Source organism: Pinus tabuliformis, chromosome 1_1 (genome assembly GCF_031772625.1).
Source record: "Pinus tabuliformis cultivar Carrire ecotype Pingquan chromosome 1_1, CPIR1, whole genome shotgun sequence".
In the NCBI taxonomy this organism is placed as follows: Eukaryota; Viridiplantae; Streptophyta; class Pinopsida; order Pinales; family Pinaceae; genus Pinus; species Pinus tabuliformis.
In genome coordinates, this window is record NC_142297.1 from 948764913 (window position 1) to 949053270 (window position 288358).

General features: G+C 37.9%; 2 protein-coding genes and 2 pseudogenes across 2 annotated transcripts; 3 read left to right on the plus strand and 1 right to left on the minus strand.

Moving 5' to 3' along the window:
- The first annotated feature begins 19784 nt into the window (after positions 1 to 19784).
- On the plus strand, positions 19785 to 21951 carry LOC149217630 (pentatricopeptide repeat-containing protein At4g02750 pseudogene; annotated as a pseudogene).
- Positions 21952 to 25526: 3575 nt separating this feature from the next.
- Positions 25527 to 30259, minus strand: LOC149217631 (uncharacterized). The gene is made up of 14 exons (XM_089390310.1): positions 29936 to 30259; positions 29395 to 29764; positions 29189 to 29254; positions 28966 to 29063; positions 28761 to 28798; positions 28353 to 28440; positions 27776 to 28138; positions 27663 to 27687; positions 27390 to 27583; positions 27185 to 27228; positions 26777 to 26864; positions 26338 to 26562; positions 26200 to 26265; positions 25527 to 25868 (listed from the first exon to the last, which is right to left on the minus strand). Exons 2-14 carry the CDS (start codon positions 29441 to 29443, stop codon positions 25686 to 25688), a joined length of 1527 nt encoding a protein of 508 aa, XP_089246436.1. The 5' UTR covers positions 29444 to 29764; positions 29936 to 30259; the 3' UTR covers positions 25527 to 25685.
- Positions 30260 to 33095: 2836 nt separating this feature from the next.
- On the plus strand, positions 33096 to 128054 carry LOC149217632 (GTP binding Elongation factor Tu family protein). The gene is made up of 12 exons (XM_089393014.1): positions 33096 to 33600; positions 78793 to 78868; positions 79163 to 79255; positions 79662 to 79736; positions 104785 to 104889; positions 105121 to 105211; positions 105343 to 105548; positions 126802 to 126885; positions 126968 to 127033; positions 127115 to 127177; positions 127267 to 127507; positions 127602 to 128054. The coding sequence occupies exons 1-12, from the start codon at positions 33434 to 33436 to the stop codon at positions 127670 to 127672; spliced, it is 1338 nt and encodes a 445-aa protein (XP_089249140.1). The 5' UTR covers positions 33096 to 33433; the 3' UTR covers positions 127673 to 128054.
- LOC149217633 (4-hydroxy-3-methylbut-2-en-1-yl diphosphate synthase (ferredoxin), chloroplastic pseudogene) lies at positions 122788 to 126860 on the plus strand (annotated as a pseudogene).
- Positions 128055 to 288358: the final 160304 nt, after the last annotated feature.

The window sequence follows — 288358 nt, forward strand, 5'->3', positions numbered from 1 at the left end:
CTTGAAGAGATTGATGGTGTTCCAAAGGGAGCCACTTCTTCATTTGCTTCACCTCCTCATGAAGGCAATAAAGGTGAAAGAGGCAGGTATAAATCTGATTTTAATCATATTCCTCTTGATTTTGTAAAGCATGGTAAATTTCCACATAAGCATGGGAAAATAGTTTCATGTTCCTTTTGTGGTTTGGATAACCATCATGTTTCTAGATGTTGGAAGAGAATGGCCACATACAGGAAACTTTTGAAGGAAAAGAAGCAAGCATCCAAAGGTCCATTGGACAAGGTAGATCATGTTGTCAAGAAGATGCACATGCAGTGCACTTATTGCCATAAGCAAGGACATCTTGCTGCAAAATGTTGGACACTGAATCCAATAATGCTTGCACCAAAGCTGAATAAAGTGGAAAGAGAATATGGCAGAAATGGAAAGTAAGTTTCCATAAATAAGGTGTTTCAAAATGATTCACATATTGATACTGATGTGCAAACAAAGGCAAGTCCTTTGAAATGGATTGGTAAGAAATGTTTAGAGTTCTTTTCCAATTAAGGATTGCATGTCTATTGATGCATCTATTTGAATTTCTTATTGATGAGATGCAAGTTGCAGGTTTCCACCAAGATGGTGAATGGAAAAGATTGAGTGGGAGACTCACTTTGTTGCTGCAACATTATAATTCATTTCAGCTTCGAAAGTACAATGTGCTTAAGCGAAAGTTGAAGGATGAAATGCATGCATGAGCATGAGATGCATGAACACAGGGTTGTTGATGTTTTCCTTGTATTTGAACATGTGTGTGTAATTAACTTGAAAGGCTGATTGCTTTAAACATACATGTAATGTTGACTTGAAAGAAGTTAACTTGGTCTCCAAGATGGAGATGGTGATGAAATGTTCATCTTTTGAAAAGAGTTCAAATGGTCTTTTTCTACATGTTTGACTTGAAGGGTCATTTGTTTTAAAGGCATGTTTTGTGGGCTTGTTACCTAGTCCATCATTTGTATACAGATGTAAGGCATGGAGGTGTTCACAAGTGCGAAATCTATTTCTTTTGTTGAAGCAGGAGTTTAGGCCATCCAGCTGTTGTCTGTACTTTTGTTGTTGTTGACAGTTTGTCAAACAAGTGCAAATGAAAGTTTTGTGAAGCAAGTGTACTTCACATTTGTTTGAGCCACCTTAGATCAATGATCAAGGCAGAGAAGTTCAAACTACCTTCTATGACCATTTCAGTAGAAGTTCTGCAGGAAGGCAAGGAGGAAGACAGTTCTTCCCAAGAAGACCAGCCCATCCAAGAAGGGAAGTGGTCAGAAACTTTGGTTCAGAGGCACTATGAAAAGGTAAGTAGGGAGGCTTAAAGAAGAGGGTGAGTCACTCTCATTTACTGTTCAGATCAGTATATTAGTCTTTTGGAGACCAAAAGCTCTTTTAGTAGGAAGGCGTGATCCAAATTGGATTTTGGATAGACTCCTAAGTCTAAGTGTTCATCACTGAGGAAAATGAAAGTCCAAGGAAGTTCCTGGAACTAGCCCCATTGCAGAGATAGTCTCATTCTGAATCTACTGCAAATTGAATGGGAAAAAATTGACTTAGGATGCAGAAGTTATTATAAAATGAAGTTGCCTATATCCTTTGGAAAAAGGAGCAAAATCCCCTAAAAACCCTCTAAGTCTTCAAAATCTCCTAAAAGGTCAAAACCATCGCAAAAGAAGAAGTTTTGGAAAAGGCAGATAACACTATCGGGCCTTAAAAACATGAGAAAACAGCGAAGATTGAGCCCATCAAAGGTCAAAGGGAAAATGAACAGGAACGGTCCAGATTCGGCCGATCAACGGTCCAGATCTTATCAACAATCATAATCGGCAGTAGCTATTGGAGGATATTGGAGCATAATATATGATTATTGTGATCGCAACACCGCAATCGGCGATTGCAATGGAGCGATATTGCAATTGGCGACCACAGTAGAGTGCTACACCGGCTCGGGGCATGAGCGATATGCGATTATGATCAATCGCATCGCGATATCGCAATTGGAGTTACACAGAGGAGAGGTCATACAAACACACACACACACACACACATATACATATATGATGCGATCAGCCGGACCCGATAACAAATATAAACGCTATTTGATATGATTTGAGATCCGTCAAACGACGGATTTCTGTGTATTTCGTTTATTAAACGAATTACAGACAAAATGCGCCAATGCGATATTACAGATCCGAAAGGGTTTATTAATATTGTTACATGATTTCAAGTCCGATAAGCGGGATTTTTAATGTTTTTAATGTATTTTATAAATACAAAGGGAAAGCCACGGAACGAGCAATTGCGACTTGCGACAACGACTAAGGGTGGACCCGATAATGTTATAAAGTGCATTTATGAAAATTTGAAGTCCAGTGAATAGTGTTTTCTACAGATTTTTCCCGTGTTTGGTATATTTTCCTGGGTAAGCCGAGAATGGCTATATTGGGGGATTTCAAGCGCCGATGCACTCATCCATTGCAGCATAGGTGGCCATTATCCCCGAGGGCATTTAGCAATGATTGCTAATGCTCATAGAGGGGATTTGAGCGGACCAAAACAGGAAGAGAGAGTCGAAGAGGGAAAATGAACCAATAGCATCAATTTGGCTTAAAAGCCACAGAACGATGGAGACAAGAGTTGTTGTTGGTTGCTGAGGTTGTCGTTGGGTTTTGTTGCTGAAAGTGAAGCCAAAGCAGGAAGCTGAGCCTAAGGAAGCAGCGCAGAAGCAAAAAGAGCAGCTGAGGGAGTCACTTGGAAGTCAAGTGAAAAGCCAAGAGGGTTGTAAACTGATAGAGAGCAGAAAGGAGCCAGAGCCAGAGCTGAAGAGCCAGAGTCAAAGCCAAGAGCCAAGAGCCAGAGCTTCAAGAGCCAGGGGATAACATGGTGTATGAACCCACTGTTTATATGTAAAACAACAGGAGTTGAGCCAAGAGCTTGTAAAAAGGACTTATACCATAATCCCAGAGAGCCTAGTTGAGTTGACTAGAGCTCATGGAGATGTAGCCCAAGAGTTGTGGGTGAACTCCTAATTAAATTGTTGTTTCTGTGTGATTGTTTATTGCTGCTTTATTTTCTGTTACATGTATTTATACATCAGTGTGAGAACATTTACATATCAGCACAAATAGTAGATTTTAAAGCATATAATCAGTTAAAAATCAATACAAGCCTACACCCATATTTTCAAGCACAGATTTAATTCCACATTGGTTAATCATTAAGACTTGGGAAAATTTAAGCTTTGGAAGTGGGAGAGGTTCTTGGAAGTTAGACAATAAGCCTAAGTGCCCCATTTTTAGATCACATCAAGTGATGAATTTCTCCAATAATAGTTGTGGAATTGGTGATAGGTTCAAGGGAGAATCATTAAGGGATCTTTAAAAAAAAAAAAAAAAACCTCTATCACACTTATCTAGGAGACTGAGTTAGAGGCTAAAGAAATTATTATAATATGCAAGCATCAATGGAAGATAAGCAAGGGACAAGCAATAAATTCAAGGGGCATTTTTCGTGGCATTTGCACAACTTATAACAACTAGATATTGTGCTTAAAAATCATTTTTTGGACTCAACTTTGGATATTGGCAACCCTATACCATATATAAATAGGTTTGGAGATAAATGTGTTTAATGTGTATGTTCCAATCTTGTATGAAGAAAAAGTTGACTTCTAGAACTCTTGGTTGCAATGAAAGATACATAATATCATCATAAAAACATAATAAGAGGGGGTTTTATTGTAACTTCAATTCATGGGGAGATGAAAGGCAACATTGTGGTCCAAGATCCCTTTAGAGAATGAATGAAAGATTATTATTTTTGAATGGGAGATGGTAGATATAAAACTTTCTAAATGAGGGCTTACTTGGTTGATTGACTGAGATAATGATAAGGTCGTTAAGCACCTCGCTTGGATAATTTCTTAGTCCATATTGACTAACTCTTGATTAATATCATGGTCTCCTTAAGGATCCTCCCTTGGGAAGCTTTAGGTCATATACTCATAGTCTTGGTGATTCAAGATGCTTCAAATTTTGGCCATTTCCTTTTAGATTTAATCCACTATGGCTCTAAGATGAGATAGTTATGGGTGTTATTCAAAGCAAGTGGAGGAAGTGGATTGTTGGTTCCCATGTCTATATTTGGGGACGTAAATTAAAGGTTGTGGAGATGATCCTAAAGGATTTGGTAAAAATGGTGTATTCTCCTTTTGAAAAAGAGAAAGAAGAGTTCAAATCTCAATTGGTCAACAATCAAAATAGACTGGAGTCTATAGAATTAACCAATGATTTGCTCAAAGAAGAGAGCATCGTATTTTATAAATACCATGAAGCATTAAGATAGGAGGAAGGATGATGGAGGTTAGGCTGCATAGCATTTGGTTAAGATCAAGAGACAACAACTCAAAATTTTTCCATGAGCAAGGCAAAGACATGACCTTGAGAAACTCTATTAAAGAGATCACTATGGAGGATGGCACATCTCTTAACTAATTCATAGAGATCAAAGAGGCGAATCATTCCCATTTTGAGTCATTATACATCAAATACTGGTTGACTTAGAAGACACAACAATCATGTTAGAGATTATCCCATTGATCATTTCTTCCAATGAGAATTTAGACTTGATGAAGGAAATGACTAAGAAGGAAATTCACAAGTAGTTTGGGGTCTCACCCCACACAAAGCTTTAGGGCCTAATGGTTTGCAATAAATGTTTTTCAGAGAATATCAGGATATCAGTAAAACATATGTCAAACGAATATTACAATACTTTTAGAAGTGTTATAGGATTGGAGGATGTACCACTTATTCTTTCCTAGCTCTCATTCCAAGAGAAGTCAACCCCTATCCATTTTCAAGGGTCCATCCAATCACTTTGTAATGCCTCATTCAAAGTGTTGACTATGATGCCTTGTAGATTAAAGCAACCTTTTGCCCAAAATCATCTCCAAGAACCAAGGCAATTTCATGTCAAAGAGACAATAATGGACAACATTATTTTGATTCAAGAAGTGGTGCATTCCAACAAAGGCAAAGGTATGATCCTGAAAATAGAATGATTAAAGCCTTTAATATAGTCTGTCATTACTTTCTTTTGTATATTCTCTTTCAAAATAGTTTTTTCCTACTTTATTGCTTTCATCTACAACTCATAGATTTACCATTGGAAAACGAAAGGTCCACTGCCTTCTTTAAATAAAACATAGGGCTACACCTAGGCTACCCCTTGTCTCTTCTCATTTATATTGTAACGGTGAAACCTTTGAGTAGGAAATTGGAATCTAAAATATGATTAGGCAATCTTCTAGGGATTAAAGTGGTAAGAGGTGTCAAAAGCATTAACCATTTGCAATTTTCTAAACACCCTTTTATTGGGTGGAGCTTTGATCATTATTGCAACTAGGATTAAAAAGGTTCTTTATCTCTTTACCCTGATATCAAAAGGAAGATAAATCACAACAAGAATCAAATTTTTGGACGGGATGTGAGCAAGGGATGCTTGTAGGCAATTTCCAAATATTGAGAAGTATAACACAAGATTGGATATAAGAACTTAGTGGAAAACACCTTAAGTTGCATCTTTTTTAATTCACAATATTCATTCCAATGATATAATTTTATAGCACATGAATGAAACTACCTCATAGACTATATTTACTTTCACATTGACACCTCGTGAAGAAAAAAGGCAGGGAGGACATAAAATAGGATCTAATACACACCTAGGATAAAAATGATATCACATAATGTGAAATACCATAAGGTGGTGTAAGGATTCATAATTGTATAGGGAGCCACATGCTAACAATCCCCCATCAATCATAAGTTTGGAGAATGGTATTAGCAAGGAAACATAAATGGGTATCATCTCGTAGTATTCATTCTAGAATTCTTGAGCTAAACATAGATGAATGACTACTTAAAAAACTGCCAAATATGGATGTTGAAAATTATATAATCTAGAAAGTACCACTATATGAGCACATGAGAAAAAATGTTTGTAATTTGTTCATTGAGGTGAACTCCCATATCTAATAAGAATGAATAATAAGAAGTACATAAACCATAAGTTTGACACATTCGTAAAAATGAATGATAGTTCAATCAAATGCCAAACAACAATATAGATGAATCTAGTTGACCTCTAGTATGTCAAATGACTATCTAAGTGAACAAAATGTTCAAAAACCAATCTAAAAAATTGAGACACAAATAACATAAATCAACATCCCAAATCTCATATCATGTGTATGATTTAATTGCAAGATATTGGACCATGATTCTACCAAATAACTAGGGAGTTGTAAACCAAGTGTCCAGATGGAACTACTCAAATTATGAATCAATCATGTTGAGGAAAACTCAATCACATCAATACATGTCACATAAAAATATGATAAGTGGTAACAACCTCAAAGTGCCCGAATTGGCAATTTATCACAAGTGATGAAATCTTTGCAATGCTCTTATTGTTGTTGTTGTCATCCATTTGACATTTTTTTGTTTTAAGTATATCATCTATAGACTTTCGTTGCGCATTTGGCATATTTTTTGTTGTTGTCAATAGTTTAATTATAACACCATTATTAATATTACCCCCTTTGTCACCTAAAAGTTGATACATCATGGGTTTTCATGTGAGTTACCCTTAACCAATTGATCATTGTACCTTGTGGCTCTGGTTGATCATTAACCATTTTCACTTCATTGGTGATTTTAGTTTACCACAAACTATCTTCTATCATTAGTGTACCCACCTTAAAGTTGTAAAAGAGTGCCATACGAGAGTGATTGACTTGATTTTCATTTGTGTACATACACCCATTTAAGGTGCAAGGAGATTGAATGGCTAGCTATTGCAAAACATGTCTTTACTTGAGAGAAAATGTTGTGGTGAGATTAAATTAGCTACTTCATTGGCAATGGACATTACAAAGGATTGATCCACCCATCATGATTCTTTAATCTTGTAGATTATTTAGTATGGAGCATCTGTTTGTTGAAAGATTATGCTTGTTTCAACACTGACAAAGATGGAGATCAAAACATTGATTCCCTGCGTGACCAATTTTATGACAACGATGACACTCAATCTTTTCTTCAATATATTCATCATCCATTTTATTGTTAACCTCATTGAATTTTGATGTCCTTTTATCAAGAAACCCTCCATTGACAAATTGTTGGAGTAATATGGGATATGAAAATGTTGACTTTGTCATATCCTAAACCATATCAATTTTTGTTAGATTGTAGTTCTTCGGAAGGCCTGACAACACTATTAGAAAAATCATTCTTTTTATATATGTTGTCTTTCATGTATTTAAACCATGTGTAATTCTTCCAAAGGCTTGACAACACCATTAGAGAGACCATTTTTTTTCCATCTGTTGTCTTTCGTATGTTCGCTAATGTTTACTTTTGTAATCTCGACAAAGAAAGATTCAATGTCACTAACACTCAAACTCTATGCTTTGGTGTCTTGTAATTTTTCGTCTACTATTTGACTTCCTCGAACTGCATGTTAAGGAGAATTACTCTGATTTTGAAGTTCTTTATCTCATTATTTAGGAGTTGTGATTGCATTTGTAGCAAATGGACATTTGTTTGCAAGATTTGCAAACATGTAAGAAAAATTTCCAATGTTCTATTAGTTATTGTGAATGAATTGTTGAAACCACTCAGCCATATTAAACATGCACAACAAATTAACACACAATAATCAAACCAGCAACACACAAAAGACAAACTGGTGGAAAAGGCAGAGAGCGATCATGTGGTCTCTCATGCTCATGTAATTCTCTCGTATTCAAATAATTTAGTAATACATTTAAATACATGAGCAAGTGGTCTTAAGATAGTGCATCTATCTTAGACTCACTTGGTTGAGACATTTTCTCAACTTACACACCAATTTAGGAGAACTAGTTGGAGAGAATCTCTCCTCCTAACTAAACTCCTTGGTTTGAGAAACTAACTCTCATGATTTAATTTAATTAATTATTTTATTTGGATTTATAATTTTTTTAAAGCGAGTGAGGCTAACATTCTCCCCCCAATGATAAATCCAAAAAGAACAAGGAAACATCTTCCAAGTTCTCAAGTTGCTCCTCAAAAATCATTTACCTGAAAAAACCGCCAAATCTGGATGCTGAAGAAACTGCAATATGAAGAGACTATGAGTCAGCTGCATGACTAATTCATCTCTAAATGACGCTTGACAACTCCATCATGTGCCAAGCCGCAAAAGGATCCAATTGTCCTTTGCTTGGAAACAACATCCGGTGTCCACTAACACAATTTAATGAACGCCCACTGGCGTATTTGCTGATGATGATCGCCCACTGGCTGATGAAAAATTCCCACTGGCTGATGAAGATGCCCACTGGCTGCTTTATTGATGTTGTCGAGACTTTCAGTCTAACAACCACTTGTCAATTTCATTGACATTTTCCCCCCTTTATCAGCTGAAAGGAGAGGTAATCTTCTCCAAAATATATCTAAACTCCCCCCTATAGGTGTAGGAGTGTTTCACTGGTGTACTCCCCCATTCAACGGCACGAGAGTACCATCTTCATTTGATTGTTGGCTGCAATATGTGTGAGTGAATCCGATTGTAAAACTTGTACAATATTTTGGCTGTGGATGACCATTCCCAGGGATCAATCCATGAATCATTTATCTTCAATTGGCCTGACTGTCGTTGGTTGCAACATTTCTCTGATGTATGATTGGACTTGCCACAATAGCTACAAGGATGGAGATCAAAACATTGATCTTCCAAATGACCGGTTCTTTGACAATGAGAAATTTTGGTTTGTCTGCAACTTGAGTTTGCATGCATTTCTATTTGTCTGCACTTTCAGTTTGTGTGCGTTGATGTCTCTCTGCAACTTGCGGAGAACTTGTTGAGGTGATATGTTCAAGTAATCCGGCACTGATGAATTGAATGGGCTTTGAATAATCAGGGATATGTAAGTTGTCATCATCTTCGACATATCCTAAGTTGCATCGATTTCGATTACTTTGGATTTCATCCCATGGCTTGATGATGGGTTTGGAAGAAAGTTGCACTGGAACAACTTCAACACTTGAAGCTGGTTGGATGAATGAAGTCGAATGATCAGTTGTATCTGGAAAAGACTTGGAAGTAACACACTTCTCTTACAACTCAATTCTCTGTAGTTGTGATTCTAGTTGAAGGAACTCAATCGTTTCATGTGCATGTTGAAGATACACTTGAATGTCAGCAGAGTGGTTTTGCTGATGTGCACCATGTTATTGGCTGATGATAACATTAAATTGTGAAGAATTTGGGACAACTGAATGTGTGTTGCCATGTTGTCTTGCTTACTTTGAAGGCAGGCTCGCTTGGTGTAGAAGTCATGCTTGAAAATTGTGCACTTGAGTTGATCATTGAAATGACAGGCTCGCTTGTACTGTTCGCTGATTGCTGATGCTTTAAACACTTGCTTGAATTGTTGACTTGACGCTCGCTTGATGACGATCACTTTGCTTGAAAGGAACTTTATGAATGCTGTAATGAACTTTACACAGGCTCGCTTGTTGTGCGTTGAACTATCATACTTGATTTGGTTACTTGACACGCTCGCTTGATCTTAGTACTTGCTAGATTTGTAGAACTTGCTTGCTTGATGTTTGTTTTATTGTTGCACTCTCGCTTGAACTTGTTTTAACAATTGATTGTTTGAACTCACAGTCTTGATTGATCAAAAGAAGGGTGTCGAACATTGCCAAAAATGCACCCAAGAGAAATGCTTACAATGATTTGAATGACTTGGTTAAAAAAATGGATTCACGGGGTTTAATTGATTCCCTATCAGTTCAAAGCTCGGGTGTCGGTTTCAACCGAGAATGCACCTGTACAGTTCAGTTAAAAAATGTTTATCTATAAGTGATATAAAAAGTGTTGATGTCGTCTTGCCTTGAAACACTTGATTTTGTAGCATCCTTAACTTGATGGCGTGAATTAGTTGTTGTGAAATGTTGTTGCAGAATATTACTTTTGTCAAGTAGATGATGTGACGTTTTGTGCTTATGAACGTAATTGATTATGGGAGCTTTGATTCAGGAGCTTGATGGATGAATTGTATATGTAAACTTTTCTTATGTGCATGTAGTTGTTTTGTTGAAGCATAAGAAAAAGAGCGTTTTACAAACTCGACACAAGTCATGCAAACACATCCACGACACAGTGTGTACCTATGATCTCCTTATTCAATTTCAGGTGGATCTAGGACACGATCACATCAAAAAGATATGTTTTTATTAATCTTCAAGATACATCATCATGACAATGGCTTCAGTGAGGCTTCTCAAGCATAGACTGAGAACTCTTTGGCGTCAATTTGTCTTCAAAAACTGACTCGACCGCTTTCTTCAACAAAATATGAAAATGACCTCCTTAACAAATACACCTTATCACTCCATTACAAAGTATGCATCTTATGACTCCAATAACTTTATCATGATTACAAAAAAAAAAACTTTCATAACCTTATCTCTCCAAAATGTACAAAATTCACTTCTCACTCCAAAATAAACTTATCACTCCATTAAAAATAAATAAAAAAATTTACTATTTTCTTCTCATACAAAATGGTAGCAAACCTTATCTCTTCCAACAATTTACCCTTTCACCCTTATAACTCCAAATATAAAAATAAATTTACCTTATTGTTTTACTGTCATTCAGGTTACAGTAAATACCTCTCTAAATCATTTGAAACCCTTCATTCATTTATTTTAACTCGATTTGGTATCAAGAACTGGGAACAATCATGCGCCTGTAGCACCTCTGGGTGGAACAAAATCTAGAAACTTCTGCAAATTAGATCTAATGCTCATAGAGCACAAAAAATACAAGAAAACCATAGCACAGTCTGTTGCATCATCTCCACTGGGCATCTCCTCCCTCTCTTCAACGACTGCACAAACTATTGGCGACAAGCAATTCGGTGTTTTTCTCCATGCAGATTTAGGACCAGAAACAAAAAGAAAATAGTGAGCAAACGAATTACACTTGTGGACAACAATTTCCCCACTAGAGAAGACAGTTACTCTCTCATGCACGGGCTATCATGCGGTCTCTCATGCTCATGTAATTCTCTCTTATTCAAATAATTTAATAATACATTTAAATACATGAGCAAGTGGTCTTAAGATAGTGTGTCTATCTTAGACTCACTTGGTTGAGACATTTTCTCAACTTACACACTAATTTAGGAGAACTAGTTGGAGAGAATCTCTCCTCCTAACTAAACTCCTTAGTTTGAGAAACTAACTCTCATGATTTAATTTAATTAATTATTTTATTTGGATTTATAATTGTGTTTAAGAGAGTGAGGCTAACATGAATTACTTTTTGTTGTTTCAAGAAAAGTTTCTAATAAGAAAACCAATTCTGTGATTCTAGTTGTTAATGTTGTCATGCTCGATTGTATTCACTCACTTGAATTGAATATTAATTAGGGTGTTAGTTTTAATCAAGAATGCACCCCTTATTTCTACAATTATTTGATTTTAACGATAACAAAGGAGATTGATAATAACGTTAGCAATAGGAATGATGAGGTTATTAAGAATTTTAAGGATTATAATAGTAATTATAATATTAAGAATAATAAATATAATAAGATTTACAATAATAATAATAATATCGTTAATAATAATATTAATAAAGATTATTATGATAATAACATTAACATGTATAATATGAATGGTATTAGCAATGGTAATAATAAGGACTATATTAATATTGTCATTAATAATGATATTAATAATAAAACTAATTTCTTTATTGATAAGGAAATTATTAACACTACTAACATTGCTAATATTGATAATAATGATTTTAACATTGGAAATAATAATGGGATAGTAAATAAACATTGTTCTAGGATGTTAATGAATAATGATAATAGGTTAGCTGGGCTTAACTTACTTAGAGACATTAACTCTGAATCGAGGAAGAGTTCAAATGGTGTTAAACCTCACCCTCCCTCTCAGAATAATAATAATAAAGTGGTGAATTTATCTAGCTTTTCTTTTCCTCCTTCTGTTTTTAGTGTTTTAAGCAAAGGTCTAAACTTTGCCTTGGCCCCTAAGAAGATCCCTGTCGAAGATATTATCTGTGACGTGGAATTTGGGATTCAGGGTTTACCTGATAGTATTAAGGATACTATTCGGCAAGATTGTGCTGTTATCCTAAGGAAGGCTAAGCCTCCCAGGAGCAACCTTAGCAGGGATGAATTTGAAGCCCTTAAATCGTTAAATCAGAACAAAGATATTATTGTTCTGAAAGCTGACAAGGGTGGGGCTGCGGTCATTCTTAATAAGGTAGACTACCGCAATAAAATGCTAGATCATCTTCATAATAGCGGTAGTTATAAGAAGCTTCCCAAAAACCCGTTAAAAAGGATCTCCAGGATTGTGGCCCATGCCATTAAAACCTGTGACTCAGTGAGTCCCCTTCACCATAAACTCATTGAGAGCAATCCTATCACGCCTAGAATCTATGGGCTCCCTAAAATCCATAAGGAAGGAGCTCCCCTTAGGCCTATCGTCAACACCATTGGTGGTCCTACCTATCTTCTTGCTAAGTTTCTTGCCTTGAAGCTTAAGCCCTTAGTTGGTCATACTTCGTCCTTCGTTAAAGACTCAGCTTCCTTTATTGAGGAGCTCAAGGACATCAAGCTTGACTCTTGTGACATTCTGGTCAGTTTTGATGTTGTTTCCCTCTATACGTGCATCCCCATTAATGAGGCCATGGACGTGATCTACCATCTAACTAATCCTGATACCGCTCGGTTAGTTGAGATCTGCCTCACCTCAACCTTTTTCAGTTTTGAAGGAGAGTTCTTTGAGCAAACTTGTGGGGTTGCCATGGGCTCACCCCTATCCCCTATTGTTGCTAATCTTTTTATGGAGGATTTTGAACATAAGGCTCTGAACTCAGCCCGTCTCCTACCCAAGCTCTGGAAAAGGTATGTAGACGACACGAATGTCATCTGGCCTCATGGCCAAGAGGAGTTAGATCTCTTCTTCGATCATCTCAATAGTCAATCCTCGGCTATTAAGTTCACTAAGGAACAAGAAGTCGATGGTTGCCTCCCTTTCCTTGATATCCTTATCTCTAAGAATGAAGATGGTTCCCTCTCCCACCGAGTGTTTCGCAAGAAAACTCATACGGAGCAGTATCTTCATGCTAGTTCCCATCATTTCCCGGCCCAGAAGTTGGGGGTTCTCAACACCCTTGCAACTCGTGCCTTAAGGATCTCTGACAAAAATAGCTTCGATGAGGAAAAATCCCATCTCCTTAAGGTCTTTGTCGAGAATGGTTATAGCAGACACTTGGGACAAAAGGCTTTCCTCAAAGCAGCTAAGAATTCATTTACCAGGAAGGAGCCCAAAGAGCGAATTCCTGGTGTCCATCTTCCGTATGTTCAGGGGACCACGGATAAGATTGCGAGGGTTCTTAAGAAGCATAATATCCCCGCAACGTTTAGACCTCTTAACACCATTCGTAAATCCCTAAAATCTGTAAAGGATCCCATCGACCCCAAAGACATGAAAGGGGTTTATATTATTCCTTGTTCTTGTGGAACCCCCTATATTGGTGAGACTGGTCGCTCCATTAATCAAAGGATTAGTGAGCACGCGGCTGACCTAAAGCATATGAGAACTAAATCCTCCGCGTTAGCAGAACATGTAGAGAAAACCAATCATCATGTCTGCATCGAGGAGGCTAGCGTGATTGCTAGAGTGTCTCAATTCCATCACCGGAAATTTAGGGAAGCCCTTGAGATTGAAAAAAGGCCGATCAATCTGAATAGAGAGGATGGCTGGAAGATTAGTAGTTGCTGGGTCCCAGCCCTCTCCTCCTAATTGTTTGCCTTCTTTCTCTCTCTGCTTTAAATTATTATTATTATTTTTTATTTTATTTTATTTATTATTATGTTGTGATTTCTATCAATTTATTTATTATTATTATTACTATTATATATATATATATATATATATATATATATATTAGTATTACTTTATCTATTATTAATATTATTATTTATTTTAAACCTTGTGTTTTAATTATAATATTAATTTCATATTAGTTATTTAATTTAAACTATTAATGGTTCTTAATATATTTAGTTTTATTTATAATTATGTATTTTACTTATTAATTTTTGTAGTCTCTTTGTGTATTAATTTTATTTTATTTTATAAAAATTAATTTTAAATTAATCTAATTAAAACTAATATACTTTTGGGTTCCTTAAATTAATTGTTTTTATTGTAATATCTTTCTTTTTTGACGAACATTTACTCTATGTTCAACGTTTATAACTAAAAAAATATTTAAAGTAATTCATTTTATATAATTTTTTAATTTAATTCATTTTAATTTTTCAACATATTATTATTATTATTATTTATTATCTATTTATTTATTTATTGATTTTCTTATTATTAATTTTAGGTTTAAAAGTAAATATTATTAATAATAACAATATGTTTGACGTTTATAACTAACTATTAAAATTTTAAAAGTAATTCATTTTATATAATTTTTAATTTTATTCATTTTAATTTTTCAACATACTTGAAATTATTAGTTTTTGATTTACTTAAAAAAAAGAAAATATTATTAATAATAATAAATTTCCCTTTTTCTTGGTCAAACTAGCCGTTATCATAGCTGTTATTTTTAGCCGTTGAGTCATGGATTCTCTGCCAAGTCTATTTAATGTGCTAAATGTGATCTGCTCATTTAACTTGTCCTGACGATGAACCACACTGGATGGTTCAAAACGCGTCGACATAAGTTTTTCTATGTGATTTTCGCCGAAGATTCTTCAATAAAATTGATAACAACTTCCTTATTCCATTTTAGGCATGTCTCTTTTGGTGACATTACAACAAATTCAAAGACTTCTTATTTGATTTTGTAAATTATTCAACCTTATCAATTTTGACGCAATGGTTTAAACAAATCTTAATTCAAAGACATCCTTTTGTTTACAATTTTCCACTTAAGCAAATGTCATTGAATTGTTTCAAATCTACAAAGAGTGTAAATTTGGAAGAATTTCAAGATTTTTAATTGTTGCATGCAACATTGTTGTGTATACATCTCATGAGAACATACTTTTTTTAGTTGGCATGCTTGTTTTGTTTTCCAATGCAAATGTTAGTGTCGAGTATTAGACACAATGCACCATCAAACATAGAAATTCATCCATCATCTCACAAGCACAATGTACCTTAAACCCCCTTATTTAGATTTCAAGATAGGTCTAGAGGAAGTGTCACCACAAAAAACAAAACAAGTTTATTATGATTCTTACAACTTGCTTTTTTGCATTGAAGAACATAGTAAATGATTTTCTTTACCAACAAGAATTCTACCTTTATCTTTAAATCTCATTGCAAACTTGGAAAACATTTTTTACATAAACAGTAAAAGAGATGCCTCAAAAGCAAAAACACAAATAATCTTTTTATAAATTTGAACTATATTTCCAAAAAGAATTTAGGGTATATCCATGCTATTCTTTGTCAATGAATGACATCCCATTAACAAAGAATGCTCCCATCTAATACAACTTCCACTTATTCTTTTGTTGCATAAACTATATGCACACTTAGCGAGTAAAGAACACTCATTAATCCATGCTTTATATTTATACAACATTACTTATATTGAAATATATGAAATTAGAAAACTAATCAAAAGATACATTTTTAAATTGTGTGTGGGTTGTCTAAGATATTCCATAGGGCAATTGTAGAATAAAACATCAAATTGCTAATTTGACGGCAGTGCACAAAATTTGTGCCAATTGGTAAATTTAAATGCCAATCCAATTTGAAAGTTATTTTGTTGTCGTCCTTCGATTTTTTGGTTTACTTTCATTGAAGTAGGGCTCCACATTCACTAATTTAATTTTATTGGACAAACACAAAACCAAATTTCTATAACTCCAACTGATTTCAAACCAATAATTTTCTCCTTCAAAGTGTTGAATATCTCTGATGGACACATGGGCATTGGTTCTCTTTTTTTGCATTGTATACATGGTGCTAATGCACTGCTCATTTAAGCTAGTGAATTTTCTCAAGTGAGGCATAAACAATCTCTCAAATATTTTTGACTGTAGTCTAAATGTTTCATGTTTTTGGCATTTTTTTGCTATTTTTCCTAATCAACTTACTAAAAATCTAGCTGAAATTTGTTGGAATTGTAGATTCAAGTTGTTGGCTCTATACGATTTGAGTGCATGAAGAGTTATTCATGGTGCCAAATCCATTTATACGTTAAAAAGGGAAATTTAAACAATGATGAATTACAATCTCACGAAAAATTGTGTCACCAGAGTGTGATGAAAAAAATCAAAACGTAGAAAATTTAGACTTCGCCATATTTGTTTAACTGTCCATTAGTTTTTATTTTAAAATAGGACCACTTGAATTATATTGCTCATTGTCATCACTAATTCAATTATGTAGCTTATCCTTCTAATCAATGCGTGCATTTGGATTGATGAGAACCAAGAGGACTATGGTTCCCAAAATAGCTACGATTTTGGAGCTAATTTATGATGTGGACATAAATGACTATGGATTTAGATTTGACTTATGTTTTGGACATAAATGACTGTGGATCCATAGTCAAATTATAATTTGGGTGTCAATATATATCTATTATGCAAACCTTGTTCATTGTTCCTTACCTTGTTACACTAATAGATAATTGGGAAATGAGGTTTTTGAAATGGAGTAGCAAGGACTTGTTGAAGGTTTGGGCAACAACAGATTGCCTTACCCATGACAAAAGTTTAAGGAGTTGTTGTAGCTTGAGTATAATTATCAATCCATGTTGATATACATATAACCAAATACTCATTATTTAGAGGGGTTTTATGTTGGGCGATAACATTTTCTTTGGCAACATAAAGGTTTTCAGCAACCAATTCAAACCAACATATATTTTCTGCTATCTCATTTGGATAAAATCCTAAATCTATCAACATGACATGTATTTAGTGGAGCAAATCCATGGAAGGGAGGAGTTGAGAGCGAGAAATCATTCAACTGTGCAAACCAAAAACAAAATAGACTCTTCAAAGGGCATGGTGATCAAACATAATTGAGTGTTGAGCATATTTTATGTGCTCTGATATAAGCAACATTTTCAACTATATTTTAATTAGTAGGATCTAAACCAGATCTATGCCATTCATAACCAGGTCTACTATGATCACTATTAAATATGCAGTTTGTGTGTCCCCTTGCAACAAATCAAGATTTTTAAATAATGTCTTGCATTTTCATAATACCAACAAGAAATGGGACATGACATAAATATACAAAACTACATATATAACAATAAGCATGAAATATTATTGCAGAGAGCTACCACAATTTGGCCATTGTTCATCCAAATGGATTACAATGGTTGTGCATGCCACTACCATGGAAGCATGTTGTTAACAAAGGTGCTCTTCCAAGGTGAACTTTTAAGTTGCAAACTTTCCATGGAGAAATATTATGGTGCTATCATGCCCTTAAAGCCATAAGAACTTTGATACCAATAAAACACAAGACATGACATAATAACTTGACAGAAAAGACCTTAAGCCATATTTTTTCTATTCAAAATATTCATTCCAATGAAACAATTTTATAGTGCATGAATGAAACCACCTCATAAACTAGATTTGCTTTCACATCAACACCTTGTTAAAAGATAACGCAGGGATGAGGTAATAGAGGATATAGTACACACTCATGATAAAATTATATCCCATATTGAGAAATATAATAAGATGGTATAAAACTTCACGATTGCATAGGGGGTCACAAACTAATTTTCTCAACAAGAAACTTGGACTTCTTTTAGATATCTAAGGATGCAAGTCAATTTTTCTATTCCAATAACTCAATCATGGCAAGGTGTGCTCAGTTAATTCAATTCAAAGTTTCAGCAATAGGGTTGCGGGGGGGTGGGGGTGTGGGGGCACATTTGTTGAACTTGACAAGTTAAGTGGTCCTTATTAAATCTGTCCTCCCAACATTGCCAATATTTCAGTGCTCCCCTCTATTAGTTTTGATAGGTGTCACGTAACAAAATGACCCAAGAACTGAGGAAATTTTTATAGCAAGGAAGAAAGGCTAATACCAAGAAATTTGAAACAATTGTAAGGGATCCCAAAGAACACATAGGATTATGTATCAAGGACCCTTCATTAGGGAACCTAGCGTTAGGTGCAAAATTTCTCTGGAGATTCATCTTTGGTTAACACACTTGGTGTAAAACAATTATAGATAAAAAATACTTTATATGTGAACTAAAGAGGTACTTATATTCTTCTTAAGAAAACAAAATCTATCTCAGGACTAATAAAAGCATCAATCCCACTCATGACATCTATATTATTGTAATTCCTAAGAAATGGGCAAAATATTATCATATGTATAGACAAAACCATGGGCAAGGAAATATTGGAAAGTCATAAAAAACTCATTCCTTTAAAAGATTGGATGGATAGATATAATATAAAAAAATTAGTAGATGTTTCCTCACGGGATGATGAATTGGGACACGAGATAGATTAGAAAAGAGAGTTTCCTCCTCATCACGTGCAACATTTAAAGACTTTGTTCTTTTTTGTTTTGAAAGGTTGTGCACCCAAAGAGGAAACCATTCAAGATCAAAGAGCTTGGGAAATGCTGATTATAGTGTTAAACAAGGAAATACCTTTCAAATGGAAAATCTAGTGTTGCCTTTGAAGTTAGTAATTTAGAAGACGATTTGGTAGACATAACCTACAAGTCTTCATTCACTTTTGTCTTCAAAGGTTGTGTACCTAAAGAGAAAATCATTCCAGATCAAAGAGTTTGGGGAAATGTTGATTATAATGCTAAGCAGGGAAATACCTTTTCAACTGCATAATTTGGTGTTGCCTCCAAAGTCAACAATTTAGAACACAGTTTGGTACACAAATGACGTACAAAAGGTAAATATTTTTTGTTGGAATTTAGTCCACAAATAAATATTAACCACTAAAAATATACAAAAGCATGGCATCTAGGGTTCCACAAGGTATGTATTGCATCATCCAAACCTGTAATTGATTCATCATGTATTTTTCAAGTGTAAGCACTAAGAAGTGTTTCTAATTCCTCATTTTGAGACAAAGGAGATTAGGAAGTGCTCAAGGTTTGAGGAGTGAGGTGGTTTCTGTTAGTGTGTACACTCTACTTGTAAAATACATAATTTTTTTCCAGGCAACTGATGCATTCAAGAAATTTATAGACTTTCAAGAAATCATACAAAGCACATTCATTATAACATGTATTCTATATTTAATCTTACTTTAAAATTTCATAAAATCGAAAGTGAAATTACAACACAAGTAGCATAAATGTGGAGTCTCTATTAATGCTAAATGCAACAACATTTGAAATTTGAAACTTGCCTTGAATCAAAGACCTTCAAATAACTTATTTAAAAAATTAAAAAAAAAAAAAAAACTACATTAATAAGAAAATGATACTTATATTAAGAAATTGAACTTAACTACAAATATGATGAATGCTACTAACCACTATATTTATTGTTAATTTAAATGATTTTCATCGTCTAAAAACGCAGACATATTTCATAAAATATAAACTAGCATTTGCACCAGATGTTGCAAAGAAAACGCCGTAAGGCATGTGCGGAAATCCATTATCCATGTAGTGTGTGCATTATTCAACAAGGTGGATCTCTTTAAATTTGTTGCAAACATTTATGTTATTGCATTGCTAATTTATTTAGAATCTACTACTACCTCCTCTTCTTGGAATATTAAATTTCTTATCACCCCATGATGACAATTCCTCTAATTATTGGAATCACAATTTTTTCCACTTTAGTGGGTTTACCGTCAACCTAAAGAAACATGAATTTGAGTCACTCAACTAAAAAGAAATTGCTAAATTGCTATTTATCATGTTTTGAGTAAAAACAATTAATAACTCATATTTACAACCCTTGAAATATTTACAACCTTTTAAGTCTTGTATTTATAACTCATATTTATAACCCTTTAAAATGAAACTAACTATCTATATTTTTATTAATAATAAAAAGAAACTCCTTTATAAAACTGATACTCACATGCTACTCCTATTGAAAAGAATCAATACTCTTTGATAAGCAAGGAAAGCATTATACTCGACCTCAGGGAATTCAGTGGGCAAAATTATCAATAACTAGTTAATATTGATTTGCATCAATTTCTTTTGGTCCAACCAACAATTAAAATCCATCCCCTGCCACTACAACAATAATACACCATATATCACCTTCCCATTAAAACTGAGAATGAGTTGCAAGTAACTGTGAGAACGCGGATGCCTCATAAGCATGGAGTTAAGTTTGATCCCTGAGCTTTGCTACAATCCTCAACTGTAGAAATATTGAAATTTTTAAGAAGACTCTGGCCATTTCATAAGCTGCTGAGTTGACAGCAGAGTTTGTCTGTTGCTGAGTCCCAATCATAGAGATGTCTATATGAGTTATGTCAATGTCTAAGTAGAGCTGTTGAATATGGAATGTCGGTGTAAGTCCTCATCTATGTCCAACTTATGTCAAAGTATGCTACATAGGAACAAAGAATTGGTTAATTGGTTGTGTTAAGTTCATGTGCTGGCCTAGCAACCCTGGAACAGGGCAAACAGGTTCATGCTCAAATAATCAAAGTGGGATTGAGTCAGATGTTTTTGTGAGAAGTGCCATAGTTGATATGTATGCTAAATGTGGGAACCTAGATGATGCACGGCTATCATTTGGTAAAATTTACAAACCTGACACGGTCTTATGGACCACAATTATATCAGCATATGCTCAGCATGGACATGGCAGGGAGGCATTACTACTCTTTGAAGAAATGCAACAAGCAGGCTTGACTCCAAATCACGTTACATTTCTTGGTGTTCTGGCTGCATGTAGTCATACAGGCCTAGTGGACAAAGGCTGGCACTATTTCTTATCCATGAGTCAGCATCATGGTATTAGACCAAGAGTGGAGCACTATGTCTGCATGGTAGATATTCTTGGTCGTTCAGGGCACTTGGATGAAGCAGAGGACCTTATCAACTCCATCCCTTATGAGCCTGATGCTATTCTGTGGAAAGCCTTGCTTGGTGCTTGCAGAGTCCATGGAAACCTTGATATAGGTAGACGTGCAGCAGAACACCTTTTTGATTTGGAACCTCAAAATGCAGCTTCCTATGTCTTGCTGTCAAATATTTATGCTGCTGCAGGCAAGTGGGATGATGTTGCAAAGGTGAGAAGAATGATGAAAGATAGGGAGGTAAAGAAGAATCCTGGATGTAGTTGGATTGAAATCAAGAATGTGGTGCACAAATTTATTGTAGGAGATAGATCACACCCACAGTCAGAGAGAATTTATGCAATGCTGGATCACTTGTCTAAGCGGATGAAGGAGGCAGGATATATGCCTGACATGTTGTCCGCCCTGAAAGCAGGGAAAAGTCTAGCTAAGGTTCAGCTAATGCGACACCTTCTGAAGCAAAGAACGATCCATTACCCAGCTTCTGGAGTGAGGATACCAATCCTCGACCTCTCCCTTGGCTTACAGGAGCGGAAACCTTGCTCATTTCTTGTCTCTGCAATAATCCTCGTCTGGCGGGTAATTGACTCCACGAGGGTTCATCATCTCATCTTCCTCTTGCGATTGCTCTCTTGGTTGAAAGTGGTTCTTCTCCCCTTTTTGCTATGAGTTATCTAGGTCTTATGAGACCCGTCTTGTTTTCTTGTTCACAGGTGAGTGAATGGTTCTCAATCACAGTTCGAAGGTGGTTTGAAATTATTTTCCCCTAAATAACCAAGTGCTTCCTTTCTTTTTCCAGGTTGACAAATGTTCCACCAAGTCTGCGGCTTATTTATTTTTTTGTTATTAATGCATGGACCCTATTTAATTTCTACGGAAGAGTTTCTCGGAGGAGGGTTTCAGATTTAGCTATGGCTACTTCAACGACGTTTAGGTAGTTTTAACTGCTCTAATTTCTTCTTAATAGTCTAGTCAAGGAGAATGATTACTACAGTTTCCTAGCTTTTTTAGTTTAGACAATGTGATTGATATTTTCATATTGTTTTTCAATTTTCTGGATGTAATGGAACTTAGTTCTTCTTCTGCTTATACCCATACCATGACTATAAGGATTTATTTTAAATTCAGTGTGTAATGAATGACGATTTTTCTTGTTATGTTGTTATTCTATATTTTCAGAATGTCTTTCAATTTTATGTATGTAATGGAACTTAGTTCTCCTTCTACTTATATCCATACCGTGATTTCTGTGTGTAATGGAACTTAGTTCTCCTTATGCTTATACCCATACCGTGACCATAAGGATTTATTTTAAATTCAGTGTGTAGTGAATGACGATTTTCTTGCTATGTTGTTATTCTATGTTAATTATCTTGACAACCACCATGGATTTGGTTCCCTTAAACTTGCTATTTACAAGAATATGGTTTGTGATCTTTCCCGGGTAAGCAAGGGTCTGGCCTGCCTGAACTCGGTTTAACCCACAGGTATAATGTTCTACACTTTTCTTAAATGCACAGTCAGGGATTACTCTTACCGATGGCTCTTGACGGTTATCAAGTGTGAAACTGTGCAATGCCCTGTTTGGAAACAACATGAACATGGAGTATGGGATGTTAGCCACCCCATCTCAAAGCAATTCAACAATTCAAATGTTGAAGTGTTTCATGTTGCCCATTTTCTCAGAGCATGCTTTCTTTGCAACCGACAATTGAACCATTGGAAGGACATCTACATGTATAGGTTTGTTATAATGATCACAACATGGTTTTTATGTTAGAATTTTCTTTAATCTTTGAAATTCACCTTGAATTGATTATAATTTCCAATTCTCAAGAGCTAATCTCATTCTCTGTTTGCTGATTAATGCAGAGGTGACAAAGCATTCTGCAACGTGGAATGTCATTACAAACTGATTTTGATGGGTGAACAAATGAAAAAATTAATTGCTTCTCCACCATATTCATGGAGTGATACTTGTTACGGTAGAAATATTTTCTTAAGATTAGAGGCATGAGAACTGTCCATCTGTTATATTCTATGTATTGTTTGCATCAGAGAAGCTGTTGAAAAATGCAAGGCCACAGATGATATAAAAATATATCTTTGTTTTGCTCGGAGGGAAAGGGAAGGAATGGGATGGTGTGCCCTTTTTTGAACCATATCAATTTGGAATGAGCTTTCTTGTGGTAAAAAATGCATGGCCACAGATGATATAAAAATATATCTTTGTTTTGCTCAGAGGGAAAGGGAAGGGATGGGATGGCGTGCCCTTTTCTGAACCATATCAATTTGGAATGAGCTCTCTTGTGGTAAAATTTGTTCTATTTTGAAATTTGATAAGAAAACTAGAACTATTGATGCTTGACATATTCTCTGAGTTTTGTTTGAGTGAATCTTATTGGTTTTAAATGCAACCCCTGTTGTACTTGTTTCAATGTGATTCAGATCCAATTCACAGGAAAGATTAAAAAACACGAAGTGTGACTGCAATGCAAAATTTGCACATTATGTAATACTCCTAAAAATTCATCTGAACGATGTTTCATAAACTCATAAAATCGGTCTTAACTATGACTGATAACTGATAAGCCAGGCAGGATAAGTTATTTATTGGGGAAAGGTCATATGTTCGATCCCACAAATAAATAAAGAATGGCTCCTCTTGACACGATATAAATTGAGTACCTTGTTCAGTTTAGTGACACCCCTGCAATTAGAGAAGAGAAATGGATGAAAGGGAAAACAAAATTTGGAGATAAGCCCCCTATTTGGGAACAAGCAGCTGCAGTGTTGTTGAGTCTTTTTGGTTTCTGGATTGATCCTTTTCTGCTCCTTTTCTGCTGCATCACAGAAACAAGAACACCCACCTCGGAAGTTATATAGCTTTCTTCAACTTTCATAGTTTGTGCATGTCCATTGAAGTTGGTATTCTGCAGTGTTGTTGAGTCTTTTTGGTTTCTGGATTGATCCTTTTCTGCTCCTTTTCTGCTGCATCACAAAAACAAGAACACCCACCTCGGAAGTTATATCGCTTTCTTCAACTTTCATAGTTTGTGCATGTCCATTGAAGTTGGTATTAGAAGTGCCGACTTGGCTCCTGATTCCAAATTCAAAATAGAATAGATTGAGCTTTCATATAACACAGAAACGTAACCATGAATTTGTGCAAATTACACTTATTTATGAAGAAACCATGAAAACTTAGTATTTTCATTCAAAACAACATTAAAAAACTATATAAGTGTGAATGCAATTGTTGAATTTTGATTAATATCATGTGCTACTACTTTAAATGTTAATGAAATAACCTTTCCTATGTAGAAGGCAGAGTGATTACTATCTACTCTTAGGGCTACCGCTTGTTGACTACCTGGCCCTGCTGCATTTTCGAATGTTATATCCCGTGCTAAGAAGCCATCAGCATTTACAGCTGCAATTGTGAAAACAAATAAATTAGCAATCCTCAACATCTAAAACAAGATTTAGTGGGATCGAGGAATATGGATTGATTGAATTTTCCTTTGATAAGAGTTCAAAACCAAAGAACGATGGTAATTGTAAGTATTAAATTCCGTCTTTGTTTAGAAATAGCATACACATATTTATCTAGTTATCAGAATAAACAGAGGATCTGATTTTAGCATATGCCCATTGAAATTTCTCAAACTTACAAACCCCAATGCATGTTGAAAGACATTACACCTATCATATGAAAGGGTTCCAAATATCTTATTCTTAAAATGTAAAATGATAATTAATTTTTTTGCTGCTTTAATAGGATGAAAGAAGTGCAGAATCTGCAAAAATAAATGTTATTGCTCTCTTCTTCTCAGCGACCTACAATCTGAAGAAAAGCATTATTGCTTCCCTTGCAAATGACGGATTGCATTCCAAGCACTGCTGGATTTTGATTGTTTCCTTCTCCTCTCATTTGTATTTTGTTGATGCTTTCTAGATCAGCATTCCTTGGCAAGGGAAAGGGAATTAATCTGGGTTGAACTCAAGTAGAAAATTTCTCTCTCATTAATTGGATGGTCATTTTCACAATTGATTGTCTCCAAAGAAGTCTTGTCAGCCAAATCTCTACCTTTCCTCAGGCTTTTAAGTTTAACCAGCATGCAGGCCCTCAGTGTTGTGGTTTGGCATTTTTATCCAGTAGTTCTTAGCAACATGGCAGAAAGGGCACACTTTATGTCCATGCAGAAGGAATTGGAAGCAATGGTAGTGGATTCCTTGGCCACAGAATTGAACAAGCGTTTAAAGCCCTTTGGGTTCTGCAAGAAGACCCATAAAAATCTGCAAATGTATCAAGAGAATTGCTTCCTAGATCATACTTGTACAATAAGTGATCATAGTAGAAGGTCATTTGATTGTGAAACCGTTGTGGGATTCAATCCAAGTGACCTGAATGTAGAAATTAACAAACTCTACAAGCTTATTTAAATGTGAATATTTTATCATTTTCCATTCAATGATAAATTTTTTCAGAATGTTTGGCTAGTTAACCCTCAATAGGAGTTTCTTCAATGGAATTCACATTAACAATTGAAAAGTCAAAGTTGTCATCTCTATCATGGCCCATGTATTTGGTTGTCTCCTTCCAAATTTCAGGAATTGCCTCCCTCACATTATGAATACTTTCTAGGGAATAATCAGCTTCCTCAGATTTTACAGAGCTGCCCACCTTCCCAAACAACATACCAAATTAAGTAAGAAACCAATAAATATCAAGCCACCAAGAATGATAATCTAGACTTTCAAGTAATCTTTTTACTTCTCTCAGATTCAAAAGAAATTTGACTACGAACAGGAGTTTTCGAGTCCAATGGTCAAAACTATTAAAACAATTTTCACAATTTACAACACAGAACTCTCTTTCCCCCACTATTTTTCTGTAACGAATAAATTCCATCTTAAACCTTTCCCACTATGTCACAAAGAATTATAAAGTTTCCTGCAATTTGATAAAATTATGACATGTACTAGTAATTTCTGAGGGTCATTTGAGGGCTTACCAGAACTGTATTAAGGCCTGTTGCTTTTGCTCCTGCTATGTTTCGGACATTGTCATCAAAGAAGAGCTGCAGAAGAGTTCGAAGAAGGATCACTGTAAAAATATGTAAACAAATTAAAGACAAACGCTGGAAACTTACTGTTCTTGGTGGATCTGCATTTGCAATTGTGAGTGCACGCTTCATGGCTTCAATTGAGGGCTTGATAAAAACAGGAGAAGTATTGGGTTTGCATTCATCAGTTTGTTGATTAAAAGGATAAGCCATATTAAGGCTCTCAAAACATATGACATCCTCAAAACAGTCTTCCAAGCCTAGTCTTTTTAGGACTTTACATGCATGAGTCTTATCTGAATTTGTAAATATCTGCACATAAGATATCTCCAAACAATAGTTATGGTTGCATTCATTTCATTTAATTCTTAGAGAAATAATGCCAACTATTGTATTTTTCATGATCTCTTTCAACTATCCACAGGGGAAGCAACCTTATAGAATTGTGTTTGTGCTTGTAAGGCTTTAAATTCTATTGAAGTTGACCTAAAAATTGAATTTATGCAACTCATTACCAAATACTTACCAATTTCCTTTGAGGCATGCTCATCAAAACGCTTCTCAGTGCAGGGTCTGGTTCAATGACTTCATATGGCAAGTTCCCATGCACAAATCTAGAAATTATGAAAATTACACATGTATAAGATTTTCCTTTTGATAAAATGCCAATAAAGCATATGCACCTAGCCAGATAAATTTCAATTATCTCAGGGGAGAAATAGAGGTGAATCTCCTCACTAAGCCATGATGCTTAGTGATACAATTTAAGCATGAATGTCATGGAAAATTAAATACAAAAGCTGAAAAGCTATTTCTATTTTTCTGAAATAGGTCTCTCACAGCACTCTATATTGATTTTCTTTTTTGCTCATTGTAGGAAAGGAAAAATGTGACAGAAACAATCAGTCACAGCACAAACAAAATAGAATTGCACCTGTGATATTCATCTGCATCAACCTCATAACCCAGTTTCTGCAACTATAAACAACAGTTATTAGTCACAGTCAAACAGCCTAAATCCTCCAAGCAATGATACCTCTGTTCTGCTCTATGAAGTTGTCACATGGTGATGCTTAAAGGGGAGTGAATAAGAATTGATTTTTTCTTGCAGATTGAATATGGAAGGCGGGAAATCTTACTCTCAGCCCAGCCAGAGTGCTCCCATTGGTTTTATAAAATTCTGTACGGAGGCTGGAAACAATTTCTCTGCTGAATCCGAAAACTTGTGCAAGAAACTCTGGAACAACATTAATCAAATCCATGAAACAACACCCAGGGAGAAAAAAGTAATTGAATTCTAATAGAGGAAGGAAAAAATAATCTGTATGTAAAACTTAATACGGGACATAATTCACAGCACACCATCAATATTCTTGCGGCAGGCTGTGGCAATGCCTGTACTGGAAGGATACAGAATTCCATCTTAAACCTTTCCCACTATGTCACAAAGAATTATAAAGTTTCCTGCAATTTGATAAAATTATGACATGTACTAGTAATTTCTGAGGGTCATTTGAGGGCTTACCAGAACTGTATTAAGGCCTGTTGCTTTTGCTCCTGCTATGTTTCGGAGATTGTCATCAAAGAAGAGCTGCAGAAGAGTTCGAAGAAGGATCACTGTAAAAATATGTAAACAAATTAAAGACAAACGCTGGAAACTTACTGTTCTTGGTGGATCTGCATTTGCAATTGTGAGTGCACGCTTCATGGCTTCAATTGAGGGCTTGATAAAAACAGGAGAAGTATTGGGTTTGCATTCATCAGTTTGTTGATTAAAAGGATAAGCCATATTAAGGCTCTCAAAACATATGACATCCTCAAAACAGTCTTCCAAGCCTAGTCTTTTTAGGACTTTACATGCATGAGTCTTATCTGAATTTGTAAATATCTGCACATAAGATATCTCCAAACAATAGTTATGGTTGCATTCATTTCATTTAATTCTTAGAGAAATAATGCCAACTATTGTATTTTTCATGATCTCTTTCAACTATCCACAGGGGAAGCAACCTTATAGAATTGTGTTTGTGCTTGTAAGGCTTTAAATTCTATTGAAGTTGACCTAAAAATTGAATTTATGCAACTCATTACCAAATACTTACCAATTTCCTTTGAGGCATGCTCATCAAAACGCTTCTCAGTGCAGGGTCTGGTTCAATGACTTCATATGGCAAGTTCCCATGCACAAATCTAGAAATTATGAAAATTACACATGTATAAGATTTTCCTTTTGATAAAATGCCAATAAAGCATATGCACCTAGCCAGATAAATTTCAATTATCTCAGGGGAGAAATAGAGGTGAATCTCCTCACTAAGCCATGATGCTTAGTGATACAATTTAAGCATGAATGTCATGGAAAATTAAATACAAAAGCTGAAAAGCTATTTCTATTTGTCTGAAATAGGTCTCTCACAGCACTCTATATTGATTTTCTTTTTTGCTCATTGTAGGAAAGGAAAAATGTGACAGAAACAATCATTCACAGCACAAACAAAATAGAATTGCACCTGTGATATTCATCTGCATCAACCTCATAACCCAGTTTCTGCAACTTTAAACAACAGTTATTAGTCACAGTCAAACAGCCTAAATCCTCCAAGCAATGATACCTCTGTTCTGCTCTATGAAGTTGTCACATGGTGATGCTTAAAGGGGAGTGAATAAGAATTGATTTTTTCTTGCAGATTGAATATGGAAGGCGGGAAATCTTACTCTCAGCCCAGCCAGAGTGCTCCCATTGGTTTTATAAAATTCTGTACGGAGGCTGGAAACAATTTCTCTGCTGAATCCGAAAACTTGTGCAAGAAACTCTGGAACAACATTAATCAAATCCATGAAACAACACCCAGGGAGAAAAAAGTAATTGAATTCTAATAGAGGAAGGAAAAAATAATCTGTATGTAAAACTTAATACGGGACATAATTCACAGCACACCATCAATATTCTTGCGGCAGGCTGTGGCAATGCCTGTACTGGAAGGATACAGAGTATCATCCAAATCTGTGACAAAAATAAAACAGAGCGTCAAAATAACTTTGGAATTTCTGGCAAAATGTTCATGATAAATGCAATTAAAGATATGCGAAAAGTTCAAATTGAAACAGAGTCCAGGATTTCTTCTGAATTCATGCCAAAAGTACCGAAGAGCAGACAATCGAATTGAGTTGTTGATTGTTCCATCATATTCATATCACAGAATTCGCAATTACAGAGGCAATGGATATTTGCACTGAGCGTACGAAAACCACATTGAATATGCAAAGAAGTTATAGATATATATATAGAGAGAATTCAAGTTGCAGGCATGGTTGGTCGGAGGCTACGCGGTGAAGGAATCGACGTGGAATCCTGCAACTAGATTCATGTGAAATGAAGGTGTCACACTGAAATACAAACGCATTTACCATTTGGAGATTTTCAGTAGGATTGTGTACAGGGTTTTGTTCTTCAAGCAGCATTAGAAGCTTCTCTATTTCGTTCCTTTTAGCCACTGGAACGCCGAAAACACCCCTGTTCAGGCCTTGCATTGACATTCACAAAACCCAAACGGGCAATCAGCAATTTACTTTCAGAAAAGGCTTAAATCCTTCAGCTCCGAATTACTGTTATCATCCAAAATGCAATAAGGACCCCAAATTCAATAACAAAAAGCATAACATACCCATGTAAGAATAAGCTAACCTTGTAAGGAATTTTTTAGGGCTATTTTTAGTTGATCAGTGCTCCCAACCTCTGGAGTCTCCCTGGAAAGCTCTGTTCCTGCACTCGCATTCAGAGACCTGATCTGCTGCACATCGCATCTGATGGCGCCGCCTTTGATGGCATGATCCAGCAGCCTATGATCCAGTGGAATAATTACCCAGAGGAAAAATACGAAGACCGGCAAGAACAGGGAGCCTGAAACCAAATCCAGAGCGAGGGCAAGCGTTTGATCTGAGGTACAAACCCTGCTGCCCGGATGAAACTATTCGATGAAACGCCCAAACCGTTTGGGCAACCCCGATCAACGGCTGAAATGATTGCAATCGTCTAACATATAATACTGTGGATTACAAGATGACAGGTAGGAAGAGAGGGGAGTTGATCTCAGAGGGAAACGCCTTACGGCGTAAACATATAATCCTGTGGATTACAAGATGACAGGTAGGCAGAGAGGGGAGTTGATCTCAGAGGGAAACGCCTTACGGCGTAATTATATAACATAAATAAACACCAAGTAAGTTGAATAAAGAGTGCTCATATTTGTTTTGGACTAGTGATAAGAATTTTTATGAACTATGTAATTGCTATTTTGAAACATACATTGATGCAAGATTTACTATACTCTTTGTTACAATAATTTTATGTGACTTAAAAATAATTTTATGTTACTTGGAAAAAAGTAAACTAAAAATAATATTTAATATTTAAATAACTTTTTTCACGGTTATTTTGTTATCGTTAATTTCAATCAAAATCTGATAAAGATTTTTAAAAATTTGAGTTTAAATTGTTTAATCTGCATAATTAGAGTGCTCTAGGGGTTTTGCAAGGTGCGAAATCCATTTATATATTCAAAAATGTATTTTAGAAAACAAAAATCTTGAAAGTGTATTGCTGTATTTTGGTGAATTTCGGTGAAAAGGCTATTTCGTCTACAAGTTAGACAATGCTTAGCTGCTATAAGTGAATGTAGGTTGACTCATCACTGTATCTGCTATAAGTGAATGCATGTCTACTAATCATTGTTATTCAAGGTTGACTCATCACTGTATCTGCTATAAGTGAATGCATGTCTACTAATCATTGTTATTCAAGGAAAACCACGCCCCCTGGAATTACTTACTCGTAGTTCCTAATGGGGTGAACTTTCACTTGTGCCAAATGTATCTGGGTCATGCACTATTAACTTGTTTCCTTATATTTGAAAAAAAGAACTCCTGCCAAATGTATCTGGGTCATGTGCTATTAACTTATCTCCTTATATTAAAAAAAGAACTTTTAGCAATAAAAAAACAATTTAAAGAAACAATTTTAAAACATACTTCACGCCAACTTATTCCTTATCAAAAACTTCCTTTCAAATAAAATTTATTTTTTAATAGCCCTTTTCAACAACAAACTCAATTGGGAGGACTATAGAAAGAAGAGAATTTTAGGAGGGTGGAAAGCATTATATGCTCTTCAAAACAGATGTAGAGAGGCAGAGTTATGGGATTGGAAAACGATTAAAGTGCTTTTTGGACTCCTAGTTTGTCCAGTGATGCTATATGGGTGTGAATTGTGGGCTACTAGCACCCTCGTCTCAAAATGGAAACAAATTGAGAAAATCCAAAAATGCTTGATCATGTGCAAGTTCAAAATAAAAAATTCAGTACCTTATGAGATGATGCTGAGTGAAACAGGAGCAACTCCATTGAAGCAATTGTTATGGTGCGGCTCATAAGATATCTAAAAAGAATTGAGCAAATGAGAGTAGGTAGATGGCCTAATGTTATCTTCAATGAAGGCATGAGTGAAAGAAAGAAAACATGGATGAAACAAAACTACACATGGATGCAAAAATGGAATATCTACCTCAATGCGTGTCCCACAAATAGCAAGGAGCTAAAGGATTTTGTTATGGAGAAGTTTCGTAAAAAGGTATGGGGAAAAGAGTTGGGTAGAAAGAAGAAGTACTACATTGAGGAATTCAACCATGTGTGTGATCTACAACAAAAAGAGTTCATTGTAGCTAGCATTTCGTGGAGGGCAAAGGTTCTTATTGCTCAATTAAGGACCAACTCGCATCAACTTCGGTGTGAAACATGATGGTGGAAAAGGCCTAAAGAAGTTTGGGAAGAACGAGTGTGTACATTTTGCATGTCTGGTGCTGTGGAATCATAAAAACATTTCATTTTGGAATGTGATGCATTCAAAGACATTAGAGAAAGTTACGAGAACTTGTTAGCATAAGTTTCTTGGCATTGTCTTTTTAGCGAGGGGATTGTTGGAAAGTTGGGCCAGCTCATCATCAATTTGAATCGGAAAATGATTGAATTGCAAAAACCAAAAAACAAGAAACTAATGATCTCATAAGCTATTTCTGATCTGGTAAACCTTAAAATATAATTTCTTATTTATTTCTAATTTGGTTTTGATAAATGTATGATAAACCATAATAATTGATAATGTATCATATAAATTACCAAGAACTTTTTGCTTGGCCTTTTAAAGTTCGTTTTGAGAAACCACTGCTATGGTGGTAGTTAATGTGTGCCTTGATTTTATAATCAATAATTACTTATTTTTAATAATTCACAACAGTGATCTCAAGTCTGAATCACAACAGTGATCTCAAGTCTGAATTTGATTTATAGACTATTTTTAATCTCGTAAACATTAAAATATTATTTCTAATAAATCAATAATTACTTATTTTTAATAACTCACCATAGTTATCTCAAGTCTGACTTTGGTTACTATTTTTTAATCTCGTAAACATTAAAATATTATTTCTTATTTATTTCTAATTTGATTTTGATAATTGATAATGTGTCATATAAATTACCAAGAACTTTTTGCTTCGCCTTTTAAAGTTCGTTTTAAGAAAACCACTGCTATGGTGGTTAATGTGTGCCTTTATTTTGTAAACAATAATTATTTATTTTTGTGCCTTTATTTTGTAAACAATAATTATTTATTTTTATTAAATCACTGCAGTACCCTCGAGTCTGACTTTGATAAACCTCTGATAAACCTCATGAAGATTTGATAAACCTAGGGCAGTTAAAGAAGAGCAGCGGCTCTGCCCACTAGATAGATTCATACGCAGAGTTACAACGTAGTCTTGTCCCATTAGAGGGAGGTTCAAGCGCGTTTGGGAAGGGAAAAAATTGTTTTGGAGATGCAGGGTAGCCCTGTGTTAGGCCACTCGCGCTGATTCCGACAGCCACAGTCGCTGGAGTAGAAAACCAGACCTGATTGGGCAGCTGCTTCTCAGAACCCTAAGTCGAGTTTTCACTGAGACACGAAGCAGCCCATCACAATCCATGCAGACACGGTTCCCCTGAAAAGGAGTAAAAATAAAGGCAGAACGAATGCGTGTAAACTACTCAGGACTAGAAGAAGTTTTGGGTCACAATTATTAAAACACAACATTGATCGTGTATTCATTCCTTTGACGCGATTCCGGGTGCTGCCTTATAGGTTTTTAAACAGATGGCGGCGGCTGCTGCATTAAGAGCTAAGTCTTCCAAGTCCCTCTTTCGAATTTCGACGCCTCTGTCGTATGCTTGCAGAAGTGGAGCAGATGCTCCTGTTTCTGTTCGCCCGCTCCAGAATGAGACTGGAACATGGTCAAGGTCCATGGCAACCTTCAGTCGCACGTAAGTTATTTTGAGGTCACTTTCTATATTATGGCCCAAACACTATTTTCTGTGATACGAATGGAAAGTATATTATGGGAGTTATTTTTTTTTTAGACACGAACAATTTATAATATATGCACAAGCGAACTTTGCATGCCAGACAATGACCTCTGTCTTTTGAAGTCACAGGCTTTCCCAGACTGAAATACATTTGCAAAAACTTTAGTATATCGGGTATCAAGAAGACGCCATAATGCTTCCATTTTGAGACAGATTAGACTAGAACAAAGCCAAAGAGCCATATCTCTTTACAAATTTGCAATTTTTGGTTTATGGCATCCCTTTTATTTTTATTACATTTTTAATTTCCACATAATACATTTCCTGGGAAACAAACTGAGCATCAAAGCTTTGTCATGTTACTTAAACAAACAAGAACAGAATCTGCTTGGGAAGGATAACATTTTCTAGATCCAATTGACACGTTACATCTCATTGCCCAGGCTATCAAATTTGGCTGTTTAGTATTTTCAGCTCATTTCGTAATCGAACAGAAGTGGCACCAGAGATAAGATAGATAACTTTTATTAACTGTCCACATTTCAGTGCTACAATTTCATGAGATCGAAGGCAGAAAATTACATTGAAAGAAGAAAGCACAATACAGGCAAGAGCCAGATCACAGTACAAAGAAGTTTTGGACTTCTTATTGGGACTCGGCCATTTCGCTCCATGTTGAGAGCTGACTACCCTTCTGTGGCCGATCTTGGAAATCTGTCTCTTGTGCACATCATTCTTGCAACCTGTTGCCATATCTCCCACTTGATCCCCCCTCAAATGCTGTCTTCCGTTAATAATTTGTAGATACGACCTCTCTCTGATTCGGGCATATGCTATGCAGCACATCAAGAAATGTTGTTCAGTCTCGCAGGGGTACAGGCACTAACAGATGGGGGCCTAACAATCAACAAATGGGTGCCTGCCTTTTTTTCCCACACACTAGGCATGCTCTTCCTTCCCATTTCTCCATGGATAATTTCTTGGAAACGCTCACCATCATTTTTCTGATTTGCAGTCATTAGTTGACAACACATAGGAATCCTTTGGTGGGACAGAGTCTCACTATGCAGAATTGATGCCGTTGCATTTTTTGTAGTTTGAGCGCGTCATTAATTATCACAACCTTAAGTAGAATATAAAGTTAATGGGTTGTTCTATTGTTCAACATCAATCAGGTTTATCTTTTACAAAGTCTCATCCGTTAGAGGTATGCTTCTGTTTGTTTTCTGTACCTGACTGCTGGGCAGTTGGTTCTCCTTCTGTACAATGCACTTGACAGTTCCAGCACAGCTGATTGGACAGTGATTAGAGGGTGCAGTTTCGTGGGGCAGCAGTGTAAAGGAGGCACAGGAGCAGTGGGTATATAGGCTGAAGTAGAGGGTGCATGCTTGCCTAGGTGTGCTAGTTTTAGTCCCCTTTCAGTTTTAGTATGCTGTTATATTTGGATAGCACCTGCCTTTCTTATTTAGATAAGGTTCTGATTCTGTCTATAGTTAGCTGTTTTCCAGAATTAGCACAGGCAATTTCTTTAGTTGAGTTAGCTGCTGTTATTCTAGGACTCAGTGATTTTCTGCATTAGCATTTTCCAGATTATGTAGGGCACAGCTTTCAAAGAGGCATGCATGTGTGAGCCTCTCTCTCCTTGAGGCACTCTATGCTAGGCAATTTCCACTTGCAGAACTGGGTACTTTTCTCTAGGCCAGAATTAGGTTAGGGTTTCTCTTCTCCTAGCATAGGCGACCCATTGGGATGGAGATTCATCATTGTAAATCATAGAGTTGTCTTAGTCTTAGTCTATAAAAGAGTGTCAGGGTCATCCACTGAATTGGTGTGTGAGACAGTATTGAGCTATAACATGTAATTCTTTGCTAGTACATAGAATACAGATGCAGTATTGAGAGTTCAGTTTTGTGTACTTGTTGTCCTGTTTTTAGATTATTATATTCAGATTCTACTGTTATGATTGGCGTTACATTTTCAGTTTCCTAGAGAGGGTTTTAGTTTCTGAGTGCAGAATATGCTTGCTATCATCTGAAAAATTCAACATGGCATCAGAGCATCTTTTATGAGGTTTTCCAAAACTGTACATGGAGTGGGCTGCCTCTGAGAAGGAGCTGTTGGAGGATCTCAGCAGGTGTGATGCTTGAGTTTCTGTGTTTGAAGCTGATCTGTGCTTGAGATAGGCACCAAGACCTGTGATAGGTTGTCGGGTGTGATGCCCTAGTTGCCCTAGTGGTTGGAGTTAATTTGTTGCATGAGATAGGCACAAAGAACTTGAGATAGGTGGCCAATTTATTTCAGTGGGTACGATGCCTAGAGACCTTCAGTAACCGAAGCAGTTTTACGCCTATGATTAGTGATTTGCACTGGGGATAGGTTACAGATTTAATTTCTTTAGTGGTTGATTTATATGTTGAATGTGATTTTAGGAGTTGCAGAGATGACTAGTCTTAGTTTTAGAGAGTGTGATCGTTGAGGAGGTGCTTCCAACTTTACACCAACTTGAGGAGGTGCTATTGGAGAAGGTTGACCTTTGGAGTCTTGTGGAGATAAATGTTGCAGCACCCACTGACACTGCCCATTTGGCCGAACAAAATTAGAAGATGGCCAAGTGAGTCATCCTTGATTTCGTGAAGGACCATTTGATCTTTCACATCGGAGAGAAGAAGGCATTGAAGGAGATGTATGATGCCTTCATTACTCTATACTAGAGTGAACATCTCTCGCAAGATGCTACTAAAGAACAAACCCATTGCTACATACATGAGCAATACAGAGATTGTGGCCACTTCCTTGATGGAGATTATTGAGCTTTGAGATTAACTTGCTACCATTGAGGTGAAGGTGGAAGATGAAGAGTTGGTGCTTATAGCAGTAAATAGGTTCTCTTCACCTTCGAAATTATGTTTGGGGTGTCTATGCATGTGAAAAGATTCCTAACTTTCAGAAACATTGAGATGATTTCATCTAGGTGGTGACCCTTAGGGTTTGCTTCAACCAAAAAGTCAATAACCTAGCCCTCATCAAGAAGATGAAGAAAGGAGGCATGAAAGGACCTGGGAGGGTTAGAAGTGTTATTTTTTCTAACCCTAGAAATTGACAAATTATTACCTTGTGATTCCTTCCTGAAAATTACATTTAATATAGCTCACAGAATAAAATTCACACATTGGGATTTTAACTGGAAAAATAAAAATTATAGGGGAAGCAAATGAAACCAATTTCCACAAAATACAGCAAAATATTTCTGCCCCTCAAATCAGCTTCTCATTAAAAATAATATCAAAACTTACAGGAGCTCCCTTACTGGGAAAATGGCTTACTGAAAACAAATGCAAGCTACAGGAAAAATTTCAGAATTTATTGGGTGCCTGTATGGCCTGTACTGGCCTCCCAAATTAGCCTGTATCAAACCCCCAACCTGCTGGCCTGTTGTACAAACCTGCGGGCTCCTGTACGGCTGTATCACACATCTGTTCATGTTGTACATCCCCCATGTACAGCTGCTGTATGGCCCCGTCATGTGTGGACTGCTGCGGCTGCTGTATTGCCCACATGTACGGTCCTCAACCTGCAACTCAGCTTCCAGCTATGGCCTGCTGTGTGAGCTGATCACTCTGCTGCATTTTTCTGCTTGTTGTCTTCCTGGACCTGATCATTGGATGAAATTCCTTTATTACCTTGCTGAGATTACTCAATGTCTATCTTTTGTGCCTTTCTCCTTCACTTAGCCTTGGTTTTATAATCTTGAGTTATTAACCAAATGAATTGACCATTGATGTATAAAACGGAGTTAGAGGAGGAAGGGTTCAGCTAAATTTAAGAGGTGCACTAAATTTGGCAGAGGGACCCACAAGTGGGACCAAGGATCAGATTTACTTTTTTTATTATTACTTGACATAGGAACATTTAAATTTTCCTATAGTCAAGAATTGGAGCGATCTCAGCCATCCAGGGAGACTTAATCTTAGCCCTTCGTGGGACTGGCGGGTCCAGGTCAATTTCTAAGAGGGGAAAAGGGTGCAGACTTGGTCTTAAGGCATCAGATTGGTGTGTTCTCTTTTCAGCAATAGAGCATAGTGAATTCCAGCATTGGGGTTTTCCACACAGCACAGACCAGCAAGAGAAAGGAGGCCATACATCCATCAAAACTTCCAGAATTGTGTTTCCAGCAGCAGTGCATGTGTGCTTGCGTATAGCTGCCGCGCAGAAGGCCGTATGAGACTGTATGGAACTCATGCTGCGCATAAGAGGGAGGCCAAGTGGGGTAGATAGAGTCTAACTGGTGCATAGAAGTGTGCTGGTCGATTTCTGAGCAAAGGGAAGTCTTTTCCCTCTTCATGTAATTTTCTGAATTTGCTATTGCTGAAGAAAAATAAAGAGAACACACAGTTGCAGGTTTTCCCCAGTTGGGGTTTTATGGGTAAAATTTGTTGTGTTCAGTTTTATGGTGTGTTTGTCTTTAGTTGTTCCTTATTTTCCGCTGCATGCAAGTTAGTAGACTCAGTATATTTGTGGATTGAAGTTAAAAGTTCAGCTTTCAGCTCTTTGCTTAGCATGGTTCACAGATTAGTTGCTGAGTTTTAAAGAAAACTAACATGTTATCAGAGCAACGTCTCTGAGTGAAGACCAACACCTGTGTTTCGACCTCAGGAACAGGCGAAGGCGCAGAAGGAGAGGCACATTACAGTTGAAGGGTTGTGCCAGGATTTCTAGTAGTGTGACCTAGGGTTTTGACCCTTAGAGCACAGATTTTCCAGTCAGTCTAGTGCGCTACGGTTTTTGAAAAATTTGACCAACAAAATGTCTTACCAGGGTTTGAGACCAGAGCACAGTTTGGAGGGAGCAACAAATTTCTGCTCATGGAAGGAGAGGATTACTGTGGTGCTAGAGGAGCAAGGTGTGAAGGAGTTTGTGGAGAACCCACCAACCACACCAACTGACCCCCAACAGTTGGCTCAACATAACAAGAATGATGCCAGAGTGAGAAGGATCATTCTTGAGGGAGTCAAAGACCACATTGTACCACATCTTTCTGGCAAGAAGATTGCCAAAGAAATGTGGACAACCATTTTGAACTTATACCAAGGCTCAAGTGAGGCTAGAAAACTTGTGCTAAAGGAAAAACTCAGAAATATCTGGATGGGCAAGTTTGAGCCCATAATTTCTTATCTCACCAGGTTCACCCAGGTGAAGGATGAGTTGGCCAATGTGGGGGAGACAGTACTTGAAGTAGACATGGTGAGTCTTGCACTATTAGGGCTTCACAAATCATGGGATAACTTCCAGGGCATAGTGAGTGGCAGAGAAAAGCTTCCAGACTGGGAGCGGTTGTGGGGTGATTGTGTCCAAGTGGAGATTTGGAGGCAAGCTAGATTTGGAACTCATGTTAAGCATGAGGACGAGGAGAACTTTACACTAGTTGGCAAAGGGGACAAGGCCAAACACAAGAAGAGTGTAGGATGGGCTGAGTCCAATTCCAAAGGCAAGAAAGAAAAGAAGGATCTCAACAAGATAAAATGCTTCTAGTGCCATCAGTTTGGACACTACGCCACCAAGTGTCCTTAGAGGAAGAAGGGGTCCAAGAAGGACCAAGTGGCAGCATTCGCAAAGGTGTACGAGTTTAGTTCCAAATTTGAAAATGAGTTCTCGTTTATAGCTTGCATGGCAAGCTGAGTAGCCAACAACATATGGTGCATTGATAGTGGAGCATGCAACCTTATGACTGGGAATAACAAATATTTCAACCAGTTGACGGAGAAGGACATGCAGTTTCATATTGAGCTAGGAGATGATGGCAGGAACTTGACCGACGACGTAGGTATTGTCAAGTTTGAGAGGAAGTCCGGTAACCCTCTTCATCTCAAGGATTTCATCTACGTTCCAGGTCTTAAGAAGAACCTTGTTTTAGTTCAACCCTAGAGGACAAGGGTTATGAGGTTATCTTCAACAGAGGAAAGACATACCTCAAGCTCTTAAATTCTGGAGCCATGAAGTAGATTGGGGTGTGTGAAGAACCTCTGCAGGCTAAAGTTTGAGACAACCACGACCTTGAGTAGCAAAGAGGGCCATGAGCAGGTCTGAGACCTTGGGGAGCTATGGCACAGGCGTATGGGCCATTTACACCATGGAGCGCTGAAAATCCTCAAGGAGATAGCCACAGGGTTGCCACAGTGCAACACAGACCAACATGATGTGTGCAAGGGTTGCACACTTGGCAAGTATGCCAAGACGTCCTTTCCCAACAGTGAAAATCGAGCCAAGGGCATCTTAGACTTCGTTCATTCAGACGTTTGTGGTCCATTCTCTTCTCCATCCCTCATGGGATACAGGTACTATGTCACCTTCATTGATGATCATTCGAGGAAGACATGAATCTTCTTCATGAAGAAGAAAGATGAGGTTTTCTCAAAGTTCCTAGAGTTCAAAGCATTGTTGGAGAACCAAACAGGAAAGAATGTCAAAGCACTGAGATAAGATAACGGTGGGGAGTACATCTCCAATGCCTTCAAGGATATGTGTGCCAAGGGGGCATTAGGAGGGATCTCACCACACCCTATAACCCTCAACATAACGGGGTGGTAGAGCGCAAGAGCAGGTCTGAGACCCTAGTATGGCATAGGTGTATGGGCCATTTACACCATGGAGTGCTGAAAATCCTCAAGGAGATAGCCACAGGGTTGCCACAGTGCAACACAAACCAACATGATGTGTGCAAGGGTTGCACACTTGGCAAGTATGCCAAGACGTCCTTTCCCAATAGTGAAAACCGAGCCAAGGGCATCTTGGACTTGGTTCATTCAGACGTTTGTGGTCCATTCTCTTCTCCATCCCTCATGGGATACAGGTACTATGTCACCTTCATTGATGACCATTCGAGGAAGACATGGATCTTCTTCATGAAGAAGAAAGACAAGGTGTTCTCGAAGTTCCTGGAGTTCAAAGCATTGGTGGAGAACCAAACAGGAAAGAAGGTCAAAGCACTGAGATCAGATAACGGTGGGGAGTACATCTCCAATGCCTTCAAGGATTTGTGTGCCAAGGAGGGCATTAGGAGGGATCTCACCACACCCTATAACCCTCAACAGAACAGGGTGGCAGAGCGCAAGAACAAGATTATTGTTGGAGCGACCAAGGCCATGTTGCATGACCAGGGATTACCATTATTTATTTGGGTAGGCATGTAACACTACAGTCTTTCAAGTTTTTGCAGAACATGAGTCCACATAAGGTGCTTGGACGAGTTACACCAGAGGAGGCATTCACTGACAAGAAGGCAAATTTTTCTCACTTCTGGATTTTTGGTAGTTTAGTTTCTTGCCACATACCTTCAGAGAGTCAGAAGAAGTTGGAGCCTACAATAGAAAAATGCATTTTCGTGGGCTATAGTGAGACATCCAAGGCGCATAGGCGTACGTACTAGCACTGAGGAAGATAGTTATCAAGCGTGATATCAAGTTTGAGGAGCCATTGAGGAGGAAATGGCTCCTCAGACCACGTCACAGATAGTTATTGGGTAGGTCGTACAACAATTAGTTGAGGAGGCAGTGTAGGAGCATGAGGGGAGAGAGGAGTGAGTAGGGCCCACTTCAGCAGTGACACCTAGCACAGGCAGAAGAAAGCCGAGGTGGATTGATTAGTTGATTCCGAAGGCTTAGGAAAGGGTTGGGGTACCTAGCTCTACATTCAGGCAGAGCAAACAACCACAAAGATACACAGGTTATATGGCATTGATGATTGAGGCTTTAGACTCAGAACCCTCTAGTTACAAGGTTTGGCATGATGCTATGGTGGAGTGCACTTCCATCGTGCAAAATGATGTCTGGGAGATTGTGCTAAGGCCAGAGGGCAAATCTGTGATTGGATCTCGATGGCTCTACAAGATTAAGCATGGAGCTGACGGGAGTGTGGAGAAGTACAAGGCTAGATTCGTAGCCAAAGGGTTCTCTCAGGTGGAGGGCATTGACTACGACGAGACTTTTCCACCCGAGTGCCCTGCTATTCGTCCATTAGGACCATTATAACACTTGTAGTGCAGATGGGGTGGAAGATCCACCAAATGGACATGAAGATTGCCTTCCTTAACAGTGTGGTTGAGGAAGAGATTTACATTGAGCAGCTAGAGGGGTTTGAGGCACATAGTAGGGAGATGCATGTGTGCAAGCTCAAGAGAGCTCTATATGGGCTCAAACAACCCTCGTGAGCATGGTACTCTTGTATTGACATCTATCTTATCGGACTGGGCTTCACCAAGAGTGAAGCTGACCCTAACCTATACTACATTATGGTTGGGGGGTAGCCTCTCATTCTTATGTTGTACGTAGATTACCTCATATTGATAGGGGACGAGAAGCTCATCAGTGACTGTAAGAAGGATCTTGCAGCAGAGTTTGACATGAAGGATATAGGGCTTATGCACTATTTCCTTGGGTTGGAGGTTTGGCAGGGTGATGGACAAATTTTCATGGGATAGGGCAAGTACGCTCCAGAGATTCTCAAGAGGTTTTGTATGTAGGATTGTAGGCCCATGGCCACACCTCTAGTGACAAACTGGAGGAAGGTAGGTGCTAGTAGAGCAAAGCAAGTTGATGCCGTGCTCTACAAACAATTGATTGGGTCATTGATGTATTTTGTGAACACGCAACCTGACATTTGCTATGCAGTGAATAAGTTGAGCTAGTTCATGGTTGAACCTACTAGAGTGGACTGGGTTGCTGCCAAACATATCCTTAGGTACCTCAGGTACCTCAGAGGCAAAGTAGATTATGGTTTTTGTACAAACAGGTTGATGGAGTGAAGTTGAAAGGCTTCACAGATGCAGATTGGGCAGGAGGTTCCATAGACAGGAAGAGTACTTCAGGTTGCACCTTTAGTGCTGGTTCAACAACTGTTTCTTGGTTCGGCAGGAAGCAAAGATCAATGGCACTGAGCTTAGCTGAGGCCAAATACATGTCTGCCAGCCTGGCTACTTGTGAGGCCATCTAGTTGAGAAAGCTGCTTGTTGGGTTTTTCAGTCAGACGTTGGAGCCTACAGTCATATACTGTGACAATCAGAGCTGCATTAAGGTCTCTGACAATCCATCCATTACTACTCCAAGAACATCGAGATCCAGCACCACCATATCAAAGATTGTGTTCAAAGGGGCAAGATCAGATTTCAGTACATTCCTACAACAAAGCAGACAACAGATATATTGACCAAGGCTTTGCCAAGAGGGAGCTTTGTCCATTTTAGGGACAAACTGTGTGTACTTCAGAACACCTTCCTCCCTAAGAGGGAGTGTTAAATGGAGTTAGAGGAGGAAGGATTTAGCTAAATTTAGCAGGTGCACTAAATTTGGCAGAGGAACCCACAAGTGGGATCAAGGTGCAGATATGCTTTTTTATTATTATTCCTTGACTTTGGAAAATTTAAATTTTCCTGTAGTCAAGAATTGGAGTGATCTCTGCCGTCCAGGGAGACTTAAATCTCAGCCCTTTGTGGGACTGGTGGGCCCAGGTCGATTTCTAAGAGGGAAAAAGGGCATAAACTTGGTCGTTTATGCATCAGATTGGTGTTTTCTCTCTTCAGCAATAGAGCATAGCGAATTCCAGCACTAAGGTTTTCCACACAGCGCAGACCAGCAAGAGAAAGGAGGCCGTACAGCCATCAAAACTTCTAGAATCGTGTTTCCAGCAGCAGTGCTTGCGCAGAGCAGCTGTGTAAAAGGCCGTATGAGGCTGTACGGAACTCGTGCTGCACAAAAGAGGGAGTTTAAGTGGGGTAGATAGAGTCTAACTGGTGAGCAAAGTGTGTTGGTCGATTTCTAAGTGAAGGGAAGTCTTTTCCCTCTTCATGCAATTTTCTGAATTTGCTATTGTTGAAGAAAAATAAAGAGAACACACAGTTGTAGGCTTTCCCCAGTTGGGGCTTCCTGGGTAAAATTTGTTGTGTTTAGTTTTATGGTGTGTTTGTCTTCATTTGTTCCTTATTTCTGCTGCATGCTAGTTAGTAAACTCAGTATATTTGTGGATTGAAGTTAAAGTTCAGTTTTCAGTTCTTTGCTTAGCATTCACAGATTAGTTGCTTAGTTTTAAATAAAACTAGCTTGATGACTATGTCTCCATAACCCTAATCTCTTAATGAGATTGACGGTTGTGATTATGTCCAAATCAAAGATCAAGATTGATATAATTCACTAATGTAAAAACCTTTAGATTTCATTTGATTAAACTCACTTTTATAAAAGGACAATTTCACTTATTCCTTTAATTAAAATGAATTACTAAGGTGAGGACTTCGGATGAAATCCACCTGTCATGACACATAGATCTGCGTGGAGTACCTGTCTGAGCTACAAACATCAACAAGAAGGGAAAGTTCGAAGAATTAGATTCTTTGAACCAAGGGAGGAAAGACTTGAGTCATGTGAAGTGATTCAGGTGCCACATGATGGTTCACTGGCCCACTACACATCTCAGTGTCCTGAGAGGATGAATGCCAAGCAACAACAGCAGGTGTTTGTAGGGAGTGCATAAACTTTAGTCAGAGCAGATGAGTTAACATCTTAGGACAACTTTCTCCATAGTATTATGTCTTTCACTAACACTGTTTCTAGTGTAGTGGGTATGTGGACAATGGAGTATCCAGACATATGAGCTTCAACAAGAAGGCATTCAACAGACTACAAGAACATGGTGATGGCATGCAGCTGGAGTTATGCAATGATGCCAGTTGTCTAGTTATTGGGTTGGGCTCAGTCTCTTTTTGCATGCCTTTAGGTGATGCCTTGTATGTTTCTGGTTTAACAAAGAGTCTTCTTTTAGTTTCTTGCATGACATATCTACAGTGTATGGCCAGGTTTGATGGCCAACAGGTGATTATTAGAAAATGCAGCCCTGATGCTGGTTGAGTTTTGGCTAGAGAAGTTTGAGATGGTGGCCTTTACAGCCTACTTACCGATCCAATAGAGGAGGTATCACAGGATATGGAGGAGTGTCTTTCGAGCTTTCTGGAAACAGTTTCGAAACTCACCATAGAATATATTATTAATTCCATGCATGTAGCTAATGGGAGTATCAAAAAGGTGTCGAGACAGGGTCATTGCCAAAGGATTCTCTGAAAAAGAGGGAGTTGACCTTGATGACACTCTTACTCCAGTTACCAAAGAATTCTACTAGAAAGATGGAGTTGATCTTGTTAAGGTTTTTCTTTAATTAGTGAAGGCTTTGAAGTGCATGGGCAAGATACTCATGAATTCAAATTGAAGAAGGCCCTGCATGCACCACAAGTCTGGTATTTTAGGATCGATGTGTTTTTACTCATGTTGGTCCTTTCCAAGTTTAATGCATATTTTAATTCTTGATCCACTTATCTTGGTCTTGTATGTAGATGAGTTTATCATTTCAGGAAGTTCCGAGCAGTTCGTGTTGTGGTATATTAATATTCTGATTAGTGAAGTTGACATAAGGATGTAGGAGGTTGGCAGGTTGCTGATGAAGTTTTCCTTGTGTAAGTGATTTACACCTTGAAGATTTTGAAGAGACTTCTGAGTACAAAAGGGAGCAGTGATCTAGAGTTATGTTTCTTTAAGTTCATAGGTGGTCAACAGTTTGTCCAAGCCCCTAGCTGAGGGGAGGTTCAAGATATTGAGAGAGTGTCTTGGTTGTTGGAGAACATGTTCCTCACAAATGGAGTGTTGGTTTTCTGTACCTGATTGCATGGTAGTTGGTTCTCCTTATGTATGACACACTTGACAATTCCAACACAATGTATTGTACAATGATTAGAGAAGGTGCAGTTGTGTTGTGGGCAACAACAATATGAGGAGGTGCAGGAGCATTGGGTGCATACACCAAAGCCAAGGGCACATGCTTGCCTAGATATGCATGTGCTAGCTTTAGTTCCCTTTCAGTTTATAGTATGTTGTTATATTTTGAACAACACTTGCCTTTTCTTATTTTAGATTGGGTTGTCGTTCTGTCAATAGTTAGCTGTTTTTCCAGAACTATTATAGATGCTCTCTTTTGCTGAGATACCGGCTGTTGTTATAGAACTCAACACTTCTGTGCATTCGCATTTTCCAGATTAGGTAAGGTGCAACTTTTATGGAGACATGCATGTTTGCATGTGTGATCCTCTCTCCTTGAAGTGCTTTATCCTAGGCAGTTTCATCTTGCAGATCTGGGTGCTTTTCTGTAGGCCAGAATTAGGTTAGGGTTTCTCTTCTCCTAGCCCAGGTGCTCCACTGGGTGGGTGATTCATCATTGAAAAAGCTAGAGTCCTTTTGGTCTTTAAATGAGTGACAGGGTCTTCCACTATGTCGGTTTGTGAGATAGTGGTTTGAGCAATAACATGTAATTCTTCTCTAGTACATAGAATACGGATGCAGTTTTGAGAGTTCAGTTTTGTGTAGTTTCTGTCCCGTTTTTAGAATGTCATGTTTGTAGGTTAACATATTCAGATTCAACTGTTTTGACTGGCGTTAAGTTTGCAGTTTCCTAGATATTAGGGTTTTAGTTTCTGAGTGCCAAATCTGCTTATCAGGATCCAAAAATTTCAACAGCTTCAACAAAATGTTAGTCTTAGGATGCACATCAGGATGTTTCTTGGCACATTTTTTGCATATGCCACCAATAAATCATAGTTGAGAGCAGTGGCTGTAGCAACTCGTGTATGTCTCTTTGGTAGGCATCAGTATAAGATAACAATTGTAGATAATTTACTATTGGTTTTTTCTTTCTAATCCTATGCACTACTTCAAAGCAGATACAGGGGGACACAGTGTAAATGTTGATATATATATATATATATATATATTCCTCTATCCATGGCTAGTGGTCAAGTCATGCTAAATGGAAGGAACGTGTATAATCATGTCTCGCTATTCTAGAATTATTGTAATGAACCAAATTAATTAAGATTGATTAACTATGATGAAGGGTCATATCTTTTGGTATAATCTTGTCCTTTATGTCAAATAAATATGACAGTCTTTTTGACTGTATATCATATCTTATATCTTTCAAATTTATTCTGTCTTCAGACACTATGGGTTTATCCCTTTTTTGGTGATGGCTCTGCTATTGAGCCAGTGGGTTCATTATGGGTGGTATTAGAGTGAGTTCGAACCTTGCTGTCCTCTGGCCAAATTCTTCTTAAATCCCCTTTGGCTGGTTACCATTCACTTCTCACTCCTCAGGTTCTACCCACTCTTCAGCTTTTGTTTCCACCTATTCTGCTTTGCACATTCTGCTTTGATGCCATATATGGGATTAAAAAAAAAATTCATTGTGCGAGCCTCTGCTGAAGAAGGAAGCATGTTGCTGTGTAATAATTCTGTTGCACAGTGGAAATAAACTGGAGGAAACCACCTCTCTCACAATGGTAAAAAACCTAACTGTTCAGAAAGGGTAACTGGTTTGTTGCTAACTGTCGGAAACTAGCACCAATTGGCAGTGACAAATGGCATTAAATTTGTGAAGAAGTGAGAGACTGTTGAATGTCAAAACTGCTACCACTATAGACATGAAAAAAAACACAATAAAATGATTAAGAGCAAAGACATTTGAAATATAATTGAAGTAAAGCAGTATTGAAGTACAAAAATTACTCAAAACAAACATTACCAGAGGCTGTTTAAACAATTTGCAGCTTGAATAGATATTGTTATGTAAAGTGTGCAAAGCTGTTAAGTTCTTGTTTCGACATTAACTGCCAGTCTAGTGTCCCAAAATCAGTGCACATAATAAGTATGGTACTACAACAAGGAATTGAGTGATAGAAACCCTCGTTTGAAAGTAAACATTGTGCTCCGTCATACACTGTCATTTAACAATTAGGTATTTTTCCTGTTATCTGCTGAAGTGAACATTGACTGTCCACTGTGCTGTGTGAGTATCAAAAGGAGCATTGTGGGTGCTAGGTCATGGGTGGAATCATTAAAAAACATCCCATACCGAAGGGTAAAATCAGTTGCCACCTCTTTCATAAAGCATGTCACCACATTAGCCAAAAAACAGAAAAAAGTAGTATAGTATACAACATAACAAATATATTCAGCATGTACTGAAGCACCATAGTCCAAAAATTCTTCCTATCGCACCTAAACTTTCTATTAAACTCCAGTTCAAACCTTACATCAATTAACAGAAAATAAAGGAGGATCTGACGTCCTCAGTAAGCATATAAAAATCACAGAGAATCACCTGCTCTCTAGGAAAACAGAAATTAAAGAACTCTGGGCTTGTAGGCTATCAACACTAAAGGTAGGAGCCTGTACTGCTGTCACAGATCCTTCTACCTGGAGGAAACCAGATTGGCCTGATACAGCTGCTTGTAATAGGTTTTCAGATTTAGAGTTGAATTGCCTGTAGGCATGCTTGAACGTTAGTACCTCAAAAAGCTCAGCAACATTTAGGATCTGGTCCAGCAAGGGCCTAGGAGTGAGGTTCTGTGCTCTAAAAGTTCATGAAAATACATTCAGTAACCAGTTTGGAATCCCATGACTTGTAACTTGGTTGGGATTTTTCCCCAAGGCCAATTTTGTTATGATCCTTAACCCAAGAAATTGAATCAAAAGACAGATATAAAAAATGCTCCATATTTTGTTAATATCAAAATACTCTCAAGGTAGGGCAACACCTTACACTGATCCTTTTATGGAAGATTTCCGCTCCTATTCACTATGCCTCTTAAGGTTGGGTGATGCTTCAATAAGTTAACCTTCAAATACAATATTCTTCCACACATCTCACAAGGAGGACCCCATTCTTATATAGCTAACATGTCAAACCCTAATCATAAAACCCCCTTAACTACCTAGTGGATATCTTTTCATGAGGCCACATTACATTTGTTCAATACTAACCACCACATTGGGCCTTATTTAATAATAACAAACATAGTGGACCTAGCTCACCTTACATTGAATGGCCTCCACTGTTAGACTATTAGTACTCTAATAGGCTCTTCGGCTTCCCTTTACACCCCTGGGAGGATCTTAACAAATTTTATAAGGTTTAGGACTGCATGCAGCTTCAGACAGTTATTAGTACCATGTTCTAGGACTAACTTGAATGAAAAATATGATCAACTAGGTAAATACAAAGGCCCTCCAACATTGCATGGACCTGGATTGCCTTGTTTTGCTCCATCAAAGTAACTCCAAGCAAATGACTTATCTACCACCACAGGATTTGCAATTCTGGGTGTCTTTGGAATAGTAAGCTGTTTCAAGTCCTGATAAATATATTTAATGCTATGAAAAATTTCCAACAGAAAGAAAGATTTGTTGATTTTTCATGATCTTCTAATCTAATAATTACTTTCCAATGATTTCTTATTTAATCCTTTTTGTGTCACATTCATCATTAAGCAATTATACATAGAAAATCTCAACAGTAAACAATAATGACAGTAGGATCATGAAGAGACAGCCAAACACAAGATACACAAATTTTGCCTTAGGAAAACCCTAACTAGGGAAAATCCCAGCAATATTTTATTAGGAGAAATTGTCCAATTCAACAAATGCACAATCTGATTTTCTCAGTCAAACTTGGTCAAACTGACCACAAACTTCACACAGGTCAAACTTGGTCAAAAGAAATTCAGCCTTCTGCAACAGCTAGTCAACTCTGGTCAAACAGGTTGAATTTTGGCCTTCTGCAACTGCCCTGAAGCTTGGTCAACTTGCCTCAGAGCTGCAGTCAAACTGTGTCAGACCCGTGGTCAACCTTCCTCAGAAATTTGGTCAAACAGCTGCCCAGAAACTTAGTCCAACTGCTGGTCAACGCAAGTCAAATCCTGATAAAAGTTCGCTGGTCAGATTTCAGTCTTCTCTCTCCTTCTCACATGTGAATAGAAGATTAGACGAATTGATGAGTTCCGAATTGATGCTCCAAGTGGTGAGGTTGAATGGCAATATATAGTTGGATTAAGGTTGCCCAAGAGGTGTGTCTTTTGGCTAGGCCGACTTGTACTTTTGAAGCCTACATGAAAACTTAAATTTAAAATTAAATTAATTTTTTCCAGCAATTGATTTTCTTTTCAAGGCCGACTTGTGTAGTGAAGAAACTGAGCACAACTACCAAATTCAACAAGATATACCCATAAACAAGATTGCATTTCAAGTGATCCATATTGCCCAAGTAACAACACAAGGGAGGGCTTTATGGTCTGCCAATGCAAGATTACTCATCCAATTCTTTAGATTTTCATCAAGTGTAGTTCTATTCCAATCTCCTTTTCCAAATACCTCATTCCAAGTTTCTTTTCTAAATGGATGGTTGAATGGGATGTGTTGAGTGGTCTCCCCTCCATGAATAATAGATTCCTAGTCCTTGCTAGGTTCCTTTTTGGAAATTTTCCCAAGGTAAAACTTTATTACTCATAGATAGCGAAAGAAAGAGCCTTGATTTTAGTGGAGTTTTCAATTTTCAGAATGGTTTCCACAACCAACATTCATTTAGATACCCATCAATAAAGCATGGCTTTGTAACCCAAATTGGCAGTGTATTCACCTGAAGGATTCCAAGACCAAACCCTTGTTGATTTTTATGTAGCATTGGAAGGTATTCTCGCATGACAAAAGAGGTCTCCTAATCGGCCTAGAAAAATTAAAACAAAGTTTATTTTTGGAGTGACAAGGTGGCCTAGCCTAATGAAAAGGTGTGTCCCTTGGATTATTTTTTCGCATTCGTCAAGTATAAATAGATGTGATACCTCATTTTTCTCCACCAACGAAGAGCAAGTTTCTTCTCTCTCATTAGCATTCTTGGACTGTCGCACATGTGGAGAAAGAGTATCTATTTGACTGAATTTGATTGGATGTTGACCGAGCTTTTGATCTCTGTTTGACTGAGTATTTGACTGGGGGTTGATTGCAGACCACAGGACTGTTGATCACAGGTTGACCGCAGGTTCAAGTTTGACTGCAGGGCCGAAGTTTAACCGCAGGCTGGTTGTTTGACCAGTGTTGACTTCTGTGTATTTTGGCTGGTTTGACCAATGTTGACTTGCTGCTGTTTGACCAAGTTTGATTGGTATTTGGACTTGGATTATTGGCATAGATTTCTAGACAAATTGCTGATTTGTAATCCTAGCTGAAGAATAATTTCTCCTAAAGAAAAGTTGCTGGGTTTTCTCCCAAGGTTGGGTTTCCTAGGGTAAAATTATTGTTTCTATTGTGCATGCCTGTCTTTCTATGATCTTTACTATTTTTGCTACAACTGTTGAGATTTGCTGGAGTGTAATTATTCAATAATAGTAGTGGCATAAAACGCTGGTTGAAGATCATTAGGAAACAATTTTCTGGCAGAAAATTGTATGTATTGTACTTCTTGTAGAAAATTCAACATGGTTTCAGAGCTTTGTTGAAAGATCAACCATTGAAGTCAACCTAAGAGACAATATTCAACAACTTGATTGGTTTTTGGATTTCTTGTCAAAATGGCACCAAGTCTCAGATTAGAAGACAGGTTGCATGGTGCCACCAATTTCAGATCTTGGAAGACCAGGATGCTTCTTACTTTGGAAGAAAATGAGCTTCAGGATCATGTGGAGAAAGTCATTCTAGATCCAGAGGGAGCTGAGGAGAAAGCCAAACATAAGAAGGATGAAACCAAGGCTAACATAGTCTTGATAGATTCCCTAAAGGATCACTTGCTTCCTCATTTTGTTGGTTTGAAGACTGCCAAAGAAGTATATGATACTTTGGTGGGATTGTATGAGAGTAGCAACACTAGCAAGAAGCTAACCTTGAGGCATCAATTTCAGAGTGTTTTGATGTCTAAATCAGATTTTGTTGTTTCTTATCTTATGATAGTCTCTCAGTTGAGAGATGAACTTAGAGCCATTGGAGATTCTATTGATGATACAGAGCTTTTTATAATGACTCTTAATGGATTCCCTTCCTCGTGGGATCCATTTGTTCAAGGAATTTGTGCACGAGAGAATCTACCCAAGTTTGATAATCTGTGGACTGATTGTGTCCAAGAGGAGTTCAAACTGTTGTCCAAAAACAACTTGCAGAATCCATAGGAAGAAACTCAAGCTCTTGTAGCTCATGCAAGAAAAGGAAAAGGAAGAAGAAACTTTGGAAAGTTTGATAAGAAGAATACAGGTAGAAGACCCACTCCAACTCAGGATTAGAAGAAGAAGGATATGTCAAAGATCAAGTGCTTCAATCGCCATGATTTTGGACACTATGCATCTCAGTGCCCCCAAAAGAAAAGGAAGGGAAAGTAGCATGCATATGTAGCTGATGTTGATGATGATAATTATGAGCATCCACCTCAGAAAAAGTCAAAGGATTTTTTCTTTGCCTTCAGTCTTTCAGGGATCATTACCAATAATAGTGGTGTTTGGCTAGTAGACAATGGTGCTTCTAGGCACATGATAGGTTTTCGAGATTCTCTCACTGATTTGATAAAGGAGCATTAGAGTGGTAGTCGAACTTGGAGATAATGCCAAGTGTGTAGTGGAAGGAATTGGATCAACATCGCTTCAGCTAGAGTTTGGAGATTTACTACACATTAGAGATGTATTTTTTGTACTAGGATTGAAGAAGAACCTTCTTTCTATCTTAGTATTGGAGGATAGAGGTTACAAAGTTGCATTTGTAGATGATGGTCAGGGAAGACTCAACAAGAGTGGTTGGTGTTGGAGAGGGAAGACTGTACAAATTATTAACACGTCCAACCCAGGGCATGGCATTGGACAATATAAGCTCATGTGAGTCTCATATGGACATTGATAGTAAGGAGCAGGAGGCTCTAGAGGGTGCAAATACAGGTCCATCTATTCTATATGTTCATCCTTCACAATATCAGGAGGAGCCAACAGTGTGAAAACATTATGCTGCAGTGATTGATTTATTTCTCCTACTTATTTACAATAATAAGTTATCTACCAATGCTTCAGTAAATATCAAAATAAATTCAGCTGCAGACTTCACAAATTATGAACTGAGAAAAGCAAGAGAAACACCAGCACATGAACAATCACATTGACACACTTGTTTTTGGACAATAGTCCCCGGAAAAACCCAATGCGTGAAAACCGGTGCAACAGATATGAGGGTTTCTATTATTGGCAGTAAATTTCTGAATACAATCTTGATGCCCTAGAGAAATCGCAATCCACTCAGAGAAGATAACTGATAGAAAAATAGTGAGAATTTTCTCACACTGAATTTGGAGATTTTGCACTGGCCCCAACTCCTGGATGACCCACTGCGCAGTGTCTATGTGAGCCTACGCAGTCACTGCATGGCTTCTGTGTGGAGACTCCCTCTGATTGCGTCACCCTTGTTGCTACTGCGTCTGTTGCTGAGAAATCGAGATTTCATCTGTTCATCAGCCACAGTGATCCCTGATACTGATCTTTGTTATCCTCCAATAGTTTTGCGTCAACCTCCTCCAGTTGCTGCGCTGTCCCTCCTTGGCACTACGCTGCCTCTCTGATCCTTCACTATCTTCTCTGAAGTATATCCATTGGAACTGGAAATCACTTCCTTCCAGTACTACCTCTGATCCTCACTGCTTGATCACTTGTTCGAATTCCTTAGCCAACCCTGCCCCAGGAATATCAAACTGATTGATAAACCCTCTGTGTGTTTTTAAATGAACCCCAAGCCTTCTTCTTATACTTTTCTCATTGAGACTTCAACAGTCGAGATTAAGTCTCTAATCAACGGCTAAGATTAAAACTTGACTTGATCCGTCTTCTAGAACATTCTCACACATATTTTGATTAATTTTCCTAAGTTTAAACTTAGGAACCCCATTAAAAATATTAATTATTTTAATAAAATACAATCTGGGTGGAATTTCACCAAACAGTTTTTGGGTTCTTTAGAACTCATGTGCCTTAGCCTCTCCACCAATTTTCATGGCTAGAGCACATCCGATGCTACCAAAAACTAACACTCCCTCCTAGCGAGGAATGTGCTTAGCAACAGTTTCGAACTGCATACTGCTATGTCTCTGAAGTATATCTTTTCTGCATTGTTGTTGCTGCTATTGTACTGCTGCCCATGACACTGCCATTGCTACATCTGTACTATAGCTTTCTCTCAAATGCTGCATCACGCTATTGAAAGGGATTTTCCAACAACCCATTTGTTCTCAGAATTGAACAAACTTTGCTCTTCTTAGATTTCATCTGCTACCTGATTTCCTGTGGGAGTATACTCCAATTGTACCGCCCCACGCTGAACACATTCCTTGATAAAGTGACACAGAATATCGATGTGTTTGGAGCGATCATGAAACACTGGATTTTCAGAGAGCTTGATACAACTCTGATTATCACAGAAGATTTTTGTTGCTTCCATCCTCTTCCTGAATAGGTTTACAAGCAATTTCCTGAGCCATATAGCTTCACATGTTGCTGTGCTAGCTGACATATACTCAGCTTCAACCGAGCTCAGTGCTACAAACTTCTGCTTCATACTGCACCAGGAGGTCATCCCAGATCGAACACTGAAGCAATACCCAGTGGGTACTTTTTTTGTCTACTAAACTTCCTGCCCAATCTGCATTAGTGAATCCACTCAATTCGATATCATCGCCTTTGGTGTATCTTAATCCAAAATTGGCTGTTCCCCACACATACCTGAGAATGTGCTTTGCTGCTGCCCAATGCAGCCTTTTTGGTTCCACCATGAACTGACTAAGGGTGTTGACAGCACAACATATGTCTAGCCTAGTGTTGACTAGATACATAAGTGACCCAATGAGCTGTCTGTATAAGGTGGGGTCCACTTCCTTGTCTCCGGATGCATCTATTTCCTTCCAATTGGTGATCATAAGCGTAGCCATAGGTCGACAATCCTGCATTTTGAATCTTTTCAAAATTTCTGACGCATATCTACCTTGGCCAAGGAAGACCTCACCATCATGTTGCCAAACTTCCAATCCCAGAAAGTAGTGCATTAACCCCAAATCCTTCATGTCAAACTCTGTTTCTAGGTTCTTCTTGCAATCCTCTATGAGTCTGGATGATCTTGTAAAAAATAGATCATCCATATATAATACCAGAATTAACAACTCATCTTCTACTAATAGATATTAAAGATTGGTATCGACATTGCTCTTGATGAATCCCAACTGCTATAAGTAGCTGTCATTCGATCATACCAATCTATGGGTGCTTGTTTAAGCCCATATAAGGCTTTCTTCAATCTACACACATGAGTTCTCTTTTCATGTGTTTCAAAACCTTTTGGTTGTTGGATTTATACCTCTTCTTCTATCACCCCATTCAAGAATGATGTCTTGACATCCATTTTGTGAATCTCCCATCCCATCTGTGCTGCAAGGGATATAATGGATCTGATAGAGATATACAGAGCTACTGGGACAAAGGTCTCTTCATAGTCTATTCCTTCCTTTTGAGCATACCCTTTCGCAACGAACCTAGCCTTATACTTGTCTACGCTGCCATCTGCAACATACTTGATCTTGTAGATCCATCTCGAACACACAACTAATCTATTCTTTGGTCTTGGTACAATTTCCCAGACATCATTTGTCATAATGGAACTATACTCTTCTACCATGGCATCCACCCACACCTGGTGCTGTACGACTTCATGAAAACTAGAGGGTTCTTCGACCTCAGCTACCAATGCTTGGTACCCGTCAGGTTTTCTACGTTGCCTTTTCTCGGCTCTAGGAGCTCCAGCAAATTCCTCTGCGTCCCTCAGAGTCTGTTATACCTCTCGGCTAGTCCTTCCACTGGTGGTGGGAGGTTCCATCTGTTCTTCTTCCTATTGTTGTACCTGTTGTGACACTCCTAGCTCCTCCTCTCTTGAGGAGATGCTAGTACTGGTTACAGTGCTCGAATCAGATCCCTGATTTCCTGCTAGATCTGCTCCCTGTTGCTAGACTAGAGGAACATCCTCAGCGTGTTCTTCAAAAGGCATCTCTTGAGATTTCTTGAAAGCTCTATCTTCCATGTACTTTACATCCCGCCTTACTACAATCTTCCTACTGCTCAGAATGTAGATTCAGTATGCCTTTGAAGTCTCACTGTAACCCATGAGATATCCAACTTCGACAGTCTTCTCTAACTTGCTTCACTTCTCATCTGGAATATGACAATAAGCCACACTTCCAAATATCCTAAGGTGACTCACTTCTGGCTTCTTTTTTGTGAAAACACCCTCCGACGTCTTCTTTCCTAAAGCCCTTTGAGGGGTCCTGTTTTGAATGTATACAGTCGTGCTGCACGCTTCTGCCCATAAAAACTTGGGTAGATTCTGATCATATAACATCACCTTTGCCACTCCAACAATAGTTATGTTCTTCCTTTCTGCGACTCCATTCTGTTTTGGATTATAAGGTGCTGTCCATTCTCTTCTGATCCCTTCTCTTGTGCAGAAATCTGTGAAGTTTTTATCTATGTATTCTCCACCATTATCTGAGCGTAATATTTTGATCTTCCTTCCTGTCAGGTTTTCCACTAGAGCCATAAACTCCTCAAATCGATCAAAGACCTCATCCTTGGTTTTTAAGAAATAAATCCAAGTTTTCCTGGAATGGTCATCTATGAAGGTGACAAAATACTCAACACCACTGATAGCTCTTGTAGACATTGGACCGCAGATGTCTGAGTGTATTAAACCCAATACACTTTGAGCTCTATTGTTGCTTCTGGAATAAGCCGCTTTGGTGTACTTGCCTAGTACGCAGCCTCTGCATGTATCATCATGCTTGGTAGTAAGCACTGGAACCCCCGTAACAGTTTCCTTGAGAATCCTTAACGCCCCATGATGTAAGTGTCCCATCCTTCTATGCCACAGTTCATTCAAGTCTTTCTCTCCATTGACATTATTGCTTATTAGTGCCATAGGAGACTCGAGTTGCAACTTATATAACCTGTTGCTTCGAGTTCCAATCTGGGCCCTCTTTTTCCACTTAGGATGCTTGACATATACTCTGTTACCGATGAAGTATACATCATATCCTTTATCTTGTAATTGAGATACTGAAATCAAATTCATTCCCATACTTGGCACATGTAGTACGTTAGTGGCCCGAAGACTATCTCTTGCTACTGTCTGGAATGTAATGGTTCCCTTTCCTACTGGGGTGCATTTCATCCTGTTACCCATTGTGATTTGGAAGTTCATCTGTTCCTCCTGATAGCTCGAGAAATATTCTCGTTCTCCAGTCATATGAGTTGAAGCCCCGCTATCAATGTACCAATCCTCGATTGATGCAAAACTCGATAAGCAAGAAAATTCCTCTTCCAGCCTAGAAGCTAATTCAGAAATATTATGATCCCTACTGTTCTCCATGCTATTTTTCTTTGCTGGTAATTTCTGCGAGGGGCTGCGTGAATATTTTGGAGATTGATTTGCTGCCAATGTGGCACCATCACCCTGTATTGCAGAAATTATTGCCATCTTGCTTGATCTCCGCTCCGATACCATGTGAAAAAATTATGCTGCAATGATTGATTTATTTCTTCTACTTATTTACAATAATAAGTTATTTATCAATGCTTCAGTATATATCAAAATAATTTCAGCTATAGACTTCACAAATTATGAACTGAGAAAAGCAAGAGAAACACCAACACATGAACAATCACATTAACACTTTTGTTTTTGGACAATAGTCCCCAAAAAACCCAATGCAGGAAAACTGGTGCAACAGATCTAAGGGTTTCTATTATTGGCAGTAAATTTCTGAATACAATCTGGATGCCCCAGATAAATGGCAATCCACTCAGAGAAGATGACTGATAGAAAAATAGTGAGAATTTTCTCACATTGAATATGGAGATTTTGCACTGGCCCCAGCTCCTGGATGACCCACTGCGCAATGTCTGCGTGAGTTACGCAATCACTACGTGGCTTCTATGTGGAGACTCCCTTTGACTGTGTCACCCTTGCTGCCACTGCGTCTGTTGCTGACAAATTGAGATTTCATCTGTCAATCACCCACAGTGATTCCTGACACTGATCTCTGCTGTCCCCCAGTAGTTCTGCGTCAACCTCCTCCAGTTGCTGCGCTGCCCCTCCTTGGCACTGCACTGCCTCTCTGATCCTTCACTGTTTTCTTTGAAGTATATTCACTGGAACTGGAAATCACTTCCTTCCAATACTGCCTTTGATCCTCACTGCTTGATCACTTGTTCGAATTCCTTAGCCAACCCTGCCCTAGGAATATCGAACTGACTGATCAACCCTCTGTGTGTTTTCAAATGAACCCCAAGCCTCCTTCTTATACTTTTCTCGTTGAGACTTCAACGACTGAGATTAAGTCTCTAATCAACAGCTAAGATTAAAACTTGACTTGATCCGTCTTTTAGAACATTCTCACCCATATTTTGATTAATGCTCATTAATATTTTAATTTTCCTAAGTTTAGACTTAGGAACCCCATTAAAAATGTTAATTATTTTATTAAAATACAATCTGGGTGGAATTTCACCAAACGATTTTTGGATTCTTTAGAACTTGTGTGCCTTAGCCTCTCCACCAATTTTCATGGCTAGATCACATCTGATGCTACCATAAACTAACCAACAGAGTCTGTGGATCTACCGAGAGATGTTGACGACATTTTGCAGGATGCAGATGGGCATGCATCTCCCAGAGGTACCTTTAGGGAGAGTAAATGACCACAGGGGTTCTCGAGCTATACAACATCGATGAGCAACATCATTGATTTTGAGCCTTTAAGTTATGAGGAGGCAACATGCCAACAATATGCGATGATGGAGGAATATCAGTCCATCATGAAGAATGATGTGTGGGAGATAGTTCTGAGACCAGAATGGATGTTAGTGGTGACTTCCAAGCATATCTATAAGGTAAAGCATGCAACATTGGCAACATCAAGAAGTACAAAGCGAGTTTCATGGCTAGAGGGTTCTCCCGGAAAGAGAGAGTAGACTATGACGAGACATTTGCTCTAGTCATTAGGTACACTTCTATAGGATTGTTGTTTTTCTTACTTTAGTTATGGGTTGGAAGATACATCAGATGGATGTAAAGACTACATTCCTCAATGGTGTGATTGGGGAGGAAGTATACATAGAACAACCTCAGGGCTTCGAGGTACATGGGAAGGAGTCCCATGTTTGCAAATTGAAGAAGGCTTTGTACGGACTCAAGCAAACACCTAGGGCGTGGTATTCTAGGATTGATGGATACTTGATGAGCTTAGGCTTCACAAAGAGTGTTGCAGATCTTAACCTTTACTTCATGATTGTTGATGGCGATCCCTTGACCTTAGTGTTGTATGTGGATGATCTGTTCCTTACAGGGGCAGAGAGGCTCATTGTTGGGTGCAAGAGGGAGTTGGCCTCATAGTTCGAGATGGAGGATCTTGGCTTGATGTACTATTTCTTGGGGTTAGAGGTGTGGTAGGAACCTGATGAGATCTTCCTTGATACAGGGAAGTACATTGTTCAAATATTTGGTATGATGGATTGCAAGTCCATGGCTACACCTCTGGTGACCAATCTGAGGAAGTTTAGTGATCCTGCTTTAGATTCAGATTTAGTGGATCCCATGATGTATAGGCAGTTGATCGAATCCTTGATATACTTAGTTAACATCAGTTTAGATATTTGCTTTGCAGTGAACACCTTGAGCCATTATATGGTCGAGCCGAGGCAGGTACATTGGGTTGCAGCAAAGCATGTCTTCAGGGACCTGTGTGGTACAATTGGATATGGGTTTGAGATATGTCTCAGGTGGTGAAGTAAGGTTGTAGGGATATACTAATTCAAATTGGGTTGAGAGTGTAGAGGACAAAAAGAGCACCTTAGGGTGTTGCATCATCTTGGGATCGACTATGATATTTTGGCTTAGCAGGAAGCAAATTTCTGTCACACTCAATACAACAAAGGCATAGTATATCACAACCAATGCATCAAGTCAGGAAGTAGTTTGGCTTCGGAAGTTACTTGCTAGACTATTTGATCAGGAGCTTGAGCCGATCTTGATATTTTGTGATAATCAAAGATGTGTTGAGCTTTTAGAGAATCTAGTTTTTCATAACAGGTTGAGCCATTTTGAGTTCAAATATCACTTCATCCGAGACATGGTGCAGAAGGGAGCAATGAAGCTCCAATACATATCACGGACGAGCAAATTGTTGACATTCTCTTTAGGCCTCTGTCTTGAGCGAAGTTTGTATACTTCAGAGAAAGCTTGGTGTGATGCACAATGTCTCCTTGGTTGAGAGTGAGTGTTGATGTCTTTGCAGGATCGCGCAAACTGTCTCCTGAGAAACCATATTGATTTGGTTGGGTCATGCTGATTTAACCAGGGGAGATGGATACATTCACCTGAGTAGTCATGCTGATTTGACTAGGCCATGTTGATTTGGCCAGGGGTGAATGACCCAGGGGAAAACCTTCTCCTGAGAAGCCATGCTGATTTGGCTGGATCATGCTGATTCGACCAAGGGAGTTGGATACATTTACCTAAGAAGCAATGCTGATTTGGCCAAGGATAAATGGGCTAGGTTACTCACATTGCCTGCTCTAGGATGGAGTGATCTATATTTATAGACATGCATGTGAGGGGACACTACAAGAACATAACAAACTCATGAATTTTTCTTGAGGAAGGAGAAATTTCAGCTAAGGATAAATCTATTTGCAGGTAAGGAGAATACCTCCTTTGGTAAGTGGGAGTGTTGATTTTTTGTAGCTTCGAGAGCTATGCTAACGGATTCATCAGGCCTAGTGATTGGATCCTCGGATCAAAGATAGATTCAGATACAGATCCTTTTGGAGATCCTCCCAACATCCATTTGTGTGTAAAACCTTTAATGTCAACCCAAAATTTCAAAACAAATGTTAGGGCAAAATTCTAGAACAAAAAATTCAACAAACAAGTTGCCTGAACGAAAAAGTTAACAGGCAAACAATAAGAAGTGGATTACGTCAATGAAAATGGTAAAAATCAGCATTGCAAATAATAAAATGGGAATTGGTGGGTGAAAGTTAATTTTTATCTTAGTTGACTATATTATAAACTTAAACTTTATAACATGTCATATTATAAACTTTAATGCATATGAAGTAAAGATTATCGGCCATCCACATTTATATTATAAACTTTAATGCATATGAAGTAAAGATTATCGACCATCCACATTTATATTATAAAATTTAATGCATATGAAGGAAAGATTATCAGCCATCCACATTTATTGAGGCGTTTTAATTAATTTTAAAGTTTATTTTCAAGTGTAAAACGTAAGTTTTATAAGATAAATTAAATAGTTACTCAATATAAATATAATAACTGATAATTAATGTTTAAAAATTTATAAATGATGCATTAATTCTAATATTATTAAATTAATAATTATTTTTAAAAGTATTATATATTTAAAAATTTACATATTTTATTTTATTTTATATTTTTATATAAATTTAATAATATTTATAAATGATACATTAAGTTTGATATTTTTTATTTAATAATATTTTTATAATTATTATTTATAAAAATTATATATCTGAAAATCAATATATGTTTTTATTTTTATATTTATTTAAATTTAGTTTTTGAAAATTATAAATATTTTATATTTGCTTGTACCTTCCATTTCTTTATCGCATCTGGATCATGGCTTTTCAAAAAACTGGGGGATCCATATCCGTATCTAGATCCGAATCCTGGTAACTTAGATTGGAAGGTATTCCTGCATGACAAAAGGGGTCTCCAAGTCGACCAAGAAAAATTAAAATAAAATTTATTTTTGGAGTGACAAGGCGACCCAGCCTAATGAAAGGGTGCGTCCCTTGGATTATTTTGCCCTATTCATCAAGTATAAATAGAAGATGTGATACCTCATTTTTCTCCAACGGAGAACGGGTTTCTTCTCTCTCATTAGCATTCTTCGACAGCCGCACGTGTGGAGAAAGATTATCAGTTTGGCCGAGTTTGAGTGGATGTTGACTGGGCTTTTGATCTCTGTTTGATTGAGTTTTTGACTGGGGGTTGATTGCAGACTGCAGGCCATTGACCACATGGCCAAAGTTTGACGGTAGGCTGGCTGTTTGACCATCGTTGACTTCTGTGTATTTTGGATGGTTTGACCAGTGCTGACTTGCTGCTGTTTGACCAGGTTTAACTGGTATTTGGACTTGGGTTATTGCACATATTTCTAGACAGTTTGCTAATTTGTAAACTTTGCTGAAGAATAATTTCTCCTAAAGAAAAGTTACTGTGTTTTATCCTAAGGTTGGGTGTCCTAGGGTAAAATTATTGCCTCTATTGTGCATGTCTGTCTTTTTATGATCCTGTTTGTTTTTGCTGCACTTACCATTGAGATTTTTTGAAATGTAATTATTCAATGATAATAGTGGCATAAGTTATTGGTTGATGATTATTAGGAAATAATTATCTAGCAGAAAATTGTATCTAGTGTACTTGTAGAAAATTCAACAACCCTTAGATCATCTTCTTTCAAAGGAATGTAATTTCCAAAGATCGTCCCTATCACTGTGTTCTATTGGTTTGTCTCTTCTCCCTCTAAGCATAAATCCCTTGTTGCCTTTTCCATAGCATCTGCAAGATAAGTAATGCCTTGTTGGCTCAACTTTTATTTGATGGCTTCAGAAAGGATTTGCATGTTTTCACACCTTATATAGGGTTCATCCCCGATCCTAGTGTTTTGACAACTGCCTAATCTTCCAAGCCATTTAATTTGCTAGCAGAGGGAAAGCCTGGAACCTGAACCAAAGGCTTTCACATAATTGAAACTTTTCTTCTCAGGACAATGGACCCATGTATTTTGATCAATGTTATCAGAATGGCACCAGTCATCGAACTGGTAGACCCCTTGGACTGAGAAACGATCAGAACTGGATGGAAACCGGTAAAAAAATTGGACCAAAAAACTGGTCAATCAAAAACACATAAAATATTCAAATTTTAAAGAAAACTACATATATTCATGTGCATCCATATGAATCCAAACCATTTATACACAAATAAGTAAAAGTTCTCATTTTTAGAGCATGTAAGGGTGCACATAACTAAAATAACACCAACTGCAATCCATATTTGAACTTAAAATACATCAAAAAACAAGATCTAGATGACCTGCATACAAAAAAAATCATGCTACAACAAATACCTACATGTCATCAAAATCTTTGCCTATATTGGGATATTTGTCATCAATATCACCCTCTAAGCATTAAAATTAAGATAAAAAATGCTTGGCATGTCAATTCAAGATTTTGTTTGAGTGATGGGTACATTTTTAGTAGGATCATGATGGAGGAGTTCAATAAATAATGCCACTAGCATCAATGTACATAGAGTGATTGGTGCTCTTGATTAAATGCTAGTTCGATATCCTCATACATGACAAAATCTAATGGGAACTTTGCAATCCCCCCAATCTTGAAATCCTGAAAAACTGTTAAGTCTGTTGGATTTTGAGTGAGATCTAAAATTCTAGTTTCCATATGAATTCCAGTGAGATCAGAACCAATTTTAAACATCCTGAGTCATTTCATGGTAATGTTAAAAATTTAAGTAAAAGGATGAAAGTGAAAGATAAAGGAGAATGTCACTTTTACTTTAAGAATTTAACATTACCATGAATTGCATAGCAATAGTAGAGCCATAGGCTTGAATATTATGCACCTATTGTGGGCTAGTGCTTGGCAAAAACAAGAAAAAAGAAGCAAAATCAGCCCCACTTGTGTTCTACATAGATTTACCGAACCAATACTGAACCAGCCAGTTTGGTGAAAATGGTCGATTCAGTACTGAACCGACCGGTTTGGTGAAAATGGTCGGTTTAGTACCGAACCGATCGATTCCATTACGAAAACGATACCAAACCGTCCAAAAACGATTCTTGTCACCGGTTCGAACTAGTTTTTGCCTCAAAACAGTCGGACTGGGCGAATCAAACTAGTTTGGTCTAGTCTTTATAACACTAGGATCAGGTAGAGCAACAAACTCCACAACAAGGAAGTTCACCATAGAGTAGTGGACCATAGGGCTCGTGATTGCAAGGTTCAGGATGATCACGGGTTTCAGGAGTGACTAGTACACAGGTGACTGGGTCACAAAGTATGGGTTCACAGTGCATAGGTCCACAAAGTACAAGTTCACCATCTATCGCAGGTGCATCTCATTCAGGGTCACAGTCTTTAGAGGGGGAGATACCCACACCAGTCGACGAGGCCACTTCAGGGAAGAGGAAGCCAAGATGGCTTCAAGAGACCCTGAAGGAAGCACAAGAGTTAGTGGGACGTCCCAAGAGGATTGTTAGGGAGAGCACCAAAGAGATTTTATAGCTATTTGGCTGTGGTGAGCAACATTGTTAAGTCTGAGCCTTCTGCTTATGAGGAGGCAACAGGTCAATAGGTCTGGAGGGATGCCATGGTGGAAGAATGTGCTTCCATCATGAAGAACAATGTCTAGGAGATTGTACCGAGGCTTGAGGGGAAGACAGTGGTACTTCCATGTGGCTCTACAAGATTAAGTATGCCGTGGATGGCAACATTGAGAAGTACAAAGCTTGGTTTGTGGCTTAAGGGTTCTCAGAGGTAGAGGGAGTGATAATGAGGAGACCTTTGCTCTAGTTGCTTGATATAATTTTATTAGATTAGTGATTTTCATTGTAGTAGAGATGGGTTGGAGGATCCACCAGATGGATGTGAAGATTGCATTTCTGAATGGGATCATCTGGGAGGAGGTTTACATTGACCAACCACAAGGCTTTGGGGTGCGTGGGAGGGAGTCCCATGTATGCAGGTTGAAGAAGGTGTTATATGGATTGAAGCAAGCTCCGAGAGATTGGTATTCTTGGATAGATGAGTAATTGTAACAGTTGGGTTTCTGCAAGAGTGATGTAGATCCAAACCTTTATTGCATTGTGATTGGTGAGGATCCTCTCATTCTTGTACTGTATGTGGATGAATTATGTATTACAGGAGTAGAAAGACTCATAGAATACTGCAAGCGTGATCTTGCTTCAGAGTTTGAGATGACGAACATTGGACTGATGCACTATTTCTTGGGATTAGTGGTTTGGCAGGCGGATGGGCATATATTTCTGGGATAGGGCAAATATGCAACAGACACTTTGAGGAGATTTCATATGGAGGACTGCAAGCCCGTGACCGCACCCATGATTACCAACTGGAAGGAGCTTCGTGCTTTTGAGTCCGAGTTGGTTGATCCCACGATTTATCGTCAGTTGATTGGTTCATTGATGTATCTGATCAACACTAGGGCAGACATGTTGTTTTCCTTATGTCTAATCTTTTTGTAGGGTTTCATTGGGTATTTGAAAATCTCCCACCCCTCTAACAAATGAGCCAAAATGACAAGCCTGGGAACATTCATACTTCACATTCCCATATGCTTTGCACTTAGAGCCTTTGAAAGGGACCCTCACGTAGTCCAACTAAAGATTATAGGATCATTTTTTGGCTCCACCCTCTTTTGTGTCCAGGATTTAGTTCAAGACTTGTATCCACTTTCACACCTAGATGCACCATAGATTTCATGTTACCTTTAAGAGAGAGATATCTTTTGCTTTGTATTTCCACGTAGCTTGACAATATGCCTCAACATTCATTCATTCCATATTCTAAGGGAAGGTTTAGAATTATTACCCATAGAGGTTGGATGTTCTCTTTTTCCTTCTTTGGTAAAAAATTGTTGACCATTTCTTCAGAGAAAACACATGGTTACCCCAAAACCAAAAGCCTTCTCTGATTTCATTTGCATCATTTGCTGTTCTAAAAGAGAAATCTATCCAACACCTTGAAAGAGTGAAGAATACTAGCATGTAGTGGATCATTTCCTTTCGAACTTTAAAATCCGAATTGGATCCCCCCACCAAACTTACGTCTTGGAGCTCAAGGACCTAGCATAGAATAATGTCCTTCCCTAGCATCATTTTAATCTTTTCTTGGTGAAGCTTCAAGCCTTAGGGTCTCTTAAGTGTCTTCCCCTGATTTGATTGCCAAAACACTTGGCCTTGCTTCAGAGAATCATTTTTGAAATTCAATGGATGATTAAGCCTTCCTCCCAATGACTTGGCTTCTTGATCTAGCATATCCTTGTCCATAAAACTATGGGCCCATACCCTAGCAGTTAGCCAAGGATAATCATGACTTCTACGTGATGAATCAAGGAAGTTTTTAGAAGAGAAAGCTTTCGGATCCCTTTCAGTGTTTGTGTGATCCTTAAATGTTCCTTGAAATTGAGTTCCAAGGGATCTTGTTTCACAAACTTTGACCATGTCACTCTAGCAATCCCTTGTATTGACTTTGATTGGGGTCCCTGATCCATGCTTACATCAACTCTTGAATTTGCCAGAGCTAGAACTTTTGACCATCCATTCCATAGTTTAGAATGTTTGGGAATTGTTTAGGGGCCAGTCCAAAAGTTAAAAAGTCTAGCCTCTGGGGCCTGTGCTTGGAGCCACTAAAGAACCATTGGAGATATAAAAGTATAACAAAGGTTTGGAACATTCTTCAGATTCTAATGATTTCACATGCAGTCATTGCTGGAATGTTGAAACCCCTTGACATTCTCCTTCATTCCAACCAAGTTTTCCCTTGCAGAAATGCATGTTGTTTAGTGGGTCTAAAGAGTAGTCCACTACGTCATTGGACATCCCCATTTCATTGTCTTCCTCTTCCTCTTGAGCTTTACTCTCACTCCATATTGAACACATGGAAGAAACTAATAATATTATGTTTCTGCACAAAATAAGAAATATATTATATAAATATACTTTGTAAATAGTACACCTTAATCCACACAAACATATATATCATTACATAGCCATAAAGCGTAAAATTAAAAATGTTATATAACATTTTAAATTAAAATGTCTTGAAGTATCAAGTGGTAAAAAAGTAAGGATTCCTAGTCAAAATTCTAGTGGGAGGATCTCAGTATGTAAGTTGAAGAAAAATGCATTCTTGTCAAAATAAGGAAGATTTCCTAAGATTTTTAAATGGGTCATTTTTGCCACGTTAAAAACGTTTATTTTGAACCTTTATAAGTGTTCTTGTCTAGGGCACAGTTGCAGGTACGTCTAAAGCTGTCCAAGACCTAAGCACATGGAAAGAAGGTATAGTGGCACTTACAACAATCTCTCCAATAGTAGTGGTGCACCAACAGAGTATTCAGCTCAGTTCTTGTGCACAACGAGAGAGATGCCTTGAGTGTGGACAGTGGCAGGTCTTTAGCAAGCAGAGCAATGATAGGTAGATAGAGGATGCATGCATGCCTCTAGAATGCATGTGCCATTCACATATTTCTTCCAGCTGTAACTGCTGTCACGAACTTAGAACAATGCTTATTTCTTATGTTAGTTGCTGTTTTAAACTCAGCAGACTATCTTCAGTTCTATTTTTGAGTTACCTCTCCAGCTCTAGGAGAAGAGCACTAGATAGGTGGACTTCCAGTTTTATAAAGATAGGGCATTGATACCAAGGAGAGGGTGAAGGTGAATTCTTACGGAGGCCAGTGCATGTGTGCATGTATGTTGGACACTCTCACCTAGGCATTTAGGTTTAGGTTATTTTTAGTGTACAACCCTAGCCTTCTCCTCTTTAAAGATTGGTAGGGTCTCTATTGTTATTCATTCAATTCAATATGAGCAATGAGTGATTAGAGTTAGGATTTGAAGCTTCTAGTATTTCCTGTTTACACTGATAAAATAGTGACATGATGTTGTTGTACTTGCTGTTATAATTTTTAGTTTGATGTGTTTCAATCCCTCGTAAAAATCAAATTGTAGTTTTGATAGTTCTTTCAATTATTTGTTGATCCTCAGTAGGTAGGTTAAGTTGGATTGCTATGACTGTTACCATGTGCTGAGAATTTCAACATGGTATCTGAGTGGTGTATCTAAAATCTTCTAGGCTCCATGTATGGACTAGTTGTTTCGTCTAGAAAGTTGACAGAGGAATTTGGAGGGTGTGAAGCGCAACTACTTCAGGGGTTGAAGTAGACGTGTCTAGTGATTGGCACATGTGGACTTGTGTGAGGGTGTTGATGGCAAGGATCTTACAGTGATTGACACGTGTGGACTGGAGAAGTGTTGAGAGGGTGTTGATGTTGAGGATCTTCCAGTGATTGGAAGGCTAAGTTTGATAGAAGATAGGTGGTTTGCAGTTAGGGTAAGTTGCAGATTTGATTTTTGTGTTGACTGATTTTGTTTGCTGAGTATGTTCTTGCAGAGTTGTAGAAATGGTCCTTGCTAGTATGTGTTAGTGTGATCGTATGAAGGGTGCTTCCATCTTAGTACTGTGGAAGTGCAGATTACATAACCTCTTGGAAGCATCAAACTTGTTGTACCTTTTGGAGACGAAGGTCACACTACCTACAAATCCCAAAGATTTGATGGAGTACAACAAGAATACAGTGAATACGAAGTGAGTCCTTTTGGATATGGTGAATGATCATTTTCTCCCTCATATACCTGGGGAGAACATTGCCAAGGAGATGTATGATGCCTTGGGCACTCTGTACCAAAGTGTGAACGGATCTAGGAAGATGTTTGTGAAGAACAAGCTCACCACTACCTGCATGAGCAAGACAGATGCACTAGCAAGCATTTGATGAAAATAGCAAAGTTAAAAGACCAACTTGTGCAACTGTTGTTGTACCAGAGTGTGAATGTACCAGTATTGTCATATCTGTTGTACGTGTTCCTCACATAATTTGAGTTTCATATCTGTTGTACTTGTACTTTCCTGTTATAATTTTCAGTTTGATGTGTACCAGTTTTCAGTAAAAGTTAGATTCAAATTTTGATAGTTTGTTCAGTATTTTGTTGATCCTAAGTAGGTAGATTAAATTGCTAAGACTTTTACGGTGTGCTGAGAATTTTAACAAAAATGTGAAGGGACTAATAAAGGAAAAAATGGTACTGTTGCTAACAGCCCATATCACAACAACAATTACATTAATGTTGAGCTGATCAGTCAATTACAAATTCCCAAGCCATATATTGTTGAAAACCTGTTTTTGGGTGAAAAATAATATGAAATAAAGAATCTACAATTGACAATCGGTGATTATGCTTTCAAATCCTAGTTCGATGTTATGTTTATGTGGGAAGGCATCAACATACCTTTAGGTTTGCCATGGAAGGAAACATTGGGTACTTTCACGGTTCACCTTAAATATGAAGAAGAGATATTTGATGTTTTATTATGTTAAAAAGGAGATAATATAAGACGATCTTACAATAAAATCTTGTGCAAAAGCCACCTCATCAAATGGCATGGATGATTCACCAGATGTTTTCATTCAAAACAGTTATCGATCACAACTTAAGGAGCAAGTTCATAAAGGCAAAATCAATGTTATCAGAACCGAATTGGTGTTCGAACCAGAAAACCCTTTGAACTGGACCGAAACCAGTAAAAAAACGAGACCAAAAAACCGGTCGACCAAAAACACAAAGTATTCAAATTTTAAAGAAAAACATATATATTCATGTGCCAAACCATTTATGCACAAATAAGCAGAAGTTCTCATTTATATAGCATGTAAGGGTGCACATAATCAAAATAGCATAGAGTGCAATCCATCTCTGAATTGAAAATACATCAACAAATAGGCTCTAGGTGGCCTTTAACATTAAAAAAAAATCATGCTACAACAAATACCTACATACCATCAAAATCATTGCCTATATTGGGATCTTAATCATCAATGTCACCCTCTAAGCATTAAAAAATGATATAAAAAACATAGCTCGTCATGTCAAGATTTTGTTCGAGTGACGAGTACATTTTTAGTAGGGTCATGATAGAGGAGTTCGACAACCAATGCCACTAACATTAAAGTACATAGAGGGCTTGGTGTTCTTGATTAAATATTAGTTCCATGCCCTCATACATGACAAAATCCAATGCAAATGATGCAATCCCCTCAATTCGGAAATCTTGAAAACTGTTAAGTTTGTTGGGATTTGAGTGAGATCTAAAATTCTACTTTCTCCATGTGAACTCCAAAGAGGTTGGAACCACTCTTAAACATCCTAAGTCATTTCATTGTAATATTAAAAATTTAAGTAGAAGGATGAAAATGAAAGAGAAAGGAGAATGTCACTTTTACTTCAAGAATTTAACATTACCATGAATTGCATAGCAATACTATGGCCACAGGCTCGAATATTAGGTTTCTCCACTAAAAAATTCTTGTTTTTAATTTAATTTATTTAAATTGCATTACTAACATCTTTGATCAAATTGTATAGAATCGGCTAGTTCGGTACAAAACGTCCGATTCAGTGAGAAAATGTTGTTTTGGCCATTTCCGGTTCTAGACTTGGAATTGGACTGGTTTGAGCCCCAAACCATTCCAATTCCAAGTCTAGAACCGGAAATGGGCAAACCAACATTTCTCACTGAATCGGACAAACTAGTCGGACTGATAGGTTCTAGCCCCATTTTGATAGTACTGAACAAAATTACAAAATATTGGCAAAGTTTTGTCAGAAAAGATAAGGAAATTTCTTGTCTAAACCATCAAAATCAAATTTTACTTACAAAGTTAAATGGTCAAAGAAAAGGAAAGGTCACATTCAAGTGTGTGTGGAGGGGGGGGGGAATTTGTCAATAAAAGAATATTTACAGATCTAATTGTATTAAATGATTGAGCTATTGCTACTAATTAAATTTTATTGAATGTCAATCCATTCCAATATCCATTGAGTATGCATTTGAGTAACCTGTGATGGAATTCAAATGTCCTAGATCCAATTCTCAGATGAAAGAAGATAAGATAAGATAATATTATTAATGCCCAATGAATGACCATAAATAAGTCAATGGGACTGAAGGATACAACATGTACGAGTATAATGGGTGAGTGCAAATGTAACTCCTAGAAAATGCCAAAGCTAAATCTAGGATAAAATGAAGTAAAGAAGAATACAATAATAGGACAACCTCATAAACATGGAGATAATCGGGTCATGTAGAAGGCTAAGTGAATAAGTCCAGGGCTAGAGGTTGATGATGTGAAGAGTGCTCGAATCAAATTAGCCGACGACAAGGACGACGACAGTGGCACTAGCTCGCTATCAGAGTCCTTTGGATCCAACGAGGAGTTTGGCTGCATGATCCTAGGGGGATGTAGGAGTGTGGGATAGTCCTAGAATTAGATGCCAAAGTAAAAAAGCTTTGGATATGTCTTTGGTTGCTTTGCTGGGACTAGGGAGGAGCTTGTTGGGTGGGGGACCCTTGTTCAGGAATCGTCTGGTACTAAACCCTCTGATGCTCTGAATGTGAGTGAAGAAATGCGTTGTTTGTGACCTCCGCAATGGCCTTGAGAGTATCAGTTGACCTGCCAAAGGGGGGGGGTGCTGAGGGGAGACCCGATGTCTCATTGCTCTATTGATGAAATACCTTGGAACTCAGCTCTGGTTGTTGCTCCCTTTAATCGTATCAACCTAAAAGTATGATGTGATCGTCCAGATCATCCCCAAGTGAGGCGGGATATGTAGAGTCTAAGATCAAAAATTAAAATGACCTTTTCATAGTAGTTGTTGTCATAATATATCTCCTTATCAGTATCCACATAGACATCAGCGTGATTACATCCCTGGGAATCAGTGTGTGAGTTCAAAGTCTAATCATTGTCAAGATATAATAACCACAATGAGAGAAGTTTCAGTCAAGAATCTTGTCAACAAGTAATTCCCCAAAAAATGAGCTAGGTGTATTGATCCTTTTACAATGCAACAATATTGCTTGAACCTCAGAAGATTTTTTCATCTCGCTTTTTTAATTGCTTTGAGGAGAAAACATCCTAAGGGGGAGGGGGTGGAGAGTGGGGGTTGCGATATGTAATGAATGTGATTAATTATTATGAAAGGTCATATCTGTTATGATAGTCATGTCCTTTATGTTGTATAAATATGACAATCATCTTGATTGCTTCCCATATAATATGACAATCTTCTCGAATTCGTGCAATATAATATGTATGTAGCAAGGTTGCGGGGGAGCGCCCCCCCCGATCCCGCTCCCAATCCGTGCTCCCTAACAAAAAAATCGCTCCCTGTTTTTCTCCAAGTCGGCTTAGGGAGCGTCGCTCCAAGAGCGATTTTTCCAACCCGGGAGCGGTCCCGACCGCTCTCGGGTTGGAAAAATTGCTCCCCTCCAGCAGTGAGCAATGCCCGCACGACGTGGGAGAGGCAACGACGACGTGGAGAAAGGGAAGGGGAGGGGAGGGAAAAAAGGGAGGGAGGGGAGGCGAGGGGAGTGGGGAAATAAATAAACCCTCTCCCTCTCATTATTCATTTCATTTCTAAGTGTGAGAGAGTGAGAGAGAGCAAGAGAGAATTTGGAGCAAGTGGAGGAGTTTGAAGAGCTTGCAAGGGGAGATTGGAGGCCAAAGAGGTAGGATCTACACTCTAATCTAGCGATTTTTATTTATTTTCTTTTTATTTTTATTTTTTATTCTTTCTTTTATGTTCATTGCTAAATAAATAAATAATTTTTTTTCTCTATTTCCCATTCCCATTCCCATTCCATTTTTTTGCAGATTCAAATCTTCAAATTTCAAACATCGTGGTTATATTTCTTGGCATTTTCTTCTTCTTGGTTCCTTTCTTGGTTATTATGGTTTTGGGGAATAGAAAAAGGAGGGATGAACTTGGAGAAGAAGGGGATGAAGAAGTGGGTTATAGTGGATTTGATGAAAACACCGAAGAGGAGTACCTTGGTGAGGAGAAGTTGGAGGAGAGTGAACATGATTCAACTCAAAAAACTAAACAAGACCTAACCCCATTGTGGAAATATGTTATTAGGCCTGAAGCAGGGAAAGGGGTGGAACCACTAAATTTCACTGCCCCCATTGCAACAATAATTACACGGGTTCAGACACCTGTTCCAGAAAGCACCTTTGTGGGAAAATGCCATGGGATGGAGATAAACAAATAGAAATCAAAACTTGTACAGGTGTGTCAGCAACAGAGAGAGCCAAATACATAAGGGAAGAGGAGGAAGCCCAATACAAATCTAAAAGATCAAAGGGTTTCTTTGAACCAAACTCACAATCACATGCACAAAGAACTCCTTCAACATCCTCCTATGGCAGTGGATATGGAGGCACAGGGTCACCAAACATCTCTTTAAGGCGTAGAAGCATATCAGATTTCCTTGATGAAGGGTGTAGGAATGATGTGGATTCAAAAGTTTACCAGTTTCTCTATGCATGTGGGATACCATTCAATGTTCTTCGATCACCTTATTGGCATGAAACGGTTTCTACCATAAATAATGCCCCTAAAGGATACAAGAGCCCTAGGTATGACAAGGCTAGAACCGTTGGACTTGATCATGAAAAAGTAAAAATATCATATTCTTTGAGTAGAATGACAAATTCATGGACTGAGCATGGGGTCTCCATTGTATCTGATGGATGGAAAAATGTAAAAGGCAAGCCATTGATAAGTGTTCTTGCTGTGTCTGTTAGTGGTGCCATCTTTCTTTCAGCATATGATTACTTAGACAAGTTCAAGACTGGCATCAACATTGCAGAACCACTACTTGAAACAAATGACTGTATTGGGCCATACAATGTCATCCAAGCTAAGTTGCACGAAACGGGGAAACGGGTACGAGTTTCCGAAACGGGAAGCGATACGAAATGCGACCTCCCCAAATTTTAGAAACGGGGAAACGCCAATATATATATATATATATATATATATGTGCAATCATAAAGCATAAATGATACATTATAATTTATTACACTTAAACATTAAGATTTAATTTACATCACATTTACTCATGAATGATCACATAATGAAAATAAAAATATCGGAATATCCAAAAGCAACCTTTATTATATATCCAAATCTCAAAATCAACGTTTATTTATATTAATATATGAGGCTGCAAGTACAATAAAGACTATAAGGCTGCAAGAGAGAGATCCAAATCAGGATTTTCTGCATCCACATCCCATTCTTTGGAAAGACCACTGTTGTATTGGGAGTCTCCTCCTACATAGTCGAACGACCTTAGTGCTCTTGATTAAATACACGTTTCATACCCTAGTACCCTACATGATCTTGATTATTGGGAGTTTCCCCTGCATAGAGGGCTTGGTTCTCTTGATTAAATACAAGTTCCATACCCTAGTACATGATAAAATCCAATGGAAACATTGCAATCCCTCCAATCCTGAAATCCTGAAAAACAAATAAGTCTGCTGGATTTTGAGTGAGATCTAAAATTCTATTTTCTCCATATGAAATCCAATGAGGGCGAAACCACACTCAAACATCCTGAGTCATTTCATGGTAATGTTAAAAATTTAAGTAAAAGGATGAAAATGAAAAATAAAGGAGAATATCACTTTTTCTTTAAGAATTTAACATTACCATGAATTGCATATCCCTCAAACTTCTTGATGAACTGCATATCAACACTAGGGAAAAAATTCACTTTTATAACTTTAGACACGCATCTAGAAGCAACAAGAAGTCACTAACATACCCTAAAAGTAAATTAAAAAACAAATTAAAAAAAAATTAACAAAAACACAAGTTAATGAGGAAACGTGGGTTGTACGGCCCTGAAACGCGTTTCCGGCCGTACTGGCCACGTTTCCGTTTCGGGAAACATGGCAGTACGGCCGGAAACGCGTTTCATGGCCGTACCAAACGCGTTTCCGCATTTCGTACCCGTTTTCGTACGGAAACAGACCTCTATACCACGTTTCCTGCAACATAGCATCCAAGTCATCATTGATAATGCTACTAATTGTAAGGCAGCGGGAGCAATTATTGAGGATAAATACCCCAACATATTTTGGTCTGGGTGTTTGGTTCACACAATGAACCTTTTGATGCATTATATTATTAAGAACAAAAACCAACAATACAAATGGATTGGTGATTTGTACAACAGAGGCCAAAAATGATAAAATTTATCACAAATCATAGCAATACCCATGGGCTTTTCCGCAGTCACTCAAGTTTGGAGCTGTTGAAGATTGCAAAGATTAGATTTGCAGCTTTGCTTGCTATTACCTCACCTTTAGGCGCCTTTTGAAGGTAAGAGAGTCATTGGCTAGCATGGTATCAAGTCCACACTGGCAGATATTAAAGGAAAGGGCTACAAATGCAGCTGATAAGCAAGGTTTTGAAGAGGTGGAGGAGACCGCTCTTGATGGTTAGTTTTGGGCACGTGTGACGCAAGTATTGGAATTCACCAAGACCATTTATCACATGATTTGTTTTGTAGATACAGATAAACCAGTGATTGGGGAGGTGTATGAGCAGATGGATACCATGTTGGGGCAAATAAAAGATGTTGTTCAGAAAGATGACCCCAACTTGTATACACTGATTCACAATTGTGTGTGTACACGGTGGAATAAACTTAATGTTCCACTACATGCCTTGGCGTATATCCTTATGCCAAAATACTACACTCCAACTTGGTTGGGCCAACCTGCACTTGGGGGTGGGGTTAGGGTCAAACCCCATATGGATCTAGAGGTAGCTACAGGATATATGGAAGCATTAGACAAGTTGGTACCTGACAGGGAGGAATGTGCTAATCTGTGTCTTGAATTAGGTAGATACTTCAGTTGCACTGGTTTGTTTGGTTCTTTGCATGCAATGGAAGATAGAGACAGATTTGATGCTCTCACATGGTGGGAAGCATATGGCGGCATGGGACTTTTGCCAAAATTGGCAAAAAAAGTTCTCTCACAGGTTGTAAATACTTCTTCTGCAGAGAGGTGTTGGAGCACCTACAACTTCATACATAATGTGAGAAGAAACAGACTCAATGAAAACTGAGCAGAAAGCTTGGTTTATGTGCACTACAACTTGAGGTTGTTGAGTCATTACTATGATCGGGCTTATGAGGATCCATCATATAAAATTTGGAAGAACCACGCAGAGGACGATAATTTGGAGGATGGCACTATACATCTTGAGGAACTGGAAGTAGAACGTATGAGAGAGTAAGATGAAGCAACAACCATGCCACTCTCACCATCCAGTAGCAGTGTTCGAGTTCCAAGTCTTGCTCCTTTGTTGTCGCCGCCTCCATGTACATCCTCACGTGGAGGGCATGCACTTTCTGGTTCTGGTCGTGGGACTGTGCAGGAGGAGACTCCTAGAAGACCACCACGACTTGCTTAGAAATTAGACATTATTCGTGGTGGCAAGAGGAAGATGTAGATGATAGATTTACTTGTCTTTTCTAGTTTCTAGTAGTTTTTATAACTGTTGACTCTTTCATATTTATTATGATAGTTTTTGTAAACAATATATGACAATTTAAGTTTGAAGTTTGAAGTTGGCAATTATAACTCATTGGTAATGAATTATGAATATGATGCTTTTTGAAAGTTGAAAGTTTTTTCTTTTCATTTCATTTTATAACATGTCATTTCATGTTAGATATTATTTGTTGTAATGGTTACACTTAGCTTACAAGTACAACTTTGGTGATCAATGATGATAAATGTTATATATTGAAATTTGAAAGCTTGAAACTTTAAGATTGATGAATCATAATTCGTGAGACTCAATATGTTGTATGTTACTAACTTGTGGACGTGGTTGATGAAGATTATTACTTCTAGATGATTGTTGTTATATGATTCAATCTATGTTTTTTATGTCTAATTCATCATTCTACATGTTTTTGTTGACATGTATGCATCAAAATATAAAAAATAAAAAATATATATATTATATAAAAAACGCTCTGGGATTCGCTCCCAAACTGGGAGCTTCTGAAAATGTCGCTCCCGCTCCTGTTTTCGCTCCCTCCCTGTTTTCGTTCCCACCCCCAAGTAACCTTGGTATGTAGTCTTCTTGACTACATACCATATCTTCCATCATTCGCATTTATTAGATATATTTTCTGGCTTCAGACATTGGGTTTATTGGATATCCCATTTTTGTGATGTCTCTGATATTTATTGGTTTCATTACAATTATCCACTTTATTTATGTTATCACAAATTCACAATCAATGAAGACTAACCAAGAAAATAAGGTGAAGGGTTCTTTTTGGTTTTAAAATGAAACTCAACTAAAGATAATACTAAAAATACAAATCTTATCTAATCCAAATATCTTCCTCCTTGAACTGGGTAGACCTGAACCTTATGTTAAAAATGTTGTATATGTGTCGTATCGTGTGGCTGCTTAAACAACATGTGCTATCTTATGACTGAAGCAAGGAATGACCAAATTATATTTTGACAATTTTTTTCATATTTGCTGAATTTACGTAGAGCACAAGAAGTACTTATTATACAGAACATTTGTTTCATATTTAAGCATTTTAAATGATTTTCCAACTAATTATATACCAATCAAGTAAATTCACTCTAGTGATGGCATTGATTGTAAACATGATTTTGAAGAGATTATTTGGATTCCTGCATCAAGACCCTTACCAACATAGTTCTTGACATGCCCTTGTGTTTTGCAAACATTCTCCCGCTATATCACTAAACAAAGAGTAAATTTGCATTTCTTTGAAATTACTGACTGTTGTTGCTTTCCAAATGTGTCATCGATAAAGGCATTTGTTATACTCTAGATCATATTGTTTGATGATTTTGTCAAAAAATCAAATATTGTATCTTTTATTAGCAGTGCTGTGAGCCTTTCCTCCTAAGACAGTCATAAAAGAACTTGATTTAGTTTTGGAATACCTCCAAAATTTCTTTAACAGGACATGTTCTGTTTTCACAGTTGATGGAAAAATCAAGTTTAAACTTCATGATAGATGGTTTTGTTGTTGTGTACTATTTGTCTAAAGTTAGTGGCCCTTTTTGTGCATGACGTAGATAGAAACATGACTTGTAGTTGTAGGATTCTCATGCATATAAAGCACATGGAATCAGAAATCAAAGTTATCAGAACCAGAACTGGATTTTTGCTGGTTTGCCCCAAAATTACAAATGAGATTGAATTGGCTAGAGAATCAGTGTAAGAACACATTACATAAAAAAGAAATAACACACACACATTTACATCAATATAAATGCAAACCAGTAGACACTAAATATGCAAAGTTTGTTGATTTATATCACATTTAAGGGTGAAAATAGCACAATAACATCTAGATAAGTTTTGAGATACTTAAAATTAAAATTCTGAGAGAAAAAACATAAACATTGAGGTTCTAAATGTCCTCTAGAGTTCAAAAATCATCATATTGTAATAAAATGAATACATAGCTAATCTTAAGTCTGGCTCATTAGATTGACTCTGTCGAGTCAAGGAATTGGAAGTTTTCTTTCTCTTTCTAAATGACTTCAACAACTGCTGCCATTTGATGTTTGCAATTAGTTGGCATCTTACAGGTTTCAATCACTTGGCACCTTTAGGCAGCCTAGAAGTTTCAATCAGTGGCACCATTGATCAGTGTATTCCCCTTCTAGGTTTCAATCTTAGAATCCCACTAGTCCTAGCTCAAGAGGTGTAGAGGGGGTAGAATGTCTTGTTTTGCATATATGTTGAAACACCAAAAAAAATGCTTAGTGTGTTGAATGGAGAAAAACACCCCAGTGATTATCTTGTCCACGTGAGATCCAATAGGTTTGATTCCATCACCAACCATCTTGAAATGGAGTTCCTGCATTAACTTTGAATGCTAGAATTCAAGTGAATGAAAGTAAAATATAAAATATAAGTAAAAGTAACTGTCAACATTAGATTAAAAGTTAATGCAATTCCAAAACAGAGATCGACTTAATGACATAAGATGAAGGTCATTGACTGGATGACAAAAGGGGGTAAGGTTTCATTCTTGTGGGTTGGGATGGTTTCTTTATTAATTTTTTCTCATTTTGTTGTTTGGGTTGGTCTCTAAATTGGCCAGTTTGTTCCTTAATCTGGTGGGTCAGAGACCAGTTCGTGGTTGAACTAGCTGATTCAGGCTTTGAACCTGCTGTTTCATGCATGAGCCCATCCAGTATTGGATCAGTACACTTGTCTCGATTGGTTTGGGGGAAAATCTGGTCAGAACTGGCTGTTTTACCAGAACAGCTGATTCTGATAATCCTGGAAACAATACAAATGGGCTTACGGATAGTTGAAAAAATTGACCTGCTTTGTTTAAATTGGTGGTGCCTTCCTACAATTCACTGCAATGGTTGTCACTGATTTTTTGTTTTATTTCAGGAAACCGCATGTCAATATTGGGACCATTGGACATGTTGACCATGGGAAAACAACTTTGACAGCTGCAATTACAAAGGTTTAAATTAACTGTTTAATATATGTTATTTCTAAAAGTTCATTTTGCTTTTCAGAACGTTTTATGGGACATCTTCTACTCTTGTGTTAATCATGCTGAATTGTCATTCATTATGGTCCTTGGTGTGTTCCCAATTCCTAGTAAATATAACATTGGGAGATTTGCAAGGCCTATCATTACTCGTGGAATATTTAAAGTTAGGATGGAAGTGTGATTTTAGCCTTCCAGATGAATGAATGGTTGTTTGAAAAGATGGCCGATTTCAACTTCTTGGCACATCTGTTTTGTGACCAGGTATTGGCAGAAGAAGGTAAAGCTAAGGCAATTGCTTTTGATGAGATTGATAAAGCTCCAGAGGAGAAAGCTCGAGGGATTACAATTGCAACAGTTAGTATATTGCTATCTTGTATTCTTTAATTCAAAATAAAATATTGTTTTGATCTCTTACAAGCCATCCAGTTGTTTTATTAGCTTAAGCAGTGTGACAAGATTTCTGTTTTATCTTTGTTGAAGGTTTGCTGTTTTTTGCATGCCTATATTTTTTTCTGGATTTGATTTTTTCTTAATCATGCAGTCTGTACCTGTATGCAAATTTACTCTGTGTCAATTCTTTGCCTTCTGTTCTACTATCTGAGACTACAAATTCATATAGATGATTTCATATACTTCTAGTCTCTAGACAGTGATTTGTTGCTTCTGGAACTTATATGAAGTTTTGGTGAACTGCATTTCAATTGTATTCTATTGAATCTTCCTATAATTTTTACTTAAAATTTTTCTTGATTCCTTTCAGGCACATGTTGAATATGAGACACAGAAGCGACATTATGCTCATGTAGATTGTCCTGGACACGCCGATTATGTGAAAGTAAGTTTCCTGTGTTTAGTTGCTTTCTTCAACTTGACAGTGGGGTTGTCTTAAAACTGAAAAGATAGACTAGCTAGGTTGACCAAGGCTAATGAGCATTGTTTATGACGTGAGGATGCTGCTATATTGGTAAGGATTGCATGTCCTTGAATTTGAAGTTTTTAAAGGTAACATTGTCGTTTTCACTTGCTCAATCCTTTTTGTGTCTAACTTCAAATTTGCTTCATCAAAGCTTGATATGCAAGCATTATGAGCTCTTTCTGTTTGTTAACCAAAGATTGAGTATTATGAAGAAGTGGTACCTTTGCCAGCTGATAGTTGACATGATACTGGTTGTTAGATTGAGTATTATGAAGAAGTGGTACCTTTGCCAGCTGATGTTTGACATGATACTGGTTGTTAGATTGAGTATTATGAAGAAGTGGTACACTGGTAGTTATTTGACCAGCCACAGCACAGTTGAGTTTTTTGTTTGTTTGGGGAGCCACCTGAATTCTTGGATTGCGGGCACAGTACTTTGACCAACTGCTATACAGTTGAGTGCTTTTAGTTTTGGGGAGCCACCTAAACTCTTGGATTTTTTTTACAAATATTGACAATTGATGTTTGAGAGGATACTGGTAGTTAGATTGAGAGTAATATGAAGAAGTAGTACCTTTGACGGTTGATGTTTGAGGGGACTCTTGTAGTTATTTGACCAACCACTGTACAGTTATGTTTTTGTTTTGTTTTGTTTTGTTTGGGGAGCTGCCTGAATTCTTGGATCATGAGGGTAGTTCTTTGACCAACTGCTACAAACTTGAGTGCTTTTTGTTTCAGGGAACCACCTGAACTCTTGGATGTTCTTACAGATGTTTTACTCACTATTATTTGGGAGAGAAACATCTTTAAAAGTACAAAGTCATTTTGTCTCAAAACCTCTGTTTACATATATTCCTGAGTCAACATTAGGTTTTAAGCTCACTTTTATTCATTCAGATGGATGGTTTATTCTTAAATAAATATCCTCATATCATAGATATTACATCACTTCTGAAAATTGTGAACATTTTTTTGTAATGTATTTGGAATTTAAATGCTCTATGGATATTCCATTAGTCTTCTTTTCACTTCCATGATTATGCACCTAAATTGTTTTTGAATGTGTAAAAGTATGAATATTTCCACATTATATAATGATCCTAATAATGTTTTTTTTTGTGGGGTAAATATTTCCTATTGCCTGAAAACATGTACATATTAAATCATGGGGTTCTGGGCTGGTCTGTCTCTGGGAAAACCAGACCAGACCCAGAATCTCAACCTTTTCAAAAGAGAAGAAGACATATTTCTGCTTGTTGATATAAAAACTAAAAACTGGGCCTCATAGGCCAATTACAGACTTAGAGACACAGACAAAGAACATGAAGGAATAAGGTAGAAAGAGACAGGTCTGGGAGATTTGTCCTGTATTGTCCAGCATTGTTGCTTAAGGTGAGAGTCTTCAAAGGATTGCCATGAGGAGGAGATTTGTGAAGCTGATGAGATGCATTCCTGATTGGCTAACTTATCTGCAATTTTATTTCCAGTCCTTCTGATGTGAATAGGTATGATCACCGGAATGGAAGGAAGGAGCGATGATACTCATACGAGTAGGCTTCCAAGTCTCCAATTATGAGATATTTTGCTGGTCTGGGTGCCATGTAGCCTGTAGGATCTTGCAGATCATGTTTATAACGAGTTGAGAATCTCCCCCCCACCATAAGTTTGGTGTAGCCTTGAGTCTGGGCAAACAATAGGGTCTCTCTTCCAGGGCTTTCAATTCTGCTGCATTGTTAATTTTATATCCCATAAAGTTGGAGTAAATTTAGATAGGGGATCCCAAATGATCCCTGAAGATAATGATCCTAATGATGTTATAATTAGTTACAATCTAATTCACCAGACATGTTCCCCCTCGTATCCGACATGGTTCACCGGTGACATGTGTCTAACACGCATTTGACGCATGTCCGAGATGGGAGATTCATGCCCACAACGTGTTGGATTCGAGCACACTCCGTGTCCTGATTTTCGGACACGTGTCTGCCAAAAAATGACATGCGGGCTTGATAAAATCTGGAGTTGGGCCGCATTTCTCCATTTTCATTTGCTGTTTGGGTGCTGTGGGATTGCGTGAGCGACCAACAAAGGAGATCGGCGTCTTTTGGAGGTGATTCAAGCTACAGATAGGTGGATTTCCCTTCCATTTTTTTTCCTAGTTTTGCTACAACAATGTGCTTGCCCATTTTGTTTACATGCACAACCTTACAACGGTGCATTTTCTTTATTTTTACAACATTCATGGCTCAATCAACGACAGCAGGGAAGGGGCAAAAGAAGGGGAGGAATGTCCCCATTGGTAATGCGCCTCCTCTTTCAATTTCATCAGGGTCTGCCAGTCTTCCATCTGTTGGAAGTAGGGCTGCTACAATAGCTTCAAATGCTGAGAGGAACATCAATTTAGCAAGAGAACAAGCTCAAGAAATTAAATATCCCTTGTGGAAGTATGTTGCAAGAGATCAAGGGCTAGACAACAATTTAAAGGGAGGAGGCATTGTTCTTTGGACATGCAACTTTTGCAATAATCAATTCAAGAGCACCTATTTCTGTGTTAAAGGGCATTTGTTTGGTATACCATCTCTTGGAATTGGAGCATGTTTAGGAGTGACTGCATTTAAGAGGAAAGAATTAGAAAGAGAGGCCAATGTTGGTGTGGAAATTGTGGAGTTCTAGTGGGGGTGCAGGTCAAGCAACAAAAAGGAGGGCACTTGGTCCAATGGACAAGATATTTCAGCAAGAGAGGCGAGAAGAGATTGATATCACCATTTCCTTCTTTTTTTATCTCAACTTCATATCATTTAATGTTGCACAGTCACCTTTATTTATTGAGATGTGTGGAGCTCTAACTCAAGGGGCTCCATCGGGGTATGTGCCTCTTGGTTCAGAGAGGCTTAGAACCACATTGTTGATAAGGCAAAGAAGGAGGTGGATAAAATGCTTGAGCCTATTAAATCAACATGGCCAACATCTGGGGTTAGTATTGTTTCTGATGGATGGACAAATGCAGCACGCCATCCACTCATCAACTTCATGGTGTCTTCCTTGAATGGACTAGTTTTCTTGAAAGTAGTGGATGCTCTTGGAAAATACAAGGATGCACAATATATGGGTGAGTTGTTCATTAAAGTTATTGAAGATGTAGGTGTTGATTCTTGTGTGCAAATCATTATAGACAATGCACATGTTTGCAAGGCTATTGGCATGATTGTGGAACCCAAATATCCACAAGTATTTCGGACAATTTGCATTGTCCATTCCTTGAGTTTAGTGCTTAAATCTATTGCTTCTGATGTCCCTTGGATTGGAAATCTTATTGAGGATGCATGACATATCCACAACCTACAAAATTATCCTAATGCCCCCACAATATACAAAGAGTACAAACATCTATCATTATTGAAGAGTGTAGATACATGATTTGCCTCTGCATTCATCACGCTGAAGAGGTTGAGGGAAGTCAAGATTGCTCTTGGGTCCATGGTTATTTTAGAGTTTTGGTTTTTTGGAGAAAGACAGATCAAACAACCTAAAAAAGAGTCAAGGACACAATGTTAGATGATGCTTGGTGGGAGAGGGTAGATCTTACTATTAAGATCATGGACCCTATCATTCCTTTGTTACGATTTGCGGATACAGACTAACCCATCCTAGGAGAGGTTTATGAGGATGAGATTCTATTATTGAGTCCGTGAGGACAATTATATTTCAGAGTGAGTGCCTTGAGTATGAGACATCAACGGAGGCCGCCTTCACCACCATATAGGATATTCTTGTCAGTAGGTGGGATGATAATTGCACACCTTTGCATTGCTTGGCTCCCTCATTGAATCCAAAATACTATAGCCATGAGTGGCTGAATGGTGGACATTCACGCTGATTCCCTCACATGGATGGTGAGATCTCACAGGGGAGGAAGGATGCATTGAGACAAATATTTCAGGATAGAGCATCCCTTGATGAGGTGGAGGATGCCTTTATAGAGTTTTCCACTGGTACTGGGCGATTTGTAGGCCATGATGTGATTAGAGACAAGGGGGAATAAAAATCCCTATTCTTGGTGGGAAACTCATGGGGCAACATGCCCTCCTCTACAACAGTTAGCCATGAGGCTCCTATCTCAGGTTACTTCATCCTCTTGTTGCCAGAGGAGTTGGAGCACATATGGGAATTTATATAGTTGGAAGAAGAGTAGGCTTGAGCAGTCCAAGGTAAAGACAATGGTGTATGTGCATGCTAGCCTTCATCTTATTTACATGTAGAGGGAGGAGTGGTTGAAGGGAAAGACAAAGATGTGGGATGTGTTTCCTGATGATATGGGTTTGGACAACAATGTTGAATTGGCACCGGCCAACTTGGATCTTAATGACCCAATGCTAGAGTGTTAATTTTTAGTTAACATGTTCTTTGCATAGGAAAGTTACTTCAGGATCCAAATTAGCCCAATTTTCCATTAGCCATCACATAAGACATTATTATCATGATAGTAACTGAAGAAATAACATAGACAAAAGGCGCAGAAGACAAGCCAAGACAAGAGAACACAAAATATGGCTCAAGCAAGGGAAAAACCCCAAGATGGAGAAAACCCTGGATCAATTCTTCTTATTATTAATATCAAATTTTCAACAAAGAGAGAGTACATTGACTACCAAATTGATGATGAATGAATGGCCCAAAAATGTAATTCTAAAACAAACCAATTTGCCCTCTGAAGTTGAAGTCAAACTGCTGTAGGTTAGGGCTCACTGCATTTTTACTTGACAACTCAAAATTGTCTTCATACTACTGCGACTCTTCAAGTTAGGCATGGTGCTTCCTTTTGCTGGACCAAGGGCTGGTCAAATTAAGTCCATAGATTACTTGGGAAAATCTGTGGCTTATTTCCTGAAGCAACATTCTGCCAAATCGGTAGTGGTCTTCCTACCCAAAATGAGGCCTCATAATAACCTCAAGACAAAAGTTTAGGGTTCAATCTTTTCTGCAATGACAGGGATAGGCTTGCGACTCCTTTTAGGTTGCAACAAACAAGGGATTCGAACCCTGCAATAGGACAGAGCCTGCGACCCATCGAACTAAGTAAGAACCCTCTCCAAAGAAGCCCTTAAACACGCCTCTTTTGCTCAGCCTTACAACTGGATGCCTTAAACCAATTTGCCCTCTGAAGTTGAAGTCAAACTGCTGTAGGTTAGGGCTCACTGCATTTTTACTTGACAACTCAAAATTGTCTTCATACTACTGCGACTCTTCAAGTTAGGCATGGTGCTTCCTTTTGCTGGACCAAGGGTTGGTCAAATTAAGTCCATAGATTACTTGGGAAAATCTGTGGCTTACTTCCTGAAGCAACATTCTGCCAAATCGGTAGTGGTCTTCCTACCCAAAATGAGGCCTCATAATAACCTCAAGACAAAAGTTTAGGGTTCAATCTTTTCTGCAATGACAGGGATAGGCTTGCGACTCCTTTTAGGTTGCAACAAACAAGGGATTCGAACCCTGCAATAGGACAGAGCCTGCGGCCCATCGAACTAAGTAAGAACCCTCTCCAAAGAAGCCCTTAAACACGCCTCTTTTGCTCAGCCTTACAACTGGATGCCTACAGTCCTCAATCACCCTAAAACAAAACCCATTGACAATCTTCAAACCCTTGCACGAGAAGCTCCTTTCTACGGCCAATATCATATGAGGTTTCTTGCCTCCTTGATGGTTAAATGATGATGGAGGACTCTTCTATATATACAATTTGATGGGTGTCAAGAGACGTGACTATTGGACTTATTAAGCCGACATAGAGATAAGGTCGACCTTGGTAATATTTGTGTGAGAAAATAAATTCAAAAATCCACTCTACTTATCCAAATTTGACAATCTTTAGGTCGATTTTGGTTCTCTTGAAAAGAGGAATTCAATGCTGCAATTATCTTTCCCAAAGGAGCTGTCTAAAGTGGAATTGGGCCCTAGTTGCCAATTTTAACATAGAGCCCGTCACTTTCGATGATGTTGATACTCTTGAGGGGTCATCCTTCACACCAACAGATGAAGAGATTACATTGGATATAGAGGAGGAGGATGGTGATGAGAGCAGTGGTGGTACTAATGCTAATTTTGATGTTGATGAGCTATAGCATATAACTTGCTGGTAATTGCTTACGAGATTCTTCCTTCCTGATCTACAATTTTGAGTTCTAGTGTCTACCTTGTTTTGTATTTGCTATTTGCCATTTCCATTCCCAGTCAGGAGTCCCCAAGACTCAGTATCTATGTAATACATTTTGATTTTGATGACTTAATAAGAAAATTGCAGTTTATAGTTAATTTCTTGTGTTTGTCCAATTCCAATTTATCATCATTGATGCAGTAGTAAGTAGTAGTACTCGTTGTATAACTTGTATCGTTGATGATTATGAATCATGATTTTATGCATAATGATACAAATTACAATGTACATGTATGATTGAATTTGTATCATCATGAGAATTTGTGTAATATCATAATATGATCTATCTATTAATGTTTTTCATATATATATATATATGTCCTACGTGTCCTGTTTCGGGGGGTCATTGTGTCCCGTGTTGGACACTCATATTTGCGTATCTTGCGTGCCCTGTGTCCTCATGTTAGGTGATTTGGGTTACAATTGTAGATTAATATTATTGAAAAGTCATGACCATAAGTCACTACTCTTTGTTCTATGTTCAGCTGGAAGATTTGGCAAGTGAATTAAAGAGGCATCATCCTTATTTGAGGCTATATCTTGTTGAGAAATCAATGCTTGTAGAAATTAGGGTTTTGATTCCTCTTCTTGATAAACAGGACACATAGGACACACACACACACGCACACACACACACACACATATGTATAGCCTACGTGTCCTGTTTCGGGGGGTCATTGTGTCTCATGTCGGATGCTCGTATTTGCGTGTCTTGCGCACCTTCTGTCCTCATGTCAAGTGACTTAGGTTACAATTATATATTAATATTATTGAAAAGTCATGACCATAAGTCACCACTCTTTGTTCTGTGTTCAACTAGAAGATTTGGCAAATGAATTAAATAGGCATCATCCTTATTTGAGGCTATATCTTGTTGACAAATCAAAGCTTGTAGAAATTAGGGTTTTGATTCCTCTTCTTGATAATTAATTGTGAATTATGTTGGCTTCTTTTACTTCTTTATTAGATTATGTTTTATCAAGCAATTACCAAAACTATGAGTGTATGAGGATCACAAGAACAAGAGACACAAGATGTAGGCGGACAACCAGGGAAAAACCCTTATAAGGGGAAAACCGAGTCAGAACTCTTCCTTCATTAGTTTCAAAGACAAGATGAGATAATCCAAGACTCTTTGACTTAGACACAAACTTCCTCCAATCACCAAGTCAGCCCTTCCTTCTTCTCCAAATGATAGCTTCCCAGCGACAACTTGGACCTACAATTTTGAATGCTGCAACAATAGAATTTCGGCCTATGATTGAATTTGTATCATCATGAGAATTTGTGTAATATCATAATATGATGTATGTATTAATGTTTTTAATATATATATATATATATATATATATAAATGACCCCCCGAAACAAGACACAGGACTATATATATATATATATATATAGATATGTTCTACGTGTCTTGTTTCGGGGGGTCATTGTGTCCCGTGTCAGACGCTCGTATTTGAGTGTCTTGCGTGCCCTGTGTCCTCATGTCACGCGACATAGGTTACTATGATATATTAATATTATTGAAAAATCATGACCATAAGTCGCCACTCTTTGTTCTGTGTTCATCTGGAATATTTGGTAAATGAATTAAAGAGGCATCATCCTCATTTGAGGCTATATCTTGTTGAGAAATCAATGCTTGTAGAAATTAGGGTTTTGATTCCTCTTCTTGATAATTGCTTGTTAATTATGTTGGCTTTTTACTTCTTTATTAGATTATGTTTCATCAAGCAATTACCAAAATTATATGTGTATGACGATCACAAGAACAAGAGACACAAAATGTAGGCGGACAACCAGGGCAAAACCTCTATAAGGGGAAAACCCAGTCAAAACTCTTCCTTTAGTAGTTTCAAAGATAAGATGAGATAATCCAAGACTCTTTGACCTAGACACAGACTTCCTCCAATCACCAAGTCAACCCTTCCTTCTTCTCCAAATGATAGCTTCCCAGCAAGAACTTTGACCTAGAATTTCGATCTTGCAACAACAAAATTTTGGCCTCCCCAGTAGCAGAACTTTGACATTCCCAACAACAAAACTTCGACCTGCAGTAGAGTTTAGAATTTCGGCCCCAAAAAATGCCCAGTAACTTCACATGTGTGAAAGAAAAAAAGCCAAAAACTTCGATTAGGTCTCTCCTAGCAAACTTCTTCCTTCTCTAGCAACTTCGCACTTTTTCTGCCTCTCTTGCTTGTGTATCGAACTTGTTGAGTGAATGTCTCAAATGGATCGAACTGCCTCTCTATATATAACCTTCATGTGGGTCGAATTGCCCTAATGTAGGCCGACTTCATAGGGATAGGGCTGACTTGGTGTGGATGTGTCAAATGAGCTATTTGACTCAAAAATAATTCTTTTTACATGATACAAAAGCCCAATAAGGGTCTAATAAAAATGAAAATGACTCTATTGAATCAATATAAAACCTAGAAGCCTACAATGGAGGCTTTGACCTAAAAATTATGACCCAAGCATGAAACCCATGCTTTAATAATTCAATTTATTAATAATAAAAATTTCTTTGACATTATACAATTATGAAGACTGAACCAAGTTACATTCTTCAACACTCCCTCTTAACAAGGGAGGTATTCATAATTACATATATACACAATTACATGGAAGATCTCAAAAACATATGAACTACAAAGAGTTCAGGCACACTCAGTGCCACAAACTAGATACTTGACCAAGGTTATCTGTCCATGTGGGACTAAGATGGAGTCAAGCTTTCAGCGAGTTTAGGTAACATCAGGTTTACTTGCTAACCATCAACCCATGGTTCTTGGTGCGTATCCAAGGTCAGAGCTCCAAGACCAACGCCGCCCTCCCTCTTTGGGATCTAGAGTCTAGACATCAACACAAAGGCTGACCAAATGTCCTCCCAAGCATCTGCCATTAGATGCTTCATCTCTCCTTATCAATTAAATATGTAATGTCAACCAATCCAAGCATGCTTTTAAAATACTCAAAGTTCTTATTCGGAAGAGACTTTGTCAGCACATCAACTACCTGTTCATCTGTCAGAATATAATGTACCTTTATGACCCCATCTTGTACCAAACTTCTAATATAGTGGTACTTGTTTTTGATATGCTTCGTTCTTGCATGGAATACAGGGTCTTCAGACATCTTAACGTTGCTTTGATTATCACAATTTATTATTGTAGGATCCAAAGGCTTTCCAAACAAATCTGACAAGAGTTTTCTTAACCAAACAACTTACTTTACTACACATGCAACAATGTATTCGACTTCGGCACTACTTAACGCAACATGATCTTGTTTTCTACTGGTCCACGAAATCTTTGCAGCTTCCAAATTGAAACATCCACCGGTAGTACTTCTTCCATCAGTCTCACTGCCACTCCACTCTGAATCTGTAAAACCTATCAACTTAACTTCCTTCCCATCATACTTTAGTCTGTGATGTATAGTGCCACGTAGATATCTCAAAATATACTTAGCAACTATGCAATGGCCATGATGAGGCACCAACTGAAATTGACTAAGAATATTTACAACAAAACATATATCAGGTCTTGTATTTACCAGGTACATCAGAGAGCTCACCAACTTATGATAGCTAGTAGGATCGACGAGACTGAGGTCAGAGCTTCTCAACTTCTTAAGATTAGTGATCATGGGAGTAGTCACAGGCTTGGAATCCATCAATACCGAATCTCTCTATTATCTCGATTATGCATTTATCTTGACCCAAATATATCTCTCCAGGTTTCTGCCAGACTTCCAAACCCAAGTAATAGTGCATAAGTCCTCGATCTTTCATTTTGAATTTCGCTGCCAGCATCTTCTTGCATTCTGCGCTCCACACCTATAATAAACAAATCATCTACATATAGTAGTATAATAATTGGTTCATTGTTCACCACCTTGATGTAGAGATTTGGATTTGCAAAACTTTTGACATACCCAATTCTTAAGAGATATGCATCCATCCTTGCATACCATGCCCTAGGAGCTTGCTTCAAGCCATATAGGGCTTTCTTAAGTCTGCGGACACGTGTGTCCTTGCTATTTATTTCAAAGCCTTTCGGTTGTTCAATGTATACTTCTTCATCAATGGTTCCATTCAGAAACGCTGTTTTTACGGAAATGTATACTTGTGAACTATGTTGGCTTCTTTTACTTCTTTATTAGATTATGTTTCATCAAGCAATTACCAAAATTATGTGTATGAAGATCACAGGAACAAGATACATAAGATGTAGGTAGACAACCAGGGCAAAATCCCTATAAGGGGAAAACCCAGTCAAAATTCTTCCTTCAGTAGTTTCAAAGACAAGATGAGATAATCCAAGACCCTTTGACCTAAACAAAGACTTCCTCCAATCACCAAGTCAACCCTTCCTTCTTCTATAGCTTCCCAACAACTTCGACCTAGAACTTTGATCTTGCAGCAACAAAACTTCGACCTCCCCAGCGACAAAACTTTGACCTTCCTAGCAACAAAACTTCGACCTCCCCAACGACAAAACTTTGACCTTCCCAGCAACAAAACTTTGACCTGCAGTAGAGTTCAGAATTTTGGCCCCAATAAATGCTCAGTGAGTCTAGTTTTGAGAACTAGAAGTCTTTCTCATTGTTTTTTGTTTATTGTATTTTCAGTTTATAAAATGTCAAGTGAATGTCACAGGGCTATCACAAGTCTTATTTTTCATGTTATTTTATGGAGGATAATCTCTACATGCAAATATAGGGTTTAGGGGTGGGGCATGGGGAGGGATTTCTTGTTTTGAATTGTGATCTTTTTGATCATATGTATTCTATGTTATTGGATCCGTTGACCTTGGGGAAAGGACCCGCAGATTGGATTCAGATCCGGATCCGGATTTGGATTCGGCTAAGATCTGCCTAGGATTCGTTTGATAAACGTTTCATGTGCTGATGGAAACAAACCTATCCACTATAAAATGAATCCTGAGATTCATATGTGCATCTTGTAATTTTTGGTTTTTTAAATACAAAAGAGGTTTTCCTTGCAATTTCGTATTACTCGAATTTCAGTGTCTGTGCTCATTCACAACTCGATTGTAAATCATGGGTTTGTCGAATTCTTGTTGGAAATGTAACTAGGTTCGGTCTTCATAATTATCATTGTATTTACTGTAAAAGAAAAAAGAAGAAAAATAATTTATTATTATTATTATTTTCATTAGTCAAAGCATGTTCTCCATGCTTCTAGGGTGTGTTGAGTCAAACAAACGTACTTGAGTCAAAGTCCCAATTGAACTGTTTGTAAGAAAAATGAAAATAATTTTATTTTAGTCAAAAAGTAAAATTTGTCCTTCACATGATCAAGTCGGTCCTCTTGGACAAGTCGGCCTATAATAGGTAGCTATTAATCTTTATGGACATGTATAATACTATAAATAGAGGAAAGTTCGACTCATTTGCTCATCACTCATCACTCACCACTTTGATTTCTATGCAAGAAGAAGAGGAATTTCAACGGAGGACGAAGGAGAAAGAAAGTGAAGTCAATGGAGAGAGAAATCTTTTTTTTTTTTTCTGCCCCAGTTCAGTCGACACATGTGAGTTTTCTGAGGCAACTTCTGTGGTATTGCAGGCTCGATATTACAAGGCTGAAATTTTAGGAGATGACCAAATTTCAGATGTTTGACCAGCATTGACTTTGACCTGTTGGAAGAAGGATTGAAGGAGGGTTGACTCGGGTCTTTGTGGAAGTATTGGTCTTGGTCTTGCTTCTTGGATATCTCACTTTGATCTGATTCTATAATACGATGATTTTCTTGGATTTTCTCCCTTGTGGGGTTTTGCCCTGGCTTGGAGCCCATATCTTTGTGTTCTTTGTCTATTGTGATCTTCATGTTTATATGTTTTGGTAATTGTTTGATGAAGAGAACATAATAAAAAGAAATAATAAGCGAACAAATATTCACAAGCAATTATCAAGTAAGTGAAATCAACTTTAATTTGCTATCCTATTGGTTTCTCAACAATTCTAACGCTGAAATTCAATTTCAACCTTATCTATTCAAAGAGTCATGACATGGTGAATAGTGAGTATTGGAGAGCCAAATTTCACCACTCCACGTCGCCATATTGCTAAAGTCGTAAAGTGTCGGCTGTTCCTAAATCTACTCAGCTTTCCTAAACTTGAAACATAGTTAATCCTCCCTTTATTTTTATTCGTGTTCACTAAAGAGCCAAATTTCACCACCAGGCGTTGTCATACTATTGAAGCCATATTGCGTTGGTTGTTCCCAAATCTACTCAGCTTTCTAAAACTTGAAATAGAGTAAAACCTTGCTTTATTTTCTGTCGGTTATGTATATAGTTAATAAAATGTATATATATATATATAAAATATATTATATAAACTTATGCCTTTTAGTTTTATATCTATATTATTTATATTATACTATATAATCTATATATTAAAATATAAATACAAATTTATATACATTTAAATATTTAATATATTGATTTATTTTACATAAATATCATATATTTTATTAAAATGTATATATAAATATAACATAAATTATATATTTTAAATTCTTTTATTTAAGTTATATTTTTACAATTAAAGAATTTTAATTGGCTAAAATCTTGTTTCCTCAAAAATTAAGTTATCAAGCTGACTGTCGAAGTCCTAGAGACATTTGACGAGAGTGGAACTTAGTGCCCTCATGTACCACCAATGGGTTATTTCATGTGGCTTGGTTTTGTCTAAATGTCGAGGTCTTTAAATTGTATCAATAGAGATTAGGTTAGTAGCCATAAGTATTGTAGCCACACACACAATGTGTGTGTATATATATATATATATAGATATATCAACGTTGCATGATGCGGGGGCATATTTTTGGAAGCAGGGGCATGGAAGCGTCTACTATATATATATATTTATATTTTTTGCATTTATATTAAAAAAACATCCAAAATACCAAATTAGTTGTAGAAGACATGAAAACATGCATATTTTTACATAAATCAAGATAGATATGGCATCCATTATACATCAATGATTAATTAATTCAGCATCAACCATCTAGAATCTGGATTCCTCTTCCCTTGTCTAGCCTTTGCCTCTACAATTCTATAGGGATATTAGTCAACATTGCCTAATTTTGAATAAACAACCTAATCCAAGCCTTATAATATGGTAGAGAAAGCTTAACATGCCCGATCAATGATTTTGACTTGAGTGTAGGGTACATAATTGCTAAGGCCATGACAAAGGAGTTCAACAATCAACAACGCCAACACTGGGGTACATATAGGGCTTGGTGCTCTTGATTAAATGCCAATCACATGCCCTCATACATGATATGATCCAATGAAATGCCACAATCCCATTGATCCTGAAAACTGTTAAGTCTGATGAATTTTGAATGGGATATGAAATTCTATTTTCTCCATATGAAGTCTGATGAGGTTGGAACCACTCTCAAACATCCTGAATCATTTCATGGTAATGTTAAAGGATGGAAATGAAAGATAAAGGAGAATGTCACTTTTACTTTAAGAATTTAACATTACCATTAGGGAGCATCTAGGAAGTTTTTAGGGATCATCAAGGGGCACATTGGGAGTATTCAAAAAGTGTAGTTCCTCACATAACAGTTCGAAATTTCCAAAAAAAAGCCTTGCGGAACTGCGTGAACTGCCCACCTTCTCTCGGATCCGCTCGCTATCCGCGGTGGATACATGCCCAAACCTCCACAGATCCGTACACGATCCTTTCTGTATCCGTCGATCGCACAGCAGGAACTGTGGATTGAGCTCCCACGTATCCAATTTTCCAGGAATCATTGAAAAAAGGTGGAACCATGGATTCGTCGAAGGATCAGTGGTGGATCTGTACAGGACGCAGTAAACTGGATCTGCGGTTTCGTTGAAGGATTGGTGGCAGATCCGTACGGGATGTAGTTTTGCCTCCAGATCCTTGGGAGGGGACGGTTCTTGCAACACTGATATATATATATATATATATATATATATATATATATATATATAGCACTTGCCATTTCCTTCTAGCATTCAGATCTTGGGTTTTCAAAAATATGACAGATCCGCATCCAGATTTGTATCCTTATCCAAATCCTATTAACTTAGGTATTCAGGGGTAAAGATGAAAGCCTTTATATATTCACCTACTTTTGTACATGTACGTAGAGCACATAAAGAATGTGATTTTCATTCCTTCTTTTGGATAGAAATTATGATATATATATTTTTTGGTATTTTTGTGGGAAAAAATCACCACCATTTGGTAAGGGTATGGAAAAAATATATAAATATACCCCAAGCTTATTATTTCCAATCACCTTTTAGTGTGTAATATATTTTAATATTTACTAGATATTTATTGGGTTTTGTCCTCTTTTTCATAGGTTTTGCTCTAGGTGGCAACATAGATTTTTCTTCAAACTACAAACTTATTTCAAACAATTGTTCCACTTTTACACCTCATTGTTTTTTGCCTTTTGTCATCCATTTTTCCGCCTCACTTTTGTAGCGTTAAAAGGATATAAAAAGGGAAAGATAGAAAAGTAAAAAGGAGGAAAATAAGCAAAAAGAAAGAGTTAAATAGTGTGTATGTGCGTGTCTCTCTCTACTATATGTAACTCCAATAAATACATTTGTTCTTAATTTTATTTTTTTGAATTTGGTGATAAGAGATCACTGTAGATGAAGTAGGTCTTAATGGACTTTGAAAAGATAAACTATGCTGAAAATTTGGTAGTTGGAGGACAGGTGGTTCCCTAAGGCTTTGATCTTTGGCCTAGGGAAAAGTGTCCAAAAGAATTTAATTTTTCTCCTAAAGTGACTTTATAATTTTTATAAAGTCAAATTTAATTTAAAAGTGACTTTTAGTGATAAAGTTACTAAAGTCTAATTTTAAAGTGACTTTAATAAAGTCAATGTAAAATTAGAAAGGAAAAGTGACTTTGGAAATAAATGACTAAGTGGGTCTTTATTAAAGTGGGGTGAATTAAAAAATAGAAAGTGAGATTTAAATGAGCATTTAATCTCAACCCTAGATCTCAATCTATTTCAGCCATTGGATTTAGGGATTCCCCAAAAGTCACTTAGGGTTAGATTAAAAGAGGGAAAGGAGGAAAAGGTCATTCATTATTTCATGAGCAGATTGAGAGAGGGAGAGCAAGAGAGCAAGGGAGATTTCTGGACAGTGAGAAGGAGGAGGCAACAGCTTGGCACACATTCCAAGGCAACATTTCAGCAAGTCCGTACAGCTGAGTTAGCACATAGTGAAAGGCAGGTTTTGGGCACGATTTTCTAGAAAGGCCGTACTGCAGTTTTGGCTCAGATTCCAAGGAGGCCGTATAGCAAGTTAGCACAGAAATCGAGGAGCAGAAAGTCTGAAGTTTGATGGCACATTTTTCCAGGGAGGCCGTACAACAAGTGGCTGTACCTTGGCACGCTTTTCTAGGCAGAAAGCCGACAGCCATACAGCTGTTTTTCTGCACAGAAATCGGGGAAATCGTACAGCAACATTTATGGCAGCTTGCACGCTTTTCTAGGCAGGCCGTACAACAACATTTAAGGTTGAAATTTGGCACAAAAATGGAGGAGGCCGTACAACATTTATTGTTGTTCTGTTTTGTTGTTTGCAAGTTTTTCCAGTTGGCTATGAGGCACGGAAAACGAGATAAGTTGTAAAAGTTTGCTTGCTGATTTTTTGCTGAATATTTCTCTCACTGTAAAAGCATTTTCCAGAAATAAGAAAGAGATTTCGAACTGGTTTTCCCCAAGAGTTGTAGGGGGTTTTTCCAGGGTCACCTTGACCAAAAATCACTGTGTTTAAATGTGTTGAATGGCTGTTTGTATGTGCTGATATTTATTTCTGCATTTTCCAGCATTTTGTAATTTTTCCAGAATTTGTGTTTTCAGCAAAATTTATTTTCCAGTTGTTGAATGTATGGATATGGGAAAGGGCATTTAACTATTTTTGGAGAAATAAGGTGAAACTGAAAACTGGGGTGGAAATGAGAAATTTCTACAAACGATATATTTTAAATTAGTTCTCAATTTGTAGTTTTTAGTTTGGGTGTAAAGATGTCATGTAAATCAAGTAGGTTTTTGGGAAGAAGTAACACATCGCTGGTGTCTAGGTGACCTCAGCTGCCTACTAGTAAGAGATCTGGTCTGGCAATGTCTTTGAATTATCTGGGGAAGGGGAATGGTTCGTTGGGTTCTCATTGATCTGGAGTCCAAGGCAATGCTGTTGTTAGTTTATCTCTTGGTGCCCCTAGTTTTTGGGAGCACCAAAAGAGGGACGTAATCTGCTGAACAATATTTGTTGGAGAAGCAACGTGCAATATGTGGGCACGACATCTGAGGGGCTCCTGCATGTAAATGGCTAGACATCTTTGGTCGGAATATTGGTCTTGGAATAAGCTAGAGAGAATTTGGATCCTCCTGAACAGGCAATGAAATCTCCCACAGATCTCATACTAAATGGGACAATGGAAGATGAAATGCTTAGTCTCAATCTCTCGGAGATGGCCCAGTTGGTAGATCTTGTCTGATCAGTCAACAAGGCTGCTGATTGAACTAGTCTAGGGATGCAATTTTCTAGGAGCACCAAAATATGGCCCTGTTGCAGCATGAGTTTTCCATATGTTGTACTCCATGAAGGTAGAGATACACCTAATGTCTGTCTTGAGACGAATAGGATATCTGATAGACACCAAACTTTCCTTGTGCAGTGCACTTGAGGAACAAGGTGTTTGCACCAAATAAGATGTCAAAGATGCTCTGTAATATTCCTAACGGAAATATTAAGTAAATAACAAAAACATGCACTATGACAACAACTAGGAAATTCAACACATACGCAAGAAATCACAACACGAGGAAATGCACCAAAACTCTGAGCCATTTTATTTATTTTCGAGCAAATAGAGTACAAATGAGTATGAAAGAGGAACTTGGGCTTGCTACAACAAGCAAATCCAAACCCAGGTGATGATCAAGTTGCCCAAATGTCAGATGAGCTCCCCACCATGATTTTGTGCTAGCCCAGAAAATTATTGCCATTGCTGCTGCAGGTGAACTGAGATTTTGGCCCTCAAATCTACTCCAAAAATTCTGCAAATTAAATGTAGGCTCTCCAAGAAAGGGTTTGGGCTGAATCCACCGACCCCCGACGACCCCCAATGAGTGTAAATTTTTCAATTTGGCTACCAAATGCCCTACAGTTTAGATACTACTAAATTTGGCGCAAATCTCCCTCGAAGAAATCCTCCCTAACTCTTGCAAATTTCTCCCCTCAATCACCATGTAGATCCTAGCTTGAATTCTCCCCAAATTCTGAATCTCTGCAAGTGCACAAAAGCTGCCAGTAAACCCCTGCGCAAGCCCTGGAATAGATAATTTCGGTCCTCCAAAATGCAACACTCTCGGTCTTGCAAATCCCTAAGGAAAAACTCGTCCTCCTAATGGATAATTCTTTGCAAATTCTCTGGCCAAAACTCCAGTGTCTGCTAGCTTCTCTTAGCCCCTTAGAATTTCCATCTGCGCCCTAAGAGAAGCACGGTCCAACTGGAAATAGTATGCAATGTAGCTCCTAGAGAAGCCTTGAGATGGATTCCTTCTTACTCCCCTAGGGTGACACTCCAAGTTCACCGAAGGTAGAGGTGGAACTCCGCTTGGAATTCCTGGTGCTAAACAACACTTTTCTTCTTGTTCTAAATAACCCCAAGAGAAGATGAAAGGTGAAATGTGATAGTCAAAAGATAATTAGCAAATGAGTCCGTCCTCCTTTTATAATTTCTCCCCATGCTTCTAGACTCCTTTTTTAACTATTAATTTATTGGTGGGGGCCATTGTCTAGTAAGTGACTTTTGCCTCCATTTTAATAAAATAATAATTTGCTGCCAATCTCCAATAAAATAAGACTTGCCACCTTTCTCCAAAATAATATTTGCCCCCTTTACTTACTATCACCAAAATTATTCAAAAGTCCCATGCTCACAAAATTGAGGATATTATAGTTCTCCACGCCAAAAATTGCTTGTCCTCAAGCAATGCCGAAACAAGCGTCCCCACTGCCTGCTAATCGCCACTATCATCACTAGTAATACCAGGGTTCCAAATGTGCCACTGATCCAACCCCGATCTCTGAACTGTTTGATCAGGAATCTCTCAATACCAGGATCCCAAGGCATCTTGATAATTGCGAAGCACACCTTGCTCCACTCGCCGTCCAACCAGGTATAAGCTCCAGAAGCCCTCTACATACTATCAATAAGTAGAGCATCATGATAATGTAGGACTTTGTCCAACTCTCCATGAAGTTGCCCTACCAAGTAGTCCACCTCATGCACACCAAGAGTAAACTCCTGAAGATACAACCCAATCCTTGTGGGGACGAAGTCTCTTCCGCATGAGCTCCTCCTGATATCCTCCTGCTGACCAACCTGCCATGTTGATGAAGTCCCCCATGCCATCAGTGAGTCACTGAAGCCTAATGGAAAATTTAAGTGATCTCCCCCTATAGAAACCAGCGCATCCCTAAAGATCGTTGAGTTGTCTAGTGTTGCGATGCTTGGATTCCATGCTTGTCTCAGAAAAGCGTCACCATGTCGCTGCACCACTCTGACTTGAATAAGCTGCCAATCGTGTGCACACTGCAACCTCCTCCCTTGAAACTTGGAGGCTAAATATCGACAAAGGCCAAGCTCATCCTGCCTAGAGGTCTCTATGATGTCAATATCTACCCACCCATCGCTAGTCTCGATCCCAAGTTGCAACTGAAGAAGCCTACCTCGCCAAACATTGGAGGCCTCAGTGATCCCCCATGTGTCAACCCCAAAGTGAGCTAGATCACCCTCTGCTATGGTCCTACTCCTCACGAGATGGAGTGGCCTGTCAACCAACTGAATCCCTGGATCCCCTAGCCAGACCTGCTGCGACATAGCTCTAACAACTGCTGGAATCTGTTTGTTCCTCATCCCTAATCCCTGCATGCAACCAACATATAGGCCCCATATATCATGAACTAATTTAATGCATGCTAAACTGCCCTGTGCTTGCCACTGCGTAGTATCGATGACTGTTGGAAGCCACATGTGCCAAATAACTACCCCCTGAAGGCAACCAATAGATGGGTATCTGATACTCGCAATCGACTCAGTGTATGCAGACCTATCCTGCTCCTGCCAACCATCACCATTGAGTCTTCGCCCTCTCGATAATGTGCTAATACAATGCCTAGAGGTGAGACACATACTGGAAAGTTGCCTCAACCATACACGATATCCTCTGCTCATGCATGGTCCAGACATGCCTTGTGGAAAGAGTGACACATGTCTCCCTCTTGAATAGCTCCCTAGGTGTAGGTTCACTGATGAACGTTATGTGACCCCTGCAGATGGTCACCACATCCCCCAACCTGTGGCTGTCAACTCGTGCACCGACCCAATGCCACCGCTGAGAAGTCTCTCCCCTAGTGCATTGAGTGTCATCCCAATATCTCGGGTGATCTCCTTGTCCCTCGCTGTTTGCGCCCAGAGTGTCAAAGTACAACAACCAAATCTTCTATGCCTATAAGTGATGTATAAGAGGGACAAGTGTGTGAGTCCCCATGGATAGGATTGTGTATCGCTCGTCTGCGTTCCCATCAATCCTGGGTGAACTGCAACCAAAGGAAGGCTCGATTTCTCTGTCCATAAGTCTCCTTGAAGGCAACCCTTCCAATACCTCGCTGTGCAAGACCATATGCCCCTGCATCCCACCGAGCATCCCTATACTTCTCGACCTAACACTGTACCTTGCGACCTATCCTTGTACACCACTGGATGCCCTGTGCTATTGCTGCACCATCCTGTACCATCTCGTACCCTACCTGTGTCACTGTACCTGACACTCCCCACGTGTACTTGATGCGATGTGAGTCGCTCAATGCTAACCAACATGCTGCATCAAACAACCACGCATCTCCATGCTCCTCTGCAGGCCACTGCTCATCACTGCATACCTCTATACAACACTAGATGCTAGGGTCTAAAATTGGGTCTGTATGCATCATGTTGCATCCCTCTGCATAACACTGGACTCTGCGACATATTTCTGTGCATTCCTGGGTACCACTACCTACTGTTGTACCACCCTGTATCATGTGCCAACACATCCACTACTTTGCTGGTAATCCCTCCATGATGTGGGCTACATCTCCCCATCTTGCCCTGAAAGACTTGAGTGGCTTGACTCCTCACATGCCAACGAGAATGACACTATTGTGCCTATCCTCAGTAGCTCGGGTGTCCAATATACCAATGAGAGAGCACCGTCTCCATGTAATGCCCTGTCTGGTGGCTTGTCGATGCCACCTCCTCCTACCAGCTCCTGCCAGAGTAGGTTAACCACCCTGTGACTCCACACACAATCAATATGCCAAGGCAACCATGAAATTTGTCTACTCCATTGTCAAACCATCCTGTCACTAGTGCTGTATGCCAAGGCAACCATGAAATTTGTCTACTCCATTGTCAAACCATCCTGTCACTAGTGCTGTTTGAGGCTTTGATGGAGTTTTGAAAATGTGTGTGCTCCCAAATGTCGGGTCCATCACACCGCTACTACCATCACCTACCGACTCTATGATGTGATGGGAAATCCCAATTGAATCCCAACAACAGTATGACCCTTGAGTCCCTTTGGTAATCCATGGCCTTCGCTGAAATGTGGCCATGGATGTATCCAACCACCTAGCTTACTCCATCGGGTACCAGCTCAATACCCCTCGCCATCCAATCCCAAAGGAGGGATCAAATGTACAATCCCCTGTGGAAGGAACAAGCCCTCCAAGCTGATGCGGTGTCATACTCAGCTCATGTCGCTTAGTCCTACTAACCTGGCCATCTCCTCAGGTATGTCTAGACAACTCTGCCTCCCTCAATCTAATGCGTAAGGGTGGGCTAATAATGCCGTAGATCCTGTCAGTGTGCCTTTGAAACAAACTGTATTGAAATCCCAACTTGTGGTCTCTTTGTTGCCCCTCATAAATGGATAGCCCGAAAGATGGTTGCACATCCTCCTCCATTGTGGACAACAGGAGCCTCCAACTAGTTCTCGATAGACAACCCAACACACAAGACATGTTTGCCAATCTACTGCAGATGACTGTTGTCTGGTAACTCTGGCATATATCTAGGTGTCTCTGTACTTGCTCCCGACACTTCATCAACTTGTGGTGCATTGCTATCACCTGAGTACTCGGTCACAACCTCGGATACCTCATCAATGGATACCTCACCAACGAATGACATCTCTTCAACGGGTGTATGCTCAACTGTCTCCTTGCCAAACATGGCCCCTTCAACTACTCCTTCATCTTCTACCTTAATCCTCCTCATCATCCCTACATAATTCCATTGAATTCCCACTAATTTGTGCATGTCTCTTAGTTCACAAAACTCCCAAAAAGAGAGGGACGCTTGAATGCCATGCCCCAATGATTGGTATGCCCAGCAATTTGCTGACAATAACTCCACATTAGTTGCAGTCATGTCTTTCCACCTTGATGCATTATCCATAATTTTGGGCATAGTGGATTTGTTGTATAATTGAGAATGGTCTTGATTCCCAATTGTGGTATGAATCAGCTGCTTCCCCACATCAATCATCATTTGTTGCATCCTAATCACCTCATTCAAGGTTATTGACATGTTGTTTGAGTTTAACATTTCTTTGCATCCCATGATTTCTTAGCTTATTTATTTATTCTGGTCTTGTCATAGAATGAAGGGTTTCCCATAGGCTGAGCCAAGATTATGGCTCTAATACCACTGTAATATTCTTAATGGAAATATTAAGTGAATAACATAAACATGCACTATGACAACAACTAGGAAATTCAACATATATGCAGGAAATCACAACGCAAGAGGAAATGCGCCAAAAATCTGAGCCATTTTATTTATTTCCGGTCAAATAGAGTACAAACGAGTATGAAAGAGGAACTTGGGCTTGCTACAACAAGCAAATCCAAACCCAGGTGATGATCAAGTTGCCTAAATGTCAAAGGAGCTCCCCACCATGATTCTGTGCTAGCCCAAAAAATTATTGCCACTGCTGCTGTAGGTGAGTTGAAATTTTGGCCCTCAAATCTACTCCAAATATTCTGCAAAATTAAATGTAGGCTCTCCACACCAGCTCCAACAAAACCTAGAAATATCTCACGGACCCAAGTGGTGGAAATAGTCCTGGGGTAAATTGCGCCTTCCTTCACCAATTTATGCTGCTAACTGCTGAAAGGAACTAGAAATTCTGCCCTCAGAAAGTGCTCAGAAAATTCCGTAAAATTAATCCTAGTCTCCTCTCACCAAACCCACAAAACCCCAGAAAGGGTTTCGGTTGAATCCACCAAACCCCGGTTGACCCCCAACAAGTGTAAATTGCTCAATTTGGCTAGCAAACACCCTACAATTTAGATACTACTGAATTTGGCCCAAATCTCCCTTAGAGAAATCCTCCCTAACTCTTGCAAATTTCTCCCCTCAATCACCAAGCAGATCCCAGCTCGAATGCTCCCCAGATTCTGAATCTCTGCAAGTGCACAGAAGCTGCCAGTAAACCCCTGCGCAGGCCCTAGAATAGATAAATTCAGTCTCCAAAATGCAGCATTCTCAGCCCTGCGAATCCCCAAGGAAAAATTCGTCCTCCTGGATAATTCTCTGCAAAGTTTCTGGCCTTCTCTCAGCCCCTTCGAATTTCCTTTTGCACCCTAAGAGAAGCACGTTCCAGCTGGAAATAGTATGCAATGTAGCTCCTAGAGAACTCCTCCTTATCTTGGAATTCCTGGTGTTAAACAACACTTTTCTTCTTGTGCTAAACAGCCCCAAGAGAAGATGAAAGGTGAAATGTAATAGTCAAAAGATGATTAGCAAATGAGTCCATCCTCCTTTTATAATTTCTCCCCATGCTTTTAGATTTCTTTTTTAATTATTATCTTATTGGTGGGGCCCATTTTAATAAAATAATAATTTTCCGCAAATCGCCAATAAAATAATACTTGCCACCTTTTTCCAAAATAATATTTGCCCCCTTTACTTAATATCACCAAAATTAGGCAAAATTCCCATGCTCACAAAATTGGGGATATTACATGCTCGCCATTTGAGGACACTCTTTATAACCAAGTGTAATTCGCCAAAACATAGATTAATAAAATCAGTGTTGCAAACATCGGGATTTTATCGCAAAAAATTGCAAAATAGTGATTTTTTAGCCTAGCCGATTTTATCAGCCGGAAAAATAGGCGATTTTTCCAAGGGAAAATCACAATTTTATTGTAAACTGAAAAAATTGCAATTTGATGGAAAAAATTGAGATTTTAGTGAATTTTGTTGGCTTTTTAAAATTTTGTATATTTTATTTTTTCCCATGTCTGCTGGTTTTTACTGATTTTTTTCTCGATTTTTACTAATTTTTTTCTCGATTTTTACTAATTTTTTTCTCGATTTTTACAATATTTTGGTTTTCCAGACCCTTGACGATTTTATCCTGATGCCAATGTTTACAACATCGCATAAATCAATAGTGTTGATAAGTGAATCAAAGAGATACATCTTAAATGCCATGTTGTGCAAATGAAGCTGGAAGCATTGTCTCTCTAGCATATCCAGTGAAACTTAACCCTCACATGCCTGCGGATGGGATGCAGGTTTTACACTGAAGGTTTAGCCTGTGAATTGCAATCTTAAGTATAATAGGTGGTATTAAACATCTCGATCTTGGTCTTCCTGACATTGTTTGTCAGCTGTCGAAGATTGCAGAGTGGATCAAAAGCATCAAAATGCCTCTGTAACTTCTGTCGAGTGGAGGCCCACAATGTCACATTATCTGCCAATAAAATGATTGAAATAGGGATCTGATGAAGTAGGCAACCATCCCTGACCTGAGTAGACTCCTTGCAGGAAACTAGTTTGTTGTTAAGAAGTGATTGCAAAGAGCAGGTGTCTGACAATTTTCTGTCTAGTTTCTGAATCTGAGGAATAGAGAACCTGTTTCTGATGAATGGAGCATATTTGAAACTTCAGATTGTCTCTAGATCATCAAAACCTTGCAGATAAACTGTATATAAATATGAAAAAAATTTCAATCAGATATGCATGTATGAACTGGGTTCCTATTGGTGGTGGATAGTAAAGAGGATGGTGGTTCATTTTCTGTAACATTTATGTGAATAATTGATAATGACTAGTTTTTCCTATGATTAACAATATTTTTCTGATTCTGCTCAATGGAATGGAAGCTTTTAGTTATTTATCTGGGTATAAAGTAAATTTCACACTTGGCGCTATTTAACTTGTATCTTACATTGTAATCGCTTGTATTGTTGTGTGTTATTTTTAGTTATGTTCAGATGATAATATGTCCAAAGGGTGAAGGTTTAGATCAGATTGCTGATACACACTTAAAGGCTTAGGCAATAGATTCTAAGATCATTTTCAGTTAAGAAGCCTTCTGTTATTGTGTTATTAATAGTTGCAAGCTTGAAAAACTTTTTTAGCCAGGCTTTGTTTATTTAGGATATCTTATTGACCAGTTTGAATTTTTCAGTGTTGCTTGCCTGCAGATATACTAAAAGTTCATGATTGATTTGATAATTTTCGTTAGCCAAGAAATCCTTTTAATTTGCAAATAAAATCAGCTTTATTTTGACCTCGAAAGCTTCTGTTTTTCTTTTTGTAATTTCATTTACTGAATACACTTGTATATCAGAACATGATCACAGGAGCAGCTCAAATGGATGGAGGTATTCTTGTTGTATCTGCCCCTGATGGACCCATGCCTCAGACAAAAGAGCACATCTTGCTTGCCCGCCAGGTTTTCCTCTTCAGTTCTACTGTATACTATAGATCAGATTGCATTCTTTTTCAGTTATGCTATAGCTCAGACGGTCTTTTGTTTTGATAGACTCTAGAGACATATTTTCATAATTCTCATGTGTGGATTGTTGCAAATGGGCATGCTATTTTCTAGTTGGGCATCAGTTTCTGCTATGTAAGGCAGGAATATGTGGCACAATTTGCTTATATATTTTTATTCTTGAGGCAGGTAGGAGTGCCATCTCTGGTATGTTTTCTTAATAAAGTTGATGTTGTGGATGATGAAGAGCTGTTGGAGCTTGTAGAAATGGAACTGCGTGGTATGTGGCGATAACACATGACTTGACTTGAGGAATTCATCTTTTTTGTGCATGTTGATTTGCATGCACTGAACTTCTGTTTCCTTGAAATTTCCAACAATTAAAAGTGTGATTTGTGATGACTGTGACAGAGTTGCTTAGCTTTTATAAGTTCCCAGGTGATGAGATACCTATTGTGAGGGGTTCTGCATTATCAGCTTTGCAAGGTACCAATGAGGAAATAGGCAAGAAATCCGTTTTGAAGTTGATGGAAGCAGTTGATGAGTACATTCCAGACCCAAAGCGTGTGCTTGACAAACCTTTTCTTATGCCTATAGAAGATGTTTTCTCTATTCAGGTACTTTTCCAAGTTCTTTGCTCATATAAGACAGTTGCAGCTTCTAATCTATGCTGCTATTATGAAGTGTTTTGATTTGTTAAATATAGGTTTTTTTGTTTTTTGCTAGAAAATGTATTTTATGTTAACATGCTTCCAAAGGGCATGCAGTTACATCAAGAAAATTAAACCTTATGGCATCTGATATAGCTTGGATGACCACCCTCCAAAACAAAGATTACAGCTAAACTTCAGCCTAACAGCTCTAACATTTAAAAGAGGTACAACATTTTTTGAAAACAGACAGCCCTCCATAAATTTACCTTTCCATCTGCACTAGAAACTCACACTATTTCTTGGCTGGAAGGACAAACTTTAAAAAGTTCAATCAATTACCAGACACACAAATTTGACAGATCAATGCCAACCTTTTTAAATGTGGGATTTACACTGTCCTTAAAAACTATTAACAACTATGTAAGACACCAGCTACTCATGCTCTGAAATTACTCTGTAGACCTGCATGTAAATATATAATGACAACACAAAATAATCTCTGATATGCATTCAAGCAGCCAAAGATGTGATATAAAAGATTTTATAATAATTTGGTGGAAATTTTCTGTTTGCAATAGCGTAAGATTGGTAAAGGAAGGAGATAGAAAAGCACTATAATTGATAACTATTACCAAAAAAGGCCTAATAATGCTTCTAGATTACTGCAGAAAGAATTAACAATACACCAACAAGTTCCAAGAGCTGGAGAATAGCATAGTCAAACTTAAATTTGCATTAGTCGGAAGTTTGATTGCACCATAGAGACAGATACAAAACTGGATCAGTGATATCCCCTGCACAGACCATAAGAAGCTAGAATAGAAGAAGAAAAAGATTGGAAGAGAGTGCTACTGCTGCAAAAGAAATTCCAATCCTCTACCCAATTTGTGTTACTTCTTTTATCAATCCTTGAAAGGACATTATCCATGCAAGGTGTCCTTAGGTCATGCACAATGATGATTAGGTGTAGTCTTCTCTCCTCATAATTAGTCCCAAGTGTAATGAAGTGGAAGTAGCCATGGGCTCTAGTCCACTAAAGACACGCTTATTTTACTTGATGGAGTGTGGTGAAGTAAGGCATGCACTTAGTCCAAGTGGGACATGCATAGTGGGATTGATGATGGAGTGGAGGTGAAGTGTCCATGCGCTCTAGTCCACTATGGGAGGTGCTCTAGTTCTCTTCTTAATGCACTCAAGTGGCCCCCTAGTTAACATAGGCACACGATTAGTTAATTCAACAATCACCCCACGTGTCTAGGTATATCCTTAACTCATGCATGCATCTTGGTGAACTAAAGCATGCACTAAGTTAACTTGAACACTGCTCCACGTCAACTCCATATGCCACCTCACTCCCAGATTTATCCATGCGTCCTAGTTACCTCCAGTTGACTCATGGATGCGCCTTGGATGATTCAGGCATACATCCTGCGTATGCCACATCACCCTAGACTCATGCACACACCTTGATCTTGCTGCCACTTGGTGTTTAGGAATGCCATGTGTCACCCTAATGTGCCACTTGTCACCTTCACCTCTGCATGAATGCCACATGTCACTCTGCATGGATAATTGCTAAAAGTGAAATTAGGCTCATTGGACTTGGGAGTTCACAAGGACTCCAAATATGTAATCACCACTGCCACGTGGATCTTGGATATCTGCCTCCAAAAAAGTAGGAAAACTGTTAAAAATTGCAATCTCCTGCAAGAATGATGAAATATCTGTGCCATGTCTCTGTCTCTGAACTGGGATCATATTTCTGAACCATCCTGCATTTGACGTCCATGGGAGCCATCTCTCCTTCATGAAAAGCTGTCTCTGTAAAGTAACTCTCAACACCCGCCTGATGAAGAAGCTGGCTCTTAACCCGCCAGTTTGCAAAGGGGCGAATTTGAGGGTTAACACTTATTTACAGTTTGCACTTAAAAGTGTTTTTGTAGTCTAGAGGCTGGATTTAACGAGTTCCAATACACTTACTCTCCAGCAATCCTTAAAACCATGTCCATACAAGTAGATTTTAAAGCTATTGTCGAGCTTATTATTATTGAAAAAGAATGCATTTTCTGTTAGCCAAGCCATGGTTTATTTGTTGAAATGGGGCATCACCGTGTTATTGACTGAGGTTCAAGCCCTGGTCAGCATAGAGTATAAATATTGTATGAGGTTAACGGGTTTGATAAGGAGCTGGCATTAATTAAAAAAAATAATGCATTTGCTTGAAAATAAATGTTTACCTCCACCTCCTTCCATAGATGCACTGGCAAAATTAGGGAGCCTAACTCAAACTGGGGTTGTAGAGATTGCTAGGAAAATTGGATCAAAGTAAAAAAACCATTGTCTTGTGGAAAGTTTGGTTCTTCCCCATGACCATGGACCTTCTTCCAGAGTTTGATTTCTAGTTTCTGGGTCTCTGAAATAAGCAATAAAAAAATAACTTTGTACAAAAGTTTACCAAAACATGTTTAGCTTACGTCTCATTGACCCAATCCATAAAGACAGGAGAACTAGGCCAGAAACCATTAAAGGGGCCAATCAAGCCTTTCTCGTTGTAATCTTCTAAACTTTCATGCATCAGCTGAGATGTTACCAGTGGTGAGTCGTGACTCTTCTAATCTTTTTACAAGAAAGCTATGTGCAGGGTGAGACTGGGGACAGGCAGGAGTCTTGGTCCATTTTGCACCATCCCTGAAGGAAAGCAGGGGGCCCAGAGTGGCCTGAAGGAGGGCAGGCACAAGGCAATCTGATAGGATCTGTGGATGAAGCAACCGATCCATTCTCTGCATGAGACAACAAAACAATTTTCTGTCCATTAAACATGGAGGATATGATCATGATGGGACTGTGTTGGAGCCCTAGATCTAACATGCCATCCTTCCAACAATTGCATTTGCAGGTTTCTCGTTGATGGAGACCATGTGGAAGTTTTGCTCTTTAATACTAGGACATCAAAACTTCTTCAGGCAGTTTCTAGGTGCCTTTACTCTCTTGCAGGCCATCATTAACACAGCTAATGAGTTAATATCTGCCAGCACTGGCACTGGAATGTTGCTAAACTTCACAACTGTACAGAAGCAGCCTAGACTACCTGAGAAACACTGTAGACAGAAGAGTTAAACACTGAATGCAATCTCGATGAATTGCAGAAAACACACAAAGGAACTGGAAAGCAACAGGGAAGAGCATGCATGGCTGACCAACAGTGAAGCAGGGAAACAATCATTTGTCAAATACAGTTGAAAAGGATAGTTTTATTTTTCAAATTTAGACTTTGTATTGGTAGCATTGGAAAGCTATACTTAAATAGCTTGCACTTCTAGTCTGATACTGGTTGTTATTGTGTGGAATTTTCTTTATGGTTATCGATTCATTGTGTTCCCTGACGGCATTCTCTGACTGGGCAGCAACACCAGCTTGACAGCACTATGTGTTCGCTTGCAGTTTGTATGATTTGAGCTCAATTGCATAGTTATCTATTTAGATATTGTGTTAGACCTTTATAACACACTTAATTTACATTTTGAAAATGCATGAACATATCGGTCTGATAAACCCAATTTTTGTTTTTGTTGAATGTTTATAGTGACAATTTTCTTTCTTGACGTGTACTCTTTTGTCCACAGGAATTATGATAGGAAAGACTTTTCCACTTAATGATCCAGAGCATTTATTCTGATTTATTCACTAAGTGTAATAACTTCTCAATTCCATAAGCATTATTCAGATTCATGACCCCTCTTGTAATGTCCTCTTCGAATTAATTGCCCAAGGAAGGACGTAGCAGCCTATTTAACCCTGTAGGTTATAGTCATTTCAAAGTGTGGGGGGCAGAGAATTATTATTTAATGTTACTTAGGTAACATTAGATAATAAAAATTATATTGGGGCAAATGCAGGGAAACTTGCAAATCACTCAAATTTGAATTTAGGAGGGAAAAGCCCCAAAGAGAAACCATAAAAGGAAGGGAGGAGAGTCATTATGATCATCATTGATTGTTACTCTTTTTGAATTTGGGCTGAGACTCTTGGAGGGTTTTAAGACCTCTATTCTCTGATTGGTTTCGGTGGTGAAGGATTCCACCCTAGCCAATCCTCCTATCTTTCTTGCTATAGGACCGAATTTTCGCTGAGTTATAAACTTCTGAGCAAGCGAAGGGTTGGAGCTGATCTATCTGTGGCAGCGAAGGGCTAGTAAATTACCTTTCTGAGGCAGCAAAGGGCTGATACATTAACTTTCCGAGGCAGCGAAGGCTGGAAACTATTTTTCTGTGGCAGCGATAGGCTGGAGTCTGTGTTCCTGAAGCAGCGAGGGGCTGGTATTTACATTCCTGAGAAGTGAAGGACTGTTATGTATCTCCTTTGCCAGCAGAGAGCTGAGAACTAATTTCCTGGGGCAGCGAAAGGCCAAGAAGCCTTCTTCTGAGGCAGCGACAGGCCTAAGGGGCCACGATCAGGAGACAGCGAGGGTTTAAGGGCAAATTCAAGGGCTGGCTGCACTAGAGACCAGGAAAGCAAGGATAAATAAGGGTGCAAAGCAGCAGCAAGGCCTGCTGATATGATTTCGTGGCAGCAAGAGGGATGGCTACAGTTATAAGCTTAAAAACTATATTTTGATCACCCTATTGGGAGACTGTCGCTCTTTGTAAATATGTGAATTGTTTGTTGAATCAGCTCTACTTGTGCATTCAATAAAAGATCATGCCTGTTTTATAGATCAATGAGTACTGCAACACTATTATGAAATGCAATTCATTCACGTGATATTGAAAACCCTAATTTAGAATTGCGCCCCAAGGATAATCTCTACAAGAGAGATATTACAATGGTATCAGAGCTATGCATCCTACCAGCCCGTGAGCATATGATTTCTAGATGCTTCTGGAGGATACACAAAACGTTACGGTTGGGAAAAAGAAGGTTATGAACAATTCAGTCATGGCAGACAGGGAAGAGTAGCCACTAGAGATTAACCCCTTAGACATCTTGGGGGAGCTAGCAAGAGGGCAGCAGCAGATGGCCCAACATCTTACTTGGGTTTGGGAAAATTTGAGTAATGCGGGTAACAATAGTGCTAATGGATCTAATGGAGGCAGTCGGAGTTTGGCAGAAGGAAGCAACAAACATAATCTTGGTCCTTTTAAAAATTAACGTAGGGGCAAACAGTAGGCGGACTCTTAGACCTCTACTTCCCCAGTTTCTAGATGGCTAGGGAGCAGTAAACGAAGGACCTACAGAACAAATTGGAGATTTTTTGGAATATTTCTAGGAGTATGCATCACTAGGAGAGGATGTTCAAGCAACTACGACTTTTATGGAGTTCAATAACATTAAGTACAAAAATAGGCCCGGTGATCATAATGGGGGCACATAGCAGAACAATGGTCTACTGCGCAAGGTTGGGAAGTTTTCCATCCCCTCGTTCAATGGGTCATCCAAATACTCGGCAAGGTCTTGGATACATAATTTAGACACTTCCAACTTAACTCGATGTTGGAAGCAGAGGCCATCAAATTTGCCACCTTGCATTTGGAAGGAGAAGCTCACGAATGGTGGTACCACAGGTTGATCACCTTGGGACATTCCTACATTACTTCCTAAATGGACTTCACACAAAGGTTGATATACTAGTTTGACAAGAAGGATTCAAAGATACACTAAAGGAAGTTAGCATAGCTCAAGATGACTGGAACACTTGATGCTTATATTTTAGAATTCCACTGAGTAGCTGTTATGGTGACAAACATATTTGAACAAAGGATGATCATGTTCTTCATAGAAGGTTTAGTCGAACCACTGTGTGGTTGGGTCAAGAGTCAAGACCTTCAAACCCACCACCTTACAAGATGCCATCACTAGGACGTGAGACATTGAAGATGCATTACATAAAGCTAAATTTCCATCCAAACCACTCATCACTTAGAAGAACATAGATAAGAGGTCATTTTAGAGAGAGTGGGCTGGGAAGGATAGGTTGGATGATGAAACTGGGGCGAGCTGAGAAGGAAGAACCTTTGCTTCAATTGAAAGGAACCATGGAAACTAGGTCATAAAAGCTTGGCCAAGGGATGTTGAAGAATGTAACTAGGTCCACTCTTCATAAATTGTATTTGAGTCATAATGAATGTATTTATCAAAAGAAAGAAAAATAATTTATTATTATGATTATTATTATGACTTATTAAAGCATGGGTTTCATGCTTGCGTCATCATGTTTGAGGTCAAAGTCCCCGTTGAGGACTTCTATGTTTTGTCTTGAGTTATTAGAATCATTGTCCATTTAAAGAGACTCTTTTTGGGTTTTTGAATCAAGTCAAAAGAATATTGAGTAAAATAAGTCATTTGTCACATCCACACCAAGTCAGCCCTTATCTGATCAAGTCGGCCTACATGAATGTAATTTGACCTCCAGAAAAGAGTATATATACAAGTAGTTAAAATTTGTTTGGAGAGATCACACACACTAGTTTGATATGCAAAAGGAGGAGGAAGAAAAAGTGCAAAATTCCAAGAGAAGAAGGAGAATTGCCGGAAAGGACAAGATCAAAGTTTTTGGGTCATCTCTCTTTCACACGTGTGGACTTTTTGGTCTACTCCTGGAGGGTCGAAGTTCTGCCGTTGGATCGGAGTTTCTGCTGGGTCGAAGTTTTTGCTGGGCTATTGCTGGGTCGAAGTGCTGTTGCCACATCTAGGTCGAAGTTTTTGCCGGGCTACTGCTGGGTCGAAGTGTTGTTGCTGCATCTAGGTCGAAGTTTGTTGCTGGAAGGTTATCATCTGCAGAAGAAGGGAAGCGCTGACTTGGTTGTTGGAGGAAGTTTGTGTCTAGGTTAAAGAGTCTTGGATCATTTTGTGAAATTATTAAGGAAGAGTTGTTGACTGGGTTTTCCTCGAGATAGGGGTTTTGCCTTTTCTGTCTGCCTACATCTGGTGTCTGTGATCTTTGTGCTATTGTTTTGGTAATTGCTTGATGAACTAAAGATAAAAGAAGAACATAAGAAAACATAAGAATATCACAAGTAATTATCAATATAAAGAAAATCTTTCTGCCTTTATGATTTTCTAACATGGTATTAGAGCTAAGGTGAAGGAGGAAAAAGGCAATTTGAAGATCTATTGAAAGGAGAATAAGAAGTTTTAAGAAGTTTGAATAAGGGTCATCAAAGGATCATATCAAAAGTCAACCCTACCATCTTCAAGGACAATGTCTAACTCAGTGAAGGTAGAAAACAAACTAGATGGAGCATCTAACTATAGGGCATGGAAGAACAGGATAGACCTCGTCCTAGAAAAGGAAGTCTTGGATTTAGTCATAGGAAAAGTAAAGAAGCCTACAAATGAGTCAAGTGATGTAGAAATGGAAAAGTTCAGAGAAACAAAAATATTGGCCATGACACTAATAAGGATAACCTCATTCCATATATATCCAACACAGATTCTGCTCAAGAGATGTTTGAGGCATTATCCAAATTATTCACAATCAAGAATCTTGGTCAAATAGCAAGTCTTAAGAATGAACTGAGATCTATAAAGATGACAAAGGAAGACACTGTGGCATCCTTCTTTGTGAGAATAACTAGAACCAGAGATGAACTCCAAACAATCAATGAGATAGTACCTGAAAAGGAACTTGTAATCATTGCACTTCTAGGATTACCAACGTCATGGAGTGCCTTCTCATCAGGTCTCAACAGTTGGAAGGAAACTCCTACATTCGAACAATTGTGGAATGCATGCAGTTAAGAAGAAGTTAGAATTTCATTAGTGAGCAACAAAGAGAATGGAGAGGAGAAAGTTTCAAATGCCTATTCTGCTCATCATAAGAACAAAGGAAACTTCAAGAAGTCTAAAGGGCCTAGAAGGAAGACAGGCCTATCCAAAATCGAATGCTACAATTGTCACAAGACGGGTCACTATAGAAGCAATTGTCCTGAGAATTCGAGAAATAGAAAGAGAAAAAGGGATCATGCAAATGTCGCTGATGAAGGATCTCCAAAGAAGCACAAGACCAAAGAATCGGAAATAAAGGACTTATACTACCAAGTTCCTCTACTCTTGTTTTGTATTTTGGTTTTTAGTACTTACAGGTTTTACATACTTTGGAAAAGCATTGTTGAATTGTTTTGTTATAGTTATATGCATCCATCATGATTGGATTAAGAGGGAGCCCTCACCAATTTTTCAAAGATAAGTATCCTACTCCTTGTATTATCTTTTATATTTGGTTTTCCTTTTCCTATCTAGATGTATTTACACTAGATGCTAATAACATTTCTTTTATATTTTCCTTGTTTAGGAAAAGCTTGCTGATATGCTCAAGGGCTATGAAGAAGACCTCACAAGACAAAGCATAGAAGTTCTATTGGAATTGATATCCTATAAGTTTTGTCTAACTCAAAGTTATGTCTTAAATTACAAGTTTTGCTTCTCTTCGTGATAAAGGTATATTCATTCATTCTAAGAAATTTGCTTTACATTACTAACAAGTGTTATGTCTAGGACCTTTGAATCATAAAGATTCTTGTTTGGGAGATTAATCATTAGATTGAATCTACCCTCATTAAAATCATTATGTTTGTGGAACCTTAATAGGTTCTTTGTAAAACCCTAACCTAAGGGTATGTCAATCCTAGTATACTTAGGGTTACTAATGAAATCTAGGAAAATACTATTCTTTTGATGTTTAGGGTTTTGATGGTAATGTCATGTTTGGAGTTTTAATATTGTTATGGAAACCCTACACCTTTAGGTTTGGATGGTAAAGTGTTCCTAGACCTTGAGGTTTTCGTAAAATAGGGTTTATGAGTAAAACCCTTATGTATCAAGAGTAAGCTCCTAGGAATGAAACCCTAGGTGTATGTTTGTCCATCTGATCAAGGCCCTGGCCTAATCAAGATCGTTATATGTCTGACTTTAAAATGTATTGATATTTCTGTCTTGGGCTTACCTAATGGACATTAATATGCTTGTGCATGATTATGAAATCCTAGATATATGTGCTAACAAAATTGTTGATACTTATAGTGTGAGAGGTCTAGGGTTTGTAACTAAGCCCTAGTAGAAGTTTGATATTCTAGAATATGATGTGGTGATATTGTTTCCATTATGATAAAATCTAGGGTTTACAACAAACTCTAGTAGAAGTTGGTCATTTAGTTGAAAACCTAGATTGTGTTGTGATTGGTTTTGATTGTTGGCATCTAAGATGGAATCTAGGGTTTGCATTAACTCCTAGTAGAAGTCTAACATATGAATTCTAAAGTTGTTAGATGCATTGTAAGTGTACTTGTTTGAATTGCTTCTAGGGTTTGAAATAAATTATAGTAGAGTATGTCATATCTCTGGAAGAAATATTGAGACCTTAGATATAATGAAGATTGTTATCCTGATTAAGTTGCTCAAAAGTCTTGATGATGAAGTCTAGGGTTTATGACAAAACCCTAGCAAGAAGTTGAAGTATAAAGTATGTGTCTCTTGTTGTTTATGAACCTAAATGAGTTTAGATGTCTAAAGTCTAATGCTTCCATTATTATATGATTATGATATAGTTAAGTTCATGCTTCTATATATGTATTTGGTTGTACTTGCTGTCTAAGTTGTGCAGGTACATAATCTTCAAGATGATGAAGATGTTTGTAAGTAAAGTTGATTTGATTGATAAGCATGATAAAGGAAGTTATATGAATGATGATGATCAAGATGACTTTGATAAGAAGGATGGAAGCCATGAAAGATTCTCTGATGTCATAGAAAGAAGTTGATCTCCCTAAGTTAAGAGGGAGCCTAGATAAAAGTAAGAAGGATATCTCCCCAGTTGAGAGGGAGGGCATATTATAGTCATGATGGATACCTTGAAGAAATTGGAGAATGAATATTGAGGTGCTGCTGAAAGAAGGAAAGCAGGATTCCATTGTTGCTACATGTGAAATAGGAAAGGAAGCTATATTATTGAGGAAATTTATGTCTAGACTTGTTGGGAAACCTCTAATTCATACTATGATTAATTGTGAAGCAACATTAAGATGTCTGAAGATCTCGTGTTCCATGCAAGGACGAAGCATATCAACAATATGTACGACTATATTAGAATTTTGGTACAAGATGGGATTGTGAAGCTACAATATGTTCCAACCGACGAATAGGTCGTTGATGTGTTAACAAAGTCTCTTCCTAATAAGAAGTTTGAATATCTGAGAAGCATGCTTGGTTTGGTTGATATCACTGATTTTGTTAACGAAAGGTGTTTGGAAGAGACTTGAGGAGGCATCTTGTGTGACACAAAATGCCTGGGAGGACATTTGGTCGACATGTGTGTTGATGTATAGTTCCCAAGGTAGGGAGGGTGGCGTTGGTCATAGAGCTCTAACCTTGCATTATGCACCTAGTTCCTTGGTTTGATGGTTAGCAAGTAAGCCTAATGGTGCCTAGAGAGGCTGAAAGCTTTAGTCTATCTTAGTCCCACCTAGATAGATTGGCTTGGTCAGGAATCTAGTCTGTGCCATCGTAAGTGCCTAAACTCTTCATGCTAAGTTGCACGAAACGGGGAAACGGGTACGAGTTTCCGAAACCGGAAGCGATACGAAACGCGACCTCCCCAAATTTTGGAAACGGGGAAACGCGAATATATATATATATATATATATTGAAAATATTTAAATATATATATATATATATGTGCAATCATAAAGCATAAATGATACATTATAATCTATTACACTTAAACATTAAGATTTAATTTACATCACATTTACTCATGAATGATCACATAATGAAAATAAAAATATCAGAATATCCAAAAGCAACCTTTATTATATATCCAAATCTCAAAATCAGCCTTTATTTATATTAATATATGAGGCTGCAAGTACAATAAAGACTATAAGGCTGCAAGAGAGAGATCCAAATCAGGATTTTCTGCATCCACATCCCATTCTTTAGAAGGACCACTGTTGTATTGGGAGTCTCCTCCTACATCAATGTTACTTGGGAGCGGGAGCGGGAGCGATCATTTTCAGAAGCTCTCGGTTTGGGAGCGAATCCGGGAGCGATTTTTTAAAAATATATATATTTTTTATATTTTTTAATTTTTGATACATATATGTCAACAAAAACATGTAGAATGATGAAATAGACATTAAAAACATAAAAAAACATAAATTGATCATTGAACCATATCACATCAATCATCTAGAAATTATAATCGTCATCAACCATGTCCACAAGTTAGTAAAATACATATTACAACTGCAACATATTGAGTCTTATAAATCATGATTCATCAAATTCAATATTAAAGTTTCAACTTCAAGCTTTCAGAATTGAAAATTCAATAACATTTATCATCATTGATCACCAAAGTTTTACTTGTAAGCCAAGTTTAACCATTACAAGAGGTAATATCGAAGATATTTCTAAGTCCTAACTTCTAACTGTTAACATGATATGAAATGTTACAAATTTATAAAATGAAACATGAATAATGAGATGAAATGAAACAACTTTAGTCTTTCACAAAGCATCATATTCATAATTCACAATCATTACCAATGAGTTATAATTGCCAAGGCCCAACTTCAAACTTCAAATTTTCATTGTCACAGTGATATAATGTTTACAAAAAATATCATAATGATATGAAAGAGTCAAGAGTCAAGGACTCAAAACTCAACAGTTATGAAAACTAAAGTCTAATAGAAACTAAAAAAGACAAGTAAACTGTAAATCTACATGTGGCCCTTGCCACGAGAGTCTCCAGGAGTATAAGCAGGTCGTGGTGGTCTTCTAGGAGTCTCCCGCACAGACCGACGACCAGAACTAGAGCCTCCACGCGAGGGTGTAGATGGAGGTGGCGACAGCAATGGAACAAGACTCGGGCCTCGAGCACTGCTACTGGATGGTGGAGGTGGAGGTGGCATGGCTGCTGCAGCTGCTTCATTTTCATCCCTTACAAGTTCCTCTTCTAGTTCTTCAATATGTACAATGCCATCCTCCAAATTGTCGTCCTCTGGGTGATTGTCCCAAATTTTATATGTGGGATCCTCATTAGCCCGATCACAGTAATGACTCAACAACCTCAAGTTGTAGTGCACATAAACCAAGCTTTCTGCTCGGTTTTCGTTGAGTCTGTTTCTTTTCACATTATGTATATAACTGTAGGTGCTCCAACACCTCTCTGCAGAAGAAGAATTTACAACCTGTGAAAGAACTTTTTTGCCAATTTTGGCAAAAATCCGTGGCCGCCATATGTTTCCCACCATGTGAGAGAATCAAATTTATCTTTGTCGTCCATTGCATGGAAGTTACCATACAAACCAGTGCCACTGAAGTATCTGCCTATTTCAAGGCGCACAACTGCACATTCCTCCCTGTCAGGCACCAACTTTTCTAATGCTTCCAGATATCCTTTAGTTACCTCTTGATCTAAATGGGGTTTGGTCCTAACCCCACCCCCTGCTGCAGGTTGGCCCAACCAAGATGTAGAGTAGTATTTTGGCGTAAGGATATACGCCAAGCAATGTAGTGGAAGGTTAAGCCTATTCCACCGTTCACACACACAATCATGAATCAGTTTGTATAAGTTGGGATCTCTATTATGAACAATGTCTTTTATTTCCCCCAACATGGTATCCATTTGCTCATACACCTCGCCAATCACTGGTTTGTCTGTATCTGCAAACAGGATCATGTGATAAATTGGCTTGGTGAAATCCAATACCTGCCTCACAGTTGTCCAAAACTGCCCATCAAGAGCGGCCTCCTCCACCATTTCAAAACCTGCCATGTCAGCTACATTTGTAGCCCTTTCCTTTAACACCTGCCAATGTGGACTTGATACCATGCTAGCTAATGCCTCTCTTACCTTCAAAAGGTGCCTGAAGGTGAGGTAATAGCTACCAAATCTAGTCCTCGCAATCTTCAGCAACTCCAATCTCGAGTGACTGCGGAAAAGGCCATGGGTATTGCTATGATTTGTAATAAATTTTATCATTTGTTTTCCTTTCTTGTACAAATTACCAATCCATTGGTATTGTTCATTTTTGTTTTTGACAATATCATGCAACAGAAGGTTCAATGTGTGAACCAAACATCCAGACCAAAATATGTTCGGGTATCTATCCTCAATAATTGCTCCCGCTGCCTTACAATTAGGAGCATTATCAGTGATGACTTGGATGACATTGTATGGGCCAATACGCTCAATTGTTTCAAGTAATGCTTCTGCAATGTTGATAGCGGTCTTGAACTTGTCTGAGTAATCATGTGCAGCTAGAAAGATGGGACCACTAACAGACAGATCAAGAACACTCATCAATGGCTTGCCTTTTACATTTGTCCATCCATCAGATACAATGGACACCCCATTGTCAATCCAAGAACTTGTCATTTTATTCAAAGAATGTGATATTTTTGCTTTTTCATGATCAAGGCCAACAGTTCTTGCCTTGTCATACCCAGGGCTCTTGTATCCTTTAGGGGCATCATTTATGGCAGAAACCATTTCATGCCAATAAGGTGAGCGTAGAACATTGAATGGTATCCCACATGCATAGAGGAACCTGTAAACTTTTGAATCCACATCATTCCTACACCCCTCATCAAGGAAATCTGATATGGTTCTACGCCTTAAAGATGATGACCCTGTGCCTCCATGTCCATATCCACTGCCTTGGGAGGATGCTGAAGGAGTTCTTTGTGATTGTGAGCTTGGTTCAAAGAAACCCCTTGATCTTTTTGTTCTGTATTGGGCGTCCTCCTCTTCCTTTATGTATTTGGCTCTATCTGCTGTTGACACCGCTGCACAAGTTTTGATTCCTATTTGTTTCTCTCCATCCCATGGCCTTTTCCCGCAGAGGTGTCTTCTAGCACGGGTGTATGAACCTGTGTCATCAGTGTTGCAATGGGGGCAATGAAATTTAGTGGTTCCACCCCCTCTCCCTGTTTCAGCCCTGTGAACATATTTCCACAATGGAGTTTGGTCTTGTTTAGTTTTTTGAGGGTCATGTTCACCCTCCTCCACCTCCTCCTCACTGGGGTTTTCACCCATTTGACTTTCTCCGGCTTCTTCATCCCCCTCTTTAGTTTGGGGCCCCCTCCGTTTCCTACTCTCCAGCACCATAATAACCATAAAAGGGACCAGGAAGAGGAAAATGCCAATAAATATCGCCAGGTCCATGGTGTTTGATGTTTGTAGGGTTTTGAGTCTTGAATCTGCAAATTAATTTAATTTATTGGGATTAATTAATTTAATTTAAATACATGATTTTTAAACAGTTAAACTCAAACAACTAAATTAAATCAACTAAATTAACTACCTAACCAGCTAAACTAACTAGATTACTAAGTTACTTACCTCTGCAGGCTTGCTCCTCACTCCTTGGCACTTGCTCCTCGCTCCTCAGCACTTGCTCTTCGCTCCAATGCCCTTGCTCCATCTCCAAACTTGCTCAATGAAGTTATAATGAATGTTTTTTGGCCCATTGGCCTTATAAAACAATTTTTTTTTTTTCTAAATTTTTTAATTTTTTCGGGTCCGGCGGATTTTTTTTCCGCCGAACCGCTCCCGGCCCGGCTCGATTCGCTCCCGGAGCGATTTTTAATGCCCGGGAGCGATCAGGGAGCGATCGCTCCCCGATTGCTCCCGGGCATTAAAAATCGCTCAGGGAGCGCGGGAGCGATCGCTCCCTGAGTCGCTCCCGAACAGACTAGGGAGCGCAAATTTTTTTACGGGAGCGCGCTCCCGCCCGGAACGCGCTTCGGGAGCGGGTTCGAAGGGGGGGCGCTCCCCCGCAACATGGTCCTACATAGTCGAACGACCTTAGTGCTCTTGATTAAATACACGTTTCATACCCTAGTGCCCTACATGATCTTGATTATTGGGCGTTACCCCTACATAGAGGGCTTGGTTCTCTTGATTAAATACAAGTTCCATACTCTAGTACATGATAAAATCCAATGGAAACATTGCAACCCTCCAATCCTGAAATCCTGAAAAACAAATAAGTCTGCTGGATTTTGAGTGAGATCTAAAATTCTACTTTCTCCATATGAAATCCAATGAGGGCGAAACCACTCTCAAACATCCTGAGTCATTTCATGGTAATGTTAAAAATTTAAGTAAAAGGATGAAAATGAAAAATAAAGGAGAATATCACTTTTACTTTAAGAATTTAACATTACCATGAACTGCATATCCCTCAAACTTCCTGATGAACTGCATATCAACACTAGGGCAAAAATTCACTTTTATAACTTTAGACACGCATCTAGAAGCAACAAGAAGTCACTAACAGACCCTAAAAGTAAATAAAAAAAATAAAAAAAATCACAAGTTAATGAGGAAACGTGGGTTGTATGGCCCTGAAACGCGTTTCCGGCCGTACTGGCCACGTTTCCGTTTCGGGAAACGTGGCAGTACGTCCGGAAACGCATTTCAGGGCCGTACCAAACACGTTTCCGCGTTTCGTACCCGTTTCCATACGGAAACGGACCTCTATACCACGTTTCCTGCAACATAGTCTTCATGGTTCATGTGTTTTGAGATCTTCCATGTACTTGCATATGTAAGTATGAATACCTCTCTAGTTAAGAGGGAGTGTTGAAGAATGTAACTAGGTTCGGTATTCATAAATTGTATTTGAGTCATAATGAAATGTATTTATCAAAAGAAAGAAAACGAAATTATTATTATTATGACTTATTAAAGCATGGGTTTCATGCTTGGGTCACCATATTTTAGGTCAAAGTCCCCATTGAGGACTTCTATGTTTTTTCTTGAGTCATTAGAGGCATTGTCCATTTAAAGAGACCCTTCTTGGGCTTTTGAATCATGTAAAAATAATCAATATTGAGTAAAATAAGTCATTTGTCACCTCCACACCGAGTCAGCCCTTACCTGATCAATTTGGCCTACATGAAGGTAATTCGACCTCCTGAAAAGGGTATATATACAAGCAGTTCGAATTCGTTTGGACACACACTAGTTTAATATCCAAGAGGAGGTAGAAAAAGTGTGAAATTCCAAGAGAAGTAGAATTGCTAGAAAGGACAAGATCGAGGTTTTTGGGTCATCTCTCTCTCACACGTGTGGACTTTTTGGTCTACTGCTGGAGGGTCGAAGTGCTGCTACTGCATCTAGGTTGAAGTTTGTTGCTGGAAGGTTATCATCTATAGAAGAATCTGTAGAAGTCTGTGTCTAGGTTAAGGAATCTTGGATCATCTCCTGAAATTATTAAGGAAGAGTTGTTGGTTGGGTTTTCCCTTAGATAGGGGGTTTGCCTTGGCTGTCCGCCTACATCTAGTGTCTGTGATCTCTGTGCTATTATTTTGGTAATTGCTTGATGAACTAAAGAGAAAAGAAGAACATAAGAATATCACAAGTAATTATCAATATAAAGAAAATATTTTTGCCTTTTTGATTTTCTAACAAGGGAAAGACCCACTATATTGAGGTGTTGTCAAAAAGCGACAATGAAGAAGATGCAGGGCCGACACCAAGTAGTGGGCCTAGCAGTTTAGAGGGGGAGCAATCCCGTGTGGAAGCTAAGGGGGATGAGAGGCCTTGTATATGTATTAAGGGTGGTGTTATCACAACTCTTTTTGGAGCCCCTAGGTGTTACACCTCCAAAATGATGGATACATCATGACATGCACACAAAGGGTTCTACTCTTGAATTTGACACTGGGCAATTACACATTTATCGATGACTTCTATATAGTGGATCTTGCAGACAACGATGTTGTATTGGGGGTACAATGTTTATACTTGTTGGGGAAGTTCTCAATGACCTACTAGGTGATGGAGATGGAATTTAGGGCCTCAAATGGCAATAAGGTAGTGTTGAAGGGAGTGTCCATTGGTGCTCCTCGAACTATATCAGCTATAAGAGAATGGAGGCTTTTGTTTGTAGTGTGCGAGATCGAGTGCCTTTACAAGTGAACAACATGAGGAAGTGGGTGGTGCAAACTGCTTTGTTAGGGCTTCTCATTCTCACATTTACCCCACAACACAATGCCCATCAAAGAGCCAACATGGAGGAAGTAAGCCCAGCCGATGAATATGCAAGTCCTTTGAAGATGGAGGAAGGCATTAGTGAAACCATTCTTGACGCAGTCACTATGGATGCAAATGTTGCACAAAGGGAGTCAGAACCCGTTTCCTGAAAGACATTGCGGGTCAGTGGCTAGAAATTCAAGTCCCAGGCAGAGGTGATGGACATCTTCATTGACTCTCTTTACAACAACATGGATATTACATTTTCATTTGGGCATTCCTCGACAGAAGTATTGTGAAACCATATACAAAACAATATATAGAAAAACAAGTACAGTGATGGTTGGCAACATCCCACTTGGACGCGAACATCCTATTAGGGTTCAAACATTTACTACTACTGATATAGATGATGTTCTTGGTATGGTAGAACAGGTCATGAGAATAGTTGATAAAGGAGGAGATACTGTTTGAATCACTATTCAGGAAAAAAAAGCAAATGTTAGCTATGACATTAAAAATACCCTTGTATAGAAGGGCTATGATATTCCTCTTGTGGCAGACATCCATTTTGCTCCTTCAGTTGCATTGCGTGTTGCAGAATGTTTTGATAAGATTCGTGTGAAATTTTGCTGATAGGCGTGCCCAATTTCAGAAACTAGAATACACAGAGGAAGACTATCAGAAGGAGCTTGAACACATCAAAGAGGTTTTCACACCATTGGTGGAGAAATGCAAGAAGTACGGAAGGGCAATGCGAATTGGCACAAACCATGGAAGTCTTTCCGATCGTATTATGAGTTACTATGGTGATTCTCCCAGGGGTATGGTGGAATCAACTTTTGAATTTGCATGCATGTGTTGGAAGTTGGATTTTCATAATTTTATGTTTTCAATGAAACTGAGCAATCCTGTAGTCATGGTTCAGGCATACTGTTTACTTGTTGTGGAGATGTATGTCCAAGGATGGGACTATCCATTGCATTAGGAGTTATTGAAGCTGGTGAAGGTGAAGATGGACGCATGAAGTCTGCAATTGGCATTGGAACACTTTTGCAGGATGGTTTGGTGATACTATTCGAGTTTCCTTTACAAGACCTCCAGAAGAGGAGATTAATCCCTGTAGAGGACTTGCAAATATTTGGATGCAAGCTGCAAAGCTAGGAAAAGGAGTGGCTCCTTTTAAGGAGAAACATTGTCATTACGTTACTTTCCAATGCAGGACCGACCAACTTCCAGTGCAGGAGGGTGATGAGGTGGATTATAGGAGTTCGATATCGTCATTATTCTGTTCTAATGTTAGTGCCCCTTGACCAGTTGAAGACAATAGAGAAGAAGCTGATTCGTAAGGCTTCTTATATGATTCGTCGAATTGTAGAAGGGGACCCTGATGAATCAGACGCAAGGGGGAAAACAGATGTTGAGTCAATCAGAAATAGATATTGAAAGGAAAAGAAAATATGTCAAGTTCTGGGATGAGTTTGGCAAGTCAATAAACCTTGGACTAATTGAGGACACCTCAAGCAGGAACCACCTTGCAAAACTTCTGAGATTTGAAAACACAAAATCTGGCAACAAAATGGCATTGTTGGACCAATACATATCAAGAATGAAACCGGGCCAGAAAGACATACAATACATCATGGGATCTAGCAAGGAGCAATCTAAGAAGTCCCCATTTCTTGAGAAATTAAAGAAGAAAAACTATGAGGTTATCTTCTTCACAGACCCAGTCAATGAGTACTTAATGAAGTACTTAAGGGATTACGAGGACAAGAAATTTTAGAATGTTTCAAAAGAAGGCCATAAGCTTGGGAAAGATACAAAGGACAAGGAAATTAAAGATTCTCTCAAAGGGCTAACTATCAGGTGGAAGGAATTGCTTGAGGAGGATGCCACGTGTGAAGGGGAACAAATCTTGTGGCATCTGAATTCGCAGTTGCTTGACGACAAGCAATGTTGGGAAGTGGGGACTGTAATGTCTTCTTTGAATTAATTGCCTAAGGAAAGACGTAGTAACCTATTTAACCTCGTAGACTATAGCCATTTCAAAGTGGGGAAATTATTATTTAATGTCACTTAGGTAACATTAGATAATACAAATTAAATTGGGGCATATGGAGGGAAACTTGCAAATCACTCAAATTTGAATTTAGGAGGGAAAAGCCACAAAGAGAAACCATATGAGGGGAGAATAGTCATTATGATCACCATGGATTGTTATTCTTCTTGAATTTGGGCTGAGGCTCTTGGAGGGTTTTAAGACCCCTTTTCTCTGATTGGTTTCGGTGGTGAAAGATTCCACCCTAGCCAATCCTCTTATCTTTCTTACTACAGGACTGAATTTTGGCTGAGTTATAACTTTCTGAGGCAGTGAAGGGTTGGTGCTGATCTATCTGTGGCAGTGAAGGGCTGGTAAATTACTTTTTTGAGGCAGTGAAGGCTCGAAACTATTTTCTGAGGCAGCAAAAGGCTGGGACTTATCTATCTGTGGCGGCAAAGGGCCGATAAATTACCTTTCTGTGACAGCGAAGGCTGGAAACTACTTTTCTGTGGCAGTGAAAGGCCGGAGTCTGTCTTCCTGAAGCAGCGAGGGGCTGGTTGTTACCTTCCTGACGCAGTGAAGGACTGTTATGTATCTCCTGAGATAGTGGAGGGCGGAGAACTAACATCCTGGGGCTGTGAAAAGCCAAGAAGCCTTCTTCTGAGGCAGTGACTGGCCTAAGGGGCCACAATCAGGAGGCAGCGAAGGTCTAAGGGCAAATTCAGTGGCTGGTTGCACTAGAGAACGAGGCAGCAAAGGATAAATAAGGGTGCAAAGCAGTAGCATGGCCTGCTGATATGATTTTGTGGCAGCAAGAGGGACGGCTACAGTTTGTAAGTTTAAAAACTGTATTTTGATCACCCTATTGGGAGACTGTTTCTCTCTGTAAGTCTGTGGATTGTTTGTTGAGTCAGCCCTACTTTATAATGTTTGGTGGTGGAATCAACTGTTGTTCGAGTTTGTGTTTTTGCTAGTGCATTCAATAAAAAATATCTCTGTTCTATGATGAAATACAAATCTTTCATATGTTATTGAAAACCTTAACTCAGAATTGCACCCCAACGATAATCTTCCCAAGAGGGATAATACACCTCTTTTCTTCTTCTTATATTTGCACATGCATGGCTGATCTGCTTGTGGGACATTTGTGCGCATATACTGTATTTTATAAGGAATTTAATATTTGTTTTTGTTGTTCATGCTTTCTTTAAACAAATTTATCCTGTGCTGGAAAATTTATCAAGTGTTCCGTAGGCTGTTCTAGATGCTTTCACCCTCTTGCAGGCCATTGTTAACATAGATAACAAGCTAATATCTACCAGCTTTGATACTGTAATTCTGTCTAACTTCACACTCTACACAAGAAACCTAGAGAAACCCAAGAAACATTGGAAATGAATGGGTTAACCACTAAACGCAAGATGGACAAATTGCTGAAAACACAGGAAGGAACAGGAAAGCAACAGGGAATAGCATCCATGGCTACAAAGGCGAAGCAGGGAGGCAATCATTTGTCAAATACTGTTGAAAAGGATAATTTATAACTTTTATTTATAGAAGTTGTATTGGTAGCATTGGAAAATTGTGTTTTAATAGCTTGGGTTTCTAGTCTGATACTGGTCTCTGTTGTGTGGAATTTTCTTTATTGTTGTCTATTCATTGTGTGACCCCTGGTGTCTTTCTTCATCTGGGCAGCAATACCAGCCTGACCACAGTGTGTAACATGAATGCATTTTGCATGATTTCAAGTTCTATTGGATGGTTGTTTTTTTATATATTAATTTATAAACCTTTATAACACACAATGCATCCCAGTTTTCATTTTGAACATGCATGCATATACAGGTCCTATTAACCCACTTACAACAACAATTTCCTTTCTTGACATGAGCTCTCTTTTGTTTGGCAGGAATGATCATAAGAATGGCTTTTCTATTTAAATGATCTAGAATGTTTATTCTGATTTACCACTATGTGCAATAAGTGTTCAACTCCTTAGGTGTTCTTTGGATTCACGACCCTGCTTTCTTTCTTATTATCTTGATGCATGAATGGCTGATGTGCTTTTAGGGTAGTTTATGCACATAAACTGTACTTCATAAGAAATTCAATTTTTTCTTTTTCTATTCATGCTCATTTTAAGGAAATTTATCTTATATTGATTGTTCATGCCCGACAAATTACCTTAGGGTCGTGGAACAGTGGTGACTGGACGTATTGAGCAGGGGACTATTAAAGTTGGGGAAGATGTTGAAATCTTAGGGTTGAAAGAGGTATGCATTGCCAAATAACTATTGTTACTACAGGGTTGAAATTAGTATGAGTTTCCAGGTTGAGTTTTTATTGTTACTACAGGGTCCTCCAACAAAGACTACTGTTACTGGTGTGGAGATGTTTAAGAAGATACTTGATCGTGGTGAGGTAAGTTGGTTGAATGCATGAATACTTGGTTCATCTTTTTTGCATTTATGGTGGAGTATGATTGAGTGATTACTGTTACAGGCTGGAGACAATGTGGGTCTCCTTGTACGTGGCTTGAAGCGTGATGATGTAGAACGAGGACAGGTGATTCATTGAGGCAAATTATGGTTTTGTTTGGGAACTATTTACTTAGGATAGCTTTGCTGATGTTCGTATGGTCAAATAACATGCAGGTTGTGAGCAAACCTGGTGCTATTAAATCATCTAAAAAGTTTGAAGCAGAGATTTATGTTCTTACAAAGGACGAGGGAGGTCGCCATACAGCCTTTTTCTCAAATTACCAACCACAATTCTATCTCAGGACAGCAGATGTGACTGGTAAGGTTCAATTACCGGAGAATGTCAAGATGGTAATGCCTGGTGACAATGTCACTGCAACATTTGAACTTATAACACCTGTACCTGTTGAACCAGGTATGCTGAATCTTGCTTTGCATGTTCATTGTGACATTTAATAAAAAATTGGGCTTCAAGGCTGCTTCCATCTCATTATTTATTTGGTGTGCAGGACAACGCTTTGCTCTAAGGGAAGGAGGGCGGACTGTTGGTGCAGGTGTAATTTCAAAGGTCTTTAGCTAAACAATATTAATAGTTTTAATGAAAGAGGTTTTTTTTTCTCATATTTATTCAGAGGAGTTTTGAAGGAAACGGCATTGGTAAGACGCAGGAAGGATTGGGATGTCTTCGAAAATAAACATTCAGGCAAACCCGTCTTGTAGTACTCATGAAGAAATTTTTTGGTTCTAATTGGTTTTCATTATTTTTTGAATTTTCACTCCTTCAAGGAGTGAATTCAATCCAGCCACCAGTTTATAAAATAAGCCATAATAGAATCAAGTCATTGCTTCTCCGCCTGTGGTTTTGACCAGTAGACAGGATATTGGTCCATGTACACAGGGGCACAACTGCTTCTGTTTTCGGGATTACAAAATGTGTTTGATATGATTTGTTTTTCCCAACATGCCCTGTTCATGTTTTTTGTGGGATGAGAATCCTTCAAAGTTGCTTTGATTGCCTTGGAGAATTTGCATATCCCTTATTTGCATTTTGAAGAAGTTAACGTGCGATAAAAATTTATTGGTAAAAGCATGCTTTTGTTTGCCTCCATAAAAAGTGAGTGGTTGGGATATGTTTTCAGTCTTTTGGTTAGATTGCTATTAGAATCCACATGATCTTCTAGTTTTGGTTGAACTGGTTTTCATTTTTAACAGTCACTTGTACAATCACTCTCTATGTGATTGGTGTTCCAAAAGCATAGGGTGCTCCGTTACTTGAAGGGTTGCAATACAATATACTTTTTTAGCATAAATTTTAAATAGAAATATGCCTGATGATGGGATCCAACTTTCCACACGTGCATATGATTTGCAGGTGTCATTTGATATAATTGCTCTATCTTTCCATTATTTCCATTACATGAAAGCTTGTACTGTTTTTTTGGAAATCTTGTAGTCTTTTTTGTTCATGCTCACAAAAGATGGATTTACTTGGAAGATGTAGAGCTGCGACTTTGCCCCTCTAAACATAGGTTAGAAGAGCCAAAATAGTGTCCAATTCTTTTTCAAAATTCCTTATTCTAGCATGATTTTGATCAGCTAAATCTCATCTGTAAAGCTATAAGTCTGTAAGGATAACATGGAGCATAACCAGGGAGCGTTCTTTCCACTAGAATGAAATGAGTGCTAGGCATATGGTTGTCCCATATGTTCTTTACTGTATGCCAAACTCATCCACTCGTCCCCGAATATGGTCTTTAGTCACTCTAATACTAGTGATTAATTGGGAAATCTCTGCTCGGATGATAGTTTGGATAGTAATCTATCATATATGAAGGTACAACTGGTGGTTTTGTATTTTTCAGTGTTTCATGGGGAAGCATCCCCTAGGGTGGGGTGCATGCAGCTCTCACACTCCACGCACTTGGGACGGGAGAACGTCTGGTAAAATGTTACCCCTCGTCCCCTTTTTGAGGAGACTCGGGGAGATGCAGGGGAGACATTTTCCCAGTGTGGGAAATGATTCCCCATAAAAAGTGCTTCTGGGCATCCCCCTTTAGAAAGGGCTAGACGCCCTCTCTAATTTTTCTTGAAAAAAAAATTGACGATTGGGGAAGCTTAATATTCAACCCTAAGGCCCTACTAATGCTATGTAATTAATGATAATGTTAAATTCTTAAAGTAAAAGTGACATTCTCCTATATCTTTCATTTTCATTCTTTTAATTAAATTTTTAGCATTACCATGAAATGACTTAGGATGCTTGAGAGTGGTTCCAACCTCATTGGAAAAAATAGAGTGGTCCCATTCAAAATTCAGCAAACTTAACAGTTTTCATGATTTTAGGATTGGGGGGATTGCAATGTTTCCATTGGATTCTATCAAGTATTAGGGTCTAGAACTACCATTTTATCAAGAGCACCAAACCCAAAATCACCCCTTTTGAGGGGGACATTTCCCTCTAATTTTTTTCTAATAACCCTTGAAAAAAGTATATATATATTAAACTAAAAAGAGAAATACATAACAAATATCAAAACCTATACTAATTTGCAATGCCAAACTCACTCATTCGACTTACTAAGCTTACCTCTACTTGGCATACCACAAAGTGCTATCCGCCTCTCCCTCGTGACGCTCCTTCAATGCTCATTGCCCATTTTTAATTTTCAGTTTTAACTTTCGAGTCTTGACTTTAGATATTGATGACCTTACACTGATTCTTTAAATTGTCAATCTTTACTATTTTTGATTGAGTTATATCAATTTACTATTGTAGTCTTCAAACCCAATATCTATCATAGTCTATTTTGCTTAGTACTGATTAGACTAATGATGAATTTAAATTTTAAATCAATTTAGAATCTAGAATGATGAAGGATGAATTTAATTTTTAAATCAATGTAGATTTTATAATGATGAATATGGATCAATGTCTTTCATTATTGAATCTTGTGGTGTATGGATGAATGTTATATGCATCGATATGAATGATTAGTATGGATCAGTGTACTTCATTATTTAATTCAATTATGTATGGATTAATGTATTTATACTTTCATTATTGAATATGAAATTGTATATATATATATATACAACTCGACGTCCTCTTGTCCCCCTTAAATTCCATATATATATATATATATACAATCCAACGTCCTCTTGCCCCCCTTAAATTTCCATATATATATATACAACCTGACGTCCTCTTGCCCCCCTTAAATCTTCCCTATACTCCCACACATCTCCCTCGTGCATCTCCCTGCACCCACATCCCGTCGTCCTGAAGTCTTGGTGGAACATATGTATTTTTGTTGTCAATGCTACATGATTCTAATAATAAAATCCAACATGTCATGCCAAGTCTTTGGTTGGGAACACATATAATTCCAACAATTTTCTAATTACAAATGTATTCTTTAGTTGCATATCAACATATAATAATATGGTACATTATTAGAAGCTTTGGTTGGATATGATGGTCTAGGGACAATTCTATTTATTTGGTGAATGGACTGTTCATATGATACTCGTAAGGCTGCAAGGCTGAAGGACCATTGGTGAGTTAGTTTCTAGCTATGTTGCATGAAACGTCGAAACATTTTGGAGTTTCCGAAACAGGGACATTTAGAAATGTCACCTTTGAAAAATGAAAACATTAGCTAAAACACACACACACACACAACACATTATCTTGCAAGAAAAAATGAATAAGAGTCGTAGATTTTTTATTAGAAGGAAAACTATGTCTATATTAACTCAGATAATTACTTGATGCAGAATCCAAAAGTAGTCTTTATAGATGAAGCTATACATCCAAGATTCCAAAACCAACCTTTAAACATGAGGCTATATGTGCTAACACTGAAATGAAACATGAGCTAAAGACAAATAATATTGTAATCAACATCATCCTAATTTTCATCATAAAAAATAGAAGATGCTCATTAACATAACCACTTCGTGGATTGGAATAAGAGGGAATTCCACTTCCATTTGCAACATCACTGCCACCAACATCAAGAACAACAAGAGAGATCTTCAAGTATGGGCATTCTGCGTCCATATCCCACTCTTTATGAGGTCCACTTGTATATTTCTTCACCTTTGCGAGACATAAGGCACTGGTTTGAATGCACATATACAAGGTCCTCTGCCTTATGCGATACCAACCTGTTGCCCTTCACATTATGCATGAAACTATAGGTGCTCCAATTCAGTTTTGCTGATGAAAAAAATAAAACAATCGCTGCCTGTAGGAGGCTCTTGTAGCTGTAAAATGCGTGAGAAATGAGGGAAGCAAGCACCTTTTTATAGATAGAAATTGACTGCTGGGTTTCTAGATGTTTCTTTTTCGTTTTTTTTTGTCACTGGTTTGAATGCACATATACAAGGTCCTCTGCCTTATGCGATACCAACTTGCTGCGCTTCACATTATGAATGAAAGTATAGGTGCTACAATTCAATTCTGCTGATGAAAAAAATAAAACAATTGTTGCCATTGTAGGAAGCTCTTGTAGCTGTAGAATGCGTGAGAAATGAGGGAAGCAAGCAACTTTTATAGATAGAAATTGACTGCTGGGTTTTAGATGTTTTTTTTTTGTTATTTTTTTATTACGAATTTTTTTTTTTCTTCTCTGGTTTCTCGTCTTCTATTATGATCCCTTGATCTGCAATAGAAGAATAGATTTTATAGGGTTTTATCTTGACTATTTTTGTTTTTGTTTTTTTTTAAATTAATAGGGGTGTAAGTATCCTTTGATATTATATATTAGTCCAATGCATGATAAAAGAAATACACATCTGGCTATTGTTCTTCTACTAGGAAAACTAGACTAGTCTTTTGGTCCAAGAGAACATAACGTCTAGAATATTGTTATATCTGAAGTTTGATCTATTTAATTTAGATGCTAAACTAAACTAAATAGCTTCCAAATTGTTGTCCTAATCAGACTTTGTTCTATCTAGCATAACTATACTAGTCTAGATATCATTTATACTATGAAATAAAATTATATCAAAAAAGAAAAGACTATGGATGCCTAATCATATATTGTGACCTCATTGGCCTTCTTTGGTTTCTCCTCTTTTCCAGAATTTGTGAGCCTTAGATTAACTACTTATTTTGTGAGTTGAGTGACCTTGTTGCCCAACTTATGCGCTTGTAGTTTTATGACATCTATAGACAACAAAATATCTTCTTGTGGTTTGCTTTTTTTAACTAGGACCTTCCCCCATGATTGTTTTTATTTGTCAGTATATGTCAACTGTTTGCATGTATAAGTTAAACATTACCTTTGTTTGTTCCTATATATGGAATACATTGTCAATGACCTCATTACCCTGTAAAAATATCTACTTTGGCCTCCTCTACATGTTTACCCCTAATCTAATTGAGCATGGTTACCTTGACTTCTGTACAAATTATCATTATCAATTTGTGCAATGCACACCCACACTTGAACCTGCGCAATGCCATCTGTCCCAACCACTTAATGCCATCTATTAAGGGATTGTGGTCATGCTTCATCATTCTTGGAGCAGTCTGGTGGCACCCACTCGAGGATAGTTTTATCTTGACTTTGAGATGGTATTTATCTAGCACTGTTCAGGTGACATAGAGCTTGCCTCATTGAATCATCAATTGTCTATGGATCTCATGCAATGGTTTCTCAATTTTGTCTAGTTGTGACATTTCGACTTATGGTTTAGAGCTGGAGTCGTTGGGACATCTCAACGTATGACACAATGCTGGAGCTATTACGTCGAGGCCTCAGAGGGTTCTTGTCATGGCCTTTGGGAGGCCTTGGGTGCACCGTTTCAGTAACAAGGTTTTTGCTAAACCATGGAAGCAAAGACAATGAAAAGATGTTTGGATACTCTATTTCTTTTTCCTTTCATGATTGTCTTATAATGGCTCTCCAATAGGCTTTTCTGATTTGAAGGAGTTTCGATGATGTGATTAGATACATCTACAATGAGCCTCAAGCATGAGAGATAAACCAAATCAAATACTTGCATTCCTGCTGCAATGAGGGGATGGATTTTCCATGTTTTCCTTAGTGAAGTGGCTGGTGCAAAATGTTCTTTTTTCAAGTGAGGTTCATCCTAGGGATCCTTTTGGCACCCAAACTTGCCTTGAGGATAAACATCCTATTGTTGTCATAAGAAGTTGCAGATAATGTGGTCCTTAGCTATTTGAAGCATTGATCTATAATATTATTGCTACTACTTGTCTCTTCTACCTCATCTGTGTCCCCCTTACAACAATTTGTCGACTTGGAGCCCTATGGGTTGGAGTTTCAAAGGATCCCTCTACCGAATAGGCATGACTTTAAAGTAATCCTATTACCTTCAAGGCACAAGGATCTAAAAATTGAAGATATTTATATTTTTGTACTCGAATGATTTTCAATGTACTCATTTCTCATTAGTTCCACCTCACCTTTGAATTAACAACATATCACCTGTAGCAATATTGAGCTTCCTTTTCCAGTCCTCTCTACTTGATCGATGGTCACTTTACAATTTTAGGAGTCCTTGCTCTTAGATTAAATATCCATATTTCTTAACTAATTTGCGATTTAATGAGGTGATCTACATAGGTGATGGAATATAACTTCCTCGAAAGCTTGACAAAATGGTTTTGCTTGGGGTATTACCTTCTCCATCCTGTAGTTTTTAATCTCAGCATTCACACCAATTCAAATTTGAGAATTACATTCTACAATTAACTTCTTGCTCCTTGAAATGTGTTGTCCATTTCTTTCATGGCTGCCAGGCCTTTGACTTTGTTTGTTCCCATCTCTATGAAGATATTAAACAAAAATTTGATGGCTCCTAAGTTATTCATAAAGATGCACAAGTAGGTCATGGGTTCCTCTTGGTCCACCCATCAAAATTTGCCTGTACCAACCCTTCCTTTGGGGTAGTCTAAGATTGCTTTGTCTTCATCTGTTGGAGGATTTGAATCTTTCCAGTTAGCAGGGCTTGAATTAGATTAGTTAAAGATTTCAAACTCAATTTTTGAAGGAGACCTTCAAAGAGGGCTTGCTGGGTTGGTGAAAGTAGGGCACTGTTAGTGTTCATACCATGGTTAGTTCTCGCTAGTGACATGTTTTCCCCTTGTTTGTGCTTGTTCTTGTGATAATGCTAGTATTTTTGCTTGTGTTTGCAGAAGGGCTAGGTGCAAGTTTTGGGTGATTTTGGTGGAATATATACCTACTAGTTGTGATTGCGTAACTAAAGAAATGCTTTTCGAGGCCATGACATGCTTCTACGACATTGTAATGCCTCATAGTAAATAGTGGTTGACTATTGTATTTCATCATAAGCCATTTAAGTAAAAGAGATAACTTTGAAAGTAGCTATTCCTTCCACTTGTGACTTGCTTTGATCATTTTCAGTGATTGCTTATTTGGGTTTTAGTCAAAATATGTTCAATAGATACTAATTTTTGTTCAAAACGTATTTGATAGTATTGCATTCTAGAGGGTCCACATAATGAAACCAAGGCCTAATTTTCAAGTTTTTTTAAGGCATCGGATTTCCATGGAGTTCTTCCCCAAGAAGCGATAATAGTTCACATTGAAAGAGATTTAGATCCTTTTTATTTAATAGTTTCATTCCTCTCTAGAGATTCGGTCACAACTTGCAATTCCTTTTCCCATAAGCCAAAGTTCCACATCCTCGTCTAGTTATTATGTTCTTATATGTCTTTTTCCTTAGATCATGTGTAGAGATATTCTTTTTCTTTTTGTAACTAGAGGAATGGGCAACTAGGCTAGGCTTGTACTTGTGTGACACATGGTCGATTTTGACCACTACATCTATAACAACTATGTGCCCATGACTGCCCCTACCACAAACATAGGAAAAATGGGGTTTGAACCTGTGACCTTTACACAAGGAGTGCCTTGAAAATACACATTGTATCAATTTATCTACACCTTGGGGGCTATGTGTAGAGATATCCTATTTTTCATTGTACTTCTTGGATTTAGCTCTACCCTACCTTATAAGCTCAATGTAGGAATTTACAGGGTAAGTTCCTCAGAAAGAATACCAAAAGGACACCGCTCACAACCAGATCACAGATCAATACGCCAGTATTTTTGACGTGGTTAAAACCCTCAAAGAGGGAAACAGTCCACGCCCTGTCCCAACGTGGGTACTACAGGCAATTTATTAATCAAAGAATGAAAATTTACATAAACTTCTCTCATGCACGGATTACCCGAACAATGACCCTCCATGCGCTTTAAATAGAACTCATGGACCAATCGGGTGTCAAGCCACGGATCAAGTGTCGGTAATACCGAGGAGAGAATGAACCGTCGGATCACTACATATCGTGATCGTCGGATTGTAAGTTACAAAATGTACAACGGTAAAGAAACACACTTTACCTAACTCTATACCTAACTCTATACTAGACCAAGTTGAACTTAACTATTTCCTATGTGTCGGAATATCCTAACATCCCCCCTTAAGAACAACTTGGGATAGGATTGAAGGATTTACAAATATGACACAATAGGAGAAGGAAGGAGGCACTAGAGCCTATCCCCCCTTAGTGACAACTTCCCGAACTCCAAGCATATATCGAAGTTTAGTGAACTTCGCCTCTGTGAGAGCCTTTGTGAAGATGTCTGCAACCTGATCATCTGTTGAACAATATTGCACTTCAAGAACATGGTCATGAATGAGCTTTTTGATGAAGTGCATGTGTAGTTCAATGTGTTTGCTGCGCTGATGCTGGACTGGATCTTTGCATAGCTGAATGGCACTTTGATTATCACACCAAAGTGTGGTTGGATGCTGCTGCTCAAAGCCAAACTCTGATAGGATCTAACGAAGCCACAAGGCTTCCTTACTAGCTTCCACGACACCACGATACTCTGCTTCTGCTGACGAAAGAGAAATGGCAGCCTGTTTCTTACAAGCCCATGTAATAGGTCCTGAACCAAGAGTGAAGACATAACCGGCAGTAGACTTCCGATCATCAGGGTCACCAGCCCAATAAGAGTCAGTGAAACCAACTAACAGAGGAGCTGCTTTGGCACTGTAATGAATCCCAAACTGTACTGTACCTCGAACATAACGAAGTATTCTTTTAACTGCTTTCCAATGACTTTCACGGGGGTTTTGCATAAAACGAGCAACAAGGCCAACAACAAAGGAAAGATCAGGACGAGCATGGGTTAAATACAAGAGTTTTCCTACAAGTTGACGGTATAAGGTAGCATCAACTTCAGGAGAAGTACAAGAGACTGAAAGTTTGACTCTAGACTGAAAGGGAGAAGGGGCTGGCTTACAGTCTTCCATGTGAAAATGACGAAGAATATCACAAGCATACTTGGACTGGGAAAGGAAAATACCCTCCTTGGATTGCAAGACTTGAAGACCGAGAAAATAGTGTAAGTGTCCTAAGTCTGTCATTTCAAATTTCTTTTTAAGGCTGGACTTCACATGGTTTATAAGGTTGGGATCACTACCAGTAAGAATAAGATCATTGACATAAAGAACAAGGATGATAAGAGAGTTGCCCACTTTCTTGGTGTAGACAGTATTGTCAGAATGACACCTAGAAAAGCCAGATTCTCAAAGAAAGCTATCCATTTTGGCATACCAAGCCCGAGGAGCTTGCTTGAGGCCATAAAGGGATTTCTTAAGTCGACAAACAAGGCTGGAGTCTGTTTGTATGAAGCCAATGAGTTGTTCCATATAGATTTCTTCCTGCAAGTCCCCATGCAAGAAGGCAGATTTAACATCCATCTGATGGACTTCCCATTTTAAAGAGGCAGCAAGGGAAAGAACAAGGCGGATAGAGTTCATTTTGGCAACAGGGGAGAAGGTTTCAGTGTAGTCAATGCCTTCAACCTGTGAAAAGCCCTTAGCAACAAGACGAGCTTTATGTTTATCAACTTTCCCATCTGGTCCATACTTGGTTCTGTAAACCCATTTACATCTAACAGGTTTGCGTCCCTTTGGTAGAGGAACAAGATCCCATGTATCATTTGTCATCAATGAATGATATTCTTCATTCATAGCTGCTTCCCAATGTGGATGGCCTGAAGCTTCTGCAAAAGTGTCAGGATCATGATTTACTGGAGCTTGAGCCAGTAAAGAAGAGGCTCTTTCAAACTGAGAACGTGTACGTCGCTGATCTGTAGGATCACCGGCAAGATCACCTGCTGCATCCTGAGTAGCACGGACCCATCTTGGAAGTTGAGGATCCTGAGAAGGTGGGGAAGGATTATCATCCTTGCTTTCATCATCTGAAGAAGAAATGTTTTCAAAAGTAGAAGAGATAGGAAGAGGTGGCACATCCGCCGGACTAGGCTCGCAGGCCGATTTATTTTCATCAAATTTTACATCTCTTCTAATGATAACATTTTTGGACTTAAATGGAATAAGTCTATAACCTTTTACATCTTCAGAATATCCAACAAAAGTACATTTCTCACTCTTAGGTTCTAAAGCTTTATGCTTTTCATCTGGAATATGGGCCCATGCTTCACTTCCAAACACACGAAAGTGACTTACATCTGGTTTAATGGAACTCCAAGCTTCTTCTGGAGTGATATTCTCTAGAACCTTAGTAGGAGTGCGATTGATTATATAATTTGCACAATTAATTGCTTCGGCCCAAAAACTAAGACTGAGTCCTTTAGATTGCAGCATACAATTAGCCATTTCCTTTAAGGTGCGATTTTTCCTTTCAGCTACACCATTTTGTTGTGGAGTGTATGGAACAGTATGTTGCATTTGAATTCCATTTTCGGTGCAAAAGTTGATGAATGTGTTTTTAACATATTCTCCACCATTATCAGTTCTTAGCTTAAGAATTTGATGTCCAGATTGTTTTTCAACAAAGGCTTTGAAGGCCAAAAATGTGTTAAATACTTCGCTCTTGAGTTTTAAGAAGTATACCCAAGTGCGTCTGGAGAAATCATCAATGAAAGTTAAGAAGTACTTGCAGCCAGAGAATGAAGCAACAGGAAGAGGACCACATAAATCACTGTGCACAAGCTGTAAAGGGGCTGAGGCGTGCCAAGAGGCACGTTTGTCAAAACTGTCCCGATGATGTTTTTCGAGTACACATTCAGAACAAACACCATCTCTGCAAGATACCATAGGAAGACCTGTCACCATATTTTCTTTACATAGATGCTGAAGGGAGCGATAGTTTAAGTGACCAAATCGCTCATGCCAAAGTTTGCTCACTTCATCATTATGAGCAACAAACACTGAGGGAAGATTTGATGACCCAAAGTTGTGAAACTTATACAACCTTGTGGAATCATCAGCAAGACCAGTGGCTAGAATCTGTTTAGGATCTTTTAGATCCTTGATTACAACATCATGAGGTGAAAATTCAACAATTTTACCTTCACCTGAATGAGTTATCTGATAGACAGATAGAAGGTTGCAGGATAAGGTTGGAACACATAATACATCATTAAACTGACCATTGTCTAGATGAACAGTTCCAGTTCCTACAACATTAAGAGATCTATCATCACCAACATATATATTTTTGGTGTTACAATCATTTAAAGAAGAAAACATGGCTTGGTTTTTGGCCATGTGATAAGAGGCTCCAGAATCAATGAGCCATTCATGAGAATGAGAAGAAGAAGAAGATACATTTAATGCATAACCAGACTGAGATGATTGACAACGACATGCAGAAAGTGCCATTCCGGAAGTTGAAGTTGAAGTAGGCTCCACATGGATGTTATGTTTCTTCATTGCGGCTTCCAAGGCTTCCATCTTCTTAAAGAATTTAGATTCTAAGTGGCCATCTCGATTACAAAAGTTACAATGTCTATCAGTCTTCTTCCATTTGTTTTTATTGGTCTTATCATTTTGCTGAAATGATCTTTCATTTTGAGGCTGAGTTGGTTTAAGACCATTCTTTTGAGGATATGACTTCTTAGGATTCTTTGAATTTGGTTGCTGCTGGGCGGCTAACGCTTTCGTGGAAGAGTTTCCAAGATTAAGAAGACCAAGGTGTAAGAGTTTTTCTTGTTCTCTTATTAAGGAATCACAAAAGGAGTCAAAGGAAGGGGCCTTGTAGTCTTTTCCTTGACAAATGAAAGCTTCCCTTGTAGAATGGAAAGTGGAAACAAATACAGAGTAGGCTGGTCCCAACTTAGTAAGGATGGAATAAATAAGGTTACCATCTTCTTTCTTAACTTTAACACCTTCCAAGAGATATCTAAGGGTCTTGAATTTGGACAAGAAATCTTCAATGCAAGAAAAATTATTAGGATCCAAAGTAAGCAATTCATTTTCAAGTTGATGGGCTCTAATTTCATTTTTAATCCCAAAAACTTTAGCGAGTTTTTCTAATGCTTCATGAGGAGTCTCAAGTTCTGCAATGTGGAATCTAAGATCAGGAGAAATAGACATCCCTATCAAACCACGTGCTTGATCTTGTCTATTTTCCCATTTTGCAGCCTTGTCTTTATCTTTTGGTTTCTTCTCTTGGTCTGTGGCTATTCTGAAGAGACCTTACTTCTAAGTAAATCTTCCATGTAGGCTACCCATTGGAAGTAGTTAGTGCTGTCAAGAATGACTTGGCATGGACTTTCCATTTTAAAAAAAAATTGAAGCTGAAGATGCTGAAAGTAAGTGTTCCAATGGATAGATCTCGAAAAAATAGGCGGTTTTAAAAAAAAACGGCTCTGAAAAAGGCTTCCGGATGAAGAAGTTATGGCTTTTTGAAAAAAAATTGTTGACGTTGCCGGCAAAGTGCGCGAATGTGCGGGAATGAAAAAATCCGCCCCCACAAAATGGAGACTTGAACCCAAGACCTCTACTCTCTTAAAATAGCTTTGAACCAATTGATCTATACAAAAAATTTGAGAGAGAGAGAGAGAGAGAGAGAGGGGGGGGCCTTGGTTTGCGTGCTTGCCTTGAGAAAGCTCTTTTTCCCTACAAAACACAAAACACAAAACCCAACATGAATATGCAAAGAAAAACGAACCTTGCGGCTCGAAGTTAGCTTTAGCCAAAAAAACTAGAAATTTAAAAAAAAAAAATCTCAAAGTTAGCTTTAGCCGAAAAACTAAATATTTTTCTCAATGTTTCTGATTTTCCGAGATCACACTAAGGTGCAGGGAAAAGAGCATACGCATGAGAAAAATCCTTCCTTTCTGTTTCTGATTTGCCCAGATCGCACAGAGTCGCAGGGCAAAGAGCATACGCAGAAATGAAAGGTATAGATCTGGTTAAAAAAAAGGGCTAAATAAACCTAAACCGAAATAAGCAGAGAGAAAATAACAGTAAACTGCAAAAAACACTGTATACCTCTCGATCTGAAAAATGACGCAGCTAGGGCTACCGGAAACCTTTTCACGTGAAATGAAAGGGGTTCCTCACTGGAACAGATGCTCCGAACGCAACAGAGCAGTCCTCTCGGCCCGAAAGCAGTCAGAAACAACAGATCTAGGAAACGACAGCCGCATGCAGTTCTACCGGCTTCAGATTTGGATCACCAACGGACGCGGCCCTCAAATAGCTCTGATACCATGTAGGAATTTACAGGGTAAGTTCCTCAGAAAGAATACCAAAAGGACACCGCTCACAACCAGATCACAGATCAATACGCCAGTATTTTTGACGTGGTTAAAACCTTCAAAGAGGGAAACAGTCCACGGCCTGTCCCAACTTGGGTACTACAGGCAATTTATTAATCAAAGAATGAAAATTTACATAAGCTTCTCTCATGCACGGATTACCCGAACAATGACCCTCCATGCGCTTTAAATAGAACTCATGGACCAATCGGGTGTCAAGCCACGGATCAAGTGTCGGTAATACCGAGGAGAGAATGAACCGTCGGATCACTACATATCGTGATCGTCGGATTGTAAGTTACAAAATGTACAACGGTAAAGAAACACACTTTACCTAACTCTATACTAGACCAAGTTGAACTTAACTATTTCCTATGTGTCGGAATATCCTAACACTCAACTCATTCCTTTTAGATGATTTTCCCACCATATGGGATTGATGAGATTAAGCTATTCTTCACTGCGCTTATAGTGATAGGCCATGAAAATAGATCATTACAAGATCCAAAAATGAGTTGTTATGTGTGATCCCACTAGTCTTCTAACTTAAATCAACATATGTTAGTGATTTCTTCCATAATGAGTTGGTGGAATATCTCATTCTTTAATGGTTGATTTCCATTTCTAGGTTCTTCCCAAAATCACGTTGTCTTGCCATCATCTGTTTCCCAAAGCATAGTGTTGTGAAAGTTATGGGATCTTGTGATATCTTTTGGGCTAGCCTTGTTTAGATATTTGGATCTCAATATGTCGCTCATTAAAGAATTTGGGTTTCGAAAAGTCTCCAAAGTCTTGATTCCAAAGCCCCCAACATGTTTAGGATTAGCAACTTCACAATAATATAATCAATGCCATTATCCTTTTTAGGCCCACTTCAAAGGAATTGTCTTGGCAATCCTTTAGTCTCTAACAACATTCTTTAAGGGATTGAGAATAGAGCTTAGGGATAAACTAAATGTTGAAAGAATGGCATGAATGCATAGTAACCTTTTGCCAATGTAGGATTTTTGTTGACTAGCAAATCCAATGCTTTTAGTTTGTTGATTGCACCATGCCATTCTTCTACACTTGTGGATTACTATAGCTAGAGCAAAGTCTAAATATTTGGTGGGGAATCTCACTTTTGGAAACATAAGTTTTCCACAATATTTACTTGCCACATTCACTTTGGATTAAGAAAGGAAACTTTTGATTCCTCCACATTCAGCTACTAATTTGAGGCTACTACACACTCTACGAGAATCTTCTGGAGTTGCATAGGCTAACTCATATTCATTCCCCCTTCCTAGAAAGTATCATCCAAAGATTGGGAATAAATGATCTGAGAGATGTGAGAAGAGTAGTTCAGGGCCTTAATTTTTCCTTCTTGCTTTTTGTTGTAAAGGGATATACCTATAACTTTAATTATGATAATGAACTCTTACGAGAGAAATGGGGCAACCATATCATCTGCTTCTAGAGAGGGGAAACATTTGGAAGGTTATCTATTAATAAATTTTGCAAGCGATATTGCTGAGAAACAATTGCTTCCCTGATTTAGGGTTTTGAGATTCCAAATTTTAACAAAATTCTTTGGAGGAAGCTTTGATTACTCAATTAGTCTAGTGTTTTGAGAGTAATTTTTTTAATCAACACTCCTCCAAGTCTGCTCCAAGAAACTCTAAGTGTCCAAGAGTATGAGAGAGAGAAAGAGAATAGAAGAGAGCTCCACAAAAAACTGTCAAAATTGATCCTCATAAGCCTTTTTATCAATCAGGCCTCTATTTTCTTTATTTTCCATTATTTTCCTTCAATTTCCTCCTCACATGGAACCTGTGACCTTTTATCTTCACTTTCTCCTAATTTTCATTATTTTCATATATAAATGCCAATTAATGCTTCGTGCCTTTCCAAAGCCTTTGCCATTGCCTTTGCCAATTTCCTTAGCCATTAATAAACTGAAGGGACACCCCACTAGGATGTTTTTCCCACCATTCAACTTGGAATACATGTCCCATGACCTTGGCTTTATATATATTTTACATGAATTTTTAACCAGGGCTGTTACAATCAAACTGCCTAGAACACAACTCGATCAACTGCCTAGAAAAAATTGGTCAATTGCTTTAGAAATTTTGGTCAGGTTGCCTCAAAATTTTTGGTTAAATGCCTTAGAAATTTTAGTCACATTGCCTCAAAAATTTCAATCAACTTCCTCGAAAATTTCGGTCAAACTGCCTCAAAAGAAACTTGGTAAAAAAAATCAAACAAACCTCGGACAAACATTGTTTAATGCTGGTCAAAATTTTGAACAAAATTTAGTCTTCTTCTCTTTCTCCTTTGCATTTGTGAATAGAAGAATAGAGGTTTTTCATGTGTTGAAAATGGAGGAGTCACACTTTGTATGTATATTAGACCAAGTGGGGTGACTTTTGACCAAAAGTCACACAACTTCACCTATGGTGCCAACCTGTCATTTTGTGGCCTACATGAGCTCCAAATTTATAATTTAATTATAATTCTCTTTTTCTTTCATGGGCCGACTTGTGTAGTTGGGGAGTATCGATCGCAACTACCCAAAAATCAACACTCCCACTTATGTAGGTAGGTATACACCTTGACTTCCTCATATGTCGTCTTTGCTGAACAATTTCTCCATCTTAAGAAAAGTTTGGATGAGCTTGCTATGTTAATTTATCCATCCACTTCATGTTCTATCCTAAGACTATGTGGAAAGCATCTTGCATCTCCATCATGCAAAGGATCTAGTTACCCACTAGTCAGATATCCTTCCACTAGCGAAATACCCTTTGACGATTTGTTCAGGTACCCCTGGATCAGAGTAAACAAAGTACTAGTCCTAGGTCACCAACTATCCAAGTTATCACTTGGAACTAGGTTAGTATCCTTGACAAATGGTGAAACCTTGGGACAATTTACCACTCCATGATGTCGTCACATGATACTTGAATGATAAAACACTTGCCTGATGCTATGGAACACTCACTATACCTACTAGCCAAGTAACCTTTGGTAATATGGTTAGAACCTTTTGATTGGGGGAGTACTCTGGGCCCTAATGCTCTCTTTCCAATATCCATAGCCACATTATTGTTGGAAATACTGAGAGGGGGGTGAATCAATATTTATTTTCAATTGTTATTTTTACCAGTTAGATTCTTCACAATTTAATCAGAGAAATGTATAATAATGATTTTATTAAGTATAGAAAAGATTGAATACAATAAATGATGAATGTTTTCCAAGCACCAACTTGGACTTGATGAGGCTCCGACCTCTAGGGCTTTGACCTTATCTTATCCAAGGCTCCCACCTTGCATTTTGTAGAAATTTCTGTTTTCCCACCCCGGTTTTCAGTTTCTCCTTATTTCTCCCATGTAGTTAAATGCCCATTCCCATAACCATACATTTAACAGCCTGAAAAAAATAAATATTGCTGAAAACACAAATTCTGGAAATTTTTCAGAATGCTGGAAATTGCAGAATTAAAAATCAGCAATAAAAAACAGCCATTAAAACACATTAAAACACTGATATTTTTGGTCAACTTGACCCTGGAAAAACCCCCTACAATTCTTGGGGAAAACCAGTTTGAGAGCTCTTCTTTATTTCTGAAAATTGCCTTTTTACAATGAGAATTATTCAGCAAAAAATCAGCAAGCAAATTTACAACTTATCTCCTTTCCTGTGCCTCACAGCAATCTGGAAATTACAGCAAACAGGACAGCAATAAATGCTGTACGGCCTCCGTTTTGTGTGCAGAAAAATCAGCAAACTGCTCCTCGATTTTTGTGCAAAAATCTGCCTTTCACTATGTGCTGAATCAGCTGTACAAATCTGCTCAATTGCTGCCTTGGAATGTGTGCCAAGCTGCTGTCTCCTTCTCCTCCCTGCTCAGAAATCTCTCTTGCTTTCCTTCTCCCAATCTGCTCATGAAAGAATGAATGACCTTTTCCTCCTTTAATATAACTCCAAGTGACTTTTGGGTGATCCAAGTGACTTTTGGGTGATCTCTAAATCCAATGGCTGAAATAGATTTAGATCAATGGCTGAGATTAAATGCTCATTTAAATCTCACTTTCTATTTTTTAATTCACCCCACTTTAATAAATACCCACTTAGTCATTTATTTCCAAAGTCACTTTTCCTTTCTAATTTTTCATTTACTTTATAAAAGTTACTTTAAAATTAGACTTAGTAACTTTATCACTTAAAGTCACTTTTAAATTAGATTTAACTTTATAAAATTATAAAGTTACTTTAGGAGAAAAATTAAATTCTTTTGGACACTTTTCCCTAGGCCAAAGATCAAAGCCTAAGGGAACCACCTGTCCTCCGGTACCAAATTTCAACACTCCCTCTTACCGAGGAAGGTGTTCCTCACCACACCCATCTTGTCTCTAAAGTAGACATGCTTGCCCCGTGGTAAGGCTTTGGTAAGGATATCTGCAACCTGCTCATCAGTGGAAATATACTCAAGTTTCACAACTCCCTTCTGAACATAGTCTCTGATGAAATGATATATGATCCCGATATGCTTTGACCTGTCATGAAATACTGGATTCTCCGTGAGTTTAATGCAACTCTGATTATCACAGTAAATCACTGAAGGTCTCAACGGCTGACCAAATAAGCCAAACAACATCTTGCGAAGCCAGATAGCCTCACAACTAGCTAGACTGGCTGCCATATACTCTGCTTCCGCTGAAATCAGTGCTACTGATTGCTGCTTCTGGCTGAACCATGACACTACTGCTGAACCCAACCCAAAACAGTACCCTGAAGTGCTCTTCCTATCAGAAGCACAACCTGCCCAATCAGAATCAGTGTATCCTGCCAATCTCACTCCATCTCCCTGCCTGTAGTCCAGACCATAATCCACTGTTCCCTGCAAGTACCGCAAAATGTGTTTTGCAGCCACCCAGTGAACCTTCTTAGGCTCACACATAAACTGACTCATCGTGTTGACTGCAAAACAGATATCTGGTCTAGTGTTGACCAAATACATCATGGAACCAATCAGCTGCCTGTACAATGTGGGATCCACCAACTTGGAATCCGAAGCATGAAGCTTCTTCCAGTTGGTGATCATCGGTGTCGACATGGGTCTACAATCCTCCATGTGGAATCTGCTAAGGATGTCCACAATATACTTCCCCTGCCCCAGGAAGAAATGCCCCTCCTCCTGCCACACCTCCAAACCCAAAAAGTAATGCATCAAGCCAATGTCCTTCATCTCAAACTTCGCCGCAAGATCTCTCTTGCAGTGCTCTATGAGTCTCTCTGCACCTGTAATGATCAAGTCATCCACATACAGCACCAGAATGAGAGGCTCCTCACCAATCACAATAAAGTAAAGGTTCGGATCTGCTTCACTCTTTGTGAAACCCATCCCCTGCAAGTATGCATCTATCCTGGAGTACCAAGCTCTGGGAGCTTGCTTCAGGCCATAAAGGGCCTTCTTCAGTCTGCACACATGGGACTCCTTCCCATGCACCTCAAAGCCCTGTGGCTGCTCAATGTACACCTCCTCCTGTATGAAGCCATTGAGAAATGCGGTCTTCACATCCATCTGGTGGATCTTCCAACCCATCTCTGCTGCTATCGATATAATGGAGCGGATCGAAGTATATCGAGCCACGGGAGTGAAGGTCTCCTCATAATCAACTCCCTCTACCTGGGAGAACCCTCTAGCCACAAACCTCGCTTTGAATTTCTCAATGCTGCCATCTGCAGTATGCTTTACCTTGTAAAGCCATTTGGAAGTAACCACGGATTTGCCCTCAGGCCTCGGCACCACCTCCCAAAAATCATTCTTCATGATAGAAGAATACTCCTCCTGCATGGCCTCTCTCCAGACTTGCTGGCTAGCTGCCTCCTCATAGCTAGAAGGCTCAGAGTCAAGGATGCTGGTAACCATCGCCATATAGCTACAAAACCTCTCAGGTGGTCTACTCTCTCTGACCGGCCTCTTCGGCTCAGCAACAGATGTGGCATCTCTCAAGGTGTCCTGAAGCCACTTGGGCTTCCTCTTCCCTGAGCGCACTTCTCCCACCGGAGAATGAAACTCCTCCTCCTCACCATCATCAGTAGCCTGAACTCCTGACTGTCTGTCTGCTGTCCTCCTGCCTGCACCTGAACCTGTAGAAGCTGAGGTACCATGTGAACTGTCCATCAGTGGACTCCCTAGTGAATTGCTCTGCATGCTGCCCGGAGCACCACCCCTCTGGCTCGGCGAGCCACTGCTCACTGATGGACCTGACATCCTCATAGATGTACCTCCGGATCCTCCTGATCCCTGCCCACTGGATCCTTGTGACTGACTCAACTGCTGCTGAGGGTCTGGCTGATCTAGATACTCTAACTCTCGTGACCTCCTAAAGGCCCTGTCCTCCTTGAACTTCACATCCCGTCTGACAACAACTCTCCTCTGTGCAGGAATGTAAATCCGAAAGGCCTTTGAGGTCTCACTGTAGCCCACAAAGATACCCTTCTCTGCGGTGGGCTCTAGTTTGGTCCTCTTCTCCTTGGGTATATAGGAGTATGTAATGCATCCAAAGATATGAAGATGACCAAGATCAGGCTTCTTCCCAAAGAAAGCCTCCTCCGGAGTCATGTGCCCCAAGGCACGATGCAGACTCCTGTTCTGCAAGTAAACAGCTGTGTTGCAGGCCTCCGCCCACAAGAACAATGGCAACCCCTGATCATGTATCATGGCTTTGGCAACCCCTATGATGGATCTGTTCTTCCTCTCCGCAACCCCGTTCTGCTGGGGGTTGTAAGGAACAGTGAACTCCCTCCTAATGCCTGCCTCCGCACAATAGTCAACAAACTCTCCAAGGGTGTACTCTCCTCCATTGTCCGACCTCAGGGACTTGATCTTCCGACCTGTCTGTGTCTCCACAAGAGCTCTAAACTCCTGAAACCGCTTGAAGACCTCACTCTTGGTCTTCAAGAAATAAATCCAGGTCCTCCTGGAGTGATCATCAATGAATAAAACATAGTACTCATATCCACTCAAGGAAACATGAGACATCCGACCGCTCACATCGGAATGCATCAAATCAAGTATCCCAGTCGCTCTGCTGTCACTGCTGGGAAAAGGGGATTTAGCAAACTTGCCCATCGCACAACCTCTGCAAGTATCAAAGTGATCAGTACTGAAATCTGGCACACCTGTAGTGATCTCCTGCAATGTCCTCAAGGCTCCATGATACATATGTCCCATCCTGCGGTGCCAAATCTCACACAGCTCAGAACTGCTAGCTCTGTTGTCGGTACTACTGCTCAATGCCAAAAGGGGCTGAAATGCAAACTTGTACACCTTTGCATGGCGTACACCTATCACTCTAGCTGAATCAGCTGGAGTGCCCCTGGGATACATCAACACCTGTCCTCCCCTGAACAGTACGTCATATCCTCTGTCCTCCAAAGCTGAGACGGATATGAGGTTCTTCCTCATCCCTGGCACATAAAGAACCTCTGACACCTTCAAGGGAGGTTTGGACTCCCTCTGAAATGTCACTGTCCCCACCCCGACTGCTCTAACAACTCTGTCATCACTGAGTACTACCTCAATATCAGTGCCACTCTCTGAAAGCTCTGAGAAGTACTCACAGACTCCTGTCATGTGACGTGAAGCCCCACTGTCCACATACCAGATACCTGAAGATGCTCCGCTAATCGAGGGAAAAGCATGCTCCCTCTGAACCTGTGTGGCAGGTGATCCTGCACTAGAGGACTCACACGTAGTGAACGCAAACTCTCGGTCAAAACGACCAGCAAAGTCCTCAATCTCTGCTGAAGCTGCCATGTCCTGGTTCTTCCCCTTCTTCTTCTTCTTCTCCGGACACACAACTGCATAGTGTCCCATCTTTTGACAATTCCAACACTTCACCTTGGAATAGTCCTTCTGTGTGTTCCCCTGTTTACCTTTACCTTTGCCTTTGCCCCCACCACTGCTTGTGGAAGCCTGCTTCTTCCCTTTGCCTTTCTTGCCTCCTGCCACCAGTGCTACATCCTCATCCTGCTCAACTGGCTTCGCTGCCCCAAGCTGTCCTTTCCTGATCTCTGTCTGAATGCAATCATCCCAAAACCTCTCCCATGTGGGAAGGGTCTCACGTGCACAAACCCCATCAGCAAAGTTCAACTATGAACGGGGGAGGCCATTCACTGCAATACGCACCAACTCAGTGGATGGAATGGCCTCTCCAATCGTTGCCAACTCATCTCTCACATTGGTAATCTTTGTGAGATATCCAGCTGCACTATCATTACCCATCTTAATGTTCTTCAGCTTCTCCTTCAGGACCATCTTCCGGTTCTCCTTGGTACTCTGGTAGAGATTGGACAATGCTGTCCACATCTCATGGGCATTGCTTTTTCCTCTCACATGAGGAATGCAATGGTCTTTGATTCCGTCTAGAATCAGCCTCTTACCCTTATTGTTCTTCTTTTTATACTCAGCCAACTGAGTAACATCAGTGGGCACAACAACAGGGTTCTGTGCGGTATGCACCATGATATCCCAGACTTCTGCCTCCTCAAAGATACTCTGCATTCTATCCTTTTAAACGCTGTAATTTATATGCCCATCCAACCTATCCTCCACCCTCAATCCCAATGACATCCTGTTGTCCTAAAACTGAAAAATAGCACTGCTGTAGTAAAGATAAAACTACTGTTTATGAAAAATCAGCTTGCTGGAATTTTCTGAGTGAAAAATCAGCAACTGTAATTTTTCCTTTTGCTGTCCCAAACTGCCCTTCAACACTCAAGCTCTGATACCATGTAGAAATTTTTGTTTTCCCACCCCGGTTTTCAGTTTCTCCTTATTTCTCCCATGTAGTTAAATGCCCATTCCCATAACCATACATTTAACAGACTGAAAAAAATAAATATTGCTGAAAACACAAATTCTGGAAATTTTTCAGAATGCTGGAAATTGCAGAATTAAAAATCAGCAATCAAAAACAGCCATTAAAACACATTAAAACACTGATATTTTTGGTCAACTTGACCCTGGAAAAACCCCCTACAACTCTTGGGGAAAACCAGTTTGAGCGCTCTTCTTTATTTATGAAAATTGCCTTTTTACAGTGAGAATTATTCAACAAAAAATCAGCAAGCAAATTTACAACTTATCTCCTTTCCTGTTCCTCACAACAATCTGGAAATTACAGCAAACAGGACAACAATAAATGCTGTACGGCCTCCGTTTTGTGTGCAGAAAAATCAGCAAACTGCTCCTTGATTTTTGTGCAAAAATCTGCCTTTCACTATGTGCTGAATCAGCTGTACAAATCTGCTCAACTGCTGCCTTGGAATGTGTGCCAAGCTGCAGTCTCCTTCTCCTCCCTGCTCAGAAATCTCTCTTGCTCTCTTGCTCTCCTTCTCCCAATCTGCTCATGAAAGAATGAATGACTTTTTCCTCCTTTAATATAACTCCAAGTGACTTTTGGGTGATCTCTAAATCCAATGGCTGAAATAGATTTAGATCAATGGCTGAGATTAAATGCTCATTTAAATCTCACTTTCTATTTTTTAATTCACCCCACTTTAATAAAGACCCACTTAGTCATTTATTTCCAAAGTCACTTTTCCTTTCTAATCTTTCATTTACTTTATAAAAGTTACTTTAAAATTAGACTTAGTAACTTTATCACTTAAAGTCACTTTTAAATTAGATTTAACTTTATAAAATTATAAAGTTACTTTAGGAGAAAAATTAAATTCTTTTGGACACTTTTCCCTAGGCTAAAGATCAAAGCCTAAGGGAACCACCTGTCCTCCGGTACCAAATTTCAACACATTTAGGAGAACAAACTCCACGGACACCAATCCTGCTGTCTTGTCTTCTTTTAATTGAAAAATGAAAAATGTACTTACTTCACTGCCATCAATGAGATCACCTTATGGTGTTGTCGATTTCAATCTTCAATGTCAACTTCATTTTTCCTCTTGCTTTACCTCACTTAATCCATCACTAGTTGTGCTACTTCTTGCTGCTTACTGAGGTGGAAGAATATGTTATTATCCAAAGTTTATCCCAGAAATCAAGGTCTCCAATGCATGCCACTGTTACGGTCTTCAAAACATTTTATAGTTCGAACACACTACCTAGTTCAAGAGGATATACTTGCACCCATAGTTGAAGATACACTATTGTTCAGTTCACAAAGGCTGTAATAGACAACACTTGTCTGAGAACACCCCACAATCTGACGTGTCACTGAAATGAGATACTGTTACAGGTCCGAAGCTATCTGCACAGTCACAGGTCCGAAAAAAAGGAATTCTGTTGTTGCTTGCGGTGAGGCATACTGTGGTTTAGTCCGAGCTTTTACAAAAGGTTTAAGCCATAAAAAACTGCACCTTGATTCGAGTTATGTGTTGCTAAGTGTGGCTGCTTGTATGAGCTGCTTCAGATATCAATTAAACTCGTCTTTTTCTAACCCAATCACAAATTTTCCTTAACTTCTGAGTCTCATGTCCTTTATTCCTCCAAGTTCATGGGTTGTGAACTGTAGTTATCTTTCACTGTATTTCTCATTGAATTATTGATAAGAAAAATGAGGTCCGAGCACCCATATATATATAGTGATTTTGGTGCCATTGAGAAAAGACATGTCTCCTATAGGCAGGCCGACATGAGAGACTAAGTACAGGTCGGCTCCATAAATAAATAATTCTATTTTGTCTTTAAAAATCGATTTCTCTCTAACCACCAGGAGTTTGGAGGTGTGTGAGGGCTTGTTGGAAAGGGGAAACAATCCTCTTTCAGATGGTCTATAGTTCATTTTGAGAGGATGCCTTCAAGGTGTCCAGATTTAATTGTTTTGTTGATTGTGCATGAATTTTTGTGCAGACAGTCCTCATCATGACTCCAAGTTTTCCATGTGATCCTTGGTGACTTCCAGCCATGACATCATATGTCATCAAATCAATGGTGTTAAATTTGACAACCAGGGCAAAACTTCATGTGGGTCATCTTATTCATGGTTAATAATATTTTTATTAGATTCCTCTCGTCGAGAGGTGTATGATTGATATAAAGATCATCCAATTTCGATAAGTATTCATGGAGATATGAATTTATTTTGATTATGGAATTATTATCAAGCCAATCTACATCTCATGTAGGCTCAGAAGCCCAACAGTCGCATCTATTCACCCACCAACGTTGTGTATAAATAAAAGATGACTTTTCCTCATTTGGACTCACTCATCTCATCACATCTCTCTCTCTCTACTGCGCAGATATGAGTCTCTTCTCTACTGCGCTGAAATGGGTCTCTCTCTCACACATGTGAAGCCGGAAGCTGTTGAATTTGAAGCTGCAACTGCAGAAGTAAAGATTGACTTGCGTGGCCTAGAAGATCTCCTCTTTGGAACTGCGCTGTAGGTTCATCTGAACATCCTTTGAAAGCCGCAACTTTTGGTGGTGGAATGAAGTCAATCCGACGAACGGTTTGCAAGATATCGACTGCCCTAGTTTGAAGCCAGAAACCGCTGAAACTGAAGCTGCAACTGCAGAAGTAAAGATTGACTTGCGTGGCCTAGAAGATCTCCTCATCTGAACTGCGCTGTAGGTTCATCTGAACCTCCTTTGGAAGCCGAAACCTTTGGTGGTGGAATGAAGTTAATTCGACTGTCGGTTTGTGAGATATGGTCTGCCCTAGTTTGATAATGAAGCCGCAAATGCTGATGCTAATGATCTAGGGTTTGCTACTGCTGATATGAATCAGATTTATTGTACTATTTCTCTTTTCTGAATTATTGAAGATAAAAGAAGATTTGATCAAAGGGTTTCCCCACACATTGTGGGGTTTGTCCCTGGCTAGCCGCCACATCTTGTGTCTCTTGTCTTGGCTTGTTTTCTGTCGATCGTTTAATGTTCTATCTGCACTTTACTTTATGTACATGTGATTGCTAATCGGTGGAATATAATAAGAAAAAGAAGTAAACTGTTATAAGCATAGAACATACCATAACTTAACATGGTATCGGAGCCGAGGTGAAGACAAAACCCGAGCAAGAGCAAGAGCAATCATTGAAGAGAAGATTGGCAAGGCTATCCTAAAAGTACTATGGGGTCCTCAACACTCTTTCCTGCCGAAGACAAGCTCCGTGAGAAAGCAGACTATCACGGATGGAAGATGTCTATCGATCTAACCCTTGAAGATCAAGGAGTGCTGGACCATGTAAGAGGCAATATTGTTGAGCCTTCATCAAATGCATCTGCTGCTGCCTGGAACAAATGGAAAAATGGAGAAGTCAAAACAAAGAAGATCATCCGGGACTCTAGCGACAAGTGCTTGGTGGCCTACATCTCTGATCTAGACACCTCCAAGGAGATCTACGACAGACTGGTGAGTTTATTTAAAGTTAATGATGCAAATCAAGTTTTGTTTCTTAGAAATAATTTGAGGGAAATCAAGAAGGGTAAAGATGAAAGTATGCAAGCATACTTCTTAAGAATCACCGAGATCAAGAACGATCTCCTATCTATTGGGGAAACCATTACTGACAGAGAAATGGCACTCACAACTCTCGGAGGATTACCATCTGAATGGTATGTGTTCAGGACTACTCTTCTGAACAATAATGTAATTCCTAGTTTCGAGGAATTAATGGCTAGATGCATTCAAGAACAAACAAGGGTAGAAGAGCAGGAAATGCCCTTGCCTAAAGGTCCTCCTGTTGCTTTTTCTTCTCATGCAAAGAAAAGAAATAATTCCGGGACTAAATCAAAAGGAAAGGCTGGACCTAAGGCTAGAAGAAAATGACGATGTTACATTTGTGATAAAGCAAGTCACTATGTATGAGGTCATGAGCATCATGGTAAATGAGATCATGGACATAAAGGGCAACATGAGATCATGGACATATAGGATAACATGATGATGATGCACACTAGTTTGAGCAACATTATGATGGATAAAATCATGGACATGGGCAGCATGATGATAATCATGATTAGAGAAGTATGGTATAGTATGCAGTGGTGCAACTCGAAATCCCTCTGATGGCAATCAAAGGAATGACAAATTCAACAGAAAAAGTAAGAGGAGAGCTGGGAATCAAGGAAAAGGACAAGCATTCAAGAAGGCTAGAAATTCCAGGATGTATGAAATGCACCTAACCTCAAAAGGAACCTAGTGTCCATCCCGGCAACGGAAGACAAAGGCTACAAGGTAACCTTCAGCGATGGCAAGGTATGTATATGGAAAAATAATGTTAAATATGCCTTTACACTTGGGTTTAGTTTTGATTCATTATATCAGGTCGATGGAAGTCTACTAGGTGTCATGTCTTATGACACATCTCTTCAGTCCGAACTTTGGCATCAGAGGTTTACCCACCTTCATTACAAAGCTCTACCCGATGTAAGACAGATGGTAACAGGGATGTCCGAATTCCAAGTAGAGAAAGAAGGTGTATGTCCGGGATGTGCCAAAGGAAAGCTCAAAAGGGGACCATTCCCCTCAAGCCAAAGCAAGACCTCCGATATATTACAATTGGTTTACTCAGGCATACCTGAGGTTGGCATTAAGAGGGAGACTACTACATCACATACTCCTGAGCAGAATGGTGTGGTGGGAAGGAAGAACCACACGATGATGGAAGCTGTCCGGGCCATGCTACATGATCAAAGACTTCCAAAGTTTCTATGGGCTGAAACTACAATCACCGCCGTATATGTACAAAATCGATGCCCTCATCAAGCATTGGGTTCCTAAACTCCTGAAGAAATGTTCACCACCGGTCAAAGGGAAGTCGTGATTAGTCATGATGTCACCTTTGACAAAGATATGGCTCTCAGCAAGGTGGACAATCTGCTGACTTTGAGTAGCTCTCAAGAAGCCGACACCAGGGAACCGAAAGAAAAGGATGATGAATCAATGCTTGATGTAGAAGAACCCATGGATCCGATTGATCCTCATCCACATGGGCCTTCCTCTTCTAGGAAGAGGCCTTCATGGCTTAGGGGGATACTTGATGATGCTGAAGGACATGTTGCACCCTGAGGAACCTTCCATCAAAGTAAGAAACTTAACAGGTATTAGGGATACCTGACCATCATGAGCACGATCATACAAAATGAATCTTCATCATTCTCAGATTTCATCAAGCATTAACTATGAAAGGATGCTATGACCATAGAATATGAGTCTATTATGGAGAATGATGTCTGGGAAGTAGTTCCCAGACCCTGGACAAGACAATTGTTACTTCAAAATGGCTTTACAAGATAAAGCATCCAGCAAATGGAAGTATGGAAAAGTATAAGGTTCATTTTGTTGCTCGTGGTTTATCCCAGAAGGGAGGTATAGACTATGATATTTGCACCTGTTTCCAGATATACGACCATTCGCTTGATCATAGCCCTTGTGGCTTCACAAGGATGGAACCTACATCAGATGGATGTTAAGACTGCGTTCTTGCATGGTTCTATCAAAGAAGAGGTCTATGTGGAGCAACCTGAAGGATTTGAGATTTATGATTGAAAATCTCATGTATGCAGGTTGAAGATGGTTCTATCAAAGAAGAGGTCTATGTGGAGCAACCTGAAGGATTTGAGATTTATGATTTAAAATCTCATGTATGCAGGTTGAAGAAGGCTCTCTATGGGCTGAAGCAAGCATCCCGAGCATGGTATGAGAGGATCGATAGCTACTTGATGAAGCTGGGATTCACTAGGAGTGAATCTGATCCTAACCTTTACTTTAAGGTTGAAGATGACAAGCCTCTCATACTGGGTGTTGTATGTGGATGACCTCTTTCTAACAGGTGCAAACCCTCTCATTCACAAATGTAAGAGGGAGATGGCTTCTGAATTTGAAATGAAGGACCAAGGACTTGAAGTGTGGCAGAAGCCAAGGGAAATTTTCCTATCTCAAGGAAAATATGTGGTAAATATATTGGAAAGATTCGGTATGATGGACTGCAAGCCTATGACTACGTCGAGGATCTTAACTTTTAGAAGTTATATGGTAGTGATGTCAGACCAGACTTGGGAAATGCCTCTGAGTTTCAAAAACTCATTCGCATTGATGTTCTTGGTGAACCTCCGTCCGATCATATGTTTTGCAGTTAGCATTGTTTGAGCTCATATTTGGTTGAGCCTCACTGGATTGATGCCAGGAATCTTCTGAGATGTCTTCAGGACACAATCTCTCATGGATTAATATACACTGCCGGAGTTGTGAGACTACTTGGATATACTGATGTTGATTGGGTAGGCAGTGTGGTGGACCGTAAGAGCACTTCCGGGTACTGTTTCACCTTGGGATCTGCTTCAATATCCTGGATGAGCAGGAAGAAGAAGTTGGTGGCTTTGAGCACTGCCGAAGCAGGATATATTGTTACTAGCATAACCTCGTGTGAGGAAGTCTGGTTGCGAAAGCTCTTCAGTGAGCTGTTCGGATTTACATTGGATACCACTGTGATTCTCTGTAACAACCAGAGGTGGGATTCGATTATTGAGGAATCCCATATTCGTCAGTTGCTCCAGCAGATAGACATCATCTGGGATATGGTAAGTCGATGAGCAAGGAAGCTCCATCACATTAAGATGATGTACAGGTTGATACACCTTGTCAAAGCCCCGAGGAAAGATCTAATCTGTGATTTTCCCAAACGACTTGGAGTCGGCAAGAAACCTTTGTACAAGGGTCCTGCATGTTGCATACATTGAGCTCTGGGAGCTCTGAGGGCTTGCGGTTCCTACTGGAGCAACATATGGCCACAGGGTGACTCACCCTCCCCTGGTGGTGCTCACTGGAACAAGATGATTCGCTCTCTTGTGGGACAAGATGATTCGCTCTCTTGTGGAATAGGATGATTCGCTCTCCTATGTAGCAGGATGATTAGTTCTCTTGTGAGGCCTGGATTGATGTGTTCTCCATTGCAGCCTGGATTGATGTGTTCTCCACGGCGATTGTAGCAGGATTGATGTGTTCTCCTGTGAGGCCTGGATTGATGTGTTCTCCATGGCAATTGTAGCAGGATTGATGTGTTCTCATGTGAGGACAGGATTGATTAGTTCTCCTGTCGAGGCATCCTACCCATGCAGTCTGGGACTCATGGGAAGTACCTCTCATCTTATCAAAGAACATGGAAATGAAGTTAGGGACCATAGTAGTACCGATGGACGCATTGTTGTAACTACCGTACTCCCTACGCTAGGATGACCTCCATTGATCTGGGATCAATGATACTGGTCTGGGACCAGTGGTAGGAGTTGTACCATACTATGACGCTGACTTCGGGTCGGTTGAGACTGGTTTGGGATCAGTGGTACATACTCTGAGACTGACTTTGAGTCAGTGGAGGATGATATTGGTCTGGGACCATTGGAGTTGTACTCACTCTGACGCTGACTTTGGGTTGGTTGAGACTGGTCTGGGACCAGTGGTACATACTCTGAGATTGACTTTGAGTCAGTATGATACATCCTCGATCATTTCTTCTTCTTCATAATTCAGACAAAAGCAGAGTAGAACAGAACAATGCAAGAGCATAGCAGAACAGAACAAAAAAGTACAGATCAGTGCAGGGCAGAACAAGACAAAGCAAAACAGGCAAAATAGAGCAGAGCAGGGCAAGGGTCAGGCTGTACAAGGCAGTGAATTTGATGGATGAATAGTAACGACCGATAGACAAATTGCAGATGAAGTTCTCCATGGTTGAGAGGGAGTGTTAAATTTGGAAACCAGGGCAAAACTTCATGTGGGTCATCTTATTCATGGCTAATAATATTTTTATTAGATTCCTCCTGTCGAGAGGTGTAGGATTGATATAAAGATCATCCAATTCCGATAAGTATTCATGGAGATATGAATTTATTTTGATTATGGAATTATTATCAAGCCGACCTACATCTCATGTAGGCTCAGAAGCCCAACAGTCGCATCTATTCACCCACCAACGTTGTGTATAAATATAAGAGGACTTTTCCTCATTTGGACTCACTCATCTCATCACATCTCTCTCTCTCTACTGCGCAGATATGAGTCTCTTCTCTACTGCGCTGAAATGGGTCTCTCTCTCTCACACATGTGAAGCTGGAAGCCGTTGAATTTGAAGCTGCAACTGCAGAAGTAAAGATTGACTTGCGTGGCCTAGAAGATCTCCTCTTTGGAACTGCGCTGTAGGTTCATCTGAACCTCCTTTGAAAGCCGCAACTTTTGGTGGTGGAATGAAGTCAATCCGACGAACGGTTTGCAAGATATCGACTGCCTAGTTTGAAGCCGGAAACTGCTGAAACTGAAGCCGCAACTGCAGAAGTAAATATTGACTTGCGTGGCCTAGAAGATCTCCTCATCTGAACTGCGCTGTAGGTTCATCTGAACCTCCTTTGGAAGCCGAAACCTTTGGTGGTGGAATGAAGTTAATCCGACTGTCGGTTTGTGAGATATGGTCTGCCCTAGTTTGATAATGAAGCCGCAAATGCTGATGCTACTGATCTAGGGTTTGCTACTGCTGATATGAATCAGATTTATTGTACTATTTCTCTTTGCTGAATTATTGAAGATAAAAGAAGATTTGATCAAAGGGTTTCCCCACACATTGTGGGGTTTGTCCCTGGCTAGCCGCCACATCTTGTGTCTCTTGTCTCGGCTTGTTTTCTGTCGATCGTTTGATGTTCTATCTGCACTTTACTTTATGTACATGTGATTGCTAATCGGTAGAATATAATAAGAAAAAGAAGTAAACTGTTATAAGCATAGAACATAACATAACTTAACAAATGGCCATCAAGAGAGGTCATCAAATCAATTTTCATCAAGGGAGTTATATTTCATCGATGAAAATTATTGACCAACAGTCTCCCCCTTTGTCATTGATGGAAGTATTTGGACATCCTCTCCCCCTTATACATCAATGGCTAATGGGGTGGCCAAGTACTCCCCCTATCAAACTGATTTCTTTGTCATGCTGCCCTACTCCTGTGAAGATGATTATTTAATGTGATGCAAGAGAAATAACCCCCATATTTTGGCGAAGATGTTCAAATGCTTCTAGTGGAAGAGGCTTTGTGAAGATATCTACAATTTGCTCTTTTGTATTGATGTACTCCAACTTGATGTTTTGTTCAACGACCTGTTCACGGAGAAAGTGATATTTGATTGGAATATGTTTGGTCTTTGAGTGCATGACTGGATTCTTTGAGAGACTGATGGCACTAGTGTTGTCACAATAGATGGTGATTGGTTGTTTAGTTTCTATGTTGACATCCTTCAAAGCTTCCTTCATCCATAGTATCTGTGTACAACAATATGCAACAACTATATATTTGTCTTCAGTTGTGGAAAGAGATATATATGATTGCTTTTTCCTGAGCCAAGATACTAAACAATCTCCCATGAAGAATGCATTTCCGCTGGTACTTTTTCGATCATCCATGCTTCTAGCCCAATCAACATCGGTGTAATATGTCACTGTAAGAGTTGCGGTTTTGGGATGCCAAAGACCAAAGTTAGGAGTTCCTTTCAAGTATCTGAGAATTCTTTACACAACCAAAAAATGGGATTGTTTAGGAGCTGATTGAAATCTTCCCACCATTCCTACTACTTGCGTAATCTCGGGTCTTGTAGCAGTTAAGTATAGGAGAGATCCAATTATTGACCTGTAAAGATTTGCATCTATCTAGGGGGATTCATCATCTTCTCTCAATTTTCAATCTGTGGTCATCAGTGTGCTCATAGGTGCACAACCTTCCATCCCGTATCTTTTAAGCATGTCTTCAAGATATTTTTCTTGGGATATCAACATGCTTGCTATGGTTTGAGATACTTGTAGTCCAAGGAAGTAAGATAACTCACCATTCATCGACATTTCGAACTCTTTTGACATATTTTGAGCAAACACATGGCTCATCTCATCATCATTGCTAGCAAAAATCAGATCATCGAAATAGACAATAGTGGCTAATAATTTATCCTTGTCCATTTTCATGTAGAGATTACTTCTTGCCACCCCCTTTTTGAAGCCTTGTTGTTGTAGATAGTGATTCAATCTTGCGTACCAAGCTCTAGGAGCTTGTGTCAACCCATATAATGCCTTTTTCAGCTTACGTACAAAGTATTTTCCTTCTGTTAGATCAAACCCTTCTGGTTGCTCCATGTAGACTTCTTCCTTGAGTTCCCCATTCAGAAATGCTGATTTTACGTTCATTTGATAGACTTTGAATCCTTTTGAGCAAGAAAATTCCAAGAACATACTTATAGCTTCCATACGAGCTACCGGTGCAAAGGTTTCTTCAAAGTCGATTCCTTCAATTTGTGAATAACCTTTTCAAAGAAGCCTTGCCTTATTTATGATGATTTATCCATCTTCATTCATTTTGTTTTTGAACACCCACTTGGTTCCAATTATATTTTTATCCTTTGGATGAGGTACTAGCGCCCATGTTTCATTCTTCTCGATTTGAGACATTTCTTCTTCCATGGCTTCCACCCAATGACGATCCTTGCTTGAGTAAAAGTTTTTGGTTCTATCATAGATAGGAGAGCAACATCATCTTTCCTTGGTGTACTTGTCATCCTTCTTCGGGTTTGTATTCCCTCATTTACATTTCCAATAATCTGCTCTTCCAGATGATGCTTTTGGAGGAATTTCACTTTCGAAGGAGTTTGAGATGGTTCTTTTTTCTTTTCTTGATCTTTTTCTTCTTTTGCTGACTCTTCTTCTTCGAATTATTCAAGGATAGGAACTTCTTCATGGACTTCACTTTCTTTTTCTAGAAGGGCTTCATCAATTTTTATATAAATTCTTTCTACTACTTTTCATAGTTGATTATTGTAGCATTTCTAAGCTTTGCTTCTTGTAGAATATCCAAGTAGTATTCCTTCATCTACCCGAGAATCAAATTTCGCTGGTGAGTCATCATTGATCTTCATAAAGCATTTGCTTCCAAAGATTCTAAAGTACTTTACTGAAGCAAGTCTCCCTTTCCATAGTTCGTATGGTGTCTTGTTGTTATTTGGTCTTAGTTGAGTTTGATTCAAGGTATAAACTGCTATCCCGACTGCTTCTTTCCAAAACTTGGGCTACAAATCAGCGGCTAGGAGAATTGTTCTTGCCATCTCTTATACAATTCGGTTTCTTCTTTCCACTACTCCATTTTGTTTGGGATTTCTAGCAATGGAGAGCTATCTCTTGATTCCTTGTACTTCAAAAAATTCATCAAATTCTTTTGAAGTAAATTCTCCTCCTCTATCTGTTCTAAGGCATTTAATCTTTGATTCTTTCTCATTTTTTAATTAAAGCTTTAAGATTTTTGAAACATTTAAAAGCTTCGGATTTGAATTTTATAAAGTATACCCACATTCTAGTATAGTCATCAACAAATAAAGCAAAATACCTTTCACCTAATAGAGCTGCAGTTCTGGTTGGTCCACATAAATCTGCATGTATGATCTCCAAAGGTTTTGATGTAGAGAACTCCTTAGTCTTGAAACTGGTTCTTGTTTGTTTTTCATGTTGACATGGTCCACAGACAACTTGATTTGGCTTGATAATTTTTGGAATGTCCCTTACTACATTTGTTTTGCTGATAATGATCAAGTCATCAAAGCTTATATGTCCCAATCATTTGTGCCATAGCCAAGTTTTATTTGCTAAACTTACATAACATTTATCTTCTTGAATTTTGTTCAAAATGTATACATGATATGGTGTTCTTATTCCTTTATCTATAAGTTCACCTGAGGAGGAGTTCCTTATCTCACAATCTTTCATACTAAAGACAACCTTGTGTCCTTGATCACAAAGTTGGCTCACACTCAAAATATTGTGTTTGAGTCCTTCCACCAACAATGAATTTTGGGCTTTTCCTTTTCCATTGATGAGCGCAATAGTTCCTTTTCTAGCTATCTTGGACGATCCACTTCCAAAAGACACATTTCCATCTTTCTTGATTAAGGAAGTAAATTTCTTTCAGTCACTTGACATGTGTCTTGAACATCCACTATCTCCGAACCATTGATTTTCACCACTATGAGCACATAGGGCTAGGCCACATTTATCAATAATGGGTTCATCCTTTTGTAGATCTTCCTTTTTGAATGGATAATTTTGTTCATCATGACCATAATCATTACATAATGAGAAACTTGGATCATACTTAGACAAAGGATCAAAAGCGTTGTAAGTCTTGATTTGTCCTTGTTCTTTGAGGCCAAGTGGCTGGATTTGTTGATTCTTATTTCTTGAAGCATTATCTTTACGAGCCTCGCAATGCTTGGCTTGATGACCAAAGTTTTTACAATAAAAACAATAACCAAGAAAGATTGTTTGGTACCTATTAGAATAGCCTTGACTTGAGGTAGAATTCTTCCTTGGAGTTTTCCTTCCTTCATTCCTTGGATTGATATAGGTGAAATTTTGTTCTTGGTGAGATGACTTCTCTTCTGTTGGATGATTGGAAAGAATGTCAACATTGCTTCTTTTGATTTCCTTATTCACATTCTCCTTTGTACTTGATGATTCTCCTTTGAAGCTAATCCCATATTTGTCATATTGAGGTCTTTGAGCATTAAGGATGTTATCAAGTGCTTGAGAGCTTTGACAACTCCTTTTAACTTGATCCAATTCTTTTCTTAGTGAAACAATTTCAGTTTCACGTTTTTCGAAAATATCTTCTTTCTCTTTTAGTTTATTGTTCAATAAATCTTCCCTCTTTTTTGCTTCCTCCTTTTCTACTTTGAGAGAAATAATCTTCTTTTGTAATTTCTCATTTTCTTCAATGGAACTCATTAGTAACTCGTCCATATTTCCTTCGCCTTCTTGTTCAGAGTCATCAGCATTTGTAAATGCCATGAATAATACTTCTTTGCTTCCAACATAGTCATTTTCCTCATATGACTCATCATCATTTCTTTTGTGAAAAATGATATTTTTAGTTGATTTATTCTTAGTGATCACGAACTCATCTTCATCATAATCATCTTGTTTGGAGAAGGACTTTTTCTTGTTAAAACTTCTCTTTTTGAACACCCCCATTTAATGTTCCTCCTCATTATCACTATGATATTTATGAGGACATTTTGCAGCATAGTGATCTATCCTTCCACATTTAAAACAAATGAGAGGATACTTACCTTTTAGATTGGATCATTTTCTTAGCTTACATACAAACTGTGCAAGTTCAGATCCAGTATCAGAGTCATCACTGCTGGTATTCCAATTCTTCCCCTTCTTTTTTGATTTTGAAGCTTTGAATGTTGCTTCCTTGGAATTTGGGATCCCTTTTATCATTTCATAAGCAATGAGAATTCCATGAAGTTCATCCATTTTTAAAGTATCCAAATCCTTCATTTCTTCTATGGCACTTACCTTGGAGTCAAATCTATCTGGGAAAGATCTCAAGACCTTTTGAACAATTGTGCTTTCTTCAATATTTTCTTCAAGCCTTTTAAAAGTGAGTTGACGACTTCAGATACTCGGAGAAATAATGATGCAATATCTTATTCGTCATCCATTTTAAGACTCTCAAATTTCCTTCTATGAGTTTGGAGCTTTGCCTTATTAACTTTGGAGTCCCTGTCATATAAAGAAATGAGCTTGTCCCACATTTGTTTTGCAGAATCACAAACCATGACTTTTGTAAATTCAGAGTCAGTGATTCCACTAATTATGGAATTTAATCCTTTGGCATTTACATTGTAAGGTTTCCTTCCATCTTGATCAGTCATAAGAGTGGGAGGAGCTTTGTATTCATCCAAAACAGATTTCCATACTTTAGGTCCAAGGGACATTAAATAGTAGGACATCCTTTTCTTCCAAGAGGGGAGTGAATCAATATTTCTTTTCAATTGTTATTTTTACTAGTTATATTCTTCACAATTTAATCGAAGAAATGTATAATAATGATTTTATCAAGTATATAAAAGATTGAATACAATAAATGATGAATGTTTTCCAAGTACCAAATTGGACTTGATGAGGCTCCGATCCTATCTTATCCAAGGCTCCAACCTTGCATTTAGGAGCACCAACTCCAAGGACACCAATCCTACTGTCTTATCTTCTTTTAATTGAAAAATTCAAAATGTACTTACTTGACTGCCATCAATGATCACCTTACGATGTTGTCGATTTTAATCTTCAATGTAAGATTTCATTTTTCCACTTGCTCTACTCCACTTAATCCATCACTACTTGTGCTACTGCTTGCTGCTTACTTAGGTGGAGGAATATGCTGTTATCCAAAATTTATCCCGGAAATCAAGGTCTCCAATGCATGCCACAATTCTGATCTTCAAATTTTTTTATAGTTTGAACACACTACCTAGTTCAGGAGGATATACCTGTACCCATAGTTGAAGATAGACAAAGGATGTAATAGACAACACTTGTCTGAGAACACCCCACAGTCTGAAGTGTCACTATAATGAGATACTGTTATAGGTCCGAGTTTCTCTGCACAGTCACAGGTCCGAAAAAAAAGAATTCTGTCGTTGCTTGCGGTGAGGATAACTGTGGTTTAGTACGAGCTTTTACAGAAGGTCTGAGCCATAAAAAACTGCACCTTGATCCGAGTTATGTGTTGCTAAGTGTGGTTGCCTGTACAAGCTGCTTCAGATATCAAGTAAACTCGTCTTTTTATAACCCAATCACAAATTTTCCTTAACGTCTGAGTCTCCTGTCCTTTATTCCTCTAAGTTCATGAGTTGTGAACTGTAGTTATCTTTCACTATATTTCTCACCGAATTATTGATAAGAAAAATGATGTCTGAGCACCCATATATATAGTGATTTTGGTGTCAATGTGAAAAGACATGTCTCCTATAGGCAGGTCGACATGAGAGACTAAGTACAGGTCGGCTCCATAAATAAATAATTCTATTTTTTATTTAAAAATCGATTTCTCTCTAACCAACAGGAGTTTGGAGGCATGTGAGGGCTTATTGGAAAGGGGAAACAATCCTCTCTTAGATGGTTTATAGTTCATTTTGAAAGGATGCCTTCAAGGTGTCCAGATTTAATTGTTTTTTTTGACTGTACATGAATTTTTGTGGAGACAGTCCTCATCATAATGTGTCATGTCAACATGACTCCAAGTTTTCCATGTGATCCTTGGTGACTTCCAGCCATGATATCATATGTCATCAAATCGATGTCCATCAAGAGAGCTCATGAAATCAATGTTCATCAAGAGAGTTATATTTTGTCAATGACAATTATTGACCAACAATTATATGGATGTTGGTCAATAACCTTGACTTAGGGAGAATAACTGCCCTTGATGCTACAACATCAACACTCCCTCTAACAGAGGGAAGCATTCTCAACCACTCCAATCCTGTCCCTCAAGTAAGCAAACTTCATCTAGGACATAAGCTTTGTGACAATGTCAACAACCTGCTCGTATATAGAAATGTACTGGAACCTCACGGATCCCTTCTGTACCATGTCTCAGTACTTGATCTCAATGTTATTTTACCTATGATCATGGTCATCTCCAACATTTGGTCAAACAATCTCGCGAGTAGATTCTGAAGCCACATTGCTTCACAAATTGCCAAATTAGCTACAATATAATCAACGTTTGCTACAATATAATCTTCAGAGAGCCATGATGCAAATGGCCAAGTATTCTATGCCATAGTTCACCGATATCGTGACTCCGCACCTTCTCTAACTTCATGCTTAATGCGACACAATATTCCACATATAGCTTGTACAAGTTTTTCACACGAGTGTGATAAATGTCTACTTCCTGCTCATCCATGATATCATAGCAAAACCCAAACTAAAGCAACATCCTAATGTGCTCTTCCTAGCTTCGACACTCCCTACTCAATCTGAATCTGTATACCCCTGCATCTATACTTCATCATTTGAGACATACCTCAATCCGTATTCAACTGTACCATGCCGATACCTCAACATATGCTTTTCCGTAATCCAATGTACATGCCTTGGTTTGACCATGAAATAGCTTAGAGTGTTCAATGGAAAGCAAATATCAGGTTTGGTATTAACCAAATACGTCAATGATCCGATCAACCATTGATATATATATATAGGGATCCACCAAATTTGAATATGAGTTATGGCTACTCAACTTCCACAGACTGGTGAACATGGGAGTGGCCATGAACTTGTAGTCCATCATCCCAAATCCCTGATGGATCTCAATAGTATGCTTCCCTTGACCAAGGAAATAATGCATCAAACCTAGATCCTTCATTTCGAAATCTAATGTCAACTCACTCTAACACTGATGTAAAGCATCACTGCTCCCTCTATCACGAAAGTAAATCCTCCTACCATCACTACTCCCTCTGTCACGTGAGTCCTTCTACTCCCTTCAGAAACAAGTCATATAATAACAAGATCGACCTTGTAGTAAAGGTTGGGATCGACATTACACTTGGTGAAACCAAGACTCGTCAGATATCCATTAATCAAAGAATACCCTGCCCGAGGTGTATACTTGAGTTCGTACAAATCCTTCTCCAGTCTGTAAACATGAGATTCCCTCTCATGTACCTCAAATCCCTGAGGTTGTTCTCTGTACACTTCTTCCTCAATCACTCTATTGAGGAAAGTGATTTTCACATCCATCTGACGCATTTCTAACCCATAATAGAAGCAATGGAAATAATAGTTCTAATAAAAATGTACTTAGCAACTGGAGAAAATGTCTCTTCATCGTCCTCTCCCTCTTTATGGGATAACCCTCTTGCCACAAATCTCACTTTGTACTTCCGTATGCTTCCATCTACCACATGCTTGATCTTGTAGATCCACTTGGAAGTCACCACTAAATTCCATTTAGGTCTTGGCACAATTTCCCACACATCATTCTTCATGATGCGCTGATATTCCTCCATCATGGCATCCTTCCAAACTTGCTGACCAACTACATTTTGACTGGAATCTCTTTCGGTCATCTGGCATAGTTCTAGATGTCAATAAAATTTCTCCCTCTTGAACACAAATATCTCTAGCTGAGTTTATGCTTGAACCTGGGATAATCATCTTGTCATAAACTTTGCTTCCTTCTTCTCGATGCTTCCATCCGTTGTCATAGACCTGGAAGCCTTCACGATGTACCTACAAACCTCATTAGGAGGCCAATGGAAGAAACAATTATAACCAAGAAAAAGATACAAAGACAAGAGGTTTTAAAAAAATAAAGTAATAGAAATCAAGAAGAAAATATATGAAGTACTTACCTTTTGATCTGAGGAGTACAAGGAATTTTCAACTCCCTCTTAATCCTGAGCCTTAAACTCTCTTATTAACATTGTCTTAAAGAATAAGATCATCTGTAATGTCATTCCTGGATTTCTTATGATGTGGATTCTCATCATCATTAATGTATGTTGCTGAAGCATGCTGCTTGCCCTTCCTCTTCCTACCATTCTTCATTTCAGAACACTTGTTTTTATAGTGTCCAAACTTATGACAACCGAAACACTAAATCTTTGGCATATCCTTCTTCTTTTGATCCTGAATGGGAGCATGTCTTCTACCTGTATTTATTTTCTAGAATTTTCCAAAATATCTTCTTCCTTTACCATTCTTCGTATGAGCTGCCACTACTTGGGACTCATCATCTCAAGGTTTTTGAATCTTCCCCTTTGATACTAGCTTAGAATCCTCTTGGGTATAGGAAACCCATAACTAATAAAACTTTGGAATTTCCGATCATCCACAAATGCTTGATACAAATGAGTCCCATGAATCTAGAAATCCATTAAGGGTCATAGTCACAAGTTTTGATTCATCAATAATTTTCACCTTGGATTTGTGCTGATATCTCAACTAAGAGATCCTCACAAAGTAGGAAGCCAAAATATTTGATCTAGTCATTTGAATATCACAAATTTGATTCCTTAAATCCATCTTTTGACTAATGTTGTTGACTGCATATAATATGCCTACTAGGGCACCATATATTTCCTTTGAAGTCCTCTGTCCATAAACAAACTTACTCAAATGATCTTTGATGAATTCAACAAGAATCCTGCTAGCCTTAGTTTCCATCTTCTTGTGCTTGGCCTTTCCCTCATTATCTTTAGGTTTAGTAGCCTTTTCTTCTACATATTTTGTAACATCATTCTCTTCAAGAATTAGATCCATTTTGGTTCTCCAATCCCTAAAATTTGTTTCACCTTCTAGCCTATCTTTAGGCTGGCTAGAGGGAGCCATTTGGTTAAAGGTATGGTCACATATCAAATTTCGGAATAAGTGTTTTCAAAGGGTGATATTTACTGGCCTTTCTTCACCAAAGCTCTCATAACATGTTGATTTTTTAGTTCTAATTTAGATAAGCACAATAAATGTCACAATACAAATACCATGCATAATAGACATTAAAATTTTTCACGTGGGAAACCCAAACTCAGGAGAAAATCCAACAATATTTTCTAGGAGAAATAATTTAGTTCAAAAGAATGTATAATCTGGTTTTTCAAGTCAAAAATAAGTCAGCGTAGACCAACAATCTAATGCAGGCCAAACCTGGTCAAACATGCCTAACTTCAGCCTCCTGTAGTTGCCCACAAATTTGGTCAACCCTAAGTCAAACATGCCAAATTTTGGCCTCCTATTGCTACTTAGAATCTCAATCAAACTACCTAGAATATACTTGTTCAAACATATCAAAATCTCGGTCAAATTATGATCAAATAGATTGCTCAGGATTTGATCAAACTGCCCATAACAGAACTTGGTCAAAATCCGCCTAGAACAAAACTTGATCAACTACCCAGAAAATTCGATCAATTGCCTTGGAAATTTTGGTCGGCTATCCCAAAAATTTATGTCAAACTACCTCTGAAATTTCGATCGGCTACCTCAAAAATTTTGGTCAACCTGCCTCAGAAATTTTGGTCAACTACCTCAAAATTTTTGGTCAAACTACCTCAAATGAAACTCAGTCAAAATAGGTCAAATAGACCTCATACAAACTTTGGTCAACGTTGGTCAAAATTCTAATTAGACATCAATATTCTTCTCTTTCTTCTTCACACGTGTGAATAAGAGAATATATGCCTTTCATGTGTTGAATGAACGAGGAAAAATGGAGAAGTCACACTTGTATTTATACTAAGACCAAGTGGGGTGAATTTTGACCAAAAGTCACACCCCTTCACTTGTTGGGCCGACCTATCATTTTGGGGCCCACATGAGCTCCAAAATTTATAATTTAATTTTAATTCTCTTTTTCTTTCATCATCCAACTTGTGTAGCTGGGGAATATTTACCGCAACTACCCAAAAATCAACAAAAAATCCTTGAGAATTTTTCCCTTTCCCTTCATTGGGAATGGCCTCTTTCCCTTCCACCAACAAATATTCTTGAGAGAGGGACTCAAATGGAGTAGTGATATTCTTCTACTTTGTAGACATTGTAAAATAACTTGGAGGTTGAATCATCCTCTTTGAGCCTTTGAATTTTGAATTTTTGGTCCAGAATATTTCTTTCTCCTAGGAACAAGTATTCCAATATTTGATTTGGGGACTTCTCTTTTGATACATTTGGATTGCACCTTGATTCTTTTATTTTCCTTTGAACTTTGTTTGTCTTGAATTTCTAGTGTAACTTTTTCCATGACAATACCCCCCAAAAAACCATGTCCCACCTTTTTAGGGAGGATTTCATAAATTGTGATTAATTATTATGTCGACTCATCTGAAATTTTAGATTTTGTATAAATAAATAATGTGGGGAGAGAGAGAGAGAGAGTATGCTTCAACAATTAACTAAGCTTTGTAGAAATTAGAACCTTTTAATGGAGTTTGCAATATTTCACTTCAAGGGTTAATGTAATTTAGAATCGAATTTAGTTTTGTATTTGGAGCTCTTTAATATAACATAGAGATGATATGTTAAACAATAAAAATTTATTGAGAAGGTTAAGGTAGGTAGATATGGTATTAATGTTTAATCGAGCGACTATGTTGGTTTTGTTGGCAAGGAATATAAAGGTATTAATATTAACAAAATTGGGCATGGTTATTATTATTGTGGGGTTCAATGTATTGGGATTATTAGTGTAAACCATACATTGCCAAACATGCTTATTATCATCTTCAGGTTGAGTATGTTGGGATTATTAATGTAATCCATACATCATCAGGTTATGACAAATTTTTATGTATCATTATGTACTTGTTTTATGGCCAAGGTCATATCTTTTTTTAGTTGTATACTAGGCTTATGGCTAATAATATATATATATATATATATTTTTTTTTTAATCCATGGTGAATTGGTAACTCGTTGGAGTGATTTTGACAAGGCCTAGGATCAAACTTCCGGTTGCCACTATAACTCCAGGGGTATACCTAGTAGCCCGCAAGCCAGATACACCAATAATTTATGACTTAGCAAGAATTGAGACATCCCGACCCCATTGGAGTGGACTCTATCCCAGGGGGTGCCTACTCTTTGATCCTTATCACAACTAGCCAACATGTCCCTTTACGAGAATTGAAATCAGGTGGAGAGAATAACAAACCGTTTTCACAACCACTCAAACTAAACCCACACGACCTAATAACACTTTATATGTAATCTAACCTCTTGGGCTGTGTGCCCTTGTTATGTTAGGTATATAACTCGTATTTCAAAGATACTTGAACAACTCAGGATTTCATTTGTATCATTTTATTTTGCAATATTCTTGATTTGAAATACAAAGTGTTATAAACCTAATGGTAGCTAAATGAAGGCTCTAGGTTGTGATAAATTGGGTGACAATTAGAGGGTTGATCAACCTTAGCTAAATGGGCATACAAAATGGGTTGTGATTACTTTGGTGTTTTTTTCTTGTGAGTGGCATATTTTCTATAGGTTGTTGTGAATTAAATAGATAAATATACATGAAATGATCCAATTTATTATTACTATGTCAGGTAGAGTAAAAAGGTGAATAAAAGAGAAGCCTCTTTATAGGGGAAAATGATTTTACTAGATGTAATTGTGGAAGATACAATTATCCTTGAAATGAGTCTTTTGTATATATACATAATAGACAAAGAGGGCTAGACAACAAGAATATGTCAACATAACTATAATTTAAACCAATGATAATGAATGAAGGTTATGGTTAGGGGTTTAAAATAATCCTCTTTAGACAAGCTTTGCTTTCAATTTGATTAGTTGTGGATGTTTTTGTACGAAGAATTTGATCTTCCAAACTCACATTTTCTATTAGCAGGTTATTCTAGTTGATGAGGTACTTAGCGATTGCTTGGGTCCTTAATCTATGTTTTTGATGACTTTCATGCTCTAATATGATTTCCCCCCTTCATAAAGTTGCCAAAGTTGATTTTTTTCCTTGGAACAAGAAACATCGATTGAGTGTCTTCACCTCCAATCTCCATTGCATTACAGGTATCCTCCGCCTATCCCCTCCCCCATGCTTGTCCCTCTAAGGAGTGGTTGCTTGGTTGGACATGAATTCAAGGAATTGTTGCCCAAACCCACCCCCCAATTATCCCCCACCCCCAAGAATGTATCTCATTCCCCCTCCCTTCTTGCATGCCCCTCCAAGGTTAAACCAACTCCATGCCTCCTTATTTCGACATAGCCCACACCTTTTCCTCATTCTATCCCCATGCCTATCCCACCAAGAAGCGTGTTAGAAAATCGAAAAGACATAAATATTTTCTTATGTTGATAATTACTTGTGATACCCTTATGTTCTTATTAACTTTATTACGTTCTTCTTTTATATTTGTTTCTTCAAACAATTATCAAAAGCAAAACATGAAAGATCAAAGACACCAGATGTAGGCTCTCAGCCAGGGCTAAAACTCCTATATAGGGGAAAAACCAATACGAAATCTTCCTTAAGTAGGTTCAAAATGAGAAAGATGAAGACCTTAGACCAAAGACCTTCCTCCTCCACCAAGTCAGACTTCCAACAACCTTCAATAGTCTCTTCTTGATCAACAACTACAATCCAACATCAACCCATAAATTTCAGCCCCAACTTCCCTAGAATTTCGGCCCAGCGTCAGATTTTCGCCCTCCCAGCTATTGCAAAAATTTGCCCCCCCTTCCAGCACTCCATAACTTCGTACTTGTGGGACAAGAGAGTGACAATTTCTATTTTCTTGGCTGATAATGAACTCCTCCTTCACTGTTCTTTTCCTTCTTCCTTCTTGAATTTCACACTTTTCTGCTTCTAGCTATTGCAATTCAAACTTGTTAGGTGACTCCTCCAAATGAAGTCGAATTGCTCCAATATATAGTGAGTTTGTGAGGTTAAATTCCCTTGTTTGAGGTCGTCTTGTCCTTCGTTGAGGCTGACTTGGTGGAGGAGGCCTAATTGACCTATTTTACAATAAAATAAATTTCTTTCTTGACAAATAAATCCAAAAAGGGTTATTTACATTATGACATGGACAAGGACACTTGATATAAACCCTAGAAGCATGCAATGGGGGCTTTGAGCTATAAACAATTGACCCAAGCATGAAACCCATGCTTTAGTAAGTCAATTTTATCTATAATAAAATGTCTTTTTATTTCTTTTGATAAATACATTACCTCATGACTCAAATGTAATTATGAAGACCGACACTAGTTACATTCTTCAACAGAGAGACCACCACATTTGAAAGGGGTAGGTGTTGTGATTGGGGGGTGTGGTTCGGGGTGCGCCCACCACCCCAATATTTTTATATAATTTGTTCCTCATGTTTTATTTATTTATTTATATAAATCCTTTATTTTTATTGTCCCAAAAAATTTAAAAGAATGGTAGGAAGTATTTTTTTTAAACAACTATAAATTATTATTATTTTTATTGGCTTGACCCACGAGGGATTTGAACCTTGAATCTCATTGTTTACATAATACCTAATAACACGACAATCGCCAATTTAGCTGCCCCCTGTGGGAAACAATAATAAATTATTATATTTAATTTGTGTTTGTTTTTTAATTTTTAATTTTTTTGAGAAGAAAATCATTATATTCAAAAGTGAATATACAATGAGTTGTTCCTACATGTTGAGAAATCTAGGGCAGTTAGAATAGGTGTGATTTCTCTAAAATTTTTAACTGCTTGTGATGTTTTTTTACTTTAACTTGATGTACTTATAATTTTCTTCTTATCTTGATTATTATGGTGTTCTTATCATCAAACAGATACCAAAACATGAATATCAATAGAACAAATGGACACAAGATGTAGGCTGCTAGCTAGGGCCACAACCTCTCCTAGAGAGGAAAACCCATAAGAAATTATTCTCTTCTTATATAATTTTCAAATGATGAATTCCAAGACCCTTAGAGTCGATACAAAGACCCCTTCAAAACCAAGTCAACCTTCTTTCTTGATGAGCTTACCTTCTCAAAGTCAAAACAAGTCTAATCTTCTTCAACAACTTCCAACAACAAATTTTCGACTTTCCAGGAACTGTTGCAACTTCGACCTTCTAGAAACTGTTGCAACTTCAACCCTCCAGTAACTGTTGTAAATTCACATATGTGGGTGATTAGGGCTTATTTTATTCTTCTCTTCTTCTTCTCTTGTGTTTCTTCTTTCTTCTAGGCCAATATACCATCAAATACGCTTCCTTACTTCATATTTTGGAATCAGAAATTTCGTCCTTGTTGTTGCAAAAACCCTAGCTTCTTTTTCTCACGTGTGATAGAAATAGAAATAAAAACTTCATATTTTGATATTTATTTTTGTATTATAGCTTTTCCTTGACCTTCACTTTCCTTTTGACTTCTTTCTTCTTGTGATAAAACTTGGATTCCTTGCTTCAAATGAGGTCAAATGCTTCTTATATATAACTGTTCTAGGAGTCTGAATTGCCCTTTATGAGGATGACTTCTTATTTGCAGGTCAACTTGGTATTGGAGGTATATTTTTGACATATTTGACTCAAAAATAATTTCTTTGACTTGTTATAAGATGCCCAATGGTGTCTTTCACGTATGACAATGACTCTTTTGACTTCTTGACTCTATGACAAAACCTAGAAGCACACAATGGGTGATTTGACCTAAAACAATTTAACCTTCAGAATGAAACCCATGCTATAAAATAAAAAAAATATTTTTTCTTTTTCTTTTTAAATCGAATACATAAAATCAAGAGTACACAAAATATTATGAAGACCGAACCTAGTTATATAATTCAACACTATAGACTTAGACACGGTTCAAATTAATGGCATTACCCATCAATATATTTCCCTTAAGAGCATATAAAATTGTAACTGCCCCTTTGGAATCTAAGCACTAATATTCAGACTATTCACAACCTCTATATAGATTTCTTTTTCATTACGTATTTAATAAAAATATATTTTCTTGCACACAAAAATTAGTGATGGGCAATTATTACTAGCATTTGGACTAAAGCCTTAGGTTATTATGTGGTCAAAACAACTAAAAAACAAAAGCATTTTTACTAGAATAGAACATAGTGTTAGAAAAGGAACTACATTGCCTCTTATATATTCCCTTTAAAATAATCATAAGAGTTGTAGGACCCCTTCGAGAGAAGAAGAGCTTGCTTGGACATCTCATTTATGTTGAATTTCGTTTGCAAGATATAATTTTTGAACATGATAATTACTTGTGACTGATATATATGTTTCCTTATATCATTTACTTAATTAAGTCATGTCATCAAGGAATTATACAATCAAAGACATAAATAAAAGTAGATACAATAATGCACAAGGGACAAGAGACAACAGAAATTAGCCTAGAGGTTAGATAAATACTCACAAGGGGAAAAACCATCAATCCTTTCCTTATATATTCTTCGTCAATAAGAGAAATCCAAGTCAAACTAACTGGTGATCCAAGTGCCAAGTTAGCCCTCCAAACTCTGCCATGTTTTTTCCATAAGATGGTAAACCAATTTTCCACATGCCTATCCTTAGATGCATTGTCCCACAAAGATAGAGTGATTTAGGTTGCTCACATTTCACAGAAATAATAGTCTTACTGTAGCTCATATTACACAAACATGGTAGTCTTCTTGTAGCTTGCATTACACAGAGATGATGGTATTTCTGTAGCTCACATTACACAAAGATGATAGTCTTCCTGTAACTCACATTACATAAAAGAAATGATGTCCCAGGTAGATCAAATCCACATAAGTGTAGTCTCATAGAAACCCTAGATCCATAGAGGTATAATGTCATAAAAAACTCAGATCCACAAAAGCGATGATCACAAAAGTATAATCCTTAGGAAACTCACATGTCACAGAAAGAAGGTGCCACATAAGCTTGTATCATCAAAAAAGTATAGTTCCATAAGAAGCTCGTATACCACAAAATTATAGTGCCATATAAAATGCGTATACCATAGAAGAATAAACTTGAATTGTCTGCCATAGATGAAATATGAATTAGTTTCCAAATGATGGAGAATAGATGCCAACATATAATTGTTTCCTCATCCAAAAAGGTGCCTCTAAGAGCAGAGCCAAATTGTTCCTTGGAGGTTCGGCTTGGTAGATTGGATGGAAAAAATGACACTTACAAAAATTCAAATTTACTTCTTTTATGAGGGTCACAAAGAACATGCCCTTTTATATTTTCTTTTGACCAAAACAAAGCATGAAGAACATGCTAGAAAATAATAATATTTTTTCTTCTTTTTGTTTTTACATAAAATACATATTGATACAAATACAAGGACAATTATGAAAACTGAACCTAGTTACATTTTCAACGCTCCCTCTCAAGTAGGGAAGTATTCATAATGAATCATTGGGATATTATCATTTTGAAGACTTCTATAAGAAAGGATCCAAATTGATAAGTATCGTTATAAACATCATTATGACTAGCATTGTCAAATTACCAAGGCTTTGACAAGTATGCTCTATCTCCACACTAGATCAAAGCACAATGCTGGGAGGAATTCAATAGGACACCACCGCCTCTCCGAGGCACATATTCCACCTAGGTTCACCAAAGTATGTCCTCACAAGGCCATTTCCTAATCCATTGTCACAACACTTGACACAAGGAAATATCAATCCTGTAGATCAATCTTATACTAGTTCAATGTACTTGACTTACGATTGTTAGTCTTGGTCATAGTACGTCTCAATAATGTCGGCCCATGATTCTTATCCAATCTACCATTCTCCTTGTCCATGTTCATATAATTGACTTACGACTGTTAGTATTGGCCACAATACATGACACATGTATAACAAATGTGTCCATCCTCATGCCCTCTCAATCTGGGAGGAGATATCCACAAGCTCAAGCTTGTCTCGTAAGTACTCATACTTCCCTTACATGAACTACCTGTTCATTCGTGGAGATCTGTTGTAGCTTCTCAACTCCTATCTGCATCATACTCTTGAATCATAAAGTGCTTTGACCTTCCATGAAAAACAAGGTTGTCTAAAAATATTTATAGAGTATTACGATCGAATCCAGCACATCGTCATATAGTCCATCAATCATTTTATGGAGCCAAAATGCTTCACAACTAACTGTACAAATTTCCATATCATATGCCTCTTCAGTGCAACTGAATCCTACTTCATGTCCTTCCAAGAAACTAGATCCCAACCATCAATAATATCTCTACTCATCATCAACACTACTAATCCAATCGATGTATGCAATTATTCTATCAAACCTCAAGTCCCAAGTTGTAGTGTATTAATCCAAGATTCTTCATGTAAAATTTTGCTTCCCACTCCCTAAAGTCAATATTTTTTCCTTTGACTCACGAGTCCTTCTTTCCTAATGTACGAGGCCTTCTTAAATCTTGAGGCTCCTTCGGAAAATAATGGGGTAAATATTCTAATTGAGGCATGATTCTCTCTGTCTTACTAGGAAAATCCTCTTGCTATCATGCTGCCATTTGGTGCATGCTATATTTTGACTTCTTTAATGCATACTTCAAACAAATATCTCCTTCCGCATTTATGTCTTATATGATCCAGGAAAGTCATCGTGCTTTGTTATGTTCTTCCAATTCTTTCATCTATTGTTAATGTATGATCAACCCTTGCCATTAAACTGCAATCCTAACTAGGATGGCATGGAGGAACAAATACAATTACACAAATAGCATAGATAAGAGACTATTGATGATAAAGACAATAACAATAATAGTAATCAAAGAAAGGAGATGTAGAGTACTTATCTTTTAAGAAAATTCATCTTCCTCTTAATCTTGGTCTTCTTATATCTGATCAACAAATCTGTATTATCCACATCATCATCTAGGAGCTAGGGTTTCAAATTTCAAGTGGAAGAAATTAATCCTAGGCTTTAGTCTACAAACCCTAGTCCTTCTTCAATCCTTTTGATTGGTTGGGGTTTACAATTGTATGGTTAGGGTTTTTAATTTCAAACCCTATAATTGAAAATTTTGTCTAGAATTTACAAACCCTAGAAGTTGCTATCTTCCAGATTGTAAGTTCTACTGTTTTCTGTGAACAAATATGGTACTCCACTTGCTTATGTGGCCAAATGAGAAATGATCTCAACCTTCGTGTTATTCTTACTGCAAACCAATTCATTCTAATATTTTTGTATTCCTTCAGATGTCTATGACTTAAACTATGTAACAAGTTTTAACTTATGTAACCATCCATGTGTTAATTTTCATGCGATATATTGAACTGTTCATTCAATGGTAGGTCAAACCATAACAAATGATGCCACATAAACCTTTCGGTAGTTCTTTTATCGAGATCATATATTACTTTGTAAAACATGACCAAGAGGATGAATTTCATATTACTAAGACTGAAACACACTAATGCACTTTTGCTACTGGTCCATAGGGAATGCTACTTGTCTCATGACACAAAATGATCAACCACTCATTTGTAATCTATTGAACCAAACCTGCTTTGGTCATGCTTGTAACATAATTGAATGAGGTACTATTATACTCGTCCTAAAAAACTAGAATTCCAATCTTTCGAAACCATTCACAATACAACATTTTGATTATTTTCTATGTTCATTACGGAACCAACTAACTGTTATTCCAAATCTATCTACACATCAATGAGGTTACAATATTTAACCATAATTTCAATATTGGATTTGGATCATGCTTGGCACCTCAGAGGCTCGGATCACATCACAGTATCAAGCCTCAAATCATACCATAGAGGGAGACTCAAACCTTCTTTCATAACGACTCGACCTTGATTCTTCACTCAAACATGTCATATCAATAACAAACTAATATTTTAACCTAGATCAATGAGAGAATTGAGGCTTGGATGATCTTCAAACTTCTTGTTCTAGAGATATAATTTTGTATCCCACTTGGACACTATGGATTTATTTCATAAGTACAATAGGCTAATACTTGGCCATCATCCAAAGAGGTTCGAATTTCAATTTTTTGTTACAAATCCTTCCACAAAGGCTACAAAACTCACATAGGAGTCATGGGACAATGCCTTGAGGAGGATCAAATGATTCTTCAAACCTTCTTTTGTTAGGTCCCTATAATACTAGTTTATTCCCTTATTATTATTGTCATTGTAGCCCCTTATTGTTATTTTTGTGCCCATGTTATCCCCATTTTGTTATTATTGTGTCCCATAGAATCCCACTATTGTGATTGTTGTGCCCTTACATTATTATTTTTATGTTGGCTTTGATTATATTGTGACCCCTTAAACTCTTATATATAGAAAGGAGGTCTTGTCATTTGTATGATACAAGAATTTTTCATTTGTTTAATGTAAAGGAGGTTTCCCCCTCAAAGTGGCTACTTTTGAAGGTGTTGATCTATCTCCTTATTCTATTTTGTGAGCTGGTTGCATAACAATTGGTATCAGAGCTTTGGATTCTAGGGTTTCGCTGCTTCAGACAACACATCGTGGAATTTTCGCTATAAATGTTTTTCTACGAAGCTTCAAAAGCTAAAATTAAAACCCATTTGATCCAAAATCATGATGAACCTCGTGACTAAATTGTATATCTTGTCTCGCTATTTTTCGGAGATATGAACTTAGGAAGTTAGGGTTTTTGCAGGCTCCTGAATTCGATCTCAAACTGGTTACCTTGGTAAAATCGTCATAACTTTCTCTCTGAGCATAGGATTCAAATTTCGTAAAAAGTTCAGGATGAGGAAAAACAATAGTTTTTTGGGTATTGTTGTTAGAGCTGAAGGTTGAAACAATGACACATGGCATGTCGTACAAGTTTGCTCTACTAAACTAGTCTGTAATCAGGTCATCACGAGATATTGGGAATAATTCTTTCTTGAAGAATGCAATCACGATTAGACTTGTGGGGTTTGAAAGAGGACTCAGAGGGATATCACAGGCCAAAATTGTAGAACTTAGAGATCTGAAATTACAGAGTTACAGTCATTTCAAGATCGAGCTCATATAAAGCGGAAAAATAGGTGTGTTTTTTTTTTTTACATAAGTTTTGTTTGAGAAAGTAGTTTGAAGTGATTCAAAGGGAATTGTGAAGAATAATTATCATTCATTGATGACTCGAAGAAAGAAAATGGAAACACCTGGTAAGCAATCCGAAATCTCTACTATGACGCATGAAGAAGAGGAAGAAATGCAACATGATATATCAATATTATGAGACCAAATGCAACAAATTTCGTTCTCACAAAAAGTAACTGAAGCTAAGATGGATGGTTTAAAGAATGGAATGGAAGATAATATGGATGGCATGGAAACTAAGATGGATGATATAGAAACAAAACTTAAAGGCAACATGAGAGATTTGAAGATAGATTAGACAAAGTTACTACAAGAAATGCTTACTAATGGTGAAAGGGTAGTAAGGGAAATTCATGATGAGAAAAAAATAAATGTTAGTCATGATTTCATAGACTCTAACATGGGATTGAAGACCCACCATGTTCCAAAGATCGATATGAGGAAATTCGATGGCAAGGATCCTATAACATGGATACTACAGATGGAGCAAAATTTCGATCTCTATAATGTGCAAAACATAGAAAAGGTACACATTACAACTTTATATTTGGAACCCAATCAATTTGTATGGTATTGATGGCTTTGCTGTCGTAAACAAATTGTCATCGTGGGGAATTTTTACGGAAGAAATGATAACACATTATGAGGATACAAAAAGCAACACCTTTTTTAGCCAATTGATAAATCTCAAACAAAAGGGTTCAATGGTGGAGCACATTGAGGACTTCCAAAAATTGAATATAAGGGTAAAATATATTCTAGAGGAGCATAGGATTGATGTGTTCATAGGGAATTTAAAGGATAACATCCAACATGAGGTTTGACTTTTGGACCCTGATTCATTGGAGAAGGCATTCAGATTGATAAGAAAAATTGAAAGAAAAATTATGGAAACAAGGAAGCCTACCACTCACAACTATAAATATGGAAGTTTTGTTTCCCCTAGCCTTCCACAACCTACAAGGTTGACACCACAACAATTGGAAGAAAAAAGAGCAAAAGGGCTTTGTTATAGTTGTGATAGCAAATACACTGAAGGTCATAAGTGTGTTGAGAAGATATTATTTTACATAGATTGTGAAGAGGAGGAAGAAAAGGAACGAGAAACATCAAAAGAAGAGGATATACACCAGGAACAAGCCCTAAATAAAGAAGAAATGAATCTGACCATATATTGTAATGCATTGGCCAGAATTACCACTCAAACTCTCAAGATAGAAGGACATATCAAGAAAAAAAAGGTAATAGTGTTGATTGATTTGGGAAGTACCCATAATTTTGTTCATTGTAAGATAACCAAGGAATTGAATTGATTCCTATATCCAACACCAGAGTGTCAAGTGATGGTTGCAAATGGAGTAACCATAAATTGCTCTGGAAAGTGCCATAATATCAAGCTATCGATGGGGGAATATGTGTTGAATCGTCCAATGCTTTCCATTCCAATGGGTGGTGCTGATGTTGTACTAGGAGTCCAATGGCTACAATCTTTGGGTACGATAGCTTTTAATTTTCAAGAAATTTTCTTGAATTTTTTTTCAGAAGGAAAGGAAGTTGAATTAAGGGGTATTGAAGGGAAACCAGGAAAGATAATCAGATATAACAACATGAAAAATCTTCTAAATAAATAACAAAGAGGCATAATTGCACAATTATGTTTGCTAGAGGTTCCCACATTGAAATCGTCTATTTCTCCAAATCTCCAAAAGATCTTGGAAAATCATTCCAAGGTATTGGAGACTCCCAAAGGCCTCCCACCTATTCGTGATCATGATCATGCTATTCATTTGATTCTAACAAGTGTTCCTCCAAACATTAGGCCTTACAGATATCCTTATGCCCAAAAGAGTGAAATTGAATGTATGGTTGCAGAAATGCTAGAGGCTGGTATAATTCAACCTAGGCAAAGTTCTTTCTCTGCTCCAGTAGTATTGGTGCACAAGAAGTATGGATCATGGCGCATGTGTCCATATTATAGGGAGCTCAACAAGCTCACTATTAAAGATAAATTTCCCATTCCTATCATTGATGAATTATTGGATGAATTGCATGGAGAAATTTACTTCAGCAAGTTGGACCTTTGTTCAGGATATCATCAAATTAGAATGAAGATTGAAGACATTTCGAAAATAACATTTAGAACTCATGAGGGTCATTATGAATTTTTGGTCATGCCTTTTGGCCGAACCAATGCACCTTCTACATTTCAAGGTTTGATGAATTCCATTTTCAAACCCTTTCTTAGAAAATTTGTGTTAGTATTTTTTGATGATATACTAATCTACAACAAGTCCTGGAAGAATCATGTTCAACATGTTGACAAAGTGCTCAAACTATTGGAGGAGAAACAATTATATGTAAAAACCTCCAAATGTTTCTTTGGAGTACAAGAGGTGGAATATTTGGGTCATATTGTATCTCATGAAGGTGTTAAGGTAGACCCTAGAAAAATTAAAGCCATTAAAGAATGGAAAATTCCCACATCCATAAAGCATATGCAAGGATTTCTCAGGTTGATAGGGTATTATCGCAAGTTTGTTAAGAAATATGGGAGAATAGCAGTACCTCTAACAACATTATTGAAGAAAGATGCATTTTCTTGGACTCCAGAAGCAACGAAGGCCTTTGAACATCTTAAAGAGGCAATGTGCCAAGCACCAGTCTTAGCTATGCCAGACTTCAAAAAAAGATTTATTATGGAATGTGATGCCTCAAGAAATGGAATTGGTGCTGTTAGCTCTGCTACATGTTTGAGAATTTTTAAGGGTCAAGGGCAGCTCGACCGTGGTGTTTTCTGCAAGGAGGGGCTAACAACAGTTCATTTAATCTTTCCTCTCTTCATTTGTTTTATATACTTATAACTCCTGCCTAAACCCATGTTCCTCTAGCCTCCCGAGCGCTTTTTGTTTATATGCTGTTAAACCGCATAAACCTTGTTTAAAGGCTTTTTGGGCGTTTTTCTTGTTTTAATATTATAAACCCCCATAACCCTTGTTAAACCTCGATAACCTTTATAACCCGCGCATATCATAAAATTCATAAGCTTAAGCTTTAATAAAGCCCGGGCCCACCCCTTACCTGTCACACCACCCGTCATGTCAACAATAAACCCGTGCATTTATTCTGTGCCATCCGATCTTACCTCGCCAGGATCCAATGATAGTCACTTCCCCCCGCTCCGCAGACCTGCACACCCATTAGTCCGTGGGGAAAGTGGTTTCCCCGCCATCGCATCTGCCACACATCACCATTCCATTGTATCGCACTGCACTGTACGTAAACCACCATAGACCGAAAGCGGTGCGGGGAAACTGCCCGCCTGCGAAACCGCTTGTTCCCTGGCTGTTAACGCTTCTGCTCTTTTAGCTCCGGATCACCGTCGGATTTGCCCCGTCCAGATCCGATGGCCCTCATTTCTCCATCCGCCTATCTTCCGATATCCTATGTCAAATGATCTCCACCGTTTGATTACACGATCTGACAACCCTCGTTTATTCCATCATCCGCCTCCCGATTCCTCCCTCTTCAGATTTCCGCCGTCCATTTTGCCATCCAACGGTCGATATTCATTCGCAGGACATCGTTCAATTTCATGCAATTTTTAGTGTTTTCGGCCTGTCTTGTGCACGCAGAGAAGGAGGGAAGCCACGATCCAGCGACCTGCGCATTAAAGCCCTCAACTACTGCATTCAACATAGTGTACCTCCGAAGGACAAAAAGGAACACCTTGAGCAGATAAATGACTGCGACAGTTATTGAAAGTCATGCAGATAATACTTCACCTATTCAAGGAGTACACCAGAGTACAAAAAGACCCATTTCGTTCATTAAAACATTCATACTGTAGCAGAAGACCCATATATAACTGTAAATGTGGTTGGTGGTCAATTAAGACACCTCCACGCATAGCCTAGCAAAGTAATTTTGTAAACAAATTCTATATATACCCAAAAAAAGGATGTAATCAGGTTGATGAGTGTTATTATGTTGTAAACTTCAACTTCTGGAGACTGTAACTACTATGTAACCTGCAGCTTCTGGTCTTCATTTCCAACTAATACAAGCTTCTTTTGCTATCAATTGCTCATTTTTCACTTCTTCTATGTTCCAGGCTATGCCGTCATGCAATTATTCATGTGTTGTTGATGTTTAGCATTGGAGCTGTCATCCCACCTCTGTGTTAGAATTTGGCATGTATCATTGAATTTGTATGCAAGTTTATGTTGTTTTAGTACCAGAGAGCTGTCACCCTGTCTATGTAAAAGAAAACAGATTTACAGACCTTTCAACTGGTTGCAGCTGGCCATCACAGGATCCTGTGCATCTGCTGGTGTGATCAGTCTTCTCCATCATCATATTTTCTCTAAAACTGTGAGTAATTGGTGTTTATCACCCATGTCTGGGGTTAAGCATAGTAGAAGTGGTTATTTGGCTTGAATATGCAGCGTTTGTTTCATTCATCCACCATTTATCCAACTTTTGTTGAGTTTGTAATGTTCTCGAGCATCTCTGATATAGAACCTAGGAGAGTTTCTTGGGGTGATAACATTAATTGGCACCGTTGCTGGGGAGAGGAGAATTGAAGCTCAGCTTCCCTGGGAGAACGACACAGCTTCAAGCTTTGATGACAAACAAGGTTTGAACACAAATTCTGGTTGTAATCATCTGTCTGGCGACTCTAAATCGAAGTTCTGGCTCAGTTTGTGAGACACACTCGAAGAAATCCTCAGAAATCCCCAGCTGAACCAGTGCCTGAACCTGAGAGGACTGCTAAATTGAAGAAAGCTTCATAGAAAGGGGCACCAGGATTAGGTAAGCCTAAGAAATCTTATTCATCTATGAAAGATAAAGTTGTTGCTGAAGATTTACTATTTGAAGATTTAGAAATCAACACTGTTAATAAAGAAAAACCTTCAGAGATTAGTTTAGCCCCTTATGCAGTTAGTTCCCCTTTGAATCTCAGTCCAAAGAAAGCTTCCCATTCAATCCAGAACATCCCTTTATCTCTGCCATCCATCACATTACTCCCTACCATTCAATCTGCTAGTATTCTTCCAAATATTCCAATCATGGTAGGACAACAAGCACCTACGAGAATAGAAAGAATTGTAGCTGCCAGATATGGACCATTGGTATTGCCTATGCCTTTAAATCCTATGCCTGTGGGAGAATATCAAAAATATATGCCTAAATTCACTGGAACAGAGGGAGTAACAGCAGAAGAATACCTAAAAGATTTTTACAGTTATGCTAATAATTTAGATATAAGTGAAAATGATGTGTGGATGAGAGTTTTTGTCCAGAGCCTTGATGGAGAGGCTAGGAAGTGGTTTAGAGAATTTCCCCAGAGATCTATAACTGATATTGAAGCATTGGATGATGCATTTTTGAAGCAATGGGGAGATAAAAAAGACTTGCTGTATTATCATACTGAGTTTGGTAATCTGAAGAGGGAAAATGGTGAATCTTTGCCTGATTTCAATTAAGATTCAATCGAATGTATAGTAAGATACCAGCTGAGGTAAAGCTTACTCCTACCTCTGCCAAACTCACTTATGCCAATGCTTTTGACTCTGATTTCTGCTTGCTATTGAGAGAAAGGAGATGTGCTACTTTAGTAGACATGCAGGGTGCAACCCTAGAGGTGGAATCTAATATCATGGTTGCAGAGAAACTAAAGAGCCAAACTGATAGAAGGAGGTAGAGAGGTTAGGCTTCTACCTCCTCTACATCATCTTCAAATCCTAAATTAGACAAAATGACCAAGATGATAGGGTCATTGGCTGTTGAAATTTCTAAGTTAAAGGTTGAACAGAATTCAGGGAAAACAAGGCACCAGAACACATTTGCTCCAAGAAACCCCAATCCATTCAGAAGAGCAAATGAGCAGTTACAAATAATGCAGAGGGGTGAAGAAACAAAAGAAGATCAGAGAGTTAAAGCTCCTTTTCAAAATATAGTCATGGAGGAGGAACAATTTGAAGAAAATGAGGATAATTCATTGCATGGAAGATAAAGGCAGCGCTGCATTTTTGACATTGGTTGAGTATGAACAATCATTGCTGCAGGAACAAGACAGTCAAGAATGGGACATAGGAGATGTTCTACAATCTGGTGAGCAGAAACAGAGATATAATCTGAGATCCAATGCAAAAAATGCCAAGGAAAATCCTGCAAAAAAAGCTGCTGTCCAAACACAACCACAAAATATCAAGCAGAGAAGACCAGCAGCTGATCCAGTCATTCTCAAAGCTCCAGTTCAAGAGGTAAAAAGTTCTGATAAATCATATTCTTCTTTCAGCTTTGAGTCAGAAGTTTAGAGATTGAAAATATCTGTGCCTCTGGTTGAGTTGGTGAAGGGTGAAGTATTTAGGAAGCTTATTCTTGAAGCCCTTGAGCTAGAAACCAAACAAACATCCACCGACTCTGTTAATTTGCAAGATGACAAACCTGCCATTGTGCTCAGCCCTATGATTGAACCTGCTGATAATAATTCTCCATCTTTTTACGTCTCCTTGACCATTCATGATAAAGTCCTCCACAATTTCCTGCTAGACACAGGGCCCAACCACAATTTAATGCCTAAAGCTGTCATGGAAGAGTTAGGCTTGGATATCACTAGACCCTATCATGATTTATTTTCTTTTGATTCAAGGAAGGTGAAATGTCTTGGATTGATTAAAGATTTGGCCATTACCTTAACTCAGCTGCCCATGAAGAGTATGATGATGAATATTGTGGTAGCATATGTCCCTCCTAAGTTTGGCATGCTGCTATCCAGAGGGTGGATTAAGAGACTAGGTGGGACACTTCAGAATGATCTGTCTTATGCTACTGTCCCAGTATTTGGAGGAGAAAGCAGGAGATTATATAGAGAAGCACAATTGGCATACATCATCAGTGATGAGAATAATCCTATATATGCAGTGGACACCGATTTTGGAGCATGTATTCTCCAAATAGAAGAGTCTCAGAAGGCCGTAATGCAGATCATGAAACCAATAGTTCAGGCCAAGAAAGAGCAAGGAAATCAGATTTGGGAGATGTTCTTTGATGGAGAATGTTCCAAGGAGACTGTAGGAGCAGGGGTGGTGCTAGTATCTCCACAACAAGAAAGCATTCAGCTGTCTTTTAAGCTAGTTTTTCAAGTGACAAACAATATAGCAGAATATGAAGCACTGTTATTGGGCCTTAACGCAACAAAAGACAGAGGAATTAGGAATCTGAAGGTGTTTGGAGATGCTGATTTGATCATTCAGCAAGTTAATAAAACATTTCAAGCAAAGCACCCAAGGCTGAAAGCATACAGAGATGAGGTATGGAGAATCAAGGACTCTTTTGATTTTTTCTGTATTTCATACATTCCTAGAGCCCAAAATCAACTTGCTGATTCCCTTGCTATCTCTGCTAGCCTATTTATTCCGCTATGCCTCCCAGACTAGTGTATGAAGTGCAAATGAAGTACAGACCTTCCTTGCCCGACAATGTCCACCATTGGAAAGTTTTTGAAGATGATAATGAGTTGAATAGGTTGCTTCAAGTCATTGATGAATTTTCTAAGATGCAAATTGACAGAATGAGGCCTTGTTAGAAAAACCCTAATCCAAGCTTAGAAATAAAATTGACAAAAATAGCATTGTCCAGCTTCCTACTAATCATATTCCTAAGGGCCTAATTCCTCTTGAAAGACTGTTTGACCAGAATGATGTTCCTTATAAGGCTGCCCAAAAAGAAGACCAATCTGCAGTCTGTAAACATGATATAGGAAGTCCAGGTCAGCCTATATATGTGAATTTGTCCACTCATTTGTCTGTTGATCAAAGTGCTAAATACTGCAATTTAATGAGGCAATTTGCTGATGTGTTTGCCTGGGAATATAGTGACCTGAAAACATATGATAAGAACATAATTCAACACAAAATACCTCTGGAGAAAGACACCATTCCTTTCAAATAGAAGCTGAGACCAATAAATCCTATGCTTCTTCCACTGATTGAAAAAGAAATTAAAAAGTTGCTGGCTGCTAAGATCATAGTACCTATCAGATATTCAAAATGGGTAGCCAATCTAGTGGTGGTGAGGAAGAAAAGTGGTGAAATCAGACTGTGTGTTGATTTCAGGAATTTAAACAAATGCTCCAAGAAAGACAAATATCCTTTGCCAAAGATGGAGAATTTGTTGCAGAAAGTCTCAGGAGCCAAAGTGATGTCATTTTTGGATGGATTTTCAGGCTTGAATCAGATTGCTGTGCACCTAGATGATCAAGAAAAGACTGCATTCACCACTCCTTGGGGCACCTTTATGTATGCCAAAATGCCATTTGGATTGATGAATGCTGGAGTCACCTTTCAACGAGCTATGGATATAGAATTTGTGGGAGAGAAGGACAAATTTGTTCTAATCTATCTTGATGACATAATTGTATATTCTAGTAGCCATCAAAGTCATTTGCAACATTTAAAAAGAGTGTTTTTGAAGTGCAGAAGGTTTGGAATTTCAGTCAATCCCAAAAATCTTAATTTGATTTAAATGAAGGCAAGATATTAGGACACATTGTGTTTGCTGCAGGTGTTCAGATTGACTTAGAAAGAATCAAATCAATACAAACTTTGTTTGTCCCTAGATCCAAGAAAGATATCCAATCCTTTTTGGGAAAAATTAATTTTGTCAGAAGGTTTATTCCAAATTTTGTAGAATTGGTGAAGCATGTAACCTCCATGTTGAAGAAAGGATCAGAGTTAAGATGAACTGATACAGCAAGACAATCATTTGAGTTAATTAAGAAAGCTATTATGGAGGCTCCCACATTAATAAGTCAAGACTATAGCAAGGAGTTTCACATATTTTCTTTTGCCTCTGAGGACACCATTGCAGTAGTTTTATTGCAGGCAGATGAAGGAGGTTCAGAGCATCCAGTGGCATTTTTCAGCAAGAATTTGAGGGATGCTGAACTAAGGTATGATATTATTGAAAAACAGGCATATGATCTTATCAAATCTTTGAAGGCTTTTAGAATTTATATCTTGCATTCAAGAATAATTGCATATGTGCCCTCTGCTGCAATAAAAGATGTCTTGACACAACCTGATGTTGAGGGAAGAAGGGCGAAATGGATTGCAAAAATGATTGAATTCAATATAGAGCTGAAGCCCACCAAGCTGGTCAGAGGTTAGAGTCTTGCCAATTTATTGGCTGAAGAAATTTTCAGATCGTTAGACATTGATTTCCTATGCACAATTGCAGAAAATGGTCAGGCAGAAGAAGAGGAAACAACTAAAACAGAGAGAAAGCAATTAGTGGATGAAAATCTAGCTTCATGTAACTGTTATGCTGCAATAATTAATTTTTTGTTGAAGCTAGAGATCCCTTCAAGATTTACTCATAGTTAGGCCCGAACTTTAAAACTCAGAGCAACAAAGTATTGCATTATGGAAAACCTGCTCTACTGGAGGGATCCATCTGGAATATTTTTGAAGTGTCTGGACATAGAACAATCAATAGAAGTGATGAAGCAGTTTCATAACAACATGTGTGGAGGGCACTATTATTGGAAGACTACAACTCATAAAATTCTCAAAGCTAGGTACTATTGGCCCACTTTATTTTTTGATGTACTTGCTTTGGTTAGATCTTGTGACAGGTGCCAAAGATTTGAAGGAAAGCAGCAGTTGAAGTCCCTGCCCTAAAACCAATTCAGGCAAAAGGGCCTTTTCAACAGTGGGGTTTGGACTTTATTGGAGAAACCAATCCACATTCCAGTGGCCAGCACAGGTGGATATTAGTAGCCACTGATTATTTCAAAAAATGGATTGAAGCAGTCCCTACAAGGAAAGCTGATCATAATGTGGTCATCAAGTTTTTAACAGAGAATATCTTCACTAGATTTGGTTGTCCACATAAATTAATCACAGATAATGCAGCAGCCTTTAGGGCCAAAGAGTTGGTAGAAATGTGTGATTCAATGGGCATTAAACTTGTTCATTCCACCTCTTATTATCCTCAAGGAAATGGTCTGGCGGAATCCTCTAATAAAAATCTGATAAGGAGAATTAAAAAGCTATTAGAGGACAATAAAAAGATTTGGGATTCAAAGCTCAAGTATGCGCTATGGGCTGATAGAGTGACCATTAAAGAATCCACAGGGAATTCTCCTTTCAAGCTGGTATATGGTACTGAGGCTGTATTTCCAATTTAGCTGACTCTACCTGTGACAAAATTCCTTCAAGGAGAGCAGGATGAAGAAGAAGACATGGCAAAGAGAATCAATGATCTAGCAGAAATACATCAGATTAGAGAACAACTGGTTGAAAAGGCTGCAGCACATCAGAGAAAGGTCAAGGAAGCCTTTGAAAAGAAGGCAAAAATAAATAATTGTCAGGTTGGTGACTTGGTTTTGAAATGGGACGCACTAAAGGAAAAGAAAGGCAATCATGGGAAATTTGATGCTTTTTGGACAGGGCCTTTCATCATTTCACAGGTTCAAGGGAACAACACCTTCATACTGAAAAGTATGGGAGGAGAAGCAGTTTTTGATGGCCCAGTTAATGGGCGATTTTTGAAAGTTTATGTTGTTTAAGGTCTTTGGCCTTAAAGGCTGTAAATATTTTGTTTTTATCAGTTTTGTGCAGGCAAAGTAGACTCCATGCCCAATGGAACACTAGGAATTTTGTCAAGCTTGTTTTCCTCTGGAAAGGCAGTGATCTGCAGGTTCTTGAGACCTTGCAAGGAGGATCTCATCCCCAGAAGGAGCCAAATGTTAACTCTGCTACATGTTTGAGCATTTTTGAGGGTTAAGGACAGCTCGAATGTGGTGTTTTCTGCAAGGAGGGGCTAGTATTAGTTCATTTAATCTTTCCTCTCTTCATTTGTTTTATATACTTATAACTCCCGCCTAAACCCATGCTCCTCTAGCCTCCCCGACGATTTTTGTTTATATGCTGTTAAACCGCATAAACCTTGTTTAAAGGATTTTTGGGAGTTTTTCTTGTTTTAATATTATAAACCCCCATAACCCTTGTTAAACCCCAATAACCTTTATAACCCTCGCATATCATAAAATTCATAAGCTTAAGCTTTAATAAAGCCCGGGCCCGCCCCTTACCTGTCACATCACCCGTCATGTCAACAATAAACATGTGCATTTATTCTGTGCCGTCTAATCTTACCTCGCTAGGATCCAACGATAGTTGCTTCCCCCGCTCCGCAGACCTGCACACCCATTAGCCCGCGGGGAAAGTGGTTTCCCCGCCATCGCATCTGCCACGCGTCACCATTCCATTCTATCGCACTACCTTGTACGTAAACCACCATAGCCCGAATGCAGTGCGAGGAAACCGCCCGCCCGGGAAACCACCTGTTCCCCGGCTGTTAACGCGCGTGCTCTTTTAGCTCCCGATCACCGTCGAATCTGCCGCGTCCAGATCTGACGGCCCTCATTTCTCCATCCTCCTATCTTCCGATATCCTCTGTCAAATGATCTCCACCATTTGATTACACGATATGACAACCCTTGTTTATTCCATCATCCGCCTCCCGATTCCTCCCTCTTCAGATTTCGGCCGTCCATTTTGCCATCCAACGGTCGGTATTCATTCGCAGGCCATCGTTCAGTTTCATGCAATTTTCAGTGTTTTCGGCCTGTCTTGTGCACGCAGAGAAGGAGGGAAGCCACGATCCAACGACCTGCGCATTAAATCCCTCAGCTACTGCATTCAACACAGTGTACCTCCGAAGGACAAAAAGGATCACCTTGAGCAGATAAATGACTGTGACAGTTATTGAAAGTCATGCAGATAATACTTCACCTGTTCAAGGAGTACACCAGAGTACAGAAAGACCCATTTCATTCATTAAAACATTCAGACTGTAGCAAAAGACCCATATTTAACTATAAATGTGGTTGGTGGTCAATTAAGACACCTCCACGCATAGCCTAGCAGAGTAATTTTGTAAACAAATTCTATATATACCCAGAAAAAGGATGTAATCAGGTTGATGAGTGTTATTCTGTTGTAAACTTCAACTTCTGGAGACTGTAACTACTATGTAACCTGCAGCTTCTGGTCTTCATTTCCAACTAATACAAGCTTCTTTTGCTGTCAATTGCTCATTTTTCACTTCTTCTATGTTCCAGGCTGTGCCTGTCATGCAATTATTCATGTGCTGTTGATGTTTAGCTTTGGAGGGGTTATCATCCCACCTCTGTGTTAGAATTTGGCATGTATAATTTAATTTGTATGCAGGTTTATATTGTTTTAGTATCAGAGAGCTGTCATCCTGTCTGTGTATTAGAAAACAGATTTACAAACCTTTCAACTGGTTGCAGTTGGCCATCACAGGATCCTGTGCATCTGCTGGTGTGATCAGTCTTCTCCATCATCATATTTTCTCTAAAACTGTGAGTAATTGGTTGTTCAAAGCCTTGTAGTCTGGGGGTGTTCACCCATGTATGGGGTTAAGCATAGTAGAAGTGGTTATTTGGCTTGAATATGCAGCACTTGTTTCATTCATCCACCATTTATCCAACTTTTTTTGAGTTTGTAATGTTCCCGAGCATCTCTGATATACAACATAGGAGAGTTTCTTGGGGTGATAACAGGTGCTATTTGAATGCAAGAAGCAAGATCCATTGCTTTCGAAAGTCGTCCAATCAAAGGAAATTATTTACACAAAGCTATTTATGAGAAGAAAATGTTGGCAATACCACATGCACTTAAGAAATGGCAACCTTACCTAATGGGAAGACACTTCAAGGTAAAAACGGATCATGATAGTCTTAAATAATTTTTAGAACAAACATTATCTTCAAAAGAGTAACAAAAATGGGTCACAAAGATGTTGGGTTATGACTTTGAAATCATCCACAAAAAAGGAAAGCAAAATATTGTTGCAGATGCACTCTCAAGAAAGGATGAGGATGTGGAATCATTTCTTTGTTCCATTTCTATTATCCAACCATATTGGGTAAACAAAGCAAGGGATGAATGGAAGAATGACGAAGAAGTGTGGGCACTCATTCAAAAGTTGCAACAATATCCCAATACATCTGATACATTTAGCTGGAAAAGTGATTCGTTATGGTACAAAGATTGCTTATACGTTTGTAAGAATTCCGAACTCAAACAAAATATTCTTTTGGAATTGCACACCTCTCTCTTAGGAGGGCACTCATGATTTTAAAAACTGACCACAAGGTTAAGAATGAATTTTTTTGGGATGGACTTAAATCTGATATTCAAAAGTTTGTGGTGAAATGTTTGGTTTGCCAACAAAATAAAGTTGAGACAATTAAGACCCCAAGTCTATTACAACCTTTATCCATTCCAAGTAAACGTTGGGAGGAGGTTTCAATGGATTTTATCAGAGGTCTACCCAAGTCCAAAGGAAAGAGCGTCATCATGGTGGTAGTTGATAGACTTACCAAGTATGCACACTTTTGTGCATTATGTCATCCATTTAAATCCAATACAGTTTCTACTGCATTTATGGAAACAATTCAAAAGATACATGGAAACCCAAAGATTATTGTAAGCAACGGAGATCCCATTTTCACTGGCAATTTTTGGACAAAATTATTTTCTTGTTTGGGTACTCAGTTAGCTCATAGCTCATTTTATCATCCTCAATCTGATGGGAAAACTGAGATAGTGAACAAATGTTTGGAAGGATATCTTCGTTGCTTTGTATCTGATAAACATACACAATGGGTCAAATGGTTGCCTCTAGCTGAATGGTGGTATAACACTTCCTTCCATACTGTAGCAAAAATGACCCCATTTATGGCACTTTATGGATATCATCCACCATCCATCACATCATATTTAAGAGAAAATTCTAAGGTTCAAGCAGTGTAAGATCACATCGAGCATCAACAAATGGTTCTCCAACTCTTAAAGGATAACCTCACTTTGGCGTAGAATAGAATGAAACAACGTGCATATCAACATCACAACGAAATCAATTTTGATGTAGGTGACTGGGTATTTCTACAACTACAACCATAGAAACAAATGTCCCTCAAGCAAGCTAAGAAATATAATAAATTATCACCAAAGTATTATGGTCCGTACAATGTGTTGCAAAAGATTGGTATTATGGCATACAAATTGGAACTTCCTACATCTTCCCGAGTGCACCCAATTTTCCATGTTTCATGCTTAAAGAAGGTTATAGGTGACAAGCTCCCAGTTCAACAATATTTCCAGAACTTGACGAGGAAGGAAAAATCATATTGGAACCTGAAGGAGTCACAAAAACAAGAACTCGACAATTACAAAATCGATCAATTTCAGAGTATCTCATCAAATGGAAGAACTTACCAACTGAGGATTCCACATGGGAGGATGATAATTTTATACAGAAGCATCCAGAATTACTCAAGCGTTGAGGACAATACTTTTTTGAAGGAGAGGGGCATGTTATGTCCTTATAATACTAGTGTATTCCCTTATTATTATTGTCATTGTAGCCCCTTATTGTTATTGTTGTGCCCATGTTGTCCCCATATTGTTATTATTGTGCCCCATCGAAGCCCACTTTTGTGCCCTTACATTATTATTGTTATGTCAACTTTGATTATATTGTGACCCCTTAGAATCCTATACATAGAAAGGAGGTCTTGTCATTTGTATGATCCAAGAATTGTTCATTTGTGTAATGTAAAGGAGGTTTCCCTCTCGAAGAGGCTACTTTTGAAGTCATTGATCTATCTCTTTCTTCTATTTTGTGAGATGGTTGCATAACATCTTTACTATATAAACCCTCTCGACATTATGTACATATTTTAAGAGAATCTCAAACCTCTTACATGGTTCACGCAAAGAGAAATTAAGGTGTTTTCAAAGACAATAGACACACATATACTATTTTAGATGCCACAAAAAGGTAATGTAACTCAGTTTGGTCAACTTTGATTCAAATTTGGAGAGTTCATATGTCACAGAGGTAGCATAAAATTTTTCCTGTTTCTTATATCTGGATGCCATTCTTTTAGGACCGCTCTTCTACAAAGTAGCTTTAATACCATGTTGACATTGATTTGCAAGATAGAATTGATGAACATGATAATTACTTGTGACTGATACACACACACACACACACACACTCCATTATAAAATTTACTTCATTAAGTCATGTAATCGAGCAATTATACAATCAAAGACAAAGAAAAGTAGATATCATAGTGCACAAGAGACAAGAGACACCAAAAATTAGGGCAGAGGCTAGGGAAAAACCCAGAAGGGGAAACCCATCAATCATTTCCTTATAGATTCATCGTCAACAAGAGAAATCCAAGTCAAACTAACCATTGATCCAAGTGCCAAGTCAACCCTCTGAATTCTTCCATGTTTTTTCCATAAGATAGCCAACCAATCTACCACATGTCTTTCCTTAAATGACTCATCCCACAAAGATAGAGTGCTTTAGGTTGCTCACATTTCACAGAAATAATAGTCTTCATGTAGCTCACATTCCACAAATATGGTAGCCTTTCTATAGCTCGCATTACACAAATGATGGTCTCCCTGTAGCTCACATTACACATAGATTATAGTCTTCTTGTAGCTCACATTAAACAGGATAAATGATGCTTCAGGTAGTTGGGATCCATAAAAGTGTAGTCTCATAGAAAGCCCATATCCATAGAGGTATAATGTCACAAAAAACTCGGCTCCACAAAAGTGATGATCACATAAGTATAATCCTCAGGAAATGTGCATGTCATAGAAATAAGGTGCCAAAAAACCTCATGTCATCATAGAAGTATAGTTCCATAAGAAACTCGCATACCGTAGAAGTATAGTGCCATAGAAGAATCGTATACCACATAAAAAATAGCTCTGAATTGTCTTCCACATATGAGATACGAACTAGTTTCCAAATGGTGGAGAATATATGCCATTATATAGTCATTTCCTCATCCGAAAAGGTGCATCTGAGAGCAAATCCGACTTTTTCCTTGGAGAGATGACTTGGTAGATTAGAGGGACAAAATGACACTTCAAAAATTCAAATTTACTTCTTTTACTAGGGTCACAAAGAACATGCCCTTTTATATTTTATTTTGACCAAAACATAGCATGAAGAACATGCTAGGAAATAATCGTATTTTTTCTTCTTTTTGTTTTTACATAAAATACATATTGATACAAGTACGATGGCAATTATGAAGACCGACCCTAGTTACATTTTCAACAATTTGCTTGTTGATTGAGGTTGTTAAAGATGTGGGTAATGAAATCCACTTGAACTTTTGAAGGAACATGGAGATCTCATCCATGAGATGCTTCAAACATAATATTTCTCCTCGATTGTGATTTTTTGCCCAATCAATCACTAGTTTGAAGTCACCCATGAGCTGCCACATTTTTAACCTCTGCGTAGCAGCACAATGAAGAAGAGCCAAGAGAGTCAAAAGCTTTGTTTTGGAGTTTGAACTAGGAATTCGAGCATAAAAAAAGTGTATATTATACTAAGAGCTCATGTGTATGATTTCTCCAACTCCACAAACTCATGAATGTCCTTGATTGGCATCATCAAATAATCCCCATGGAATTTCCATACTTAGGGAGGGCATGACTAGAGAATTGAATTTCTTCTTCTTAGGCTCCACTTTGTGCTCCAACGTGTTCTTGATCACGAGGATCGACATCACGTCCATAGGAAATTTCTTATTTTGAAGCATGCAAGCATGCTAGAACTTTAGAACTTGCTAGTGAAGAGTATGTTAGACATTTTTGAACACATTGCTCAAGTTTGAATTTATTCTAGGTGGAATTTGGCATTAATTTACGAGCTGTACCTTTTTTTTGGTAACTAGAGGAATTGACAACTAGGCTATGATTATCCTCATAGGACACAATGTTGATTCCAACTACTACCACTATAATCACTAGGCATCCTCGATTTCCCTACCATGAGCATGGGTAGATTGGGGTTTTAATCAATGTCATACAAGAAGAGCCTTAATAGCACACCTTGTCACCAATCAGTCTACACCCTGAAGACTAATTTATGGGGCTATTCTTGTCCAAACAACACTATTAATTTTAAATTTATTTAGTACAAACTTTTTTTAAACCTCTTTTTTATTAAAAAATATGTTCTTTCTCCTTGTTTTTTTTGAAAATTCTTTTATAGTTTTCCTTACCATAGCCATAGGCTTGTAGGTTATGGTTTAAAAAATGTCAAAATATTGGATTTAAAAAAAATATAGGGGGTATTGGGATTTTTCTCATCAATACCAATTTTTGATTCAGGGATTGATTTTAAAATTTTGGTTGCAAGGGTGTTGGTTGTCAAGGCCATTGATTGCAAAGAAGTTGCAATTTTTCCTTCAAAAAGATGAGAGGTGCTAATAGGAACTCCACTTTATGATTTGGGGATTGATTTTAAGTTTTTCCCTACAATGATAGGTTGTTAAGCTCATGGTTTCAAAGAAATTGTAATTTTGTCCCCGAAAAAAAGGGTGTTACTATTAGTTTCATTTTAGATTTGAGGCTAATTTAAGTCCTTGTTGGCAACATTAGAAGGTTGCCACGAACATGGTTGCAAGATGTGGTAATTTTAACTGTGCACCACTTTTTGAAATGAGAATTGTTTTTAATGTTCTTGACCCATAAGTATGGGTTTTTAAAGAAAAAATTCTCATTTTAGGTCATGGTTTTTTTCAAATAGAGATCACTTACTAGACGTTATTCAAAATCTTAGTTTTCCCATTAGATTCGGGATGGTAAGTGGCATTGTAAGCAAGTCAAGTACCTAAACAAGAAAATAAATCAATTGTCTTCATTGTAGATAAGGGTGTCACTTCTTAACTGTATGTAGTATGTTCAACATTTGCTTCTTATAAATGGGTTTAGTAAATTCTTTCTTATAATTTAGTGACTCTCAAAGACAAGGGGCCTCCCTTTTTGCATTCAAATTACATTAATGCCACGCCTCAAAGCATCACACTCAACAATAAATGTTTTTGTGAAATTAGACCTTTGGAATGGCTAAAGGCCTTAGAAGGACTTGATAAGAAATAAGGTTTAGAGTGGCTCAGGTAAGGTGATTTATGTTTCTAAAAAGTTTTTTGGTCCCAAAATTTAAAAAATTCTCTCTCTCCCTCTCTCACACACACATATTCCTGTTATTTTGTTTATGACATCAATATTTAACCATATTTCTTGACAAATATGTGGTAATATGTTAATTTTCTCTTAGGGCTATATTGTTCATTGCTTAAGATAATTGCATTCCATTATTTTCACTTTGAATTCACCCCACACCATTATAACATCATTACAACTTATGAAATTATGTAGAAAGAACAACATCATCATTAATGCAGCAAAATAGTAAGAGGAACATATGAAGAAAATCATGCACACAAAGAGAAACCGGAATTTGGTCGGAGACTAGGGCAAAACCCCACAAGGGGAAACCTGCAATTAATTATTCTTCTTTTATTAGATTTCATCAATTGTTCACCTGGGCTACATAGTACATAGAGACATATTAAACATGATAGGCCACCTAGGGCCATTCATAGGCCATAAGTGATCCTCATAATCAATACAAACATATTGCTGTCACATGAGCTGTCATTCACTGTTACTTTATCATTATCATCCTTGATATATTAAAGACACTACGAATGAAATATTTCCTTGAAAAAAACTACTGTCATGAATGCCATGTAGAAGTTACAATCATATATGAAATTACTGCAACATAACAAGGTTACAACTCTCAAGAATATATCATCACTGATAAGAAAAAAACTACTTACTATCATGTTTCAAGGACTAACTTTTATGTTATATGCTTGACAAAGAAGGAGCCATATGCAATATGTGCAACTGGTAACTATGGTAGACATATCTTTTTTTTATAATACTATTTGATGTTGCAGAGTAATATCACTGTACCTTTAATGCCACCGAAATATGCCTATGAACATGGAGTATGAGAAATGTCATTAAGCATGGTAATAATTGTTGCTACGGAATAAACGCTAAAGAAAAAGATCAAACACAAACTCTATAGACATATTACCAAGTCCATATGACTGAAAGTAAATCAATGAGGTGTTGTGCAAGCTTATGACCAAAAACAAAGATGCAAAACAATCTAAGAGTATAGACCTATATCCAACATAAGAAGATTTGTAGCCAGTGCAAGTAGATCTATAGATATAAATGAGAAGATTTGTGGCTAATGCAAGTTGTCTTAATATGAGAGAGATGTAGCTAGTGAAAAATTAATCTTGATGCGATTTCATTGCCATTACAAGGATATTGTAAGAGTGAAAATCATATACGTAATCATTTCAGTAAGTGATATCATTTGCAAAACCATTTCAGTAAAGAAGATCATGTGCGAGACCATTTATAATAGTTCAATGCCAACAAATATCAGTGTGATACCAAGGTTGTGGACTAATATGAAGCCAAACTTGTGAACTGATATGAAGACTACGGACCGATGCTGAGACACAAATAGCAATAATACTGTTGTCATAAGAATGTGAAGATACAGTGAGCGAATATCTAACAAGTCAACATTGCTACAACCACTTTAGAGAAATGCGAGCTTTAGAGCCATTAAAAACATATGTGCTGCCTTCATCAACAAACCATTACAAAGATGCAAGTCTTATAAGAGAGAGACAAATTCTGCACCTTTTAGAGAGAAGAATCGATCCTCCTTTATATATATTGAAGGTCCCTTACAATATCAAGTTGACTTAAGAACTTTTGACGAGAGATTCAAATTTGAATTTTCTCATAATTTAATTATAATTTATAAATTTCTTTAATGATTATTTGCCCAAATTGATATTAAATATATTCCCAAAATTGAATCACATTTAAATAAGCCAATTAATAATTTCCTTATTGGGGAATTTCTCCCTGGCTGCCACATTTAACACTGCTCTTAGCTAGGGAGAAATTCCCATTTGCATACATTGTCTCATCTCATCTCTTCTCTACTCTGCTTTCTCTCAGAACTATCTCATATCAGATGTCATGTTACGATATAAGAAGGTAGCTAAATGCATCATCATTACATCTAATCTCATATAAGAAAATAATACACAATCAACGATAATCCTCAAATCCTATATTTTGGTTAAGTCTCATGACTTCCATCTTAACTATATCAACAAAAATTCATCTCATCATATCTCGAGTCAATTTCCTTTGATCATCAACTGAACAATCTCGATCTAATAGAAGAAGAAGAAGAATCATCATAGGGGAGTCCATCTCAACCAAAATCATTATAATAGGAAATCATTCTGCTTCCATCCTATATCCAATAATCAGTATAGTCATTTGAAATAGAATCATCATAAGCATCAGGTCATATCTCGTCCCGACTCATTTCTGTCCATCTCCAATAGTTTGAACAATCTCAAATTTGAAGAAGAATGATCTGACATCATAGGGGATCCCAAATCAACCCACAACAACATAGGAGAGCCAAGCTAAATCCATAAAAACATCAGGGAGCCTTGCTCAACCTAGAACCACATTAGGGAGCCCAACTCAACTCAGAACATCTGTCAGCAGGGAGCCCAATGCCACTATTGGGGAACCAACTGCCAGTGGGGAGCCAATGTTACAACTCCGGAACCTTGTCATTGTGGAGACAATTCTACCACTCAAAATCCACAAACAATAGGAGGGATGCCACTTACCTTATGAGGTAAGGATCACACCTATCTGACTACCTGGTGATAATAGGAGGGATACCACTTACCATAAATGGTAAGGGTAGTGCCTATCCTATTATTTGTTGATCTTCCCAACTTGACCCTAAAGAGTCAAGTGGTAGAACAAATGCATCTATAAGTTGAGTGAGATGCCACTTACCATAAATGGTAAGGATCACGCCTAACTCAAGCAACCAACATCCATTGGATAGATGGGTGGGAAAGACATATTCCAACTGGGGTATACTTGACAAGGGGAGATACACACTTATCGTGAGATAAGGATCAAACACGCCGTAATATGACACTATGGGGGATCCACACTTATCGTGAGGTAAGGATCAAACACACCTATTGTCCATGAGTTCCCTCAACCCTAGGAGCTCTTTGGCTCAATTCCTCACCTGGGAGCTCAGACAGGGGGGAAGAGCTAACTCAGTTTCCTCGATCATCCTGGAACCTTGACCAGGAAGGTCATGTCCATTGATCCACGATTCTCTATGAATATTAGAAACATATCAAAGTGCTCATATCTAGTACCAGCTCAAACAATTCACTAAAGAGGACCAAGAGCAACAATTCTTTGTTTTTCTTATCCACTAGGACGTCAAACACTATAGAAAATACATGTCATAAAGAAAATAATGTCACATTCATCCTTTATCCCTCTCACATAGGGAAGCAACAAGCCACAAGCCTAAGATATGAAAACATAATCTCAACCCACGAAGATGTCCCTTGTCCCATCTATATACGATCAGACTTTGTCTAGCTCAGAGTGTATAAAAGGATCCATTTGACCGATTTCTTACCAAAGGATTCATAAAATATGGTAATGATAATTCATCAATGCAGTCTTGCATGCCATAAATACATTTATTCATGATAGGTGGATCTTGATACTGCATGGGGTAAACTAGTCCTATCAACAAAGAACTGTTATCTCATAATATTAATTAGCAAATACAACATCAACTGTTAGTTATGTAGTCATGGGACTTCTAATTATCCACCATAAATAATAATAGGTGTTGGGATCTCATCAAAGGTCTCTCCCTCTGAATGGGAGGCCTGTGTCAATCATCATCAATAAACCTCTCTATCATGTATCAAAAAAATTATCAAATTATATCAGGTTCTCACACACACACACACACACACACACATATATATAGATATATATATATATCATAGTAATGGAAAGTCATCATCAACTGTTTCATATATGATGTTTCACTATCACATATGAACATGGCATCAAACATTCATCAAGGGTTAGTGTCATATAATTAGGGTAACTGACAAGGGTATCTCCATACAATATCAACTCTCTTTCATGATATACAAAATTCCTAATACCATCAAGTAAGCATCCATTTCTGTCACACTATCAAATTTATCATGCTGTTAAGAGATCATAATAGTTACAACTTATGAACGCCCTATTAAAATCAATAAGAAGATAGTCAGTACATCAATCTTACAACCACACTATTTCCATCAAGGTTACCATACCCATTACAAGCATTGACAACAATATCAAGTTATCACATATCAAATTCAATCACATGACAAGTATCCAAATGCTAAATATCAAGGATATCATATTAATTCTTATTATAAAGTGCATCAATATATCATGTGTACCAATTAGAAAAATTACTTTCATATGAATGCGAATGTTATGCATGACTTAAGTAATTACAAAGGGTGATATTCTTGTCATACTTCAAGGCATAACTTGCCATCCAACATTGCAGCTAAATCATAATGCTGAAACTATATTCTATACATACCTTGTAATATTCAAATACCTTTATCAACTTGTAGTACTTATATGTCATACCACTTGCACACTGTAGCAACTTTGTCAACTTGCATATCTGCTCCAACTTCCTTTTTCCTACACCAACTTCTTCTAGTACTAGATTTTCTCTTCTGGTATTACCTGTATTAGTTCTCTTTTCCTGCACCATTTAACATCTAGATGATCCACAATAAGGATTTGCTTATCATATCTTCATCAGGAAGTTAGAAGTAAATACTCAAATATTTGTGTAGGAGGAATAAACAATGATCAAAACAATAAATCTAAAAAAAAGCAGTGTCATATAGAAACTACATAAGTCTATAAGGTACTTATCTTTAATGAGTTTTGTCAAAGGAAGTGATAAGATCCCTCTTGATCCAACTTCCAAGAATCATTGTTATATGTCATCCATATGTTAATGTTGCCTTCAATATTTTCACCCTCATAAAAAACTAGGCCCAACTGAGACTAGTCCATCTGAGGGTTGCACTGATTCTTCAAGAGACTATCCAGCAAAACCAATAAAAAAATATCAAGAGATAAGTCCAATAGATAGATCAAATCCAAGTTAGGGTTTCCAATCCTGCAGTCAATGGTGAAATTCAATGGTCATCTTTCAATAAAACCTTAGGTCACAGTTGCACAAAGCTAGTAACCATGCATGCGACTGAAGCTTTCTAACTACAATGAGCACCTTATCAAGTGTGCGACTACAACCAAAAATTCTGTGACCCAACCCTACGACCATAGGAAAAATTAATTTCTTCACATATGCGAGCTCAGACCTTGCTGAACTAATCATATCCATGTCCTTCTTCCACCCATAATTCAAGGGTTTCTTACAAACCATTAATCTCAAGTTATGCATCAAGGGTTTCTCTGAAACCCTAATATCATGTTATTTACCAAACCCTAGCTCCTCAAGGTTGCCTAAGGTTTCCTTCAAACCCTAGCATTGTTTTAGGTCTCCACCCTTCTTCACTTTTTCTCATCAACGATGTATTCATAGGGGTGCTATCTATGATTTTTCTTCAGCCCACGTCTGATACTATGTTAATTTTCTCTTAGGGATATATTGTTCTTTGCTTAAGATAATTGCATTACATTATTTTCACATTGAATTAACCCCACAACATTATAATATCATTACAACATATGAAATTATGTAGAAAGAAAAACATCATCATTAATGCAGTGGAACAATAAGAGGAACATCCGAAGAAATCATGCACACAAAGAGACACTAGAATTTGGTTAGAGACCAGGGAAAAACCCCACAAGGGGGAAAACCATTAGGGGAATTTTGAGGTCTAAAATAGGCCTCCTAACGAAATTATAAAATAATAGTGGAAATAATAAAATAAGATTAGATTACATCATCAAATTTTAGAGGGAAAAAGGAAAATACTACTTTTTCAACTTATCTCCCTATGGGTTTACTCAAATTTCGAGTGGGAACACTCGTTGTATGCAAAATTTGATTCCTCATGCAAGGAATACCCATGTTACATACTTTCAATGGAACCTGCTACACAAAAATTGAGAAATACATGAAAAACATGATGGTAATAATGTTTTTCATGTATTTCTCATTTTTTGTGTAGCAGGGTCCATCGAAAGTATGCAACATGGGTACTCTTTGGATGATGAATTAAATTTTTCATTCAAAGAGTATTCTTGCTTGAAATTTGAGTTAAACATTAGGGAGATAAATTTAAAATACGAGTTGAAAAAGTTGTTATTTTTTAATCATTTCACTTTTTAAACATTAGGGAGATAAGTTTAAAATACGAGTTGAAAAAGTAGTTTTATTATTTTGTTTTTTTTCAATCAATTTAATTTTTACTCCAAAAATAATGAATCATCCACCATGGTTTACATCTTCATCTTGAATCCTATTGGATCTTATAAAGTTTATTTTGGTTGTACATTTTTCTTAGGAGGCCAATTTTAGACCTCAAAATTCCTCTAATGCCCTAATCAATTTTTTTTATAGATTTCATCAATTGTTCAGTTGAGATACAAAGTAAATAGAGCCATATAAAACATGATAGGTCACCTAGTTCTATCCAAAGGTCATAAGTGATCCTCATCATGAATACAAATATATGGTTGTCACATGAGCCGTCATTCACTATTACTTGATCATTATCATCCCTGATATATTAAAGACACTACCACTGGAATATTGTCCTGAAAAAAATTACTACCATGAATTCCATGTGAAGTTATAGTCATATATGAAATTACTCCACATAACAAGGTTACAACTCTCAAGAATATATCATCATTGATAAGAAAAAAACTTCTTACTGTTATGTTTCAAGGACTAACTTCACTGTTGTATGTTTGATAGAGAATGAGCCATATGCAATATGTACCACTAGTAACTATGGTATACTTATCATTTGTTATACTACTATTTGACGTTGCAAAGTACTACCATTGTGCCTTTAACACCACTGAGAGATGCCTAAGGCCACTGCGCATGAGAAATGCCACTGAGCATGGTAATAATTGTTGCTTTTGAAGAAACGTTGAATAAAAAGACTAAACAACAAACTCTATAGACATATGAGCGATTCCATATGGATGAGAAGTAAATCACTGAGGTGTTGTGCAAGCTTATGACCAAAAACAAATATGCAAAACAATTTGAGAGTATAGACCTATATCCAACGTAAGAAGACTTGTAGCCAGTGTGAGTAGACTTGTAGACATAAATGAGAAGATTTGTGGCCAATGTGAGTGGTCTTAAGATGACAGAGTTGTTGCTAGTGAAAAATTAGTATTGATGCAATTTAATTTCCATTACAAGGATACCACAAGAGTGAAAATCATATGTGTAATCAAGTCTTCAGTAAGTGAGATCACATTCAAAACCATTTTAGTAAGCATGATCATATGTGAGACCATTTATAATATTTCAATGCCAACAAATATCAGTGTGATACCAAGGCTCTGGACTAATATGAAGCCAAACCTGTGAGTCGATACAAAGACTACAAACTGATGGAAAGACACAAAGAGGGTGTTCGGTGATTTAATTGTCTGCTAAATCCCTGTCATTTAATTTGTCAACTCAGGGGTTTTGTAAACTTAAAAGCAAACCAAAATATATGGGACCTCAGATGAGACTGTTGTAGGAGGTTTATTTAGAATGGAAATGCATATTACAAATAAATTCTAAAACTAAAAAGGTTCTAGTTCAAGATGCAACAAGCAAAGGAAGAGGCTCCCAATTTAGGAGGTCCTTGTTGTCCTTCCGCACAGTACTGTCCTCAAGAAGAGAAACTAAAGAGCAGCAGTATGTGATTTATAGAAAGCAAGAGAAGAGGCTCCTAACTTAGGAGGTCCTGTTTGTCATGGAAAATTTTAGGGGCGAATGTTCGCCCTTAGGCGAAATTAAGGGGTTTTAAATTTTTAGTGGGCGAATATTTTGTATCATAGTACATTTTTACAAATCGCCTCAAATAGCCCACCTTATTTTAAGGGAGAGGGTAAGAAAGGTAAATTTAGCCCTTGAAATTAGGAGTTACAACCTTCCATTCGTAAGGGTGTAAACAAATAAAAATATAAATAAAGTGGAGGTATGGTAAATAAATAAAACCTCTTTTTATACTTACTCAAAAGGTATGGTAAATAAATAAAAATATAAATAAACTAGACGTATGGTAAATAAATAAAATCTCTTTTTATATTTAGTCCATAACCTCTTTCTATTTATGAAGGCTCAAAAAAGAGGTTTTATTTAAGTGAATCCTATGGGCCAAATACCATATTTGTAAAAGAGGTATGGTAAATTAATAAAAATATAAATAAACGAGAGGTATGGTAAACAAATAAAACATTTTTTTATATTTACTCCATAAGTCACCTTATAATTAAGAACACTCAAAAAATGTGTTATATTTAGGCAAAACCTATGGGCAAAATACTATGGGCCAAATACCATGGGCTAGATTATTATTACCATGCAAAAAAAACATTACTAACCCTAATATTAGTATTAATAAAAATAAAAATGGCACATGGTATTGACCCATGGTATTCACGTGGAATGTAGCCTATTTAAATGGGGGAATTAAACCAACGTAGATCCATCTTTACTCTAGATCTACTAAGCCCCGAAGATCCATCTTTACTCTAGATCTACTAAGCCCCGAGAGGTATCAAATATCGTGATATGCAAACTAGCATAGAGCGAAAAAATATTTGATCCCTCTCGGGGCTTGGTGGATCAAGAGTAAAAATGGATGTTGTAATTTAATGTATGCTAAACATTTTAACTTGGTTAAAATAAAAAATAAAATAAAAATCGATTATTAATTTGATTAATTTTTATAAATTACTAATAGTAATTTTTAAGCTCCATGTTTATGATAACCCATGGTATTGCCTCATGGTAATACCATGGTATTCATGTGAGCATAGACTATTTAAAGGGGAAATTCTATCATCTTAGATCCATCTTAATTTTGGGTCTACCAAGTGCTCAGAGGGATAAATAGATTTCATTCCCCTAAGAGTGGTAGATGTGGAGTTAATATGGATATAGGTTGGTTTTTATGATAATGAAGATATTAAATAGACTTAGGAAATTATATTGTAAAAACATTTTAAGGTGAATGGTTAAAGCTACATTTAGTCACTTCACAAAATTTAGTTAAAAATACCAATATCTCCATTAATATTGGTTTTTAACTTTTTCTGATTTAACAAAAAAATTCAAAATAATGAAACCTTATCACTCTTTCTGCATCACCCTCATAGAAGATTTCTCACCATTTTTCAAACATTCTCAATATGATATCTTCATGAAAAAGTTTAGGTACTGATGTTGGATTAGTTGTTTGAAAAATAGGTTGGTTTGTACAACCTTTCATCTTTTGTGCTATTCTTAGTTTGTCCTAATGATCTGTAGGGGTTGGAGCCATTGCACCATATTTTCCTAAAAGGTGGAGATTGTTCACCAAAAATGAAATTAATCTACATGTTACAACGCTGTTAAAAAATGCGAGACCTATGAGGGTAGTGAATTATGCTAATAAGCAATTTAGATTGGGAGAGACATAATTAGATTTTATTATTTAATTGAAGATTTCCAATTAAAATAATAATAAATCTACATTTATATATTCATATATTGATTGGAAGGATTCTCACAATGGTCACTTCTTTCAATTAGATCCCCTTAAAGCCTTTGGGATACCTAATACTTTCTTATATAATATAGTTGGGGCTTGCTACTTGTTGATGTGTTGGGGTAAACAAACTTGATGTATTTTTTTTTTTTTAATCTCGCAATTGGAGTCTATGGAATAAGAAAGAAATTTGATAACTTGAAAAAAGTGGTAGCTCGACAAAAGTTGTAGAGAAAAGATTAATCTCTCCTACCTTGACAGAACTCGTTGTCAATATCAACACTTACAAGAACTTTGTTGTGGAATATTATCAAAACTAATAGAAGGATATGAAAGAGTGTATTGTAAAAACCTTGACAAACACGACCACTGAAACTTGGAACATTGTTTGTAGGAAGAGAAAATTATGTTTATTTTTGCAAACATGTATGTTAATATATTACACTTTAATGAATATTTTTTCTTATTATCATATATGGTTTCATACTTTAACAAAACATTCACCAAGATTTCACAATGTTTTATTATTCAGTAAAAGATTTGCCAAGATCTTACAAGATTTTATTATTCAGTGACAGATTCTCCATCATTGTACAAGATAATATAATCTGGTGAGAGATTCACCAAAAAAATTATATATACATATTATATTATTGATAAAATCGCCTGCCATTTTTCCTATGTATCATGGGGATTAGCCCATTTATTATACATATAAATTTAGGGTGGTTCTTAAAATTTTCCCTGTTGTTTGTCCTTCCTCATAATTCTATTCCAACAACATTACCGTTGCATAAACTCAAAAATAACTTGAAATAAAGAAAAGGAAATGAACTTTAATTATTGTTCAGACCAAACAGAAGGAGAGCCTAACTTAGACTCTTGGTGGTTCCCTCATATGCTGATTAGAACTCAACTAAAATTCATTCATAAGCATCAAAAATAAAGAATTCATAAATAACTTGAAACTAGAAAAAGAGAATGAATTTCAATTATTACTCTATCAAATGGAAGAGAGCCTAACTTAGACCCTTGATTGTCCTTTCATATGCTGATAAGATTTAAACTAAAATTCATTCATTAACAATGAAAATATTCAAACATCTAAGTAATTAAATGAAAATAAAATCTATAATGAAATAAAATGTTTCTTTGATCCTTTTAGAGTGAGCTCAATTCTCTTTTTTTTTCCAAGGAAAAAACGAACTTTCTTATAAGATATAAAAAAGTTACAATACTTTTGAGTTAACATTCTTCATAAACTGTCTGTTTAGGAGCCGAGACTCCTCTAGTAGGATCATTAGCGCCCCTACAGGGCTCTAATAAATCATCTGCTGAAGCCGGCTTTTACAACCATTTCTTCTTTGCATGAGCTCTCAGGGAGCAAGCCACAGTGCTTCCTGGGCCTCCATACATATGGAAAACAACCCAGGATCAAAGCATCAAAAGGGGATCAGGATATAGTTCGCTCTATTAAACCAGAGCATATAAAAACAAAAACCTCATATAAGAGTATATAAACAGTATGGAACGAAGTCATCATGTTCTATCCGCTAAAATAGGAAAGAAAAAACCAGAGCCTAAGATTTATAAATTTGGGGCTTGATCCGACACACGGATCTGATCATGTTCCTGTTCTATTATCCTCCAAGCGCCCACAGCCTGCCGCAAGCCTTCTTTAGAAAATCTATCCGCTTCTTCATTGAATTCCCTGTAAATGTGAGCAATTGAGAAGACATTAAACTGCTGTTTTAAGGATTGGATCTCTTCAAGTAGTGGCAACAACAAGTAGTTCTGACATCTATGCTTCCCCAATACCCAATTTATAACATTCAACGAATCACCGAAAATCTGAACTGTGAGGATATGTTTGTGAACAAGCCAACAAAGGAGCAGTTTTAGGGCAGTAAGTTCAGCAAAATTATTTGTCCCCCTTCCAATTCCCACCGAAGCTTTGAGAGAATGTGAACCACTAAGGTGGATGCACAAGCCGGCCCCCGTGTAGTCATCTTGAGCAGCCCCGTCAAAGAAAGCCCACGGGATCCCTTCTCTGATGTCTGGTTCCTTCCGCAGGGGAGCATTTGAAGAAGCCTCCTTCACAGGAATGCTTTCTAGAATAGCATTGCTTTGTATGGCAATAGCTGTCCCCGGAGTCCGCTGCTCACCGAAGATGCTTCGGTTCCTAGCTATCCAGATACCCCAGCATATGATGGGAGGTAAATTCCTTAAATTTCTCTCTTGAAAATGATTCCACCAGTCTTCCCATGCTGTAGACAGACAGTCGCCTTCCCATCTGATTTTTACATTTATCAATCTTTCCACTTCAACCCACACCTGTTTTGTGAAGGGGCAAAAAATGAACAGATGCGAGATGGATTCAGACTCATTGAAGCACAAAGGGCATCTACCAGGTCCTTGTTTGTAGCGAGCTTGCAGTACATCCCATGTAGGGATCTTATATTTTAAGGCACACCAGAAGAAAATTCTTGCTTTTTTAGGACACTTTAGCTTAAATAAAGGTTTTGACCACCAGACTGGCGGGTTCCAACCTTTATTCTTCATCAGTAAACTATAGCCTGCCTTCGGCGAATAAGAACCTGTCTCCGCATGAGCCCAGACCAGAGCATCTGATCTGTCCGAGATTCTTACGTTTGATCTTTTAAGTTCTTGGATGAAAGCCTGCCATTCCACACTCCAAGCAGGATCGATTCCAAGCTCGACCTCAGACCTCCATATCTGTCCCCAGATGGAATACTGCTCCAAATTTGCAATCTGCCTTAAGTTCCTAATACCAATATCATCCAGGTGATTTAGCATACCAGGGGAGAGAGCAAAACGTTCACTACACCCAACCCAAGGATCCCTTCCAATCCTAACATTTTCTCCATTTCCCACCCTCCAAGCTAGCCCTTGTTCTATAACCTTGAAAGCCTCCATAGTGGCTTTCCAAATAACAGAGCAGTTCCTTCCTTTTTTATTTGGTATTCTAATCCAGTCTTCCATTGGAGTGGGATCAATGTACTTTCGCCTTACCACCTTTGTCCAGAGGTTTTCCATAGTGATAACCCTCCATCCCGATTTTGCAGCTAAAGCCTGACTGAAATCTATGGGACTTTTCAAGCCCCAACCACCCCAGTCCTTTGGTCTGGCTATCTTGTCCCATGCCACCCAAGGGAGCACGGAATCTTCCTTTGATCCTGACCATAAGAATCTACTACAAATCTGCTTGATTTTGTGAAGAGTTCCTTTTGGAATCCACGTCAAAGTAGCCCAGAATACCGGAATAGCCTGGAGAACAGCGTTTACCAAAGTCAGCCTTCCCGCCCTTGAAAGCCACTTAAAGCTCCAATGAGAAATTTTTTGTTCAATCTTCGCGATTAGCCAATTCCAGTCTTGCTTTCTATAAGAAGAAGGTTTTAACCAAAACCCCAGATATTTGAAAGGCTGCTCCATATTACAAATGTCAAAAGGCAGCTGGCCTGCTATCATATTCTCCTCTTGTCTATTGAAGCCTTCAACAATTAGTTGTGACTTCCTCTCGTTTATTTGGAGCCCTGTAGCCTTTAGAAACAGATCAAGAATGCGTTTAATCTCTACAATTTCATTTAAGTTCCCATTTGTAAAGAGAAGGATATCATCAACAAAGAGCAGGTGAGTAATAAACAGGTTGACAGCAACTTCCAAACCTTTTATCAAACCTGATTGTTTTGCCTTTGCCATCAGCCTGCTCAGACCTTCCGCAGTAAGAAGAAAGAGTAGAGGAGAAAGAGGGCATCCTTGGCGCAGGCCTCTTTGGCTTCTAAAGAATTGTGAGGCAGCTCCATTAATCAGGACATCAAAGTTTACATTTGTGACACAACCCATAATCCAATTTATGAAGCCCACCTGGAACCCTAAATGTGTCAGCAATAACTTTAAATACATCCAACTAACCCTGTCATATGCTTTTGATAGGTCTATTTTAAGCACTGCCCCCTTCTTTTTTGCTTGCCTTAAGCTGTGAATGGTTTCTTGAGCTACCCCTATAGCTTCATGAATTTGTCTCCCATCCAAGAACCCAAATTGTTCCTTTGAAATACAGCCAGATAAAATGGGTTTCAAACGGACAGCAATGAACTTTGCAATAATCTTGTAAATTGTATTGCACAAAGAGATAGGCCTAAAATCTTCAAAAGAGCCAGGGTCTTCTTTTTTAGGGATAAGTGCAATGAAGGTTGCATTGAAAGGACCATAGATTTCCCCTTTAACTCTAGATTCTTCAACTACTTCAGTAAGCTCAGCCCCAATGGATTCAAAGAAATGTGCAAAAAGTTCTATGGTCCATCCATCGGGTCCTGGACTTTTATCTTTAGGCATAGACTTTATTACATGTTCTACTTCTTCCTTTGTCACTTCTTTGAAGAGATCATCCGCTTCTTCCTCATCCACAAAGCGAGGGAAAGCCTGAGCAGTTCTAATAATTTCGGGCAAAATGATGTCCCCCGGATCCGAGAAAAGAGATTGAAAATGAGATTTCCCCATAGAGGACAGGTCCTCAAAGGATGAAGCCTCCCTGCCTTCAGCATCCCTAAGCTTCCATATAGTGTTTGCATTCCTCCTCCCTTTTGCAAAGTTATGGCAGAATTTAGTATTTTCATCCCCTGCTTTTAACCAAATAGCCCTACTTTTTAATATCCACTCCTCTTCTCTATCCAATAGGATCTTCGCCCTTCTCTTTTCCAGAGCCAGAATTCTTTCTTTCGACTCCTGAGATGAATAAGAATCGTTTGCAGGATCTTCAAGAGCCCCCAGTGCCTCATCAATACTCACTAAATCTTCCACTTGTTCTTTCCTCTTCGCTGCTGCCCATTCAATAGATGCTTTTTTTAGTCTTTTGAGATTCTCCAAGAAACGGCCAGCTTTATTCACCGAATGCTCCGGGCTTGTATGTCTCCAGGTCTCATTAAAGAGCTTGATGTAAGATTCCTCCTGAAGCCAAGAAGCATTGAATTTGAAAGGCGCCGCAGGTTTTGAGGGAGGCTTGGAGAACTCCAGAAAGATAGGAAAGTGATCTGAGTTTCCCCCATCACCCACCCATTGACGGAACAGAGGAATACCAGAGGCCAATCTTTCATTTATAAGGAAACGATCAAGTCTTTTCGCAATTCTGTCCTCCCCCGTTCTTCTATTTCTCCAGGTAGGCTTTGCTTTAATGATGTTTACATCAATCAGATGATGAGAGAGAAGGATATTTGAGAAAAAGTCAGTCAAAGGATCCTCCCTTGCAAGAGGCCCCCAGGCTTCAGTAATTCCCATCGAGAAATTTAGGTCTCCCCCAATGATAAGATTTTTGTCTTTTAACAAGTCTTTTTCGAGAAGGTTGTTCCAGAAAGAGACCCGACCCTGACAAGGACCGTAGACATTTACAAACAACAGAGGAATATCGAAATCAGGGGATACCACCTCCACCCCCAGCACATTTGGTAACCCCCAGGAGCTTAAAACCTTCAGTCTTCCCATTTTAAAGCCCAATGCTAGTCCTCCTGAGTGTCCACTAGCATCGGCAGCTATGAATACCCAACCTGGAAAAAGAGAGCCCAAGGAGGACTCAACATCCGAACCTTTTCCCAGAGTTTCTTGAAGGAAGACCATGTCCGGATTATTTCGAGCAATAAGGTCTTTTAGAGCTAGTTTTTTGGGTTTACTAGCTAACCCCCTGCAGTTCCATGAAAGACAGATCATTTAATAACAGACTCTGGGGGTTTTGCTGCTCTAAGCACCCCGGGAATTGTCATCTGTTTCCCATCTACTACATCACAAACGGCTTTTGCTTGAGATTTTGAAAACATGGATTTTCTTCCTCTGCCCTTTTTTGGGCAGGATTTTGGAATTTCAGTGCCCAAACCTCCAACAGGATCCAAAAGCTCCTTCGAGCACCCCGGTTTTTTACTATGAGATCTAAGATTATATTGACAACCACCAGAAGAGGTTCCAACACCGGAACCCAAAGGGGGGAAGTCCTCACAGTTCAGATTTAAGGATGGAAGATCAGACGTGATATTTTCAATATTTTGCATATCAGACTTAACAGTTTCTAGCTTAGAAACCCCCCCTTCAACAGATTCAGAACAAGAGACAGAGGTATGATGAGGGGAAAGCATACCCGGATGATCTTCCGCTGTGACCGCGACCGGAGCCGAAGGAGAGGGGTCCAAAGTTGGTTGATCCTCAGTCAAGATCCTCGCATCTCCGTCGTCCTTGAGCTCCCCTTCCATAGGTTGCTGCAATTTCTCCTCCACAGGCTTTCCATCTGGAATGACCTTCTCCTGCTCGCTCCCGACCCGCCTGCTGCTCCTTTCCCATTCCTTTTCATCTCTATAGTTCCTCCTCTTCCTCCTATCCAGCGGGCAATCCCTTGCCAGGTGCCCATATTCATGGCAGCGATGACAACGAAACGGGAGAAGTTCATAATCCAACGGTTGCTCAACCACGTAATCCCTATATCTCAGAGTGATGGATTTTGCCAGTCCCTCCTTGGGGTTTAACCTCACCAGGATCCTCGCCACCCCCATTTCAAAAGTTTCAAGATACGATCTATCTGCGCCCATATATGTTCCCAATAGGTTTCCAATAGACTTGAAAACAGAGTCCGCCCAGAGATATGGAGGGAGACTCGGCACCCTTACCCAGACGGGAAACTCGTCAACCTTCTCTTTTGCTGCATCGAACAGCGGCGTCCATCTCTTAAAGAAAACCGGTCTGTTCCCAAATTCCCAAATTTTCCCTTCAACCCATTCCATGGCCTCTTTACTGCTGAAACGGGCCATAAACCAACCTTTGACCAAAGAGTTTATCTTTCATGAGGCCGCTGGGGAATTTGCCCACTGACTCGATGCCCATTGTCTAAGATCTTTGCCGGAGACGGGCCGCCCCCTGATTCTGCCCACCAGAGTAACTTCTGCGATCTCAAGGACGCCATCCACATGCATATCCATATCAAGAACAAGTTCTGAGAAAGTCTTAGTCTTTAAGGGCTTTGCTTTCTTTCTTTTCTCCCCAGCCCTTGTCACCTCTGAGTATCCATTCTGGTCCCCGGGCTCTGGGTCATGTAGGTCGTCCCTTTGAGACCCGAAAACCGGCCTGGTAACCTGCACATCCTCATCCGATGGTGGGGTATCGACCAAACCCTCAACTGGGCTGCCTACCCTTTCAAACTCCGGAAAGACCTTTCCATGCACCGACCCTACTGCCTGTGAAGTCGGACCCGTTCCTTGTGAAGCTTGACCGCCTTCTCCGGGTAGCAATCCTGCCGACTCACCGATTCCCAAAGGAGGGTTCTCTGAAAAAAGCCCCTTTCTTACAGCGGATGGATGAGATCCACTCCCGACCTCCTTCCCTGTAACGTTTAAACCACCTACCGATCTCCACACCCCTCTGTTTTGGACTGAATTAATTATGTCTTCTAATCCTCCGGAAGGACAAAAGATCTTGGCTGAAGATGATAACTTACCAGATGGCCCAGCTAAACATTTGTCTCTCCACGAGCTCAAAATTGGCAGTGAGGGCTCCTTCTCCTTTCTCCTGCCATCAACGCCTAAAATGCTCGATAAATCCCAGCTTTCCTCCAACAGCCCCTTTGCAAAATCTGCAGCCCTAGTACCAGCCGTCAAAACCGCTCCAGCTCCATTCCCTTCGAGCTTTTCAACCAGATCTCTAATGTTCTGCTCGCTTAAATCCTTCCCCCACACTGTAAGCACATCCTCCGGCGAAGGGTCAAGTTCCACCGACTCACTAGCAATAACCATTGTAAAACCCTAGAGATCCGGAAAATGGTAAAAAAATTCCAACCGACACCTGAGAAAGCCAGCAGTAAAACCGCCTGCACAACCGAAAAAACGCATACAAAATGCTAGACCGGGTCAGTTCCGAGGTAAAAGTCACGGGTTATTGGAATAAACCGCTCGATCAATCTTCCTTTGGCAATAACCCGCCCGCCTGAGGGGATAACCCTTTGACCCGCGCGCCCCACACCGCTTGACCACTGTTGCACCCGTCTCCCTCTGTGGATGCCAGCGTCGCGTCTACCTGTACCTGCTTGTCAGTTTGCAGAAACCCTATGCTACCTAGACCCTGGCCCTAGGGGACCAAGATCGAAGCCAGACCTCACCATCCCCTTCATCGTCCTTATCGCCTCCAAGTCACTGGGCTACATCATTTGGGTGTTTTCCTATTTCTATGGCTTCTCTAAATTTTCTATGGTGATAATCGAGTGAGCTCAATTCTCTTAAGAACAAAGTGACAAACTATTCCATAAATTCATATACTACATTAAGACAATTTATATCTAAAATTGTAGAAAGAAAACTTTATTCTATTCCATCATAAGTTAGGATACGTGCTCCAAGAGTCCTCTCTTTGGAATGGATGAGGTACTCCTATTTATACAAAAACATAAGCAACTAACTTATTAATGGGCATCCACTAATCCCTCCTAGATCCACAAATCCTTCATATGGTTACAACCAATATGAGACACATATTCCTTTATCCATTATTTTTCTCCATGAGATATGCTTGAACCCTATTCAAGAGAATTCGAATTTGAGTCTTGGAGGCCACATAAGAGTGTCTTGGAACCTTCCAAATCACCTACACATGTCACCAAACTCATTCCACCTTTAGGTATAAGCAAATACATGTTATTTTTCTAACTTTTAATCATAAATTCACTTTAAATACATAAAATAAATAACTTTGGAAAATGAAAATATGAACCCATATGGTAATGGAAATATAATGATAATGTGATGAAATGAGGTGACAAAATGAGGATAAAGGTGAAAATGGAGTGAAAGTGTATGCTAATTTGGCGGCCCAACATACCCCCCAACTTAAGTTATTGCATGTCCTCATGCAATCTATTGCATTGATTTACTTTAATCATGATTTGATCTTTTGAATTGTCTTCCTTTTATATGAACTTTGGCTGATGTTAATTCTTCTTTCATCTTCGCATAATCATTTGATAACTTTGTTCCTTTTGCAAAGTGTCCTTTTGAAAAATATTTGATTACAACATATTACTTTGGTTGGTTATTGTGTCGAAACCAACTTTTATTAGTATTGGTTCTTGTGTAACAATAATTTTGTTAGTTTTGTGTTGCATCAAAAGACTTCGAAAACATTTAATCAACCATCCATTCTTTGATCATCATTTGAAAAGCATGTAACGTTTTGAATCATAATGTAATAGTAGTTGTTTGGAAGAGTATGTTGGTTAGGATGGCATGTGTATAAAGGACATATATGACATATGAAAGGTGATAATGGAATATGAATGTGATATATATTGAGAAACGTGAATAAGAGGTATGAACGTGAATTCCCCCTCCAACTAGAGATATGACAATGTGAAAAAGGAAGTGAGGAACTTTCCAAAGTTACAATTTTAAGCATTTTAAGGAATTGCATGACTAAAAATTAGAAAACCACATACCTTCACTTACCATTAATGTACATGAGTTGTGGATGCTGAAGAGTGTGGCTACTGATGTCGTTGGATCATGGAGTATGTAAACAAAGGAATTTGGATCTGCTTCTGTGTTCTCTTTGTTGATGACAAGGTTTGAATCCTTATGGCTGCTATAACAAATTGATCTGCTACAAACTGTTAAAATGATATAGTATTTAATCGTTACAACACCTGATGGTACAATTCTAATCATGCGAATAAATGTGTCGATGTCGAGAATGAAGAGAAGTAATTGGATTACTGACCATTGATTCATGTCATTAACCAATGCGAGGAAACTCACTATTAATGTCAATGAGTGCTAAGGTACCTAAGTACATCTTGTGGAGGGAAAATAGATGAGCTGATGTCGAGCCACTTGCAAGATCCAACGATCAAGGGACATTGGTGTATTCCCATGATTGCTGGCAAGAGAGCCTATCATTAAGGCATACAAGCCTCAAGGTACTACTAAGGACTCTAGCCTTGAACCTAGATAATGTGCTGATGTCGATAGGCCAAGACTTGTTAGAAGGGAGGCCTTAAGGAATCCTCTATCATCTAACTCGATCATGAAACAATAATTTTGAAGGATTATGGATGAGAAATTTTGCATTGGATCAAGGTTTATTTGGAAAAATGAAAAGGAAATGGAATGAATCAGCTTTGTAAAGGAGCTGAATGTTTTATTTTTGGGTTACAGGTTAGTGAAAGTGAGCCAGGAAAATGACTGTGAAGGAAAATTTATTGACTAAAAAAGTGAGAATGCAATGAAGGTTTTATTTATTAAAAAAAGAGGAATACAATTATGAATATAAAGGGAAATGAGGCGAATGCTTTATTGATTGAAGAAGCATGGATTCAATGGAGACACTGGCATTTGAAAGGCTTGCAAGTGATGGATCTGATCTAACATCATGTGCTCATGCATTGATGTTTCATCTTTGTTGCTGCTTTAATAATTTTCTTGTGAAAGAAATGTGGTATTTGAGAGGCTTTTTAATGATTTGATAGATATGATGACATTCTCCCCCTTGGCTTACCCAAAAGCATGTCCTCATGCTTGAAATGGGGTCTTTAAAAGACAATGTTTGCTTGCGGTCATTTGTTTATCTTCTTGGAACCTGCAAAAACTTGGTACTTTTTCTGTAATGAAATGTAAGTTTATCATAAGAGAGAGGTGATCAATCTATCTATTTGTGACATTTACAAAAAAAAAATGAGAATTAGTACCAATAAAACAAATTCATGAAAGAAAAAGTGAAATAATTTAAACCTCTGTCTAAACTAGTGCCTCATTTTACCTATTATATCTTGTCAACAATTTATTCATTCTTTAACTATTTCAAATTCCGATGATATCTTTCTCATTGTGTAGATCTAGTCAAGATATTTCCAACGACGCTTGAATTGTTGAAATCCAATGTCATATGAGAAAGTTGTGCTTATTTTAAATTTGGGTGAAGATTGCCATGAGGTTTCTCCGCTGTAGGATTGTGCCCTTCCTGCATCTAAAAATCTTGTCTATCTTCTTTGGCTGAGCCATGGCATAAGATTTTCCAGTTTGTGATGTTGTTGGCTTCTGTACCTAAAAGACTCAAAGAAATATGATCATATAAAAATACTTTATGAAATGAAAATGCATGTCTACATGGTTCTCTTGAAGGCATTTTGCAAAACAATAATCCTGTAGATGAAGCACCCTTATCGTTCTTCTTTTTGATCCATTTTCAGGGTTGAAAAATGAGCTGGCAGATGGAGGGTGATTGTGTAATAGTGATGTGGCAGTGGGTGACATGGCAAATGGATGTGTGACATGTTGACTGTTTGACTGATGATATGGTGATGAAGGTGAAATATTGGCCAATGTTGTGCTGCCATGTGGTGGCAAAATTGTTGTTTAATTAATGTTGTGTAAAAAATGTAGAATAATTAACAAATTCCAATCCCCACAAGATTTGAACTCATGACCTCCATTATGCAATCTGAATGACTTACCAATAGATCACAAATCACATTTACAAATTTAATGGAATTTTGGAAATTTTAATTATTCTAAAAATGAAAATTGAAACAACTTGACAATTGACCAATCTAAATCCAATATTTTTAGGAAAATATGATTCCAAAATATTTGCCAAATCATTTTTCATATCTTTTGAATTCGTCCTTGCCAATATTTTTAGGAAAATGGGATTCCAAAATATTTTCCAAATCATTTTTCATATATTTTGAACTCATTCTTTTTGCCCGGAAAGTAGATTTTTTTAACCAATTTTTATTCTATAAAAGCTTGGGAAATGTTTATGATTTTTTAATATATTTTTTTGTTGCAGGTTGTAAGCATGGAGAAAATATCATTTTTGAAAATTTCTGTAGTGAGTTTTTTTTTTTAATAATTTTTTTGTTATTTAATTATTAAAATTTTTATTTTTATCAATTTTTTTCTTCTCCGCAGCTTGGCAACACTGCTGGGTGGCTAGCCATGATTCTGTGGCTGGGCCGTTAGATGGCCGTGGCCTTGGCTGCTGGTTGCATTTAATTGAAAACCGTTTTTTTTTTTCATGCAACCTGGCAAATAAGGCTCCAGAGAACCCTGAAAATATCTCAAACGATTGTGAGTTTTGAGGAAATATAATACACCTAACATAATTCACCCCGTTCTGAGAAAAAGCTATGTTTTATATTTTTGAGATTCGTTTTCATTTGGTCACAAAATGCATTTTAAAAATGACGTTTTTAACTTCTACGAATTTGGCCTCTGCTCATATAAGGGTGAAATTTGTTTGTTTGTTTTTTTTTTTTTTTTTTTTTTAATTAGGAGAATGCACAACTATCTTTAATTTTTTCAAAATCACACATAATGCAGCAATTCGTTTCCTTGGCTTCCATGAATTTTTTTTATTTCTTTTATTCTTATTTTCGTTTTTGTGTTTTTATTTATTTTTATTATTTTTAAAAGAAACAAATAATGAAACAGAAGTTTTTTTGTTTTTTTTGTTTTTTTTTAACAAAAGATATAATAACATGAAAATTCTGTTTTTGATCCTCCAGGTCACACAAAGCGCAGAAGGAGAGCATACTCAAGTTTTTATTAGTTGATTCCTTTCTTTAAAAAAAAAATTGGATGCAAAACATAAAATTAATAGAAATATCATTCTTCCACCTTCGCTTGTGTTCCTCGTTCATAATCATTTGTTTTATTGCAAATTTTTCATGTAAGGGTTAGTAAATGGGTGGTTCTTACTGCCCCACAAAATTTCAAATTTATCCTAAAATCACGAAAACTTGTTTTTTTTATTTGTTAGTCTTATTCTATTGAAAAATGAGTCAAACATTCTCTTAAGTATAAGAGAATTTCCAATGCATCCATTTGCACAAGAAGATCATGAGTAGAATCATATCCAAGTTTGACAAGTAAACCCTATTGAGTTCTTGGACATGATCATGAAGACTGACTAGTTGAAACCAAATTTGAATGTGATCTTTAGTTTTTTTATTTTCTTTAACTGTCATAACACAAAGTTCTTTAGATCTTGTTTTTGTAATTGGATTTTTATTTTGTTTTGTTTTATTTTTAATGAATGGGGGTTCTTGATTTTAATGTTCTATGCTTTCTATATGCAAATGCAAATAAACTTAAACGAAAAATTCCTAAATGCATCTAACCCAAAATGAAAATGGCCTTAAAAGAAAATGTTTCCTAAACAATCCTCCTAACTTAGTTACATGTAAGTTTGCTTCCTTGGCAATGGCGCCAAAATGTTGGGTGATTTAATCGTCTATTAAATCCCTGTCATTTAATTTGTCAACTCGGGGGTTTCGTAAACTTAGAAGCAAACTAAAATATATGGAACCTCAAATGAGACTGTTGTAGGAGGTTTGTTTAGAATGGAAATAAAGAATGGAAATGCATATTACAAATAACTTCTAAAACTGAAAAGGTTCTATATCAAGATGCAACAAGCAAAGGAAGAGGCTCCCAATTCAGGAGGTCCCGGTTGTCCTTCCCCATAGTACTATCCTCAAGAAGAGAAACTAAAGAGCAGTAGTATGTGATTTATAGAAAGCAAGAGAAGAGGCTCCTAACTTAGGAGGTCTTGTTTGTCCTTCCTCATAGTTCTATTCCAACAAAATTACCATTGCATAAACTCAAAAATAACTTGAAATAAAGAAAAGGAAATGAAATTTAATTATTGTTCAGACCAAATAGAAGGAGAGCCTAACTTAGACTCTTGGTTGTTCCCTCATACACTGATTAGAAATCAACTAAAATTCATTCATAAGCATAAAAAATCAAGAATTCATAAATAACTTGAAACTAGAAAAAGAGAATGAATTTCAATTATTACTCTATCAAATGGAAGAGAGCATAACTTAGACCTTTGTTTGTCCTTTCATATGCTAATAAGATTTAAACCAAAATTCATTCATTAATAATGAAAAATCTTCGAACATCTAGGTAATTAAATGAAAATAAAATTTATAATGAAATAAAATGTTTCTTTGATCCTTTTAGAGTGAACTCAATTCTCTTAAGAACAAAGTGACAAACTATTCCATAAATTCATATACTACATTAAGATAATTTATATCTAAAATTGTAGAAAGAAAACTTTATTCTATTCCATCATAAGTTAGGATACATGCTCCAAGAGTCCTCTCTTTGGAATGGACGAGATACTCCTATTTATACAAAAACATAAGCAACTAACTCACTAATGGGCATCCACTAATCCATCCTAGATCCACAAATCCTTCATATGGTTACAACCAATATGAGACACATATTCCTTTATCCATTATTTTTCTCCATGAGATATGCTTGATCCCTATCCCAAATCTCCTTCAAATCTTCAAGAGAATTCGAATTTGAGTCTTGGAGGCCACATAAGAGTGTCTTGGAACCTTCCAAATCACCTATACATGTCACCAAACTCATTCCACCTTTAGGTATAAGCACATACATGTTATTTTTCTAACTTTTAATCATAAATTCACTTTAAATACATAAAATAAATAACTTTGGAAAATGAAAATATGAACCCATATGGTAATGGAAATATAATGATAATGTGCTGAAATGAGGTGACAAAATGAGGATAAAGGTGAAAATGGAGTGAAAGTGTATGTTAATTTGGTAGCCCAACAGAGGGATAACAATGTTGTCATAAGAATGTGAAGATACAATGATAAAATATCTAATGAGTCAAGGTTGCTGCAACCACTTGAGAGAAATGCGAGCTTGAGAGCCACTAGAGACATATGTGCTGCCTTCATCAATGAACCAATACAAAGATGTGAGTATTATAAGAGAGAGAAAAATTCTGCACCTTTTAGAGAGAATAATCAATCCTCATTTATATATATTTAAGGTCCCTTGAAATATCAACCCGCCTTAAGAACTTTTAGTGGGAGATTCAAATTTGAATTTCCTCCTAATTTAAATATAATTTTGAAATTGCTTTAATGATTATTTGCCCAAATTGATATTAAATATATTCCCAGAATCAATTGACATTTAAATAAACCAATTAATAATTTCCTTATTGGGGAATTTATCCTTGGCTACCACATTTAACATAATACCCTATCAATTGTAAGAATCCATTAAGATTTAGGGTTTTGGAAAATAACCATTCTATCATAACTCTAATTTTGTTAGGGTCCACCCTGATGTCCTTATGAGATACAATATACCCCAATTATTTTACTTCTTGAACCTCAAGGCGTACTTCGAAGGCTTTGTAAGTTATTGCCCCTCCAATATCTTTAAGACCATGTCAAAATGCATTACATGCTAGTTGTGAATTTAATATATCATCAAATAATACCAACATATTTTTTAAGGGAGGGCTTAAAATTCAAATTAAATAAGGTTTGAAATGTGAAAGGTGCATTAGTAAGTGAAAAAGGGATCGCTAGAAGTTCATAATGACCTTCAAGTGTTATGAATGTTGTTTTGGGGATGTCTTCTTCGATCATTTTGTTGTCATTGTTGGATCCCGCTAACATACAAGGGGTCTCCCCGATATGAAGTCCCAATTAGACCTCACACCGTTTGGTATAGGAGCCCCATCCAGAAATGTGGCCCAACTACCATTTTCTAAAAGATTTTCCTTTCGGCTATAGTAGTTATCATAAGAGAGAAACACACATGTACTTTTGAATGAGCAAGCAAGTATGCCGTGTGAAGTGTTTAATTGAAAAACGTATCAAAGTTCTTTCACCAAAAGGAAACAAAAGTGACTCTTTAGGAGAAAAGTGATAATACTATTATGATAAATACACACACATACATATGAAAGAATCGTTAACCATCAAGTGAAATAGTTCACATAGACATAATGATCATTAAAGAAATTACAACACATATTCAATAAGATGAGCACCAAAGCCAATGAAATAATTCAATTTCTTTAGTACATATGAATGCCAACATATACCACAAACATCCAAAGAATAGTCTTAAAACATTCATGATATACACATGAAAATGTGTTGGCTCAATGAGCTTCAAATATTAAGCGAAAGTTCCAAGATACATTGATACAATGAAACACCACTAGCTCCAATAGTGGAGCGTTAAGCCACTACTTGCTCTCCAAAAGAACTATCTTCCTCTCTAATGCCTAGTTGGAGAAGCAAAGGTGAAAATTACTTTTCTTGAGATATGGGGGTGTATATATAACAAATGAAATGAGTCTTCACCTCCCTTGTGACTCTTGATCTCCCCTCATGACTCTTGAACTTCTAAATGAATTTTCAAACTCCTAAGAGACCTTTAGACTTCTACATTAATTTGCACATTCTTTGGGTGACCCTTGGACTTCCACTTAATTTACATTTCTCATATTCTTTAAAATTACATAATTACATCCACGAATGATGTGGCAACATGACAACTCATATGACTCTTCAGATGACACTTTGACAAGACATAACATGGCACTGATGACATGGACTTGATAGGGATGTGTCAATACCAAGCTTCTCTTCTTGCTGCTATCTTTGTGTCTTCATGATATGTGTTTCATGTTCTTCCTCTTTATACTCCAAAAGGCTTGAATATATGGAGTCTTCTATGTGATCTGGATCTTGCAACTTCTGTTGCAATCTAGCGTCCCGTCACTTTCTTGTTCCATTAGAGAAATTTTGAGGTCTATAATGGGCCTCAAAACAAAAATGTAAAACCAAAATCAAATTCATAAGGAACAATAAGATTTAATATGAGGATATCAACCATGAGGGATGATTCACCATTTTTGAAGTAAAAAAAAAATATTAAAAAAAAAAATAAAAAAAAATAAAAAAACTACTTTTGCAACTTATCTCCCTATGGTTTTACTCAAATTTCGAATGAGAGCACTCGTTGGATGAAAAATTTAATTCTTCATCCAAGGAGTACCCATGTTGACGAGTCCCATTAATAGGTACATTTTGAAGATCACTATGCCATCCTCTAGCCATAAAACTATCATTCTCTTACATTAATTCACATTTTTTGTTATATTATGCTTAGTAAAAGAAGAAAAGGGTGTTTTTCATAGTATGTGGCCTAATGTGATTTAATTGCAAGAAAATGAAGCATTTTTGAGGCTATTACTATGCAGGGGATTAATGGAGACAACTAGGAGATAATTTAGGGTTTTTCTCCACCTACTTAACTCCCTAAACTTGACTTGGGATCACCATATCCTCTCTCACTAGTTTGAGTTCATTGGCATACGAGTGACTCCTAGTCCAAGTGAAGATCAACAGGGACAAGATCCACCATTTTCGAGATCAAGGAGGGAACCACTCCTACTTTTAAGGGAAATTCTTCAGATACACTTTTTTATAAATAAACTATAAGAAGAACTCATTAGGATTTAAATTTTTTGTTCAACTAGGTGCAGCTATTAAGCTTCAAGTTTGACATTGTTATTTTTAACTTTTATGTGATGTATTAGACCTACACTTTTTGATAATGAGAAGTTGGATTTTAAGTTGCATTTGAGTTAGTTTTAGAGGTCTGAGACCCTTGGGTTTGGGCCCAACCCAGAGGCTTTGGTCCCTCTTATTGTACTTATGCTTCTTCTTGATTCCAAGTAGTTCATTGTTTCTTTCATTTCAATAGAGATTAACCTATAAATTCCTATGGTTGTATCCTCTACATCACCTCTCTTATGGGAGAATGAGTCGAAGGATTCACAAACACATCCCAAAAAAATTGTGTTTATGATTTATTGGAAATAGATTAGTGTTTGTTGTCCTATTTTACATTTGATTTCTATAACTTAGAAGTCATTTTAGTGATTAGATCAGTGGTACTCCATGAATTATATGCTATTTAAATTCAACTCATCTTTTCCATCATAATTTATTTCATTTTGTTAATGATAAATGGATACATGCATGTGATTGATTGCAGGGCTGGTTGATCTGCAGGGAAGGGAACCTTTTCCATCCTAAACTCCTTCATCTTCTCCTTCCACTTCCAAACTATGTCCCAAAACCTTGTTTTATAAGCCATTCTACCTAGTACATCGAGAGCACTCATCCTAGTGCAAGACAAGCCTCTGGGAGGTCTTGAGCTTGGATAGGGGCTAAAACCAACCTCCTTCCATTTGCTTCAAATTCCATCCACCACTCCATACCCTCAAGACAACGTTTTCACCTTCAAAAACCACTCGGATTCCCTCCTGTAGCATTACAGGCCTGCCTGTAGCAATCACATGTAGCAAAATTGTAGCAACATTTTCCTTCATCAGTTTTGACCCCCACTACAACTTTTATTTATCATAGATGCATAATTACCCCCAACTATGATTTTATGATCAAGGAAATACTCCTAGGCCACTCCAACCCTTCCTTTTCTTCACTATAAAAAAAGTAGAGTAGTTTCTTTATCATGCAAGTAGGTTACTAATTTACAAGCAAGTGTGAACTAGGTAGATGGTACATGAAATTCTGATTGGTAGTTTGATGAATTATGCAAGATAAATTAGCTTCTTTTCTACAAGTAGACGAGGTAATTTGATGAATTCTTCAATATAAAATAACTTTGTTTCTACAAGCAGATTAGCCTTTTTCCTTTCATGAATTGATCAGTTAGCATTCAAAATTTGATTCAATGACATTTTTTTTCATAGCTAGAAGCAATTTCCAATTGTACCTTTATCAGCAAGCTTTCATTCTAATTCAATAGGAGGAAGATTCCCTGAGCACTTTTTGATCTAATGTCATAGCTAAGGGTGGCATGAGTGGAATCCTATCTACTATGCATATAACACTCTCACCTCAAATTTTGTACGAACTCCAATTTGATAATTTGAGTTGAGGAACCCTTGGGAATTGCAACATTCTTGGTGAAATACCAGGGCTCACCACTTTTTGGCGTCGTTTATGGGAGTTTTCTAAGTAGATGTTGTTTATACTTGAGCATTGTTTTCTATTTTGCATACATTTTTTTTTTCATTCCTCGTAGGAGTAGGGACAATCAAGGAAAATTCTTACTAAAAACCACCACAACCTCAAACAATCAACCTTCACTCTTATTCGATGACTGTTAGCTTCTCTCTCTGGCTATAGGGGTGTTAGAAGACCATTTAGGTAAGCGACTTGAAATATTTGAAGAACATAATGGGGAAGAATAATAACCCACTTCACCTACCCAAACTATGGCTGAATACAGGGACAATGAGGTTTTCCCTATCAGAGAAACCAACGGAGAGGCTATAATGAAGAACATAAGCCCTACTTCCCTTCCGCACTTCCATTGCTTAACCTATGACTATGCCTCTAATGAGCATAAGCTGAAGTTATTCCCCTCTACCCTTAAAGTTGCAACCTTGTGTTGGTTTATGGGTATGCGTGGGGGTAGCATTACTACCTGGGCCCAAATGCAATATACCTTCAATAAAAAGTACATGGACTACTGTAGGTCCAAAGAAAACAAGGAATAAATCTTTAGGATGAATCTTGGACTTGATGAATCCCTAGAAGACTATGAGGAGAGATTTCAACTTAGTTATAGGAGGGCCAAATACATCCTTGATCTTGAATCACTCAAACTAGTTCTTGTCCGAGGGGTTAGGGAAGATATGTTGGAAATCCTCAACATGCTATATGGAGGATATATCTATTAGTTATCCCAAGATGACATTAAAATGGTGTTCTAGAATCACTCTAGGGATGCTAGGAAGAAGGGTAGGGCTAGTCAAGGCTTGGTCAGTCCCTCTCCCTCCACAACATCCATTGATAATGAGATAGGTAACATGTCGGAGGATTTCAATAGTGAAACACTACATACCTTTGCACTGGAAATGGATACCATGAAAATAAAAAGAAAGAAGGAGGAAGAGGAAAGAGAACTAGCTATTTTTTGCCCTAGATGCACCAAAAGACATCCTAGGAATGAGTGCCCATTGAATGTCATAGAGGTCTACCTAGTCTGTGAAGAAAATCATGTAACAGACAAGTGCCCTTCTTTTCTAGGACTAACAATTGTATATCAAGGAGTAGAAGGGGTGTCAGAGCAACTTTGTTTCATTAATCAAATAAGACTTCAAGGACCTTGAGCATATCAACATGACATGCAAGGTGCAGACTACTCTTATTATAATCCAAATCAGAATGCACCCTTGCAACCTTGGTACTCTTCCACTCACCCATCTAGGTCCACACCTCCTTGGCCTTATGCTCCTCCATATCCTCCTCAAACTGTCAACCATCCTTTTTAGCCATATCCACCCCAATATTCTCAATGGGGAAACCCATCACAAATGTGGATGCGTCAGATTAACTAGCCTCCTACTTTACTACCTCCACCCCAACCTCATCCACAACTTAGTCATCCTACTCCACCTAAGCAACCTCAAATTCCTGCTTAACCAAATATGAACCTGAACAACAAGCCACATCACAATAGGTCTACAATGTAGAGACACCTTATCCTGCTTATGCTGTGGAAATCTAGGAGATCAACCTTCGGTCTAGGAGAGTGCTTCTAGATAACCACCCACCATCTCCACCCAAAGATCTTGAAGAAGAGAAGGAAGAGAGTGTTCCTCAAGTCAATCCACCTCCTTTTCTTGAGAGGTTATTCCACCCTAGCCAACACACCCTATAGTAGGTTGAACTTTTGGAAGAATTGGAGAATTTGTGTGTTGAAATACCCCTTCTCCATGCTATTAAGGATGTTTCCATATATAATAATATCATCAAGGAGAAATATTTCAAAAAGCTTGGGAGAAGAAAAAGAGACACCCCCACCATAAATGTTGTTGAGAAATTATCTGATTTGATGCTTGGGAGGGTGATCTTCCTGAAATATCTAGACCCTGGAAGCATTGTAGTAGATGTGCACATTGATAGCCTTATAGTTCCTAACACCCTGATTGATCTTGGGGTTGCAATCATTGTGATGACTAAGGAAACCATGCTAAAGCTAAACCTTCAAGGGCATTTGAGAAATACCACCACAATGCTTCAACTTGTAGACAAATCCATAGTAGCTCCTGAAGGAGTTGTTGAATATGTTATGGTCTCCATTGACTCTTGGGAGTATCCTATTGATTTACTAGTTCTCTAGCCCAAAACAAAGTTTAATGGCTATCCTCTCATCCTGGGAAGGTCATGGTTAGCCACTGCTGATGCTTACATTAGTTGTAGGGCCAAGAACATGACCATTAAGAATGGACATTTGTCTAAACAATTGGTATTGTATCCTCTTTCTCAGCCTTATATTGAGCATGAATTACCCTTGTGGTTAGAAGAGGAGAAAGAATATAAACTGTATTACACCACCCCCCATCCAATCTTCACTTTGGACATTATTACAGGAGGGGGCATCCCAATGAAGATGATCTCATTGAACATATCTTTCATAATCAACCTCCCACTCCCATACCAATTGACGATTTGATGAAAGAATTTGGGAGTAATCCTTGGGCTAACTTATGCCCTATTGACTCAAGTCTAGACCATGTAAATATTGTAGAGTTTGGCCCATCCATAACCTTAAATATCAACCCTTCTCTCTCGACCAAACAGGAAGAACAATTGTGCAAAGTGCCGAGGAAACATTTGGATGCCTTTTCTTGGGACTATAAGGAAATTAAAGGTGTGCATCCCTCAGTTTGTACTCATCATATTTACATAAAGGATGGATGCAAGCCTATGCACCAACTCCAGTGGAGGATGAACCTAGATTTTAAGGACACTATGAAAGAAGAACTACAAAAAATACTAGATGCAGGGTTCATATACCCCATTTTATATAGTGAGTGGGTGTCACCTCTTGTGTTAGTTTCTAAAAAGAATGGGAAGTGGATAATCTGTGTGGATTACCGAGAACTCAACAAGGTTACAAATAAGGACAATTTTCCCTTGCCCTTCATTGACCAAGTCCTAGATGAACTTGCAGGGAAGAAATCTTTCTCCTTCTTAGATGGATTTAGTGGATACAATCAAATATAGATCAACCCTGAAGACCAAGATAAGACCACATTCACATGTCCTTGGGGTACCTTTGCTTATAGAGTTCTTCCATTTGGTTTGTGAAATGCCCCTGCTACTTTCCAGATGGCATTTTTGAGTATTTTTGCTGAATTGGTTCATGACTCTGTTGAAATATACATGGATGATTTCACTCCTTATGGATGTGACTTCCATGAAGCTCTCTCCAATATGTGCAAGGTTTTGAAGAAATGCATTGAAATGAATCTCTCTCTAATCCCTGAGAAATGTGAGTTCTTGATGAATGAGGGGACTGTCCTTGGCCATTCCATATCCAAGGAAGGGATATAGGTAGACCCAAACAAAATTGCCATCATCAAAAGGGTCCCTACCCCTCAGAAGCAAAGGGATGTCAGGTTATTCTTAGGACTAGTGGGGTATTATAGGAGATTCATCCAAGAATTTAATGAAGTGGATTCACCTTTGTTTGGTTGACTGGCTGAAGATTTAGATTTCTGTTGTACTAGCAATTGTTAAGAGGCCCTTGAAGTGTTGAAAGAAAAGTTGACCAATGCACCCATCCTAAGAGGTCCCGACTAGGCATTGCCTTTCCATATCCATCTTGATGCATCATATAAATCCGTGGGGGAAGCCTTGGGACAAGTAGAGGATAAGTTTCTGATGAGCCCCAAAAATGGATAATTATTTGGGCTCATTCAACCTCCTAATTCGACTTAATCCACCATTCTCATTAGTTTATTGCATGTTTTTTATTATATTTATGCTAATAGAGTGAATTGGGTTAGTCATTATGCTAACAAGTCTAATGTGTGCTTTGTGTAGCCTTTTTGGTGAATTTGGAGACAAAGTCAATGGTTGAAATGAGCACTTGGCAGCCAAATTCGTGGATAGTATTTTTAGGAAGGTGTTCCCTTCATTTATGGGCCCTTACCTCGAATTCTCCACCATCAGCTCGGAGTTCAAAGGCCACCAAATCAATTAGCACAAGGGCAGCCAAGCAAGTCAAGTAGGACTATTGTTAACTACAAGTCTTGGGCAGCCGAGTCCCTAAAGTTTAGGAGAACTGTTGGGGTCCTCAATTTGTATAAATAAGAAGGCTTAGGGCCTCATTTTGGTTAGCTAGTGGTTATTCATTTTGTAGCCAATGGTTAGTCATTTTGTAGGCAGAAGTTAGCTAGTCTGTAGTTCGATTTTTAGGCAGTAGATTAGCTTTGCTTTCAGCACATTTTCAAGTTTCCCTTGTGGACAGTTTTGATGTAACTCTTCTTTTCTTGCTCAATAAAGATGAATCCAGCTTTGCACCAGCTCTAAATCTCTCTTAAGAGGCTGTAGCTCTTGGGGTTGGGCCCATCTCAAGCGCCCAGTACCTCCTTTGTTTACTTTCATGTGTCTTTGCTGCATTCTCAAAATAAAATCTGCTATTTAGATTTAAATATTGTGTTTTTATTTAGGTTGCTTTCGATGATTAAAAAGGTTCTTCATGTTCAGATTTACTTGATAGGTTAATCACATGGAATATATTCAGAAAAAGGCTACCAAGTACTTTGGATCTCACCTCCCCTTCAGTGGAATCATGAGCTGGGACCAATGTAACCTTGCTGCCCACAAAAACACATTCTTTGCTTCACCATGCAATTATTAGTGTTCGAATCTCATTTGCAGAACTTGATATTAGTTTTGGATGCATGTTTAGGTTTATGATTGCTTAGTTGCATAGTTGTTTCACATGGTTTCCTTGCAAATAAACTTCTGTTCATTTCCTTTTGCTGTTGGGTCAGATTAGAGTGAAGTAACTAGGTCATAGGTTTTATAAGTGTTTGTTTGCTTAGTTTGAAAAACCACTTGCAGAGTACCTGTTATCTTTCCTTACCTGCCCATACTCCATCCAAACTACCTGCTTCACCCTTCACTTAGATCCCTTACCTTACATTTGCCTCATTCGCTTACTTTGCCATGATTCTCATATTCTTGTGCAACATCGTTTCATCCCTCCTTGAACAGATCTCACCATCTACGCCACTCCTCAACTCCATCCTCCAAGTCTTGAACTCCCCTACACCCTTATTTCACCTCCATACTCATTCCTCCACATTTTTTCCTCCATCCATGCTTCAAAACCCCATTTCTGAACATCCTGTAGAAAAATTACAAAACATCCTGTAGAAATCCTAGAACATCCTGTAGAACCCCTGCAGACTTCCTGTAGAAGCTCATAAACACGGTTTCTTGGCAGCCAAACTTTGTGAAACTCTCTGGAAGGGTGTTAGGGACTCCTTAGACCCTCTCTGAACCTTCCCGATCTCTTCCAAGCATTTCTCCTCCTTGATCCACCTCTGCACAGTAAAAAGCCAGTTAAAAGCACATGCATGATAATTCCAACAACTTAATCAAAAATACAAAAAGATGTTTTCTTCAGATAGAGGTAGTCTAAAAACATGTATTTTACCTTCATATAAGTAATGGCATCTCTTTCAGTAGTTTTCATGCTCTCCTTTGCGTCAGTAGGACTAGCTGGTAGAATTAGGGTTTGCTAGGGTTTACGTTTCTTTTTGGCTTTCAGTTTATTTTTGCAATTAGATTAGCTTCCTTCGAGTTAGCTTTCATCCATCAATTAAAAAGCTTCTTCTAAGAGCTCATAGAAGTTGGCTTAAGCTCCTAGTGGACTTGTGCCAGCTGACCAAGTGACAGCTGCGGCAAGAGCTAGTACTTGTGCATACAGCACCGTCGCTTCCAAGTTTGTTACAAACTACCGGGTTGATAAAATTAAAGAAGGGAGTTCCAGGAGTTGTAGCATTATTGCTACAATACTGGGGCCCACCATCTTTTTGGCGCTGTTGCCGGGGAAGCGTCAGAGTATTGGTGATTGCCGCTTTTCTTCTATTTTCCACTACAACCTTCTGCTAAGTAGTTTATTTCATTTCCATTATGCAATTTCCTTTTTGCAAAAGTAGATTAGAATTTCCTGCTTTCATAGATTAGCATTTCAATTCTGAAATTTCAATTCTGCAAGCGTAGATTAGCATTTCAATTCCGCAATTTCATTTCTGCAAGCGTAGATTAGCATTTCAATTCTGCAAGCGTACCCTAGCATTTCATTCCTGCAATTTCATTTGAGCAAAATAGATTAGTCCTTTCCTGCTTTCATTTCAATTCCGCATTTTCATTTCAGCAAGATATTTAGTTGCAGTTCAATCTATTTTAGTTTTGCAGGTATAAGAAGAAAAATACAAAAATCAACCAAAAAGATTTCCTTTCATGCCTGGTAGGAGTAGAGATAAGTTAGAAAAATATTTTCACAACACCCCCCTTTGCTTCACACAGCCAACCTTCTCTCTTCTTCGATGGCTGTGACTAAGAAGAACCCCTGGGTGGATATCAAGACATATCTGAAGAACCTCTAGGGGAGAAGAAGAAGAAAACATTCCTCTGGAGCAAATGGCTACAAACAGAAATGTTGGGAGCAGCACCTTGTCCAAAGACGAATTTGAAGATCAGATGGAAGATTTCAAGAGTGATATGAGGCAGTTTCTTGCCATGCAATTGGATACCTTGCGGATCCAAAAGAAGCAAGAAGAAGCCAAGAGGGCTTTGGCCATTTTTTGTCCTAGGTGCACTAGAAAGCATCCTAGGAACGAATGTCCGTTGTACTCCATAGAAGTGTGTTTTGTCTGTGAAGAATACCATCCTACAGATCAGTGCCCTTCCTTGCCCGGAATTAAAGCTGCATATTAGAGAGCCAAAGGAGCCACTGAACCACTCTATTATATGAACCAAAGGAGGCTGCATGGACCTAGATCTTACCAGCAAGAACTGCAAGGGACACCCGAGACCTATTATGACCCCTATCAAGCCACTTTCATGCCTTCTTGGGGTCCCCCTGCTCATCCTTCCTGGTTCACACCTCCTCCTTGTTCCTTCATAGATCCATATTATGCCCAACCAGCTGCTCATTCGTTTCACTCTTATGCTCAGCCACAACCTCAGTGGAATGCACCTCATCAGGGGTGGAGGCCCCAGTACAACACTCCTCCCACTTATTTTCCTCCACCACCTGCTCATCCACAACCATCGCCTCCTACTCCACCAAGGCAGCCCCAAATGCCTACCCAACCACAACCCCATCCACATCCATCTCAAATCTACGCCTCCACTCAACTACCTGTACCACCATTTCCAAAACCTTACCATGGAGCAGCTCAACCTAATTGCAAAGTTGAGGCACAACATGTCCAAACAACTGCTCTTGAGCTTAATGATCTTCACCATAGCTCAGGAAGAGTATTGCAAAAAAGATACTATATTGAAAGCATTGAAGGACCACATCAAGCAAAAGAAGATTCAGAAGAGGAAATCAAAGAACCATGGGCTTTACTTGATGAAGAGAAGACATCAGAAGCAGAGATAAAGAAAGATCCTTCATGGTTACTGTTAACTCAAAATCAAGCCCTGGAAGGCTGCAAACTAGGAAGACTTCAAGTAACTATTTCAAACCTACTTTAGGCTGAGGCTTAGCCTCCTCAACCTGAGAGGGCTCTCTCTAGATGGGTTAATGATTTTGATTAAGATAAGATGGCTAACTCTTGTAGAATAACTATGACAAATATGACTGCTGGAAATACATTAAACAAGTATCCATTGGGCCTATGGAGTCAACAACACCTTAATAAACAATGATCTTGACTTTACATAGAAGTCAGGGCATTCAACATTTGAATATTCAGAACACAACTCATATGGAACCACAGTTTATAAATGCACACAGGAAATCAGAGCACAATCAGTGAATTCTGAGTGATTATACATCTATACAACTGTAAAAATTAAGGAAAGGACAAGATCATACATTCTGAACATAGAAATCCTTCATGAATCCTGAGAAGTAAAGCCAAATTATAATACTGAAACTCTGTCTTTACATAAGCCAAATACAAGCTTTGTTCATGAAATTTCCAACCCTCATTACATTGCTGTTTTAGCTATATATAGAATTCCTATTCTAATTGTTCGAGATTCCTCCTCCAGCATGAGGGGAATTCGATAACTATCTCTAATGACACCTATCAACTATTTAACTAACTAATAAATACAATAAAGTGCTGACTGGAGCTTTTTTAGAGTTCTAAATCTACTATGACTCTAACTCCATATTATATGCATGATGTCTTCTCCTCGTTCTTTGACAGCTGGTCCTCTTTCAGTTTGGCTGAGATGGCTAAGATGGGTATTTAATGCCCCATGTTGACCTTGGATGTTGAAACTTTTTAACTGCTCAGAAATATTAGGAAGTTACCCTTGCTTCTCGGCTTCAGTTTTTTCCAAAATCTTCGAATGCACAGAAGCATGTTCTTTAGCCTTTAATTACCCAAAATGTGGAAGACTGCCACGTTTTTGATGCGCTGTAAGCTTTGTCCACGAACATGCGTGCAGGCAAAAGTTTGTTGCAGGCAAACTGTTTGATATATCTTGAACGGTGATCAAGGGACTTTATAACAAAAATTTAAAATTGATTTTGAATATTCAACCTTTTAAAGTATCCACCTGTCTTGACCTGATTGACTATTGACAGCTCCAGATGATCTCTTGCATTCCCTTTAGGCGTTTCCTTTTCAAAATTCCCGCTCATAATTCAAACTGTTTGATTTACGTTAAAATCATCACTTTCAGCAGTTTCGTAGCGCGCTACGAAACTGCTGAGTTATTTAAAACAGTTTGCCTTTGACCCGAGATCTTTATCAACCGAATATTTGATTGCCAAAAACTCCCTTCGACTTTCCACATGTTGAACAGGGATTTATATTTCCTCAAAGAAATAAGATTAAGCAAATTTGTCAAAAATTTGAAACAAAACCTTACTTGAAGTGAAAAACTCACTTAGCAGGCAGCCGACTTAGCTGTATCTTCAAATCTTCAATTTGTTTCCTCATAGCTCTATTCCCAGCTCTCAGTTTCATATTAATCCTTCTGATATACTTGGCTTCTTTGATTGCTGGTACTGTCCAGGTGTGAAATTGTGCATGGCCATCAACCACTGAATTTAACTGAGCTTTTAGGGTTTCACTCCCTTTCCATAGAGCTTTATTATACTCTGCATGTATGACTGCATGTTTTCTAGCGGCCTTCTTCAATTTGGCAATCTCATATTTAGCTGTTTCTAATTGACTCTTTATGGCTGCTATATTATCTCCTTGAGATGTGATGGCTGTTTTGCTTGCGTTTTTCTGTGTCTCTTCCCCTGTTTCCTCTGTTCTTGGCAGCACTTCCTGTACTTGCTGGAATCTCCTTGTCATCGGTCTTCTAGGTTTAAAAACGAATTCCTCAGCTGGCACATCAAATTTGAGCCTTTTTGAGGCCTTGGATTTCTTGGTGCTTTCTTGTTCTGACTGCGTCAAGTCGATTTGAACTGGTAGAGATTGCTCGAATTCAATAGCATGTAATAAATCATTCAAACTTGCCTTGGATACTGGACTGTCTTCGACTGCTATAGCTTTACCTTTTTCCTTATTTATTTGACTTCTTGTTCTTACCCTTGAGACTATTTTCGATGTGCTTGTTTCAGGTATAGTCTCCTTACCATGAACTTTTTCCTTAGTTATTTGCTGAGGTTGATCTTGGATGATGAGAGGCTTCACTGGTTTTCTTAGCTGTGACTTTGGAACCCTTTTGGCTCTTGCCTCTTTTTGGAGCTCAGCTATCGTGAAATCTCTGGTCGGTTGAGGAGTGAGGCCAGTCTTGCTTTGGAATCTAGCCATAAAAATAAAAGAATTCCAGTCTCTGTCTTTCTTCTGGAGGCCATCTAAAACCAGCAACTTGATCAAACCATGATGAAACAAAGAGGTTTCACAGTCCTCTTTCCTCAGCTGCACCTTATCACACATCTTACTCAAGCTACGGAACAAATAAAAAGGTAGGTCTATGGAGACTTTCCCAGTGAAATGCAAAAGCAGTTTGAAATGATAAGAATAAACCTTGTTGTACCTTCCTTCACAAGTCAAATATTTCTGTATGCAGGTGAGTAAAAGAGCATAATGTTCCTTGAGATAATTCCTGAGCACTGCCTTAGTTAAATCTTCATTTACATATGCATCTTTTAAAACTCCTTACAAGGATTCATGTCAAATTTAAAATTTTTAAACCATTCCTCTTGTCCTCTTGGGATCTCTGTCACAGCAGATATCGCTTCTGGAGAAACCTGCACTTCTAACATGGCTACCTTTGAATTCAAACCAGTGAAGTTTAGTGCAAATTCTTTGGTTACCTGTGCATGCCCTCCTTGTAGCTTTTTGCAAAAGTTCCAGCACCCGGCATTTTTAAACGCTTTCTTCACCCCTTCATCTCTCAGCGTTATATCCAAGCCCTCAGGTTCAGTCCTTAGACATTTGCCAGATCTGTGCTCTTTTTTCTCCATGGATTCTTCCAAAACTTCGCACACAAAGACTAACAGCTCCGGTTGAAATTGTGATTCAGCTTCTTTTTAATTCAGCCTCGCTTGATTGTCAGCCTCGCTTGATTATCAGCCTCGCTTGAAATTTAAATTCTTCTTATTTGAAACATTTCAATACATAATCTTGCAGATTTGTCACTCATGCAGAACTTACGGCCATCATTAAGGTTTATGCACGGTAAAATTTCTTGGGAATGATACTTCGTGCATATCAACAGATCTAGTGGTGGTGATAGTGGCAATGAGCATTCAAACATGATAAGAGAGGTACGTGAGCTGACATGAGAGGACATGACTGATGACTCACCTAACGGACTTGACATTTCGGGAAAGATTCGCTGCGGAATGCACGAATCCATGATTTCGCATCGCTGTTAATTTTAAATTTTAATGATGCGCTGCGAAACTGCCTAATCATGATGCGCTACGAAATTGCTTAATCATGATTGCGCTGCGAAACTGCCTAATCATGATGCGCTGCGAAACTGGCGAATGGGAATTATGCTGGGAAATTACTAAAGACCCGGTGACTCAGATAAGACAAGATGTGACTATAGAACAATGATGGGTGGAGGAGAACCGATGGGAGTTGAGAATGACTTGAATTAAGAAACTCTTTAAAACTCCAAATCCTAGGGGAAGAAAATTAAAACGAAATTAAACTAACAAGGACCTTTGTCATCGGGCTAGGATAGAAAATTATATGCATCAAATTTTTAGTTCTGAGTGATAACAGTTACCATCAAATCTTCCATGTATTCAAGAGAAAGATCAGCAAAAAGAGGAAGATGAGAAAGTCATGTTAGAAGGTGACATGAAACATGATCCAGATCAGCAAAAGAACCAAGGATATCAGAGCTATATTGAGATATGGTTTCAGACGGTCACTAAGTTGCAGCGGTACTCTCTTCCTCAGCTATGTTTGATCCCTTCAAAGTCAAATCATTTGGTCTCTGGAATCCGGATAGCTTTCAAAGCATGCATTTCAAGCCACCACATCATTTTATCTCTAATCTCGATGTGCACATGGCTCCATTGGAAGTATTCTTATACTTGAAAAGAATTTTGTTTTTCAAGTAGGGTAGGGTAGAAAAAAGGAAAAGAGAAAAAAAAATGAAAATAAGAAGAAAAATAAAAATCTAAGGTGAAAACCCCCTCAGAGGCGCCTTAGATTGGCTCATTGATTGAAAACCTCCATGAGGCGGTCAATGGGTTGGGAAAAAGGAGAAAAGAGAATAAGATCTCTGGGTGAAAACCTCCCTTGGAGGCGCCCAGGGCGGGCAATTAGGGTGAAAACCTCCATGAGGCGCCCTAGTTGTTTTTCAAAAAAAAAAAAGAGAAAAAGAAAAAGAAAAAGAAATCTAATTTCCATTGAATAATTTCAGGTTGCAGCAATGACATTGCAGGTCAGGAGGATCACTCAAAACAAAGACAAAGGAGTTTTTGTGCCTTCTAGAGGAAGTTCTATATTTCTACAGGAAACATCCTGTAGAACCTTCAAGCGAGCCAGATTCGATTTTGGAAGGGGATCTAAAGCTTGGAATCTATTGGTTATGCCTGCAAGCATCCATGTTCCCATTCCTCACCCTTTTCCATCATCTTTTCCACCTCATTGTGCTTCTTTTATGAAAACTGTGCCTTCTACAGGAAGTTCTGTGTTTTCTACAGGAAACATCCTGTAGAACCTTTGGACGAACCAAATTCAATTTTAAAAGGGAATCTGATGGTGGGAATCTGTTGGTTAGGCCTGCAAGCACCTTTGTGTCCATCCCTCGCCTTGCTCCATCATTTTTCCACCTCATTGTGCTTCTCATTGTGCTTCTACAGGAAGTTCCTGTAGAAATTGTAGGAAGCTAGAAATGGATTTCAAAAAGGTGGTTTGGCGAACATGGTAGCTTCCTCAAGGGTTCAGAAGTCCTCCTGCAATCTTCAAACTCCTCCTCCATCATCTCCATACCTGCATCACAGCCCAAGTTCATTTTTCATACCATGCAACAAAATTGCAAAATGCCTTGAAGCAAAAATACCTAGAACAGAATTTGTTTTTGCCTTAACTTGAAAACCATGCATCCATTTGAAAAACCGTTTTACAGAGAATCATACAGGGGTGATGGCAACATGCTTGAGCAGTTTCAGCCAATTCCGGTGCACGGTTTCCAAGAAATCAGCCTCCATCTCCTTCAACCATTTTTGCATTTTCTCCATATCCATGCATCCGTTTCAAAACCTGTTTCATGGGGAGATGCACATGGGTGATAGTAGCCTACCCAAGTAGTTTCAGCCGATTCCGATGCACGGTTTCTGAGAAATTGATCTCTGAAATCTTCAGCCATTTTCCATTTTTCTCGAAATTTGTGCATCCATTGATCACGATTTTTCTATGGGAGGTGCATCATGATGATAGGAACATGCTCAGCAAGTTTCAGATCAATCCGGTTCACCGTTTGGAAGCAATGGTGAAAACAAGTTCTGGTCTGGTGAAAATTCAGCAGCAGGAGCTTGAAGGTGCAGATTTGAATGTGGAAACAAATGCCTGTAGCTTAGATCTGGTTAGAGGACACCTGCACAAGGTAAAACAACCAAAAATCATCAGCCAAGCCCTCATGCAACCAAAGGATCCAGGCATGCAGCAACAGAATATGAGCATGCAGCAGCAAAAAGCACTTCACAGCAGCCATTTGACTTCAGGTACGTGACTAAAACCTGTTCCTCTATTGCATGAATCTAATTAAAGAAATGCATGAACGAATGGAATGGTGAAATTAAGCCACGAATATAGCAAGGTTAACTTGACATCTAGTTCTCTAGCGCTCAAGGAAAAATCACGTAGCATACATGTATGGTCATTCATGAGAAATTTGAAAAACACAGTTAGTGGGAGATCTGTTGAACTCCAGTGCACAGGACGTCAAATAATTAACAGATAGAGGAGAACATACAGGTTATAACATCACTGTAGTTCAAATGAAGACAACACACGTTTTTGCCACCTCACCACAAATCACGCAGTAATTAAAGGAATGCTCGCTGAAGACTCACGTTAACTGTTGTTCATTTACACTTGCAAACCTCTTTGGCTGAATCCTCTGCCTCTGAACTCTGTTAAACTGACGTCCTTCGGCAAGTTTTTCAGCTTGTTCAAAATTCTCCCGCATACCAAGATCTTTCAGAGGCGCAGGGGCACTCTACAGGCGTTTCTACAGGAAGCTGCGCTACAAGAGACCCAAAATACAATGAAGCTTGGACTGTTCACATCGAGGGTGGAAATTCTCAGTGAGGTAGGCCTGAACAGAACTTTCCCATGCAAATAATTCAAAAGGTGGTGAATTCGATGTGTTGAGGGGGTAGGAAAAATGTGAATGCAAGTCTGTCTATGAATTCAAAAGCCGTTTTCTTATTGCTGCCTGGAATTGCCTTCAGTGCAACATAACCCATGCTTTGGAGAAGACCAAATATTTAGATTCAGACATATACTAAAAAATATGAAGAAAAATACCATTTCTCTTGCCAGTTTACTGCATATCTAATTGCAATGAATCATACAGATTTTATTATCACTAGCACATATCAAGAGATTGTTGGGAGCAAGGATACTGTTGGCCAGTATGACAGGAACTGATTTCACCCTTGCTGGTCTTTATCGTGTGGTTCATGGAATTGATGTTTTTGATCCCAAGTTCAACATTGTTTCTCCTGGAGCAGACATGCAGAGTTATTTCCCTTATACAGGGAAGCAACATCGTCTTACTGCTTTACATGGTTCAATTGAAAAACTCTTATTCAATCCCGAACAGACAGCTTAACACATGTGTATTTTGAATGACCATAAAAAGCCCATTATCTTTTCTATGGCAAGACTCAATAGAGTGAAAAACATGACAGTACTGGTTGAATGGTTTGCAAAGAAAAAACACTTGAGGGATACTGTCCTCCACATTCTGGGGAGGAAACCATATATAGAATTCCCATTCTGATCAATGCACAAGCTAAAATAGAGTGTGAGGAAGCAAGATATTGAGGCAGAGAAGAAAACTAAGGGTAAGGAAGCTAAGGGGAAGAAAACCTAGGGTAAACCATCACAGTGAAACCATCACAAGGAAAGCAAGAGGAAAAGCAAGAAAAAGAAGAAGGAAGAAACAGAGAGGAAAAGGAGAAATGGGCCAAATTGCTAAGCCTAGAATTGTGGGAGGAACAATGGCACAAACACCTCGGAAAAAAGATTGCAGAAGAGAGCAGAGAAGATTGAAAAAGGCCAAACAAGTAGGGACACACCCAAGGCAACCACAGCACAGGTCAAGGAGAAGGCACCCCCAGCCAAGCAAGCCAAATCAGAGAAAACTGGTTCTACAGGAAGTTAGCAGACTGTTTCTTCAGGAAGCCAGAAAACGGCCACTACAGGACTTTCTACAGGAAGTTTGGGGAGAGGGCAGCAGAAGGAGAAATTGGCCGAGATTTTAGCTAGGGAGGCAGCACCTGTGCTAGCCACCCTAAGCACATCCATCCCCTCCATGAACACTCATTTTTTTCAGGGTTCAGACACAATTTAGTCACGGTTCAACCTTCTACAGGAAGCTACAGAACTTTCTACAGGAAGTTCTGTATTTTTACCAGAAACATCCTGTAGAAGCCTTTGGGCAGGCCAGAATCAATTATGGAGAGGGATTTGAAGCTAGAAGTCTGTTGAGGAGGCATGCAACCACTCTTTTCTTCCATCCTCCACTGGTTTCATCTCCTTTCACCACCATTGCTACCATCAGATTGAATATACTTGCACAATCATACCAAAGTTGAGAATTCTCTAGGAAAAGAAGCATAGGTAGTGAAAAGAAGCAAAGAGAAAAGCATGGTTTCATGACAGAGAAGAGGACATCACTTTAGAAGCTTGGCATGACAAGGAGGCCACCAGGGCCATCAAAGATGAGGAGATAGGTTGGTTGCTCAGAGGATGAGCAACACTTTCAGTAGGGGGGTGATGATGAGCCCCAAAAATGGATAATTATTTGGGCTCATTCAACCTCCTAATTCAACTTAATCCACCATTCTCATTAGTTTATTGCATGTTTTTTATTATATTTATGCTAATAGAGTGAATTGGGTTAGTCATTATGCCAACAAGTCTAATGTGTGCTTTGTGTAGCCTTTTTGGTGAATTTGGAGACAAAGTCAATGGTTGAAATGAGCACTTGGCAGCCAAATTCGTGGATAGTATTTTTAGGAAGGTGTTCCCTTCATTTATGGGCCCTTACCTCAAATTCTCCACCATCAACTCGGAGTTCAAAGGCCACCAAATCAATTAGCACAAGGGCAGCCAAGCAAGTCAAGTAGGACTGCTGTTAACTACAAGTCTTGGGCAGCCGAGTCCCTAAAGTTTAGGAGGACTGTTGGGGTCCTCAATTTGTATAAATAAGAAGGCTTAGGGCCTCATTTTGGTTAGCTAGTGGTTAGTCATTTTGTAGCCAATGGTTAGTCATTTTGTAGGCAGAAGTTAGCTAGTCTGTAGTTTGATTTTTAGGCAGTAGATTAGCTTTGCTTTCAGCACATTTTCAAGTTTCCCTTGTGGACAATTTTGATGTAACTCTTCTTTTCTTGCTCAATAAAGATGAATCCAGCTTTGCACCAGCTCTAAATCTCTCTTAGGAGGCTGTAGCTCTTGGGGTTGGGCCCATCTCAAGCGCCCAGTACCTCCTTTGTTTACTTTCATGTGTCTTTGCTGCATTCTCAAAATAAAATCTGCTATTTAGATTTAAATATTGTTTTGTTATTTAGGTTGCTTTCGATGATTAAAAAGGTTCTTAATGTTCAGATTTACTTGATAGGTTAATCACATGGAATATATTCAGAAAAAGGCTACCAAGTACTTTGGATCTCACCTCCCCTTCAGTGGAATCATGAGCTGGGACCAATGTAACCTTGCTGCCCACAAAAACACATTCTTTGCTTCACCATGCAATTATTAGTGTTCGAATCTCATTTGCAGAACTTGATATTAGTTTTGGATGCATGTTTAGGTTTATGATTGCTTAGTTGCATAGTTGTTTCACATGGTTTCCTTGCAAATAAACTTCTGTTCATTTCCTTTTGCTGTTGGGTTAGATTAGAGTGAAGTAACTAGGTCATAGGTTTTATAAGTGTTTGTTTGCTTAGTTTGAAAAACCACTTGCAGAGTACCTGTTATCTTTCCTTACCTGCCCATACTCCATCCAAACTACCTGCTTCACCCTTCACTTAGATCCCTTACCTTACATTTTCCTCATTCGCTTACTTTGCCATGATTCTCATATTCTTGTGCAACATCGTTTCATCCCTCCTTGAACAGATCTCACCATCTACTCCACTCCTCAACTCCATCCTCCAAGTCTTGAACTCCCCTACACCCTTATTTCACCTCCATACTCATTCCTCCACAATTTTTCCTCCATCCATGCTTCAAAACCCCATTTTTGAACATCCTGTTGAAAAATTACAGAACATCCTATAGAAATCCTAGAACATCCTGTAGAACCCCTGCAGACTTCCTGTAGAAGCTCATAAACGCGGTTTCTTGGCAGCCAAACTTTGTGAAACTCTCTGGAAGGGTGTTAGGGATTCCTTAGACCCTCTCTGAACCTTCCCGACCTCTTCCAAGCATTTCTCCTCCTTGATCCACCTCTGCACAATAAAAAGCCAATTAAAAGCACATGCATGATAATTCCAACAACTTAATCAAAAATACAAAAAGATGTTTTCTTCAGATAGAGGTAGTCTAAACACATGTATTTTACCTTCATAGAAGTAATGGCATCTCTTTCAGTAGTTTGCATGCTCTCCTTTGCGTCAGTAGGACTAGCTGGTAGAATTAGGGTTTGCTAGGGTTTGCGTTTCTTTTTGGCTTTCAGTTTCTTTTTGCAATTAGATTAGCTTCCTTCAAGTTAGCTTTCGTCCATCAATTAAAATGCTTCTTATAAGAGCTCATAGAAGTTGGCTTAAGCTCCTAGTGGACTTGTGCCAGCTGACCAAGTGACAGCTGCGGCAAGAGCTAGTACTTGTGCATACAGCACCGTCGCTTCCAAGTTTGTTACGAACTACTGGGTTGATAAAATTAAAGAAGGGAGTTCTAGGAGTTGTAGCATTATTGCTACAATACTGGGGCCCACCAGTTTCCTTATGCTATTTACTTCATTAGTAAGGATTTGTCTAAAGCTGAGCTGAATTACATTGTCGCTGAAAAAGAGCTCTTACTTGTAGTACATTCTTTAAACAAATTTAGGCACTATATCACTAGGTACCAAACTTTTGTTCATACTGATCATGCAACCATTAAATATTTGATGAACAAGCTTGATTTTAATGCTATGATAATTAGGTGATTGTTATTGTTACAACAATTTGATTTGACTTATTGAAAAACCAGGAAAAGTAAATGTGGTTGCAGATTTTTTGTCCAGGTTAACCTTGCCTGCAGGTAATGAAGAGATGGTGGATGATCAACTTCTAGATGAGCACATCTTTTCCATCTTGGTGCTTTCTCCCTGGTTTTCTGACATAGCAAACTACCTGGTTACTGGGAGGTTCCTTCCTGATCTATCATCCATGGAGAAAAGTAAGATTGTAAGGAAAATCTCTCCTTTCACTTGGATTGGTGGAAATATTTTTAGATTAGGACCAAATAAAATCTTGAGGATATGTGTAAGAGAGGACGAGGTATTTGATATCCTCTCAACATGTTATGATGGTCCTTATGGAGTCATTTTTCCGCAGAAAGGACAACCTTTAAATTTTTTACAAGCTGGTTACTATTGGCCCATGTTACATCAAGATGCAAGGAGATATACCACCAGATCTGATCAATGCCAAAGGATGGGAAAACCCACAACCAAGGATGAAATTCCCTTATAACCTTAGGTGACCCTAGATCCATTTGACAAGTGGGGCATTGATTTCATTGGGCCAATTGATCCACCATAAGGGCATAAAAAGTACATCATTGTGTGCACTAATTACTTGACAAAGTGGGCTGAGACAATGGTAGTCAAAGCAAAAACTGAGCAAAAAGTGGCAGAATTTTTAAGAGAAAAAATCTTATACAAGTTTGGGTATCCAAGGGAGGTAGTCACTGATCAAGGAGCACAATTCACATCCTATTTGATTGAATATCTCATGAGGCAACACCACATCAAGCACATGACATCCACTGCCTATCATCCTCAAGAAAATGGGAAAGTAGAGGTCACAAACAGAGCACTGGAGAGCATCCTCACCAAGGTTTTCAATAGCAACAAGAAAGATTGGGAAACACTTTGAGAATGGTAGCTCAGTTGGACTTAGATGTCACCAAAGCACAACAATAAAGGCTGCTCCAATTGAATGGCTTAGATGATTTCAGATTGCAAACTCTCTTACAAACTGAAGTCATTGAACTTCAAAGGAAGGTTTGGCATGACAATCATATCAAGGAAACAAATTTTCAAGAAGGGTATTGGGTCCTATTATACGATTCTAGGTTAAAATATTTTGAAGAGAAGCTAATGACAAGATGGTTGGGCCCATACCTAGTGGAAAAGTGTCATGAAAAAGGATTTGTCCATATCAGAACCATTGATGAGGAAGGAATTCCCTTTCTTGTAAATGGTTATAGTTTGAAGTTGTATAGAGGACCTTTGTCCAAGGAGGAATTTATGAGTTTAGTAAGCAAATAATTGAGTGCGATTGGGAGTTTCATAGCTTCTAGTCCACAACATTCCTAGACACACACACACACACACACACACACACACACACACACACACACACATATATATATATATATAAAATAAAAGGCCTGGATGAAAACCTCTATGAGGCATCTGAGGCCAACTCCAGGGTTGAAAACCTCTCTGAGGCAGCCCAGGAGCAAAAAAAAAAAAGAGAAAAAATAATAAAGATCCCTAGGTGAAAACCTCCCTTGAGGCACCTAGAGCAAAAATGCAGGTTGAAAAAATCCTTTGAGGAAACTTGTGTGTCTCAAGAAAAAGAGAGAAAAAAGAGAAAAGAAAAAGAGAACAAGGAAGAAGCTTATATCATATTTGCTAACCTTTCTTTTGTTTTGCAGAATTGTACACAGTAGCAGATTTCATGGCTACAGGACAAGACCCAAAAGTTATCATCCATTCCTCTATCCATACACCTCATATAAATCCTCTACATTCATATTACTATCTCTCTCCACCATCCCATGAAATACAAATTTCACCTCCACCCTATGATGCTACAGGAAGGCCCTGTATTGTTATAGGAAGGTCCTGTAATGCTACAGGAGGAGCCTGTGGAGATACATGAGGGAGACCCGAGGAGGAAAATAATAAGAAATACCATCTTGACTCTGAGAAATGATAGAGAAGGCCCTCCTATGACTTTTCCATCATTCATCCACTAATTTCACCAAAAAATTGCTCAAATTCTCCACTTTTTCCTACCTTGAGAAAAAAACACAGAAGCTACAATTATATATATATATATATATATATATATATAGTGTCTGTACTACTCCTCCATGATTCTAACCCTATCCTCATAGCTTATCATCATCTCCCTCATCCACCTCATGCAAACTGAAGACTTCAAGGGGAGAACAAAAGACTACTACAGGAAGAAACTCCTCCTGTAGCAGCATGTGCAACCACACAATAATCACTGATATTATGTTTTTTTCCACCACCAAAAGGGATGATGAATCTTTGTTTGCAACTATGAAGGGACACTTCATTCTCTGGGAGGATTTCCACCACCAAGAGCAACTTGGATATTAGAAGAGGCACCTACAAACACAGAGCAAAAACAATAATCAAGGTAGCATAAAAAATGAAGACATTCACAGGAAATAAGTCAGAGAGGTCAACTCCCTTGATCATAGTGATATATGGCCCAACTCCAACATGAAAACCTTTGCAGCAATTCAATCCACAGGTAGGCTCAGGTATGGAAACCCTAACCTCCTCCCTCTGCATAAAAATGACAAAAAAGTGTTTTAAGCGAAAAAAAGGTGTTTTAATAGGCTAGAGGTGGCTAGTGAACTTGGCCACCCTCGACTAGTAAACTCAAGTGTGAGTTAAGTTACCCATGCAACGTGGAAATGCCAAATCAAAATGAAGTGGTGTCCTCAAAGAGTGGGGTGATAATCATGAGAAGGCAGAAATGATTACAATTAGTGGGGACAACAGTCTAAAAGAGAAAACTCGTGTTAATCCCAAGTCACTATAGCGCTCCAATCTTTTAACCAAAAAATATTATGTGTTGGATCGAATTCATTTGCACCATAAATCATTCCAAAAACAGGTAGAGGAAGGATGAGCTAGTGCATCGAGCAACCTAGAGTGCCACTGAGGAGTTTCAAACCTTGCCTTCAAAGTGCTACAGGAAGGCCCGCAATTGCTAAGAGGATTTGGGAGGAGAGAAAGGATTCCTAGTGGCTCAATACTCTCTCAAAACCTTCATGCACACCCATAATTTCTCTGTTAAGAAGTAAGTGATACCCTCCTTTGTTTCTACACCCAATTTCATGAGTAGTCTGCGTGAAATTAAGAGCCTATAACCATCAATTGATCAGTAGGGGATCCTTTTGGAAGTCTACTGTGATTAAAAGAAAATAAAATAGTTTTGATGATATCAATTCGAGCACCCTTCTTCCTCATTATTACCAAGCATTGTGCCACTATTTCACCATCGAGGCAGTTTGAATTTTCTTGAATTCCACACCCACATAGCATCAAGGAGTAATAGAGAAGATATGGTGGAGGATTTAACATAAGGGAACCCACATACAACAGGAGAATTCACCAACACCCTCCTGTAGTTGAAATCTTCAGAAACCACCAGTGGTTGGGTTTCTTTGAGCTGCTAAATGGGTATGATGATGATATTTCCCATGAATTTTCCATATAATTACACTCTCAAGAGGAAGACAATTCTACAATTGTTGTCAGAGGGTTGGCCATCTCTCTCAGTCCCAAAATCATTAGCAGAGTGACCACCTTGTCTCTAGGAATTGGATGGAGCAAAGAAGACAAGCAAATAAGTGTCACAACTAGGAAAAACTTCTTCCTTTCAAAAGAGAAGCCTCGAGAAGACAATAATGGAGTGAGAAGAGAAAGCTTGCCTTATCCTTGGGATGAGGTAGCTTACGATATCCTTAAATATATATCTTGTGAAGGGAGATTAAGTGTGGTTTATTCCTACTACTTCAGGTTGCTTCAGGAGTTGAGATTCAAGGCATAATTACCCCTTTCTCAAAGACTTAGTGTCCCTCATTTCCTTCTACAGTCAATCAGTGAAGGAAAACATCAACATTTAGCTCACCATGGCCTCATCAAATTGATAGTGATAAATTCTATGAACCACTCGAGAAACCCTGACATATGGAACAAATTTATGGACATGGATAGAAAGATTGTTGGAATTATGACAAATGTGTTGTCCTTGATGGAAACCTACTTGATGAATATTGTCAACATGATGATAACAGGATGATTTTACAAGCTAGTACACATGCAATAGAGAGTTTGGACGAAGGCATAGAAATCTAGAGACAAAATAATGATTAAGGTGATGTTTTGAAAAATACACACGAGTTATATGAAGCAAAGCTATGTACACACGTGGGTATGGAGAAGAGAAAGTGCATAGAGTTTCTGCACCATGGTATCCTAAATACCAGGTATCTTTACCAGGGTATTGGCCCATAGTAATGAGCAAGACAACAAATATTTGATCTCGTATAGAAATACCATCAACGTTACTAAGGATTTGACTCGTGGTATTGGATAAGGCCTAAGCTATATAAGGAGATGAAGATCAAGGTGTTTAGTGTGGAAGTAATGGGCTATTAATGAATTGTTTGATCTGAAATAAGTTTGCACAAGGAATGTGATGTGGGATCAGATCTTGTAGATCTGAAATGACTACATGATTTTCTTATGGGTTGATATATGATAATAATTTTCTAACATATGCTTGTTTCTGGGTTTGCCGAGATTTGGGTTTGACTGAAGTTCTGTTGTGTAGAAAAGGAATGAGTCAATAATAATAGATTTTTAACAAGTTTGTATAAAAAAAGCGCACATTGACAGATATTCGTCTAGGCAGTCACGTGTCTGATCCAAACCTTTTAACTTCAAGGATGCATTTAGAATTACATATAACAAAGCATGTTAACTAGATAAATTAAACCACATGAAAACGAAGGAGTAAAAAACATAAACAAGCATGAGATCACGAAAATAATTTTATTACGTAGTTCACCCAATGTGGGTTACGTCTCTGGCCCCTTCTCAACAGTGGGGAGGCTTTCTTTCATTAAGTGGCATTAAATAAATCAAGTACAAACAATATTAGAAAAATGACCCTTATACCTCCAATCTGGAATATGGCCTGAAAATGGAGAGCTCAGCTAAAGAAACATATGTCACCATTGAAATCCTGGCATGAAAACATGCAAAAATGACTATAAACTTGTCAAATTCTGACAAAGTCACCTCAACCCTCTAGGGAATCTTCAAGGAATCTTTTCTGATACCCCGCTTAGTGTTCCGCACCCTGGACCCACTCATGGTTCCGCTAAGGCATGGTTTCACTGTTCCGAGTTTTCTCTAGCTTCGTTGCACTGTCTCTAATCGAATGAAATGATTAAGTTTTTATAATATTTGGCGGATAGACTTTAGAACAGCAACCGTTGGCACATTGGTTAGAAGTATTAATACGACGGGGGGAGGTGGAATTTTCCAATCCCCCATCCGACAAATTTTGGGGTATCGACATGCATTAAATCTTTCGACAGATTATTGGTTTTGATTTTTATTTAAATATGGGGCCGCCTAGCTGGGGGTGGGGGGGGGCCCACGTGGGCCGGGCGGGTTCAAGCCCTGACGGCCCCGATGTTGACTCTGGTATGTGGTGGGCGAGGTCCTTGGGCATATGGTCCCGATCCATTAATTCCTTTGGTCGTATATATAATGTAGAGCAGGGGTGGTGGGGGTGGCAGCCGCCCCCCATTATTATATAATTTTTTGTTTCTTATAACCATATTGTTCTTTTTAAATTTTTTCGAAAATAAGGGTTATTGGACAAATTAACTATTCGACAATTTCCCCTGTTTTGGTGACCGAAGTTTGTGTGCCGAGTCCCTGCCAATTTGTTGCCTCCTTAAGTTTGCCACTTGTCCAACTTTGACCAAAACTTTGACCAACCATAAATCGACCATACGAACTTAGATTTGAGTGTCATTTGCACCATTGGAATTAGGGAGACGAGCACTACGATCTAGTTTTGGTTTTTCTTCCATATGATGACTTTGATTTCTGAGCTATTTTCAAGGCCACTTGTACTCTGTGATTCTCCTGGATCATTCCTCCTCATTGAGGATATTTTGGTCCTCCAAAAGCATGACCACATCATGCACACTACCTACATCCTTGTCAAACCACACTTTCAACATCTGTATTGCATGCCAATTTGGTACATCTTTGCAATCACATACAAACCACACACATGAATCAAACAACCCCATACTTTCCAAGAGTTTATAACGCACTCTTTGGTCAAGTTTTACATAATAGAAACAAATACCCCAGCTACTCACAAAATGCGAAAAAACGTCATTGTTGATGTAGTAAGCGATGGAAAACACATCATCTCTTTTACATTTATTCACAATGCATGATTTACAAACTGCGACCATGACAATCTACTATACCTAGTAAACCCATCTCTTACTTAACAAAGTGAATGGGTTATCTCCCTGTGGTAGATTTGCTTGTGGAATATCTTCACCAAATGGTTTCTTCATAGGTGTTTTCTGGGCCTGGAGTGTCTGGTACACGGGTTTTTGGTGTTCATCCTCGTTGCAGTAACTACAATGATTCTTTCTGCTCCAAACCTTCTCGATTGTTTTGGAACACTTTCTCCTAGTGTGCCTCTGACAAGTTCCCATGGAACCCTAACTATCACTAGAATGTGATGAAGTTCTCTCATCATCTGTCATTGGTTGGTCACTAGCTGTCTTGGAGCATTCCCCAACTTCCTTTCTAGCATATCCAAGTCCTGCATAACGAGGAAATTCCTCCACTTTGATGGGGTTTACAATACCTCGACCATTAATGATAAGTCCCTTTTATTGATACCCCATTTGATTCAATAATTTTGATCCAATACCTGAAGTATGCCTCTCAAAAGAAGCAAAATCATTATTGTAAAAAGTACATGAAATTGAATAATTACTTTTTACCTCGCGCTTGTTATGCTGCAAATTTTCCAAGGCCTCCTCCTTGGCTTGTAACTAATGTTGCAACTATTGTTTCTCCTTCTCTTCTTCTTTTAGTAGTCTCCTTAATTCATAATATCCGCTTGAATGCTTTGGTTAATTTCTTCGAGTTCTTGAGGCAATGCTGCATTTGGTTCCCTTTTCATATTTGGTACAACATCCGCTGAAATTTTTGTCTCATCGCCTGAATCGGAAACCAAGTTGATAAGTCCATCTGCTGAATTCCCAAGAGCTGCAATCTTCATTTCATCACCTGAATTTGATCCCAGGTCAATTGGTCCACTGCCTGCAAATGCCGTAAGTGTGATCTTCTCATCCTCCTCTGATTTAGATTCTTTGTCTTTTTACACAGTTGTAATTGTCTTTCGATTCTCTTTTTTGTCGTTCCTATTAGGTATCAATTCTGGATGCAGTTTCCAACAGTTCTCCTCATCATTCCCTTCTTTCTCATAATGAGTACAAGAAGGGTTTTCTCCTCTTCTCTTAGCTGCTGCTGGCCTCTTTGGGTGTTCATCTTGTTCATGCTTCCCCCTGCTTTCAAGATGCACAATCTTCACACTAGCTTCATCAAGAGTTTTAGGTTAAAATAATAATAATGAATGACGCAAATGAATATGCAAGGAGTTGATATATTTCATCAACGTCTCAGGAGTGTCTAGTGGAACATTCAATTCTAGTGCTTATTTCCTAAACTCCTATGTAAAATTCTAAACATTTTGACCTTTATTTTGTTTCAAATGTTGCCATTCCATCATGGCTTTTTGTCTGTAACCCAATGGGTAAAATTGTCCCCTTAAAGTAGAAATGAAATTAGACCAAGATGAGAGAAGTTTATGTTGAAAATAGCAACAAGAAATGTTAAAAATAACATCAAGGAAAATCCTAATTTAATTTTTTCCTTGAATTAATTTGGGAATAAAATTGTAACTCCACATCTCAAGACAACTTGTAATAGTTAACTAAGTTAATATGAATTAGTTAGCTTAGTTAATTCGAGTTGAGGGTCTAACTAGAGTCATGTAGAGTGTCTCCTACAATTAGGAGCACTAGTTGAGTTTATTTTGAGTTGTAATTATTTAATTCAGTCTAAATGAGTTAAAGTGAGTTAAACTAGTTCCAACTAACGGAGGAATTAGTAGGAAGTCCACTAGTGGGGTGTAACCTGCGGTAGTGGGGTGTAACTTGCTGTAGCGGGGTGTAACTTGCTGTAGCGGGGTGTAACCTGTCGAACAATGGGGTGCTGCCTGCAGTGAACAACTAGTAAACTAAAGATTCACCCATAATTAATTCATGCATATCAGATTAGAGAAATACCTAGTTGAGATTGGAGTTCAAGGACAATGTACTATCAATTGTAAAATCATCTAAATTAAATAGATGGTGCATACAGTCAGAGAAACGCCTATGAGAATTTCACAATTCATAATTAAGAAATTTCCCCATTAATTCCTTGAGGAACAATGCAAGGAATTAGGATCATGGAGGCTTGGAAATTGGGCTAAGTATTGACCAAAGGCATTAAGCCAAGAAGATGATAGAAATACTTTTGCAGGTTGAAAATTGCATATTGTATTCATCCAGATTCTTTGACTAATGAAATATAAATATATCAGGGATTTTTAGCTGTGGATTTCCCCATAAAATCATTGTGTTATGTGTGATTGAATTATTTCTCTTATATGCTTCTTAATTTCATCGATCATTTATCATTTCCACCGATGAGTAGAGTAGATTCAGGTCTATTGTTTTAACATATTACAATTTGCAACTTGAATCTACAAGGAATTTCTACATGTTATTGGAGCTAGATTTGTAGAAATTTATACATGGTATCAAAGCTAGATTTGTAGAAATTTCTACATGGTATCAGATCTGAAATCACAATAGAAGAGAAGAATTCAAAGTTGTCCTTGCAGATTGAGGAGAAGAGATATTTCCCACAAGGAAATCGAGACTCAGAGGGAGTCTAATTTCAGAGGGAGTAGCCCTATGGAAGCTAGTACTTCAAGATCTGGGGAGATCATACTCATTATTTCGGTAGTTGCAGTGGTAGTGCGGAAGCAAAAACAAAGAAGTAGCAACAACAATATGACTAGATTTGATTTAGCTCATGAATGCAAAGCCTTGAGGAGAAAGGCAAAGGTTAGAGACTTGGTGGTTGAGAGGGAGCATGAATTACCTATCAACATTTAGCCTCAGAAAGTTGTGGAGCAACCACAATTGGAGAAGCAGAGAGGAGACAGGGTGGAACCATCAGCTCAAGCACATGCCTTCAATAGGGGGAAATTTTGAGCTATGTGTGCAGAAGGAGCTCATGCAACCATACCTCTAGTAGGGGGAAATTTCGAGCTAAGTGGGCAGAGGGAGCACATGCAACCATACCTCCAAGTGAGAGGTGGGGCAATGTGAAGCAATAGTCCCAAGAGTGCAGAAATTTGGGCAGGATCCATTGAGGTGTTTTTTGTCTCATGGATCATTACCTTGCTACGGGGGCCCACAATATTCAATAGTAGGAGAATTAGTGTCAGTCAGATACTGAGGAGTGAAGAGTAGAGTTGAAAACAGAGCAGGAGGCTCAGTAGTAGAGTCAACAACAACACAATTTTCTCAGTGGACCGTTTCATACACAATTGATTCAATTTATTTTTGATGATTTTTGGTTGCAGATGTTGCAGTAGCAACAAAAACAATGACAAGAGTTACATGTAGAACATTCCAAAGGTATGAGATTGGGATAGATGTGAATTCCTTTCTTGTTGAGAGAGAGTGTTGAAAATAACAACAAGAAATGTTAAAAATAACATCAAGAAAAATCCTAATTTAATTTTGTCCTTGAATTAAATTGGGAATAAAATTGTAACTCCACATCTCATGACAACTTGTAATAGTTAAATAAGTTAATTTGACTTAGTTAGCTTAGTTAATTCAATTTGAGGGTCTAACTAGAGTCATGTAGAGTGTCTCCTACAATTAGGAGCACTAGTTGAATTTATTTTGAGTTGTAATTATTTAATTCAGTCTAACTAAGTTAAAATCAATTAAACTATTTCCAACTGATGGGTGAATTAGTGGGAGGTCCAATAATGGGGTGTAATCTGCAGTAGTGGGGTGTAAACTACAGTAGTGGGATGTAACCTGTTGAACAGGGGGGTGCTGTCTGCAGTGAACAACCAATAAACTAAAGATTCACTCATAATTAACTCATGCATGATAGATCAAAGAAAGACCCAGTTGATATTGGAGTTAAGGGATAATGTACTATCAGTTGTAAAATCATCTAAATTAAATAGATGGTGCATGTAATCAGAGGAAGGCCTAGGAGGATTGTGTAATTCATAATTGAGGAAATTCCCTATTAAAAAGGGGCTAATTCCTCGAGGAACAGTGCAAGGAATTAGGAGCTTGTAGGCTTGGGAATTTGGCTAAGTATTGGCCAAAGGAATTAAGTTAGGCAGAGGATAGAAACAATTGTGCAAGTTGAGCTCAAGGTTGAGCAGAGCATATTGTATTCATCCAGATTCTTTGACTAAATATATATACAAATAGCAGGGGCTTTTAGCTGTGGCTTTCCCCATAAAATCATTGTGTTATGTGTGATTGAATTATTTCTCTTATATGCTTCATGATTTCATCGATTATTTATTGTTTCTGTTGATGAGTAGAGTAGATTCAACTCTATTGTTTTAGCATATTACAATCTGCAGTTTGAATCTACAAGGAGTTTCTACAGTTTATGACTATTCTTACCACCTTGTTGCAACTTGCCTTCCCACCAGACGAAAGTAGTACCACCCAATTGAAGGGATGCTAGCTATATCTTGGCTTCATCCTCTTTGATATGTTGTATGCGACAATACCCTCAACATGTTGTATCCAATTATCTAACTTTTCTGCATTAGATTCTCCACTGAATATAGGTAAATCAAATTTGACATCAAGCTTGAAGAATGGTTTCTTAGATGCATTTCTTTGATTCATGTTAGAATGATGAGAAGAAGAAGAAGAACTTTCACTGGTGGATGGAGAGGGAGGAGGCTCTTCTCCATTGCCTCCATGATTTATTAATGCATGGTAATTTAAACTTGATCTGGATCTTTTAACTTCAAGGATGAATTTAGAATTACATAAAACATAGCATGTTAACCAGGTAAATTAAACCACATGAAAATGAAGCAGTAAAAAACAAACAAGAATGAGATCATGACACAATGATTTGATTATGAAGTTCACCCAATGTGGGCTACATCTTAGGGTCCTACTCAATAGTGGGGAGACCTTAGTTCATTAAGTGGCATTAAAGAAATCAAGTACACGAAATATTACAAAAATGACCCTTATACCTCCAATATGGAAGATGGCCTGAAAATGGAGAGTTCAGCTAAAGAAATAGACGTCACCACTAAAATCATGGCATGAAAACATGCAAAAAAGGATATAAACTTATCAAATCCTGACAAAGTCACCTCAGGCCATTTAGGGAATCTTCAAGGAATCTTTTTTGATACCCTGCTCAGGGTTCCGCACCTTGGGCCTGCTCTTGGTTCCACTGGGGTGTGGTTCTTCTGTTTAGAGTTATGTTCCCACTCTACTGCACTCTCTCTGATCGAATGAAATGGTTGAGTTTTGATCATGCTCAATGGGTGGACTTTACAACGGCGTCGGTTAGTGTGCTGGTTAGAAGGCTTAATACAATGGGGGGAGATCAGATGTTCCGACCCCTCGCATGATCAGTTTTGGAGTACCGACATGCATTAAATATTTCAGCGGATTATTGGTTTCGATTTTTATTTAAATATGGAACCGCTTGGCGCGGGGGGTGGGTGTCGGCCCACATGGGCTAGGCGGGTTTGAGCCTTGTCGACCCCAACATTGACTCTGGTATGTGGTGGGTGGGGTTCGCGGGCAGGTGGCCCCGACCCATTAATTTATTTAGTCATATATATATAATGTAGAGTGGGGGTGGCAGGGGTGGCGGCTGCCGCCCCCCCCCCCACCCCCCCACCCCCATTATTTTATATTTTTTTATTTCTTATAACCATATTGGTCTTTTAAAATGTTGTCGTAAATAAGGTTTATTAGAAAATTAGCCATTCAACAATTTTTCCCATTTCGGCGGCTGGATTTCGTGCGCCATATCCCTACCAATTTGTTGCATTCTTAAGTTTGCCACTTGTCCAACTTTGATCAAAGCTTTGACCAACCATAACTTGACCATACAAACTTGGATTTGAGTGCCGTTTGCACCATTGGAATTAGGGCGACGAGAACTACAATCTGGTTCTGGTTTTGCTTCCATCTGATGATTTTGATTTCTGATCTATTTTCAATGCCACTTGTACTTTGGGATCCTCTTGGATTAGTGTTGATTCTATAGTATGGACATATTGTACGTGAGTATGCTTCTTGAAAGGCGCGTATACACGCGGAAGTATTTTGTAAGGTTCACGTACATATGCTAGGGTTTATAAAGTATGAGTAGTTAATGATGTCTGATAAGTCTTGTTGTGATTACTGATGTCTGTTGATGAGGTTTTCTTCATAATAATTTGTATGTGACAGTTCTAGTGAAGTTGAATGGTTGGTGAATGAAATATTGAACTATATTGATGCTGGTGTGTAATTATTTGTAAGTAGCTCAGAGATCTATGATGAAGGATATATGTGTATGTGATTGATTTCAACAGTGAAATGATTCAATCTAAGGGATCAATGTCTTTTACATCTGTATGCAGGTTCGATTATGGAAAATGCATGTATACATGGGTATTATGCATAACAGTAGCGTATACATTTTGACATATTGTTGATCAGAGTTTTCCAGTGGCAGCAATTGGTTTCAGTGATAGATAACAATGTATGGCTTGATGATTGACAAAACATTCACATCATCTACTATGTTTTAGTTTGATTGGTTGCAATGAGATTCAATGATTGATTTATTTTAGTTGATTCAGTGATTTGATGATGGTAGTGGGTCTAGTATGAAAATTTGATGAAAGGTGGCGTACATGTTGTAATGTTTCGATCAAGTGGATCTAGTTTGAAACATTCTGAAAATTGATCCACAAGGAATTGAAGATAAGGGGGTTGTAGCTCCCTTCCAGTAGGTGTTGGATAACGAGAGAAAGTTTTTTCCCACATTGGGTTTCCACCTAAAATCCCGGTGTTCATATGTGTTCAATATGTCTACTAATTTATTCTGTTCTTACTGCAATTGATTACTGTTTAATTCATTCCTAATGAATGTCTGATACACTGGTTCAAGTTAAAATGATGAAGAATTAATTGAAAAGATAGTTAACTAGATATATATTGGTTGTCTGCATAACAATAGAGTACCTATGTAGGTTTACCTCATTAAAATCGCGTACAAAAATCTGAATAGAAAATGAGAAGGTCAAGTAAGTTTTTAAAATACTGATTCATCCCCCCTCAGTAGTTTTCTCAATAGAGACTTTAACAGAAACACAAGAACATAAACAGAAGCCCTCACACCAAGAGAGACTCCAACCTCTATTGTTGGAGGAAGAGAAGGAAAAACATAGGAAGAAGAAGGAGAAAAGACAGAGGAGGAAGAGGCAACAAGAACAAAAGAAGAAGAAAGAAAAACAGAGGAAAAAGAGGCAGCAAAGACAGAGGAAGGAGAAGTAGAGATGAAAGGAGAAGAGGAGGAGAAGAAAGGAGAAGAAAGAATAAGCCCTGAGGAGACTTCTCCACCCCAAGGAGTAGAAGACACTAAACAAGAAGTAGCTGCAACCTTAGCTACATTGGGCACTCCTGTCAAGCCCAAGAGGAAGAAATCAAGACCAAGTCAAATGTATTTTAGAACCAGGAAGAGCACTAGAATTAGACAAGGGAAGCCACAAACTCCTACAAGGGTTCCTATAATTATTGATGAGTCACCAAGAAAAAAGGAAGAAATAGGACCCAATGAGGGAAAAATTGAGGAGGTCACTACTCCTAAAACCAAAACCAAGTCACCCATAACACCTGTGAGTAGGCCTACCACTAGGTCTGTCACCTTCAAGAAGCCAAGGACACAATCTGCCTTTGAGGAAGAGGAAAAAGAGAAGCTACAGGAGGATTGAGGTTTGCTACAAGAGAGACATGGTTTGCTATAGAGGGGGAATAATCTGCTACAGATAGGACAAGGGAAGCTACAAGAGCACAAGAAAGACTCATAAGAGGAATCCACCACCTCAAAAACTGTTGTAAAATACCTACAAGAGCTCTAAGAACCTAGCCCACAACCTAGCTTGAGCTCCTACTACAAATTCATTGAAGGAGGAAGGATTATCCCTGAAAAAATTTGCAATCCCACTCCTTTATGAGATGGAGATAGAGAGAGGTAGAACCCACATGTGGATGATAAATTTCTAAATCTAAGAAGGTAGAGGATGTAGGCCTCATGGAAGAAAAGGTCATTGAAATGAGCAAAGAGTTAAGTGAGTTGAGAATGAGAGAGCCTATAATGAAGGAGAAAATACATGAATAAAGCATGAGGTTGTAGGAGAAAGAAACAAAACTTGAAACCATGGAAAGTCTCTCCATGAAAGCATTGCAATACAGACAACCATCAAAGTCTTATGCCCTCTTTCTCAAAGAACAATGGTTGTAGTTCCAAATAAAAACTTTGGCACAATATGGATCTTTGCATTTTCAGGACTATAGGTAGTTCATTAAATTTTGCAACCAAACTAAAATGGAATACAAAGCAAAATTGGATGAATTTTACACGTACAACCTCACTTTGACAAATATGAATTTTTCGAATCTCAATTCAAGATTAGGTTATATGCAATTGATGGCTTTAAAATCTTGGATGACTCATGAGGAGACAAGAGCTGAGGAAGTGAAAAGGGTAATGGCAAAGGAGGAAAAGGAACCATTGTATATCAGGGCAGAGCTAGTGAGCCCAAAGACTGTCATTAGCAATCATGGCCTCATCTCCAATGATGCTGCTTTAGCACCCAAATACATTGCTACCAAAGAGAAATCCATTCTACACTTTGAAAACACATTCAGGATGTTGGGAACAAAAAGTCTGCAAGCTTTCCAGAGGAGATGGCATGCCTTACCCATAGTCTACAGACCGAAGAACATCACTCTCCTGAAAGGCTAAGGAATTCCTTGGAGAGAACACCATTGTACAAGAGGATCACGCAGAGGATGAAAATCAGGTGGATAGGACTCAATCTCAGTCCACCCTTTTTGCCAGGCTTACAAGAAGGAAGAGATGAAGCAGGAGATCAAAGGGAGTGGACAAAGATAAAGAGGAATGAAGGTTTTTACCCACAAGAGGGCACACCATATGAGGAGCCTTAGGATGTTAGGGAGGCCATCAGGGCCATGAAAGAGCTGCACATGGATTACTGAGTTGCTCAGAGGATGAGAAACACCTTCAACAAGGGCGTGATGATGAGTCCCATCAATAGGTACATTTTTTTAAGATCAATATGCCATCCTTTAGCCATAAAAGTATCCTTCTCTTACATTAATTCACATTTTTTGTTATATTATGATTAGAAAGAGGAGAAAAAAATGTTTTTCCTAGTATGTCGCCTAATGTAGTTTAATTGCAAGAAAATGAAGCTTTTTTGAGGCTATCACTATGCATAAGCTTAATGGAGACAACTAGGAGAGAATATAGGGGGTTTTCCCACCTCCTTAACTCCCTAAACTCAGCTTGGGAACACCATATCCTCTCTCACCAGTTTGAGTTCATTGGCAATTGAGTGACTCCTAGTTCAAGTGAAGATCAATAGCGACAAGATCCACCATTTTCAAGATTGAGGAGGGAACCACTCCTACTTTCAAGGGAGCTGCTTCAAATTCCATTTTGTATAAATAAAATAGAAGAAGAACTCATTAACATTCGAAGTTTTTGTTCAACAAGGTGTAGCTATTGAGCTTCAAGCTTGACAATTTTACTTTCAACTTTTATGTGATGTATTAGACCTGCACTTTTTGATAATGAGAAGTTGGATTTTAAGTTTAATCCGAGTTAGTTTAAGAAGGTTGAGACCCTTGGGTTTGGGCCCAACCTCGAGGCTTTGTCCCCTCTTCTTGTAGTTATGTTTCTTCTTGATTCCAAGAAGTTCATATTTTCTTTCATTTCAGTAGAGATTAACCTATAAAATCCCATGGTTGTAGCCTCTACATCACCTCTCTTATGGGAGAATGAGTCGAAGGATTCACAACCACAACCCAAAAATATTGTGTTTATGATTTCTTGGAAATGGATTAGTGTTAATCGTCCTATTTTACATTTTCTTTCTATAGATTATAAGTCATTTTAGTGATTTATCAGTGGTATTGCATGAATTAGATGCTATTGAAATTCAACTCATCTTTTCCATCATAAGTTATTTAATTTTGTTAATGATAAATGGATGCATGCATGTGATTGATTACATGGCTATTTGATATGCAGGGAAGGGCACCTTCACCACTTCCATCCTAATCTCCTTCATCTTCTCCTTCCACTTCCAAACTCTGTCCCAAAACCCTATTTTATAAGCCATTCTACCTAGTACACTGAGAGCACTCATCCTAGTGCAAGATAAGCCTTCGAGAGGTCTTGAGCTTGGCTAGGGGCTCAAACCAACCTCCTTCCATTTTATTCAACTTCCATCCACCTCTCCATATCCTCAAGGCAACGTTTTCACCTTCAAAAACCACTCGGATGCCCTCCTGTAGCATTACATGCGTCCTATAGCAATCACCTATAAAAAACCTATAGCAAAATTTTCCTTCATCAGTTTTGATCCCCACTACAACTTTGACTTAGCATAGATGCATAATGACCCCCAACTATGATTTTATGATCAAGGAAAGCTCCTAGGCCACTCCAACCCTTCCTTTTCTTCACTGCAAAAACAAAGTAGAGTTAGTTTCTTTATCATGCAAGTAGGTTACTGATTTATGAGCAAGTGTGAACTAGGTAGATGGTACATGCAATTCTGATTGGTAGTTTGATGAATTATGCAAGATAAATTAGCTTCCTTTCTGCAAGATAAATTAGCTTCCTTTCTGCAAGTAGATGAGGTAATTTGATGAATTCTGCAAGATAACATAACTTTCTTTCTACAAGTAGATTAGCCTTTGTCCTTTCATGAATTGATTAGTTAGAATTTACAAGTTGAGTCAATGGAATTTCTATTTTCATAGCTAGAAGAAATTTCCAATTGTACCTTTATCAACAAGATTTCATTCTAATTCAGTAGGAGGAAGGGTCTCTGAGCACTTTTTGATCTAATTTCATAACTAAGGGTGGCATGAGTGGAATCCTATCTACTGTGCATATAACACTGTCACCTCGAAGTTTGTACGAACCTCGGGTTGATAATTTGAGTTGAGGAGCCCTTGGGATTTGCAACATTCTTGTTGCAATACTAGGGCTAACCACATGTTGCATATTTTTGATGGACCCCATTACATGAAAAAGGAGAAATACATGAAAAATGTGATTGCAATCATGTTTTTTCATGTATTTCTCGTTTTTCGTGTAGCAGGGTTAATCAAAAGTATGCAACATAGGTACTTATTGGATGAAGAATTAAATTCCAAATCTAATGAGCGATCCTGCTTGAAATTTGAGTCAAATTGTAGGGAGTTAAGTTGAAACATAAGTTGAAAAAGTAGTTATTTCTTTTTTTGCCTCTAAAATTTGATGATGTAATGTAATCTTAATTTATTATTTCCACTATTATTTTATAATATTCCTTAGGAGGCACATTTTAGACATCAAAATTTATCTAATGAGTGATAATCTTGTCATTGTAGATTTCTTGAGTGTCACCTTACATGGTCTCCTTATCATCCTTGTTAAATATCATCCTGTCATGTGAAGATAGAATACCTGCAAGTGAAATTCATTCATGATGAGATGACATTAGTCTGGAAATATCCTAGTCTATCTTTCTTGGTGCAATTCACTGATAATCTTGGAACTGAGTACTAGACAAAGGAGCAGGCTTAGGGATTGCACAATGCATAGTTCCAGGAGTTAGGAATGTGAGGCTGAAGACTGTGACTGTGCAATGCATAGTGACTAGAGGCTTGAGAAGCAAGACTGAATAGTTGAGGGTCATAGTCAGGCAAGCTCGCCCATTGTGACTGCACAATGTGTAGTTTAGGAGAGAGACTAGGCCACTAGATATGTAGTTTCACAATTTAGAGAGTCAAGGAGTTAGATTGCAGACTGAAATTGCATAGTGGGCAGTGGGAAGCTAGATGAGAGGAAGGATTGCATAGTTCTAAAGAAAAAGAGGAATTCTTGAGCACTATGATTGCACAATAAACAATCCTTTGAGGAAATGACTACTCATTGTGCAGTTTTAGGAGGCAGAGATGTTGACTGGGGCTTGCAACTACACAATGTGTAGTTCAAGGAGGCTGAGTGGAGCAAGGTTGGTTGGGCAAGGAACTTTCTAGAAGTTGAATAAGTGTGGGATCAATGGGGCAGAGGTGAGACTAGGACAAGAATTTGAACATGATCACACATTCATAACAACTGATGACACAACAATGAACACCCAACACCCAAAAACAACATGAACCCATTGAAGCAGCAAAAAAATGACACTTACCTCCAAATGCAACATTTATGATACACTTTGCGACACATGTAATGACGCAAAGTTAAAATGCATAAGACTTTGGGAATGAGTCTAATACATATCTCTATGATAGGTAGGACCCATTAGTACCAAGTTGCCTCATAAAGATGCACTATAAATCCCTTTTACAATGTGCGACACTTCCCTTACCAAAATGTGACACTTATGTTTTATTTACAAAGGGACTAGAAAACTTAGAGAATATACATGGAAGTCTCTTGGTACTAGAAACGACAACTCACAAGGTCAAAGTAGGCTCTAAAGTTTGGATATAGGCCAAAATTTTGAGGGTGTTGTAGCAGTGACAACACTTGGCGACACATGGGTAGAACCAAAACTTCTCTTCCTTGGTGTAACTTTATGTATAGGGTCTTTTTTCTCAAGAAGTATTGATTCATCGCATGGATTACTCCGATTTTCCCACATAACCCAGTTATATATGTAGTCCCCTCCATTCCCTTCCTCGGTTAAACACATTCACAAATATAGCTACATAACAATTGTTTTGATTCAAGATAAGGGTAAAATAGTTGCGAGTTTGAGGTAATCAAAGTCTTTAGTTTTAGATAGAGGAGGAATGACCTGTTGAGGAGTTTTTTGAACCCAACATTTCAGACTGCCAAGTGAGTCCATCATCAGGGGATGCGCAATAGATAATCTTCAATGTTAATGGTGTATCCACGAGCTAAGATTAGGGTGTATATATAGGTTATTAAGGAGAGAAGTGAGAAATTGGGTCGGCCAATGTATTTTATTTATTTATTTATATAATTTATATTTATTTTTTTATGTATTTATATTTTTTTTATAAATTAATAAGTTAGAAAAGAGGATTGATTAATTAATTTAATAAAAGGATAGATAGGTTAATTTAATTAGTTTTACATTTTATAGGTTCAATTATTATATTTATTAAATTATTTATATCTTAATTATTTTGTTTAAAATAATTAATTATTTAATTATTTATTATTTATTAAATTAATATTGCTTTTAATTAATTAAAATCAATAAAAATTAATTAATTAAAAACAATAATACTTGGGGGGGGGGGGGAATTGAAAAATTATTGATTTTAGTTAATTAAAATTAATAAAATTAATTTATTAAAATCAATAATCATAAGGGTTAATATGAGGGGGATTATTATTTTTATTCAAAGAGATTGACTGAAAGGGTTAATAAGGGGAGGGGGATTATTGTTTTTTTATTATTTCAAGAAGAGGTTTCCAGGTGTTACTCAGTTTTAAACCATCGTCACGGTTAAAGTTGTTTTTCCTTTTTTCTATTTCAATGGCTTCTTTAATTTTCCTTTTTAGATGGTGTTCTTCTTTTCTGACGAGCTTGGCTTCTTCCATGCAGATGTAGTGAGAGGAAGAGTGAACATGTTCTGCTAACGCTGATTTAGAAATTCTTTCTCTTCTTAGGTCAGTAGTGTGTTCTTTAATCCTCACTTTAAGAGATCTACCTGTTTCACCTATGTATTCCTTGCCACATGAGCAAGGAATCACATAAACGCCTTTCTGAAGGTTCGGGTTTATGGGATCTTTAACATAGTTGAATAATTTTCCGATAGTGCTAGCTGGGGTGAATGCTACATTAATGTTATGTTTATTAAGAACTTTAGTAATTTTATCTGTGGTACCTTTTATGTACGGAAGGGAGATCATAGGAGTTGATAAATTATGAACATTATTATTATTGTTGTTTTTCTTTAGGGATTGATGCATGGCTTTCTTGATGGTATTTCTGTTATAGCCATTTAGCTCAAACACTTTGTGAAGATGGTTAAGTTCATCGTTTAAATGGTCAGGATATGATATTCTAACAGCCCTAGTGGTTAGGGTTTTGATGATGCCAATTTTCTGTTTAGGGTGGTGATGGGAATTGGCATGAAGATATCTTTCAGTATGAGTTTTCTTTCTATAGACTTGGAAACTAAGAGACCCTTCTCTTTTAGTTAGAAGGATATCAAGGAAGGGGAGCTGGTTGTTGTTTTCAATTTCAATGGTGAATTTTATATGATCAGAGAGGCTATTTAAGTGATTGAGGAATAGGTCAAGTTTCTCTTTTCCATGACTCCATTTAGCGAATATGTCATCTACAAACCTTTTCCATTCATCAGGGGTGTATGGAAATGATTTGAGAGCCTTATGTTCAAAGTGCTCCATAAAGATGTTGGCAATTATGGGGGATAGAGGAGAACCCATAGCCACTCCATGAGTTTGTTCATAAATTATACCTTTGAAACTGAAGTATGAAGATTTCAAGCAAAGTTCCAAAAGATCCACAGTTTCTTTGTCAGTGAGGTTTCTCATAATCTCAATGGCTTCATCAATCGGAATCATGGTATAAAGGGAAACAATGTCAAAGCTCACCATCAGATCTTCATCTTTCATTTCTATGTTGTTTATCCATTGGACAAAAGAGTAGGAGTCTTTAATGTAAGAGGGGGTATTACCAGATAGGGGTCTAAGTTTTTTAGCTAGGTGTTTAGCAAGCAGGTAAGTAGGTGAACCTATGGTGTTAACAATAGGTCTGAGAGGTATGTTGGGCTTATGGACTTTAGGGGCCCCATAGATTCTAGGAATAATGGAACTAGAAGGGGTGATTTTCTTTTTAGTGGCATCATCTAAGGATGATTCTTTGATTTTCTTAATTACATCGCGCATGATTTTCTCACTAGGATCTTTGTTTACTATTTTATAGCAACCACTATTGTTTAAATGATCTTCCATTTTTTTGTCATAATCACTTCTGTTCATAATCACAGTTGCATTGCCCTTGTCTGCTTTTAGGATGACTATGTTTTTGTTATTTCTTAGGGTCTTTAACGCTCTTTTTTCTTCTACGGAGATATTAGATGAAGGGGGTATTGTATTGTAGTGTTCATCTCTGGTGTTGCTCCACTACTAGCAAGCCTATTTAGTACCCCAACGGAGTCACTATAGGAATGCAAGCATCACTTCGCTTCCATCAGGCCTATTCAATACCCCGACGAAGTTACTTGCTTCACCTCCCAGCGCAAGAAGCCTTTCTATTCTTTCACCTCTGATTTATTTTTACTTTATGTTCATTGGAATTTTATTGGTGTTTGTATCGCCATAGTGGAAGAGGGATCTTGACTGATTGAGAGCATAAGAGATTGTTCCTTAGATACGATTATATACACCTATAATATTAACCTTATCGTTATATATTTCCCCCTTGCCCTTCTATACTTGATTGGATTAACATGCAAAACACCAAATACAACCGAAATGAGGAATGAAGTTCCTAAAATAGATACAGGTGTCATGGTTCTACAACAATATTTCCTTACGAAAGGATCATATTTTCCATTGAAGCCTCACTGACCAAAAAAGATATAGACTAAGACAAAGATGAACTAAAAGTTAGCCAAATATTGTAGTGTCACAAGGCCCTTTTCCACTTTAGCCACATGCATTGGAACCAAACAAAACACTTTCACACAAAGTTTTATTCATAGGGCTACAATACAAAAACAACGAAAAGGAAAAGACCTGACTTAAACAAAAAATCAAAATAAAGTCGGGAAAATAAATATGTACATAGGGTAGGGACACAACCCTAGATGACTATCAAAAATATTTCTTGAGGTCTTGGCCATTAATAGGGTGAGATTCCATCTTCCCATCCATGATTGGAATCGATAAGGATGGTGGAAAAACTTGTCTTGAATGACATATGGTTCATTCCACATGGATTGAAGTTTAGTGTGTTTTCCCTTCTCTTCGTGGGCTTTATCCCACTTCAATACTAGGTCTACTAAACCATTAATTCCCCGTAGAATTATTGTCAAACCATTGCTTGATACAACTCTAATCGATAACACATTTTCCTTTTTCTTTCCTCCTTTCTTCCGATAACTTCGAAAGAGTGTCTATCCTACTTTGAAGCATAAGACATGGCTTACCCAAGACTCTTAAGAAAGTTGAAGGGATAGGAGGTATATGTTCAGAGGTAGGATGAATTCTTTCCCATACATCATGAAGTAAGGGGAATTTCTCAAAGAGGTTTTAGGCGTAACATGGTCATCCCACAAAGCATTCAACAAAGCATTGTGCCAGTTCCTATGTTAAGAGTAAATAATTTTCTTGATAATGCAGATTAGATTTTTATTGGTTGACTCAACAAAACCATTACCCTGTGGATAATAGTTGGATGAATGTTTAAAAACAATACCATTTTATAATGTAAAATCATAAATTTTAAGTGACAAGAAACAAGTTTCATTATCAAAAACAAGTGACATAGAAACACCAAACCTGGTGATGATATTTTGTTTGAGGAAGTTGATGACCTCTTTCTCATCCATTCTTTTTAGAGGAACCTCTTCCTTTCGCTGAGTAAAATAGTATGTGGTAGTTAAAATATATCAGTGCTGCTTCGATGAATGTGGAAATATTTCACCAATGACATCCAACCCCATTTGTTGAAAAGTTTATTCTACAATGATGGGTTGCAATGGGGAAACTGACTACCTATCACAACCAACACATCTATGAAAAATTGGACACTTGCGGGCATAATAATGTGCATCCTTGAATAAAGTGAGCCAATAGTAACCAACATGCATGACTTTGTGCGCAGTAGTATCGTCCGCATAGTGTCCACCTGCTGGTTCATCATGGAGATCATTTAATACACTTTCTGAATCTAGTGCTTCCAAACATCTGAGTAGGACCCCATTATGGTGCTTCCAAAAAATCACTCCATGTACCAACTAATATGATAGAGCTTTGAGTCGAATATCCTTCTTTTTTCGTGCTGATAAGTGTGAGGGAAAGGTACCATGATCAAGATACTATCACACATCCGTGTACCAAGAGGTAGTTGCATCAGTGGGGGTAACATTTTCAATGTTATAAATTCCAATTTCCTACTCCCACCCAAGCCATTCCTCTTCTGGTGTGCTAACTGCTTTTGCTGCAAGCTGGAATAAACCACGACCTTTTATAATGTGAACTGGCTTGAATTCATGATCATACTCTTGCAATTTTTTCATCCAGTTCACCCTTCTTTCACCTAGATATTGTTGAACAACGAGTGGTCTTACAACTGGGGGAGGCATAAAGATAATGACATGACTTTTCAGAAGGTATGACCTAAAGTTTTTTACTGCCTTGTATATTGCATACACTTGTTTATGAATGGAGGGGTAATTTAATACAGGTCCTTGTAATTTAATTTAACTCTGATCGATAGACACTCTTTTGAACATCAACCCTAGATGACTATCGAAAATATTGATTGAGGTATTGGCCATTGATAGGGAGAGATTCCATCTTCCCATCTAATGATTGGAATCGATAAGTATGGTGGAAAAAGTTGTCTTGAATAACATATGGTCTGTTCCACAGGGACTGGAATTTAGTGTGTTTTCCCTTCTCTTCATGGGATTTATCCCACTTAGAATGGATCCAAGTGTGATTTAATATGGTAATTAGAGTTTCCTCAAACTCTCTAAGAATCCTGTTTTTCAAGATTGATCCAAGCATATTGATATATGGTATCACCATCTACGAGATTGTGTGCAAATGAAGATTATGTTGTTGTAGTACATCCCGACAGAAAATCAAGATGCTGATATTTTGACAAAGACATTTTCAAGAGAGAAGTTCAAGTTCCATAGTTATAGGATAAGGGTGGTTGATAATCCCTTTCTTGCTGAGAGAAAGTGTTAAAAATGTAGCAAGAAAATCTCAGTTTGACATTGTCTTGGTCAAACTAGAGAAAATTCAAATTTCTATTTCATCAGAAATCTTGGAGGTAGTTAACTAAGGTGACATGGCACTTGTCACTCAGTTAATTCGAGTTGGGGAAGCTTGAGTTTAGTTCAATATGAATGATTTCTAATTTGTAGCATTCTATTTTAGTTAATTTGAGTTATTGTCAATTAAACTAGTTCTAAATGTTAGAAGAACTAGTGTAGGTCAAGTTGTGGAAGTGGAATTTCAACCACACAGTGATCAACCAGTTAACTGATCAATCAACCCAAAATAATTGTTGCATGCAGATAATTTGAGTTACCTAGTTGAGATGGATATTCCAAGGCAGTGTACTATCGGTTGTAGCATATTCCCAAGTGTACAAATGGCACATGTAGTTAGAGGAAGGACCTATAGGAATTGCACAATTCAATAGTGGGGAATTCCTAAATAATAAGGGTTAATCTCTTGGAGGAACAATGTAATGAAATAAGAGCTTGGAGGGCTTGAAAATTGGCTAAGTGTTGGGCAGAGTCAGTCAGTCAGGCAGAGGGATAGACTATACACTTGCAGGTTGTGCTTATGCTTAGAAAGCATATGTATTTCATCTCTATTGTCTGATTAATGCAATACAAAAAGGAAGGGGTTTTAATCAGTTTCTTTCCACTAGATAAATGTTTGTGCATGTGTGATGTTTCCTTTTGCATGTCTATGATTTGTGGTATATATGGTGAATTAAGTTTCGCAGATCAGTAGAGTAGCTTCGAGTTTTGTGATTTAGTAAATTTCATGAGCAGTTTCAAATCTACACATTAATTTCTACAGTATTTAGGATTGTAAATTTTATGTATCCATTAACACAAAACAAAATTAAAGATTGATTTCAAATGATTTTGTTATGTCGAGAAGCACATTCTATAGCCCAGTATGACCCCGATGTGTAAGTATGTCACATCCTCAAAAAATAATAAAAATAATTTTAGCTAATGTTGACCAAAACATTAACTTAAATTATATATAGTTTGAATATTTAGATTATACATATATTTTTAATCTTATTAATGGACTAAGATTAATTATTAAAATATAACCATGTATTATTATATATAATTTGAATGGATAATAAATTATCTTATGCCTTTAATGGTTCCTTTATCATATACGTGAATTTGAATGGATTATAAATTTACCTTTAACGATTTTTTTCGCCACATTAAAATTCCAAATTAGATAAAATTTTAAACATCTTTACTCTTTACTAAATCCAATACCATTTACTAAATCAAAGGAAAATGAATAATTCAACACAAAGAATAAAAAAAATCTTGCTACAAAATCTTTTAATATTTCTTTTAATTAAATATTTGTAAAATGAATCTTTAAAAGGAAAAATGATATCTTATGGATATATTAAAATCTTTAAAGACATAGATATTCTACATCAAATTTGTAATATTTGAAAATATTATTTTAATGTAGTTTTATTATAAATTTTGTTATAATGCCATGTAAAAAAAATCGCAAAATATAATATTGATATTAAAATATTAATATTAATATTATTAAATGTACAATATTAAATTTAATATAATATTCTATTTGTTATATTATAATATATATTAATATATCATGATATATTCCCGGATGCGGGTGATCAATGAGTTTGGCAGTTCCAAGGTGGCGCTTCACATGGGCAGGTGTCAGCCCATGCGCGCCACCCAGTACCCCACAGCATGTTTTAGCTGGTCGCATGCAGGATCTTTAATGCAAGTTTTAACTCCGGTCTTATCCGCCTTAATACGCCTCCTGGTAACCTGAGCGATGGAGCTACATAACCCTAGAGCTCCTGCCACCTTTTCGCATTCCTTTGCAGTCATTTCGCATACCACTGCAACACCGGCGCACTCCTCTGTGGTGTGGGGGATTGCTCAGGGGCATTCTTTCTCTGTGCCCAATTTAGACGTTGTTCCAAGCCTGCGAGTGGTTTATAAGCATTGCACGCCAAATTCTGTGGCCTCCGTCCTGGTTAATTTCTCCTCTCCGGGTATCTGCACGCTGGTTCATCCTTTGAATCCGGCAATGCGGTGAGAGCGGCTTAGAATGAGCAGCAGACGAGGAGGCTCTCGCGGTCGGGCCACCACTTAGAGGTCTGCCCCCATTTCCCCTTCTTCCTCTGTCGAATTAGCACCTGAGCAGCACCGCCTCCATGGTAACAGAGCTGGTCGTGGCAGAGGGCATGGGAGAGGAAGCATTACAGAATGTGGACATGAGGCGCATCCTACGGTCAGGTATCGGATACCCTGCACACTCGCCAACTCCACTTTCATTGTCTCTGTTACTGTAGAGCATTGTGATAATCTCAGAGGTCAGGCAAAAGTAAATCTGGAAAATCCACCAGTTCAAGGGACAGTGACCACAATTGATCTGCAATGCCTAGTTAGTTCCTCCTTAGCTACTCAAGCAGGTCTGGCGGGTCCAAGCGAGCCTGCTCAGGGAGTCCCAACCAGCTCGGTGATCCCACTCTCAGATTCGGAAGACTCCCTGCAATTTGGGTGCAGGGTAGAGGAAGAACCATACACCACGGACGATGATTGATCCGGTCAGGCATTCCGCTCTCGGCAGCCTCGGAAGTAGGCATTTTACTCTATCTTCGAATCTTGTTTTTCTGTATGTGTTCGGCTGTAGTCTGGGTCTCAAAGTCTTTGTGTCGGCAATATGGGTCAATATGTTTGTAAGTCCATGTTTAAGCGGTGTTCATCATCGTTATGATTGTCTGCCTCAGCATGTCTCTGTTATGCACTGTTTAGAGTCTTAGGAGAAGACGCAACAGAAGGAAGTCACCCAATTTTTGACTGTGTTCAATTTTGGCATGTGTAATTCTGGGCAAACTGTCAATCTCATGGCAAGATTTACAAGGCCACGGCCTTGTTGTAACTCTGATGTAACTTTTGACTTTTTTGTACTATAATAGAAATAGACTGATTCAGAAAAAAAAAATATATCATGATATATATTAACTCTAAATATATACAGAGAATGTAATGACCAAAAGTCGTATACACAGCGAAAATATTAAAATACTTCGTAGACAAAGACATCCATTGTAGGATTGTGATTGTAATTGTAAATTGCATATTGTATAAAATAATGAATATAGGATGAATACAAATGAGAATGAGGGTTATGTATATATAGCCAGGTAAGTACCCTTTCACGAATAAGCATGTCCTAGGACATGCCTTTTCATTATTAACTAAGTAACCATTAGTTAATTTATTTAATATTTATTAGTATATTTATATTATTATGGTTATTATTTATTATCTATTTTTACATAATTTATGTTCATAACATTGTTCCCCTTCAAAAAGTTTTGTCCTCAAAGCTTGTTGATGAAAAGGCTTCATCTCTTTTCTGCTATGAACATCTTCTGCTTGATCTCTTTTTCTGCTATAAATGCCTTCTCGTCTCAGAACAAGCATCTTTGTCGATACAAGTTTATATGATCCTTGAAGTGATCTATAAAATTGTCGTATTGAGAATAGATTAAACCATCCTAGATTAACCTTCTGTGGAATCTTTTGATTACTGGAACTTTGTAACAAATTGTTATCAATAGACTGAATTGAGCTCACTTCAATATTCTTCGTAACATAAGTTTTTTGTTTATGTTCTGAGTGATACAAAATTGTTGATTGATTAAGGTGTCTACTCTTGTGATTCAGATTTAGATAACGAGTTTTTCTTGTTTGAATTTCCTTTAACATTTTCATGACAATTTCCTGATTTCCTCTAGACATTGTTGTTGTTGAATTGATTACTAAATCCTCATTTGGAGTGTTATTCATTTGAACGGAAACCTCTAAGTAAGTCTTTACTTCAGTAGGATTTTGATTTGCCTGAACTATGAGATTAGTGGGATCAATGTTTGCTTATTCTTCCCCAACTTGGACTACTACATCTAGCGATTTCGATGCTTCTTTTGCGGCAATTTCTTCGAATCTATTCTTCAATGATTTCTTATCAATCTTAAGTTTTTTACCCTGGTTAAGCAGATTTTGGTATGTTTTTTTAGACGTAAAAGTTCTTCTTTTTTTCTGAATTGTTGATCATCTCGCTATTATCCTTCTCTTGATCTTTTAATTTTTAATTTGTTCTAATAATTTTCTATTAAGGCATTTTAAACATAGATTCTCCTCTTCTTTATTTGATAGACTTTCTTTGAATTTGTTGTCAAAACTTTTTTTTTCTTGTTTTAACTTGTGTTTCTTAGTTTTACACTTTTTGACTTGTGCAAAAAGTTTCTCATTGTAGTTCCTTAGATGCAAAATTTCTTCGTTGCATTCTGTTCATTTTGCATGAAACTGCTTTGCGAGATCTTTATATTTCTTCTCTGAGACTTGGTTTTTTTGTTGAAGTTTTGCGATTTCTTCTTTTAATTCTTTAATTTGTGTTTGGGTGCTATATTGATATTCTTCTAGAGTAAACAATCTTCGACATTTGGGACAAGGTATTGTGCGATTTTTATAAATCGATAAATACCGATCTTCTGCTCCACAAAATGGACATCTGATCCAAAATGTAGAGTTATGTATGGATTCTATAATTTCTCTGTTCATCTTCAAATTAGACTTCTTTCTTCAGTGATGAACTTTCTTTTGTGTTTGTCGCCAAGCTTAGGGTTTAAAAGGTAACCCCTTCCTAACTTCTTATAATAAATATTATTATCCTCTTTTCCTTTTACTTTTATTTTCCTCAATTATATATATATTTTTCCCACTTTAAAAAAGATAATATAGCTCCACTATTTAAATAAACTATACCTTATACTTATTATAATACTTTTAAAAAATACTCTTCCTTTTTATAACTTGTTATCTTTATGTCTCTTTATAGTTCTAGATTTAACCTTTTATAAATTTTAATATATGGATATTTCAAGTAACCTTTTATAATAATACCCGCTTTGTACTTACATATATTTTCAATAATTTTATGACTTGAACTTTTCTTTAAAATACCCCTTTATAATATAATACTTCTCTTTATATATCTTTTATTTATATATTTTTTTTTGAAAAGTTACAACCCTAATGAAACGTGGCTATTCAACCTTTGGGGTACAATATAAAATATATGTCCACTTATGTGCTTTTGACTCGGTTAATTTTCTCCACGTAAAAAGTAAAACTTACGATTCACATAAAGAGATTTTGTATTCCTTTTATTTTTCTTTTACTTTGAAAATACCATGAGCAATTACCATGAGTTGCTAAAACCATGAGCTTGTAAACTATTTAATGAATAATCAAGATAATATTATCTACTCTTCCTTCTCTTACGTATAGTTTTAAAGATATTTGGAAAGATTCCCTTTTAACTTTATCATGCACTTTTTATCAATAATGTAGAACCTTTTATATATATGAATGTTCTCCTTCAAAATTTACACCAGACTATATATATCTTTTTTTTAATAGTATATTTTTATATGATTTTTTTCTTTAATTTTTTTTAAAAATCTTTATATGTACTTTTTTTCTTTCTTTTCTTCTTTGACTATCTTCTTTTTTTCTTTGTTTATATATATATATATATATATATATATATATATATATATATATATATATTAATGGCCAAATGCTTGATGGCGAATTCGATGGATTGAAGAATATCCAAGACTGCTGAAACACCTAAATCACGATGACAACAAAGTTGATGATAGGTTGATGGCCAAAGGCCTAGTGATCAGCCAGACATGGCTCTGATAGCAATGTAATGACCAAAAGTCGTATACACAACAAAAATATTAAAATACTTCGTAGAAAAAGACATCCATCTTAGGATTGTAATTGTGAATTGTATATTGTATAAAAGAATGAATATAGGATGAGTACAAATGAGAATGAGGGTCCTTTATATATAGCCAGGTAAGTATCCTTTCACGAACAAGCATGTCTCTAGGACATGCTTTTTCATTATTAACTAACTAACTATTAGTTAATTTACTTATTATTTATTATTATATTTATATTATTATGGTTATTATTTATTATCTATTTTTACATAATTTATGTTCATAACATAGGGAAGAACAAAGACATAGAGTGATGGAGGTGGAGAGATAGAGGGAGTGACAAGGGAGAGATGGAGATAAAATGAAAGAGAGGGAAGAGGAGGAATGATGAAAGAAAGAAAGAGAGAAAGAGAGAAGTGAGAGCGGGAGAGAATGGTAAGAGAGAGAGAGAGGGAGACACAAAGATGGAGGGGGGAGAGAGGAGGAGAGAGGAAGCGAGATAATGACAAGGTTGGAGAGAGAGAGGGGGGGAGAGAGAGAGAGATGGGGGGAGAGAGAGGGAGGTACGAGAGAAAGGGAGAAAGGGGAAGGACTAGAGAGAGGACTTGAGAGAGAGGAGGAGAGAGGGAGTGAAGAAGAAAGACACAGAGAGAGAAAAATGGAGAGAGAGGGAGTGACAAAGGAGATGTGGAGAGAGAGTGCATATGTTTTGGGATGAGATAGAGAGACAAAGAAGGTGAGATGGAAGTAAGGGGGAAGAGAAGGATAGAGGGAGAGAGATAGTGATAGAGTTGGAAGGAAAAAAGAGAGCGGTGGGAGAATGGGTGAGAGAGAAATGGAGAGAGATGGAGTTAGAGGGGGCATTAGGGGAATTTTGAGGTCTAAAATGGGCCTCTTAAGGAAAATGTACAACCAAAATAAACTTTATAAGAACCAATATGATTCAAGTTAATGATGTCAACCATGAGGGATGATTCACCATTTTTGGAGTAAAAAAGTTAAAATATTAAAAAATAATAAAATAATAAAACTATTTTTTCAACTCGTATTTTGAACTTATCTCTCTAAAGTTTTACTCAAATTTCAAGTGGGAGTACTCGTTGGATGCAAAATTTAATTCCTCATCCAAAGAGTACCCCTATTGCATACTTTCGATGGACCTTACTACACGAAAAATGAGGAATACCTGAAAAAACGTGATTGCAATCACGTTTTTCATGTATTTCTCATTTTTCGCTTAGCAGGGTCCATTGAAAGTATGTAACATAGGTACTCTTTGGATGAGAAATCAAATTATGCATCTAACAAGTGTTTTCGACAAGTGTTTCTGCTCGAAATTTGAGTAAACCCATAAGGAGAGAAGTTGAAAATATGAGTTGAAAAAATAATATTTTTCTTTTTTTCCCCTCTAAAATTTGATGACGTAATCTAATCTTATTTTATTATTTCCACTATTATTTTATAATTTCCTTAGGAGGCTCATTTTAGACCTCAAAACCCCCTAATGAGATAGGGAGGTAAGAATAGAGAGAAAAAGGTGGAGATAGAGAGGGAGTGATAAGGTAGATAGAGAGAGGGGGAGAGAAGAGCAACAGAGAAGAGAGATAGAAGGGGGAGAGAGGGAGAGGAGGAAAAGCAAGAGGGAGAGGGAGAGGAAGAGGGAAGGTGAGATACATATATATGGAGAAAGAGTGTGTATGTTTTGGGGGTTATATAAAGAGACAAATGAGAGGCAAAGGGAGATAGAGATATAGATTAAAGGTGGAGAAAGGGATGAAGAAATCGAAAGATATGGAGAGAGATAGAGTGTGTGTGTGTGTGTTTGGGGGATGACATATATATATATATATATATATGGAATGGGGAGAGGGAATAATATTTCTTGTACTAGATCCATTGATTTCAATGTAGATGATGATTTATAATCTTATTTGATTGCTTGCACTAGATTCATTGATTTCAGTGTAGAGGTTGATTTCTAATTATATTTAATTGCTTGCACTAGATGCATTGATTTTAATGTAGATGTTGCTTTATAATCCTATTTGATTGCTTTCTCTAGATGCATTATTTTCAGTGTAGATGGTGATTTCTAATCCTATTTGATTGCTTGTACTAGAAGCATTGATTCTAGTGTAGATGTTGATTTGTAATTATATTTGATTGTTTTCATTAGATGTATTAATTTTAATGTAGATGTTGATTTCTAATCTTATTTGATTTCTTGCATTAGATGCATTTATTTAAGTGTAGTTGTTGCTTTCTAATCTTATTTGATTCCTTGCATGAGATAGATTTGATGTTGTTAATATTGAGGTTGTAAATTATTAAAAATACTTTTCAAGGTTAGATGGAGGGGGAGAGAGGGAAGAATATTTCTTGCACTAGATGCATTGATTTCATTGTAGATGATGATTTCTAATCCTATTTGATTTCTTGTACTAAATGATTTGATTTCAGTGTAGATATTGATTTTTAATTATATTTAATTGCTTGCATTAGATGCATTGATTTCAGTTGATTTCTAATTATATTTGATTGCTTGCACTAGATGCATTGATTTCAGTGTATATGTTGATTTCTAATCCCATTTGATTGATTGCATTAGATGCATTGATTTTAGTGTAAATGTTGCTTTATAATCCTATTTGATTACTTGCATTAGATGCATTAGAGGTTGTTAATCTTGAGACTGTAGATTATTAAAAAATGTATTTTTCAAGATATATTTAGTAACACCTATAAGGACACTATTAAAAATTAATTAGCTATCAAAATCTGTGATACCTAGAATTAAAATGAAATAAATGTACAAACATCAATCCTCTTGCAAAGTGCAAATTAATCCTTGAAAAGATCATTTCCCTTCTTCACAACCAACTAATTTCTAATAAGTAATTACATATATTCAAAATTATTAATAGAAAATTGCATACAACAATGTATTCAATATATTTATAAAAGGAAAATATATATTTATAAACATTCAAAACAAAACAAAATATTTTTTAAGGAAATAAATGATTCAAACAATAGCAAAGAAACAAATTATTTCAAGAGTAATTTTCACGCAATAAAATATTAAAACTACTCTTCAAGATATATTTAGTAATACTTGGAGGGACACTATTAAGAATTAATTAGTTGTCAAGATCGTTCTGTAAACTATTGACAAGATTGTCTCCCTTCTTCATCAACTATTAATTACTAATAGACAATTACATATACATATTAAAATATAATACAACTATAACATTCACAAACATTACGATCCAAATCCAAACACATAAACACACAAACCGCTCGAAGCATCAAAACACAGACGTACAAATTATTCAAGGCAAACAACACACACTAAATTAAAGAAAATGATATCATCATGCCAAGCAAAGAAAACATAATGTAAATTTTAAAGTTAATGTCAAATATATACATAACAATGATAATCTAAAAATGTGACATTGTTGTCTTCAAACTATTCAAGACAAACAACACACACTAAATTAAAGAAGAATATGATATTGTTATGCTAAGCAAAGAAAACATGATGTGAATTTTGAAGTTAATCTCAAACATATACATAATAATGATAATCTAAAAATGTGACATTATTGTCTTCAACTGGAACCAACTAGATCCATCTAACACCAAATTTATCATGCTTTGAGAGGGATCAAATGGCTGGAGGTGCAAACCTTTCCTCAAGTTCTATTTTCTAAAAAAAGGTTCACCTGGATGGATTTGATTCCTCTCCGCGCATAATAGATCCAATATTAAATGGATGTAAACTAGTTTAATATTTACCATGCAACCAAAATTTAGAATCTAGAGAAATCGATGGCCATCTTTAAGGAATTTTGAAGCTATTACCAAAATCCGGTGAGCTTCTCTAAATATTCATGGCCGCGGTCAAAAAATTGACGGCGTCCATATCCATCCGATTTCCAACTATTCCTGGAATCTACAATCCACTTAAAGATGGCCACCAAAATCAGGATTTTTCAGTAAAACACAGATTGAATCAACAATAAAGCATGATTGATATCATCCACACCATCTAATACTATGAGGAGCATGACAGGATTGGGGTGTCTTTTCTTTTGGCTAGCATCGTTTTCCCAACTCCATGATTAACCATAATCCCAATAACCTTGGTCTTCACGGGCTACTTTGATAGCATTGTGCTTCCATGTTGTTCTGATGTTTCGATAAAACCATTTGGATATTTTGGCAGTTGCGTTTTCAACACGATTTGCACGACCTTCTTCAGCAGCTCCTCTGTAAACCCGAATATTCATCAGTAGAGTAAATAATTATTTACAAAACTTCAAACTATATTGCGGTGAAAGTTGATTTTTATAATCAATTCAAAATAGATATATGTAATGTTTTTTTGAAGTATCCGTTATAAAATTGACTTCTAATTTAAAATTAAAAAATATATATCAATAATAATTGGGAAATTTATGTGAAGTGGTTTGAATGCTCATTTGTGTAAATTCGAAAATAATTATTTGTCAGGAAATTTTAATTAACCCTTTGTAAATCTAGAAATTTTAATTAACACTTCGTAAACCTTTCCAAGAAAGTGATCGACTTATTTTACTAAATAGTTAGAATGAGTTACATTATGATTATACCATTAAAAAGTTATATTTCTAACATTTTTTTATATGAATAGATTTTCACAAATGACATATATACCCGTATACAAAATACATAATTAAATTAAATTGATTTTAGGGTTAGATTTTTTTTTATTATTATTAGAAGTTTTCTTCTTAGCTTTTATATTTATCCAAGTTTATTTTGATGTAGTGGGAGTATTGGTAGGTTTTTCTAGTCTATTCAAATTTATTTTTGATGTGGTTGGAGTATTGGTACAAGGATCTTGTACATTGAGTTCAAAATTCAGATTCATTAGCTTGACTTGCCTAATATTCAACTCAAGAGTTTGATTTGTCTAATTTGCCATTACTGGAGGGATTGATTTATTAGGGAATTTTTGTGAGCTAAAATTTATTGCTTTTGAGTTTTTATAAATTTGTTTTTGTTGTTTTTCTTAGGAAATTGTAGTCTTTGAAATGGACAAGTTATTTGTGGAGATTTATCTCATAATGTTAAGTGATGATTTTTTGGAAAACCAATCAACCAAGTTAAATTTTCTTGTTGCTTTTTATTTTTTTCAAACCCATTTAGACATTAAAAAGCTATATAACATGTTTCATACAAACTCTACATTACAAAAAAACACTAGTTCACAGTCTAGTTTGCAAGTCCAATAAAACTCTCTTTAAATGAAAATAATTTCAGTTAGAAACCTATTGATGCCCCGAAAATCGTTGTATCAACATTGGGGGATAACCACCCGGTCTAGACCTTAATACAACTCCTTTTCCATTTGGAATGGTGGCTCCGACTGGGGATAATGGGACCAGTTTCCCAGCAATGAATAAACGGAATGAATGAATGATTGATTGACTAATCTAATGATAGGCGAATAACTTAATTTATTAGCGAAATAAAAAGAATTACTACTAAACCCGGGAACTATTGTACTTTGAGGTGTAGCGCTTGATGATCTATGTTTATTAACAGGCATGTAGATGACTCCATCTAATAAACATGGACATTTACTCATTAAAAGATTACTTTGCTTAAATAGTTAAACAAAGTGATTAACACAATTGCTACACTCATCATTTATATCATCAATACATATATGATCAAAAGAAAATCATTACCATAAACATTCAATGGTGAAGGGAATAAAGAAATGTTGTTAAAACACATATATATATTCGATAATAGCAAAGGCGATCAAATAACAATTCATATAAAAAGAATGGATTCAGACATAGATAATAGTACCATATGAGTTGCGAGTCACTCTCCAACATCAATCGCTATTTGAAATTCTTCCTCTAACACAGAAATACTTTCAAACAAAGACAGTAGTGCACATTTGCATAAAAGCTTCTTTGCCAAAATTAGAATGATTGGTCTAGTTTTATAAAAGAATATGCCTGAAGCACAGTAGTGCAACTTCAGGTTTTAAGTCAAGTACAAAACTTTACGACCCTTTCTAAAAACATGAAAGGGTCTATAAATACTGAATTAAACTAACTATCTATGAAACTGAAATCCTACTTAATTGGTATCAAATGATTTTGAGTATCTCCTTCTTAGCAACCTGGCAGTCGGCGGCATGAATCATCAAGTAGGCCGTTTGCCTTTAAACTTGAGCTGACTTATCACAAGCATTGGCTCCACTTCGAGCGGTCTGTTGAGGCGAGAGTTAAGCTGGGCGGCATAGGTGGCATCCTGAATATCGGGGATAATATACCCGATTGCATCTGTAAGGCATTTGAGGGCGGCTCTTTGACTGTGTGGTTTTACCAAGAAGAACCAATAGGTATCCCATGTTAAGCTGTTAATTCCAGCAATTAATCTCCCCTTTTCCTCTAGATCTGGATAGCATGACTGCTCCAATGTTTTGACCGCTGTCAATTTACCTGGAGTGCATTGGGAAATCATGTTTGACAAGTAGAGAGTATTATTAACCAATTCAACCAAATTACTTGTGGTTGATTTGCACCTTGAAATTGCCCTCTCTGCTTTCATTAACTGGGACTGTCATTCTGTAAACAATATATCTTTATGCGACTCTAAAATTCTTGGTAAATTTGCCGCTTGTCCCTGATTGGTATCTTGCCAGTCAAGAAATTCAGTTAACGTTTCTTCAGCTTGATCTAATTCTATTCTAGCCTTTTCTGTTTGTTTACTTATTGATGTCGTCAATTCGCATAGTGGTTCCGCCTGGGCGATTTGTTGACATAGAAGCTTGATTTGGGCTATTAATGCCTTATTTACCTATAATGCTTCTAATTTGAATTCAGTTATTTGTGGGACGCCCTTTGTCTTCTCAAGCTGTGCTGATAGTTGAGCAATCTGCTCATCTTTTGTCTTCAACATTTGTTCATTTGCTGCCCTCAGTTGTGCCAAGGCTTCAGACAACTCTTTCTGCTTCTGGATTGCACTGTGATCAATCCTTTGTTTCTCTTCCCGCAATTGTTGAGTTAATTGATTATTTATTTGTTGTTGTGTTAACAATTGCTGTTCTGCCTGCTCCGCTTTCTGCTGTGCTTCTGTTAGTTGTGCCTGCAATAAAAAGATTTCCTGGTCTTTTGTTTTTAATAAAAGACTCACCTCTGATGCTTTGTCTATTGTTGCTGCCGAATAGGCTCCAGCATATTGTGATAGTTTTGTTAGGTCATCAGAGGGGTCAAATTCCTCCTTCCAAACCACATTGCCCGTGACCGTCTGTTCTGGGAAAAGGGAAGGTTGATCAGTCCTTCTTCTCTTCCTTTGTCGTTTTACCACAGCTTTGTGCCTTGGGCTATAAAAGACATCCAAGGGAGGAATTTCTTTTACCTGCAAAATGATTTGATCGGAGGGGTCCTTTGGGATTATTTCTACTTCATTTGAACTGGGTAGGCCGCTGGTTCCACTTGGAACCTGTTGTGAAGTGGTTTCCTGTGTATCTGCTGCTTTCGAAGTTTCGGTGTCCTTTGAACATTCAAGACTACTGATAATAGAATCAAATTGCTGCCATTCCTGGAGCAATTTTGGATCAATATGAGTATCCACATTCACTTCTATGTTGCTCTGTTTCTGTTCTTCAGTCTGGGTTTCCTCTCGCACTTTCTCCTGTTCTTTGTTATGGGTTTCCTCCTGCACTTTCTCCTGTTCTTTTATTGTAACCGGAGGTTCCTTTGAATGTTGTTGTTCAGGCTCGCTTGGTTTTGTTGTTGGGGTTGTTGCTAACAGATCTAGAGGCAGAGTTTGCAACCTCTGTTCTCTAAGTCTGTTGAATTCAGTTAACCCTTCATCTTTGTATTGCATTATGGCCAGCGATCTAACCTGATACATTGATTCAGTTGAAGAGAACAGGTCGTCAAACTGATCTTCTACATGATCAAACTTTGTTAATTTGGCCTGTTCAAGTGCATTATAGGCGACTCTGTTGGGATCAAATCGCCTACTTGGGAGAGTTGCTAGAGTTAATGATTTGATTTTTGTAGCTTCTTTTTCTGCATGTTTGAAATCATGCAAAGTGTAGACACCACATCTCAGCGGAAAGGAGGGCCAGACCTGCTTCTTATTTTTCTTGAGAGTCTGTGTAACTCCCTCGGCAATGATCTGATAGGCTATCTCCCTTGCCAGCAGTTTGTTCAGGTATGTACAAAGGAAGGACATGAGGTTCGGCTTGGCTGCCGAAAATTCTTACATAAGTAAATTTCTCCTCTCCGAACCATCTTTCTATTGATGTTAAATCAATCCCTGCTTGGTAAGAAATTTTGGGAGCAGGTTTATTAAAAATAGAATAATGAATGGGTAACATGAAGCCGTTACAGACTTGGTACAAATGGTGCTTGTAGGAAGTCTTCCACAATTTCTGATGGTATATGTGAATAGGCGTGGGGTCTTGTGGAGTCCACCTCCAGCCGAGTACAGGAAACTCAGAATTAAAACACAGGGTATCTAGAATATAAGCACTGTAGTAGAATGGGGGAATAATCCTTTCTGAGACGGAAGTTTTAGTTCTAAAACTAAGAACTGTTTTCGCTAGCTTATCTGACAGTATGGTTGCCCAATCCATTATCTCGCTATTACATGCCGCTTCCATCAAGGGAACCATTTCTATAGTGAAATTAGCGGAATCGTGCAACCCCCATAATCTACACATCATTATCCCAGCATAACAATACAGAGAACATAGAGAATCCACAGAGTACTTACCGGAAGTTTCATGCTTGTGTTTCGCCGGATTTTTCCTCCATTCCCGAATGGGTTCGGATTCAGTTTCGTTCTCATTTCGGAATTTCTCCAGAAATGCCTTGTTGTATTTCTTCTCTGGCTCAGGCAAATGATACATTTGCCTTAAATCATCAGCCTTGAATGAACCGAAGATTCTCCCATCTTTGGTGCAGAAAGTTCTGTCTGTAATTGGGATTTCCTCAATTGCCCACTTTACTACATCCGTATATGGGAGAATTTGCTCCCGAGCCGCTATCCGATGAAGGAAAGAGTCGGCCAAGTCTTTCAAAGTACCATCAGATTTTCTACTGGAACCCGCTGTAGCTTGTACTGCCGTCACCTTTGGTTCTTCGGCTTCGATCAAATTATAGGTACTTTGCCAAGTGGTCTTGGCGAGTCCTAAGCATGTAGTATCAGATATTAATCCTTTCTTTTTATTTGCTGGATCAGTGACGGCTTGTCCTGTGGCTGGTGCAGTGGAAGCGACTGTGGTTTTCTTAGACTTCTTCCCCATTCTGCTTGAATTTATTACTTTGGAAGAATTCTGCACAGTAGTGGAAATAAGCGTAACACAGAGAATTGGTAGCGAAAACCAAATACGAGTGAGATATATTGATCAATGCGTGATGAGGGATTAACTTTAAAGTGGCCGCGGATACAATCTATGAGAAGATTTTTAGACTTACTATTTCATTAAATGGCCGTTAAAACCTGCCAATCCTTTAAATGCCCATCATATCATTAATCGGCCGAATGATTTGTTTAAGCGTGCCTTGAATGTTTTGGCGGTTGAGCGTAGGTAAATCACTGTTTGAAAGATAAGGCTTTTAATACGAATTAATCGTAATATCCCTCTGCTTTAACGGCTTTTTGAAGTTTGCGCTTTTGGCTTTATCGCAATCGGGTGTCGGGGAAGACTTAAATCTTCATATTGACACCTTTTGAATTCCCCGATCGCCGATGGCGATATCGCATCGCATCACATTGGGAGTATGGGCACTTTAAAAAGCATGCATGGTATATCGCCGATCGCCGATATGCGATATCGCATCGCATTGGATCGAAAGACACTTTAAAAAGCATGCATAGTGTATCGTTGATCGCCGATAGCGATATCGCATCGCATTGGGTCGAAAGGCACTTTAATTATGGGAACTTATGATTGCCGATATCCGATAAGCTATTGCATGTTATCGCGTCGGAGCAAACCGATGGGTTTTTAAGTTATGCCTCCTTTGTCATTGCGATATGCGATCTTGCGATCGCTTTATCGCAATGATAAAAGATTGATTATTTATATTATAAGACCAAAATTGGTTTGTCAAAAAGGTTTTTTATAATGTTTTCATTTTGTTTTCGAACCTTTTTGAATAATACAAAGTTGATACCAATCAAAACTAAAAGGGACCCATTTCATATGATAGTTTTGTGAATAAAAATGATATGAAATGGGGGGTTGTTGTAGAGCACAACAATTGGCGATTCGCTGGAAGAAACAGTTATCTCTGAAAAGTATGGAAATACTTAATCTTTTTCAAAATAGAGTTCTAATCAAAGGGGAAAATTCTAATATAACTAGGTATATATGCATTCCGAGTAAAATGAAACTATCTTTGCTAATTTCCTCTCTTATTTAAAATTAGATACATTCTAAGTTTTAAATAGGCCTCTATTGGTTTATAATGATAAAACAGAAAACCTTTCCAAATCAGCTTTTATAGTTAACTCGTCTGTCATAGGTAGAGCCTCTGCTGCCAGCAAATGTTCATAGTTTCGACAGGGATACCTTTAAACCATATTATTGTCCATTATTCCATCCATTTAAGAGTGTGATTAACAGAATGAATTCAAAACATGTTTTCATATTTTGTATTTCCTTTCCTTTTTCTTTTATTGCTAAGATAAAAAGCCATTGTCCTGGTTTGGTGGCCAGCTGTTGACAATGCCATTCACTGGTAGTAATCTAACCGAACAAGCTGGCTCGTGATGAGACCCCTTGTCTTATAATTCTAAGCCATTACCCTGTTTTGGTATGCAGTATTGGTAATGTCGGTTAAACTATTTCCCGATGATCATGGTAAGCAGGCTTGTAATAAGACCTCTTATCTTTTATATCAAATATTTTAGAATTACACTCTGAGTAACCATAAACTTTGGTGAATGGGATGGACAATTTTCTCCTTAAGAGTAAATGGATGACAGGGTAAGAGTTGAAGATGCTGAAATTGGATTAGTTTCTGTTTTGATATTGATAACCTTTTTGTGACCAATTTGAAAACAGAAAATGATTTACAATACTTCTAAACTTTGAGAAGAGTTTACAAAAATTGAAGTGTGTTTTCGGAATGCAATTATACTTAGTTTCCTAGAAATTGTTCCTCTTATCTAAGACTTCTATTATTTTAAAAGTAAATATCATCACTACTTCTGTTGAGAAACTTTTAAGTACAACAAAGGTCAATGGAAGATACCTTACAACTTTATTTTCTAATGGTCCTACAAACTACAAAATTCTATTAAAAAGGAGAAGGGGTTACCTTCTCAATTAAAGAATTTCTTTAAGATAAGGCCATTAACAGGGAGAGAATCTCTCAAACCTGATAAATCTTGTAATATGAAGGTCGAATGGCCTATCTTCTCACAGATCTGAAATGGCCCAAGCCACATCTTTTGGAACTTGGTGTGCTTTCCCTTATCTTCATGGGCTTTGTCCCATTTCAGAACTAAATCACCGACTTGAAATTGTTTTGAACCGGATGAGACTGAATCAAAGGATGACTTGATGATTTGCTGATGTTTTGCATGAATAACCTTGGCTTTTTCTCTTTCCTCTTCTAATTTTAGAATTTGGTCATGTCTAAGTTGAATAGAAGAAGAAGGGCTTTCCTCAATAAACTGAACTAGGGCTAGGGAAGGAAGAACAAGATTTGTGGGTAGTACTGCTTCTTTTCCATATACAAGGTTGAACGGAGAAGATCCTATGGAAGCCTTCTGTGTTATCCTATCAGCCCATAGTGCGAATATTAAGGATTTGTGCCATGTTTTATGATTCTGTTCGATAGTTCGCTTAATAATTTTAATCAGATTTTTATTTGTAGACTCTGCTAAACCATTACCCTGGGGATAGTAATTAGCAGAATATTTTAATTTAAATCCTCTTTTAATAGCGAAATCAAACATAGCATTACCTGAAAAGTAAGATGCATTATAAAAAACAAGAGCATTTGGGACACCAAACCTGGTAATGATGAATTGATCTATGAATTCAATTATTGCCTCAGAATTTGTTGTCTTCAAAGGAATTGCTTCAACCCATTTAGTAAAATAATCAGTGGCAGTAAGGATATACTTATGCTGTTTGGAAGAATGAGGAGTAATTTCCCCAATGATATCCAATCCCCATTGCTCAAATGGTTGTTCAATGTTGACCGGTTGCAAAGGGAAAGCTGGTTTTCTTTGCCTTCCACTAGAAGTTTGACAATTTCGGCATTTCCTTACATATTCATAAGCATCTCTAAACAGAGTGGGCCAATAATATCCAACATGAATGATTTTGTGGGTTGTTGTGTCAGCTCCAAAATGTCCTCCTGCTGGTCCATCATGTAATTCCTGCAAAACCTTTTGTGCTTCAGGTTTTTCTAGGCATCTTAATAAGATTGAATCATAATTTTTCCTAAAAAGCACATCATCAATAATTGTGAAATTTTTTGCTTTTAATCTAATGGCCCTTTTGTTTTTGTAAGACAGGTTAGGAGGTGCATACCCATTTTTCAAATAAAAGATCAAGTCCACATATTGTGATTCCGAATCAGTAATACTTATCTGGTTGATTTCTTCGGTTTGATCTGTATCACCTGATTCTGGAATGTCGGATGCTCCTGCAAAAACCTTGGCCTCTAACAATCTTTGCTGGTTTAATTTCTAAATCATATTCTTGAAGTGTTGTAACCCAGTTTGCCCTTTTTTCACCTAGTTCTCTTTGGATTAATAGTTGCCTTACTGCAGGGAAAGGAACTATAACTTTTGTGTGGGTTTTTAAAAGGAAGGGTCTGTAATGTTTGACGGCTTTATATACAACAAAGGCTTGTTTTTCTACCTCGGAGTAATTCAATTCAGCGCCCTGAAGATTTGAACTATAGAATGAAATGGGTGCTTCCAAATTGTGATCATTAAGCTGTGTGAGTACTGCTGCATAAGACAAGTTGGATGCGATAGTATACAGTGTGAAATGATTAGAAAAATTAGGAGTATTTAAGGCTGGGGCATTGATTATTGATTGTTTGATTAAATCAAACGCTTCCTTTTCTGCTGATCCCCACTTAAAGACTGAATTTTTCTTAATCATAGTTTGAAGTGGCAAAATGATTTGAGAAAAGTCTGGAACAAATCTTTTGACAAAATTGATTTTGCCTAAAAATGACTGCATGGATTTTTTATTATGAGGGAAAGGGATTTCAGAGATTTCTTTGATCCTGTCAGGATCAATATAAATGCCATCTTTAGACACAATAAAGCCTAAGAGCTTTCCTTGGTCAAGAGCGAAGAAAGATTTTTTAGGGTTAAGAGAAATACCATATCTTTTGCAGCGTTGAAAGATTTGATTTAAATCATGCAAATGATTGGACTTCTCCTTAGAAAATACAGTAATATCGTCTAGGTAGACGACTACTGTTCTATTAATCAACCCTTTAAAAGCTATATCCATCGCTCTTTGGAACGTCGCTCCTGCATTAATAAGTCCGAAGGGCATTTTCTGATACGCATATGTTCCCCATTTTGTTCTGAATGTGGTTTTGAGTTGGTCATCAGGATGGACCAAAACTTGGTTATATCCTGAGAAACCGTCCAAAAAGGACATTAACTCAGAGCCTGCTACTGATTGGAGTATCTGCTCCATGGTAGGTAATGGGAAATTATCCTTTAAGCTCGCCTTGTTCAAATTTCTGAAATCTATACAAATTCTAATATCGCCATTTTTCTTTCTGACTGGCACCATATTGGAGACCCAGTTTGAGTGCCGAACGGGAAAAATAATCTTAGCTTTCAGGAGTTTATTAAGTTCAGATTTTATTTGACTCTCTAAGTTCGGATGTATTTTTCTCAATTTCTGCTGAATTGGTTTCTGTTTGGGAAGCATTGGAATGGTATGATGGATGATGGATGTATCATATGTCTTTAAATCATCATATTTCCAAGCAAAAACCTGTTTATTTTTCCTTAACAGTCTAATGAATGCTTCCTTTTCTTCCAAGGAAAGTCCTAATCCTAAATTAATGTTTTGAGGAGTTTGCTCAGTGCCAAGGTTTATCAACTCAAACCTTAGGGTAGAACTTTGGAGCTTTGCATTAGTCACAGGTTTAAACCTGTCTTTAATATCATAAAGATCCTCAAGCTTCACCACAGGCTTAGGGATTGAATTCTCCTCGGGTTTACCTCTCATTTGATGGTCATGCTCGTTTTCCTCGATGATTTGATCATCATAGGACTTTTCGGAAGTTAAGAACTGTAAAATGTCTTCATCATGGTTGAATACTCTCCAATTAGTTACATTGTCGGGAATTGATGGCCTAAAAAGCAATTCTACTGAAAATCTATCCGGGCTATAGTCTTCGGAAGGTAGGAGCTTGGAGGCAACATTGGCTAGCAGGTCAGCTGCCGAATTTTGAGACCTGGGAATAGAAGAAATATTGAATGCCAAAAAGTGGGAGGTGAGTTCCTGTACCAGTGATTGATAATGTTTGAGATGGGTGGAAAGACAATGAATTGTATTCCTTACCTGTTTGATAATAATTTCAGAATCTCCAAACACTTTCAAATATTGGACCTTGAGGCCAATAGCTTTATATAGTCCTTGGACTAAGGCTTCATACTCTGCTGTGTTATTTGTGCATTCAAATTCTAACCTACAGGACAACATTGTTTTTTCCCCTTGCGGGCTAATCAAAATACATCCTGCTCCTGAGCCCTCACT

Bases quoted from the DNA above. Each gene is read 5' to 3' on its own strand.
- LOC149217632 (XM_089393014.1), top strand. From the start codon at position 33,434: ATGGCGGCGGCTGCTGCATTAAGAGCTAAGTCTTCCAAGTCCCTCTTT. The intron at 33,601-78,792 runs GTAAGTTATTTT...GTTTTATTTCAG, and splicing joins ATGGCAACCTTCAGTCGCAC to GAAACCGCATGTCAATATTG. The intron at 79,737-104,784 runs GTAAGTTTCCTG...CTTGTATATCAG, and splicing joins GACACGCCGATTATGTGAAA to AACATGATCACAGGAGCAGC.
- LOC149217631 (XM_089390310.1), bottom strand. From the start codon at position 29,443: ATGAATATGATGGAACAATCAACAACTCAATTCGATTGTCTGCTCTTC. The intron at 28,799-28,965 runs GTAAGATTTCCC...TTAAAGTTGCAG, and splicing joins GCACTCTGGCTGGGCTGAGA to AAACTGGGTTATGAGGTTGA. The intron at 26,865-27,184 runs GTGCAATTCTAT...CATAATTTCTAG, and splicing joins GATGCAGATGAATATCACAG to ATTTGTGCATGGGAACTTGC.